The sequence below is a fragment of the Culex quinquefasciatus genome, chromosome 3, assembly GCF_015732765.1.
Source record: "Culex quinquefasciatus strain JHB chromosome 3, VPISU_Cqui_1.0_pri_paternal, whole genome shotgun sequence".
NCBI lineage: Eukaryota > Metazoa > Arthropoda > Insecta > Diptera > Culicidae > Culex > Culex quinquefasciatus.
The window spans coordinates 157,041,750-157,272,267 of NC_051863.1; the positions used below are offsets into that span (position 1 = coordinate 157,041,750).

Genomic DNA, 230,518 nt, shown 5'->3' on the forward strand with positions numbered 1-230,518 from the left:
CTACAATAAGCCTGACCAACCTTTTTGGCTCAATTTTCACATTTTTTAACGTCAAAATAACAATTGTTATTTTTTCCTGATTTATTTGATGGGATCGGTACTGGTACATAACTTTGACAAAAGTTTGGAAAAATATTTTTGCAGTTCGTTTTTATGTAAGTTTTAAGTGAAAAATTGGTCTGGCTCGCGGGCCGGATTGAATTTTGACGTATAATGTCAATAAAAACGACTAGTATAAATATTTTTTTCAAAATTTTGTTCAATGGTCATTTGAGAACCGATTCTATGAAATAAACTATGAAAAAATGAACAATTTTCAATTTGACGATCAAAATTATGAAAATTGAGCCAAACTTGAAAATTGACCCTCGCTGGTCAAAGGTTTCCACAGGCCACTAGCTAGGTTACACATTGTCATCATGATGACTAAACCAAGCCAACGTGGCGGTAAGTATATCAGGGTTGTTACGTAAAAGTCGAGAAAAAATCCGCGCCAGATCCGCGCCGACCCCAAGACCCAATCCGCGCGAAATTCACGCCATATAAAAAAAAATCGCGACAAACATAGAAGAAAGTAACATAATGAATGAAATTTTAAACAAAAAATAATAATACAGAAGGCATTTGGATCAGTACCATTGATCAGTTGTGGATTCATATCCCACCTGTACCAAATGGAACCATTTTTGCCATTTCTGAAACAATATTAGCATTTTTTGCAACACTTTTAATATCGTTGCTTTAAAAACAAATTCAGGAAAAAAATTTAAATTCGAAAATTTAAAAAAATTAAAACCATAAAATAAATCACCAAATTATAAAATCTAGGGATTTAGTACTTGATAATTCTCGCCAAAACTTTACTCTGGAAAATCGATACACGAAATTTCTATTATTTTCTTCTCTAAATTTCTCTAAACTAAAATATGACTCCGAAAATGATCCGAACTAAGAAAACGGAAAAAAAAATCAAAATTTAATAATTTAATAATTTAAAAATTTTATAACTCAATAATTTAATAATTTAATAATTTCATGATTTAATAATTTAAAAGATTAAAAATTTAATAATTTAATAATTTAATAATTTAATAATTTAATAATTTAATAATTTAATAATTTAATAATTTAATAATTTAATAATTTAATAATTTAATAATTTAATAATTTAATAATTTAATAATTTAATAATTTAATAATTTAATAATTGAATAATTTAATAATTTAATAATTTAATAGGAGCAGTGCGTGGCCGAATGGTTACGCTGTCCACTTTGTAAGCGGATGATTCTGGGTTCGATTCCCATCTGCTCCAACCTTCCATCGGATGAGGAAGTAAAATGTCGGTCCCGGCCTTGGTTGTTAGGCCGTCCAGGTGTAGGAGTCGTCTCCATGCCATAAGTACAAACAACACACCAAACCAAGCCTACTCCGGTGGAATCGCTGGCGGCGGCTGGACTCGCAATCCAAAGGTCGTCAGTTCAAACACTGGGGTGGAAGGTTCCTTGGAGTAGAAAGAGGTTTGGGTGCTCTCCCCATTCAAGCCTTCGGACTCCTAGGTTCGAGCCGAAACTTGCAATAGAGACCACAAAAGACCCGGGGGTCGTTAATGTGGATGGTTTGATTTTTTTTTAAATAATTTAATAATTTAATAATTTAATAATTTAAAAATTTAATAATTTAATAATTTAGTAATTTTATAATTTTATAATGTTATAATTTTATAATTTTATAATTTTATAATTTTATAATTTAATAATTTTATTATTTAATAATTTAATAATTTAATAATTTTAGAATTTAATAATTATTTAATTTAAGAATTTAATAATTTTCCAAGTGGATTTCGTCATGTTGTGATAATTGGGAATATAATCAATTCTACCTGGATCAGAGGGGCAACAGAATTTTTATTTTTTTCAATAAACCAAAAATTTAAAAATTTAAATTTTTATGTTGAAAAAACATAAAATATCTAAAAAGTTTCATAGCTTCAATTTTTTAAAATTCTGTAATTTTTCGAATTTTGTTATTTTGATTTTAATAAAATTGGTATTTATTGTATTAAGCAGATGTTTTAAAAATAATGAGTTGTAATGTTATGTTAAATTAATATAACAAATCTCACTACATTAAAAAAAATCGCTCCTTGAAGATTATTTCAAAGTTTCGTATGAAAAAAAAAAAATCAATAATTTTTAGAAGAAAATTTTCTTCATTAACAACTTCTTAGAAATTGATGTTTTCGCACTCAACGAAAGAGATTGAATTTATTTAATTCCTAATAATATTTTCCTTTGTAGTTTGAAAGAAATTCTATCGTTCTTAATTATTTTGTTTATCAAAATTGCTATCCGCGCGAAATGCGCGTCTGAGCAAAATTAGCCAGCGATCCGCGCCGTCCGTAACAACCCTGTATATAGGGCAATGGAAGGAACCAGAGCCAAACTAGTTTGACCAAGATGATCTAACAGCGTCAACCAAAGGGGCATCATCAGTATCATCCACCCTTGGCCTGCAAAATACTCACACTTAACATTGATAAGAAATAATAGTTTCATTTATCTGCGTAAAATTAAAGACAAATTCAAAAATGAAAACATTTGAATACAAAAATTACGAGTGAAAGGAGAATCAATAATTAAACACAACGTTTTGAGTTTAAAAATAGTATATTTATAAAATATATGTAAACCCACGTAAAATTCACACCCCAACTAATCCCACAGTTCCTCGTCGAGCCGATCCCCTTCGGAACCTGGCCCACCACCGCCGCCATCCGCCCCATCCCACGCATTACCCCGCTCTCCGTCCGCCGGCACTTCTTCCTCGTCCAAATCGTACTCAAAGTCCTCCTCACTGCCCAGCACCGACTCGTCATCCCCGTTCAGCGTTATCACGTTCTCTTCGGAAATGCGGTACGAAGCCCCCGCCAGAATCGGCCTCAACTCGTCCAAATCGGTGGTCAGTTCAACGTTCATGCAGGACACTACCAGCTGCAGCGGAATGCGGTATTCGTTCTCCTCGTAGTGGTAGTAGTCTTCCTGCTGGAGTCTTAACCTGCGGATTTGGTATTCCGCTTCTTCGAGCAGGCGTTCCGGTCGTTGCCGCAGGTCGGGTTCCTGCACAGGGTAATCAACGCTGTAGATCAGCTTGTACTCGTCGCTGGTGGAATCGAGCAGTTCATCGTCGTAGTTTCCGCTGTCGTTCCGTGATCGTTCGACCGGGACGTAGTAATCGATGTCACGGCCGAGCGGTTGATCTTCGTCGTCACTCAGATCGATGTCGTCCCCGTTGGAATCCACCTCGTCGAGGACATCACGGAACTCTTCAAGACCTTCTCCTGGTGCTACCGCCGCGTCAAAATCATCAGGGTCTTCGTCCCGTTCCATGACGATTTCGCCTACTTCTTCATCAAAGTAAATCTTCGGTTCGGCTGGTTGACCTTCACCGGAAGGTCCAGGTGGTTCCTCAGACTGTACCGTGGGCGCGACTTGCGTCGTTACCACTCCACCTTCAGCTTGAGCAGCGCGTTTCGCTTCCAACACCTCCAAGAAATCCTTCCTCACAAACACTCCCATCTGGCTGACGGGTCCCACGTCCGGCGAGTCCTTCGGCTGTGGCCCAATGCCAAAGTACTTGACCACGTACTCAGGAAGCGCTGGCAAATGTTTTCGCACCACTCCCGAAACTGAGCCCGCGTCCACTCGAACTTGTGATCCTCGTGGCGAAAGCCAGTCTCCAGCAGACCATCAAAGTGCACGTTGTACTCGGAGTTGGGCGTGCTGAAAAGCGCGACCTTGGGTCGAATCAATCCGAAGATGTTGTGTGGGATGGCCTCCAGCACCAGCGGGAACAGGTGCTCGATGCTAAAAAATCGAAAATTGTAATTATTCTTTAACCAAAACGATATCAACCCCGAACGCCCACTTACATCTCGATCCCAATGACCACGTCCGTGTCCTGGAGGCACTCGTTGTAGCTGGCGATGCTGCCGCGCCACACCTCGACGGCAAACTTGCTCGGCCGGCGCTGGATAAAATCCACCATTAGTGGGCGAACCGTGTAAGCCCACTTGGATATTAGCTCCTCGTCGATGTCGACCTACGGGTGATCGGTGGAGTAGAAAATTGGGATTTTTCTTGGAAATTTTGGTTGGCACTTGATTGCAATCGTGGTGACTATTGCACTCGATCGTAGTACAGTCCTGACTCGAATATTCGAAGGCCATGGCAAAATTTCACTTGAGCAATTCTCTACCAAAACCGGAAATGGATTTTATTTGTATTTTTTGATTTGGCTCAAACTTTGTGGGTGCCTTCCCAATGACCAAATAAGCTGTTTTGCGTCATTGGTTCACCCTTACAAGTCTCCATACAATTTTGGCTGCTGTCCATACAAAATTGGTATGTAAGTATTCAAACAGCTGTAACTTTTGAGTGAATTTTCTGATCAATTTAGTGTTTTCGGCAAAGTTGTAGGTATTGTTGAGGACTTTTGAGAAAAAAAATAAATACACGGAAATTTTTTTTTGCTGATTTTTTAATCAACTTTTTTTTCCCCTAAAACTCAATTTCCCAAAATTCGTATTTTTTGATTTTCGAAATTTTTTTGATATGTTTTAGGGGACAAAAATCCGCAACTTTTGAGCCATAGAGAAACATGGTCAAAAAATCTGCCGCCGAGTTATGAATTTTTGAAAAAAATAGTGATTTTGTATAGTGAAATTTCATGCAAAAACAAATTTGACATTATTTTTATCATGCAAAATTGAATTTGCAATCGAAAAGTACTCTACAGATTTTTTGATAAAGGGCTCCGTTTTCAAGATATAGCCACAGAAAGTTTCATTTTAGTGAAATATTTGCAGTTTAAAAAAAAAAAATTAAAATAGTGACCATGACACAGTGGTCGGAAACGCAAATTTAGTAGGAATAATTTATTTCCGCTTCAAGGATGCATTTTCGAGCTTCGGTGTCCAAGAAGCATTTGTTAAAAATGAAATTCTACATCTTTTGGTCAAAACGATATTAGGGTGGTCCAACAATTACTAATATTTTCAAAAACTATCTTCGCTTCTAGATAAGATAGAGGTATACTTTCTTGAACAGTATTGTAGTACTAGCCATTTCAAACAACTTTGTCGAAGACACCAAATCTCTATCTCTTAATCTGATCATTCTACAGCATTTTATATGAAAAGCAGTAGGGTGGCCCACCAAAAAAGTGTTTTTATTGCGTATCTTTTTTGTATTATTTTTGGCAATTTTGGTATCTTCGGGACATATTTAGACCATAAAAATACGCGTCTTTTGAAATGTCAACGAAGTCGCTAGGTCATTTTGGTAAAAAGTTACAGCGTTTTAAAAGTTTTTAATAGGCCTTTTTCAAATGTTTGTATCTTTTCGAGGGGACACAAAAATACGCTCCGCGGTGCCTGAAAGCTCAAAACTTCTTCTTTAATATGAATATAACATCTCAAAAGGGTTTTTCTTAAACCCAAGTTACAGCGATTTAAAAATGGTCATTTTATGAGATTTTGTACCATGCTCTATGAGGAAATTTACATGAATATCGCATTAATCAGTTGATTTGTGGACAAACGTGGTCGAACCTGGTTTTTATGGCAACTAGGGTGGTCTTAGATGAACTAGGGTGGTTCATATTCGTAAGAGTTATAAGATATGTTTGTTTTAAATTCGCATAGAAAGAAAAATAAAAAAAAAACATTTAAAACTTAAATTAGACCTGTTTTAAATAGTAAAGCAGCTGAGGATATGATATCTGATTAGGGTGGCTCAAATTAATTAGAAAAAAAAGATTAAAGATTTTATTCGTTAGAAAATGTATTTTAACATATTATTATTTCTCTACGTTTTTTTCGTAAATCGACTTTTATTTGTGTTTTTTTTTAATAGGTTAAAACTTTCCATGCATTTACTGTGTTTAAGGGTGCCATTTTGCATCATTAGTTGTTCCATACAAAGCTTCATACAATTTTTTTTTTATTCTTTGTCCTCTATCTTAACCTATACCCTAACTGGCTCAATCGGCCTTGCCATCACGGAGCCGTGCGTCTATTTATGCGATATTCATGTAAATTTCCTCATAGAGCATGGTACAAAATCTCATAAAATGACCATTTTTAAATCGCTGTAACTTGGGTTTAAGAAAAACCCTTTTGAGATGTTATATTCATATTAAAGAAGAAGTTTTGAGCTTTCAGGTGCACCGCGGAGCGTATTTTTTTGTGTCCCCCTCGAAAAGATACAAACATTTGAAAAAGGCCTATTAAAAACTTTTAAAACGCTGTAACTTTTTACCAAAATGACCTAGCGACTTCGTTGACATTTCAAAAGACGCGTATTTTTATGGTCTAAATATGTCCCGAAGATACCAAAATTGCCAAAAATAATACAAAAAAGATACGCAATAAAAACACTTTTTTGGTGGGCCACCCTACTGCTTTTCATATAAAATGCTGTAGAATGATCAGATTAAGAGATAGAGATTTGGTGTCTTCGACAAAGTTGTTTGAAATGGCTAGTACTACAATACTGTTGAAGAAAGTATACCTCTATCTTATCTAGAAGCGAAGATAGTTTTTGAAAATATTACTAATTGTTGGACCACCCTAATATCGTTTTGACCAAAAGATGTAGAATTTCATTTTTAACAAATGCTTCTTGGACACCGAAGCTCGAAAATGCATCCCTGAAGCGGAAATAAATTATTCCTGCTAAATTTGCGTTTCCGACCACTGTGCATGAGTGACCATTTCTATAAAAAAAAATTTTTAAGACTTCAGAAAATTTGCTATAAATTTGTCTAAGAGACATTGAAGATTGGACCTCGGGTTGCTGAGATAGAGCCACTTTAAGAAAAAGAAATACGAAAATTGAAGTTTTCTAAGTCTCATCAAAACAACCCACCATTTTTTAATGTCGGTATGTCAGCAACTAATGGTCCGATTTTCAATGTTTTAACATGAAACATTCGTGAAATTTTCCGATCTTTTCGAAAAAAAAATATTTTGAATTTTTTTAAATCAGGACTAGTATTTTAAATGTGCGTAATATTCAATGTTTGGCCCTTTTAAAATGTTAGTCGATTTTGGGAAATTGAGTTTTTGTAAAAAAAAGTTGATTAAAAAATCTGCAATTTTTTTTCCGTGTACCATTTTTTTTCTCAAAAGTCCTCAACAATACTTACAACTTTGCCGAAGACACCAAATTGATCAGAAAATTCACTCAAAAGTTACAACTGTTTAAATATTTACATACCATTTTTGTATGGACAGCAGCCAAAATTGTATGGAGACTTGTAAGGGTGAACCAATGACGCAAAATAGCTTATTTGGTCATAGGGAAGGCCCCCCACAAAGTTTGAGTCAAATAAAAAAATACAAAAAATAAAAATGGTCGAAATCGGCCGATTTCGTAGAGAGTTGCTCACTTCGGTTAATCGAATAAAAAAAATGTTTTTTTCGTTGTCTTAAAATTTAATATATTTAATATTTAAAATATAATATTTTTGATTGTCTAGCTTAAGTGGCTTAAGTATGACCCCTAAACTACTCTAAAGTGATTAGTAATTTATAAATTAAAGATGGTGGCCAAAATAGCTGTAATGAAATATTTAAAAAATGTATTTTTTATTTTAATCCTCTACTGCCCAACATTTTCTTTTCGAACATTTTTATTTCTCCCGTGTTTAGGAAGTTATTTTGAGCAACTTTTGTTTTACGAAAAATTTTGTGATTGTTTTCAAATTTTTTGCTCTAGAATAACACCGTTATCATTTAAATTGTTAAAAAATGCGTAGAGGCATAGTCTGAGACACTACAAATTTCTGCTTAGTTCTTTTTACTTAAAATATAGGAAATGTTAGTAAATAACACAGCCAAAATTGACCCCTAAAAAACTAACATTTTTAAAACCATTGGTTGGCAAAGTCACATAAAACAAATCAAACATCCAACCCTAAAATTTTCTTAAATTTTAAGAGTTCTTCTTTCCAATGCTTGTTAAACATCAAAAATTGGTTGAAAATTGATTTTTAGCGATTTTTTAGATCGAAGCCCGTCCAAAGGCGGGGTTGGGTTGTAGAGGGTTAATAGACAATCAACCATTGTTGGAATTCGAGCGAGAAGAAGGAAAGCATTTCTCGCTCGCGAACGAGGGAGAGAACTTGTAGTACTTTTCTCTTCTCGCTCGCGCTCGCATTTTCGTTCGCGTTCTCGCTCTCGCCACGAGCGCTCGCGAGCGCCTCGTTCTAGCCGTTCGCCCCAAGCTAGCAATTTGTTTATCAGGCTTATGAATACGAACCAGGCGATGGTATAGAGGTGTAACTTCAATCGCTTTGTTGTTTTTTGTTCGTTTCTAACACGTTCAACTTCTCGCGAACGGGCAAATCTGGCTCGCGAGAAAGCCCGTTCGCGAGCGGAGGAGAGCACGGGCAATCGGTGAGTTTCTCTCGGCAGCTCGATACTCGCGGCGAGAACTCGAGAGAGAGAAAATTTTCTCGCGAGAGCGCGATAATACCAACACTGCAATCAACCATTCAAATTTGACTAAAATGGGGTCGCAGAACTCGAATTTAAGGTTAAAGTTAGAAAATGAAAAAAAAAACGATTTTATTTTGTTCGTGATTTGAGTCCCATACAAACCTTCGGATAATTGAAAGTCCGGACAATCGAGGCTTCGGATAATCGAGTAAGGACTGTATTTCGATCGTAATTCCTCGAATCACGATTGAGATTACTCGATTGAAATATTACGATTGTAAGTTGTCAACGGTAATTCGAACGTATTTTTTTGACAAATTACGATCGACGATAGAGGTAATCTCGATTTATTCAAAAAAAATCAAAGGTTCAATAACTCTGGAACTATTTTTTTTAATTTTAACATTAAAATACAAAAGTAAAAAACTCAAAAAACTCCGAAATTCTAAACTTTTAAAAAGCAAAAATTCTAACTGGAAAATGGAAAAAATTAGAAACTTCTAAAACAAATTAATATTCCAAACTATGAAAATTTCAAATTTCTTAAAATTTAAAAGGTTGAAATTAAAAGTATATAAATTTCTAACTTTTCGAGATAAAAATTCCAAACTATTAAAATTCAAATGAAAAAAAAAATAAAAAGAAAAATGAGAAAATTTAAACATTCTTAAAATTCAAGAAAACTAGCTTTTAAAATATTGAAAAAAATACAAAATTTTTGAATAACCGATACTTAGTTTTTTTTATGTCTAAATCTAAAAGATTAAAAATAAATTGAACTTCTTGAAAATTTTAAAATGTTTGAGATCCTTAAATTTTATATTTTGTACATTGTTGAATTACAATTTAGACTCGATTATCCGAAGCCTAAATTTTACGAACTTTCGATTATCCAAAGTCTTCGGATAATCGAATCAAGAACAAAAAAAAAATCCAAGGCCTTCGATAATCAAGTCTGGATTGTATTCTAAAATTCTAAATATCAAAAATTATGGAACTAAAAACTGCAAAAAAATAAAACTTAGAATCTAAAAAAATAAAATTAAATTTTTTTAAAAAAATTAAAAAATTATGTCAAGAATAAAAATTGCAAACATTAAAAATTTAAAGATTCCTAACTATCAAAATTATTTTTTTTTATTAAAAATTTAAATATTAAAAAAAAACAAAAAAAAATCCTTAAATAAAGATTCATAAAAACAAAAGCTCAATAAGGCCGATGCAAATATTTAAAAAAGTTTTTGTCCCTCGGCCCTGGCCGAGGTCAAGAGGGGGGCAAAAAAATAAAAAAATATAAAAATTTGAATAACAAGCCATAGTCTTCACAATTAAATGAAAAAAAGTGTTTTAAAATGCATTTTACACTAGTTCAGTTGTTTTGCAATCATTAGTTTTCAAAAAATCTAAGATCTGACAAAAATAAAAATTGCATCGAAAAAAAAGATTTTGCATCGAAAATTTTCAAAAAATCTTAAGATTTTTTAATAAACCCAAACATGCTAAAAATGATTCTAAACGCAGAAGAATGTATTTTAATTTGATTTCAGCTGGTTGCACATGAATTTTCATTGAAATTTTGAAGTTTATTGTAAAAATATTTTTTTTGCCCCCTGATTTTTCGGGCCAATTTTGAAGGGGGGGTGACAAAAACTTCTAAAAATATTTGTACCAGCCTAACCTAAAAAAAATAAATTATGAAATATTAAAATCAAGAAATAAAAAGGAATATTTTTAATTTTATATTTCAGATACTTTTTCTAAATTAACTAAAAAATTTGTTGAAAATATTGAATTTCTTAATTTTTTTAAAATGTTTGAAATTTAGAAATTTTTGTTTTTTAAATACTATTGATTTGCAGTTCAGGCTCGATTATCCGAAGCCTCAATTGTACAGTACCTGTTCGGTAACAGTCACCGAATGCTGCTCGCTAACTGGGCTGTACGAAAAATAACGAGGGGACCACCGATGCATAATATTTTTCTCATGAAATATAAAAATAAAAGTTAATGAAATGTATTTACAATCCTTACGTTTCATATTTTTTTTTGAATGTGACTTAAAATTAAATAAAAGTTTGAAAACAGTTTTTTTTTATCTATTGAACATGATTTTTGCATCTATTAACCCCTCTGTCATTTCGGTTTGTTTTGGTTTTTTGACGTTGGTCTGCTGGGCGGACGCCTAGAAATGAGCAGAAACTTGCAACACAGACCACAAAAGACCCGGGGGTCGTTAAAGTGGTTTGCTTTGCTTTTTTCTGCATTCGAATGAGCGAATCCAAATTACAGATTGTCAAGGCAAACAGATTGGCCAATGTTTCTGGACACCAAACGTGCTGGACACCAACCGCCCTTTACGCCCAGCAAAACTGGCAGTGTTGCAAGCGCAAAACATACGTTGCCAGTGCCGATTTATTTTGCATCGGCCAATCTGTCTCGAGACAATCTGTAATCCAAATTCGCTAATTGGAACGACTGACAGCTGTCAAAAGCTTGAAATCACGTGTTCGGAAATTGCGTTGAAACGTCAACATCAATTTGACAACTGATTTTGACGGTTGACTGCTTTTTAATTCGAATACGTTCGAATTAGCGAGCATTCGAATTAGCGGACATTCGAAAGAGCTAAATTCGATTTAACGAGTCCGCTCTGTACCTACAAGTTTTTTCAATAACTTAAAAGCCTGCCAAAATTGTATGGACGAACTCGTGATGCAAAATATCTTCTTTAGTCATAGAAAGTTTATCCAAATCATCAAAAACAAAAAAAAATATGTTCATTAAATTTGCTCATTCTTCGGAAAATTGCTTCTTGGGAAAATTTCGGTCAATTTTTGCCAATCGAGCACAATACTCTTCACGAATATGTCGACTTAGGTATTTCGATCAGCAAACGAAAAAAATACTAACGTGGTGATTATTGCATTCGATCGTAATATTACTATCGTAATTTCTCGACTCACGATCGAGATTTCTCGATCGTAATATTACGATCGTAATTTGTCGATGGTAAGTCGTAATTTGTCGAAAGTAGATTGAGATCATTCGATCGTAATTTCTCGACCTACCATCGACAAATTACGACTGACGATCGAGAAAATCTCGATACGTGTTTTCAAAAATTCAAGTATTCAAAAATTTAAAAAAAACAATAATTTCAAAAATTTAAAAGATATCAGAAATTTTATTTTTTTTTAATTTTAAAAATTTTTTTTTTTTTTAGAATTTTTAAAAACTTAAATTTTTTTATAAATTTTATAAATTTCAAAAATTTCAAAAATTTCAAAAAATTCAAAAATTTAAAAAATTTAAAAAAATTTTAAAATTTTAAAATTTTAGGAATTTCAATTTTTTTTTAATTTCAAATTTTTAAAAATTTCAAAAATTTCAAAAATTTTAAAAATTTCAGAAATTTTAAAAATTTTAAAAATTTCAAAAATTAAAAAAAAATTCTAAAATTTCAAAAAAAAATTTCAAAAAATTCAAAAATTTTAAAAAATTTAAAAATCATAAAAATTTCAAAAAAATCCAATACAGTCGACTCTCTGGTTGTCAATATCCAAGGGACCGTCGAGGAAGAGAAGCATCAGTTTATAGAACGATGCAAAATGAAGACTCGATTGAAATTGGTTGTTTCTTGCCAACCAGCTATGGGAGAGAATCATGGCAACGTCCAGCAAACAAAAACAAAGAAATGTCAAACACCCTTCAAAGCTTCGTTTCTCAAAGAAAAATGTCTATGCAAGCCATGAGAAAATGAAATTATTGACAACCGGAATAGATTTTTAGAGCAAATAGAATCCAACGGACCGTCGAGGAAGAGATCCTTCAAGTAAGAGAAAATATCGAGGAATAAAGACAATCGAAGTATGCAGTTTGAAGGGACTGAAGAATTCATCGGTACATGGAGCAATATTGATATCGAGAAGATCGACAGCCAGAGAGTCGACTGTATTTCGAAAATTTCAAAAATTTTAATTTTTTTTTTTAAATCTCAAAAATTTAAAAAAAAAATCAAAAAATTTTATTGGCAAAATGGTGGCAAAAATTCAAATCATTTTAGCTCGACAATCAAAAATTGAACAACGAAAAAAATTGTATTTTCGTGATTCGATAATCCGAAGTGAATTTATTGCGAGGCCTTCGGATAATCGAGTGTGGACTGTACTGCCCCTGATCGCTTAACTGTCCCATATGCATTTTTATCAATTTCGAGTTATTGATGCAGTTTGGTTCAACATCGTGTGCTTTTTCAAAAGAGAAAAAAAAAACAAATCAGGAGGAAATCCAGTTTTTTTGCGAAAGAGTTATTGGATTGAATTGGATTTTATTTCATTTTTTTTATAAATTAAAAAAAATTTAAATTAAAAAAAAAATTAAAATTGTTGAAATTTTTAAAACATAAAAAACTTAAATTTTAAAAAATATTGAAATTTTCAAAGTTTTTAAAATTTGTTGAATTTTTTTAATTTTCGATGTTTTTAAATTTTTTCAATTTTTTAAATTTATTTTTATTAATCTTAAAATTTCTGAAATTTTAAATTTTTTAAATTTTTTTAATTTTTTTAAAATTTTTGATATTATTAAATTTTTTAAAAATTTTGAAATTTTCGAATTTTTTTAAAATTTTAAAAAAATTTCAATTTTTCAATTTTAGAAATTTATGAAATTAAAATGCCGTTTAAATAAAAAATATTCAAAAAATGGTATTACAAATTACGATCGTAATTTCTAGATCCACGAGCGAGATTTCTCAACAGTAAAATTACGATCGTAATTTCTCGATGGTAAGTCGTAATTTCGTCGCTTGTGTGCTATCTTGTGACACGTCCTATCTTTCTATTGCAGACGTGTCACAAGATAGCACACAAGCGACGATTTGTCGATGGTAGATCGAGATTTGTCGATGGTAAGTCGTAATCTTACCATCGAGAAATCTCGATCGTGAGTCGAGAAATAACGATCGTAATATTACGATCGAATGCAATAATCACCACGTAAGACTACATAAAAAAACACCCGGTTTTGTTTCATTTAATCAGTTTCAGAAACTTGACTGTTTTATTATTGAATTAATCTTAAGTTAGGTTGGCTGTTTGCAAATATTTACACTATTTCTTTCAAATATATAGTAAAAGAAACTTCTGGTTGATTGCTTTCAGAAACGCAACTCTCGTAATCCTCTTTCACGCAATTACACACAAAACAAAACGGACCAACGGATATCTTCGCCTCAATTGAAGATACCATTCAAGGGATTGAGTGTGGCGGGTACCGTACAACCAGATAGGTGTACGGTTAAATAAATAAGCTTGCTCACACACACACACACACACACACTAGACGATCTCGCCCTGGTTGAGCTGCTTCCAGAAGCGAGCATCCTTCCGGTGCACGAACGTGGCCAGCATCAGCTTCGTGCGGCCACTCACTTCGTAGCTCGGGCACCACCGGCAAAGCCACTCGTAGATGTCGGCAAACCCGAAGCGGGTGAACCGCACGAGTCCGGCGACGGCCGCCTCCTGCACGCGCTGGTTGCCGCCGGCGAGCTGGACAATGTTGCCGAACATTTGCATGAAGCGCGACACGTCCTGGAAGTTGGGTTGCGTTTTCAGGATCGCCGAGATGGTGAAGATGAGACAGCAGATCCGATCGTCCAGCGCGTCGGTGCGGTCTGCGTGCTCCAGCTGCTTGAGGTAGTCGTTGAGGAGCGGGTACAGGTGCTTCTGGACGATGGCGTCCTTGGCCCACTCGTAGCCCTTGCGTTTCGCGACCAGGATGAGGCAGTAGTCGACGTTCTTGAGCTTGTTGGCTTTGATCTTTTCGACGAGGTTCGTGATGAGTTCGTCGTACGTGGGTTGGCCGGGTTGGTAGCCGTAAAAGTACTTGAACAGCTTCATTAGTTCGGCTTTCTTGTAGAGGGCCGCATCCTGGGCGTGGCTCCGCTCCATGAAGTTGATGTTCATGAGCACGGTCCGGATGGTGCTGACCATGGCGTCCGAGTTGTCGTAGTAGACGCTGCCCTTTTTGGGCAAGGCATGCGGGAAGGCTTTTAGGACGAGGTAGATTAGCGGGAGACCCTTGAAGTTGAAGTAGTACAAGCACTTGTACATGAAGAGTCGAGCCGTGCACCCGTACAACCGGCTGCTGTCGGACATCCCGATGTAGAGGTACGTCAGCGTCGTAACGGTCTCCAGCATGACTTTGTCCGCGCCGGCCTTCAGCGTAAACACCCGCCGGTCAATCTCATGCAACAGAACCTTGTCCAGCGTAAACAGCGTCTCGTTCATCGTTTTGACTAGCAACACCAACTGCTGAACCGTTTTCGGCAAGACCGGCGCCGGTGGGGAACACTGCACGTCCAGCACCAAGTCCTGTTGAGCCACACCAAAGTCCATGACCGCCACCGAAATCAACCTCGTATTGTCCGTAAGGGCTAAAATTTCCGCACAACTCCGCTGCACGTTCTCCACCGTCCATTCTGCGGCCACGTGCCTCTGGATCATGGCCACAATTCGTCGCACCATTCCCGCCTCCTTGGGCGCCATCTCGGGTGCCATATTCCGCAGGACCTCCGCTCGGCGCCCGCTGCTGTACCGCGCAATCGTCTTGCCGATCGGCGTATTGTCATACTCCTGGGACAACCTACTGGCCAGCGGGTTATTCACCGGAATCACCCTCGAATCTACGGTGTACATCGAGCCGCGACTCTCCGGTGGCGGAGACATTGGCGAATCGTAGCTGAGGGGGGTGCCGTCGTCTTCCGGGAGTGGGGACATTGGGGAATCTTCGGCGGTAAATGCTTCCGCGTCCGGCGACATGGGCGAATCTTCCAGCGGTGGCGACTCGGGAGAATCGGTCGTCGCGATGTTCGACGGAGGAACGTCAATTTGCAGGGGGACCTTGAAGTCGTTCCAGGGCGCGGTGCTGGTCGAGGGTTTGGGTTCTGAAATGAAAGTTATGTTATGGTATTGCTTGAAATACTGTAAATTCTGGTGAACAAACCTTCCAGAACCGGTGCCACCTTCCGCTCCTCTTTAACAACCGTTTGCGACAGCGGTTCCAACGGCATCTTAAACTCCTCGTCCATGTCTTCATCGTCCTCGTCATCCCACATAACACCACTATCGATCGGGTTCAAGCTCGACGGCAGCGCAAAGTAGTCCTTAATCGTGGAAAACTTCCGATCCCAATCGTCCTCCAGCAGCGACTCCGTCTCAGGTGACAACCGCCCCCGCTTCTTCGGATTCCTCGCACCCGCACTACTCCTACTCGAACCGGCCGAGCTGCCCGAATCCGTCCGCTCGCGCAGCTTGCGCTTGCTAATGGCCGGACTCGTCGGCGTTTTGAACTGGTCCTTGACCAGGTCGTTCGTTTCCCGCACCTTGATGGGCGATATCAACGTGCCGTTGCTGCCGATCGAGGTGCAGCTCGAGCTAGCCATGGACCGCGCCGGTGACCCCTCCACGATGATCATCATCCGTTCGGTGGACTCTTCGTCGTCGGTCGCCGTGGCCGAGTCGCTGCCATCGTCGCCAAGCCGCACGTCCAGGTAGTGCTTCTTGCCCGCACCGTCGCTGTCGGAGAGGTCGGCCAGGGTGAACTCCGCCGGAAGGGACTGGTTGAGGGTGGGTTCTTGAGGTGTGGGGGAGCGGGCACTGGGAATTTCTTCGGTCTCTATCGCAAGCGGCGAATCTGGCCGAATTTGAGCCGGTTCGATTGAGGAGGTGGCTTGGATTTCGACGGGTTCTTGTTCCGGTTCAACGGAGGCACTTTCTAGGGCGATCTTTTCGGGCTCTTCGTTCGAAGTAACCGCCGACGTTGCCGCAGGACTTTGCTCCTTTGAGCATTTTTCGATTTCTTTGGTTTCATCCGTCGATGAGGAAGTATTCACAGATTGTTCAATTGTTGGCAAAGACGTTACAATTTCTGGAAAATTGAAATTTTGATGAGTTGGTAACTAAAAGAAACTTATAAAAACTTACCTTCTTCAAGCTCCGCCGGTAAGCTTTCCACTGCCGATTCTTCAATCTCGTGCAACGCCTCCGAAGCAGTTTCAGTAAGTTCATTCACAACCTGTTCTTGCTCCTGCTGTTGAATCACATTTTGACCATCCTCCATCACCGGCCTTTGCTCCGGAGTCTCCTCCTCTTCGTCAGGCATCTCCGGAGATCGCTCCGAAGGCACATCCTCCCACGATTCGTTGGAAGCTATCAAAAAAAGTGATTTTAAATTAAAAATGCCCTTTTTCAAAACGCAAATCCGCCAAACCTTCCTCGGCGACATCCGCCTCGTAATCATCGCCGCCTTTCCCACCGGCCGGGACGCTCGCCGCCCGTTTCACAACCGGCGTCACCTTCCTCGCCCCATCCCCGAGCATCGCAGCTTGCGCGGCCGCCGCCGCCAGCGCCTCGCTCATCATCAGCTGGGTCGCGCTCGGTCCCCGCCGGACCGCTTCCGGATCGATCAAGCTGTTGACCATGGCCAACCGCTCGTTGATGGTGTTGAAGCACTGCTGCTGGCTGTCAAACATGCGCCCATTGCCGAGCAGCCGGAACATGGTTTCGCCGAGCAGGGCCCAGATTTGCGTCAGCTGGGGGTTCACTTCGGTCGGGGTGGGTGCGGCGGCGGCGGCTGCCACGGCCGTCGGCAGATTCTGGATCGAGCTGGCCGGCGAGATGGTTTCCTCCTTTTTGATAGTGAAGCCGCCGGCGAGGTTTTCAGTCTTGCGTACGTAATCTAACCGCCGGCGGATGTTCCGCAGCGTGGTGTTGGTTCCGACGGTGGTCGTGGTCGTTGTGGTGGTGACGGCGACGACTTCAACGGGCTCATCGGTCTGCGTTTCGATGGACTCCTTCTGGACTGGAGGGAGGTCGTCCAGGATGGGTGAGAGGAGGGAAGGCATTTCGATGACGCACTCGCGCAGAATGTCGTCGATGGACTTGGGCACGACCTCGGGATAGTTGACGCCAACGTCCACGCGTCGGATGAAGGCGGATGTGCACGTGGACCGGGTCACGGTCGAGCTAGAGTACATGGTGGCCTTGTCGGCAAAGGTTTTGGCTGGCGCGGGAGCTGGAGAAGGTTCTGCGGTAGTGTTGACCGCCGTAGAAATGAGCGTGGGACCACAGGTCATCGTAGCTTGATCGCGGGACTCCGCATCCGATCGCCGCTTCTTACGAGAGAACTTCTTCTTAGCTAGGATTGCCACCAAGTCCTCCGGCAACGCCACCCCACTTTGCTGTTGACTTTGCCAGTAGTGCCTCAACTCTCGAAGCCGTGGCTGCTGGTCGGCCGGAAGAAGGCCACTCTCGGCCAGCAGAACCGCATTCCTCAACGCATCCCCGGCCAACCCGTCGTACCGCTCCTGGCTCGCGTCTAGCTTCCGCTCCAACTCCGCCACCGTTTCCTTCTCGCGCAGTTCCGCATTGACCCGGGCATTCTCCGCGTCCCGTGTCCGCTCCTCCAGCTCCCCCAGCTGCCTTATGTAATCCTGCTCGCGTTCCGCCGTCCCTCGGTTCTTCCCCAGTTCCGCCTCGTACAGCTGCTTGATCTGCAGCGCCGAACTCCGCAACGACGTAATCTTCTCCTTCAGCGCACCATTCTCCTCCTGCTGGGCCTTTATCTGCCGGATCAACGCATCGGCACTGGCCAACGTGTTGGCTATCACGTTCAGGTCCAGCTGCCCCACCGTATCACTGTTTATCACGCTATAAATAAACTCATCCGCACTCATCCTTGCGCCACCCTCCACAATCCTGGCCACCCCTCGTCGCCACAAAACGGTTCCACAACCTCGTTTCAACCAACCAAAATTTCTTCTCTCAAATGGAAGGGGAACACACAAACTTCAAGTAAACGTTTCCGGGTGATCCCACTCCATCGCTCCCCTAACGTGGCGGCGACGACGTTTCGGATGGCAGCCGGCGCGACCTCGGAACTTGCTTTGCGCGGACGGGGTCACGGTTTTATGGCGTGAAAGTGCTGCTGGCCTTCTTGTTCCGATTTCCTCCTTGCACCTCTTTTTTTTCCTTTCTTGACTTGACACAAAACTCGCGAACAGGCTCTGGCTGCACGTCGAAACGCGAAGCGAATGTGGGCAGGAAAAGGGAACGCGCGATGACAGATGTTGGTTTTTGACAGAAACAGAGAAGGGAAGAGGCCTTTTTGAAGGAACGAGCGCGGCATGCCCTGTGGTAGTTTTGGTTTTGTGTTGGGCCTCCCTCTCGACAGGGTTGCTCGAAATTAAAATTTAATCTTTGACAATACGTATTTTTGTAATTTTTGATTATATTAAAAATGGGTTTAGATCAATGAAAATACGTTAAACGTATAATACTATTCTTCTTATCTATTGGATGTCTTGAGTAGAGTTTTAGATTTTTATAAAGACTGTAAAGCTTTTAAGTAAAAAGGTCTATTCCCGTACCGCAGAATTCTGCAATTCTGCACAGAATCCGCAGCAGACCGTTTTCTCTCAGGCAAAACTTTTGCAATGAGAGAAGCAGAAGTTGCAGCAAAACCGTTCCAGTACTTTTCTGCAGGTAGTTTCTTCTCTCTTCCGCTGGTTAGCTTCTTATGTAAATTTTGCTTTCCCTTTTCTTGCTCTCCTGCAGAACTGCTGCAAAAGAGAGATTTGCAGAAAAGTACGGGCACGCGCTGCAAAAAAGTTACTTTTGCTGGCTGCAAAATTCTGCAGAAGCTGCAGAAATTTTGCAATTCTGCAGGTACGGGAATAGACCTAAATATAGGTGATGAAAAAACCCAGATTTTTGTTGTACTGTTTTTGTTGCTCTGTGTCTATTCTATCCGAACAAACCAAGGCTAAAACAGCTGTCCCAATTCACCATGTGTCCCTCAAAATATTATTTTTTTAATTTTAGATTTTTTTAAAATTTTAATATTTTTTTTGAGAAGCAAAATCATGATAGCCCATGAAAATGCATTTTTATTCAAGAGTTCACCATTGTCAAGTTCAAGTACTTGACATAATTCGCAATTTTCAGTGTAAGAACGGGCCTTGACCGATCTTATGCACTAGGTTCCCACCCTTGCTCTGAGTCAGTACGAGCAGCACGCTAGAACACGCTTTGAGTGTTCGTGCCAGGCATGCACACCTTCTTTTCCGGTTACGCATTTTAACTCGGCCGGGGGTGGTACATTACGTAGGGTTTGATGTAAGTATAAGCGCCTAACCATTTATAGTGTGCCTGTAAACTTTCATTAAAGCAAAAACTGTTATATTTTTAGTTTGAATTCAAAAATTAATTGTTATTTACTGTGAATTGTTTTCTCCTGAAATCTTCCCTATTGTTGAGTCTGTTTATCTGTTGCTATTTCTTTTGTCGCGGTGTTTTGTTACAATTTTTGGTCCTAAGCATGTTATAAAAGTTTACCAAAAATACAATACTAATATTTGTGTTAATCCTTTAACCCTTCCATAAATTGAGTAAGGGCTCAAACCTCACTTGTTTGAAAAAAGGGTGAAGATTGAAAACAATAGACAGTAAAAGAGAATTTATTTTATAAAAATCAAGTATCAATAGTAAGAGAATGATGAGCGTATTTTGAAGAATAAAAATGAGAAGCTAGATGTATTATATGTAAAATTAGACAATAGTTAATAAATAGAGATACAAAACAAGCTTAGATTATAGTAATGATAATTTATAGGACAGATAAAGAATTATTCAAATAAATAAATTCGCAATAAAATCAAAAAAGATTAGGCGAATGATAAATAGACTTGATATTACTATGTAGTACATTAAGGAAAAGTATATTTTTAAGGAAAAAAAAAACAAAACAAAGTTTGTTACAGCAGTATCAATTGATAGAAAAGAGTGGAAAAGCTGTGAGAGATAAGAGAATCAAAAGTTAGTAAAATTAAAATCAAATGTTGAATATTAAATAGAAGAATCAGTAAAGAGTTGGGAATCAGAAGCAAAATAAAAATAGGAGATAGGTGGTAGCTGAGAATGAAGAGAAGAGAAACCCCGTGCGATGTTTCAGGTACATCCACAGCAGTTGACTCAACATACTGCGAATCAAAACAATACCGTCTACAATCACAAATTACTTCCCTTTCCCACATTGTCGCGCCCCTTTCTTTTAGCCGTCTCGACTCTGACCCGCGGTGGTCAAAGGTTTACGATCCGTTTCCACAGGCCACCAGCTAGGTCATCATGAAAACCAAGCCAACGTGGAGGTAAGAAAATAGGACACTCGCAAGGAACCAGAGCTATACTGTTCTGATCAAGATAATTTGGATGATCTAACAGAACTACGGATGTAGTTAGTTACGCTTCTTCCAGGATGTTCCTTACGTGGACGTCAACCGAAGAGCACGCAACAAGGTCAGTGCCATTGCATGCTCTTAGGTATCAATCCTTGGCCTGCAAGAATGTCATTCTGAAATGTTGCTGATAAATTCCCTGGCTGATTTTGGAATCCTACAGACCTTCTGGTCCTGGGTCTCGTGGCGCAGGGGTAGCGGCTTCGGCTGCCGATCCCGATGATGCTATGAGACGCGGGTTCGATTCCCGCCTTATCCACTGAGCTTCTATCGGATGGTGAAGTTAAACGTCGGTCCCGGTTTCTCCTGTCTCGTCAGAGGCGCTGGAGCAGAAATCCCACGTTAGAGGAAGGCCATGCCCCGGGGGGCGTAGTGCCAATAGTTTCGTTTTTTAGACCTTCTGGTCCAGTGAAAAACATCGCTAATTCTAGCGAAGCTGATCCAACAAACAGAGAAGATTCTCACTAAGCCAGTAGGTTTTCAAACGGAATCAAATTAAGATTAAGACAGCTTCTGGATGGATACAACCGCATCGACTCCATAAACAACTTCCATTCATAATTATGAAAAAATCACAATCTCGTCTTCAACTTTTTAAATATTATTATTATTAATATCACTCAGGTTGACATTTGTAAAATTTTCTTATCTCTTCTTTGTTCGCTCTACAGCATTGCCTTCGCTTTCTCGATTGCGAGATTCCTGCCCAAAACTGGTTGTCAGAAGGCTTTAATTGTTGAGGCAATTGCAAACCTCTTTTTACACCTAAGCTTCCATCCACCCCGAAATTCGAAGTGGCGACCTTTGGATTGCAAGTCCCACTTCTTACAAGCGACTCAGCCGAGACAGGGAGACGACTCTTACACCTGGACTGAGCTAACGACCTAACCGCTAGGTTAGACCGGGACCAACATTTACTTCCTTGTCCGACGGAAGGCGTGATCCGACATATCTCGTCTCGAAAAATGTCACCGGGACCGTCTGGGATCGAACCCAGACCGACTGCGCAATCACGCTTACCCGCTTACCCCTTTATATCTTCAATAAAATATAAATAGTCTAAACTATGAAAGTAGGAAAATTATGTATTTAGGGGAAATATACCCATTTTAATCACACTAAGCCGTTCGACCAATTGTCATCACTTTTGCCGTTTTCCGCTATTAAATCAACATTTTCAGATGTATCAACAATGAAGAGTTGCTTGCTCACTTTAATTTGAGCTATTTATTACTTTGGAACAGTCAAAAATACTTTATTTAAACTGTAATTTATGATCAAAGTGCTGATAGGCCGATAATAGAAATAGGCTGAGAAAGGGTATAGTTCCCCTATATACCATTGATAGTAAAAGATTGATTTTGAAATTTTATAATTATTGGTATTGGAAAGATAAGACAATTTAACAAATTAAATCATTTTTTCAGCATTGAAAATCGACAATGGGTTCCGATAAATCGTCAGTTGAAAATTACAGGTTGATAACTATCATCTTTTTCATCAATTCGAACACTTTGAGAGGTTGTATCTCAAAAACTTATAGCCCGATTTGCAAAGTCCCAGAAAAAATGGTAGAAAATTTGAGGTAATTTTCTTTTAAAAAGTATTTTTAAAAAAATGAAAATTTATGCTAAAAAGTGCCTTTCACTTGAAAACTTTTACTTTTTGATTGCAAACCCGGGTTTACTAAATATGATTTTTAACATTTTTATTCACTATTTTTTACGTATTTTGAGAACTTAAGGGTTAAGTATAGCAATGGTTTTTTGTGTACCTATTTTTTTCTGAAAAGTTCTAATAATTACCTATAACCTTGCCTAAGACAACAAATCGGTCAGAAAATGCCATCTCAAGATACATAATTTCATACATTTACATACCCATTTTGTATGATCAGCCCCCAAAATTGTGTGGAGACTTGTATTATAGTAAACTAAAATTGCGAAATGACTTTTTTTTTGCATGGCCAAAGTTGAGACCGAGCCACGTAGCCCAGTGGTAACGCTTCCGCCTCGTAAGCGGTAGATCGGGGTTCAAATCCCGGCTCGGACCAACACAACTGGTGATCTTTTCCCTTCTGGAATTGATTACTTAGTAAAGGGAAGGTAGTGTATCGTCACAAACTGGACCTTATCACGACACCTTAGGGAGGCGACCTATGGAATGTTAACATTAACCCTAACATGTTAACATTAAGTTGAGAATGAAACTGCCACTGAATCCGCTTTGTAAATGCCGGCCTCGATACTCTTCAAGGGTGTTCCCCTCAGGAACTGGGAAAGATTTACTTTACTTTTTACAAAGTTTTATTAGAATAAAACAAATACAAACAAAAGTCGATTGGCGAAATAGTAGAGAACCACGCATATTTAAAAAAAAACTATTATACTGACTTTACTTTTGGCCAAAACAGTTTTGTAAACATTGTCCAGGGAATGTTTCAAACCGCGAAATGGGTTTCAGAGAAAGAATAAGCTTTAAAAAATTACTAACAAATCGACGTTGTCCACCTACCTCGAGAATCTGCTCCACGCTCTGCAAGGTTTTCAGCAGTGTAAAAAACTTCATTTCCGCGCAACCAAATTCGACGACCTGCAATGAATTTGAATAATCAAAACTATTCACGGATAACAACGATAACAACCGAATGTTGGAATCATACCTTTTTGAACGAATCCTTCCACAGGTCCAGCTCGAGCAGTCGCAACACGGTCAGATAGCGCTGTTCGTATATCGGTGGCTCGAAGCGGATTTTATTTTCCTCGTCAAAGTAGCAACTGTTGTCAAAGTTGTACGGCGGTTTTATCAGCTCCATTACCGTGTCCATCGTGGCAGTTCCGGTATGGTTTCAAGTTTCCTGAACGTGGAGCGGTGGCACTGAAGTTGAACTTGCAGATTCCTGCGCGCACTTCTCAGCCAGGTAAAAACAGAAATGTAAACAAAACACAAATTTTGAATAGGCCTTTTCGTTTGTGTTTTGAGTCTTTTGCTTTGGGATGACGCTACAACTCCAGTGGTGGAGATAGAATAGTATTCGGTGGGGGCTTGATGCAATTTATCCCAATTTGGTTCTAAAATAGGGTCTTAAAGCCGAGCTCGAGGCCGAGCTTAAAGCCCTATATATGTAAATGTTTATGTACACTTAACCCCCGGTGGTTGGTCACTTTTTCGTTTGACCCTTTTTAGTTCGTACAACGATTAAAACCCTTTTCTTTTAACATGTTTTTATTTTATTGCAAAACAAATTAATTAATAGGACAACATTTTATCGATGGATCAACTATGGTCCCCATGGAACGAGCTGTCAAGTAGAAACTTTTCTGCCAAAAAGGGCCGCGAAGTTATTTTTTTTAATTCGTTTTAAATCCTTTGTGATTGTAAAAAAGATCATTGTCCTCAGAAAAAAATACGCTTTATCGTTGTGAGCAATAATATCACAAATGTTATCTTAAATTTAGGACCCAGTTAAGCTTAAACAGGGTTCTAAAGCCCTATGTTAATGTTTATGTACAACCGAGTACAACCAGTACAACGGTTAAAAACACGATTAAAAGCAATTTCTTATCACTTTTTTCCTGTTTGAACCATAAAAATTAATTGACAATACAAAAAATTTTCGATGGAAAAACTATGGTTCCCTTGGAACGAGCTGTCAAGTACACCCCGGTGGTTGGTCACTTTTTTTCGTTTGACACATTTTTAGTTTGTACCCCGTTGGTTGGTCAAAGTCAAACTAAAAAGTGACGAACTGTCAATTTTTACACGGCGCTCACGCACACTATCAAAACAAACTGAAAAGTGACCCCGTTCGTTTGACAACAGTTGGTGTCAAACCATCGGGGTTTTTTTTTCAAAATTTATTTAATAATCCATTTTGAATCCTTTGCGATTGTCAAAAGGATCATTGATCTCAGAAAAATACGCTTTATCGATGTGAGCAATAATTTCACAAATCGACAGTAACATTTCAAAAGGCATCATGTACATTTTGACACTGTCTGGGTTATTGTATATTCTGAAAGTACTTCTAATAAGCTACCTCTCCACCAAAAATGAGCAAATGTTACTTCAGTAAAGACTGTTTAATCATGATTTTAAATAAAGTAACATAAACAAAATCTCTGCCATCAGCAGTCCCTGTTTATATAGCCCTGTCAACCTGTCAAACAAAAGGCTACATAAACCTCGTGACGAAAAAAAAGCAACATGAAAAAAGCGCCATGTACATTCGGCGAAGAAAAACGAATCATAACAAAGCGCCCCCCTCAGTGACAGCAGGGTGATATCGACGTTGGTGATTTCAAAAGAAGTTATGTTTTTTTTTTTCTCAAATAAAATTACGGAAATAATGTTTTATTGAATATGGATGATCAAGTATCAACAAAAGCAACGTTTTTCATCGTTTGTTATCATTAGAACATCTTAATTTGCTTTTATATAAAAATGGTAATTGAAAATGGATGCTCAACATTCAAATGCGTTTTTCTCAAGACGCATGGTTTGTACATGATGCTTTTTGAAATTTTGGCATCGAAATGTAATCTAAAATTTAGGACCCAGTTCAGTTTAAATAGGGTGTTGTATGGATCTCGCCAGAGCCTCGCCTCGAAACGTCATACAGGAAAAAAAAGCGGCGAACCGAAGATTCGCGTGACGTTTCGGAATTTTAACAGTCTGGAACGCATGAATTACCCCATTAGGCGGTTATCCGCACGGGTGAAATGAAAATTGTTGCATATGGCTGAGGTTGGAAATTTTGCAACTAATCTTAATTTATGATTAATTTACAATTTAAACAACAATCTAAAGCAAACCGGTTTAGAAACTAAAGATAAACTAAAGGCAGAATGATTTGTTGTGTAATTTTGCTTAGAATTGCGATGAAAGCGGTTCAAATTCAAAAAAATAATATATTTTTTTCTGCACTCTAGAATTTAACGAAATTTTGTTTATTATGTATGACTTTAAATCTAGTACACAACGGTTATAGAAAATTTTAACAAAAGGATTTTTTTGGTTCGATCGTCTACAAACAATCTCATGTTGGTAAACAAACGACGCCATATTGCCAATTTTGGTCGGTAGCTTATAATATCAGGCCATCGCCGGGGCCCTGGATCTCGCTGATAAACTCAATTTTTTCAGCACTTGTCGTATTTATCCAACTCGGATAAATGCACAATTCTAGAGTTTTCTTTAAAGGTCCTATAAACTAGAGTTTTTTTTAATAGGTCTTACAAACATATAATAGACAATAGTTTATAGGACCTCTTCAAAAAAAAAAAAACACTCTAGATACGTTTATAGGACCTTTTTTAAAAAAAACTTGTTGAATATACAAATACCGAGGGGTGAGACACATGCCCTAATTAATTAAAAATAATCGTTTAGTTAATTAGAATTTACAGTTAGTTGATTGGGATTATCGCTAATCAATTAGCGTATTCCTACCCTTCAAATTTTATCTTGGGCTGACGGATAAACGTCAACAAATCAAAACAAACCAAAAATATCACTCGTGGTTGCGGCCGTAAAGCAAACGTTTGGTAATTTAATTGGCCAAACTGGTTCTGGAACCGAGAACAGCACCCCTAGGACCCCCAGAGCTGATTGGAGATCGACGTTGGTATCGGCGGGTAACGAAACCAGACACGTTTCACGGCAACTGGAACGAGGAGGACGCGGCGGGACGATTTGCCCAGACGTCCGAGGACGAGCTGAAAAAACGCATCATAAAAACGATGTCGCCGCGTCATAAAAACGACAGGACACCGGGGGTGGATCCTACCGAGGTAGGAGCCAGTCCATTTTCGCTTCTCATTGGAATCGCAAAATCTACGAATGGGACGGCGGCCACGAAGTCCGCGATGGAAGCCAGCATCTTTGCCTCGACCGACCCGAGCAAGGTCTTTTTCGGGTTTGGAAGCTCGCCGAAGGAGAACACAGCAGGCTCCGCTGGCAAGGACACCGGGGATGAGAGTATGCGGAAAACGCGAAGGCGCTCATTGTGGCCGCAAATCTGGGATTCACGTTTGGAAGAATCGCGCCAGCGACGACTACAAACAAGGCCGCGGCACCGATTCCATTCAGCTTCGGGTTTGGCTCGACAAGTTCCACGCCCAGAACGGGCTTCATCTTCGCCAACGTGGCCAAATCCACCGAGGACAGCAAGCCGGACGAAAAGGCCTCCGCCGATGACGACGAGGTGGAGTTCACGCCGGTCAAGGAAAAGGACAGCATCTTCTCCAAGCGGTTCAAACTGTTCGTCAAAACTGACGGCAACTACTCGGACCGTGACATCGGAACTCTGCACATCAAAAAGGTGGACGGAAAGGTACAGGTCTTGGTTCGGGCCGACACCAGCATCGGCCAGATTCTGCTCAACATCATTCTGAACGAGGCGGTGCCGGTGCAGGGGATGGGCAAGAACAACGTCATAATGGTGTGCGTTCCGACGCCGGAGACGAAGCCGTCGGTGCTGCTGCCGGCCAAGAACGGCGAGGAGGCCGACGATCTGTATGAAACGCTGAACAAGTACAAGCAAAGTACAAGCCCAAATAAGTGGTCGGGTCATGGAAAATTTGTTAATGTTTCATTAAATAGGAAATAAATTACTCAATAAATATTAAAAAAAAAACAAGCGTTTTTCGGACGTGGTTATATCGCTGTGTCATGTGATCCCACGTTCACTTCCACGACGGTCATCACTACCGCAGAACCTAACCTTCACAGAAAAGACCCGGGCGCATGCTCCGGGACACCATTAGCGAGCGGTTAGTTATGATAAACAGTAGTCAATCAGCAAGTAGGTCGCCGAAGACCGAGCGCGACCCAGCTGATGATTAAAGATCTCGAGGCAGTGATGGAGACAACGCCGGATGTAGTACGGGCGAGGGCAAAAAGTCGATTGCCACCGGAACAGAATCGCAGCAGTAGAACTTGAAACTCGCCGTTGGGGATGAAGAGAACGAGGAGACGTGTAAGTGTTTAAGAAGCGGTTGAGTGAGAGTGGCATGACGCCAGACGAACCGACATCGGTGGCTTGGCCTAACAAAAGTTGCAGTAACCTGTTTTAAAACCGGTGAGTAATGGCTTTGACGATCCCCGATGTCGAAAAAGGCGTCCACTTCGGAGCCAAGGTCCTTGTTGCCTCGTCGAATAGGCCCATCTGGGACTGGATGGTAGAACAGAGACAGACGGGAGTTTGGCCGCGGTAGTAGCTGCTGCATCTTTCCGCGCTCCTCCTACTCTCGATTGGCCAAAATCTTCATAACTTTCGCCGACAGCTTCTTTTCCTTGGTCTCCTTCTTGTGCAGCACCAACTTGGCCGGGTTTAGTAGGCCTTCATGCCGAAATCCATGCTCTGGCTTTGCCCGGAACAGATTATTTTGAAAATTCAATGTTTTTCCTGTGTTTCAGTTCGAAGATAGAGACATTTTCAAGCTGTCAAAATGACTTTTCTCAACGACAAGATAACTTAATATAAGATGGGAATGGAATATCAAATCAGCGCTAATCAATTAGCCAGTTGACGAAAATCAGCGCTAATCAATTAGTGTAAAGATGATCGATTAACCGTGTCCTGCCCCTCGACAAATACTTAATATCTATGTTATATTTTTAAATATTTTTTTTTTTAAATGCCTTTTCATTCTCAGAAATAAAACTGGCCACCCTGGTGCGGCGCGGCGCGGAACCGCCCGGAAAGTGGCAGCTGGCATAAAACCGTGTGCCTTTTCAATTCGCTTTCGACAGTTCCGTGCCGTGTGTCAAGAAGTGAGGAAGTGTGTCTCGTAGCACAAGACGAAACAGAGAAAAAAAACTAGAGAGCCCCATTAGTGCCAGACTTAGTGCCAGTCATCAGCCCTAATCGTCGTCGTCGTCGTCGTCTGCCGGATCCAAAGTACAAAAAGAACCACACGAGTCCAGAATGTCGTCGGAAGTGAAAACCTACTCCCTGGCGGAGATCAAGGCCCACAACACGAACAAGAGCTCCTGGATCGTCATTCACAACAACATCTACGACGTGACGGAGTTCCTGAACGAGGTAGGTTCCAGCCAGAAGCTCCAGGGCGACGTGGACATTTTGCCACTTCTAATGGTAGCCGGGAGAGCGACTTAAGTCGCTCGCTGATAAGTGTGTGTATAATTGCTCAGATAACTCTCAGAGATGGGGGGTAAAACGGGGCTTCCAAGTGGGGTCTTTTGGAGATTTTACCACCCACCCACCGCTACCTCCCTTTGCCGTCGTAGCTGCGACCTCCCCGCGGATTATGTAATGGAAGAAAGCGGTTCAACGCGAGTCTTGTTTTGCAACTTGTTGGTCGGTGGCGCGGTGAAACCGTGGCAAACTTGTTTTAACCATAAACCGTAGAGGCGACTTGCAAGTTCATGGTTTTTGATGAACTTGCCCGTTTTAGTATCGGTGGTGAATTTCTTGAACAGCGGGGTTAACTTTCGTTTTCAGCACGCAACGCTTAAATACTTAAATACGCGTTCTAGGTTCTAGATATCTGGAACAGAACTCTGCTGCTGAGCTGTTGTGTCCAATGTGTATTGCAAGGTTCAAGGTCACCAATCATCTGGTTCAAGTGATTGAAAGCGATTTCTTCGCAGTATATCTACGACAGCTTCATTGTACGACGTATTGCGAGATGTTTTTCCCCACCCGTGATGAGTCGTCCAGCTCAGTATAGGGGAGAGTGGAGCCATGCGAATTCGTCAACTAAGAGTTATAAAGTTTTTTTTTCGATTTTTCGATCAAAATCTAAACATAACGATTTGTGTCAGATCATTGCAGATTTGTATTAAAATTGTTGATTTTTTTTCTTGTATACTTAGGACTTAAATACAGCGCAATAATATAAATATAAGCTAGTCAGGAGTTTGAGAAATCTTCTGTTTCCATAGTGAATATGTACATTTTTGGAGCAACATTTGAAAAGGTAGCCGGGGAGGCTAGCTATTATTGTACATTTCTAGCAAAACATAACAATAGGGCCGAAGCCGAAGCGTAAACAAAGCTAGCTTACTTTTTCAAAAGGTCCTATGTTCATAGGAAACCCATGGCGCACTGGTTGTTTTGAAAAAAGTAATCTAGAAAGAGTTTATCCTGCTCGTTCCTAATGTAAACATCAACTGACGGAAGCAAGATAGACTTTTTGTTTACACTTCGGCTTCGGCCCTATTGCAATGTTTTGCTTGAAATCGAGATTTGTGAAAAAAAATTACTTGTTGAAAATTTGAAAGGGACTGTACGACATATTGTACATACGGCCTTTCATTACACGCGTTTAAATGGGACGAAAGGCCGTAAGTGCAATGTCGTACCGCCCAGTTGCTCCAGTCATAATTGAAAATCCACTTAAAAAAGAAAGTGTTTAAATTTTGACGTGTTCGTGCTGTCTTGTCGTAAGTCGTAATGTTTCGAGAAAATGAGTTTGACCTTAAATAAACAAAAACACGATTACGGATGTAAACAATAACAAACATATTTTGTGTGGCTGACCGTTCTATGGATTGTCGCGAAATTTGGTTGCCTGAGTCCCGAGTTTTGATCAATGCTGAATATAGGGGAAATTCTCGTATCTTTGACAGGTTAAGCTCTCGCTCCTAACTCCATCCAATTTGCTGATTTTCACTATTTAAACAACTAATTTTGCAAAACTTTTGGTAGAAACTTGCTTGCTCACTTCTTATTGAGCTATTTATCACTCGATTTCAGTTGAAAACGCTTTTATTTAGCTTTAATTACATGTCAAAGTTCTGACCTGTCAACATTAGAGGCACGCTGGAATTAGATGCTGTTCCCCTAGTAGACGTGCAGGTAAGTGCATCTCCAGCGCTGGGTGCAAACATCGAAGCTAATTTGCACCCGACGTCAACCCCATCGCGGTAGCTGTCGCGGTAGCAAATTTGCTCTCAGTTCTTCAGGATTTCACTTTGCTACCCGGTATTCAGTCTGTTTGCTACCGCTTCAAATGGAATTATGCACGGAAAAATCAAATCAAGCACGGAAAAAAATTTATAAAATCTAAAAAAAATATTTTTTTTTAATTAAAAAAATTTAAAAAAAAAATTAATAAATTTAAAAAATTAAAAAAATTTAAAAAATTTAAAATAATTTAAAAATTTTAAAAACCTAAAAAATTAAAAAAAATTCAAAAATTTAAAAAAAAATCAAAAATTTCAAAAATGAATATTTGAATTTTTAAGTTTTTAAATTTTTGAATTATTCAATTATTGAATTTTGGAATTTTTGAATTTTTGAATTATTGAATTATTGAATTATTGAATTATTGAATTATTGAATTATTGAATTATTGAATTATTGAATTATTGAATTATTGAATTATTGAATTATTGAATTATTGAATTATTGAATTGTTGAATTATTGAATTATTGAATTATTGAATTGTTGAATTATTGAATTATTGAATTATTGAATTTTTGAATTTTGGAATTTTTGAATTTTTGAATTTTAAAATTTTTAAATTTTTGAATTTTTGAATTTTTGAATTTTTGAATCATACATCATATCATGCATAGAGCAGATACAAAAATCTCCGAAACACGCATTCAAAACTTTGCCCCCGGCTTGTCGGTACTTGTTGGGTATCAGAAAATGAGTACCCGACAGGTACCGACACATATTTTTCTTCTACAGATGAACTTGAGATCAAATTTGATACCTGCTTTGCTACGCGCGGTGGGAGACTCGGGGGCAAACTCGAGAGCAAATTTGGTGGGAATCAAATCGGGTAGCAAATGGTTTAACTTTCGACATTTTCGAAAAATGAAATTCTTTGAAATTTTCAATAGGATTAAAAAGTTTAATAAACTTTTAGCATTTCCAGGCATGAATCAACACATCATTATTGATTTTGAAGGTAAACGAGAGCAAAAAATGATAAAAACCCATTTTTGCCCCCCGCGGTGGGCTTGTTTCGGTGGCAAATTTGCTACCCTAGCGGTGGGGATGACGGAGTTTTTTCAAGGTGGCAAATTTGATCTCGGTATTCATGAGCCGGCCGCTGTGGGTCTCGTGGCGCAGGGGTAGCGGCTTCGGCTGCCGATCCCGATGATGCTATGAAACGCGGGTTCGATTCCCGCCTTATCCACTGAGCTTCTATCGGATGGTGAAGTAAAACGTCGGTCCCGGTTTCTCCTGTCTCGTCAGAGGCGCTGGAGCAGAAATCCCACGTTAGAGGAAGGCCATGCCCCGGGGGGCGTAGTGCCAATAGTTTCGTTTTTTCATGAGCCGGGTGCAAATTTGATTTGCACCCCAGCGCTGGAGATGCCCTAAGAGTGGCAAAACGCCCGCTGCCTATAAATTGGCAACTTGTAGCAATTGCAAGCTGTGTCAAAATAGCACGATCTAATCCGAACTATCGAGAAATTAAAAGTGCAACTTGGATTTAAACTTTCTGTCAAGCTTCTGTGAAGTTTTCCATGCCAGCTGGGAAAGTTTCACTCTATATATGTTATCGGCTCACAGAGAGCTTTTTAATTTATCGACACAATTTATATAAGAAGTGCCAATACTGCACGAAGGTTTTTTTTTTACAATTGGGTCCTAAAATTAAGCTTAAATTTGTGATATTATTGTTCACAACGATCAAGCTTATTTTTCTGAGTACAATGACCCTTTAAACGAACGCAAAAGATTTAAAATGGATTTTTAATTCAATTTTAAAAAATTAACTTCACGGCCCTTCTTGACCGAAAAGGTCCTACTTGACAGCTCATTCCAAGGGGATCATAGTTGATCCATCGAAAAAATGTTGTACTGCCAATAATTTTTTTTGCGTTAAAATAAAAAAAGAAAGTGATCAGAAATGGTTTTAAATTGTGTTTTTTTTACCGTTGTACATAAAAATTGACATAGGGCTTTAGCACCGACGAATCGTCCGTGGCTTTAGTACCCAATTTTTGAAGAATATCTCAGGGTTGAAATCGAGTTTTATAGAATCACTCGTCTCATAACTGAGTTTTTTGCAAACTCATTGTGAATGTCCTAGTCAGCGCTGATAGCACATCGCGACGGTGATGAGAAGACAAATCTTTTTACCAGTCCATATTTGGACCCAAGAAACTGATAAGCCTCCCAAAGCTATCGTAGAAAAAAACAGTATCGTCATTGCTCCCCTCGGCTAGTTGCTGATTAGGCTGAATTTTATCTTATCACAAATAGAATGAACAAAAAACGGCAACACCTTCCCGGCAAAGTTATAGCTGTATGGCAATGCATCTTCTGGAACCTTCGCCTCACACTCGAGAAAATGCACTCGAAGCACATGGTAATTTACCCCTGTCTCGTTAATGACCCGCGCGCCACACTCGTTCGCGATCGTCGTTTACAGGTAACATGTGTGACCTAACTAACACTGCAACACAACACATTCAAAGTTGATCAGTCGGGAATAAAAGCAAGCAACAAAGCGGATTCAAGACGACGGGGAGTGATGGTGGTGACCTTGGACAAAATTTGGACACATTACGATTGGGGTTGACTGACTCTTGTTTTATTTTACTTGATTTTACTGATAAAGAGACCAGTTCGCCGTTAAAGCGCAATTTGGGGATCCAGTTTGTTTCCGATCGTTAAATTCGATTAGACGTCAAGTCTCGGAATCCCCATTGGAAGAAGCTCGTTTAGAAAAATATTTCAATTATAGGCGTTTAAATCAATGTCCCAATGCTAACAAATGTGTTGTTCACTATTTTTTGTAGCTCAAATGCAAATAATAACTTTAATTCGCCAAAGTAGAGTTCGGATTTCCTAGAAGTTGATTCAAAATTCCGAAACATCCAAAGTTACTTCTTAAAAGTTTACAAACGAGAATTGTTTGAAGAGCTGTCTATACCAATATAATTTACTGATGCAATTTAGTTAATTGTCTACCAATCAGCATGCAATACTTATTAGACTAAAATCACTTTAGTTTTTCTACGGCATGGTAAATACCGGAACCCGATTCGAGACGTTTCATTGTGATGGTGATATCTATTATAGTCTCAGTGTGAATGGATGTTTGATTTATACTTCAATCAGTGATACTCATACAGTTAGCGGTCAGTGATACATACAGTTGCATAGTTGGTAATTGTGGTGAAACCCGTAAACAACAAAAATACCTGATCGCAAACTCGCGTGCGGCTGTCTAGGGAATAGGGGAAGATGGAGCCACTTCTAATACAGTTTTCGAATAATGATTTTTGGTAATACCAAATATATTTTTTTTATTTTTTATCTTTTTCATGACAATATAATTATTCTCCCGAATGTACTTGTTCCTCAGAAAGGCAGAAAATCCTCCAGAATTCTAAAGATATTTTGTTTTACCCAATTGTCTTACCACTTTCCACTATATTTTAGTAGTTTTCAATTCAATTCAATTTGTGTTTTTATTAGAATTTAGCAGTTCTGTTCCAGGTGCTACATTTGCCATTCAGAGATTTGGAGAACCTTTGAGCTGCGATCATTTCATAAGCCTTTGCAGGGAGGGTACATATTTTTACGTTTAGGATTTTAGAGAAAATTTTTTTTAGAAAAAGCCCTAGATTTATGATTTTAGTAGTTTTTTATAAATTTAAAATTAGCAGTTTTTGCAATTCCATTTTAAAACTATATTATACCCTTTTGAAATGTTAGTCAGCAGCAATCAGAAGTCCAATCTTCAATAATTCTTAAACAAATTTATATGAAACAAGCTAAACTCGAACAACTTCGTCTTGTCTTTGTTCGTTTCTTGACGTTTTTAACTTGTTTGCTTATTCTGCCTCTTGCGATCAAAATTTGATTTTACGTAACTTTTTCCACACAATCTGCTGATTTTCCGGAATCGGTTCCAGAGTGGCCAAAGTTGTCACTTTTTGGCGTAAGAACCTTCCTTGGACTTATACGAACCCAACGCATTTTTTATATATCTAGAGTAAATTTTCAAAACAACCTGTGAGTCACTTTGCGCAAAGCGATTCAATTTTCCATATAAATTTGTATGAGGAAAACCATTTTTACTACAACTACAACTTGCCGAAGAGAGTATGGTGCTAACTTGCTCCTGAAAGAAGATATTAGGTTTTACAGCGTGACGTCACATGCGCACACGCACACACATTTTTACAGAGACACACGTGCAAAAAATGTAAACAGTGCAGCCAAGCTGTCAAATTTCTAACCTCAGAACCGAGTCGGCGTAAAACCTTATAGCGTCCTCAAAACTCGTCTAAAACGTAGTTTTGTATTTTTTTTTAAGGGGCAAGCTGAGCAATTCTCTACGAAATCAGTTTTTTTTCTTAAATTTTAATTTTTGTATTCTTTAATCCGACTGAAACTTTTTTGGTGCCTTCGGTATGCCCAAAGAAGCCATTGGGCGGTCTCTATCACTCAAGTATCGGACTAACATTCCCATCCACTTCCCCGTGACCCTACCACTGGTCGTGGCCAGCGCCGGTATTGATCAGCATGATAGGGGCCTTTGAGAAGTTGCGAAGCGAGGAAAGATAGCTCCCACTTATCTTCCACGGCTCGTGGATGTAACTTCTGGAGGTCCTGGTCAATAACGGAGTAGCAACTGCGGGTGGGCACCTATGCTATGCTTATGCCTTCGGTATGCCCAAAGAAGCCATTTTGCATCATTAGTTTGTCCATATAATTTTCCATACAAATTTGGCAACTATCCATACAAAAATGATGCATGAAAATTCAAAAATCTGTATCTTTTGAAGGATTTTTTTTATCGATTTGGTGTCTTTGGCAAAGTTGTAGGTAAGGATAAGGACTACACTGAAAAAAATTATACACGGTAAAAAAATGTGATTTTTAATTTAACTTTTTGTCACTGAAACTTAATTTGCAAAAAAACACTATTTTTATTTTTTTTATTTTTTGATATGTTTTAGGGGCGTAAAACGCCAACTTTTCAGAAATTTCCAGGTTGTCCAAAAAATCTTTTACCGAGTTATGAATTTTCGAATCAACACTAATTTTTTTTCAAAAAATCGAAATATTTGTCGCAAAAATTTTTCAACATCATATTTCGACGTAAAATTGAATTTGCAATCAGAAAGTACTTCAATGAAACTTTGATAAAGTGTTTTCTAGTTATAGCCATTTTTATGTAACTTTTTTCAAAATAGTCGCAGTTATTGATTTTTTAAAAATAGTGCCCATGTTTTCCCACTTTTGAAAAAAATATTTTTGAAAAGCTGAGAAAATTCTCTATATTTTGTTTTTTTTTTTAACTTTGTTGATACGACCTTTAGTTGCTGAGATATTGCCATGCAAAGGTTTAAAAAGCAGGAAAATTTATGATTTCTAAGTCTCACCCAAACAACCCACCATTTTCTAACGTTGATATCTCAGCAAGTAATGGTCCGATTTTCAATGTTAAAATATGAAACATTCGTGAAATTTTCCGATCTTTCCGAAAAAAATATTTTAAATTTTTTTAAATCAAGACTAACATTTCAAAAAGGCGTAATATTGAATGTTTGGCCCTTTTGAAATGTTAGTCTTGATTTGAACATTTTAAAAGTATTGTTTTCGGAAAGATCGGAAAACGAATATTTCATATTTTAACATTGAAAATCAATGAAAATTTCACCAAGGTACTTTTTGATTGCAAATTTGATTTTACATCGAAAAATGAAGTTGAAAAATTTTTGCGACCAATATTTCGATTTTTTTGAAAACTTAGTGTTGATTCAAAAAATCATAACTCAGTCAAAGATTTTTTGCACAACCTAGAAATTTCTGAAAAGTTGGCATTTTACCCATATCAAAAAATAAAAAAAAATTAAATAGTGTTTTTTTGCAAATCAAGTTTTAGTGACAAAAAGTTCGCAATTCGCAATTTTCAGTGTAAGAACGGGTCTTGACCGATCTTATGCACTAGGTTCCCGACGAACACGCACTGCCCTTACACCTACATCTCACCCTTGCTCTGAGTCAGTACGAGCAGCACGCTAGAACACGCTTTGAGTGTTCGTGCCAGGCATGCACACCTTCTTTTCCGGTTACGCATTTTAACTCGGCCGGGGGTGGTACATTGCGTAGGGTTTGATGTAAGTATAAGCGCCTAACCATTTAAAGTGTGCCTATCAACTTTCATTAAAGCAAAAACTGTTTTATTTTCAGTTTGAATTCAAAAACTTATTGTTATTTATCGCGGTGTTTTGTTACAATTTTTGGTCCTAAGCATGTTATAAAAGTTTACCAAAAATACAATAGTAATATTTGTGTTAATCCTTTAACCATTCCATAAATTGAGTAAGGGCTCAAACCTCACTTGTTTGAAAAAAAGGGTGAAGATTGAAAACAATAGACAGTAAAAGAGAATTTATTTTATAAAAATCAAGTATCAATAGTAAGAGAATGATGAGCGTATTTTGAAGAATAAAAATGAGAAGCTAGATGTATTAGATGTATAATTAGACAATAGTTAATAAATAGAGATACAAAACAAGCTTAGATTATAGTAATGAGAATTTATATGACAGATAAAGAATTATTCAAATAAATAAATTCGCAATAAAATGAAAAAATATTAGGCGAATGATAAATAGACTTGATATTACTAGTACATTAAGGAAAAGTATATTTTTAAGGCAAAAAAAAAAACAAAACAAAGTTTGTTACAGCAGTATCAATTGATAGAAAAGAGTGGAAAAGCTTTGAGAGATAAGAGAATCAAAAGTTAGTAAAATTAAAATCAAATGTTGGATATTAAATAGAAGAATCAGTGAAGAATTGGGAATCAGAAGAGCAAAATAAAAATAGGAGATAGGTGGTAGCTGAGAATGAAGAGAAGAGAGACCCCGTTGTGCGATGTTTCAGGTACATCCACAGCAGTTGACTCAACATACTGCGAATCAAAACAATACCGTCTACAATCACAAATTACTTCCCCCACATTGTCGCGCCCCTTTCTTTTAGCCGTCTCGACTCTGACCCGCGGTGGTCAAAGGTTTACGATCCGTTTCCACAGGCCACCAGCTAGGTCATCATGAAAACCAAGCCAACGTGGAGGTAAGAAAATAGGACACTCGCAAGGAACCAGAGCTATACTGTTCTGATCAAGATAATTCGGATGATCTAACAGAACTACGGATGTAGTTAGTTACGCTCCTTCCAGGATGTTCCTTACGTGGACGTCAACCGAAGAGCACGCAACAAGGTCAGTGCCATTGCATGCTCTTAGGTATCAATCCTTGGCCTGCAAGTTTTAGTGACAAAAAGTTAAATTAAAAATCAACAATTTTTTTTTACTGCGTATCATTTTTTTTTAAGTGTAGTCCTTATCCATACCTACAACTTCGCCGAAGACAGCAAATCGATCCAAAAATTCCTTCAAAAAATACAAATTTTTGAATTTTCATGCATCATTTTTGTATGGACAGCTGCCAAATTTGTATGGGAAATTATATGGACAAACTAATGATGCAAAATGGCTTCTTTGGGCATACATACCGAAGGCACCAAAAAAGTTTCACCCGGATTAAAAAAAACAAAAATTAAAATTAAAAAAAAAAAGATCAATTTCGTAGAGAACTGCTCGTAACTTTTAAAATACAAGGGTTTTATGGGACGGTCAAAACGGTTCAAATCGGTTAGCCAGTTCAGAGATAATCGAGTGCATTTTTTTGCTGCACGGACTAACAGACATACATTCGCACAGACATTTGTTCAGAATTTGATTCTGAGTCGATAGGTATACGTTAAGGGGGTCTGCGAGGTCGAATTAAGAAGTTCTTTTTTTCGAGTCATTTTATAGCCTTTCCTTTATAAGGGATTCGTTTACCTTTCTTACTAAAGAAAGGTATTGGATTTGCTTTTGGCTCCGACTCAAAATTAAGCTTCGTAATCCGATCATTTCTCGAGAAATATTCATTGGAAAAATCTCCAAAAAATATCGAGGACGATCGATTTTCGATGCCCGATCGACAATGAATTTTTTATCACCAATATTCGAATTTTGAGGATCAATTTTTTATTCCATTTTCAATGTTAAAAAAAATAATCGTTAGGGATTTCTTTTTATTTTAAAATCTTTCTTATTATTCCTTGCAGCACCCCGGCGGCGAAGAGGTCCTGCTCGAGCAGGCCGGCAAGGAAGCGACGGAAGCGTTCGAGGATGTCGGCCACAGCACGGACGCGCGCGAGATGATGAAAAAGTTCAAGGTGGGCGAGCTGATCGAGTCCGAGCGGAAGCAGGTCCCGGTCAAGAAGGAACCCGACTGGAGCACCGAACAGAAGGACGAAAAGTGAGCATCATCTAACGAGTAGTTTAGTGGTCATGATTTTCTTATGATTCTTTTTGTTTTGTTGTAGCTCCCTCAAGTCATGGATCGTGCCGCTGATTCTGGGACTGCTGGCGACCATCATCTACCGGTTCTACTTTACCCAGTAAAACCGCGGAAAAGAACAAGAGAGAGAGAGAGAAAATGTGTGTTACTTCAGATCCGATGCTGCTGTTTCTGTTTCCGTTCATTCCAAACAAGAGCATCTCTGCTTCCTCCAATCACGAGAATATTTTGTAAGCTTGCACCGCGCGCGCACACACACACATTTTGACCACCACCACATTGCCAATGACAAACGAAGGAGAAGAACAATTTTAGCGATAGGAGGGTACAAAGGTAACTAAACGCGTAAGAACCAAAAAAGCAGTTGAGAGAGATAGAAGAAAATCGCATTCGCGGTTTGTGTGCGTGCTTTACGTTTCTTCGATTCAGGGATATCGTTCCGGCCAGCTCTAGGCGATTCGCACCACACGAGGGAACTAAAATGGCATTTCATTGCGTCGATTATGACGAGCAACAAAAAAAAAAAGAGGTTTCTGTTTTCTATTATAACATTGTCTAGTGTGATGGGGAATAGTGTTCGCAAATCAAAATTTTTAACACCTACGGCTAAACGAGTTTTTCTTATTTAAATAATTATTATGTTAAACTGATTCGGGAATAAAAACCTATATTTGTATGTATGTGCAATGTGATTCCTTTCCACGCCGAAATTCAACCTCAAATTGTGCTAGATTGGTAGTCTGTACACAACTCTCAAACAGAGACAACGCAATTCAGCATGTCCAGTTTCTTCGTCACAACTGATAAGCTTCGAATCTACTTCTTAATCACCCTGCTAATCCTAACCTCAAAGCTCACATCATCCGAACCGTGCGGAACACGGCACAATTCAACTTGGCCATGGCACGTCCAACTGGTGGACGCAAACCCAACCAATCGGACCGTCTTCTGCGCTGGCACCCTGCTCAGCGCTCAGCTGGTGATTACGGCGGCCCATTGTCTGCACGACCGTAACGGAGATCCCATCGAGCTCGACCGGCTGCTGGTGCTGTTGGCCAACGGTGACCTTAGACCTGCCACGAACACATTTTACCCCAAACCGTACGATCCGAAACGGTTAGACCACGACGTGGCAATGGTGGCGCTGGATCGGAAGGTTGCGTTCAGCAATCTGGTTGGACCCGTTTGTTATGCGGATTTCGGTAAATTTGAAGATGTTCGGAGCCCTGCCTTCGGGGATCGTTCGTTGGAAATGCAGAACGAGGAAGCTTGTCGGCAGACGACCACCAAGCTGTTTAAATTGACGTACGAAAAGGCGATTTGCTTGGGCGCGTTTAATGGTGAGTTTTGATGAAAAGATCAATTTTCAAATTTCTATATTTTTTTTGAGTTTTTATTTGAGTTTTTTTTTATTTTTTGATTTTACGAATTTGATTAATTTTTTGACTGTTTTGAATTTATTTTCTTTCGAACTTCAACTTCAAGTTTTTCAAAAAATTAAATCTAAAAAAAGAATTTTTGATTTTTTTTTGGATTTTTCTCAATTTTTTTAATTTTCAAAGCTTTTCAAAATCTTGGATTTAAAAAATATGAACTTTGGAATTTTAGAATTCAGGAATTTAGGAATTTAATAATTTAAGAATTTAGGAATTAAGGAATTTTAGAATTTAGGAAATTAGGAATTTTAGAATTTTAGAATTTTAGAATTTTAGAATTTTAGAATTTTAGAATTTTAGAATTTTAGAATTTTAGAATTTTAGAATTTTAGAATTTTAGAATTTTAGAATTTTAGAATTTTAAAATTTTAGAATTTTAGAATTTAGAATTTCAGAATTTTAGAATTTTTGGAATTTTAGAATTTTAGAATTTTAGAATTTTAGAATTTTAGAATTTTAGAATGTTAGAATTTTAGAATTTTAGAATTTTAGAATTTTAGAATTTTAGAATTTTAGAATTTTAGAATTTTAGAATTTTAGAATTTTAGAATTTTAGAATTTTAGAATTTTAGAATTTTAGAATTGTAGAATTTAAGAATTTTAGAATTTTAGAATTTTAGAATTATAGAATTATAGAATTATAGAATTTTAGAATTTTAGAATTTTAGAATTTTAGAATTTTAGAATTTTAGAATTTTAGAATTTCAGAATTTTAGAATTTTAGAATTTTAGAATTTTAGAATTTTAGTATTTTAGAATTTTAGAATTTTAGAATTTTAGAATTTTAGAATTTTAGAATTTTAGAATTTTAGAATTTTAGAATGTTAGAATTTTAGAATTTTAGAATTTTAGAATTTTAGAATTTTAGAATTTTAGTATTTTAGAATTTTAGAATTTTAGAATTTTAGAATTTTAGAATTTTAGAATTTTAGAATTTTATAATTTTAGAATTTTAGAATTTTAGAATTTTAGAATTTTAGAATTTTAGAATTTTAGAATTTTAGAATTTTAGAATTTTAGAATTTTAGAATTTTAGAATTTTAGAATTTTAGAATTTTAGAATTTTAGAATTTTAGAATTTTAGAATTTTAGAATTTTAGAATTTTAGAATTTCAGAATTTTAGAATTTCAGAATTTTAGAATTTTAAAATTTTAGAATTTTAGAATTTTAGAATTCTAGAATTTTTGAATTTTACAATTTTACAACTTTTGAATTTTTGAATTTTTGAATTTTTGAATTTTTGAATTTTTGAATTTTTGAATTTTTGAATTTTAGAATATTAGAATTTTAGAATTTTAGAGTTTTAGAGGAATTTTCGAATTTGTTTATTGATTTTTTTTTCGCTATATCATAGAATCCCACCAGTACAATCAAAAAGCTGGCAGTGGGCTGGTGATCGATTCCGGCTCCACCTGGATTCTAGTCGGCGTTCTGATGTACACAACGGGGCAATCCGCGGACCAAATTGACTATGCCGGAGGAGTCAGCATCGAGCGCTACTACAAGTGGATCGGACGGGTTATAAACCACTTCTCGGATCCGGATCTCGTTAATAAAAGTTTGTAAATATCGCGATGGGCTTGGCATTTCATTAAAGGTTGTTAATTTTAGAATGCAAGCAGTACACTGGTGGTCGTGAAGCAATTTCAAACATCCTGTATTCAGTGCATGTAATGGATACACAGGTGAACCAGCTATGCCATGGAGTGATCGTGAGTCCTCGTTTCGTGGTGACGATAGCAGAATGTGCTAAGAAAACTAGTAAGTTAAACTTTATTGTTTGAGAGAGAGAGAATTTAACAACTCGATTAAATTGCAGAACGTATAATGGTCTACAATGGGCAGAGTTTTAAAAGTCAGGAAGTCTTTGCCAAAGCAAAGGTGCACTATGAAGAATGGAATAACAAATTGGCACTCATTGACCTAGGTCGTAACATAAGGTTAGATATTTTTGAAAAATTATCCTGATACAATTAAATTCTTCAAACTTTAACATTGTGCAGTTCTCCCGGCTCGGTCATCAGTTGTCTGTGGAATGGACGCGTAGTGCAGAACTTCACCAAGGTCCTGTCCCTTCGTGGTGGGTCCCTGGCAGAGCAATACGTAAGCCACGTCCAGTACCGACCGGGATCGCCGCTGCAGGTCCGTTATCGCTGTCCGGCGCACCAGCAACACTCTTGGAATAAAACTTTCGGCGATCTGATTGGAGTTAAAGTGGCTCGAGAACAACGGCCCCGGATTGCGGGCCTGCTGGACGGAGTTCCCCCGTGTGATACGTTTGACCATTTCTACAACAGGCAGAGAACGGCCGAGGCCATCAGCTTGCAGCAGTACTTGCCCTGGATTGAGGATCTCGTTTGGAGGGGTGGATCGGGATAAGAAAACCGCTTTAGTCCAATCTTACCCCTGCTGACGGTTAAAAATTTCCTACTCATCTAACGAATGCAATCTTCTTACGCAACTGTAACTTTGGAAAGCAACGAGGTTTATTTTATTGATTTAGTTACGATAGAATCCGAATGTTTTCTTAAATATTTTAATTACAAAACAAAATTGTTTTAATTTTGCTGATAACAGTCCCAAACGTACTTTCCTGCATAAAACTATCAGTAAATCTCGCCAGTTGCAGTTCAATCGTGTAGCGAAGAGGATCAGCGATTTACAGGGACGTTCAGCTACAATTTTCAATCATGAAATTGGTAAGATGGACTTGGATTAGTTCTTTTACTATGTGATTATACAATTCACTTATTTTGTCAGACAATTATATTCCTGGTACTAATGGTTATTTTCGGAGTTGCTTTCGGATATCCTGAAGGGGAGCCAGATACTGCTGTTGAGCCTGCGGTGATAAAGTGTTCTACAGTTAATTGCGTTGCACAATAACTTACATAAGACATGTTGAATTATAATTTCAGAAAGAAGCTGGTTCCTCGGCTGGTTCTCACGAGCATCATCACGGACACCACTGCGGTGGTGGAAAGTCGCCAGCTCCGGCAGATGGCGCAGCTTCACGATCGTTAGTGGAACCGATAGTAGAGTAGTTTGGGCAAATAAATATAAATCATTGCAAGCCAGTTGCAAAACCTCAAATGATTACAATAAATCAATGAAGTGAGTTAAAGAAAAAAAGGTCTAAAATAAAAATAATATTTGATTTTTGTAATTATTGATTAAGATGACACATTGCCATGAAAAAGAAGCAATAATTCTATTAATTATTCCATACTCCTTACAATTGTAAGGCTGATCATATGACTTTTTGAAAAGAAATTGTATTTTTTAGATAATATCGAACATTTGATCACACTAAATTTTAGAATTATTTTGTTTAATAAAGTTCACCATTTTGATGCTACATTTTGCTGGGACCATTACAAATTTGGAGACGCCGGAATGAATCGGCTTCAAGGCAAGACCAAAGGCCTCGGATCGTTTTGTACCCTTCAAGGAATTGTTCGCAAAGGTATGCAAATTTCGTCAGATTTGAATTACTTTTACGGGTAAATTTCCATTTAAATTTATTTCTGCTCAAAGCAAGCAAATTTTCAACCAAATGTGCTGAAATTTGAGCTACAGTATGTAAAAAAAGTATTTACACCCCTTGGGCACTATGCACATTTTGTGATGAAACTTGTAAAAAATTCAAAGTTTGACAGGAATCTAGTACTACGTTTTGTTCAGAAACTCATGTCAAACATTTTGCTACAAAAAGCTCATGAAAAGATGATTTCTATAAAAAGTTATATAACAAATACTATTACGAAAATAAAAAAGGTGCAAAAAAAGTTTGTACACCTTTCGAAAAATTAACATAAATAATGTTATTTGTTGACAAATCACCATAAATCCAGTCTCCCAACTCCAAATAGGCATCATTGACTGATTAAAAAAATAATTTGGATTGAATATAAAGTTTACTAACTACTTAGTATAAAAGTTTATATAACTCTGGAAATTCTATATAAAAGTTATCTAAACTTAATTTTGCAAACTTTTAATTCAACTAAATGTCAATATATTACCATAGAATTGCTAAATAAACATTTTGGAGTGGGTATAACACCGTTTTGAAGGTATTTGTATCGATAGAATAGATTTTTCGTTGGAATTTCGTACCAACCCGGAATTACGGTATCAAAAGATCGGAAATTTCATGCCCTTTCTGATGCCACATAGGTTGACTTGTGAATCGTGAATAGAATATTTTTTCAGTGTGGTAGAAATCTGAATAGCAAATAAGCTTACGCAAATATTAGAACGAGTCAAATTAAAAAGCTGTCAAAGGCAAACAAGCTTTCCGGTAAAAATATTAACGAGACTGAAAAATCAAGTCTGTCATATAGAAATTACCAAAAACCACCAAAAAACTTATTTTTTCGACATTTATTTTTTTTTAAACCAGTGTATCTTTCCAAGGATTGGACATAGGACAATGGTCAATATGGAGACTTTTACGTAGAATTGTCTGGCGAATCGATTCCCACTATTGGTTTTTAAAAACTTTGACGTTTAGACCACTTTTCAAAAAAACAGTTTTGGTAAGTGATGTTTGTGTTTTTTTAAAGAGACATACCATCTTGCAATTTTCGTCAGTCTTTTTGTAACATCTTAGGCTATTTCCTAAAAAAAAATTAAAGAAAAAAATCGTGATATCACCTTAAAATTTTACTTTTTAACTTAAACATAAAAAAATCTCGTAGAAGTGGCGTGTATTTTTATTTCAATGTATTTTTTTTTTTTTTTTTTGAAAGCCCGTCCAATTTCCTACAAGTTTGTCTTTGACCACTTTTTGATACGATGCAACGGCTTACAGTAATTTTTAAATTGCAAAATACAAAAATATTTAAATAACTTACGCCCTTCTCAAATGTTATTTTCGAGTACAATTGGCTCCATATACACAAAAATGGCTTATATAGGCCTAGGATAACATGTCTACAAAGTTTCATTGAAATCGGAGAGGGTCGGGTACAAAAGTACCAGAAAAATTCCTGATTTGAGCTGGAATTGCTCTATAATATATAATTGCTTGCAAGACGGATTTCCTAGCAAAGTAAATTTATTTCTGTTCTGTAACAAACCTTCAAATGTCCATATGAATAAAAAAAAAGATCTAAGAACTTAACCCTCTACAACCTAAACCCGCCTTTAGACGGGCTTCGATCTAAAAAATCGCCAAAAATCAATTGTTCAACCAATTTTTGGTCTTTAAAAAGCATTGGAAAGAAGAACTCTTAAAATTTTAGAAAATTTCAGGGTTTGAAGTTTAACTTGTTTTATGTGACTTTGCCAATGTTTTTAAAAATGTCATTTTTTTAGGGGTCAACTTTGGTTGTGTTTTTTACTAACATTTCCTTTATTTTCAGTAAAAAAAAGTATGCAGTAATTTTTGTAGTGTCCCAGACTATGCCTCTACGCAATTTTAGCAATTTAAATGATGATGGTGCCATTCTATAGCAGAAAATGTGAAAAACATGCAAAAAACTGAAAAAAGTGACTGTAAAACCGTGAAAAAATTAGATAGGCAAAATACTAAAAATAAAACAAGAAAAAGATAAAACAAGAGAATTAAAGTTTTTCTTTAAACAAAAGTTGCTCAAAATGACCTCCTGAACAAGAGAAAAATAAAAACTTTCGAAAAAAAATTTAGGCAGTAGAGGGTTAATGCAGCAATTTCATTGAAAAAATCACATATCATAACTCCATGCATTTTCATTTTTTTTAGCTAACTTTAGGACGTAGAACAAGATAAGTAAAGTATTTCTTAACAAAACATTCTTAAAATGATCTTCAAAAAAGGCATATACGGCAGTAAAGGGTTAATATGGTAGTTTCAATACTTGCACTATCAACATCTCCAACTTATTCTATCAATATTTTAATTAAGCTGCATCGTTGCGCTATAATAAATTTCACCGTTCAGTTATTGCAACTGATGAGGACACCAGGTTTAAATACAACTGGGATGCTGCAAAACTTGTTAGTTACAGTTACATTTCTAGAGTTGAAGCAAAAGGTTCTGATAGGTTAAAAGTCTGGAGTTTTTTTTGAAAAGGACCAATAAACCAAATTTTCAGTTTTTGCTTTTTGGGTGTTTTTAGTATCCCTGACTCGAGGCGGTTTCAAAAACACCCAAAAAGCAAAAATTGAAAATTTGGTTTATTGGTCCTTTTAAAAAAAAACTCCAGAAGTGGAAAGCAAAGGAAAAGCTTATTATGAAATTGGTAGGTAACTTGGATTGAAACAAAAAAAACATAATTAGTTTTTTAAATGGATGTGTCAGCAGTGATTTGTTTTATGGATTTTTTCATGTTTTTCTTGAACTTGAATTACTTTTTTAACAACGTAAAGTTATGTTTAGTTATGGTTAATGCAACTGAAAGTATACGTAACAACGTTTAAAAAAAACAATTCTCTAATTTATCACCAGACAATGATATTCATGGTTCTAATGGTCATTCTCGGAGTGGCCTTCGGAAACCCTCAGGATGGAGTTAATTATTATGAGCCTGCGGTAATGTGGAATTTTACACAAGCTGAACAAATTTTGTTTTGCTAAATAATTTCATTGTTTTAGGCTGAAGTACGATCTTACATAGAAACCGCTAAGGAATCGTCGCATGAAAATGCTGCAGAAACTCAACAGGCAGATTTGAATCAAAGAAGCAGTTTGGAGAATGCTTAAACTAATCACATTAAAAAAATCACAAAAGCTAATTTTATAAAACTACAAAAAAGATTACCAATTACCAAGAAATATATTTAACAAAAAAATATAATACAGTCTCAGTCTAGACTCGATTATCCAAAGCCTTGATTATCCAAAGTTTCGACTATTCGAAGTTCGATTATCCGAAGGTATGTATGGGACTTCGGATAATCTAATCACGAAACCCATTTTAATCAAATTTGAGTTGTTGACTGCCTATTAGAAAATAAAATGCATTTTTTCTATATTGCATCGCCGCCATCTTGGATTTAAAAATTCTAAAACATTTTAGCGTAGTTTACGAGTCATATTTAAGCTCGACAATCAAAGATTAGGCAACGAAAAATTTGTTTTTCATGATTCGATTATCCGAAGTGAAATTTATATAATCGAGTCTGGACTGTAGCACATTTCCTTATTTTTTAGATTCTACGTAAATCAAACATCAGTCCTTGTCCAAATAAAGTTTCAAAAATCACAACAAACAACACGTTAAATTAATCAAAACACGTGACACTCCTTGCAAAACAGCATACTTGCAGCACTGATTTGCATAAATTCAACGCCACCTAGCCCTTATCAATGACCAAAGGTTGGTTGTTCTACACCACTCATACAGCGATTTCGCCAATCCTGTCGGACAACATTAACACTGAACACTGACCGTATCAGCTCCCGCGGTCGGCCACTAACGAGTTCGCGAAGCTTATCATGCCGTCGTCGTCGTTGTTCTCCCGAAGATCAAGGGAAAACGTTTACAATGAAGCGGTACTGGATCGAGCAAATCAGTTTGAAATTAAACGTTGTCCAGAGCGGTTGCGAATTTAAAAATATACAAGGTGTAGTCTGGTGGTAATAATGTTCCGACTAGGCAAACGCAGCTTCACCAAGTTCAAAGAGCAGATCGCCGGCCAAGGAGTACCATCAGTGACCAGGATCGGACAGGGATTATCCAGAAGAAGTTTGTCCTCGGAATCGACACTTCCGGAAAGTGCTGATGTCGTCATTATTGGTTAGTATTGGGCTTTTAAGGACCTTATGTAACTAGATTCATCAAAAAACATTCAAACTTACCACCAGCGATCCTCGCTAAAGAGTCATACTGGATCGGGCAAGCAGTTTCCCTTTCGATAACCTTAGCGAACTTTGCCGAACGCAGATTAGTTCAGCGATCGAGGCTAACTTATCAATAGCTGACGCCAATACCCCTCTGAAAAGGTCAAACTCCTTATCGGTTCCAGGTCCGGACTTTGTTTGCAAACAACCCTTGGACCGTTACGAAGATGTTGTTGACCGACCGGTTCGGCTCATCTTAATGACTTGTTTGTGATGTTTTTCTCCCATACAGGTGGAGGATCCGCTGGATGTAATACGTTGTATCAGCTGACGAAGCGCGGTATTCGGGCTGTTCTGCTTGAGAAGAACAAGCTAACCGCTGGAACCACATGGCATACGGCGGGGCTGGTGTGGCGTCTGCGGCCCAACGATGTCGAGATCAAGCTGCTGGCATCGACTCGTAATCTACTGATGAGGTTGGAAGAAGAAACCGATCACAATTCCGGATGGATCAACAACGGAGGACTGTTTATATCGCATTCCGACGAACGGCTCAACGAGTACAAGCGACTGGCAACACTGGGCAAGTGTTTCGGCATTGAAAGCCACATCCTGACTCCGGAAGAGGCGCAGGAAGTATTTCCACTGCTGGATCCAGCAGGATTCACTGGAGCTCTGTATTCTCCTGGAGACGGAGTGGTTGATCCGGCCATGATGTGTACCGCATTGACAAAGGCTTCCGTTGCAAACGGCGGAATGATCGTCGAGGACTGCTCGGTCAGTGAGATCGTAACGGGAGAGAATCTGCTCGGAGTTCGGGATGTGCGAGGAGTTGTTACCAACAAGGGAATGCTTCGTACGAATACGGTGGTTAATGCGATGGGTGTTTGGGGACGAGATCTCATTGAACCCTTGGGCATTCATCTGCCACTGATTCCGATGAAGCATGCTTACGTGGTATCGGAAACCATGGACGGCATAAACCAGATGATGCCAAACATCCGCGATCATGACTCCAGCATCTACTTCCGTATCCAAGGCAAATCAATCTGCATGGGAGGATACGAGAACAACCCGATTCTGCTCGATCGTGTTCCTGGAGATTTCCACTTTGGTCTGTACGACCTGGATTATTCCGTGTTCGACACGCACATTCAGGGTGCGGTGAAGATATGTCCGGAATTCGGCAAAGCCGGCATCAAGAGTACGATCTGCGGTCCGGAGTCGTTCACGCCGGATCACAAACCGTTGATGGGGCCCGATCCGATCATTAACGGACTGTTCCACAACTGTGGCTTCAATTCTGCCGGGATGATGCTTGGCGCGGGCTGTGCTGAGCAGCTTGCCAAGTGGATCATCCACGATCGTCCCGATCTGCACATGTTTGCATACGACATCCGACGATTCAGCCCTAAACAGAAGAAGGCGCTCAACTGGGCTACCGAGAGGAGTCACGAAGCGTACGCCAAGAACTACAGCATTGTGTTTCCGCATGATGAGGCGCTTGCCGGAAGAAACTTTACCGTGGATCCCTTCCACAAGGTGGATCAAGATCAATTATGTTTCTACACAGATGATAACTTCACTCTATTACGATTCACAGCAAATGATCCAGCACGGTGCCGTGATGGAGGAACGGCACGGCTGGGAACGTCCCGGATACTTCCTGCCGGAGGACACCGTTGTGGTACAACCGTACGATTGGTACGGCTACTACGACTACCCGAAGAACACCAACACAAACTACGAGGAAGCGCTGCAAAAGGACTACACGTTTGGCTTTCCCGAGCATCACGATCTGGTAAGAGCTTCTCACCGTTGACGACTAAATGATCTTCCAACGTCTTGACACCCCGTAGATCGGCGAAGAAGCGCACACCTGTCGCCAGGAAGCGGTCCTGTTTAATCTGAGCTACTTCTGCAAGCTGTTCCTGACCGGAAGCCAGGCAAAGGAAGCGGCCGACTGGATCTTTACCGCGGACACGAACAAACCAAAGGGCAAGTAAGTGTTGGGTTGGTTCTTTTGATGGGGATTCGAACGCAGATCTAACACCTCCTATTTTAAGAACCGTCTACACTTGCGCCCTGAACAAGCGAGGCGGTGTGGAAGCTGATGTTACAGTTAGTATTGTGGAGTCCGGACAGGGTGAACTGCACGATCCTATCTTCAAGGTTGGTGGCGGATCATTGGGAATGGGGGAATGTGTATGTAATGAATCTTTTTGTACAGGGTCGCGGGTACTACATCGTTGCGGGTGGAGCCTCGGCCTATCACACCAAGTCGCACCTGCTTGCTACGATCCAGGAGAAGGCGCTGCGAGCAGTTGTTACTGATCAAACGGAAGAGTTGGGGGTGCTTTCGATCCAGGGACCAAAGAGTAGAGAGATCCTGCAGAAGATCACCGATTTCGATCTGAGCGATGAGGAGCAACTCCCGCCGAACTCGAACGCCGTGTTGAGCTTGAAGATCAATCCGTTCTACTCGTGTAACGTCCGTGTGTTGCGAGTTAGTTTCGTAGGAGAGCTCGGGTACGAGTTGCACATTCCGGAAGAGAGCTGCAACGATGTGTACAACGCGTTGATGAAGGCTGGATACAAGGATGGACTTAGGAACGCTGGTTACCGCGCGTTGTACTCGCTGAGCAGCGAAAAGGGTTATCACCTTTGGGGTAATGACCTGCGGGCGGACGATACCCCGGTGGAGGCCAACCTTGGATTCACGTGCAGAAAGAAGGGCGACTACCAGGGAAAGGCGGTCGTCGACCGGCAGCTGGAGAATGGAATCAACAAGAAGCTGGTGTTCTTCACGTTAAGGGATCAGGTAATTGATCAATGAACTAAAAAACTACAGACTTGACCGACGATCACATCCAACAGGTGCCAATCTGGGGGCTGGAGGCGGTCTACCGCAACGGCGAAATCATCGGACACATGCGACGTGGCGAGTACGGATACACCCTGCAGAAGCCGATCGGTCAAGCTTACGTGACCCGGCCGGACGGTGATTACGTGACGAACGAGTTTATCCGAAGCGGTCGCTACCAGGTCGAGGTCATGGGCAGGATGTACGATGCCGAGTGTCACCTGCGCAGTCCGTTCGATCCCAAGGGCGAACGAATCCTGGGCATCTATAAATAAAGATTTACTACCAACCCTACTCTGAATACCAAGTCAAATCCGTGTTAACTGCTTCTTGTTAATCCAGAAAATTTGAGAAATTGACGTCCTTTAAAAATTTATTGCGCAGCTTCGGCGAAATTCCCGCAATCCAAATTTATGGCAATCGCTTACGAGCTACTCGAAAGTGAGAACAGATTAACCACAAATTTGTGAAATTTGATTCCGGGTTCCGAGCTCTCTAGAGCGAGGGCGACGAAGAAAAGAAAAACAAATGAAAGGAGAAAGGTCATGTCACTGCTTCGTGGACACTTTTCAAGTGCAGTCAATATGGTAATTGGAGACCCTCCTCGAATTCAAACGGTGAAGGATTCTTCTCAAAAGTGCTTTCACTGAGTCAGTCGAGGCGGAGTTTGTTGGAAAAAGACATTGTGAAAGAAAGAACAACATAATAAATTACACACCAATTTGTCTTAATTTGGTGGCAGCGACGGCTTAGGAAGACACGCGACTTCGTTGACTGAGGGTTAAGCCGCAGAGGATTACACGGATGGGCTGGATTGACATTTATCCCCTTGAATGTGCGGTCTTTGGTTCATCCTAGTCCTTGGGATTTTTTCAAATTCGCTTTTTTTTTGTCATTTTTGCCAAAAAGTTGAGCTCAAATATAACCTAACCCCAAAAATGCTCTAAAGTGATTTGGAGATTTTAAATTCAAAATGGCGGTGATGAAGTATTTTGAAAATGTATTCAGTAACTCAAATTTGTAATTAGAATTTCATATTAAAAGTGATAAAATGAAAAATGCGTGTTTTTTGCCCGTGTGTCAATCATTAAAGTTACAAAAAAAAACAAAATCTATCAAAACCACTTTTGTGATAATTTCTCAAAAGCATGCAGGCATCTTTTCTGTCAACCCTACTATTTTAGGACACTTGCTATTTCACAAACAAAAAACTGCATCTCAAGACTATTTCATTCAGAGCAAGAAAAAACTGCCTCCAAACGGCCCGTTTCATAATTGTGTGATGTTATTGTGCCTCCCACAATTGTGAACACCTGAATTTAACTGATATTTTCACAAGAATAGATATCAGACCACTACTAAAACATTACTAAGCTTGAGTTTCGTTGGTTCCAGTGTGTGAAGTCATTATTTTGTAGAAAATATGTACTCCTGGAGAGATCAAAAGTTTGTTAACATCCGTAAGAAAAAACTGTTCCAAATTTGTGGATTTCAAGGGTCAAAGTGTTTCTCAAAAAACTTGTTATAAAAGTTAAAAATTTAAGTTGTCTGATACAGCATTCGAAAGATCGCAAGAAAAGCTTGAAATGAAGGTAAAAGCGAGTCATTAAGTTCAATTTCTATGATTTTTGAAACATTGGCCGATCTGGAAACTGTTCCGAATATGAGGGATGACTGTTTAAATAATTAATTACAGAATCATACAGAAATATTTCCGGACATGAAAAGCTCTAAACTTTAAACTAAGGCACTGAGGTTCATGATTGGTCAAACAACGCAGCCAACAGGAGAAGCAAGAGACTACATTTGACTCCGCCCACAAATTAAAACCCAAAAACGCATTGCGCATATGCTGCGCATGAGATATTGAGGTGGTCCTGTGCAATTTAAAAAATAAATAAATGAAAAAAAAATATATATTTTTTAACACCGCGCAAGTAATTTTTAAAGTGTTTCAAATAACTTTTTTTGTTTTGATTAAATTGATTTATTTTTTCGCCAAGAACCACCTTGACTTAAGCTGGTTGTGATATTTCCCTCTTCAAATTCATGTGGGAAACAAAACGAAGATGAGCTAAAACAAACAACTCACTCTCAGTCTCACACAAAGTTGAGTGGAGATTTCCTAGACAGGCACAACCGCAGGGAAAATTGGTCTCAAGAAAATCGCATCCATTCAGTATTAACCGAGCCGTGTCCTTTGACAAACACACTTTACGGATAAGTGACTTGCGCGAATCAGTCGGACATTACGAAAACGGTGTTAGTTGCTGAAGTGTGTGATGGTGATACATTGCAACGAGTGTGAATTGTGACACAGTTATAAAACGAATATTTACACAATAATTTGCGATCGAAACGAGTTAAAAATGCCGAAAAGAAAACGCAGTAAATCACCCAATTTGGATTTAATTGAGGATGGATTTGACGATGAGCTGGATTCGAACGGTGAGTCAAGTAGATCTTTTTAACGATCGTTGAGTGTAATTGAAATGCATAAACATTGTTTTGATGATTTGATTATCAATAAATTTTCATTTACTGCGGCGAAAATTGTTTAGTAAGGATTTTATTTTTATTTCAATTGTTTCTTTTGTTTTTTGCTTTAAAAAAAAATTTGTGAGACAACAGATCGGAACACACGAATACCTTTGAAAAAAATGTAATTTTAGTTTTGAGATATTTTTAAAATTGTAATATTGACCATTTTGTTACATTTTTACTTCAGAATGATAAAATTAGGTTAGAAATATTTTTGTTATTTTCGAAGTCAGTAAAATCATTTAAAATTTTCATTGAACCTGTACAGTCGAATTCATTATTGTATTTTTAAATAATTATATCCCGTCGAGATATCGAGAATGTTTCGGTACCCTGGAGATGTCTCAATATATGCTAAATTGACCTTAATCATGTTATCCAACGCAATTCCGGTTATTTTTAACAGCATAACTACTTAGATATTTTCAAATTCAGTTTAATGATCGAAAAATCAAATTTGGTGATGTTGCTGATTACTGAAAACAGGATATTTTTTCAGTGTGATTAGTTGGATGGTAGTAACCTGGATAGTAAATTAGCTTACATAAATGATAAAACAAGGTAAATTGAAATGTGGTCGAAGGACGAGACGATAAAATATTTTTGAGATTGCTCCATCCTGCATTTTTTGTGGGAAATTTGTGTAACACCTTCGGATATTTTCAGAAAAAAAATTGAACGAAAAAAATCGTGGGCTCACCATTAAATTTGATTTTTAAATTGAAAGATCTAAACATGTCATTGAAGTGGCGTTTCTTTTTTCTTCCAGTGTTTTTTAGAAGGTCCGTCACTTTTCAATAAGATGCAACGGCTTTGTGATACAGCAATATTTAAATTACAAAAAACAAAATTATTTCAAAAACTTACGCCCTTCTTAAATATCATTCTCGAGTGCAATTGGTTCCATATACACAAAAATGGCTTATATAAGCCTAGGATAACATGTGTACCAGGTTTCATTGATATCGGAGAAGGTCGGGTACAACCGATTTGGTATGGAATCGTTCTGTTAGCAACTCGTTGCAAAACTTGATTTTTTTCAGCACTCGTCGTATTTATCCGGTAATCGGTAAACCTCGATGGATAAATGTACGACTCGTGCTGAAAAATCTTCTTTTTGCAACGTGTTTTATAAACTACTATTAAATGAACTTGAACATGTTAAAAATGATTAAAAACTCAGGGCAATGTATTTTCAGTAGTTTTTAGCTGATTGCACTCAAAATGTCGTTTAAAAGTAGTATCCCGCAAAAATTGCAACTATTTATCAAATTTAACATACAATATTTTTTCTAAAAAGCCTACAAATTTTGCTAACTAAATTATTGATATTTTGCCAACAGCAGCCTTAGTAATGGTAGATTTTACGTAAAAACAAATCCCGGAATTTAAAACAAGTAATTTCCAACGCAAAAACTGTGAGTGTTTATGAAATGCAACAGTTCATTCAACTTTAAAATTCTGCTTTGTGTTTATTTAAATTCGCATGTTTGAAAAGATTTTTTTTTTGTTTACTCTCCCACTGTGTTTTCCCACGTTTATAATCATATTAAGCATGTTTGAACTCCTTTGAAAACATTTTCAATTTTCATAAAATACCAATGTACAGTCCCACAAAAAAAAAAATTTTTTGGGGGAAAAATAATTCCGTCAATGCCTCGATATTTTCAAAATTAATGATTGGAAAGCAACTGTACGCCTGTAAAAAGCATTTTAAAACACTTTTTTCATCCAAATGTTGAAACCTAGGCTTGTAATTACCTTTTTTTGCCTGAAAAATATTTGCAACGGCCTTACAATTACACAGATCGGAAAAGGCTTAAAACAGCAGAATTTAAGGTTTATTGATTTTTTAACAGTGTAGCACAACTGTAATAATGTGGTAGCATTTTGTGATACTGTTTGCTTTAAATTTTTAAAAATTGAGCTCAAAATTTGAAATTTAGTTTTATTCTTGGAATTTTTGTCCTAGCTTGCAATGTAGCCCGAGAACGGAATCTTTGAAAAAAAAATGCAATTTCAAAAGCAAATTTCTTTTGTTAGCAGAGCAAAAATATTCTAATTCAAATAAGTTTAACTTGCAAATTAATTACTATTTTATAGTAGATATCTGGAGTTTTTTTTTTTTTTTTTTTTGAAAGGGTCCAAAAACCAAATTTTCAGTTTTTGCTTTTTGGGTGTTTTTTAATATCCCTGACCCAAGACGGTTTCAAAAACACCCAAAAAGCTAAAACTGGAAATTTGGTTTATTTAACCTTTTCAAAAAAAAAACTCCACATATTAAATACTGTAAATTTATTAACAGCACTTTTTTTACATTCCTACCACCAGACGACAAATCCGACACCCCCATCCAGCGGAACGCGGCCAACGCCCGGGAACGAGCCCGAATGCGCGTCCTGTCAAAGGCATTTTTCAACCTGAAGCGAAACATCCCGTGGGTCCCCGCAGACACAAAACTCTCAAAGTTGGACACTCTGCGACTAGCGAAAAATTACATCAGCTATCTGGCCGCTACCCTGGACGGCCAATCGGTGGAGAATATTTCCACCAACCTGGGCCAGCCGGCAAAAACGGTAAGTGACTTTTTTATATTTTAATATATTAAATTCTAATTTAAAACTCAAATCGTTACCACGACTGGCAAGCATGGCCACTTCACCGCCGGATGGTCACAACGGCTTACAAATGATTTGTTTACGTGTTCAAAGTGTTTGTTTACGCGTCTCTTTGTAGAATCTCTAAACAATCCCAACTCGGTTTGAGTTTTCCTCGGATTGTTGATGTGAACAATACTAATAATTGTTGTAACGATCAGAATGGTGGTCCTAAATCGTTTATTGCTCTCGGAAACGACCCATAAAGCAATAAACCTACCGCACAGATTTATGCCATTTTATCCCTTCAAAGCCCAGATTAGTACACCCATCATCACTATGGGCAGAGAAAAAAAAAGAATCATAAAAGACCAGAAAGACATCCGTCAACTTTGGAGGAGATGGAGCACAGCCGGAAGAGGCAATTAGAAGTGGCTTTCACTCAAAGTGTCACCCATCAAAATGGGACTCTCTTTCCGATTTGTTCACACTTTCTCTCGATTTTCCGAAGCCGTGAACCTCTAATGATTCGAGATAAACATCCACTTAGTTTGTGAAGAAAAGCCGCAGAGCATTTTATGACGCCTGGACGGTTTGATCCGATCCACCTGGAAGCTGTCCTCGCGGCTAGAGTGCTTCGCGGGATCGCGAGAATTCCGTGTTGGGGTTCCCGTTGTTGAGCTGATCAGACACAAATGTCGATCGTTGTGAGTATTTTTAGAAGCATATCTGGGCCATTTCAGCACAGGGTCGAGAACAAAAGCTTTTGAAAGAAGTTTTCAATATCAAGTGAGAGATATTGCATATTGCCGTTGGTATTTTATGACTAAAGAAACAAACTCATTTCGATTATTATGTAGGTATGTTTACCCTATAACAATTTTCAAATAGAAATGAAGTTTTTTTTTGCTTTGGAGCTGCGTTAAAATTACATGATATCTGACAAATTGTAGAAACATGTTTTTTTTTGTAATTCCGTCGTGAAACTACTTACTAAAACTTTAAAAACTAAACCCTGTCCAGAGAGAAAAAAAAACATTTTTTTACAGTTAAAAAAACCTCTATTTAAAAAAAATCATAGCGATTCCAAAAGCAATTCGTCCGTCAAACACTATTCATCATATGTTTGCACTCCATTAAAACATATCAAAAATTGAATATGGTAAAGTTTTAAAAATTAAATTTAAAAAAAAAAATAGAAATTAGATTGGAATGTTTAGTAGATTTAATTTTATATTAAATTAGATTTTGCAATTGTAAACCAATTTTTTTTAAATAATTATTTTACAATTGACATTGTTGATTAAATTTTCACTTTTATTCTAAATTTTTGATATAAGAAACGAAATGACCACACGCTTGAATATTATAGATTCATGTAAACTCAGTTGATGTAAACTTGAGATTCGACGACACTTAAAATCATGTTTTTATGTATATTTTGTAGCAAATTTACATCAAATTGTATTTAAATTTAAATGTTTAACGACGTGCAAAAGTGTTACATCATAAATGATGTAACATTCGGAAATATTTTTTTGTGTGTACATGATTTTAAGATTATCGAACTTTACCGAATTCGGTTAAAATCTAAGTTCGTAAATTGTCTGAACATTTAAATAACAATTTTGAACTCAACTTTTTTCGAAAAGCAAAATATTCAAAACAATTGATGAGCATAGTTTGACCTACCCCAGTACATGTTTTCAAAAAACTCTAGAAACAAGCCTTGCCGATTCAATGTTTGCAACAAAAACAATCAGTAAATTCGAGCCAAACATTTCATTAGGGCACAAAACCAAAAACCGCGATTTTTTTTGTTGTTACTCATAATTTAATAAAATCTCGTTATTGGGCCAATTTAACCCAAGTAACATTTTAGGATTTTTCAAAGCTCTCACAACCGCTATAAAACCTATCAGCCAAAACCAACATTAAAGCCCCTTAGTCGCAACAAACTCCCCAGAACCTTGATAAACCCCACTTAAAACCCAAAAGAACCTCCGCAAAAGGTTGTTACGGCCTATTTATAAAACCTACATAGGAGTTCAAGACTTTACAACTGAATCCTAACAACATCCTCAAAGCCTTGATAAAACCTTTGTTAAAACCTAGTCATGAGTTATGGAAAAATGACATTGCATACGTCTTCAAACGTCTTATGCCAAATAGTTTTTATTTTGGCAAAATTAAGTCTTCGTCTTGCCAAATGAAATTATGGAGATGGTTGTCAAAAATGGCGATGATAAATAATAGATATTAGAGGTAATCCAAATAATTGGAAAGCGTATGTCTCGCAATTGGTGGCTCAAATTCAGCTGCGGTTGAAATTTTATTGATAAATGTAGGGGAGATAGAGCCAAAAAATTAAACTCGTTTCATCAAAAATCAATATTTTGTAATCATAGTGTTTAATGTTAAAAAAGTATTTTTTGCAATTCCTTCGTGAAACTACTTACTTTTCCTGTCATTCTTGAACGACGAAATAGCCTACCTTTCTGTACCAAAAATAACAGAATCTAATAGCAACAGTTTTCAAAATAAATGCTGAAAAGTTCTACTTTTCAGCACTCAAATGGGTGCTGAAAAGTTGAACTTTTCAGCACTTGTTTTGAAAAATAACACTTTTCAACATTTTTTTGATTCAAACGATTTATTGACAAAATACATGTAAATTTGACATAAAATTTCACTCAGTGTGTGTTTTTTGGAATTGCAAAAAATGTTGTATGGAACTCGTTGCAAAACTTGATTTTTTCAGCACTCTTCGTATTTATCCAACTCGGTGAACCTCGTTGGATAAATGTACGACTCGTGCTGAAAAAATCCTATTTTTGCAACTTGTTGCATAAACTACTATTATTGCAATTCTTTGAAAAAAATGTTCATAATATTTTTAAACATCTATCGCTATATTAATCATACCAGAAATTAAGCATAAATGTGTGTTTTCATCAAATTTAAATCAAATTTTTGAGTTTTCAATTTTTTCAATCAGGATGGCGGTCAATCATATTCAATCAGAGCACGCGTTTAGCGCCATATTAATGCACTGCAATTTGGTCGCGATAAATGCTCTTTTAGGAGCTTATGGTTTTAAGTGAGCTTTTTACATGCCTAATGGCACTTGACAGCTACAACACCCTAGGTTTTAACAAAGCATGCGATAAAACCGTTTGGCATGACATTGCCATCTGGTTTTCAAGCCTCTATTTTAAAACTTTATTGAAAGCCAGTCGGCTATTATTTCCACCCGGTTTTATGTCCGAGGCTTAAAACCCTGTTAGAACCTATTAATTAGCTCTTGCTTGTTGGTTGCAGTGAATGCCCAAATAAAACTATTAAGCAATCAAGGTGCTACAATAAAACCTCAATAAAACTTGGTGGGGGCTAGTTGGTTTAAAAATGTTACTTGGGAACTTTCCAACTGTTGTTCATAATGGGCCCTTTCTAAATGCAATTTCGAAGAGAACTGAAAGGGCACTAAAGCGCAGTCACCCGATTGTTGTTTTGAATGATGTTTATGGGCCCTTTTGTTTAGTTCTAAATAATGAGGAGTTTAGTGGAAATTTTGATAATTGGTGAAGTTTAGTGATTGAATGGTGTAGATAAGGTATGTGAAACATAAAAATTCTTTAAAAGTGTACTGAACAGCAGCCGCGGGACCGTATTAAATATTGCATTTCGACGAAGTATTTTTCTGCACAAATCCTTGGTGAAAAGTAAACCAAACTTTGTTTTGAAGTGAATTAGTGTTAAGCATGTTTGAAAGTTCACTTCTCAAAACGAAAAAGCAAAGGGCACATTTAAACTTTTTTTTTTTGGTTTGGAGTGAACATTGTTATGTGCCCTTGTGTGTTTTTGATTTTTTTCAATAGAAATTGTTTGCTATCAATCTGATTATTGGAAGGCATGTAAGAACTGTACTAATGAATGGAATAGTGGAATGATCCCGAATTTTTACGTTTTGGTTTTGTGCCCTACTGAAATGTTTGGCTCGAATTGTCAAAACTTTGAAACTTGGTTTTAATAAAAAAAAATCAATATTTAAGTTACCTAAAAAAAAAAGTTTCAATGGTTTGGATTGTAAATAAACATAATTAAACGAAGACTAAGAGATAACAGCAGCTTAAGTAGCACGAATAGGGGTACCAAGCCAAGAAAAGGTTGAGAACAGCTGTTCCCCTTTTTAGGTTGAATTCGAATCAATCAATTGAAAAATAGTCAAATTAGCAAATTAATCAGGCATGATTCTTCAATTGAAATGAACATTTGCATATTTTCTCATATCTTAAAAAAAAGTTATGAGCGACAACTTCAATCGTAAATCATCTACATTGCAGCAGCCAACAACGACGATCCCCACACGATCCCTTCGTTTGTTTATTCTGCCCAAGTGTTTTCCTTAGCTCGCGATCAGAATAGATTTTCAAAATTTGAAAAGTATCGAATTTCATAAGGCCAGCACCCTGGCAATACAGGAAACACTTTGCATTGCCCGGGCGCTCATCTTTATTTCACTTTCCCATAAGCAACTGAACAAATTGCATGCAAACAACACAATAATAACGCTAAAATTATTCCTAAAAATTCGTTTCCGTTCCGCAGGCATGGCCCTTCATATTCCAACCGGTGCAGCCGCACGATGCGACGTCCAACGCCAAGGCGTCAAGGCTTGTTCCCGTGGTTAGCCGAACCGACAAGAACGGTATCAAATCTCAGCCGTCATCGGCAGCATCTGCTCCGACGGGAACGTCATTTGCCGCGACGGCCGATTCTGGCTTCGAAGAATCTCGATCGCTGAACCAGCAGTATCATCACGCAATCGTGCACCATCATCACCAGAACCAGAACCATCGAGGACATTCATCGGCAGCAGATGCTAGCAATCATCTTCACGGCTATTCTCATCTTCAGCATCACCATTTAGTTCATTCTATGAGCGATTGATGAGCGAAAGAATGTCGTACTTTGGCACCAAACTGATCGTACTGCAAATTTTCAGTTAAGATATTTAAGTAAAAGTATTATTTATCGATAAACAGCGTAACTTTTTTCAAATTTGATTAGATAGGATTAAAAATAAAATTCTAGTGGAGCTTTTTGCAACTACGTTTTTATGAATAAAGAAAATATCACTTTCCGTTTCATTAGAGCAATTCTCCCCGGTACTGACGTACCATTGTCAGTATTAGAAAGTCTGTACAGCAAAAAATCCCATTGTAAAATCGCATGCAAAAGCTATATATGTCAGGGTGCAATATGACATAAAATTTCATAATATAATTCCAAATTTAGTTTACAGCCAGGCCTTTTACACGCAGCTAAATTACTACTTTATTGCTGTAAAAAAACATCACACGTTACATCACATCACACAAATTTTAATCCAGGTTTTTAAGCGAAGATGGCGTTCGAATGGTGAACGTCCGAATTGTCAAAATCGCGCAGTAGTACCAACATTAGAAAAAAAATGTGGCTGTCATGTCATGGCCCACTTTTTTCGTAATGTTGGTATCACTGCGTGATTTTGACATTTCGGGCGTTCATCATCCGAACGCCATCTTCGCTTAAAAATCTGGATAAGATGCGCCGTTCTCGAGACTAATATAGCCACTTAAAGGGTTACATAACGTCATGATTCGAATTCCCGGACGCTTCGAAACCCGGGCACTTCAACTTGTTTTATCAATTATTTGGATACAAGTTCGAATTATGAATGTCAAAACTGTGTTATTTGATGAATTCTAACATCAACTTTCATTTAAAGTTCAACGGAAATATTTCATAGGCGTCCGAAGCACCGGGAAGGCAAAGCAGAAATTTATGTTTTTGATTTTCTTAAATTCTAGCCATTTTTTATAAAAACTATCGATTGTTTTGATGTTAACAGCGTATTTGAGACCTAAAGAATGCAATTCACTAACATTTAAGTCCAAATTTGTGCGATTCATAAGCAAAATCGAGTGTCCGGAATTCGAAGCAAAAGTGTCCGGATTTCGAATCAGTTTTAACAGTGTCCGGGATTCAAAGCACAACAAGTCATTTTAATTTTCAAACTCTGATGAAAAATTGTTGGAAAAGACATATTTTGCATGCATTCTCTTAAAACTGACTGTTTATACTAAATCCTGATGAATTTTTTTCATTTCCAACTTATTACATGATTTTTTGCCAGCTATAACAAAAATAATATGGTACTAAGTGTCCGGATTTCGAATCATGACGTTACATGAAGAAAATCAAAAAAAAATAACAATAATAACCAGTTTATTGAATATCAAAAATAGGGAATCTAAAATCATATGAAATCAACTCACAATAAGGTATTGTGTAAATTTGGAAGGTGTCATTTTAGAAGGTTGAGAATGAAAAAGTGACATTACACCAGCAAAGTGGCAAAATTACACATTTTCAGCTGTAAAATTACACATTAATGTATCCCTTCCCAGACGTAATATTACCATGATTTTTAACTGTGTTTATATTTTACAAACTGCATACGCAATCCTTTATATTCTCAAAGGTTTTATCTATAATTTTCCCTTTTTTCACCAACTTCTTTCAAAATTGTCTGTCAAGCTTCTGTGAAGTTTACCATGACAGTTGCGAAACTTTAACTCCATGTTACCGGCTCACATCTCTCTTTTTAATTTCTCGATAATTTTGGCTTGTTGGTTGTTTTTGAAACCACGTTGAATCAGGGGTATACAAAAATACTCAAAATTTTATTTTTTGGGCCTTCTAAAAAAAACACCAGATGTGCATGCAACCTAAAACACCATGCGCCTCCATTCGACTGTATTAACATTCCAACGCCCAAGGCTCCAAAAAAGTTGGAACGGTAACTTCAACTCAATGGTTCTCGGGCATAACTCAACCAATCAAGATGATTCTTCTTTCCAGTGATTTGTTAGGATGTCAAGATGATTCTAGATCTTTGCAGAACTTAATTTGATCAAATCTGTAATTTTTGCGATCAAAAACATCGTTCCAACTTTTTTTTTCGCGCGTAAAAAAAAATTCGCCGAAAATTCCGATGATTCTTCTTTCCAGTGATTTGTTAGGATGTCAAGATGATTCTAGACCTTTGCAGAACTGTAATTTTCTGTAATTTTTGCGATCTGTAATTTTTGCGATCAAAAACATCGTTCCAACTTTCGCGTGTAAAAAAAATTCGCCGAAAATTCCGCGGAGGCAGTCGTTTAAAAAAAAGTTGGAACGATGTTTTCGGTCGCAGAAAATTACAGATTTGTTCAAATCAAGTTCTGCAAAATTTTAGGACCATCTAGACATTCTTACAAATCACTGGGAACAAGAATCGTCCCGATTGGTTGAGTTATGCCCAGGGGGGCGTTTTGAGTGTTTTTGAATATCCCTAACTTTAAAGGAGGTATTAGATTATGACAAACAAGCCAACTCATAAATTTTCGTGTTTGACAGTGTGACACTCGCAAACTTGCTTGCAGCATTCTCGCAAACAAAGCGAAATATATGCAGACTGACATTTCTGCAAACAAATCCAGAGTTTTTTTTAATAGGTCCTGTAAACATATGAAAGACAAAAGCTTATTGGACCTTTTCAAAAAATGCAGAAAACTGTCAAAAGTGCGGGTTTTTTTTTATTGTCATAGTCTAATAGGGGAAATCTACCCTTTCCAATCAAACACCTATCTTCGTCATATGGAGAGTTTGATGCTCGATTAAAGCTCCAAAAATACTATTTGGGCTATAAACTTACCAGCAACAGCACCGCCTCGAGTAAGCACGCAAATGTATGCCACTTACTGGCCAAAAGATCACATTTAATGCACTTTTGATCATAATTTGTATTTTGCGAGACCACTTCTCATCATTTTGTTGGCACACACAGTGACACACACGAGAATCCCTCAAACGCTTAATGAATATCGCCAAAATTAACTTTTCACTTTCGCTTACTTTTTCACGGCGCTTAAGATATGAAATTGCTTCCAACTACCGGCAACATGTTCTTTTGATCATTAGTAAGGCACTCACTTGAAGAATAATCCCGAAAAATGTAATAAATTAGCAAGCGCCATCAAAAAACAAACGCGCCAAGTCGTTTGACGTTTCAATTTTCACTTTGCATTCCAATCGAAGGCTGAAGAAAACCGAGCGAGAGACGAAGGCAAAAAAGAACAAAGGCTGGCCGTCAACACCACCAGCAGCACAGCCAGCGATGCCAGGAAACTTTCCCTATAAATGCCACTTTTCGTGAGTGTTCGTTTGAATTGTCAGCGCAAATGGCAACACTCGACTGAGTGTTGGAAGAAAAAAGAACTAAGCCGATATTAGAAAAATGGGCGTGGCCCAATGCATTCGCCTCGATTAGAATACCCTTGGGAATTTTTTTTTTTGTTAAATGCTTGGTAAAGAAATAGAATAACTTTTAGTGAAAGTGAAAATAAACAGAAATGTTCACAAAAACTTGCTCTACTCGTTGGTGTACTTGGTTTTAGTAAAATTCAAGGGAGACTCTAGATTATCCAGCATCATTCAAACACGACCGCTTATTAGGATTAAAATGGGTAGATTTCCCCTAATGTATTTTTGAAATTCAATTTAAGTATTTTTTTAAAATTTCCAGAGTTTTTCTTGAAAAGGTCCTATAAACTATTGTCTTTCATATGTTTATAGGACCTAATCAAAAAAAAGTCGAGATTTGTTTTTTTTTTTTTTCAAATTTTGCAAATTTGTAAACTTTTTAATTTTGTGTGTACCGTTCACATTTCACACTCACACCAAAACAACCCCGCTGTCACTTGTACTGTTTACCTCCACCGAAACGTCAACGACGGGTCGACCATGTGCGTTTGATTTTGTGCGCCGCAAGTTTTGCTCGGTCCTGAAAATCCTCAAATTCCGTAAATTTTGCTTGTTAAAAAAGAATTTTAAACCCCCTTGTGTACACCATGTCCTCCCGCGACGAAGAACGGATGGAGTTCGCCGAGGACCAGAACATCGAGGATGCGATCCTGGCCGGGGAAAGTGACGACGGCGGCAGCGACGATGAAGAAGCCGGTGATGAGGCGATGGGGGACGAGGAAGGGGCGGGTGGTGGCCAGGTGTATTTGCCGGGACGGAAGCTGAACAACGACGAGGAACTGGTTTGTGATGAGTCGGCTTATGTGATGCTGCACCAGGCCCATACGGGGGCGCCCTGTTTGAGCTTTGACATTGTTGCCGATCCGCTTGGGGATGACCGGGAGGCGTTTCCGCTGACGGCGTTCATGGTGGCGGGGACACAGGCGGCGCGGACCCACGTGAACAGTGTGATTGTGATGAAGATGGGGAACTTGCACAGGACGTCGAAGGAGCGGGCGGAGGACGATGAGGATGATTCGGATTTGGAGAGTGACGAGGAGGATGGGGAAGAGGATAAGCGGCCGGTGATGAGTTGCGCGTTGATTAAGCACGCTGGGTGTGTGAACCGGATTCGGGCGACGACGTTTAACAACACTCACTACGTGGCCACTTGGAGCGAGATGGGTCGGGTTAATATCTACAATATAAATGATCAGCTGGCGGCCGTTGACGACGAGCACGCGTGCAAAAATTACGAGAATAACAAGGTTGGAGATGGGGTGAAGCCGGACTTTGTGTTCTCCGGTCACCAGAAGGAGGGCTTTGCCGTGGACTGGTGTACGACGACGCGAGGAATGCTGGCCACCGGGGACTGCCGTCGGGACATTCACATCTGGCGGCCGAACGATAAGGGATCGTGGACGGTGGACCAGCGGCCACTGATTGGACACACCGAATCGGTGGAGGACATCCAGTGGAGTCCGAACGAGCCAAACGTGCTGGCCAGCTGCTCGGTGGACAAGTCGATTCGGATTTGGGATTGTCGGGCGGCTCCTTCGAAGGCGTGCATGTTGACGGCGGAAAAGTGCCACGAAAGTGACGTCAACGTCATCAGCTGGAACCGGAACGAACCGCTGATAGCTAGTGGTGAGTTGGTTGAGGCTTGTGTAGTGTTTTTGTGGACATAATCGATTTGTTTCTTATTAGGTGGCGACGACGGTTACCTCCATATCTGGGACCTCCGTCAGTTCCAGTCAAAGTCGGCGGTCGCGACGTTCAAGCACCACACCAACCACGTCACCACCGTTGAGTGGCACCCGAAGGAGTCCACGATTTTGGCGAGTGGTGGCGACGACGATCAGATCGCGCTGTGGGATCTGTCCGTGGAACGGGATGACGACGACGAGCGGAACGATCCCCAGCTGAAGGATCTGCCGCCGCAGTTGCTGTTTGTGCACCAGGGTCAAACGGAAATTAAGGAGCTGCACTGGCACCCCCAGCTTAAGGGTGTCATTTTGTCCACGGCCCACAGCGGATTCAACGTGTTCCGAACAATCAGCGTTTAAAGAGCAAACAGGCAGGGAGTTGTTCTTTCCCGAATCATACAATTGCATCGATTGTAACTTGAACATACATATATATTGGGCCCAAAATAAAAGTTTAACAAGTACATACCGTGAATTTACTGCTCGTCATGCTCCTGCTCCGGCGTGGTTTGCTCAAGCATGGTCAAGTTCACCAGGTGCCGCATCGTAGGTCGTCCGTGGGGACAGTTCTGTAAGCAAAATTGTTAGAAGATCTAAAATGAGGCGTTTTTTGTTCCTTCTTACCCAAGGTTGCTCGATCTCGCCCATGTGCGTGACCAGCCGGCGCATTTCTGCGACCGTCAGCGCCTTGCCAATCATCACGGACTTCCGGCAGGCTCGCGAGGCAAACATTGAGCGCACTCGCGACGGTCGACACACCGTGTTCGGGACGGCATCCTGTAGCATAAAGATCAGCTCGTCGATGTCCTCCTTTCCAAACTCCCAATTTTTGCTGAACGGTTTCGCCACCAGTTTGATCTTCTTCGTCGGTTCCGCGCCGCCATCGACCTCAAACTGAAAGCCGTTCATTTCGAAAATTTCCAGGCTGTCCATCAGGATCATCTCGTTTACGGCGGTCAACTCGAGCGGCTGCGGCACGACCAGCTTCTGGTTCTGCAGCACCGTATTTCGCTGCAGATCTTCAAAGTTGTACTTTTCGTCTGTCGCGTGCTGATCGATGATGAACAAATCCGCGTCCAACCTCGCAATTATAAAGCCCAAATTGAACTGACCAATGATCTCCATCTTCCCAAACTTTTCCTTCGTGATCTCCATCTGCAGCTCGTCCTCGGCAGCGCGATTGCTGTTCGGATTAATCTTACACTTGAACTTTAGCTTGCTCAACGAAACCCGCTTCCGGGCGGCCTCCTGTAGCTCCAGTTTTCGCTCACGATCAACCAGCTCCTTCAGCGATGACATGTCGATTTCAAGGTTGCGCTGCCCGTTCACCGCGAGGGACGTTTCCGCTTCCAGCGGCGATTCCTCAATCTCGATTGAAGTTTCCGTCGGCTTCATGCAGAGTGGCTCCAGCACCGTTTCGTTTGGACTTTTACTGCGACAACGGATGACCCGGACCTCGTCGGGTACGTCGAGCGCTGAAAGAACATTCGTACTCGAACTACTCGCCACCGGTTCCGCAATTTCTACTGGTCGATCCACTTTCTCCGCAACTTGAAAGATCTCGACTTTGCTCGAAGGAGGAGATCTACTCTTCACAGTTGCATCGCGATCCTCACCGATCATGGTCGAATTGCGCGCCATTTTCGGTAGCCTTTCCAGTGTCGCATCATCCTCAAAGCTTGCTTTCTCTTGCTTCGGCGTAGAGATCATGAACACGTCAATCTTCGGCAGCTTGGCCGGACTGTCCCGCTTCCGCTTGCTGCTCACCGGCGGCACTTCCTTCCGTCCAAACGCGTCCGTCAGTCGCCGCAGGGACGCCCCACTCGTCGTGAAGCTATCCTCCCGCTCACTCTCATCCTCGGTGCCGCGATCCGACTTGAACGAAATGTTGAGCAGCCGCGTGGTTTCGCTCACGTTGAGATTCTGCATCTTGAAGGTGGACGGAATGTTGCCGAACGTTTTGAGCAGGGACTTTTTGAGCGCGAGTAGCAGGATTTTTTCGTTGTTCATCAGCAGTTGGCGCTTGTCCGGGGTCAGGTTGACGTCGACGTCGGCGCGGTCCATTTTCAGGTTCAGGAACACGAACGGAGTGTGGCTTGCGTTGTACTTGTGGTAGGTTTCGTTGACCAGCTTGATGATCTGTTTGGGTTCGCAGGGTCGCGAGTTTACGAAGAAAAATTGGCGATCTCGCGCGGAGCGTCCGGAACCGTGGGCGCAGCTGGAAATGTAACCTTCGATTGTATACCTGGACAAGTTTAGACTGTCCACTTCCTCCTGTGTCATCGAGATATTCTCGTCAAAGTCACTTTCATTCAAATCCAGAATCTTTCCATTCGTGCCAATAGCTTGCTTCAGTTGGACCAGTTCGGCAGCCTGTTTGGTGCCGAAAACTGTCGTTATGTTGTCCAACACGGAACCAGTCCCCTGCGTACTCATCACCACTTCCTTTTGACCTTTCTTCTTCTGATTCGTGCAGATGATCCTAACGCCCGTTGACACCAAACAGTAAGCTTGCAAAATCTGACTCATCTTGAAAAACTCCTTCTTTACATTCTTCTGGAACTCCTTCTTCCGCACCGGCAGCGTAGAAAACAGATTACTCAACGACACCGTCGTCCCAACTGCCCTCGCAATTGGACTCCGCTTCGTTATGACCCCGCGATGGTTCAGCTCCAGCTTCGTCCCATGCGGCGCCGTTTCGTGTCTCGTTACGATGACCATGTCCGCCAGGGCACACAGCGAGCTCAGCGCTTCCCCCCTAAACCCAAACGTCTCAATCCCGGCCAGATCGGAAAACTCCCTCAGCTTCGACGTGTGGTACTTCGCGGTCATGCCCTCAAAGTTCCGCTGCTCTACCCCACTGCCGTTGTCCACCACTTCGACCAGTTCCGCGCCGTAATCTTTGAGCTTCACCTCGACCACGGTGGCACCGGCGTCGATTGAGTTCTCCACCAGTTCTTTTACGGCGATCGCCAAGTTCAGCACCACTTGGCCGGAACAGATCCGATGCACCGTGTCGCGGTCAATAGCTGTGATTTTCTTCGAGTCCGCGGCCGTTGGCGTCGGCGCGATCATGTCCTCCTCGGTGTCGATCATGATGACTGGCTTGTTTTCACAAATTTTCACATCAACGAACTTTTACTTTAAAATAATTTTTGCGATTTTTGTTTACAGTCAAAATTTGAGCGCGCTCGTCCGAAACAAGCAAACCCTTCAGAAACGTTTGCGGAATTAGAATCACGTTTCTAGTGTACTTTTTCAAAAAGTTGTATGCAAAATATGTCGAAAACGTAGTGCAATGTGACAAATCTGCAGAAATTTTGCGATTGTGCACAGTCAACTCAATCGAAATTCAGAAACGGAATAGGTAAATGATTCAAATAGAATTCCATTTCAGAATGCTGATTGATTTAACTGGGAAACATAATTTAAAGAAAGCGTCCCACTTGATCTAGTGGCAGTTCGTGGGCAGTTCACGTTGAGTGGTTTACATCCATGGTTTCGCCCTATTGAAAATTTGCCCTATTGAAAAATGCTAATGAAAACTCATAGATAAATTATTAAATGATGCTCATGAAAAGTATGCATATGCATGTAACGTAACTGTTACTGGTTAAATCCAACATTTTAATGTGGGTTTGAGTTGAAAACATCACTATAATTTAGCCTCACGCAGAAAAAAGTTTTGTAGAATCAGCCTGTACGAGGTTTGAATCAACAAATTTTTTGTTGAATATAATCAACACCGATTTTGCGTTGAAACAAGCCTTGATTTTCTCGATTCCACAAAAGTCTTTTGTGGTTTTGAAAAAGCTGCTTTGACGTTTCGCGTTGATTCAACAAAAAATATGATTTTCAAATCAACAAAACGTTTTGTTGATTTAATGCCTTATTTTTCTGCGTGCTGATGTCGACCGTAATTTCTGAGGCTGAACTGTACGTCAAAAAGGTTAGCCAAGTGCTTCGCGATTTCAGCCAATCAGAAGGTGGGTCGAAAATAGGTACATTGAAGGTCGGATCTTCGGAGCAATAGACCCAATATAGGAGCAAAGTGTGATTTAGTTTTTCAGGCTGACACGATATAAGGCAATTTTATAAAAAAAAATATTATATACGAGCTTTAGCAAAAAACCTAAATTATAGTGGCGCCGAGCTCCTGTGGTCTATTGGTTACAGGTTTCGTTTGATAAACGGAAGGTCGTGGTTTGAAACCCACATGGCTTGGCACCACCTTTCCTCGTACTTTTCACATGTTTCGAGGACCGGCTGTGCTCTGTATATTTGCATCTGCGGAGTGCGCTGGGCCCAACCGCAAAATGTGCTTGGAGGGACAAAAAAAAACTGCTTAGCAAGAGTCCCGGGCTTTCGGGATTTCACTGGGAACACATCCTAAGTAGCGTAATAAAAAAGTGCACTTCAGTTCTAGCGACACATATGGAAAGTACAACAGCACAGAGGAAAGGAAAAATGTTACGGCGTGTGGACAGATCAACACACTTGCTCAACAATAGCGCGTGTGCTTTGTTCTCCAAATGCCCAAGAACAGCAAATTGGCAGCCTCTGCAGATCTAAAAATAGATCAGCAGGTCGACAATAGATCAAATAAATGGTCGCAGTGGACTCATGGCAATCAAACAAAAAAAAAATAAAAAATAGTGGCCTAAAAGAGAAACATTTGTATTTGTCGAAAATATACCGAAGGTGTATCGAGGTGATTATTGCATTCGATCGTAATTTCTCGACTCACGATCGAGATTTCTCGATAGTAAGATTACGACTTACCATCGACAAATTACGATCTAAATTTGTAATAACATTTTGTGGTTGTTTTTATTGAAACGATAAAAGTATATGGGACTTGGAAAAAAAATACGGGAAAAAGGATAAATCCAGTCCAGATTCGATTATCCGGAGCCTTGATAAGGGGACATCCATAAAACAAGTGGACACTTTAGAGGGGGATTGGGGATGTGGCGATTGCCCACGCTCCATACAAAAAAAGGTTTTTTTTTTAATGGGGTGGGGGTTGAGATTTTCAAAAAAAGTGTCCACGTGGTCTATAGATGATGCTTTCAGGCCAGTGGACCCCGGGCCATCCATAAACCATGCAAAAAAAAAATTTCAGTCAGCCCTTTCCTACCTCGTGAACGTTTGTTCATAATGCTCATATTTTTTTCCTATGAAACGTGTCCATTGTTAAGCACCACCACCTCCACACTTGGCTCATGGATGGCTCCTTATTCCTTCCCTTCCCTTATGGTCTGCAAATCCAGAAATTTCAACCACCGGGACCGTGGTGTAGGGGTAAGCGTGATTGCCTCTCACCCAGTCGGCCTGGGTTCGATCCCAGAAGGTCCCGGTGGCAAATTTTGAGACGAGGTTTGTCTGACCACGCCTTCCGTTGGACGGGAAGTAAATGTTGACCCCGGACTAGCCTAAAAAGGTTAGGTCGTTAGCTCAGTCCAGGTGTAGGAGCAAGGGGATGGAAACTCTTAGAGCTATAATTATTATGTTGACCAGTATATCAAAATATATGTTAGTATACTAATTATTTCCTTTACATATCGCCAGTATACTTACCAATATACTGAGAGTATCTTAGTATACTGACAGTTTATTGCTTTTCGGTTAGTATACTAACAAGTATACTGGAATATCGTTAGTATACTTAGTATTCCTAAGTAATATTAGAGTTTCCAGCCCCTTGTGTAGGAGTCGTCTCCCTGGGTCCTGTCTTGGTGGAGTCGCTGGTAGGCAGTTGGACTCACAATCCAAAGATCGTCAGTTCGAATCCCGGGATGGATGGAAGCTAAGGTGTAAAAAGAGGTTTGCAATTGCCTCAACAATCAAGCCTTCGGACACCTAGTTTCGAGTAGGAATCTAGCATTCGAGAACGCCGAATAATTTTATTTTCGATTGATTTGATTTTGCAAAATTTAAAAAAAATCAAGATTTAAAAAATAAGACATAAAAAATAGAAACTAACAAATTTTAAAAAAAATCTTAAAAAAATATAAAAATTAAAAATACAAAATTTTTAAATAAATCAAAAATTATAAAAAAAATCCAAATTTTAAAAAATTAACAATTTTAAACATCTTAAAAAAATTAAAAAAAATTAAAAGTTCAAAGATTTTTTATAAAATTAATAAATTTAGAAAATAAAAAAAACTGAAAAAATGTAATATTGAAAAAAAATATTTTAAGTGCTCTCAGATTTTAAAAAAATTCAAAAATGTCACAAAATTGAAAAATTAAAAAAAAATCAAATTGTTTGAAAATTTTATTTTTATAATGCTCTCAGTTTTATTTTTAATCTAATCTAATCTAATCTAATCTAACACAAACGTAGCCAGTCCGATGAAAGCATGCTGGAAAGTCTTGTGATTAGATTACGCCCCAAGCACTTTTCTTGTCAATATTAATAATTGCAGTACATCCGAGAACACCCGAAAATGTAAAACAAAAATTAAAGCGGCCAGCCCTACTACGTTGTGTTTACCGCAGAGAGGATTCTGTGAACGGATCACATTTCACAGAATCTACAGGGGAGGAGGGATGCGTGGACATACCGTACCAAACGCTCCGATTTATAGTTGCATTGGCGTTGTGTAGGGTGTGTTTAGTGTAATGTTATATAGTAAATATAATCAATGAATATAATCAATAGCATTATTTTATATAGTGAATTACCTTCATTATTAGCTGAAAAATAATACGTTATTAATTGAAATAAGGTAGAGCGTACAGCACAGCATTTTTTTTATCATAAGAAATGAAGAGATTGCAAGAAATAATAGTAAGAAAAACTGAGATAAGAGATTTAAAGTGAAGTTTGATAGTTTCAGAAGAAATAACTATAAAGAAGAGAAGAATAAATGGAAATAAGAAACGTGGTAAAAAAAACGAAAGATGAAACATATTTTTGAATTCTCTGAAAAGGATACAATCTGGAAGCACGTTTAGGGTTTGTTCACAAATTACGTACATGAATAAAGGGAGGGAAGGGGGTTTGCAGATTGTAAAGCCAATGTTGACGATAGGAAAAGTGCGTGACAGGAGGGAGGGTGGTTCAGAAATCCCGAAAATCTCTGAATGTAATATTTGAATAACCCCTAAGGCAAGTTTTCAGGATGATGAAAAGTCAGGCATCGTTGAGAGATTGAGCTTCTTGAGCTATTCCCTCGCACGACAAACAGTACTGGTCTTCGGTTTCCTGCGCTCCTCTGGCAGCAGTTCCCTTCTTGAAACTTCCCCTTAGCAGCAGGTGGAACAGCTTGGGCTCTGCTCTCGCCAGTTGCACTCTCCAGCCTGCGTCGTTGACTCTCGCTCCCCGAGCCGATCGCGTCCAAAGAAGTTCACTCCTTGCGTCCGCCAGGCAACTAACGAAAACACCCTCACTCTCTTCCTCCAACACAACAACTCTGGAGTACGGTGGTAAGGGGGAGTCATCGGCTGACCAACACCATCTCACTCAACCGGAGCTGTCAACGCACTAGAAACCTTGCAAAACACTTGCATGCAAGTGGAACACCTCGATGTTTAGCTCAGGTCACACTAACATAACGCTTTCGCTCTCACTAACGACGGCGCAAGCAAGAAAGAAAATAAAAAATGGCCAGAAACGCCACCACCGACCGCAAAATAAACCGCTCTAAACACAACAATAATCCAGAAAACGCGTAAACTCCATCACTCTCGCGACAAACTTTTCACGGCCGACCGAATGCCGCCAAGAAATTCGAACCAATCCTTTAAATTCGAACTTAAAACCACAATCGAAACTAAGCCGCCCGACACACGACATTTCTCAAACACGCCCGTACCTCTCTCTCTAATGCTCTCAGTTTTATTTTTAAATCAAGAAATTCAATAATTTCAATTTTTTTAAATGTTTAAAAAGTTTGAAATTTTTGATTTTTGTAAGTTTTTAAGTTTTAAATTTGCTAAAAATTTTAAAGTTTTTGAGATTTTTAAAATTATTGATTTTTTCATGTAGTCAACAGTTGAGTTACTCAATTCGAAACGTATACGACTTCCGTCTCAAACGCAACAACCAGTTCCGTGTTCGTGCTGGTTGTTGCGTTTGAAACGGAAGTTGTATACGATTCGGATTGAAGTCCGTTTCAGGATTTTATTTAAACTGACTAAATATGTTTCAAAATGCATATTATAAGAGTAATAGATTTTTTTATTAGTCTCGATTACACATAACCATTTGCTTGAACAGAGCAATGGCTTTCATAGAGAGGAAGTAAAATCTAAAAAATAAAAAAAGTTACAATCTTGCCAACGGTACCTCACATCACCGATCCTGTCCCGCAATCCTCCCCAAACTCTCCCCGATCACCCTCACGTCCCTTCGCTGTCCCGGCGAAATCAGTCGCTCCATCCTTTCCAAAATCTCCACTTGCCGTCGAATTTCCGCAATCGCATCCGCCACCACCTGCCGGTCACCTTCTTCGTCCAGCTTGATCCGCTTCGCCGCGGGATCGCCGCCATCTAGTCGATGCACCGACAGGACCAGTTCTTCCTCGTCGGGAAACATGTCGTCGATTACGTCGCTAATGTGCTGCGTTAGGTTGAGGGTTGGTTCGGGTGGCCCGGAGCAGAGATGTTCGTGGGTGGGTTGTGCTTGCTGGTGCGTCAAGCGTGAAACGTTGAATGGCACGTTGGTTTGGGAAGTTTTTCGGGGTTGTTGAGATTTAAGTGTCGCGATGGATTTGACTATTGGGTTTGAATCGTTGGATAGATTTGTAAGAAGTTGGTGGTCGTCGCTGGTTTTGGGTTGCTTGTCAATTACGTGAAGGGCGTTTAGCTTTGCGGCCAATTCAAGTGATTTGCAGTTGCTCAAAATTGTTGTTCTTACGAATTTGTCGAATTCTTGGGGACAGCACCCATGTCGCTTCAAATGTGTCGCCAAACGTAGAAAAACGCAGATTAGAGTCGTAAGGTTTGGATCTATCAGGTTCTTCACGGAAACTGACTTGAGCAGCCCACCAACATTTCTGGCTGTCGTTTCCAGGACCCTCCTATCGCTAGTCGTGCAAGCCAACGTCAACGTGTGCATCAGATCGTACGCTGCGGCGCTAGTCAATCCGTCCCGAACTTTCACCCCAAACTCCTCAATCTTCGCGGGTCGGAACATATCCTCGCCAGCGTTCTTCAACTCAACTGCGATCCAAAGTTTGCAGTTCACCGTTCCAGGAAATTCGTCGCGAGCTCTTCGCTGCATCCGCGGTGGCATAAAGACGAACATGTTGCGCAGCAACCGCCGCACGAAAACAACCCTCGGTTGGGTGGAAAACACCGGGAACTGGTCGTTGATGGTCTTCCAGAAGCGGAAGTACTGCCAGTGAAGGTCGGGCTCGGTGAGCCGGAGGAAGGCGTTCCAGATGTCCAGTCCGGCAACGCCAACCCAGAACGAATCCTGGAGGATCATCCGAACGAGCGTTTCTTCGAGCAGCTTTTGACGGCTTTTGGGTGGTTTTCGGGCGCACTGCAGGACGAAGCCGGCGAGGTGGGTGATAAGTTTCTGGTACAGAGATTCTTGCTTGTTGATGAGCACGTGAGCCTTTGGGAGGTGTTCGATGCAGGCTGAAAGCAGGTTGGTTTTGGACATGTACAGATTGATGGCTGGGCTGTTGGAGTCTTCTGCGAGTAGCTTCGAAATAACCTCGATTACGATTTCGAAATAACCGGCAAGTTCTTCCCACGATTCGTAACGGCAAGCAGCGAGGGCCTGAAATAATCAGTTTGCTTTAGTTCCCAAAACTAAGAAGAAAAATTGCACTTACCTTGGCGAAACTAGAAGTTCGGAAACTCATCCCGATGAGACTCATGTAACCGACCTTCAAGTTGCTTCGAATCGCTTCGACCGCTTCCTTTTCCAAAGATTGTGCAAGCAGAGCTTTCGAGATGCTTACGATAGTGTCCAAAAGCTGCCCGAAGCAGTCTAGTTCTTCCAGCTTTATCGAACGCAACAGTCGCAGCATAAGCTGAAGCATCAAGTTGAGAAATTTGAGTGTTTTCAGTTCAATTTGACCGGCGTTGGCGTTCGCCACGAGCGACTTCAAAAGTTTGTCAATCTCGTCGTTCATGCTGAGTATGAGCTCGTGTAGCCAGCAGGTATCGTTCTGCGCAATATATTTCAAATGTTTCGTCGAGAGAACCAGGATGGCCTGCCAGGCGTGCTTGGCGTCGATCAAATCTATTTGGATTGTCGTGCAGCCTATTTTGCCGAAACAGATGATAACTGAAAAAGTTGTAAAATAAAAGTTATGTTCTTTCCATTAAAACAATCTTCAACCCAACCGTTCTTCAAGCAGTCAAACTCCTGCTCAACGTCCAGATGTTGAAAGTAGTAGCCGGTTCCGTTGAACGCCGCCACCATGCTGACCATCTTAATCTGCAGCGAACGACACGCGGCCGCCAACTGTTCGATACTAGTTCGCTCTGGAGTGTCCGCCTCAATGCCCGGTTTCTTCTGGGCAACGACGGCAAAGGCACGCACGAGAAAGTCCATAAACACAAGCACCGTGCCGTACACCTGATACACCTGCGCCTGACTTGCGACGTGCTCCAGAAATTTCAACATTATGTTGGCCAACCCCAGCAGCGACTTGAGATTATCGTCCAGAAAGCATGATAGGGCTTGATCTTTCAATTCGGACTCGAGCTGCAAGAAATCAACGATTTAAACTAGACACTTAAAGTTAAATAACACAAAAGTTCCACCTTGCACAAATGCTTGACCAGCTCCGGCAGTACCACGTCGCACACCTCACTCTCAAACTCGAACAGCTCAAAATGCTGCACGGCCCGGTTGAACAGAAACTCGTAAACCTCCAGATCCGTTTCCTGTCGGCGCAAGCTGTTCAGCGATAGTCGCGTAATTTTCTGCAGCGGAATCCCCCCAACGTCCTGCGCCAGCCGCAGATCCGCGAAGGTTCGCACGCTTTCCACCACCTGCGAGGTCATGGCCCGGGAAGGAAATTCACATTCAAATCGCACGGATTTCACGGGACCTGTTCCGATTGCAGCGTCAACAAAAACCAACGTAAACACAAAAAGTGCGCGCCGCGCGCGCTTAATCTGACTGCCCTTCGGAAACGGAGATCCGCGTCAAAGTGTCAAACGAGGTGGGCCGAGTTGCGAGGCCGCCACTTTATCGCACGTGCTCGTTTGTTGTTGTTTTGAAATTTCGCCGACGAAATCGTGCGCGCACGGTGATTAGTGAGGAAATTTGCGGTATTTTCGAGGTTTTTCCACTGAATTTGTGTTAACAAATTGTAGCATTTGCGAGAATGTTTGACGGTAAGTAGAGGGAATTTCAAATTCAATGAGAATGTCTAAGGGTTTGAGGGAAAATTATTACAAAATTATTTTGTTGTGTGCTTTAGAATTCCCTATAAAAAAATGAAGGTGATAGCAAATGTTTGTTAGTCGACATCAGTGTCGAGACGGTCGAGACGGTCGAGACTCGACTCGAGAAAACCATGTCGACACAGTAGGACCGATAAAGTCCGATATTCTGATTTAAGTAAACGATTTTTTATAGGTCCAATTAATACAATTTTCATGTTTTTTTTTGTGTTTATGAATACTAATACCATTGTATCAAAGGGGTTTCAAAAACACCTAAAAGCAACAAAAACAAATCGGGATCTTTATTTAAAAAATAACTGTTCATTGTCTGTTCGTTGATTGTTTCTTCTCAGATTTAAAATTTTAAAATCACTTAAGAGCATTTTTGGGGCCATTTTTAACTCAAAAACTCAAAATAAAAGAGGAGCGAATGACCCATAGGGTTGAAGCTCCCCGAATAAAATCAACAACAACAACTCAAAATAAGAGAACGAAAACATTTTTATTTTTGTGATTAGTTTATCAAAAGTAAAATTTCAGTTGCAAAGTAACCGCCGACCTTACAAGTCGCATTCTCAACGCCAGTCCGCAGTTTATGTGCGCGTCGCCGCTTTTTTTTAAATGTGCACCGTATACAAAAACATTGTGGTTCTGGAATTTTGCCAACTCCAGTCCCAACCAAGCCCAAAGCTTGTAAAAAAAATTCTCGCAGACCTTCAAGTAAACCAAAAAAACTTGTTAGCGTTGAGAAGAGAAATAGCCGTGTTGCAGTTCGCCGACTCAGCACTGGCCTCGTCCATCATCGACAAACCTCTGGTATATCAGGGTTGCAAAATCCCGATTTACCTGGACAACAACGCTACGGAAGTTCGTGTGCATGACCTACCTCTAGGCATAAGCAATGACGACGTAGTATTGTACGATCAGTTCCTAACTGGACTCGGTCGCTGGAAACGACCGGCGACTCAACGACCGACGAAATAGGCGGCGGGCCAGATGCGGGCATAAAAATGTCAAAATCTCTCCCCCCTCACTTCGTCTCACCATCCAGCTGCAGCTTTGTTGACAAACAAACGGAGCACGCGGTCGCATTATGGCGTCATCGAGCCAGAATTAGGGTTGATCATGTGATAAAAATGAATATTTTATCATGAAAAATAATATTTTTTCGACCGAATAAAAAAATTGCGAGCATGTTTAAACAATTATTCCTGATGTCGCAGAAGTGAATAAAAACCAAAATTTTAATCCATAATTTTTTCTATAAATTGAACTTTTTCACTCCAACTGGAAACTCCTAGGTGTATCCACGATCGTTTCCAATGACTCGCAAAACCCGGAAGCGCTTACAGGCATATTTGGACGCGGATGACGAATTAACAACAAAACGAAGAGAGATCCCTAGTAACATTTTAGGTTTTAAGTAAGCCATAAAAGCCTATTTAGGCCGTATGAGGGTTTCCAGAACCATGATAAAACCTGTAAGTTTAAAAATGTTACTAGTGATGGCTGAAGACGAAACAACAGATGAAGAAGATGAAGATGTAAAAAAAGCAAAATAGCATAGGGAAAAATGTTATCCAGCTTTTTAAGCGTAAATGGCGTTCGAATGGTGAACGCCCGAAATGTCAAAATCACGCAGTGGTACCAACATTACGAAAAAATGGTGCCATGGCATGACAGCCGCATTTTTTTTCTAATGTTGGTGCTATTGCGCGATTTCGACATTTCGGACGTTCAACATTCGAACGCCATCTTCGCTTAAAAACCTGGATGAGATAACTCGACGCCAACATTTCAAAAAGCATCATGTACAAACCATGCGTTTTGAGAAAAACGCATTTGAATGTTGAGCATCCATTTTCAATTCCCATTTTAATATAAAAGCAAAATAAGATGTTCTAATGATAACAAACGATGAAAAACGTTGCTTTTATTGATACTTGATCATTCAAATTCAATAAAACATTATTTCCGTAATTTTATTTGAGAAAAACAAACATAACTTCTTTTGAAATCACCAACGTCGATATCACCCTGCTGTCACTGAGGGGGGCGCTTTGCTATGATTCGTTTTTCTTCGCCAAATGTACATGACGCTTTTTTCATGTTGCTTTTTTTTCGTCACGAGGTTTATGTAGCCTTTTGTTTGACAGGTTGACAGGGCTATATAAACAGGGACTGCTGATGGCAGAGATTTTGTTTATGTTACTTTATTTAAAATCATGATTAAACAGACTTTACTGAAGTAACTTTTGCTCATTTTTGGTGGAGAGGTAGCTTATTAGGAGTACTTTCAGAATATGCAATAACCCAGAAAGTGTCAAAGTGTACATGATGCCTTTTGAAATGTTACCGTCGAACTGTTTAATCACTGGAGGAAGAGAACGAAGATAAAATTGAAGAACTTGATAATTTAAGATCAAAATTTTCCGCTAATTATTTGAAACATAGACAGAAATCGTTCGAAAAAGGCATGGTAACAATTATTGAAATATAGCTAGACAAGTGATTAAAAACTCTGTAATCTTTCCTCTTCCACTATACACCTTTAAGAGATGAAAGTCTCTATAATAATAAAAGTAAAATTCTTGAGGACTTAGAATACCTAATAGAAAACTGACTGAAGTTAGAAAATTCTAAAATCTAAAAAAAAATCTGGAAACCGGACTGAGGTTTGAAAATTCTAAAATCTAAAAAAATCTCAATGCTAGATTAAAAAACTAAAGTAAATAAAAAAATCACAAAACTACGCGACCATCCATAAACCTCGTGGACATTTTTTTGGGATTCTGCTAACAACACCCCCACTCCCCTCCCCCCTCCCCCCTTCGTGAACAATTGTCCATACAAAAAACAAATTTTTATTGTATGGATCGTGGAAACAAAATAATTTTTTTATATGAATATTCAAAAAGGGCCAGAGTTCTTTTTGCCTTCCTCACTTTACTGAGGAAAGGCTATAAAATCACTCGAAAAACGAACTTTTTAGTTAGACCTCTTAGACCTACCTTCATTTATACATATCGACTCAGAATCACCAGCTGAGCAAATGTCTGTGTGTTTGGCTGTATGTAGACATGTGTACCAAATCAATGTCACTGGAATATCTTGTCACATGCTCAACCGATTTTGGCCGGAATGGTTTTAATCGATCCGTCTTAACGTCCCCTAAGTTGCTATTTAAATTCATGCAGTTTTATCATGTATTTAAAAAGTTATGTTAAAAAAACTGTTTCATATTAAATAAAAATTATGCTAAAAAGGGTGGTTTTTTCATGAAACCCTCACATGTAACATATTTTTAGAAAGCATATGAGAAGACCTTTCTTGTGGATTAAGAATTTTCAAAATCTGACTTACCTATCTAAAATTACAAGCAGTTTAAAAAATGGTCTGAATTTACATAACCTCAAATGGTCCCGTCTGATCGCCACGTAAAAAGCCTTGTAGAGGGATGCCATTTCCTGAAAGGCGGTGTCTGTATAATCTTGACAAAAAGTCTGTAGGAAGTCTATTTTTTTATTCGTCACTTTTTTTATTATTATATAGGACCTCTTAGGTGCTGCGATCACGTTAGGGGAGATCCATAAACCATGTGGACACTTTAGGGGATTGTAATCACTCTATAAATGAGAGGAAGGCACCAACCACCTAATGGTGGATAAGTAACGTTTTTAAGAAAAGCTTTAGAATTGCCTGTTTAAATAAAACTGTAGAATTTTTTTTATGTTTTTAATCTTTTGAGTTTTTTTCCCTAGATCTAAAGATATATTAATTTAAAAATTTATTTAGCTCATTTAAAAAAAAACTAAAAAATAAATAATAAAAAATAAGTTTCAAACAACTTCTGAACAAATTCTACAAAACCAAATTTAATTAAATCTTTGATCTGATCACAAATTCTTCGCAGATCCCCAAAGCTCGGACGAGGAATCTCCCGTCCCCGACGCGGACTCGTGCGACCCGCAGCAGCTGCAATCCCGCTTTAAATCCTCCGTCCGGTCCCACTCGGAGGTGGCCATCTCGCTGAAGCGAACCTGCGGCCTGTATCTGTCCCTTTCCTGCGACTCGCGCAAACTGGCCGTTGGTTCGTCCCGCAAGGAGCTTCAGCTGTACCAACTGGCCGAAAACGGTGACCTGCTGGTGGAGAGCGCCGACTTTGACAAGTTTAAGAGTCCCATTCGGGGGGTTCGGTTCTTCAACGGCGATCCGAACTTGTTGATGGCCTGCACCGAGGAAGGGGTGGTTAGTTTGTACGATTTAAGGTTGGGTAAGAGCGTGTTTGGGTTTGAGGATGGTTCCGAGGGGCCAAGGAAAACGATGACCACGTTCGACGTGAATCAGAACGATCGCGCGTTGTGCGCGTCTACGGAGGTGCAAAAGGGCGGAGATAGTTTTCTGCTGTTCTTCGACATCCGGGAGAGGAAGTTTCTTGGGTCGTACTGGGAGTGCCACAGCGAGGACATTACAAACGTGCGGTTTCATCCGAGCAATCCGGACCTGCTGGTCAGCGGAAGCGTGGACGGGTTGATCAACGTGTTTGACATTTCTCAGCCGACGGAAGATGACGCGATGCAGTACTGCTTCAACGTGGACACGGCCATTGAGTCGCTGAACTGGCATCGGAATCCGGGAACGGGGAAAGACTGGGTGTCCTGCGTGACGACGACCAACGGGTTTCAGCTGTACGACGTGGAGAGTCAGGACCCTGAGGTGGAGTTTGATCGCGAGAAGATTACGGAGTTTATCTGTAGAAAGTCGTCGATCGATTGCAACGTCGTTGGGGCGTACAACGAAGGTGATGGAGCGTTGACATTGCTAGCAGGGTCGAACTACAATAAAGGGTAAGCAAACGTGACCAACGAAAAACCGGTTCAGTAGGTAATTCACCGTCTTTCTACAGTGAATGTCTCCGTTCGCTTCGGTACTCCGACAAAAGCTTCCAGCCGTTCCAAAACTTCCTACACAACAAGCAAATCGTTCGGGCCAGCGTGTACAGCGAAAAGGTAATGTAACAACAACTTTGAAAAGTTCTTATCAGCCGTCCCGGCTCCAATCATTACCGCTTCAATTGGGCCATCCATATATCGTCATATTACTTCTTATCTACAGGAAAACGCACTGATAACAACCGGCGAAAGTGGACTGATCACGGTGTGGAGTTGCGGCCAAGACACGGAACAGGAAACGACGGAGGGTAGCATCGCGAATAAGCTCAAGCAAAAGGCCACCATCGGCAAGCGCGCCAAGCCGTATTAAAGTTCGTTCTGTTGTACGGTTGCGAATAAGTTTTGTAAAAATATAAGCAAAATGTGAACAAGTTTTTTTTAAATGAGATTGATTATTTGTATCACAGGCTACCCAAGGCAAAGAATTGCTCGCATTTGGAAGAAGTCGCCGTTTTACGATGACCAGGCGCGAAGAAACAAGTTGAAACGACGACGGCGGCATTCCATTAGGGGTAATTGATTTTTCATCGTCGTTAATCAATTGTGTTTATTATTTTTCGACAATTTGTCGCGGTCGCGTGATGCAGTGGCCAGAACATTAGAATCAAAGTTAAACGGGGAGTCGAGTGGTGATGGGCGCCAAAGAGAGCAGTCTGCTGTCGGCGGAACAGCTGGAGGATTACGCCGAGCTAACGTACCTCACCAAGTGGGAGATTCTGTTGATTATGGACAAGTTTTTGCCGCTCGAGCCGGATGAGATAAGGAAGGATCTGCACCGGAGGATACCAAACAGGAAGATTATGGAGGCGTTTCCGCAGTTGAAGGTGAGTTTCGAGTTAAGTTCTGGAGTTTTTTTTTTTAAAGTCCAATAAACCAAATTTTAAGTATTTTTTTTTTTTTGGGTGTTTTTAATACTCCTGACTCAAGGCAGCTTCAAAAACACCTAAAAAGCAAAAACTGGAAATTTGGTTTATTGAATCGTTTTAAAAAAAACTCCAATTAATCAAATTAATATCAAAAACTCAAACTTCTACGCTTTGTACCACCATAATATGTATATCCTGGTTTTTAAGCGAAAATGGCGTTCGAATGGTGAACGTTTGAAATGTCAAAATCGCGCAGTAGCACCAACATTAGAAAAATAGTGTGGCGGTCATGCCATGGTACACTTTGTTCGCAATGTTGGTACCACTGTACGAATTTGACATTTCAGGCGTTCACCATTCGAACGCCATCTTCGCTTAAAAACCTGGATACAAATCAAAAGTGCTCCGATTTGCCTCAAATTTGAAGTGGGGGTACTTTGGCCCAAATAATTAGACCCGTATTTTTTTGTTTGGTGATTAGGGTGGTCCTATCCGAAATAGGGTGGTCCATAAAATTGCGTTTTTCGTCGATTTTCGCTAAAACCACATTTTTCAAAAAATCATATCTCCGGAACGGCTAAACCAATTTTGGAGCGCCACAATTCAAATAAAAGAGGTTATTAGTTGGGCTTTTAAGGAAAAATATGTTTTTCCTGATTCCTTGTAATATTTTACGTAACTTATCAATAAATGGCGAATATCCATTGACATATCAATTTGACATGTTTTGGAGATATGATTTTTTTAACATAAAAACTGGGGTTTTCGACGCGCCGCGTGCAAAAATGGGAAAATGACAAAAACGGGTGAAAATCAACTTTTTTCACTAAACCGAGATAATTTTCGAATGTTTTAACAATGAAAATCGGAAAATAGTGAGTTGTTAGGGTGAGACTTTGAAAACTTCAATTTTCATGTTCAGGGTTGTTACGGGAGAGTCGAAAGAAAATCCGCTCAAAATCCGCGCCGACTAAAATCCGAAACCGAGCGAAATCCACGCCATATAAAAAAATATCGCGACCAACATTTAAGAAATTTTATCTTTTAATGAAGAAAAACTAATTCAGAAAGTATTTGATTAAAAAAACTTGTTTTATGTTTAAAGGCTCCAAAAGAATGAAAGCAATAAATTCATTTTAAAAAAAAATCCTCATGAGACGGTCAAGGCAAGAGTCATGAAAAAAAAAATCTTCAAAATAGAAAATACAATATTTAAAAACCTAAAAATTTAACTTCAAAAATATAACCTCAAAATTAAATCAAAATCTAAAATTATAATATGATAAAATTTTAAATTTCGAAAGCCTAAATATTCAAAATCTTAGAATTTTTATACAGTTTGTAATCTAAAATCCTCGCTATAATTTCACTCCGAAAGAAATTTAATTTCCAATATTTATAATAATGTCTTATCATAATTTCAAAATTTCTTACATAAAATAGGACTTCAAAAATTGTGGAATTCAAGAATTTAGGAATTTAAGAACTAAGAATTTAAAAATAAAAACATTAAAGAATTTAGGAATTTAAGAATTTAAGAATTTAGGAATTTAAGAATTTAAGAATTTAAGAATTTAAGAATTTAAGAATTTAAGAATTTAAGAATTTAAGAATTCAAGAATTCAAGAATTTAAGAATTTAAGAATTTAACTTCAAAAATATAACCTCAAAAGTAAATCAAAATCTAAAATTATAATATGATAAATTTTTAAATTTCGAAAGTCTAAATATTCAAAATCTTAGAATTTTTATACAGTTTGTAATCCAAAATCCTCGCTATAATTTCACTCCGAAAGAAATTTAATTTCCAATATTTATAATAATGTCTTATCATAATTTCAAAATTTTTTACATAAAATAGGACTTCAAAAATTGTGGAATTCAAGAATTTAGGAATTTAAGAACTAAGAATTGAAAAATAGAAGAATTTAGGAATTTAAGAATTTTAGAATTGAAGAATTTAAGAATTTAAGAATTTAAGAATTCAAGAATTCAAGAATTTAAGAATTTAAGAATTTAACTTCAAAAATATAACCTCAAAAGTAAATCAAAATCTAAAATTATAATATGATAAAATTTTAAATTTCGAAAGTCTAAATATTCAAAATCTTAGAATTTTTATACAGTTTGTAATCCAAAATCCTCGCTATAATTTCACTCCGAAAGAAATTTAATTTCCTATATTTATAATAATGTCTTATCATAATTTCAATTTTTTTTACATAAAATAGGACTTCAAAAATTGTGGAATTCAAGAATTTAGGAATTTAAGAACTAAGAATTGAAAAATAAAAACATTTAAGAATTTAAGAATTTAGGAATTTAAGAATTTAAGAATTTAAGAATTTAAGAATTTAAGAATTTAAGAATTTAAGAATTTAAGAATTTAAGAATTTAAGAATTTAAGAATTTAAGAATTTAAGAATTTAAGAATTTAAGAATTTAAGAATTTAAGAATTTAAGAATTTAAGAATTTAAGAATTTAAGAATTTAAGAATTTAAGAATTTAAGAATTTAAGAATTTAAGAATTTAAGAATTTAAGAATTTAAGAATTTAAGAATTTAAGAATTTAAGAATTTAAGAATTTAAGAATTTAAGAATTTAAGAATTTAAGAATTTAAGAATTTAAGAATTTAAGAATTTAAGAATTTAAGAATTTAAGAATTTAAGAATTTAAGAATTTAAGAATTTAAGAATTTAAGAATTTAAGAATTTAAGAATTTAAGAATTTAAGAATTTAAGAATTTAAGAATTTAAGAATTTAAGAATTTAAGAATTTAAGAATTTAAGAATTTAAGAATTTAAGAATTTAAGAGTTTAAGAATTTAAGAATTTAAGAATTTAAGAATTCAAGAATTTAAGAATTTAAGAATTTAGGAATTTAAGAATTTAAGAATTTTTTTCTATATTGTTTTGAATTTGATATTTTTTAGTTTTTAAATTTTGAGTTTTTAATTTTGATTTTTTTATATCTTCAAATTTTCGATCACCCCATTTTTATTATTCTGAATTTCAGATTGCTAAAATTTTTAATTTCGAAATTTCAGATTTTTTAAATTACGATTTAAGAAATTTCGAAAAAAAATAATATGCATTTTGATTTTTTTTGTTATAATAAAAACTTTAAAACATTTTTTTTCGAATTTTTGAATTTCTGAAGCTTTGAATTTGGAATGTTCTGATCGTATTATTTTCGCCAAGAATGTTTGAATTTCGAAAAAAAATATTTCTACCGATTAAATTCCATTCCAAAATTCAAAAGTGGAGGCCAGCTTCTGTTACGTCCAATCAAGCTCATATTTGTCGCCCACCAGAACAAGCCCCAATAATAGTTTTGTTACACATTGTAATGTCTACATCTTCGGGAAAAGTTTGTAATATTTGATTTACAAAATTAAAAATTTAATAAATCCAGTATCAAATTAAAAATAAATAAGGTTAAAAATCATTACTCAAAACTCAAAAGAAATTAAATATTCAGAGCCGGAGATTTTAAGAAATGACAAGAAGCATATAAAACATAATTTCTACATAATCTTCATCTTCATTTTTCGACGTTTCGTACTAAGAAAATACGAACAAAAATTTTCAGAAGAAAATTCAATTAATAAAAATTATGAAATTCTTGCACTCAAAGGAAAAAAACAAACTATCGTAATTCCTGATAACATTTTTCTTAATAACTTGAAAGTAATTCTATCTCTCTCAATTAATTTATTTAGCAAAATTGCCATCCGCGCGAGATCCGCGCCTGAGCAAAATTAGCCAGCAAATCCGCGTCAGATCCGCGCTATCCGCGCGATCCGCGCCGTCCGTAACAACCCTGCAAGTTTCTTTTTCTTTATGCCGCTGTATCTCAGCAACTAGAGGTCTAATCTGCAATGTCTCTTAAACAATTTTATCGCAAATTTTCTGAACTTTTCAAATAAAAAAATATTTTTAGAAATGGTCACTCATGGTCACTATTTTTAAAAATTGAAAAACTGCAAATATTTCGCTAAAATTAAACTGTCGGTGGCTATATTTTGAAACCGAAGTCCTTTATCAAAAAATCTGTAGAATACTTTTCGATTGCAAGTACAATTTTACATAAAAAAGATTAGGTAATTTTTTTTATATGAAATTTTGATTTTTTTTTCAACAATCAGGCCGTTGCAAATATTTTTCAAAGTTCATGTCGCCTTTTATTTTTTATTACCTTATTTTTTTATTTTTTCTAATTATTTGCCAAAATTAAATGAATATAATTAGTGCGGTGCCTGTGGGGACGCACAGTCCTATTTTTCCGTGTTAATTTTAATTCCTTTTGTGTCGCTGTTTGTGTGCACGGGTTGGTTTGGATACACTAATTGAATAATGTCATCATTAGTGCGCTGGCTACTGGGACGCCCAGACTCGTTTTTGCGTTTCCATTGTTTCTTCCATTTCTTTTGTATCGTTGTTTGGATTCCGTTGCGAGTAGCGGAACCTCGCGGTTGCTTTGTTCGCAATAATTTGTTCCAGCTAGCAGTTTTAGTATTAACTGATCAAGCTATCCGTTTTATGGAGAGGAAAGCGTCTTTTATTTAGTATTTTGGGCCTAAATATTCTTCGATTTTTTTTAGGCAAAATTAAATATTAATCTGAACAAATATTGTTTGGAGGGTTTGACTTAACAGGTGATTTTATTTTGGAATAAATCATTTCATAGCTTTAAGACTTTAAGAAGTTTGAAACTTGAATATAGTCGTCCAACTCACCTGTAATTACTTCATTTAGTTCAACCCGTTCCGGGACCGCATCTTCGAGGTGTTTTCCTCCGGTGGCGACACGCGCTGCTCCTTCGAGGACGTGCTCGATCTGTTCAGCGTCATGTCCGACCGGTGCCCGCACCGGGTGAAGGCTGCCTGGGCCTTCCGGGTATTTGACGTGGACAACGACCGCCAGATCAGCGCCGACGACATCGTGGCGCTGTGTGACCGTCTCGTCGGAACCGATCCCGGCCTGCACCGCGACGAAAAGGCCTGCATCGCCGAGGTGGTAAGTGGCTAGCTGGGTTTGAAGGTGTTTTGCTGGTTGTTAAAATTTGTGTTATTGTTGTAGATTCTAGAAGAAATGGACCTGCAGAAAAACGGCAGTTTGGGCGAATTTGACTTCATTCACGCGATCGCCAAGGTGCCGGAATTTTATCACTCCTTCTCTTTTCGACCGTAGCTTTTCACGTTGTTTCATTGATAATTTAATCTAATAAACTAGGGAATTCTTTCTAACCATTCTAGAAGTGTAATATGTTCGATGTGTTTATCCATTTCTTAAACTTTTATTGTCAATATACAATAGTTGTTTTTGTTTTTAAACACAGATCCACTGGTAAGTTTACTGTTCGGTAAGCCTGTACTGTTCAAATACGTTTAGTTTACGTGTCACGTGTTGTTGAGCTGATTATTTGTAGGTGTTTATCGTAAAATTACAACATTTTCGCTCTACTTATCGCCTTAATGGAAGTCTGGTGGATTAGTAATACGGTTTTCTTTTGCATTTGTGTTTCACGAAAAATATACACTTGATGATCACTTTTCACTTTTCTTCAAGTACAACCCAATCACAACGTGCCCAGCGCCCATCAATTCGGTAGTGGGTAGTGTTAGAAACTTCATCCTCTCGCAGTTTTGCAATGAGAATCGGATAAAACAATAATATCGGAGAGAAGGAGAAAACGAAACAGCTTTCGCTTGAGATAAAGTCGATACGTTGCATTCATTTAAGTACAAATAAATATTTAGTCATAATCACTGAGAGCTTCGTTCAAGGTTTCGATAAATCACTAACTACACTTCTTCTTCTTCTTTCTCTTCTGTTAATAGGATAAAACACATACAACACAATCAATACTCGTCATTCGAACTTTCACTTGTGCCTAGTTTGTTAAACGCTAACAGCTAATCGTGTGTGTGTGTCGTGTGAGCTACCTGCGCATCAGTCTCACTAAAAAACAAAAGCTAGCACTAGCCTAAAACCTCCTAACTAACTAAACACGTAAAGAGAGTAGAGTGTGTGCATATAATTTTCAATTGACCCCGCGCATGTTTTTGCAAATAGTTTCAATTACCGGCTCTGCTTCTGAAGCTCTCCCCGCTAGGCTTAAACTTTAATCGTAATTTAATTATTATTTTTGGTTGTAAGCTAGACACGACAGAACAGGAGGCGCGCGGGCGGGTGAGCGGCACCATCGTACCGGCCGAGTAAAACGATAGGAATAGAATGTGTTTACAGTTCTTCAACGAAAACCCGGAAACAGACAGGCCGCCTTCCGTCCGGTGTGCGAAAGGTACTGAGCGCTGGAAACGGGACGACGTGTCCCTTCCCCGGGGATGGTCCGGGGAAGTCTGGAAGAAGAAACAAAAAAATATTTGAGAAACGATCCTCGAAAGACCATTTAAAACTTTTTCCCAGGAATGTATATATTTTTTTATCATGTATTTAGATGTTTCAGTTAGGTAACTTTGCAGAAGTTTAGATTTATAGTCAATTATGTATTTGCTTAATTTATTCTCTACAATTTTACCAAAAATTTAGTGCACGTCATTGAATCAAGAGAGCATTAAAATTAAATCACGCAGTGGTACCAACATTATGCCATGGCATGATAGTCACATTTTTTTCTAATGTTGGTGCTACTGCGCGATTTTGACATTTCGGGCGTTCACCATTCGAACGCCATCTTCGCTTAAAAACCTGGATAGCAAGAGAATCACAAATAAGGGTGATAAACTGCTAACTGGGGCGATTAGGGACACTTAGGGTGAATAGGAACCCACGGGACAATTATGCGTAGAAACACAGAAATCGGTCGAAAAATTTCAATCGCGTTTTTCTCAGTTGCACTTTTTTGAACATGGGACAATTATGCGTAGAACGGCAGTAAATGTCAGTTTAGTGAATAGGGACGTGGCGTTACATCGTGCTGCCATCTGGTTTTTTTTAAGTGCAAGAGTGGAAAAGTGCTGAGTCATCGTCTAAAAATAGACGGCGTCCTATCTCGCCCAGCAAAATGAAGTCGATAAAGTAGTCGGTTTCGATGCAGAAAAAGTGCAAAATGTGGTCTAAAAATAGCGACGCCATCCCCCTATTCCAGTAGGCGTTTTGAAGCTTTCAATAACTTTTAAGAGCGAGTTTTTCACCAATGTGTAACAGGTCGTATCGAAGTGCTCCGATTTGCATGAAACTTTCGAATGCATCTAAGATAATTTACAACTCCAGTACTTCTAACTAACGTGAAATTTTCCGAGGATTCCGAATATGAAAAAATTGAGACCAAAAAGTGCCGCTATGGTAGCCTACAGGGCAAAAACTAACGTTGTGAAAAGTTTGTTATAGAAAAATCGAAAAACTATGAGAAAAACTGCGATTGGCCAAAAAGTTATTACCGTAGGCTTATAGTCCATGAAATTCTCTAACTTTTGACCTATGGGAGTATAGGTGTTGGAGGCTGTTGCAAAAAGATATTAAGGTTTTAAAAAAAACCATTTTTAACAGTAATTTGCAAAAGCTATGAGAAAAAGTTAAGCCAATCCTTGATGTCTATGGCTCATTTTGAAGTGCTTCAAAATACCATTCGAATGCATCTAAGAAAGTTGGAATTGATGAAGTTTTACGGAAATGCGAGCAATTTTAAGATTTTTCATGTTTTTTGGACCTTAAACTTCAATGCCCGTTTTACTCCACTTCCCTTTGTCGTAGAGGGCTCATATTTGGCATGAGTTCATCTCATATATAGACAAACAAATGCTGAAAGTTTCATCCAAATCGGAGCACCTCGATACGACCTCTAGAGCAAACCGAGCAATATTTACAAATACTGCCTCTTAAGCGGCTTTACCGTTACATCGTTTGCAAAGCTTTATCCATAAAGTACGTCACGCTAAAATCAGCCAAAATCCCCCCCCCCCCTCCTCCTCTTGTCACGCTTTTCCTATACTTATAACACGCAATATCACACTTGCTCAGACCCCCTCCCCCTAGAGCGTGACATACTTTATGGATGACGCCCAACTTATGTGCGAGTACAGCTTACACCCGGCTATGGCGAATTGGGCAAAATACAGCGCTTTTCAGATATATGTATGAAAAAATCAGGTTGATTTTTGAATTGATACATGAATGGACCAAATTAACTGCCGTTATCTTCCTTTTGTAAAAAAAACTCTTTCTCACCCCAGGTGGGATTAAATCGGGTTTTTTAATTGAGTCCTAAACTGCCCCTGTTCGCATAAATGTCCTATTAGCATTTTCATCACTTTTGAGTTATTGAAGCAGTTTCGTTCATATGCTCTTCCAGAAGTAAAATCAAAAACATCCACTACTGTTCTAGAAATCTGGAGAAAATTTAGTTTTTTTTTTCACGAAAACTTGAGAGTGATGAAATTGCGTTACGTTTTTCTCAAGGTGGTATTAGACTATGACAAACAAACTCGCACATTTTCGTGTTTGACAGGATGTATGCAAGCTGACGTTTCTGGAAACAAATGCGGGCAACCCGAAAAACTGTCAAAATGTGCGAGTTTGTTTGTTTGTTTGTCGTAGTCTAATATCTCCTTTTTCTTCATGCTATTTTTGCATATCGTCGTTGTCGTGCTATCTTGTCGTACGTGCATTTCTGGCAAAATAGGGTCCTAAAGCCCTATGTAAATTTTGATGTACAGCGATTAAAAACAAGCATTCCTGACTAGATTCCTGATCACTTTTTTTATTTTAATGCAAAAAAAGTTGACAAGACAACATTTTTTTGGTGGATCAACTATGGTCCCCTTGGAACGACAAGTAGGACTTTTTCTGTCAAGAAGGAGCGCGAGGTTAATTTTTCATAATTGATTTAAAAACCCATTTTAAACTCCTTGTGGTCGTACAAAGATAAGCTTTATCGCTGTAAACAATAATATCATCAATCTAAGCTTCATATTAGGACCCAATTGAGTTAAGAACGCTGCCGGCTGCCGATCCCGATGATGCTATGAGACGCGGGTTCGATTCCCGCCTTATCCACTGAGCTTCTATCGGATGGTGAAGTAAAACGTCGGTCCCGGTTTCTCCTGTCTCGTCAGAGGCGCTGGAGCAGAAATCCCACGTTAGAGGAAGGCCATGCCCCGGGGGGCGTAGTGCCAATAGTTTCGTTTCGTGAGTTAAGAACGCTTTTTTTTGCAGCTCTCAAGGATTGACTTTTTAACCATCACAGATCCCCAAAAATCGATTTCATTCCAGAGATATTCAATAAAAACAAAAAAACGACGTACCTTGTTGTGAAGGAAGAATTATTCTTGTCGTGCTATCTTGACACATCCTGAAAATTTCTGTGAGTGCGACAATTGGGTACTAAAGCCCTATGTCAATTTTTATGTACAACGGTAAAAAACACGATCAAAAACCATTTATGATCACTTTTTTTCATTTTAATGCAAAAAAATATGACAAGACAACATTTTTTCGATGGATCAACTATGGTCCCCTTGGAACGAGCTGTCAAGTAGGAGCTTTTCTGTCAAGAAGGACCGCGAGGTTAATTTTTCAAAATTGATTTAAAAATCCATTTTAAACTCATTCTGGTCGTACAAAGGGTCATTGTACTCAGAAAAATAAGCTTTATCGCTGTAAACAATAATATCAGCAATCCAAGCTTCATTTTAGGACCCAATTTGCCAAAAGAAATTTCAGGTCAGAACGCGACTACCGTAAACATTAAACGTTCACAGAACGGTGAACCAAACAAAACGTGTTGGTTATTGTTTACATGTCGTGCTCACTGTTTTGTTTATTCAAGTTCAAACATTAAAGCGCGTTTTCTTCGGAACGTCAAAAAGCGAAGTGTGAGGAAACAACGTCATGACAACGTTGATATGTGGTATCTATTCGAACATGGGCAATTTTACATAATTTTTACTTACAATGATGAAAGGTATGCCAGAAAACCATTTCTTATCACTTTTTCCTGATTTTCCTAATTTAAATTTCATTTTAAAAATGTTGATGCAATTTCTGGAATGGACGCTATACGGAACTGACACAATCAGGAATTAAATTTCCTGGAATATTTATTATGAGGATTTTGGAGAAATCTTTCATCGCGTTCATAATATTTTTTAACTTCAACCATTGCATACAGGAATAATTCTCTTGAACATAAAATTGACTTAAGTAATTTTATCCATTTTAGGAGATTCTCCCTTTTTTAATTTTGTAAAGGAGGCAAAATGTATTGACATTGAAAAAAGTGTTTTTTTTTATGTTTATATAACAGAAAAAAATGCAACTTTTTTTTTCACTATCGCAGTAAAGCTTGAAACACTGATTACCTTTTATTAGATTCTAAAAATTTTCAAAGAGGGCAATCTCATTTATTTTGCAAAGTATGAAATTTTTTCTAAAAAGCTTAGATTGTAGATTTATTTACATTTTCTATATTGTAAGATCAGTCCCTTACTGAACTCGGTCGTTGGAAACGACCGTCGGCTCAACGACCCCCCCTCCCCCTGATTGACCGAGCTAGTTAGGCTAATGGTAACGATTCCGGTTTGTAAGCGATAGATCAAATCCAGACCCGGAACAAAACATCTGGTGATCGTTTTCCTTCTGGATTCGATTGCTCAGTAAAAGGAAGGTAATGTAGGGTATTTTAACCATTAGTGGACCCCCTAGTGGAGCCGAAGCACATTTTTCACAAATTTTCAATATTTTAAGCACTTTTTCATAACCCTTTTTACAAAACATTAAAATCTGAAGTCTTTTGAACAATTTTGACTATTTGTTTCATCAGTTATTTGTTTTTGAGCATAAAAATAGCCATTTGAAAAAAAAAGTTTTTTTTTGCCTTGTTATGGACCCCCTTTTCCTATAGTGGACCCGGGTCCATAATCCGATTGTGGACCCGGGTCCACTATAGGCAAACTGTTATTTTTATACCAAATTTAACCGATATTTGATGTTATGATGCATGGTGTAGGTCTAATGATAGATATAATGAATAAAAGATGGATTTTGCTCACTTTTCGTTATAAACAAATATGTTTTGTTTGGCTTTAAACAACAAAAAACCTAACAGACATTTAAAAACATTTATTTCCGAAAAAGATCAGAGAAAACGTTTCAAAAACCACTATAAACATAAAAATAATTAAAAAAAAGTAATCTTGATGCAAACTTTTCCATATTAATTACATAAATGGTTGACCGAAACTAAATAATAGATTTGTTTACAGTTGCTGATAAAATCACGCATGTTTATTTAAAAAAAAATGTGTTGTTATTGATTTATTATTATAAAATATCATTTCAAACTGCATTTATGATGCTTCAGTTAGGTACAATCAACTATAGTTTTGGTTAATTATAAATTCTTACAGCTTCAGCATTTTTGATACTTTTAACATGAAAACAGCTATATTTATACTCATAATTGAAAAAAAAATGCAATCAGTTTGGTTATAACAAGCATTTATTGTATGATTAAGAGAAACTTTTGCTTGAATACACATTTTTCTTCATTTTTGAAGGTTAAATTAACAGGGGTCCACTTTTGGAAAAGTTTGGATTTCGTTGTCCTATATTGGACCCCCCTAGTTTTTGCTCGAAAATTGCATTTCTTCGCTTTATTTGAGTAAATATCCTTAAACTTATATTACTTCGACTTGCTGAAGTTAAATAATCAGTCAAAAATTGATTGGATGGTTAATTCAATCATAAAATATAAATGCAGTTTTGTTGTGAAAATGCTAGTGGCCATGGCTGATTTCAGATGTCGAACTCAAAACACTTATTTTGGCGAAAAGGACAATTCAATGTCAGTCAACATTGTTTTAAATGATGCTGAACATGCCAAATAAAAAATTTGTAGACAACAACACGCTTGAAATTGTGATTTTATTGAATTTTTCATCAAAAACCCTTCAGAGGGTCCACTATAGGAAAGGGGTCCACTAATGGATAACGTACCCTATCATCACAAGCTGTGGACCTTATCAGACACCTTAGGGAAGACGACTCATGGAATTTTATTGCGCGTATTCCCGAAAAGGACACGCGACATACCAGCCTCGAAACGACGCGCCGCACTTTCGGCAAATGCGCGCTGTCAAATCCCATACTGTGCGTTTTGTTTTTGTTGATCTTCTTATTAGAGTTGCATGGCATTGTTGCCGGGAATGTTTTTTATTACACCAAAAGTGCAGAAAATCGCTAGCAACAGTGTCTCCGACACATTCTGAAATGCCGCGCGGCGTGTACCTTCGAGAGAAACGGACAATAACATTCCCACTAAAACGTGTTAACATAAGTTGAGTAAAATTTGCCGCTGAATTCGCGTTGTAAATGCGGCCCCGAGTTTTGCCTGAAGCTGTTTATCAAAAATAATAATAATAATAATAATAATCTACAATTTGACACACACATTCGCTTACCTTTATCAGTGGTTCAGGATCCACACCATTTCGTCGTAGATCGCAAAGTAGAACGCCGACATGAAGCACGCCTTCAGTAACGCCGGATGCAGTCCCTTGTACAGGCCCACGAAACCCTCCTGCTTGACGATGTTGTACATACAATTGGCCATGCTGCCGCACACAAAGTGCCGCCCAAACGTTTGTCGGCTCTTGGCGAAGCCCTGGATCTGCATTCGCTTCTTGGCCAAATCCAGCGGATAGACCATCAGTTTGGTGCAGATTCCGGCTAGGCCGCCGCAGATGAGCAGCTCTATCGCGGGCAGTGGTTCTCCCTTGACGGTGGCTTCACTTTTGAAGTACTTCCGGAAGAGACTTCCGAAAATGTTGTAGAACATGAATTGACCACCCGTTAGCGGGGCTATTTGCAGCACACTGGGACTCAATCCTCGGTACATTCCGCGAATTCCTTCCTGCATGTAGATCATTCGGAGACCTTGAATGGAGTTTTTGTACCCGCGGTTTCTGTCTTGAGAGATGAGCCGTGTCCGAACGACATCGAGCGGCAGCGTAATCACAGTGGCCACGGTTCCGCTCAGGGCACCGCACATGAAGTTTCGCACGTTGTGGTGTTCCTCGAAGGTCGCAAATCTTCGCAGCAGAGCGTTACAGTGTTCATAAGAGCTAAACTGCGAGACGCCGTAGATAATTGAGAGCACCTGGGCCGGATTGTGGCCCTTCCAGAAAGCGCGTAGACCTTCCTCCTGATACACTAGCCGGGTCGATTGCACAATCGTGCGGTACTTGGACGTCATGTGATCCTCACTAAGCGGTTCCACTTGCAATTGAAAGCGAATTTTCAGCACATCCAACGGCTGGCAGATGAAACGGGTCACGCAGGCCGCGAATCCACCCGCGATTCCGGTGTTTGAAGACTTGTCATCCTTGTCGCGGTCCATTTCGAGTGCAGAACCGGTCCCAGCCGCTGCCGATTAACCGATTTCCGACGAGATTCCGTTTTCAACCACTTCGAACCGATGTGTGCAAAAGGTGTTATATCACAACCTCTGGCTGCTTTTTTTTCGGGGGCGCTCGCCTCTCTTTCGTTTGAGGTTAGCAGAAAGAACACTGCGCGCCGTGACCTAATGCTGCTACTGATTATTATTTCGTGCCAATGCCAACCAGCGTGACTGTTGCCGCGGCGGTTCTTTCTTCGCTCGCGTGCTGATATGTTTGCGTTGAATCTGTTATCTCTTCGCTTCTGTTACTCTTACTTTCCCAAAAATCGCATCATTCTCCTCTTCCCCTGTACACTTGCGCCAGGATTACAACAAGTCCACCGCCAGCACCCCTCCACCGACTGTCGTCATCCCCCGAGCTCTCGTAAGTTTGTTATTGTTTGTTGTTATCGATCGACACACCGATGTTGATGGCCCGAGGTGCATTACAGCAGCTGTTGTTGGCAGCGTCCCAAAAAAGCGGACAACCGCGCTGCAGCATGCCTCCTCCTCCTCCCGCTCACGGCTGCCTCTTCCAGATGTTGTGTTGTGATTAGGTCATCGATGACGAACCGCAAACAAAACACCTGCAAAATGAAAGGGAAAGCATGGTGGAAAATTAAAAATCGACGCCAATCATCGCACAAACACACTTTTTGCAGTCTTTAAAGTTCAAGCTACCAGTGATTGTAAGAAAAACAATTTTACCTTTCGCCCCCGCACGAGAATTACGTAAAAATCAACGTTTCCTTGTTTACTTCTGGCCACGGTCTGCGGATGTAAAAGATGGTTCCTCCAAACTGCGCATGGTTTGTTTTGATCTGTTTTGATCGCGATGCCGGCTTCTCGCGACTCGCGCGAAGCAAAACGTCAAAACGTTCCCGATAGAAAATTTGACGGGTTGGCGAAGTTTACGAAGGGGTCGACAAAGTCGATCAAATTTTCAACTGTTTTGTCGAAGGAAGTCGGGTTGAGAAGGAGGGGAATTACACTCAACCCCCGGTGGTTGGTCACTTTTTCGTTTGACACTTTTTTAGTTTGTACCCCGTTGGTTGGTCAAAGTCAAACTAAAAAGTGACGAACTGTCACTTTTTACACGGCGCTCACGCACACTACCAAAACAAACGTTTGGTAGTGTGTCTGAACTCCGCGTAAAAGGGGTGTCAAACTAAAAAGTAACCTTGTTCGTTTGACAACAGTTGGTGTCAAACCATCGGGGTTTGAGTGTATACACATTTTAATCCAGGAAGGTGCTGTGTCCTATCCCTCGCCTAGACCAGACCAAAATAGAGATCCTAAATAGGGAGACTGGTCGAAGTGAATTTGACGTACCCAAACAGGCACGAGTTTGACGTATCCAAACGAGCATTTGCCTTTACGCCCAGCAAAACTTATCAGTGTTGCTAAGCTCAAAACATACGTTGCCAGATCGATTTAGCAAGCTTAGACCAGTCTCCCTATTTAGGGTCTCTAGACCAAAATCCATGATAAAACTGACAGACCAAATCTGTCAGACCAAGACTGTCAGACCAAAGAGCAAAAAGTAAACAATCTTGGTCTTCGACATAGGTGCACACAAATCAAGAAAAGAAAATTTGAAAAAGAATTTTATTTTTCTAATTCAATGACTGGGTTTGGACTGCAAAATTGAATGTACGTCAGAAAATGATTAAACAGTGCAGCGTCCTGTACACCGACAATTAAATAAGCAGTTAAAAGCCTTATTCTTCCACTTTAATTTTTGGTGGCGTTTTCGGTTTACACCTGAAAAATCTTGAAATTATTTATACGGATTTGTGATTCCTCTCTTTCCATCATTCCCTTGTTTTAATCACTATAAGCCATTCCACCTCGGTTCGAGGTTTTTAAGCGAAGATGGCGTTTGAATGGTGAACGCCCGAAATGTCAAAATCACGCAGTGGTACCGACATTACGGAAAAAGTGTGCCATGGCATGATAGCCACATTTTTTTTTCTAATGTTGGTGCTGCTGCGCGATTTTGAAATTTCGGGCGTTCACCATTCGAACGCCATCTTCGCTTAAAAACCTGGATTCCATCACTTTTGCCGTTTCCCCCTATTAAATCAACATTTTCAGATGTCATCAATGGAGAGTTGCTTGCTCACTTTTATTTGAGCTATTTATTACTTTGGAACAGTCAAAAACACGCGCGCGCTCCGGGGCACCGGGCATTTCCGCTTGACCGCGTTCGGGGAAATGGCATTCAGGGAAATGACTATTCAGTAGAGATCCTAAATAGGGAGACTGGTCGAAGTGAATTTGACGTACCCAAACAGGCACGAGTTTGACGTATCCAAACGAGCATTTGCCTTTACGCCCAGCAAAACTTATCAGTGTTGCTAAGCTCAAAACATACGTTGCCAGATCGATTTAGCAAGCTTAGACCAGTCTCCCTATTTAGGGTCTCTACTATTCAGGAATATGACTAATCGGGTAAGTGGCATTCGGGATTGTGGCCCATTCGGGAAAATGACATTCGGAGATGTGGACGATTAGTGGAAATAGGAAGTGTCTTTTCGGGTAAGTGGCATTCGGGGAAATGTCCCTTCGGTAATATGGGTTTCGGAGAAATGTCATAGATTCAAGATGCATGTATTGAAAAGGTAAAAAAACGAGAATAAAACATCGACAACTTTGAGCAAAATTAACATTAAAAAAATTATAAAAATTTCAAAAGATTCAAAAAACATAAAATGTAACAAAAATTTCAAAAAAATCATAGCATTTCAAAATATTGAACAATGTTTCAAATTAAATATATAAATATTGAATTTTGAATAATAAGTCAAATTCAAAGATCTCGCCGAGACATGAAAAAGGTCTTCTGAACCAACTCTCTAAACCCCGGGGTTCAAAAGTTACATGCTGTTGAAGTTTGAGCATTTTGAGTAAAAATATACAAAAAATCGTATTTTTGCTATTTCTGAAATCATTTATAAAATCTCTGTTTCATTATGGTCCTAAAATGAAGCTTAGATTGCTGATATTATTGTTTACAGCGATAAAGCTTATTTTTCTGAGTACAATGGCCCTTTGTACGACCACAAAGAGTTTAAAATGGATTTTTAAATCTATTTTGAAAAATTAACCTCGCGGTCCTTCTTGACAGAAAAGCTCCTACTTGACAGCTCGTTCCAAGGGGACCATAGTTGATCCATCGAAAAAATGTTGTCTCGTCAATTTTTTTTCTGCATTAAAATGAAAAAAGTGATCAGAAATGGTTTTTAATCGTGTTTTTTTCCGTTGGACATAAAAATTAACATAGGGCTTTAGTACCCAATTCTTTGATTTTTTCATCAAAACATATTGCAAATAAGCACCGCGCGAAGAAACGTCAAACACAATCTTTCCGTTTCTGTTACTTTTCAGCTGCGTACCGCTTAAGAAAAATCTTTTCGTGACCCTTTCCTTGACCGTTTCTTGGGCGTTTTTTTATATGGAGTTTTGCGTTCCTTTCGATCAGCATACCAGCCTTAAGGCTAGTCTGCAGATCGGAAGGAAAGGGGTCAAGAAACAGCTTTACGAACAGCAGAACAAAGGAGAGGGAGCGATTTCTTGGGGCTTTTCTTCACCCTCTCTGACTTGCTTGCGCTGCCGCTGCTTCCCATTTGAAATTTTTCTTGACCGGTTTCTTCCGAAGTGCATACCTTACATTATAGACAAACAAACGCTGAAATTTTCATCCAAATCGAAGCACCTCGATACGACCAGTTACACATTGGTGAAAAACTCGCTCTTAAATCTTTTGGTCAGTCAACTGTGGCTGTGTTTTTTACTAACATTAAATTTTCCTATATTTTAAGTAAAAAGAAGATTGCTGTTATTTTCGTAGCGTCCCAGACTATGCCTCTACGCATTTTTTACAATTTAAATAATAATGGTTCCATTACTCGTTCCATTGTATAACAAAAAATGTGAAAAATAAGCAAAAAAAAAAAAAAAAGTGACTGTAAAAACATGAAAAAATTAGATAGGCAAAATGTAATAATAGAAGATGGTCGAAAGGCCAAATACTACCAAAAACAAAAATAAACTTAACAAGATAAATGCAAATATTTTAATAAAACGAGAAAAACATAAAACAAAAGAAGTCTGGAGTTTTTTTATAAAGGTCCAATAAACCAAATTTCCAGTTTTTGCGTTTTGGGTGTTTTTGAAACCGCTTTGAGCCAGGCGTATTAAAAAACACCCAAAAAGCAAAAACTGAAAATTTGGTTTATTGGACCTTTCAAAAAAAAAAAAAGCTCCAGAAGTAAAGTTTTGCTCAAAATGATCTAAAAAAATTCGAAAAAATGGGTAGTAGGTAGAGGGTTAATCTTTCAAGATATTGATTGAACTTTTCAAGGATTGACGAACTAAGGGATTTTAAATTTGATCCAATGCCAGAAATAGCTTCAAGGTATTCTTTTTAGTTCTATGAAGGCCACAACCCGCTTGTTAAATAAATTATTTCTTTTTATTATTTTTCGACAAATCGCAAACTTCATTTATATACAGCCTAGTAATGGTAATAATAATTCATGTAGTCTATAAATAATAAATGTTCTTTGCTACCCTTCCATTAGGATGCGAACCACAATTGGCAAATGAAGCGCAGACCTCCTGCTAGCCATTTTGCATTCGCACAATGTTCAAAAAAGTATTTTTAAATGCAACAAAAACCATGGTAATCTGAATCACACCAAGCCGTCCCCTCAAAATTCACTCGAACGAAATCTGCCGCTTCGCCTTCAGAATGCTCGGCGTGGCCCCTCCACCCACCAGAAGCTTCGCCTTGGCGTGCGAACCCGCACCCTTCTGATCCGCGTACGGACTAAGGTTCTTCTGGTCCTTACCGGAAAACGAAACCTGCTTCTGGGCGGACGACTTTTGCCGCAACTCGCTGTCAATGTTCTCCCGCAGAACCGAGGCCGCCGCCGCCGCCACCGTCGTCGTCTGCGACAGTTGGTTCAGAAACTCGGAACTCTGCGAGAAAACGGAACTCTGGCTGAGCAGAAGCTGCTGGCTGCCGTCGGCGGCGACCGAGCTGGACTCCGAGAGGAGCGTCGAGGTCGAGGTGCTGCGTCGCATCAGCTGCTTGCGCTGTTCGTACTCTTCCGGGGCGATGTAACCCTGGAGTTTGGTGTGGTTGCGGGCGTTCAGGAGGCGGGTCTTTTCGCGCTGGTAGATGTCGTCGACGGTGCGGCCCTGGATCACGTCGAACACGTTCTTGTTGGCCAACCTGGAGGGAATTAAATCAGTGGAGGTTTGCAATTGAAGATATGGAAACTGCCTACCGTAACAGCTTTTCACTGGTGCTGGCCACGGTCTGGTCGTTGAACTCGAGGAACAACCGCTTCACCACACGTGCCAGGTTCGACGCGTACGTCTTGAACTGTTCGTGCTTGACCGAGATCTGCTTGGATTGCAACGCTTGCGAAACCGCCCAGAGAAGTTTCTGCGAAATGAGAGCAACGTTTAGATCGAGATGTTGTTCAACCAGGGGATGAACTCACCTTTTTGTGGTTCTCCGTCAGCACCGTGACGGGCCGTGCCGGATTCGAGTCCGGAAAGCCAACCTCCGAGTTGGCGCGGAACAGTGACCGCCCGCAGAAGCTCGTCTCGGACGCACTCTTTGTGCTCAGATTGCGCGAGCCCACGCAGAAGCTCTGGCTGCGGGCCATCTTCAGCGAGCGCGGCGTCAAGTCCTCTTCGTTGATGGACGCGGACGAGTCTATCCGGGGCATCTTTCCGGACCGCGCCTCGCCGAATGGGTCATCTTCGCGTCTCCGCTTGCCGGCAGCCGACGATTCGCCGAGATCAATCGACTCTCCGGTAGAGAGGTTTCGCAGCCCGGAATCAGGCAGCGTGTCGATGTTGTTGGTGGAACCGTACCGCTGGGACGAGGACGAGAGCAGCGATTCTTTCACGGACAGGTCCGGCCGCGAGCCGGTTACGGAGGAGAATCGGAGGGCGCGCTTCGGCGGAGAGAAGAGTGCCCGTTTCGATTTCTGTACTCGACTTGCGGTGGCCGAACTTATGGTTGTGGAGGTAGACGCCTTCGCTTCGTTGGGAGGACTCTGGAAGAGAGCCCGCTTGGAGGTTTCCCGGCTGACGGTTGAGAGGGCAGGTTTGGCGACTGGGAGGCTCAACGTGGCACGCTTCTTGGCTGATGAACCGGGTGTTTTCCGGCGTGGAGTCTTTCGACGACCGGGCGTGCGCCGTTTTGGGGTGCGACCCTTATTTTTACGACGATTGTTGGATTTCCTGGAAGTTTTACAAACGTTACACTAAAGTTTAAGATAAAGACAACTTGAAATGTCTTACTTTGGATCGAGTAGAATCTGTCTATTGCACAAACGGAACGCGGACGGTTGACTGGATGACGAGGAGGCCGCTGACGCCGACCCGTGCGACGTGTTGAGCAGGTTGGCCGAGGAAAAGACGGCGCGACGACGAGCCAGATGGCTTAACCGACTTCCCGGAGATTGGTTCAACATTCTGAAAATCAATCGACAATCAAAAAAATTGTAACTTAGCTGAATACCAAAACTCACTTAAATCGCTGGTTGCGCTTCTTGGCGCTGGACGGTGACCGCGGCACATTGAACGTCGACCCCGTTTCCGACCCAATGTAGCGATCGATATACTTCAGCCCGAGCAACTCGATCTTCTCCGTATCGGTGGACCGGTTGTAGCAAACGCCGTGTGCACGCAACTGCAGCAGCTGTGGCCACTCCGTCTGCCGCAGTTCGGCCATCGAGTGGGTTGGCTTGTTCAGACTCCCGGTGGTGGACTCCGCAACTTCAACCTCCTTCGCTGCATCAGTCTCACGATAGCAAAAGTTCGCCTCGTTCTCCCTGTACAACGTAATCATCCGGTCCACATCGATGCGGGAGTAGGTCAACGACGGCGGAGGCAACACTCCCGACAGAGACGCCTGCAAGCGCTTCAAAATTGCGCGCTCGATCTGGTCCACTTGACTCATCGCGCTCGCATTGCCCGTGACGGACACGTTGAACGACTTGTCCTCCTCGACGTCTTCCGGGTCCGACTTGGAAGGTTCATACTCCTCCTCCTCGTCATCGTCGTCCGCAAAAAGATCCGGAGACTTTTCGTTGTTGTAGTGCATCAGAGAACTGTTCTCCTTCGTCAGCAGTTCGAACGACTCGTTCAGCTTTTCCCGGTTAACCTTCGAGTTGGTCGTTGACTCGCCCCGCGAGCCATTGTCCTCATTCAAACTCTTAATCTTCCCATTAAACGAAAGTTCCTCCGGAGCCAGCTCGTTGCTCCCCGCGTCATCCGATGAAATCTTATTATCCACGGCGTTACAGCTATCCTCCGCCATCAGGATACCACCGATCGGGGTCGGCTTCACCAATTCCTTTGCTTCTTGAGCACTTGTTGCCTCTTTCGACGAACTTTCGTGATCCTCCTGGCTGAGCAGACTCTTAATTTTGTTTTCAATGTAAACAGAATCTACCAGCACGGCAGCAGAAGTGTCCCGAACTTCTTCGTTGGACGGCTCCGATGAATTCGTGTCCACTTCGGAACGACCGCAGGTTGAGACCTGTTAAGAGAAATCTATCAAAATTGTGTTCCCAAAAATCAAATTCTACAAACTCACCGCCGACACGTCCGCAAACGATTCGTTGTTGCTCAAGTTCAGTCTAGCGCTTTTTGTAATCATTTTCCCTTAATTCAATCCAACCAAGTTCTGCAATAAATCAGAAAACATTCCACACAGCCGAAAATGTCAGTTGAATCAAGCGCCAAATCAAACCCAAAAAAGTCAGTTTGTTGTTGTGTTCTGATTACACGTCACAGTAATGACAGCTGCTCGAGCCGCGCACTTTACCTGTGCCGAGTTGCGCACTTTTTTCAAACTTTTTCTTCCTCTGTCTCTTCGTTTCGGCGCTTGCTCGTGAACTTTTTTTTTCAACACATTTTTCACCGCTGAATAAGGTTCGATTTTGGAAAAAGTCGAGCTGAGTGCACGCACCGATCGTGGAACTAATCAATTAAGGCGGAATATTTAAGTAAGCGCACGATTAAACGCGATTATTTTAAGTAAAATGCACGCTCCCATCAGCGAGTTGCTGGTGGCTTTGCGCCGATTTGATGATGACACTTTGCGGGGAGGTTTGACTGTTTGAGAGGGAGGGATACTTGCGAGTAGCACAGTTTGAAAGATTTCAATGTTTTTTATAACAGATGTGTACGCTTGATTAAACTAAGTCAAATCGGGTCTTAACACGCACACCCAAAATTTACTTTCGGGAGCGTTCTTTTATTACGTAACGCAGTAGGGGGGGAGGGGGGTCGGAGGCCGTGTTACGCTCCATACAAAATTTTTAAAATTTGTATGGAAATTTTGTTACGAGGGGGGGGGGGGGGGGGTCTAAAAGTCCGATTTTTCGCGTTACGTAATAAAAGAACGCTCCCTTTCTAATTTCGTTTGAAGTTCGAACCTTCGAAGTTTTCAACTTTTTTGATAAAATTTTTAAACTTTCAATGAATATTCACTAACGTGGACTTTTAATGCAAAGAATGATCTTTTCAACCGAACATCTCTTTTTCTTCTGCCTGTGTGGATCAATCGGACCGCGCACTGGACTCACAATCCAGAGGTCGCCGGTTCGAATCCCGGGCGGACGCAAAAAATTCTAAGTGTAAATATAGGTATTCGGTGCCCTCTCCCCGTGCCCATACCTTCACACTTAGGAGACCCGGGAGGCGGAGTCTTGTCGCAAAAAGAACGATACACGCCTGTGGATCCGTTGACCAAACCGCAAGGTTTAAGAGGGCCACATTATAAGGTGATACGTCGATTCCGTTTTTTTTTTCTCTTTTTCTTTGTGTGTAAATTCTTATATATTTGAATTCTTAAATTCTACTTCTTCAATTCTCAAATTGGGTACTAAAACCCTATGTCAATTTTTATGTACAACGGTAAAAAACACGATTAAAAACCATTTTTGATCACTTTTTTTTCATTTTAATGCAAATTTTTTTTTGACAAGACAACATTTTTTAGATGGATCAACTATGGTCCCCTTGGAACGAGCTGTCAAGTAGGAGCTTTTCTGTCAAGAAGAACCGCGAGGTTAATTTTTCAAAATTGATTTAAAAATCTATTTTAAACTCTTTGTGGTCGTACAAAGGATCATTGTACTCAGAAAAATAAGCTTTGTCGCTGTAAACAATAATATCAGCAATCTAAGCTTCATTTTAGGACCCAATTGTTAATATCATAACTATTATAGCTCTATACATATATTCTATAATTCTAGATATCTTAATTTTTTAAAATATTTATTCTAAAAAAAATCCTGAAACTCTAAAATTCATGAATTTTCTCGTTTAATATAAGTTATGCACTTCGGAAGAAACCGGTCAAGCAAAATTTCAAATAGAGCGCATGTATTGCGTGTACGTACACGATGGATTTTTAGGTTAAAATTTGTGGTCGCCAGCAAAAACAAATGGTAAGCTAGTGTGCGTGAGATCGGGCTTAGATAACTCTATGGGCAGCAGCGGTAGATAAAGCAAGCCAGAGAGGGTGAAGAAAAGCCCCAAGAAAACGTTCCCTCTCTAATGTTCTGCCGTTCGTTTAGCTGTTTCTTGATCCCCTTTCTTTTGAAGAGGATACCGGCCCAAAATTAGTATTCAGTCTGCCATTGAATTTAAAAAAAACTAAAATTCTTTAATTCTTCAAACTACTGGGTTGAAGAAGTGGAAAAAATAGTAAACAAAATCTGAATTTGGTGAAAATAGAACCAAGTTCTTGTCGAGGTCAGTGGTATACACTCAAACACCGGTGGTTAGTCATTTTCCGTTTGACTTTTTAAGTTAGTACCCCGTTGGATGGTCAAAGTCAAACTGTCATTTTTTACACGGCGCTTACGAACACTATCAAAACAAACGTTTGGTAGGGAGTGTGAACTCCGTGAAAAGGGGTGTCAAACTAAAATTGGTGTTGGTGTCAGTTGGTGTCAAACCATCGGGGTTTGAGTGTATGTGAAAGCGTGGTTGCCTCTCACAGTGCTCTCGCACCAATCGGTCTGGGTTCAGTTACAGTCCACCTCGTCCGCAATTCTTGAGACGAGAAATATCTCATCACGCCTTCCATCGGATCGACGGTTATGGCCTATCACTTTACTTAGAATAGTTAAGTTGCGTAGAACAGATAAATTGCTTAGAAATAGTACGTAACTTACTGTCGTCATCTACAATCAACTTAGCAAACTTGCTGGGCTGTTATACGTTGCTATGCAGTTGTTTGTTTACCTTTGATATAGAAACGTCAACTTGCCGTAGGTTTTGAAATTTTCCAAACCATACGTCAAGTCACCAATTTGCTTACTTTATCATTGTGGAAGATCAGATTCCTTTGCATGGATTCAAATTCCTACGCTAAGTACAATTTTCTAAGTAAAGTGATTGTAGATAGGCCATTAGACTCGCAATCCAAAGGTCGTCTTCGTCAGTTCGAATCCCGAGCAGTATTGTTAAACAGCTTCCGGTAGATCCATGGCAGATTTTCTTGAAACAATTTATTGGCATCAAACCGTCAAAAATCTACCAAATCGTTATCCACATTGATCACGATTTAAGATCATTTTTTGAGAGTTCAACACCAACAAAATATTTAAAGAAAATCTACAGTGGTAAACAAGGTGGTAAACCATAATCACTTCAACAAATTACAGGGGTGGATGCTTGGGTTGATGGTTCCTCAGCGTAATCATTGGTTTGGGTGCCATTCAAGCCGTGGCCTTCGGGTCGGACTTGAACTTGGAGATTTGAGCAGAAACTTGAAATAGAGACGATAAAAAACCTGAGTTGTATTGTTAATTTGATTTTTTTGATTTTGGTTAACCGCGGTGGATTTTCTTGAAATAATTCAAACTGTCAACAATCGACCAAAGCATCTACAACATTGATCACACAAAAAACTGTGGTAGAAAAGTATCCACCGCAATCTACCGCGATCAATTTTTGACAGTTCGACGCCAACGAATTACTCTGTGATTTAACCTATTGCTTGAAAAATGCTAAATCAAACTAGCACATGTTTACTGTGCGTCCCCAAAACTAGAGACCCTAAATAGGGAGACTGGTCTAAGCTTGCTAAATCGATCTGGCAACGTATGTTTTGAGCTTAGCAACACTGATAAGTTTTGCTGGGCGTAAAGGCAAATGCTCGTTTGGATACGTCAAACTCGTGCCTGTTTGGGTACGTCAAATTCACTTCGACCAGTCTCCCTATTTAGGATCTCTACCCAAAACCGTATGCATAAAATCCAGCTACCCATTTTTGAGCACCCTTCCCCAACAAGCGTGTATCTTTCCGTTACCGTGTACCAGAGTCGGTCCGTCGCCGCGTCAATCAGTCAGTTCGCGGTCGGGCGAAACCAAAAACGCATCATCCTGCGAAAAAAAAATGGCAGAAAACCAAAACATCATCTGCGCTCCGCCGGATTGTGCCATCAAGATCAACAAATGGAAGGTCCGGGAGGGCTTCTCGGTGACCGGCGGCAACATCATCCTGTTTTACGAGTGCCCGGGCGGCCCGGAAAAGGACATCCGGCGGCTGAAGGCGACCAAAGCGGGCGTCGTGAAAAAGCGCCTCGCCAAAGAGGGCGAAATCGTGGAAAGAGGGTAAGTGGGCCGGATTTGGGCTGCTTGTTTTCGGGAGGGTGATTTTGCGCGGGATTTGAATTTTGAAGGTGGAATGTTTTTTTTTTCGCAGGAAGCCGCTGTTGGAGTTGCAGCAATGCAGTCACACGACGGTCATCAAGGACATGTGCGCCGATTGTGGGGCCGATTTGCGCCAGGATGAGCAAGCCGGCGGGTCGGAGGCTTCGGTTCCGATGATACACTCGGTGCCCGAGCTGAAAGTAACGGAAAAGTTGGCCAAGAAGTTGGGCCAGGCGGACACGGAACGGTTGCTGCGGGATCGAAAGTTGGTGCTGCTGGTGGATTTGGACCAGACGTTGATTCACACAACGAATGATAACGTGCCGAACAACCTGAAGGACGTGTACCACTTCCAGCTGTACGGTCCGAACTCTCCCTGGTATCACACCAGGTTGCGACCCGGGGCGCTGCAGTTCCTGGCCAAGATGGACCCGTTCTACGAGTTGCACATCTGCACGTTTGGGGCACGCAACTACGCGCACATGATTGCGCAGTTTCTGGACGAAAAGGGTCGCTACTTTTCGCACCGGATTCTGTCCCGCGACGAGTGCTTCAACGCCACCAGTAAAACGGACAATTTGAAGTAGGTCTTATGGGGTAGCTCCTTTGAACGAGAAATAGTTGGAAATTTTCGTTTCAGGGCCCTTTTCCCCTGCGGAGACTCGATGGTGTGCATCATCGATGATCGCGAGGACGTGTGGAACATGGCGGCGAATCTGATCCAGGTCAAGCCGTACCACTTCTTTCAGCACACCGGGGACATTAATGCGCCACCCGGCATGTCTAAGAACGAGCTGGACGGAAAAGGGGTGGACTTTAAGGGTAACTTGAACTAAATTCTTGTATTAAAATAATTTAAAGAACTCATTTTTCGGTAGATTTAATTGGTCAAGCCCACAAGGAAAAGAAGGACAAAGAGGGCAGCCGTCCGCCGACGCCGAAGATCGAAACGGAGGAGGTGACGAAACCGGTAGAGGATTCTTCAAAGCTGGAAGAGAAAGAACCGCCAGCGGTGAAGGCTGAGGATGAGAAGGAAACGGGAGTTACTGAAGGAAAGGAGGAGGAGAAACCTCCCGAAACGAAACAAGCTGATGATGGTGGGACTAAAGAGGACAAGAAACCATCGGACTCTACTGATGGAAAGAAGGAAGATGCCTCTGAAGAAATGGTTGTCGTGAAGAAGCCAGATTCTGATAGTGGAGAGAACTTGATCGAGATTGAAGATCCGGACGATTATTTGCTCTATTTGGAGCACATTTTGCAGAAAATACACGAAATGTTCTACAAGGAGTATGACAGCACGAAGCAGGTGAGATATTTTGCATTACATATCCGTGGTGATTATTGCAGCATTCGATCGAAATATTGCGATCGTGATTTGTTGATAGTAGATTGAGATCACTCACGATCCCGAAAAATTAAAGAATTCAAAATGTTTGAAAGGTTTAATGTTTTAAGGTCTCAAAAAAATTAAAACTTTGATTTTTTTTAAATCAAGATTTTTTTGTCAAAAATAATTCAAAATTTATGAAATTTTCTTTTAAAGCTTTCAGAAAATTTAATAATTAAGAGTTAGAGATTTTTTTTAATTAAAAAAAAATCTAAAAACTCAAAAAAAAGTTTTAAATAAAAATCAAGTTCTGTAGGATAAAATAAATAGTAAAAATTAAATTTTAGAGTTTTTATATTTGAACAGATTAAAAATAAAAACAAACATTCAAAAAAAAAAATCCAAAGAAAATTAAAAACAAAATGAAAAAATTAAAAGCAAATCAAATGTCAAACAAAATTTCAAAAAATCAAAGAAAGGAAAGGCAAAAAGGCAGTTATCTGAGAAAAAAGTTTCAGCAGAAAAAAGAAGCTGCGTGGAGGAGAACGACAAACAAAATTTCGAAATCGAACAATGCAATGACCATGGACAACGAGATCAACCAATTCTACCACCAAACACGCCGAAGAGACGACTGTGCAAGCCAGCCGTTTGACGGAGGACTACGCCAGTCAACATAATTTTTTATTATTATTATTATTTTGAATTGTTCTAGAATTAGACAAAACTTGGCTGAATTATGTTTACAAAGGCCAGTTAGTTAAATAATAAAAAAAAAATCAAAGATATTTTTAAATTAAAACAAATTTGAAAAACCATAAAAAAATATTTTTTTAGATTTGACAATTCAAAATTTAAAACAATCTAAAAAATATAAGAAAGAATAAAAAAATAAAAATTTGAAATTAAAAAAAAAACCTGGTACCTACTATTGAACGAAATTCTAAGAATTAAAAATGGATGAGGATTGAAAAAAAAAATTAAATCCTGGAAATGTATTTGAATTGATTTCTGTTGAAATTTTAGACTAAAAGGAATATCAGAGAATTTTGAAACTTGAAAAACCAAAACTCAAAAATAAAAAAAACTAATTAGAAATATCAAAGAATTTTTAAAAATAATGAAAACAAAATACCTGAAAAAAAACAGATTTTATAAATTGAACAATTTAAAAAACTCAATCAAAAGAATATATGAAAGTATAGAAAATTTCAATTTAAATAATAAAAAAAACTCAAAATCCGAAATTACCGAATTAAAAAAAAACTCAAAAAATTAAAAATATATTCTAACTAAATTCTAAGATAAAAAAAGGATGAAAGTTTTGAATATTTCAAATCCAGAAAATTCAGAAATTTAAAATTTTTAATTATGTATTACAATTTCATGATTTTCATTAGTTTTTAAATTATTAAAATTTTATAGATTTTTTTTAAAATTCTGAGTCTTTAAATTAAGAAATGATGCAAAAAAAAATTAACATTCAACATTTTTTTCAAACCTTTAAAATTATTAAATTTGAAAAAATACTATTTTTTTCAGGAAAAAATGATTATAAAAATCCAAAATAAAAAAAACGATTTCAGTTTTTCAAAATATGTTAAAATTAAAAACAATCTAATTTTTTACATGCCAGATTTTAAAACTTTCTTATGTTCAGTTTATTAATTTCCAAATTAACTAAACCTTTTTTTTAATTTAAAGTTTAAAAAAATCAAACCGTTCAAAATAAATGAAAACAGATTTAAAAAAGTTAAGGGAATTCAAAAAGCATAGAAAATTTCAATTTAATAAATAATTAAAAGTTTAAAGAGTCGCTGGTAGGAAGTTGGGTTCACAACCCAAAGGTCGTCAGTTTGAATCCCGGGGTGGATGGAAGCTAAGGTGTAAAAAGAGGTTTGGGGTAAAACGAGCATTGAAATTTGATGTTCTAGATACGATTTGCTGACTATCGAAACATTTTGATCGAGTGTAACAAACACCACGATCAACTTGGCGAGTTTAACACTTATTTTCCCGTTCCAGATCTCCGACCTCAAGCGCCTCATCCCGCAGGTCAAATCGCAGGTGCTGGTCGGCCACAAGCTCGTCTTTTCCGGCCTCGTCCCAAACAGCATGAAGCTGCACCAGAGCAAGGCGTTCCAGGTGGCCCGCAGCCTGGGCGCGACGGTGACGCAAAGTTTCGAGCCGGACACGACGCACCTGGTCGCGGTCAACGGCACCTCGAAGGTGCACCATGCGCGCAAGAATCCGAAAATCAAAATCGTCACCCCCGAGTGGCTGTGGACGTGCGCCGAACGCTGGGAGCACGTCGAGGAGCTGCTGTTCCCCCTGCGGCAGTCGAAGCCGGTGAAAATGAACCGACAACCGCCGCCGCACTGTCACAGTCCGGGTAGGTTTAGGGGATTTTTGAAATTTCTTGCACGCATTCTTAACTTTCAAGTTTTATTCCAGAACACGTGGTCAACTACGGCGAGGGCAAGAGCGGATCCAGTAAAAAGTCGGACAACGTCCCGCCCAAGTTCATCGACACGATCAACCCGCTGCTGAGCTTCTCGAACGACGATCTGGACGCGATGAACGACGACTTTGACGAGTTTTTCGAGTCGGACGACAGCTCGAGCGACGACGAACCGGTCGACATTGAAAATCCGCCGATGGACAAGAAACTGCGCAAGCGGCAACGAAAGGAGAAGGAAAAACCGCAAAACATCTTCCAGAAGCGCGAGGGCGGTGGCGGCAGCGGCGGCGCCATTTGTGACGTGGATCCAGACGAAGAATCGACCAGTAAAACGCTCATCCGGTACACGGACCAGGAAGACAACAGCCAGACTAACCTGAGTTCGGACGAAGATGAAAGCCCAAGCGCAAAATTCCGGCGGGGCGGAGAGTTGCCGTCGGATTTGGACATGGGCTCCAACAGCGAGGGAAGTGACGATCCGATCGACGACGTGGACGACGGCGACTGGAACATGATGGGGGCGGCCCTGGAGCGGGAGTTTCTCGGGCTGGACGATTAAGGTATCTACGCCCGGTGTGTTGCGCAGGCAGTACAAAAGGCTTAGGAAAAGTGTGACCTCCGCGTTTTGTTTTTGTTTCCCTTTTCTTTTCTCTCAATTAAGTTGTAAATGTAGAAGAAAACGTTTGTTCGCGTTAGTGTGCCTAAGGACCACCTTAAGCACTCTCTCTATTGTACAGTAATTACTAATTATAAACAACAAAAAACCCAAGCATTTCTCTCCAACCATCGCATGATGACCTCCCCCAAACCTCACACCGCAAACGGTTGATCCTTGCCGTCCTCGTGGTACTTGATGTACGTTTCCTGGTGGCTGAAATCCTGGCTGCCCTCGAGCCGGCCCCGCGGCGGTGCCTTCTCGTAGTCGAATGCCCCGCTCGACTTGCCAAACAGCCGGTTCGTTTCCTCAATGTCCTCGCGGTACTTGCCCACGGTAACCTTCTTGCCCGTGATCGGATCCGTCACGTCGCCCAGCGGGTACACGATCTCCTCGATCGAGTGCGTTATCAGCCGGGTCAGCTTCTGGGGCAGCTCCCGGATCAGCACGATGTCGCCGGTTTTGCACTTTTTGCTCGGATCGTGCACGAAGTAAAACTCGTCCTTTTTGAAGTACTGCAAGCGCCGAAATCATGTAAATTAAAATTATGCAACTTGTCGGGGAGGAAGAAAGCTTACCATGTTGAGATTGGTGTCCAGCTCCATTCGGCGGACGCGGATTTTCGACGCGGTCTGTTTCACGCACGGGATCACCTGACCCAGCAGCATAAACGTTCGACTAGCCATTGTTTTATGTGGTAATTTGTACGATTTTTAGTTGTAAATGCCTGATTTTAAAAATTCTGTGTGCAAAGCCGACATGTAGAATCACAACATTGCACGCTGTCAAAATGGGATTAGGGTGACCGTTACTTTACGTTACTAAATTTGGAATTCAAATTTCTTGGCGGTGGACTTGTAACGCTTGTAGAACACACGGGGCTTAAATAAAACAAATCAAGCAAAACAATGTAAAGGGGCCAATGCGAGTTTGTTAACAAAGAGTCTATCCTGCTCACTTCTAATAAAAAAAAAACGCTACTTAATCTACCTTTAGGTGGTTATGCCTTCCTCTCATTTATAGAGTGATTCAAACCCCCCTAAAGTGTCCACATGGTTTATGGATCGTACGTAACGTGATCGCAGCACCTAAGAGGTCCTAATAAAAATAAGTGATGAGTAAAAAAACCAGACTAGCTACAGACTTTTTGTCAAGTTTATACAGACACGGCTTTTGAGGAAAATGGCATCCCTCTACACGGCTTTTTCGTGGCGATCAGACCCGACCATTTGAGGTAATGTAAATTCAGACCATTTTTTAAACTGCTTGTAATTTAAGATAGGTAAGTCAGATCTTGAAAATTCTTAATCCGCAAGAAAGGTCATTTCAGAACCTTTCTAATAATATATAATATGGCAGGTTTGCATGCAAAAACCACCCTTTTTGCAAATTTTTAAATTTATATGCAGCAGTTTTTTAAGCATAACTTTTGATGCGCTTTGCTAAAACTTATTATTTTCAATAGGGACTTATGGGACCCCAAGACCAATACGGTCAAAATTGGCTAAGCCTTTGCTCAGCTGGGGATTCTGAGTCGATATGTACAAATGAAGGTAGGTCTAGGACAGCGATTCTCAACGGGGGTACCGGGCCTACTTGATTTACATGGCAGGGGGTACCAGCGTAGAAGAAGGTTGAGAATGGCTGGTCTAGGAGGTCTAACTAAAAAGTTCATTTTTCCAGTGATTTTATAGCCTTTCCTCAGTAAGGTGAGGAAGGCAAAACATCCACTGACGTGAGCAGGATAGACTCTTTGTTAACAAACTCGCATTGACCCCTTTACATTGTTTTCCTTAAAATAAATGATGTTTTGCAAAGCTTTGAAACAATATTGTTAACTGGCAATTGTTAAAACATTTTGTTTTTGACTTCCTCACCTGAGGAAAGGCTATAAAATCACTTGGAAATTAAACTTCTTAATTTGACGTCCTAGACCCATCTATCGACTCAGAATCAAATTCTGAGCAAATGTCTGTGTGTGTGGTGGGATGTTGATTAAAAATTGTCACTCGATTATCTCGACATTGACTGAACGGATTTTGTCCGTTTTGGCGTCATTCGATCCGTCTTGGGGTCCCATAAGTCTCTATTAAAAATCATGCAGTTTAGTTAAGTACTTCAAAAGTTATGCTTAAAAAACGATTTTAACAAAAGTCCGGAAGATTGTAAAAAGGTTGGTTTTTGTAAGAAACCCCGTCATGCTATACATTTTCAGAAAGGTTTTAAAAGACATTTCCAACGCGTCCAAGACATTGAAGATCTGACAAATCTATCAAAAGTTATAAGCACTTAAGTGTTATTTACACGCTTTTTGGAGGCCGGATCTCAGATATGTTGATGAAAACGTTGTCCGGATCTCTCATGCAACCTATCGTTGGATAGGTATTCAAAAGACCTTTCTAACGCGTTGAACGCGTTGAACATTGAAGATCTGACAACCCTATCAAAAGTTATAAGCACTTAAGTGTTATTAAAGCACTTTTTGCATTTTGGATAGCACCCTTTACATGTGAGGAAGGCGCCAACCACCTAAGGGTGGATTAAGTAACGATTTTTTTTGCAATGGAGTTAAATATACCTTTTTTCGGTCCGTTTCTATTATTGGCTTATCAGAAATTTGAAAATGTATTTGTACAGCTTGACTATTCCAAAGTAATGAATAACTCAAATAAAAGTGAGCAATCAACTTTTTATTGTTGATGCAAAAGTGACGAGAATAGTTAGAAAAGCTTAGTATGACGAAAATAAGTATATTTTACCGAGTAACATATTTCTTTTCAATTTCTCCATAGAGATTTGATTATGCGGAGTTAGTTTTTTTTTCGATTAATAGGGTCCTAAAGTCCTACGTTAATTTTTATGCACAACGATAAAAAACACGATTAAAAACAATGTTTGATCATTTTTGATCAAATTGATTTACTAGACAACATTTTTTCGATGTATCAACTATGGTCCCCTTGGAACGAACTGTCAAGTAGAACCTATTCTGTCAAGAAGGGCCGCGAAGTTATTTTTCTAAATTGATTTAAAAATCCTCTTTAAATCCTTTGTGGTCGTACAAAAGGACATTGTATTCAGAAAAATAAGCTTTATTGTTGTGAACAATAATATAATATACGAACTTTGTTCTTTTTTTTAAATGAAAGATCCAATTTAAACTAAATTTGTTTTTGTTTTTTTTTTGCTTTCTGGGTGTTTTTAAAACCGCATTGAGTTATAGATATTCAAAAATAACCAAATGCAAAAAAAAAATTTATTGGGGGTTTCGGATTTTAAGCTTTATGATTTTTTTTATTTTAAGATTGTTATTTTTTTTCAACTTGTGGAAATTAGTTTTTTTTTTTTGCATTTTCAAGATGTGGTGAAAGGTGAACCAAAAAAGCAGTACACAACCGATTGAACCCGAACCAAGCAGCAGCAGCAGTAAAAGCAACAACAGTAAACCAGAACAAAATGCAATGGAAACAAGTGAAATTGACGACGAAGACAACGATGGATTCGAGACCGTGCTTTCTAAGCACTCCCGCCGCAGGAAGCGCTTACAGGCATATTTGGACGCGGAAGACGAACTAACAAAAAAAACGAAGAGAGATGGCTGCAGAAGAAACAGATGAAGAAGATGAAGATGTCATAAAAGCAAAATATTATAAGAAAAAGTGCTGTGAGATAACTTCTAAATCCCTGGAAGAAGAGGACGAAGATAAAATTGAAGAACTTGATAATTCACTCTTTAAATATTCCGCTAAATATTTGAAACATAGACAGAAATCATTAGAAAAAAAAGCACGGTAATAATTATTGAAGTGATTTTAAACTCTGTAATCTTTCCTCTTTCACTATCCACCTTGAAGAGATGAATGCACAATGGTGTAAAGTTTCTATAATAATAATAATAATAAAAAAGATGTTCTAAATTTTGAATATTTGTATTTTAGTTTTTTTTTATTTTTAAGTTTTCAATTCAATTTATATTTTTTTAACTTTTTGAATACTCTTTTAATTTGAATGAAAATATTGAAAACTTGTATTTTTAATTCATTTTCTTATCTTAAACATTCTATATATAACAAAAAAATCGACAGTTTTGTTCGAACGCGAAGGTTCTTACTATAAAAAGTGACAACTTGCGAAACTCTGGAACCGATACAGGAGGCTGATTAAGCTAAAAACGTAAAGAAATGAAAAATTTGTTATTGAACACCAAATTCAGATTAAGATTTCCATTTAATCTATTTTTCCTTAAAATTCTTTAGGGAAAATTGGGAACATATGGACCTCTAAAGGAAAGTGGTCAAGAACCAGGTTCACGAACAGCAGAACAAAGGGAGAGTGAGATAGAGATTTCTTGGGGCTTTTCTTCACTTTCTCTGGCTTGCTTTCACTACCGCTGCTGTCCATAAAGGAGGTATTAGACTACGGCATATAAACAAACAAACAAACTCTCCCTTTTTCGTGTTTGACAGAAATTTCTGCAAACTGAGCAGGAAAGGTGTCAAAATGTGCGAGTTTGTTTGTTTGCCATAGCTTTCATGTCGAAAATTTACTAACACATTTACACACACCTTTAAGTGCCACCGAAGTTGGTTTGTTTGCATCAGAATCTGCTTTCTCTCATATAGCTGGTTTTTAAGGCCTACTGCCCGATGACAGCCAACATATTTCGCAGGGACATTGACAGGTCAAGCACGGAGAGTTCGTCACCTTTGAGTTAAATTTTATTGTTTTACTGGGTCTAGAAAGCCTTATCCTAATGAGAAATGTAATGACCAGATCAGTCTGATGATTGAATAAAATCGGTCTTACAAGGGCCGATCGGGGCGTTAAATTTCTCAGCGGGATTTGGATTTCAAAGACAAGAATTTCAATTAAAATAAATTAAACGAAAAATATAAGTTTATTAAATTAATGTTCAGGCATTGAGTTTAGATAAAATAATCACTATCCGTGTTTTATGTCCTAATTTTGCTTCGGTAAAATTTGCTGCTTGGCTGGCATGACTTTTCAAACTTTTCAAAATCTTCCATTTCAAAATCTCACAGTCCTACCCCCCACCGAGTCTTCGCCACCACACCGGATACGTTACGTGGCGTTACGCTCTCTATCGCGCCGTCTCTTTCGCCGCGGCCTGGTAACCGCACATCAGCCATCGCCGCCAAAGCCAGCCAATTCAGCTAGTGTCAGAGTGAAGAAGCGGGTGGTGTTTGTTCAAGTGAAGCATTTTTTGCGGCCTTTTGCAGCAAATTACACGAAATTCGGCTCCAAACTATCACGAAACCGGTGCCGGGCACTCGTGTCACAAGAGAAAGCTAAAAGGTACGTGGGAATGGTGTTTTTCGGGGGTGAAATTCGGATTTGAAAAAGTGGCTTCCGAGCGAGGGTGCTTTTTTTTCGGTGGTTGGCGGCCATTGCCGTTTTCGTGCGGCGTCATCAATCATTGACGGGCTCTGCTGTCATCATCAGTGTGTGTTGATGCGCGATTGTGTGCGTGTGAGTAACGCTTGTTTTGTTGATGTTTTGGCAGGACAGAAGCGCGACGATGGCCGACGAAAGTCTTTTGAACGATTCCAACCTGGGTGCGCTCGGATCGAACGACGACGACTCGGAACTGATCATTGAGGTGAGAATTTGAGGTTTTTTTTTGGATTGTTTAATGTTTGATTGTTATGGCTTTATTATTCAGGATGATTACCTGAAAGGAGCCGAGATGCAAATCGATCCCGAGCTGGAGGCCATCAAGGCCCGCGTCAAAGAGATGGAAGAGGAAGCAGAAAAGTTGAAACAGTTGCAGTCCGAGGTTACCAAACAGATGACCCTGGGCTCGCCAACGGGGGCCACCCCGATCATGAGCGCCGAAGAAAAGGCCGAAATCGACAATCGGTCGATCTACGTTGGCAACGTAGATTACGGTGCGACGGCCGAAGAGCTGGAGGCACACTTCCACGGCTGTGGAACCATCAACCGAGTCACAATCCTGTGCAACAAAGCGGACGGCCATCCGAAGGGCTTCGCCTACATCGAGTTTGGCTCGAAGGAGTTTGTCGAGACGGCGCTCGCGATGAACGAAACGCTGTTCCGGGGCCGCCAGATCAAGGTCAACCCAAAGCGCACCAACCGGCCCGGTATGTGCACCACCAATCGATTCCCGCGGGGCATGCGAGGCCGAGCCTCGCGCGTCTCCCGTGCCTGCTGCTACGGAGCCCACCGAGGAACACGAAGGCCAGCGTACGTACCTTACCAAAGTCCCAGACAAAACTAGCCAAAACCAACACCACCACCTACCTCTTTCTACTTAGTAGTATTTTGAAAAATAAAAAAATATTTTCCGTTTTCGTTTTCCATCCGATTTGTTGCTATTTTGTTCGCGTGACCCGAATTCAACCATCATCCAGTCGCGGATACCGAGGACGAGCCACGTTCTACACACCTTATTAGGATTAAATCACACAGAGAGAATCAGAGAGCGAGAAAGCCGCGTCGACATAAACACTGACGATTTAGAGTTTAGAGAGAGTTTGCAACCCTTACATTTAAACACACGCATCTGCCTCCACGGTGGCAGTTAGTGGTAAGTAATCGGTCAGTCCGTTTTTTTTTTCGTTTCACACTCTCTATTGTTTCTGGCCCGATTTTGCGCGTTTGATTCTTCGCCCGACAAGCAGAGACAAATAGCAAATTTTAAAATTCTTCTGTGATTACGACCTCCTACATCTGTTATCATCTATCTTTAGTTCTGTTTTTGTAGCGTTGGTTCTAAACTATTGTACAAAAATGCCTTCGCTGTGTAGGTTAGAAATTGCAATGGTAGATTTTAGTTCGATTTTCGTAGTTAGTTGCTTACTTTTGGGTTTTTTTTGTTTTACTTTCGTACTAGTTAGCCTCTTAATCAGAAGTACGGGATTTCGCTGTAATAAATGCACGTTTTAATATTTATAGAATGGTTGGTATTATGATCTGTTTGGCTGTATTACTGAAATTTGACCCCAAACCAAAACCTTAAAAAATATAGAAATTTTTTGCAAATTATCTTTTGCCATCAAAAATATATAAAAAAATATTTACTTTTTTAAAATTATTTATTCAACGTCAAAATATATCGTCGCTTGTGTGCTGTTAAAAAAATAGGACGATTCACTAGCAGCACACAAGCGACAATATTGGGTGGCCACTGGAGTCGGAAAATCCCGGGAAAAGTCGAGAATTTGCAATGTTTTGTTTGTTCACAAAGTGTCGAGAATCTGAAAAGCAGGTTAAACTTTGTTAATAAAATTTTAAGTTATGAAAATAAAACCTTTCACGTGCTTCCTCTTGTTCGTGCGCAATTCACCACGAAAGCCGGAAATGGATTTCATTTGTATTTTTTGAAAAGGCTGAAAATTTGAAGGGGCTTCTGCATCCTACGTTAGCTGCACATTTTGCATCTTACGTTAGCTCATACAAGTCTGCTTACAATTGTGGCAGCTATCCACACAAAAATGGTATGTAAAAATTCAATATCTGTATCTCGGGAAGACATTTCAGATCGAGTTTGTGTCTTCGGCAAAGTTGTCTGTAGTAAAAGGTACAGTCCAGGCTCGATTATTTGAAATTTCGATTATTTGAAGGATTGTATGGGACTTCAAATAATCAAATCATAACCAAAAAAAAAAAAATTTTTCCGCATTTTTTAATTTTCTTGGTTTTAATTTTAGGTTCGAGTTTTGTGACCCCACTTTATTCATATTTCAATATTTGATTGCCTTTTAAAATAAAAAGTGCATTTTTCACCGCCGTTTTGGCCACCATCTTGGATTTAAGGCCTTCGGATAATCGAATCTGGACTGTAGTCAAGGACGTATTACACTATGACAAACAAATGAACAAACTCACAAACAAACAAACTTTTTGACACTTAGGCAGTTTGACTGCATTTGTTTGCAGAAACATCAACCTGCATACATTTTGCTTGGTTTGCGAGTTTGGCAAACTGACAAACACAAAACATAGTCTTTGTCATAGTCTAATACCTTTTTCAGATTCAGATAAAAAAAGGCACTCTAAAAAATACATAAAGTTTTTTTTTGAAAAGGTCCTATAAGCTATTGTGTTTCATATGTTTATAGGAATATAATGAAAAGAAAACACTAGATGTATTTTTTTTTGTTTTTTTTTTAAGTTGTATTTTCAGAATCCGTACCCAGAGTTTTTTTTTTTTTTTTTAAAAGGACCAATAAACTATTGTCTTTCATATGTTTATGGGACCTAATAAAAAACTCTAAGTATGTTTATATTTTCGATCTTTTTAAATATGTTTTAGGGAAAACACGGGCAGAAATTTTGTCGCTTATTCCTGCATTAAAAAAAAAGTGAATTAAAAATATATAAAAATGGAAGTAAAAAAAAATAAAAATATTACAATATTTTTAAGTGAGATTAGAAAATTCGCAATTGGGTCCTAAAATGAAGCTTAAATTTCCGATATTATTGTTCACAACCATAAAGCTTATTTTTCTGAGTACTAAGTGCATCTCCAGCGCGGGTAGCAAACATTGAAGCAAATCAAATTAGCACCCGACGTCAATCCCACCGCTGTACCTGTCGCGGTAGCAAATTTGCTCTCAGTTCTTCGGGATTTCTGCTGCTGGTTTGCTACTGTGGCAAATGGAATGATGCACGGAAAAAAAAATTGTTTTTTGTGTATAAATTTTTTTTTAAATTAAAAAAATATAAAAATTTCAAATTAAAACAAAAAAAATAAAGAAAATTTAAAAAAATAAAAAAAATATCAAAAATTAAAAAAAAATTAAAATTGAAAAAATCAAATACTTCATAAAAATTAATTAAAAGATTTAAAAAATAAAAAGATTTAACGTGAAGACTTCCATCATTGTCATGATTTTTCGTTCAAAGATATAAATTTTGCGTCGCTTTCAATATTTTGACAAAATTCCTTCAACAAGTTGTTTAGAATAGTGCCCTACACATGCTGATTCCTTTTGGTAACGATTATCCCATTCCTTGTAAAGTTATGGAAATCGTCATTAATCAATGACTGCCAAGTAGGACGTCAATGACTGTGCCACAAAATTTTATAAATTTTGAAGCACATTTGATTTAGATCAAAAATTCTTTTAGTGGCTTCAAAAGGTAACAACCGGCACATGCTGATTCCTTTTGGCGCTGAAATTCGTAAAATTGAATTTAATACAGAATATTTTATAGTGATGATCAATTTTCTTCGAAAATGATCAACGGCTTCACCTTAAAAAAATTTAAAATATTTAAAAAAAATTATGAAGACTCGAGGGCAAACTCGAGAGCAAATTTGGTGGGAATCAAATCGGGTAGCAAATAGTTTAACTTTCGACATTTTCGAAAAGTGAAATTCTTTGAAATTTTCAATAGGATTAAATAGTTTAATAAACTTTTAGTATTTCTAGGCATGAATCAACACATAATTATTGATTTTGAAGGTAAACGAGAGCATAAAATGATAAAAACTCATATTTGCCCCCCGCGGTGGGCTTGCTTCGGTGGCAAATGTGCTACCCTAGCGGTGTGGATGACGGAGTTTTTTCAAGGTGCCAAATTTGATCTCGGTATTCATGAGCCGGGTGCAAATTTGATTTGCACCCCAGCGCTGGAGATGCCATAAAAATCAATTTGTTAAAAATTAACCTCGCGGCCCTTCTTGACAGAAAATTGATTCATCTAAACAATGTTGTTATGTCATTTTTTTAACATTTAAAATAAAAAAAGGTGATGAGAAATAGTTTTAAATTGTGTTTTTTTTTTATCAATGTACATACAAATTTACATAGGGTGTAGGACCCAGTTACAGTTCAGACTCGATTATCCGAAGTGTGGATTATCCTTAGGTTTTTATAAAAATCAAATCATGAAATCAAATTCGAGTTCTGCGTTTCCATTCTAGTCGATTTTGAATAGTTGACTGTCTATCAAATTGCAAAATGCATTTTTTTATATTGAATTTACATTTTTTTTATCATTTTAGCGAAGTTTGTGGAGCGTTCTTTTAATCTTTTATGAGTGATAGAAAAAAACTATCAATTGATGAATCCTGCACTAAAATATCTGAAAGTATAGTGACCGAGCTTGCGAGTTCTCTTCTTTTGTCTCGTGATTGTCACCAAGGTTATTCTCTTTCTATCACTCCTTCTCTGTTCCTCGTACACGCACACTCGCCGAAGATTCTTTTGTTTTCTCATAAAACCGCAACGAATGAACGCGAGGCGGGGATTGGGAACTGACTCAACGTAAGTTCCGTTAAACTGCATTGGCAAATTTTGTTTTGTGGTGGCTTTTGCTGCTACGAGGGGGAAGATAATCTCACACGAGATTGTGAGTAGAGACCCTAAATAGGGAGACTGGTCTAAGCTTGCTAAATCGATCTAGCAACGTATGTTTTGAGCTTGGCAACACTGATAAGTTTTGCTGGGCGTAAAGGCAAATGCTCGTTTGGATACGTCAAACTCGCGTCTGTTTGGGTACGTCAAATTCACTTCGTCCAGTCTCCCTATTTAGGATCTCTAATTGTGAGTATAGAAACATGAGTGATCTCTTGATGCTGAGAATTTGAGAGTCCACTGGTCGTCAAAATAGTAATTTTTAATTCCTGCAAAATTTTAAGTTCAGCTAATAATGACTAGTAGCATGACCTTTCTTCTACGTTTGTGTATATTTATTTTCCTCTTTTTATTTTGTTCATTCATCACTTTCTTTTCGTCTTTATTTTTCAAACTTTTCTCTGTGCAATTGAATATATCGTTTCGTTGATGTTTTACAGATTATTATTGTATTATATAAATACACAAATCTTTTCAAAAAACATTATTTGTCTTCAAACTTTCTCATTCAAAATACCTTAACAAGATGCACGATTGCAAAAAAAACTCGCGCCTTTAGCCGCGAAATCCAGATAAAATTCCCAACCCAACCATTGAGCTAAACTTAACCGGAAGCCATTTGCCAGCGCATTGAAAATAATGTTTTTTGAACTTGTTCAAAAAAAGCAGATTGCCACAAGAAAAAAATAACGCAAAAAAGCCTGCTCATCAAAAGATACAAAAAAAGATGCGGATTCAAAAAAATAACGGCACAAAAGATGGCAAAAAAATTAAAAAAATATGGGAAAAAAGATGAGCAGAGATCCGCCACCACGAAAAAAAAAAAACTAAAAATGAGAAAAGAAGACAAATGATACAGGAGCAAAAGAACGAAAAGATTCATCCGGAGCGAAAAGAGGACGCGGAGCCCACAAAGAAAAAAAAAGAAGGAGCTACCTACAATTCACAGAGAGAAAAAAAAGAGTAACAAATCAGAAGAGAAGATAAAAATGGAAGAAAATATTTTTTGAAAATCGATGGATAAAAAAAGTGAAAGAAAAACGTTAGTTTTTTTGTCGGATGTGAAGAGTATCACGGCCTTGCACGGATTGGGTGGAAATTGAATTAGAAGAAAAGCATCACGCAGAAAAATAAGGCATATTTGAATCAACAAAACGTTTTGTAGATTTGAAAATCAAGATTTTTGTTGAATCAACGCTAAACGTCAAAGCAATTTTTTCAAAACAACAAATAATTTTTGTGGAATCAAGGTTTGTTTCAACGCAAAATCGGCGTTGATTATATTCAACAAAAATTTTGTTGAATCAAACCTCGTACAGGCTGATTCTTTTGTATAAAATAAACTGATTTTGTTTTTTTTTGGACTAGGGATTGTCCTGTTTTTAGGAATATTAGTGCGATGAAATTGTGAGTAAATTACGTTTATTTCAGACAAGAGTTTACAATAATTTAGTTATGCATACTGATAGCAATATTCGAAGTGTTTTAAAATTGGCCATCCATCATAAACGTGTCCATCAGGCTTTCTTCCTTTCCAACGGAGGACATTCCCGTTGGCCCACTGACGGTGGACATCGCACCCGCAGCTGCGTTCCCGCCCAAAGTAGAAGAAGAAGCATTTGCCGCCGAAGTCGTGGTTTGCGCGGACGACTGCTGTCAGGAGCTTCCGGATACCTTCTTGTTCTGCTTGATGGCAATCACGTACCGCTGGGCAACGAACAGCGGCGGAGAGTAGCCGTCCGCGTAGGTCGGATCCTCGAACAGCACCTCGTACTCTTCGTTGGCCGTTTGGGGCTGGGAGTTGATGACGGCCTTGTAGAAGCAGGTGGTCTGCGGGTAGAGCGCCATCACGGTGGTCCCCTTGGGAAACAGTGCCTGGCCGTCCGTTTCCGGGTTCGCACGCATCAGCGGCAACGGAACAATCCGCCGTTTGCTAAGGATGTGACGATCTTTTTGCTCTTCGTCAATGTCGTCCACCTCGTACTTGCTGGCGTTCGCCAGATACTGCACGACTTCGGCCAGGATCCAGTTTTCCTCGTTTTCAACGCCCTTGACAAGGGCCGCCACCATGTCTCCGGGTTTGGCCACGTAATTGTTGTCGGCCGGAATGCTGCCGCACAGCGGAGGTATCTTCTCGCCCACTTTGCTCACAAAAAGCGGCAACGTTTGGGCGGAAATCTGCAGCATCTTCATGAGAGCTCCGCGCCGGATGGTCTCCTTGTTGCCGGCATTTCGCGCCTGAATGCGGCGCTCGTTCCGGATGTTGCGGATGTCCTGAATCTTGGCAAGTGCCTGGCGAATTAGCGCCTCCTCCTGGATGGCGTCCTGAATTCCGACCTTGTAGTGCGCCTTTAGTTTATGGGTCAACGCGGGGGATTTGTCCTCGCCGGACGCCTTGGTCAGCTGGATTGCCTTCACGATGTTGGGTTCGTTCCGCTTGCGCTCGGTTTCGATCTCATAAACCAGCGATTTCAGCGAGCGGAGGCGATCCTGGAAGGGATTTGCTGATAACTGTTGATTAAAAAACAAATTTTATATGAATCTTACCTGCACCTGCAGCATTGCTTGCTCTGCAGTTAGAGGCATCCTGAAACGAGATCCTCCGAATGATTTTTGCGTTGAATTCTCGAAAATTGGTTTTTAAATTTTAGTTTTGGTAAACAAATTTCGCTCAACAATTTTTGTCAACAACTCATGAGTTGCAACTGCCAACCAAACTGTTCTACAACTTTGGTGACAGTTGAAACATTTCAAACCGAATGTTTTACACGTTATTGTGTTGAATTTCCCTCACACAAACTGCCAACCCCACATCAGCGTGTAGCTCAAGAGCTTGACGTTTCGCGCGAGCGCGCAGCAGTTTGTAAACATTGGTCGGCGATTTCTAACTCTGGTCGCGAAAATTTGCTGTAAAACAATTAAATCGATTTTAATGCCCCACCATGAATTTAACTTGCGCGATTTGTTCGGACCTGCTGATGCCGTCGGACGACATCCACATGACGCCCTGCGGTCACGCGTTTCACTACGCTTGCTTGCTGCAGTGGCTTCAGAGGTGAGTTGCGATTTAGCTCCTTTCAAGAAATCTCACGAAACGGATTGAATTTGGGTTGCAGGTCGAAAACGTGTCCCCAGTGCCGGAACAAGTGCCACGAGAAAAGTTTGATCAAGGCGTACTTTAATGTGGCTGTGAGCGACGACAGCACGGCCGAGGACAGCGCAACGCTGCTGCACAAGCTGGACAATCTGACGCTGGCCGTTAGGGAAAAGGACAAAAAGATAAAAGAGTACGAGGATAAGGCGGAGACGGACAAGGGGGACCGGAAGAAGATGAAAAAGATTATCAAGGGGTTGGAGGAGTTGGTTCAGAAGAAGGATTTTACGTTGATGGCTTACACGCAAGAGCTGGACATGCTCCGGCTGGACCGGACTCACATGCTGAAGCTGCAGAAAGAGCTGAAAGAGTTGAAGAGCAAGATGGATTTGATGTCCACGGTGGAGCACGTGATAACGGCCACGGCGCAGGAGGTTGAGGAGATGATAGCGAGCGATAACGATTTGCGCACGTTGGCCGTGCTGGTGGCCTCGCTGAAGCGTGAACTGAAGGTCAGCGAAGGTCGGTGCCACGAAATGCGTGACCGGATCAAGTACGTTCAGAAGGATCTCTCCAACGAGAAGAATAGGAGGAAAGACCTGGAGGAGAAGCTGTCGACGGCGGACAGCGAGCTGTACCGGTTGGAGCAGGAGGTGAAACGGCTGGAGAAGAATGCGGCGGCAACGGGGGACGCTTCAAGCGAGTCGGACTCGGTTGTGCTGAACACTCCGGATCAGCCGCCCAAGCGGAAGCGTGGCGTTGCCGATTTGGACCAGAGCACGCCGATGTCCGACAAAGTGCGCAACATCATGGCGTCCGACTCGCCCTACCTCAACATCAAAGCGAGCAGCATCGGGCTGGTACCGATTATGCGGGCCGGCCTCAGCTCAAGCGCCACGGCTGCCAAGTCATCAAGCGCAGCTAGCAGCACGCTGACCAAAACTCAAAGTGACCTTAGCGACAGGTTCTCGATCATGCGCAATCCGAGACTCGCGGCGAGGACGACCGCGTTGCCGCCAAACAAAAATCTCGTGTTCAACGGATTGGGAGGTTCGGAGAGGAAGGAAAATTTTCCCGGATTTCCGGCACGCAAGGAAACGCTGCCGGCAGCGGTGCCGGTTAAGCCGTCCACGTCTACGACGGTAAGTTTGAGCAAGCGGGTTAAAACGGGTAAACTTACGCGCCATCCGTCGACGACCAAGTTTTCAACGGCCCAGCAGATGATGGACGATTTCTTACTGCCCGATGATGATGACTGAGCTTGTTTTAGGCAAAATTGTACATTTTTAAGTTTGGAATGATGATGGAATAAATAGTTGACGCAACATTTACACTTCTACTGAACAATTTTATTGCCACCATCTTTCTGGAACATAAACTTTTTGTATTTCACCTCAACCGTCACCTGTTCGCCCTTCTGCTTCAACCTACTCATCGTCTCCTCCCGCAGCCGGTCCGTTAATCTTAACCGCACCTTCGACCCGGCACCAAACGTATCGCCAATTAAGCCACCCTCCCCGGTGTCAAGCGTCGCTGCGAGACCCACAAATGCTTGCCTATTATTGCCTTCTTTTTTGAACAACCCGCTAACAATAACCTCCTCGTCGCTGACGACCCTCTGAACCACTCCGACCTTCCGTTTCTCCTTGTAGATGTTTAGCTTTGGCAGAAATTCGGCGTGGAACTCCTTTTCGTTGGTGCAGCAATGCGCGAGATGGCCATAGAAAGCCAACCGGCAGGTGTTCGAGTGGATGTCGGTGTCCAGCCGGGAACCGATGACCAGCGCGTTAGGGGCCGCTTGAATCGGTCGCTCGAATTCGATCAAGATGATGATGAACGCGTTCGAGTCTTCCGGTTGATTATCATCAAGTTGCTCGACGAGCTCATGCTGTGACGTTTGTCCTTTGAGCAGCGTTATTTTGCCCATTACGGTCTCGTGGCCACAGGTGATGTGAAACTTGGCCTTGTCCTTCAGTGGTCCCTTAAAGTACTTGATGCGGTTCAAACGGAACGCTGCCGCGTACACATTCATCACGTAACCAGGTCGGCACAACAAGCCTCGTTCCAGCAGCTTTGGATCGAACTGGGTTATGCAGATCCCCACGCGATCACCCTGGCGAGCGATCTGCTGGCTTTGCTTGAACATCTGCATCGATTTGACCTTCTTGACAACCTTCAAACTAGGTATCTCCACATCCTCGTTCAACCGTATCTGCCCCTGCAGCACAGTCCCAGTGCAGACAGTTCCTTGCCCTCGAATCCCAAAGCAATGATCAACCGCAAACAGAAAGGGCAATTCAAAATTCCGCTCCGGAACAAACGCCAACCCTGTCAAGACATCCAAAAACCGATCCAAATTCAAACCACTCCCCGCCGAAATCTCCACGATCGGCGACCCAGCAAAAACGGTCTTCTCCAACGCCGCCCCAACGCCTCTCTTCATCTTCTCAACGATCTTCCCCCGTTTCCCCTCCTCAACCGTGTCCACCTTGTTCAGCGCCACAACCATCCTCCGGCAGGTCAGCTCTCCAATCACCAAACATTCAGCCGTTTGCGTTTGAATGCCCTTCCCAATATCCACCACCAGCACCATCATGTCGATGATCTGCGCTCCCCCAATAATCGTCCTAATCAAGCTGGAATGCCCGGGGCAGTCCACGAACGTAAACTGCAGCTTTTCGTCGCTTCCCGATTGAAGGCGCGAAGGAAGGTCCACCTGGAGCGCGCTGAAACCGAGATCCAGCGTTATGCCACGTTGCTGGGACTGGGGGTTCTTGTCGAAGGCGGCCGTGCTGGCTATTGCGCTCAGCGCTTTCGCCAGCGTCGTCTTGCCGGAATCGACGTGGCCCAGGATGCCCACGTTTAGGTTGAGCATGGCGTCTGTGGAATGGAATAATTTCAGAGATTATAAAATTTATTATGCATAAGTTGTCTAAGCTTAACGATTTTCGTTATTTGTTTAAAGATTGCAAGCTTAAAAAACATTTAATAAAAAAAGTTTGAACTTGAGAGACCACCCATGACTATCACAAGGGTCTACAAAACTTAAATAGGTAACAATCGTTGACCACCAGCGGTGCCTGCCGTGTCTGTTGGTAGATCTCGAGTGTATCCAGCTTTTTAAGCGAAAATGGCGTTCGAATGGTGAACGCCCGAAATGTCAAAATCACGCAGTGGTACCAACATTACGAAAAAAGTGTGCCATGGCATGACAGAAGCATTTTTTTCTAATGTTGGTGCTATTGCGCGATTTTGACATTTCGGACGTTCAACATTCGAACGCGATCTTCGCTTAAAAACCTGGATAGTAGTTAATGTAACAAGGTACAAAAAGTAGATTTTTTCAGCATGAATCGTACAGTTATCCAACGAGATTTGCCGAGTTGCATAAATACGACGAGTGCTAAAAAAATCAACTTTTGCAACAAGTTCCATACAACATTTTTGCAATTCCGAAAAACACCCTTTGAATAGAATTGTAAGTCAACTGTCTATGTGTTAAGTCAATTCACAACAAAACAATATTGAAAAGTATAACTTTTCGATACTAGTGCTGAAAAGTTCAACTTCTCAGCACCGATTTCAATTCTGAAAAGTAGAAAATTTAATTTTCAACACTTGTATAGGGGAACAGCATCTAATTCTGTAGGGATTATGGGTTGCAGGATTGAATATGTAATAAATTATTAAATGAGTATTTATTATAAGATTGATATAATTCATAAATAAGAGTTAAGAGCGCAACAAAAGTGCGCACCTTCATGAATATTGCCTTGTTAGCTAATTGTGGATTGAGTGCGAGAGCGCGCTAGCGAGCTGCGAGAGAGAACAACGAGCGAGAAAACAACGAGATGCGCGCGGCCGGCGAAAGAGATAATGAAGATTGTCAAATCAGTTTTGTGGTTAATTTCTGTGGAATAAGACGTGTTGTTTGTTAATTGCAAAATATCTGTGTTTTTATTATAAAAGAAAGTCCCCGATCACGACAAATTCCAGCGTGCCTCTAATGTTGGCAGGTCAAAACTTTGACATTCAATTAGAGCTAATTAAAAGCGTTTTCAACTGAACTCGAGTGATAAATAGCTCAATAAGAAGTGAGCAAGCAAGTTTCTATCAAAAGTTTTGCAAAATTAGTTGTTTAAATAGTGAAAATCAGCCAATTGGATGGAGTTAGGAGCGAGAGCTTAACCTGCCAAACATACGAGAATTTACCCTACTCGGTGATTGGTCACTTTTTCGTTTGACACTTTTTTAAAGTTTGTACCCAGTTGGTTGGTCAAAGTCAAACTAAAATGTGACGAACTGTCACTTTTTACTCGGGACTCACACTTACTATCATACCAAACGTTTGATAGCGTGTGTGAGTTCCGTGTAAAGAGGGTGTCAAACTAAAAAGTTCGTTTGACAACAGTTGGTGTCAAACCATCGGGGTTTCAGTGTAATTTTAAATATGTTTTTTTACTTTATGCGTCAACTTTTCAATTTAACTTAAATTGTCTTCCTTGATCTGAGCAAAACGTGAAATGAAAACAAAAAATTACCTTTGGCTTTCAGATCACCAGATAACCGGATCTCAATCTTCCTTGAAACGGATCCTGAACGAAAATAAACAAAACGCACTTGTTTTGATCCGGCTCGGGGAGATCAATCAATTCCGTTGCGCGTTAGCTGGCGTTACGAACCACCCACTGGGATCAACGTGGTTGTCAACATTCCTATCCCCCTCCCCAAAACGCACGCTGCCTATCGATAGGCGTTTTCGGGGTTAAATTTCCACCAACAAACTCGACGGTAACATTTCAAAAGGCATCATGTACATTTTGACACTTTCTGGGTTATTGTATATTCTGAAAGTGCTTCTAATAAGCTACCTCTCCACCAAAAATGAGCAAAAGTTACTTCAGTATAGTCTGTTTAATCATGATTTTAAATAAAGTAACATAAACAAAATCTCTGCCATCAGCAGTCCCTGTTTTTATAGCCCTGTCAACCTGTCAAACAAAAGGCTACATAAACCTCGTGACGAAAAAAAAGCAACATGAAAAAAGCGTCATGTACATTCGGCGAAGAAAAACGAATCATAACAAAGCGCCCCCCTCAGTGACAGCAGGGTGATATCGACGTTGGTGATTTCAAAAGAAGTTATGTTAGTTTTTCTCAAATAAAATTACGGAAATAATGTATTATTGAATATAGATGATCAAGTATCAACAAAAGCAACGTTTTTCATCGTTTGTTATTATTAGAACATCTTATTTTGCTTTTATATAAAAATGGTAATTGGGTCCTAAAATGAAGCTTAGATTGCTGATATTATTGTTTACAGCGATAAAGCTTATTTTTCTGAGTACAATGAACCTTTGTACGACCACAAAGAGTTTAAAATGGATTTTTAAATCAATTTTGAAAAATTAACCTCGCGGTCCTTCTTGACAGAAAAGTTCCTACTTGACAGCTCGTTCCAAGGGGACCATAGTTGATCCATCGAAAAAAATGTTGTCTTGTCAAAATAAAAATTTTGCATTAAAATGAAAAAAAGTGATCAGAAATGGTTTTTAATCGTGTTTTATACCGTTGTACATAAAAATTGACATAGGGCTTTAGTACCCAATTGAAAATGGATGCTCAACATTCAAATGCGTTTTTCTCAAAACGCATGGTTTGTACATGATGCTTTTTGAAATGTTGGCATCGAACTGTGCGTGTTGCATACTGGCAGGCGTTTTAAAGGTGTGCTTCCCGGTTTGTCCACCAGCGACCAAACTGTCATCGCCATACTCTTTCCGGTTTTTGACTTGCGGCTGATCAGTTCTGTTTTTCTGAAAGTGAGTGATTTTTTTGTGTTATTTCGCTGGTAATTTGAGGAATTTCTGTTAAACAGTTCAAGGAAACTAAACAGGCTACTCGTAGTTCAAGCTTGTGCAGCAAAAATCTAACTAACCTGCGAATCTTCTCTGCTCCATTCCACAGACCAACAACCACCAGCAATGGCCAAGTCCAAGAATCACACCAATCACAACCAGAACCAGAAGGCCCATAAGAACGGCATCAAGAAGCCCAAGCGCCAGCGCAACGAGTCGACCCGCGGAATGTGCCAAAAGTTCCTGCACAACCTGCGCTTCTCGAAGAAGGGCAACCTGAGCCGCGAGGAGTCCCTCCAGCGGGCCGAGGAACGCAAGGCAAAGTTCGCCGGACAGCCAGCTCCGGTCAGGCTGTAGGATGGGCATGGTGACAATTGAAGATGCGCTTTTGTGGGAGGTGTGTGTTTGGGCAAACGTTTTGTACACAAGTGCGATTGCGAGCTTCGTGGAGAAATAAAGGTTTTTGGAAGGAGTTCCAATGAAATCCCCTGAGGGATTGTTGGCTCCGGACAAAACTTATGAAACGCTATGTCGGACTGCTCTGATTGAATGAAAGAAATGGCATCGTTACGGTTGTTGTAAATGTATACCTTTGGTTGTGTGGATAAGGTAGAGTGACAATAGTAAAAGGTTAAAATTGTTTAGTTTTCCGTAGACCTTACCTGAATGGCTATGTTTATTAAGGAAATATCCAGACAATTACTAGAAAAAGAGTACTGGATTCGAGTGATGGAAAATGCGAAATGGTTTTTTGCTAAAAAATTATTTGCATTCTATGGACTGTCCTTGCTTGCAAAAATGTCCCATATGCACTTTCATCACTTTTGAGTTAATGATGCAGTTTTATTGAAAATCGTGTGCCCTTTCAGAAAAGCTAAAAAACGCATATGTATTCATGATCTTAATTAAAAATAGTTTTTCCTTAGAAGCAAATCAGGACAAATCGAGAATAAGTTTTCAAAACAACGCGTTGGAACGTATGAGTCATGGGATTCGTATGCAGATAAGACTTTTTTAAAATCTTATCTAGAAATGTAACGAATTGGAACAAATGTTTAAGCCATATTGTTATATATTTTTGATTGATTTTTTTTTCAATATAGGTGGAAATTCTCGAATGTTTAACGGGTTAAGCACTCGCTACTATCTGCATCCAAAATTGTAGATTTCACGGTTTAATGTGTAATTTGTTGATTTATTTGGTACGATAACTAAGTCTTGTTAGTTAACACTTTTGATCAGGTCAAAGAAGACACTTTAGGAAATTAGAAAATTACGAAGGATCAAAAATAAACTTGACAAACAAACTTATTTTGCAAAACTGTTCATAGAAAGTATGCTTTGGAGCTATTCAACTCTAGAATTGAAACGCTTTTTATGAGCTGCAATTGAGCAGCTGTTTTGTTTGGTTGACCATTCTGTGCATTGTCCCAAAGTTTGGTTGAAGTTGGTTGCCGGAGTCCCGAGTTATAATTACAAATGTTTACGGTAGTCGAACTTGTACGTGCGTCAAACGCGTTCTGACCAGAAATCCCTTGCGCCAGTTGTCGCACTTACATCAATTCTCAGGGAGTGACAAAATAGCACGACAAGGTTGAAACTACACTCAACCCCCGGTGGTTGGTCACTTTTTTGTTTGACACTTTTTTAGTTTGTACCCCGTTGACAATCGGGGTTTGAGTGTACTTTCATATGTAAAGTGACACAAATTTTCGGAGCTTTTTTGGTTTTCATAGAATATCTCAGGATCGTTAAACTTTTACGCATAATTGTCCCACCAAGTATTTTCTTACACGAAATCATTAGTTTTATAAAGCATTATTTCTTGTTTGCCTGTTGTATAGTAAGCGGCTCACAAAAAAGAGTGGGGCGACTAGGGACACTTTGAGTGAATAGGAACCCACGGGACAATTATGCGTAGAAACACAAAAATCGGTCGAAAAATTTCAATCGCGTTTTTCTCAGTTGCACTTTTTTGAACATGGGACAATTATGCTTAGAACGGCAGTGTTCTGAGTTCGAAAAATCAATTCCCAAAATAATCTGTCGGTGAAAACTGATTTTATCTCGATTTCAAGTTAAAAACCGTAATATATCACTCTAAACCCCAAAAATGCGTCCAAAATCTTGGTGTAACTCAGGGCAGAGATGTTGTTTTTCGTCAAGCTATCAATTTTTAGAGCCCAGAATATATTCCTGACATAGCACATCTTGAATCGATCCATAACTTGAGCCCCAGAGTCATCAGGTAGTGTAAAATAGTGGTACAGAGAAACCTCTTTTTACGCGAAGGCGTTACGCTTTTTATTTTGTTGATTTCTCTTAAACCACACAATATTTTTGCAAGCTTCTAAACGCATTTTGTTGATCTGAACAAAACCTACAAATTGCTTTTAAAAGATTTCAAAAATGTTGCGTCGTTCAGAGAATTTGCAAACTAGAAAAGCGTAACGCACCGCGTAAAAAGAGGTTTCACTGTATTTCTTTAAACAATATTTTCAATTTGCTTGCTCTAGTAAATAAACTGTCATGTCTTAATGCAAAAACTAATGTTGTAGCATTGTTGCAAACAATACAGAGAAACCTCTTTGTACGCAATCTTGTAAAAGCAATTTGTAGGTTTTGTTCAGATCTACAAAACTTCTTACGAAGCTTGCAAAAATAAATGTTTTAAATGGTTTTAGAGAAATCGACGGAACAAAAAGCGTAACGCCACCGCGTAAAAAGAGGTTTCTCTGTATTAAAAACAATTTTGCAGAAAAAAGAATGATATTTTATCCGTTTTCAGGTAAGTTATGTCAATTTTAGTGAGAAAAATGAGACCAATTTTCAAAATTCTATATTATTTAACTCATTCCTGTTATAAATAGCTACAGAGAAACCTTCATTTACGCGGTGGCGTTACGCTTTTTATTTCGTCGATTTCTCTAAAACCAAACAACATTTTTGCATGCTTCAAAAAGCGTTTTGTAGATCTGAACAAAACCTACAATTTTCCATAAAAAGATTGCAAAAATGTTGCGTCGTTCCAAAGAAATCTACAAGTTAAAAACGTAACGCACCGCGTAAAAAGAGGTTTCACTGTACTACGATCATACTCAGTTTCTCAAGTAAAGTGTTTTTGAACGGCTTCCGAGAAAAAAGAAAATAAGAATAAGAAAACAAAATGTGCGCATTTCTTGAATTATTGTACTAAATGACCAAACGGCAGTATTGCGCAAATTGAGAGAATAACGATCGTACGAGCGATTGTTCCTCTTGCCCATATCAATCAAAAATAAGCCAACGAAAAACATATTTTTACGTGGTTCGATTATCTGAGGTTAATTTTTTCCGAGGCCTTCAGATAATCGAGTCTGGACTGTACTATTTTCTAAACTTTTAAATAATTTTGTTTAAATTTCGTAATTTTACAAACTTGGTTTTGCATCTTATTTTTTTTTTTCAAAAATCTAGTTTCACCTACATAAAAAAAAATATGTATATAGAAAAAGTGCAAAAACCAACATCATTCTCAGGATGTCTTCAACGAACTATTAAAAGATTAACAATCGTTTTGTTATCATTTGATGACTTATTAAAGCTGAAGTCTGTGGAAATAAAACGCAATTTGAGATTTCATTGAAATGTTTCCTTTATTTGATACCATCGTTTACTAAACTTAAAAAAGTAAATATTCAAAATCCGTTCTATTGCTGTTCCTACGATTCTGTTTCATCTTGCCTCTACGTTGGATATTTTTTTCTGTTTCTTCTTTGCTCATATCTTCTTTTCATCTCGTGCCTCTACCAAGTTTGGTTATAATATTATACTGTTTTTCGTTATTAATCTGGGAAATCTAAGAATCTATTTCAAAATATGGGTAAATTTGGCTTTAAATATAGGCTCGTTTTTATATCGTACCAATTTTATTTTCTGCTCTGCTACGAAGGTGTAATTCTTGTACTGTTGAAAAAAAAACCAGGATTCGAAAATCAGATTTGTTTTTTTGAGGGGCCCCTCGCTTCTTGCTAAGAATGTGACTAGATTCAATATTAATTATACCCATAGATTACAAATGTTAATGAACAAAATCGAGTGCATCGTGCAATAGTCAGGAGAAACTCTGGTTGAGAGAGTGTGCTGAGGATTTTTTTAAATAATCTACACAACATTTTGATATCTGAGAGTCTAGAATGCTGTTCGTACTAAAAGTTAATCTCTTAATGGAAAAATGCGCTTTCTGTTTCTCTTTTGAGAAGAAGCGTTGTTTTTTTTTGTTCTAAACTCAATTCAAAATTTCTTTACTGCTAGAATTCTAAAATTAACACGCACTCACATCCACTGTATTTACATATGCATTAAGGGTAAGCTAATTAAGAGCTGCTGCTGATGCTGACGAAATTTCTACGAACTAAGTGTTTCCCGTTGCCTAGCACTACTTTCTACACTTTAATTTTCGATCCCTCTAGCTGCATGCGCTCCACAACCCGTACTAACGTAAAGATAAATTTGGGTTTCAAATACAGGGGTTTGACTGTGTTCGGAACGGAATCCCTTTCTTAATCGAAGACCAACCAAAGTTCAAATTGTAAACTTAGACAACTTTCTCTCCTAATTTATTTCTTCATTTAATTCGCAAACCTACCGCTCGCTTCAACTGTCACACAACACACACGGGTACATGCTTTATCGAATACTTGAATTTGTAGTTTTGGTTAGTTGGTAAGGTGCTGCTTTCTGACCATATATATGTATGAAATGCACGAAAGTTTAGCTACACAAACTCTGTGGAGGGGAAAACAGTGAGGAGAGTTGAGTGTGCCTTTAGGTAAGGGAGCTTAATTAAAGGATTATATAGATAACTATCACAACTAGCAGCGTGATCGACAGCGTCACGATCGCCATCCATTGCCGGCGGTCTGGAAGTGAAAAAAGGTGAAAAAGTCACATAAAAGTTGGCATCATTTGGCAAATAACGTACCGTTGGTCATGTGCAACACCTTGGCCACCTTCTTCATGGTGGAGTCCAGCTTCGAGTCTGTTTGCTCCAGCTCGTTGCCGAATTCGTCCAGCATGCTGAAAGATTAGTTAACTTGAAATTCAACATTTGGTGCATTTATATCAATGTGGTGAGATGTTTATCAAAAAATTGAAACTCGATTATCTCGGTACTGGCTGATTCCATACAAAACAAAACAATTTTTTTTTGAAAAGTTTAACTTTTCAGCACCAACAGCAAAACTTTTCAGTCTTTGGATCGTACCTGTTACTAAATTATTCTAAATCTATTCTATAATTTTTGGTTGAGAAAGGTAGGCCGTTTTACCGACCGTGAATGACGAAAAAGATTCACGCAGAATTAGCCAAAAATGCTTCAAACTTCACACTGTATAATCCATATGTACAATTTTAAGCAATTTTGTATTTTTCTTACCGAGCCACGTAGACTAGTGGTAACGCTTCCACCTGGTGAGCGGTAGATCGAGGTTCTAATCCCGGCTCGGACCAACACAACAGGCGAGCACACTAAAACATGTTAACATTAGTTAAGGGGTTACATACATGTAGAAAATCACAAAATTTCATATTACAGAAAATTTATTGAATCAACAAAAAAAGAAGAATTTCAATCTCTCCTGAAAGTTTCATGAAGATATTACATGATTTAACTGAGTTAGAGACGATTTGAGGCTCAATATTTTGCCGTGCGCAAAGTCGGACTGTGAAACTTTCTGAGCGTTTTTCTCGAAACACCGAGTTGATTTACGGGTACTACCCTAGTAACATTTTAGGTTTTAAGTAAGCCATAAAAGCCTATTTAGGCCATATGAGGGTTTCCAGAACCATGATAAAACCTGTAAGTTTAAAAATGTTACTAGGGTACGATATCTCGAGATGGGATTGGCTAAAATTTGGGATGAAGACACTCAAGACATATCCTGTGTGCATGACGCGGCTCGATTTTGAAATTTTGCTTTAAAAAAAAAATACAAAAATCAAAAACTGACGATTTTTATATTAAAAACACAAAAATATTTTCATCTTTTTTTTAAATAAGTTTTTTTAAAAAATAAGCCTTCGTCATGCACACAGGACCAGTTCAACGAGTCTTCACCAAAATTTTGAGCCGATTTGGTCAAGGCAGTGTTAAGATATCGTGGCACTCGTTATTTGAATCTGCTAACTTTAAATAGCTACATCTCGGCAATGATACATCCCAATGTCTTTAAATTAGTTTTGAATGTTTTGATGACAGATAATAATGTATTTTTTAATGCCCTGAAAACAGATTTGAAATAACATTAATTGTGTGCTCACACCCACCTCTCACTTTTTTGTCGATTTGCATGTATGTAACCCCTTAAGTAAAATTTTCCACTGAATTCGCTCTGTAAATGCAACCCCCGAAACTGTTCAGCGTCCCGGGAAAAATATTTTACTTAACTGCATTTAGCAAAACATTGTCAAAAAAAAGTTATAAATTTGCTATACATTTTGTTATGTCAGGTAAAAATCTTGGGAGTATTTGACAATACATTTTATTTTTAAGGCAATCAAGAACTCAAATTTTGACTGAAATGGTGTCGTAAAACTCATATTTTTTTTGTCAAAAACATACGAGAAAAAATTGTTCGTGATTCGGTTAGCCTAAGTCCCATACAAACCTTCCAATAATCGAACTTTGGACAATCCAAAATTTGGATAATCGAGTCTAGACTAAAATTTACTAAATTTTAATAAAAATATAATTTGCTGATAATACAGTAATTTTTTAGTTAAAAAATTCAAAAAACAATGAAGAATTCCGTATTATTTTTCAAAAATACTCGCAACATAGATATCGATCAAAGCAAAATTTTGTATGCATTTTCTCTTCTAGAGTTTTTTTTTGTAAAATACAAAAATTTTAACAAAATATCGTATTTGAGTACTTTAGTACTTTAACTAAAATGTTCATAATTTGATAAAATAATTTAAGATAAATACAAAATGTCACTTCGTTTGTTGCACATATTTAAAATAATAAAAAATTGAGTATTTTTGAAAAAAAATGCGTTTATTAAAAACAACAGTACACTCAACCCCCGGTGGTTGGTCACTTTTTCGTTTGACACTTTTTTAGTTTGTACCCCGTTGGTTGGTCAAAGTCAAACTAAAAAGTGACGAACTGTCACTTTTTACACGGCGCTTACGCACACTATCAAAACAAACGTTTGATAGTGTGCGTGAACTCCGTGTAAAAGGGGTGTCAAACTAAAAAGTGACCCCGTTCGTTTGACAACAGTTGGTGTCAAACCATCGGGGTTTGAGTGTACCTATTAAAAAAAACATTTGAACAAATTGGAATTGTTTTCAGAATTTTGCTTCGTTCGATACCCAAATTAGGGGTGGAAAACAAATAAAAAAATATAAAAATTTAAATTACGAGCCATTTTTTTCAACATTTCAACGAAAAAAAAGTATTTAGAATGCAATTTACACTTGTCTGCTTGTTTTGCAATCATTAGTTTCCAAATATTTAAAAATTGACCAATTTTTTTTTTTGCGAAAAAAAAAACCCAAAAAAGATTAGATTGTTTTTTGTTGATTCAACTTCTACTTTCATTTAAATTTAGACATTTTTAATCAATTTCGAAGAGAAGAGGGGGGCGGAGGTGGACATAAACTTTGAAAAATATTCCCAACGGCCTTATTTAATAAAGCCTCAAAGAACTTCTTGCAATGTTCCTGTGCTAGAATGGCCGGCAGCGACATTACGGGTGAGTTTAATTTATATCAGTAAGGGTTCAACATCTTCCAAGTTCGGTATTAAGGGAAGTCAAAAATTGGATCACTGATTCCCAGTGAGAACTTGCCTTTTGTACTCGGCAGCTAATTTAAATGTTTTCAGAGCAGGCACGCCAAAATAAACAAAAAAAAATACTACTCACACTGCCTGCTCGTCGAGCTCGATGCCAATCTGGCGCGACACCGTCTTGAGCGTCCCAATGGAGTCGCTAATCACGTCCAGCTGCTCGTCCTGGGAAGCCATTATCCGCTGCTGCGTGCCGAGCGTGTCCTCGACGAACCGCGACGAGCCCGAGTCCAGCATCATCGCGGACGAGTGCGTCGGACTGTCGTCCAGGTTGTTCTCCAGCTTGGAGTACTTGGCTCCACTGTGTCGGGACGCCATCGCTGCTCCGGCCGAACTAATCAGGTGCTTTCCGGTGCCCGATAGGTTCAGGTTGTTGTTGTTCAAGGTGTTGTTGCCGTGATGCTGCGTTCCGCCGCTGCTTCCGTTGCCGATGATGCAGTTGTTGTTGATAAAGTTCTTGCTCTGCTGGTGCGGCGATCCGCCTCCGTTCTCGCAGTTGTCCAACAGGGGCTGTCTCGCCGTAATGTCTCGATCGCGGTTCCGGTTGATGATCATGCAGGCATCCTTCATAGACTTGACCTCATCGCGGGTTGCATCGATAAACTGGCGCCGGCTGGAAAGTTCCTTGTTGTCGATTTTAAACTTGTTCGGGTTCTTCTCTACAATACTTATAGAACGGGTTGGTTAAGGAAAATTTTATAACTCTCTAACGCCCATGGTTACTCCAGAGCACGACTAATTTTTGGATTCAAAATTAAATTTTTCAGCAACTATTCATTTTTTCAACCTGCTTCAACCTGCATTAGTTAATATAGAATGTTAACTAATAGCCATTAAAATTTCGTCCAATTTGGTCGATCCAGTTACGAGTAATGTGGAAAAACGTAAAAAATCTCGATTTTGCTCTGGGCGGGAAGGGGTTAAAGTTAGATAAAGTTAGTTGAAAAAGTGTCTCTTTTTTTTGGCAAAAGGATATTGATCGTGTCCTCGAGATCCTCCAGGTCCCACTCGATGCTGCGCAGAGAGTTTTTCAGTTCCGTCGTGGTCCACTCGGCCTCCGCTGTGGTGCCGCCGGAAAGTGCATCGTTCAGTTCGCGCCACCGAAGGTACAGTCCACGTGTTTTGTTCAGTGCCTTGAAAACTTCGCTGGAATTCAAAGGAAAGAGGAAAAATCCTTTAATATCATGACATTGTTATAGAATAGATGAGAAAAAAAAAATTTTCAGTTATTTTCTTTCAAAATCGGTTACCGTAAACTGGGGTTAAGGCTCTTGGAGGCATCATTCCCGATCGCAGGGTGACCACCCAAATTCCATTTTCAAATTCCCGACTTTTTCCCGACTTTTTTCCAGACTTTTTCAGAATGCATTAATAATAGGCATTTCTTATCTAAAGAATGATTTCAAACAAAAAACTTTCTATAAGTCAATATAACCACCAAAAAAACCTCAATGAATTAAAAAAAAATCCAAATATAGGCATTTTTTGCAAATACAGAAACTAAACAACAAATAAAGAAAACTTCTAAAATGTAATTTCATTATTATGATTCAGAGTAGAAGCACAAACAATTCTGGAGTTTTTTTTTAAAAGGACCAATAAACCAAATTTTCAGTTTTTGCTTTTTGGGTGTTTTTGAATGCCCCTGACTCAAGGCGGTTCTAAAAACACCCAAAAAGCAAAAACTGGAAATTTGGTTTATTGGACCTTTAATAAAAAAACTCCAGAATTAGTCTTTGCAAAAATAATCAAAAGTTTAACAATACTTATAACTTCCATGGTATTTTTTAAATTGGCAAACGTATAGTTTTTAATATTTTTTTAACTTCATCATCATTTTAAATCAAAGAATGATTAAAACGTAATTGCTGTTATTATTCATTCAAAGGATTTAGAAAAATGTCAAGAAATTCATAAAAGAAAATGTTTTTGCCCTTTTTAATGATGTAATTTTTTTATATTGATTTTTTTAATCAATGTCATCAATTTTTCTAGTGGTCAGTATTTAACTGTTTTTTTTTTCAATGAAAATTCAGTTTGATATGAATTTCAGTTTTCCCACTTATTTTAAGCGACTGTTTGAAGAGACATTTTTTTTAAATAATTATGCAAGAACTCAAAATTTTTGGATTATTTTTTTTTGCAATTTCAATATTTTCTTTATGTTTTCAAAACGTAAAAATCTTTTTCAATTTTGGATTTTATTCGATAATTAAAGTTTTCCGCAAACTGAAAATCAAGCTTTATCTATGGTAGGTAATTTACCTATACTCACAAAAAAAAGTTCAAGGGCAACATTTGGAAAAAAACACATTTTAAATTATGTACTTGATGAACTTAGTTAAAACAATTACAAATATTTACCCAAAAAAAAACTATTGTCAAACTCAATGTCGAATCCTGTTTCAAATATTCAATTATGTGACAAAATGGAATAGAATCATAATTCTAAGCTGGCCATTACGCTCTATTTTTATATTAGTTTTTCATCAACTCAACAAGGTCTTAAACAGCTTTTCCATACTCAAATATATTGAACTAGTGAAAATAACCTTAAATTTAAAGTAAGTTACTGAAGCAAAAATGAGTGAATTCAATTTGAAAATTGTACAAAATATTACAAAATTTATTCAAGAGTTAATAAAGCTCAGAATTCCCAACTTTTCCGGACATTGACATAAAATCATAAATTCCCGAGTTTTTACCGATTTTTGGTGGATTTTGACGAATTTCCGACTTTCCCGATTTCCCGACTTGAGTGGCCACTCTGCGATCGGCCATTTGGCGGCCATGTTTGTTTTAGAAAAATATTTAAATCTTGATTCAGAAGTTTTCAATCAAAAAATGGGTTTCTTTGTTTTGTTTGTAGATGCATTTTACTTATAGTGATTATTTTTTCATTTAAATTTACTATTTCTGGACCCTGTATTCAGAACCATCATTGACAGTTATTGCCCTAAAAGTGAAAGACACCACCAACCACCTTAATGTTATTAATTTCCAAATTTGTTCGAGTCGACGGTAATAACTTGTTAATGCGATGATTTTATAAAAATTTAAATGGGGATTTCAATCGTAGAAAAAAAAAAAGATCCCCAAACAAGATATGCAATTCAATTTAAGACGATCTCTCAGCTAAATATAAATGATTTTAAATCTAATCGAGCAACTCCGAGCTTAGTCGTACAATGCGTCCCACATTAGTTTTTCTTCTGTTCAGCTTAGTCGTTTTGTACATTCAGTCTGTTTTAGCTGAAAGTGAGTGATTTGTATATATATTTCGTTCATTAAACAACAAACACTAATTTGAGGATTTTTTTTTGCCAGCATGCAGCGGAAACTTTGAAGAGTACAACGAGTCAATGTCCGTCGTGTGAAATGACCTGCGAAAGCCTGAATCGGACGACCCCAACGGCCTGTTTGGCGTACTGTGTTCAGGGATGTTTCTGCGTGCCAAGGTACATCCGGGATGGGGACGGAAACTGTGTGCTGCCTGAAGATTGTCAGGTTCTATAGTGTGTGAATAATTTATTTTTACTTTATGAAATTTTAAAAAATATACTTTAAAAAGCAGTGTTTCTTTGAAAATCAATTTACCAACAAGCATCACAAAAAATAAAAAATAAAAATAGAAATGTTTAAATATTGAATTAACGAGCCATGGTTTCAACATTTGAATGAAAAAAGTGTTTTAAAATGCATTATACATTTGCCCAGTCGTTTTGCAATCATTAGTTTCTAAAATATCTAAGTATCGATGAAAATTTTATTTTTTGCGAAAAAAAAAGTTTTCCGATGCTGTGCTTTGGAATTCCATAAAAATTGAAAATATTTTGAATCCAGCCCAAACATGCAAAATGTGATTATCAATGCAGAAAATGCATTTAAGATTGTTATCAGTTGATTTGACTTCTATTTTCATTAAAATTTTTTAGAAATATTTGCAACGGCCTAGCTACGAAGAATTTAGTATTAAAAAACTGTTATTTTTTCAATTCAGTTTCATAAGTGATAAAACTCTATATACTTTACCAAAGTCAAAATTCATCTCCCGGAAAAGATCCGGCAGCAATTTTGTATGGTTTGACCATACAATGACGTTTGCTGAGGGTGCCGAGAAAAAGGTAAACAAATCACTTCATGCATCAGCCAATCCAGATTTTTAAGCGAAAATGGCGTTCGAATGATGAACGCCCGAAATGCCAAAATCACGCAGTGGTACGAACATTACGAAAAAAGTGTGCCATGTATTTTCTAATGTCGGTGCCACTGTGCGATTTTGACATTTGGGACGTTCACCATTCGAACGCTATCTTCGCTTAAAAACCTGGATAGACAAATGCAGCGAAAGCTCAACGCTGCTTTTTGATGGTGAGAGATTTGACAGTTCCCATACTAAATGTCTCGATTTTCATACTTTTTGTTAATTTCCTTTCAAAATAAAATACTTAACCTATGAAACATATTAAAACATATATACAACATATGAAAACTATATATTTTTGGTGCACAAAATTTTAAGGCATTTTTCTATTTTTTTAGCAGATTTTAAAAAAATGTCTTTTCTTCTCTTCTTTTAACCCTCTAACGCCCATGGTTGTACCAGCGCACCGCTTATTTTTCACTTCAAATTGAAATTTCTCCACGCAGAAAAATATTTTGTGGAATCAGCCTGTACGAGGTTTGATTCAACAAAAATTATGTTGAATATAATCAACGCCGATTTTGCGTTGAAACAAACCTTGATTTTCTCAATTCCACAAAAATCTTTTGTTGTTTTGAAAAAGTTGCTTTGACGTTTAGCGTTGATTCAACAAAAATCTTGATTTTCAAATCAACAAAACGTTTTGTTGATTCAAATATGCCTTATTTTTCTGCGTGCCTAAAACAAATGAATGAAATAATCTCATTCTTCCTGCACAGTGTTATTTAATATCTTTGCTGCCTCCAATTCAAATTCCATCCAATTTGGTCAGTTCTGTAGAAAATGACAAGGAAAACCGTAAAAAATCTCGATTTTGCTCTGGGCGGGAATAGGTTATGGGAGCTATTAGACTATGGCAACAAACTCGCACTTTCTTGTGTTTGACAGTTTGCCAAACTCGCAAATTTCATTCCAAAGAATGAAAATATTGTTTTCTAATTGAAACCAGACTGACATATTTTTTGCCTTTCTTACTAAAGAAAGGTATAGGTTTTATTAAAATCGACGATGATATCGTGGTAACTATTAAATCCGACTTAGAAAAAACTACAAAAAAAGTTCAAGATGGTATGTCAGAGACATAACCGAAAGACATAGGACCAAACAATTTGAATGTGTTGTTGGATTGCTAGTGAAATCTGGAATAAGATTATTTTATTTTGTTTCATAGATTTGTCGGCAAAATTGTCATAAATGTTCTCCCAAGGCGAACCTTCCATGAGGGCACCGACAACTCCAGGTTGTGGCCACTACGGTCGAAATGTCAATTTTCATGTTCAGTATCAAAAACCATGAATTTTGATACCCATATTGCCACAACTCGTATGGTTCTGTAAAAGACCCTCTGGGCCCCGGGGGAACCTGCTTTGAGATCACCGGCCACTCCATGTTGTGGCCACTCCTGTCGAAATGGCCATTATTATGTTCAGTATCAAAAACCATGAATTTTGATACCCATATTGCCACAACTAGTATGGTTCTGTAAATGTCCCCCAGGCCCCGGGGGAACCTTCTTTGAGGGCACCGGCTACTTCATGTTATGGCCACTACTGTTGAAATGGCCATTATTATGTTCAGTATCAAAAACCATGAATTTTGATACCCATATTGCCACAACTAGTATGGTTCTGTAAATGTCCCCCCAGGCCCCGAGGGAACCTACTTCGAGGCCACTCCAGGTTTTTTCCACCACCAATTCGACATTTTTCATGAGAACCGCCGCATCATAGCGACTTCCACGCCGTCCGCTTCGCTCGAATTTCCTCCTTCTGCTGCCGGTGGTTCTTCCTTCTGGTTGCTGGTCCTCTTCTTCTATTGGCCGCTGCTGCTGCTGCTCCGTGCCGGCCCGACGTGCACAGTTCGAGTGCTCGTTCGAAAGTGACTTGCTTTTGCGAAATTTTCTGCTTAAATAGCGGCAGAGCCGGAGAATGGCACAAAAGGGGCGCGGTCTCGAATGCATACGCTCGCTCTGATTGGTCATCTGTCCGATTTGTACTGAAAAATTACTCATTTTGATTGCATGTTTTAAGTGCTTTAACTATGTTTAGTCAAACTATCTATGTAGTTAAACAATAGCTGAAGTCTTCCTCTTTCGATTGGTGGTCCAACCGTCTGTATTGATTCACAGGGAAAAAAGATATAAGCGTTCAAAATGTCCCCTTTTTAACGCTTAAAAGTGACGCTTTGGATCGAATTTCTGAACTGGCCCCCCAATATAGTAAATAGAGACATAGTCCTATGTCAAAAAGACAAAATTACAAAATCATGGAAGACATCAAATCGATACAAAAAATCTCTTATTAAGATATAGAATTTCGAATATTTTCACAGCATTTTTGTATGAATGTTTTCAAATTTGTATGGAGAAACCAATGATGCAAAATGGTTATTTGGGATAAAAGAAATCGATAGAATAGGTGCATTCAAATACTATAAATTAAAAAAAATAAAGCAGTCATAGTCCTTCGACCCCTATTTTTTTCTTAAAAATTTTATAACTTTTGATAGAGTCGACCAAATTGGATGCTTCCGATTGCAAAAGAACCATATTTGTCTATATTTTGAACTGTCAGAATGGAGACAAACATGGTTCATTTTTACCGGAGATATTCCGGATTCCGTTGGGGTACCTCGGCTCTTCTATTTGGGTTTTTGGTTGACATAACAAAAACTTTTCGTAAAAACAATGTCGAAATTAATACAAAACTTCATGGAATCATCCTAATATATAATCCTGCAAAAATAATTGACATAGTTAAGTCCTACGGGGCACCGGAGCCGATTTCCATTGGCCACCAATGGAGCACTTCCATTCGAGCAGTTTTTGCTTTTTTCTACAATGTATTTCTTATAGAGCGAACTGTCAAAAACTGCTCGACTGCGGGTGCTCCATTGCAATCAGCTCACTGAACCGTTTCCGGTTGGAACCTGTTCAGATGCGTTGAAGGTCTGGACCATGTCAATTATTTTGTAGGATTATTCCTTGAACTTTTGTATAACTTTTGACATTGTTCTGTCGAAAGTTTTTTTTTCAAAATATAGACAAATATGGATCTTTTGCAACCGGAAGCATCTAATTTGTTCAATTCTATCAAAAGTTATAAGATTTTTAAGAAAAAAAAAATAGGGGTCGAATCAAGCGTTTGAGTGTTAAATGTTGATCTACGTTTTAGACACACTCAGTTTGCGTAATTTATCATAAGTATAGAATCATCTATAATAACTTTAATAATGGGTTATTTAATCAGGGATCTACAAAAACCGACTTCATTTGTCGCATTACATTTCACACCAATTGAGCGGTGTACGAACGTGGGTTTTTCATTCAGGTAGTTTCAACCAAAAAATCCCCTATTCCACTGCTCTCAATTTATAATGCAACCACATCAAACCAAACTGCAACAGTTGAAAGCCAAACCCCACTGCAAAATGCATCGTCCTTCAACGACAGCAATTTCCCTTTTGCTTGCCCTGCTGGTTGTGGCGGTGGAGCTGATGGCCGACACCGAAAGTGAGTAAATTTGTAGATGCTTTGAATTGGAAGAGGGAACTAATTTCCCAACTGGATTTTCCAACCAGCAGCATGCGGCGGTGCAAACGAGCAGTTCAACCAGTGTGGAACGGCTTGCGAGAGAACGTGTGAAAATTTTAACCAAACGGCTCTAGCGTGCACCCATAACTGCGTTCGAGGATGTTTCTGCGTGCAGGGATTTGTGCGGGATGTGGATAGAAATTGTGTGACGCCGGATGATTGTTGAATTTACTAACAATTGTTAAATATATGTTTGAAAATATTTGTCATAACAGTGTGAATAATTCATTTGCACTTTGTCGCAGCATTCGTTTCGTGTCATTGAATAATTACGGTTAGAAACTGTTGTTTGCATGCTGGTTGTGCTACATTTCTGTTTTTACGGTTTGTAAGGACTTTGTATTCCCCGCAGTTTTAGTATTTTTCTTTAAAAATTTATTATAACCGATGGTGAATGTGTCATGAGTTTTTCATGTTTAATTTTTCTTGTGATTTTTTTAAAGTGCCCAATTTTTTCAATTGTCTGTAAAATATGTTTAATTTTGTTTGTTTTTTTTTCTTGAGATAATTTTTAAAGGACTTGGACTTTTCATCTTGAAATTACAATCTCTTCCCATTTCACTGTACCGAACTGTCCATCGCAGTGTGCCTTCATGCAATTTTAACTTGCGTCACATCGATTCGAGATGTTATCTCACATGGCCACAAGTCGTAGCAAGTCATATTCACTGCACTTTAACGCTAACAGAGCACAACTGTAAATCGATGAAAATTTCCTTCAACACAAACATTGCTGGTGTCGATTATGATGTTTTTCACTTCCGACTCTGACGCATTAAAACAATGACTTCCCTCTCTGGCGCGCGGGGTTATCAAGCACTCACCACCAATTATCACTAGTCGTGACACGATAAACGTGAAATTTAATTGCCCAGAAGTAGGCTATTACACTACATCGCCTTGGTTTTCCACTCCTCGCTATCTTTGATCCTTGCAAGAAGGAAAAACGCTTTTCACAGCGCTTGCTGTGTTCAAAGACTCAAACTCAAACGTATGTTATGTGGGCAACTTTTCATAGCCTCAGGAGCTACATGCTCAAATTACATGTTTTGCGACCATTTTGCCACTAGTCGGTTTTTGTTAGCAGCTGGAAAACTTACTCTTTCACCACGAAAAATGGATCTTCCATCATAATTTTTTGGCAGTCGTGACGCGAATTTTCCACCCAGTAGGCGAACGTGTGAACGTGTGAAAATTTTAACCAAACGGCTCTAGCGTGCACCCATAACTGCGTTCGAGGATGTTTCTGCGTGCAGGGATTTGTGCGGGATGTGGACCGAAATTGTGTGACGCCGGATGATTGTTGAATTTACTAACAATTGTTAAATATATGTTTGAAAATATTTGTCATAACAGTGTGAATAATTCATTTGCACTTTGTCGCAGCATTCGTTTCGTGTCATTGAATAATTACGGTTAGAAACTGTTGTTTGCATGCTGGTTGTGCTACATTTCTGTTTTTACGGTTTGTAAGGACTTTGTATTCCCCGCAGTTTTAGTATTTTTCTTTAAAAATTTATTATAACCGATGGTGAATGTGTCATGAGTTTTTTCATGTTTAATTTTTTCTTGTGATTTTTTTTAAAGTGCCCAATTTTTTTCAATTGTCTGTAAAATATGTTTAATTTTGTTTGTTTTTTTTTCTTGAGATAATTTTTAAAGGACTTGGACTTTTCATCCTGAAATCACAATCTCTCCCCATTTTACTGTACCGAACTTTCCATCGCAGTGTGCCTTCATGCAATTTTAACTTGCGTCACATCGATTCGAGATGTTATCTCACATGGCCACAAGTCGTAGCAAGTCATATTCACTGCACTTTAACGCTAACAGAGCACAACTGTAAATCGATGAAAATTTCCTTCAACACAAACATTGCTGGTGTCGATTATGATGTTTTTCACTTCCGACTCTGACGCATTAAAACAATGACTTCCCTCTCTGGCGCGCGGGGTTATCAAGCACTCACCACCAATTATCACTAGTCGTGACACGATAAACGTGAAATTTAATTGCCCAGAAGTAGGCTATTACACTACATCGCCTTGGTTTTCCACTCCTCGCTATCTTTGATCCTTGCAAGAAGGAAAAACGCTTTTCACAGCGCTTGCTGTGTTCAAAGACTCAAACTCAAACGTATGTTATGTGGGCAACTTTTCATAGCCTCAGGAGCTACATGCTCAAATTACATGTTTTGCGACCATTTTGCCACTAGTCGGTTTTTGTTAGCAGCTGGAAAACTTACTCTTTCACCACGAAAATGGATCTTCCATCATAATTTTTGGCAGTCGTGACGCGAATTTTCCACCCAGTAGGCATCTACTCCTTGACGCTTCCGCGACGACTACGAGTAATCCAAGTATGCCGATTTGTCGTCTATTTCCGCACCATATTAGTGCTTCCTGTAGTGCCCCTGTTGGCACTGCGGCGACACGAAGCCATTCTGGAGGACAAAAGTTTTCACCCCAAAAATTTCATGCACACACACGCTTCGCTCGATGACTCCTTTTGGAAAACTTGGATTCACGAAAAAAAAAAGGAAAACCCTTTCCCAGAAGCACTACAGAATCACAACCGACGACACGAACGCGGACCGGAAGTTGACGGATTACCGGACCGCAAAATTACTCTACAACTCTAGACACTGGTCCAAGGATCACGGCGACGGCACGCAGCAGGCTTTGGAATGTGTGAGATAATTTTTCGCATCCTTATTTTCCACGAACGATGATGATGACGACGACTACGACGTGTTCACGCTCTCACAAAGACCAGTGAAAATGCGGTGGTGAGTGAAAATCGAGTGAGAAAAAATGGGAAAAGCTACTCACCACTACCATCCCCCGCACGGGAACCCCCTCTTCTGGTGCTGGCCGATGCCACGACGGAGTGGGAAAACAAATATGTACGGAACGGTGTTTTCACATCGACGGAGGTTTCACTCTTGCGCACTCGCAATCAAAACAAACGCTCGACTTTTTGACAGTTTTCTTTTGAAAGAAAATTGGGGCCACAGTCTATCGGAAACGTCTGTGGAAAAGTACGCCCGGCAGGTATGCAATTTCAGAGCTCGATTGAAAGAAGGAACACTTCTCAATTACCGACGTAGGTTCCTGATTATATCACAGTTGTTTACTTTCTTTCGTTTGATTATTTTGCTTGGGGTTTGATCACATTTACAAATTATAAAAAAGTTTTCCTTCGTCCACCTATTTATTTTGCTTGGATTTTGATCATATCACAGTCCTCATTTTGGAGAGATATTCTTTCAAATAAGTGTACCTTCGTTCAACTTTTTATTTTGCTTGGGTATTGATGTTATATCCGTTATTTCACATTCGCAATTTTGGTGAGATGTTTCTTTCGAATATGTTCAACTCTATTTACTTTTTTTTTTTTTGCATGGGATTTGATCACATTTCAGTCGTTATTTTGGTGAGAGATTCTTTCCAATAAGTTTACCTTTGCTCAACTATTTATTTTGCTTGGGTTTTGATCATATCACAGTCATCGTTTCGGTGAGACGTTTCTTTCAAATATTTTCAACTCCGTTTACTTATTTATTTTGCTTGGGTTTTGATCATATCACGGTCGTCGTTTTGGTGTGATATTCTTTCAAATAAGTTTACTTCTAATCATCTATTTTTTTAAGGTTTGATCATATTTTATTGGGGTTTGATGATATCACAGTCATCATTTTGATTAAATTAATGGCTGGTTTGTTATATCGCGAAATCTTTGACGGCATTCTCGATAGGAGGAGACTTCTATGTTACGAAAATTTAATGCTAAATGAAAAAAGTGGATAAAGATCAAAGCGTTTTGATTAAAATTAGAAGTGTTATGAACATGGCATTTCGAATGGTATGCTACTAGAATAAAAATTCTATGTTTGGGAAACGCTAGTTTTCATGGTTAAATTCAGCTTAATAAGACTGGGATGGACTGTGATATGGTAAGCACAACTAATTTCCATATTAAGTAACATGAATTTATTCGGTAATATTACATCCACGAATGTGTCTATAATCCTCGGAAAATATAAGTTTTATGATGATTTTCACTAAACCTATAGCAAAAATATATGTACAAGAAATGTTATTGCCTCATCGAAACAGGCCGTTCGAAGATTTTTTCAGCTGTTCCATCGGCGTTTTAATCTGTTTACATGTTTGTCAAATTTATGCCAACCCATTTGGTAGAACTCTCTACGGCATGTGCGGGTACGCACACGCGTAAACTATGCACGGTTTGTTTGGTCGCAATGCGCACAATTACCGAAATGCAACCAGTAACTGGCGAAAAGGTGGCGCCACCTACATCGTATAGATAATTGAACTAAAGTGTGTTTGGTTGCTGATAGTTTAAAGGGTGTCGTGAATCAAAAATAAATTTCAGAGCAAATTTTATATTAAAAGTAAAGCACATCTACATCTCTAAAACTACCTGTTAGCAAAGTTAAATATCACTAGAATTTACTTACTCCTAACAAACCGCGTGTCAACGCGTAGATTAAACTTTTTACAATTCCTTACCAGCTGTAAATTGGTTTGCAATAAAATAATTTAATCAAATTAAAACAACTCAAAAGCAACGAGGGTGTTGTGTTTTAATTTCAGTTTTTTTTTCTGGAATTTTGTCGTGCCGATCCCACTTACAAGGATGCGATTTCCGTTCAATCAAAAAAATAGAACTCTTATACACTAAGAAAATTCACAATTTTTAGAAGGTAAAAATTGTTCCCCTACAAATCTACGGTTTATCTCTGGCTGCGTTTAGTAGTTTTGTGTTGCGATCTCTCTCTGTGTGTGTGTGACTATGTTTTACTTGGACGCACTCGTCAGCGCCCCGTCTTTGGCGGAAATGTGATCGGGCTGCTCGCCGCGGCCGAACCGCTCCCACATCTTGTAGAACAGCGTCTCCAGGCCCTGGGCGTACTGCTTGCAGTCGAAGAGGGGGCTTTCGCAGCGCGCCACCCACACCTTGGCCCGTATCGCCCGCAGGTACTCCTTGTCCGTGCCCAGCTTGATGGCAATGTCCTGGTACTCTTGGCGGCTGCGCGCAATCAGCTCCGGACAGCCGAGCGTGGCCAGCTGCGAGGCGGCCACTCTGTGAGGAAGGGATTACTCGTAAGTTGGGGTTTTTTAGACTAGTTGATTGATTTGACTTACCGTGAGGCCAGCGTTTCAGCGGGTAGCGTCACCACGGGCGTTCCCGTCCAGAGCACGTCCATGGAGGTGGTGTGGCCGTTGCAAAGCGGCGTGTCGAGACACACGTCGGCCAGTTGGCCACGGCGCACGTGCTCTTCTTTGGCGGCCACGTTGGAGAAGATTATCCGGCCGGGCGCGACGCCGAGCTGTTGGGCCGCAGCTTGGATGTTGGCTTCGCCGACTGCGGGGAAGCGGAGCAGCCAGAGAACGGCGTTGGGCACGTGCTTCAGGATGTTGCACCACGAGGTCAGCGTGTGCGGGTCGATTTTGTACAGTTGGTTGAAGTTGCAGTAGATGACGGCGTCGTCTGGCAGGCCGTACTGTTGCCGGGTCGTGACCACGATGTTCTGGGGGACTTCCTCGCCGGTGGCTGCCTTGTTGTTGGTTTGCGTAGTGGCGAGGCCATTCTGGACGACGACTCCGTTGAGCGAGGTTTGGATCTGACCGGATGCGATCATCGTTTCGACTGGGGTTGTCGTGGGGAGTTCAACGATCTTGTGCTGGATTTCGACGGTTTTGTTGGCGTGGACGACTTCGCGGACCGTTTTGACGTCGGTGTTCTCTACCAGTGGGGACAGGTCGGTCGCGTTGATGACGGCTACGTTGTCCACCAGCTGGTTGGATTGCGACTTTCCGCTCACGATGACCCGTTCCTTCAGATGGGGGAACATTTGCCGGTGGTCACCGATGAAGTATGTGTGTGGCATGTACGCGAGCTTCTCGCTGTACTGATCGACTAGTTCTATCGGCGAGGTGACCGAGTCTGTGACAATATAGTCCATGAAGCTGGCTCCACTCGTGCCCGGATATCCAAGCCACATAACCTGAATGGGTGCAGGTCGCAGGGCGAAGATCTCGTTCCGAGCTCCCTTGGTATAGCCGTTCATGTTGACCAAGATGTGAATTCCATCGGCGTGGATCCGATCGGCGGCCTTTCCATTGCAAGGAATCTGTGACAGCTCGATAAAGTGTTCCGTTTCGCGGGAAATCTTGCTCCGGAACGTGGTTCCATCGTCGGGACTGAGCGCATAGCAGAATACCTCAACCTTCGAGCGGTCGTGCATTCCGGGGATTGACTGCATCAAGTGGGACGTCGGATGGTTTCCAAAGTCGCTGCTGACGTAGCCGATTCGCAGCCGGCCGGTGAGTTCCCGCGTGAATTTGTACGGTGGCTTGTGGAGGATGTTGATCTTCTCCAAGCAGAGATTTGCGTGCCGGGCGGCGATGGCCTTACGGAAATCGTGTGACAACGGGTACAACATCGAGTGATGTGGATGGACCGACGGTAGCCGGTTCTTGTCCAACTGATCGGCCACGATCGCAACCAGCTTCTTCATACGAGCCTCGTAATCTGTCCAATCGCAGACGATCTGCAGACAGTGGGCCAGATTGCAGTAAGCATCCGGGAAGTCCGGCTTCAATTTCAAAGCCGTCCTGTACGACTGAATGGCATCCGGAATATTGCCGGAATCCTTGTGAATACTCGCCAAATTGCTGTGTGCATCGGCAAACGCCGGGTTAATCTGAATGGCCCGGGTGTAGCACTGAAGTGCCCCGGCCACGTCCTGCATCTCCTTCAACGTATTGCCCATGTTCGAGTACGCATCGGCAAAGGTCGGCTGGATGCGAATCGCCTCCTTGTAATGCAACAGCGCCTCGTTCAGCTTACCCTGCTGCTGCAGAACCGACGCCAGATTCGAGTGCGCCGCCGCAAATTCGGGGAACACCTCCAGCGCTTTCAAGTACAGCCGGGTGGCTTCCTCGATGTAGCCCTGCTCGCGCTTAATGTTGGCCAGATTGTTCAGCGAATCGGCGTGGTTCGGGCACAGGCGCAGCGCCGTGTTGTAGCAATCTTCCGCCTCCTGGACCTGACCCTTCTCCTTGAGGGCGTTCGCCAGGTTGCAGTACGCGTCGGGGAAGTTGGGCTGCAGCTCGATCGCCCGGCGGTACGTGTCGATGGCCAGATCGATGAGGCCCTGCTCGTAGTACACGCAGGCCAGGTTGCCGTGCACGACCGCATTGTACGGCGACAGGTTCAGGGCTCGCAGGTAGGCCGCTACGGCTCTGTGGGAGAAAAGATAAGGTTGTTTTAATTTTCTTGTGAAAATTTGGGGTTTCATCTAGATCCGATTTAGGATGATGCTTTTGAGAAACAAATTATTAGCTGATTTCAGTTGGCATAAGGTGAATTATTCGAAAAAATTGCTGGCCGGCAGCAAAGTTATGGGAAAGTCGAACCATTTTAAAAGTCTTGTGGACGGCAACACTGCGAGAGTGTACACCAGGAAGCCGAGTCTATTCGTGCACTCTGCGCCGCTGGGCTCTCGGGCTCTCCAGTTGCAGCATAGCTGTCACTGGTTGATGCCGTGACAGCGCATAGATGTGATCTGTCATTTTAAAGTGTTGTTATGTTTTGTTGATTCTTTCGTTGTTCGTAAATAAATGTAGTCGTTCGTTTGTTAGTTCTAGTAAAGAACATTGTTTTAATTTGTTTGTTTCTGTTCGTAATCGTCTGGTCCTTTTGGTGTGGACCGCGTTAATACGGGTCACGGCCGGATCCAACAAAAAGCACCCTTCAAAACGAGCCAATTTGGGAAGCGTAAATTAAATCGGCCGCCCAACAATCCAGATTCTTGATTTCAGTGTATGAGCTGCATTCACCTCGAACAAGGGAGGGAAAATTGCGTAATTTTGATACCCAAAATGGGAGAAAAAACGCTCTACACAGTTGTTCAAGGGTAAGTATCGCTTTGTTTGGTGTAATCAAAAAAGATTAAACCTGGAGTTTAAATTTCTAAATCGGCTAATTCAGAAAATTTCTTCATACAGTCAAAATTCAAAAAGTTGCATAAACCAAAACCAGCGGAAATGACCTAGCACTAAAAGGTTGGTGGGTGCAAAATTGAAATCAAAACCATTTCTCATCTACAGCTTCGTGCACGAGTAAAACGATTCTGCTCAAAAGTGGTTGCCAGAAAAGTGCGAACGAGCTTCAATCAGAGTGGAGAATTTAATTTATCTAGAAGAATAATCAAGTTTCTAAATTTGGCGAAAAATTATCATTTTGTCACGCCTTGCCAGCTCGGATGGTTATCGCAGAACTTTGCTGGCGTCAGGCTATAGCCAAAATTGCTGACTTAATTTGATTTGTAACTTGTTCCAGCTGATAAAACATTAAAATTCTTGGCTCTGGTCAAACGATCAATTCGCTTGCACAAAAACATCCTGGGGGTGGGCGAAAACACATGCAAAGTGCTTGCGAAAAGCCAACATCTGTTCAGGAAATTGCCGGCGGAAATGGGAAATCCTTTCCCCCCTCCCCCACAAGCACACTTTTTTGTGATCTCTCTATATTGGAGAGCTTGTAAACAGACATAGTCCTTCGAAAAATTCGATTTGGGGGGAAAGGAAAAGCTCTGAAAATCGAATTTGCATAGCGCTTTGCTTTGCTAGAGAACAATCGCCACAAGCGAATACAGGCAAAATCAATCGAATTTGGTTTTCCAATTTGAAACTGTTTTGTAATTGTAATGCTATGGAAGTGGCTCTGACGGTAAAGGCACGTGTTTAAAGCTGGCGTCCCGAGTTCAAATCCAGCTTGAGACAGCACTCCTGAAAGTGCTTCGACCAGCGAAAGCAGTGAATTCGTTTACACGACAAAACTTTTAATAGCGCACATCTTCTCTGTACATATTGAGAAGAACTCGGGGCCGAGGGTAAATAAAAGTGTCACGAAAAGTGGTCCCCGAACCCGGCTTGAACCAACGACGAAGAGCAGCAGCAAGCAATAAAAATCTCGTCAAACATCGGCAATCCAAGAAAATTGCGGTGGAAGAGGTAGGAACCAATATCGAACATCCGTCCGTCTAAAAATAGCCACTTTTATTGGTGAATTATTATTGTGGTTGTGGGCCAACCCAGCACAAGTGTCGAGAAGGTGTGCGGTGGTGCCTCATCGTTTTGCAATAAACCGCTGAAAGAGATGCTGTCAGCATCGGCGAGGCGAGAAGACGATAAAGTTGAAGGGAATTCTTGGAAAGAGTGTGGCGAAAGATGACGAGACGTTTTTGGGAACTCGTTACCGTAAACTAGGGTGAATCGGGCATAAAGTTTGAATGGGGAGAACAGTTTTTAGAGTACAATATTTTTTTCAGATTCCAAGCCCGTTGCAAAATTTATTACAGTTATATGCAATTATTACTTATTTACAAAATATCAATAAAAGAATTAAAACATATCAGTGGTTCGATCAGTGATCCAAAATTGAACAATTCGTCGCCATCGTGCTAACTTGTCGTACGTGCATTTTGGGTCAAATTGAATTAAGAACGCCATTTTGTGCAGCTCACAATGCCTCACCTTTTGACCTTCACAGATCCCCAAAATTCGATTTCAATCCTGAGATATTCAACAAAAACCGAAAAAACTCCGTGCATTTTTGTCACTTTACATATGAAAGTAGTTTCAATCTTATCGTGCTATCTTGTCACTCCATGAAAATTGATGTAAGTGCGACAAAAGACCAAAGGGATTTCAGGGCAGGAAAGTCAGGATGCGTTTGTCGCACGTACAAGCTAGACTACCGTAAACATTTGTAATTATAACTCGGGACTCCAGCAACCAACTTCAACCAAACTTTGGGACAATGCACAGAATGGTGAGCCAAACAAAACGTGTTTGTTATTGTTTACATTGCGTGCTCTCGTTTTTGAATATTCAAGGTCAAACATTAAAACGCGTTTTTCTCGGATCGTCAAAATGGTGGGTGCGACAAGATAGCACGACGACGTCGAATTGTAAAAAGATTAACAAGCCTTTGTATTAATCAAACATAAAAAACGTTATACAATACATTCGAAACATTTGATTAGTGTTAATTAAGTAAATTAGTTTTCAATCAGTTTGTGTCTTGTTTGATACTCTTGAATTTAATTTAATTTTTTATTTTTGAATTCGTTCATTCCTTTTGAAGTTTCAGATTTTTAAAACATAAGATTTTTTGTAAATTTTTCAGAATTTTAATTAAAAATTTTCGAATTTCAGAATTTAAGAATTGTAGAAGTTTAGAATTTTAGAACAGTTTAGAATTTTGGAATTTTTTGAATTTTAGAATTTAAGAAGTTACGAATTTTAGAATTTTAGAGTTTTAGAAATTTAGAATTTTAGAAATTGAGAATTTTAGAATTTTAGAATTTTAGAATTTTAGAATTTTAGAATTTTAGAATTTTAGAATTTTAGAATTTTAGAATTTTAGAATTTTAGAATTTTAGAATTTTAGAATTTTAGAAATTTAGAATTTTAGAATTTTAGAATTTTAAAATTTTAGAATTTTAGAATTTTAGAATTTTAGAATTTTAGAATTTTAGAATTTTAGAATTTTAGAATTTTAGAATTTTAGAATTTTAGAATTTTAGAATTTTAGAATTTTAGAATTTTAGAATTTTAGAATTTTAGAATTTTAGAATTTTAGAATTTTAGAATTTTAGAATTTTAGAATTTTAGAATTTTAGAATTTTAGAATTTTAGAATTTTAGAATTTTAGAATTTTAGAATTTTAGAATTGTAGAATTTTAGAATTTTAGAATTTTAGAATTTTAGAATTTTAGAATTTTAGAATTTTAGAATTTTAGAATTTTAGAATTTTAGAATTTTAGAATTTTAGAATTTTAGAATTTTAGAATATAAGAATTTTAGAATTTTAGAATTTTAGAATTATAGAATTTCATAATTTTAGAATTCTGGAATTTTAGAATTCTGGAATTTTAGAGTTTTAGAATTTCAGAATTTTAGAATTTTAAAATTTTAGAATTTTAGAATTATAGAATTTCATAATTTTAGAATTGTAGAATTTTGGAATTTCAGAATTTAAGAATTTAAGAATTTTAAAATCTTAGAATTTTAAGATTTTTGAATTTTGTAATTTAAGAATATTAGAATATTTATTTTATATTTTAGAACTATACAATTATAATATTTTAGGATTTTATGGATAGAGTTTAAGAATTATAGAATTTTGAAAGTTTTGAATTCAAATTTTAAAATTAAATAAAAATATTGAATTTAAGAAATTTTATAAATTTATTATTTTAGAATTTTTAAACCTTTGAATTTTAGAGGAGTTTTTAAATATTTCTAGTGTCTTTTTTTTAAAAGGTCCTATAAATTATAAACACACACATAAGAAAAAATCTTTCCATTTTTTGAGCGTTTTTTATTTGAAGTTATACGTTTCTTACAAGCTCCTTCACTGACGAAAGTGATAGTGGGCATATAGGATGACGAAAATTTCTCCTTAACCCTAAAACAATTATCAAACAGTGAACTAGGTTTTCTAATTTCCACCTTGTTTCCAAACATTTGCTCGTCTGCGAATAAACAAGTAAACTAGAAAGAAATTTTAGAGCCTATTTTTAGAAATAGATTTTAGAGCCGCCATGTTATTCAAATTTTGCTCACGAGATTAGTTTGGTTAGATTTTTTTTCCGAATTTCGCTCCCGGTGAGCATGACATTTTTTGCTGAAGATTTTTTATCGCTCGATATTGTTTTTTTTTCAAGTTTTGACATACTCAATATATTGCAACTTTTGAGGTACAGTGTATGAGGCTGTAATTTCATAATTGATGGTTAGTGTCGAGAACTTAACATAATTTTAAGTCGGAAAAAACTGCTAGATTAAGTCATTTTAAGAATATAATATTGGGCAAAAAACTACTTCTTTTTTTTAATTGATGAAAAAAAAACATCAAACTCATACAAAACGAAGACTGATTTTATGGGAACTACGATTTCCTTTAGACAACTTTTAAAAAATGAGTCATACAAGTAAAATTCTTAATTTTACTTGTATGACTCATTTTTTTTAAAGTTGTCTAAAGGAAATCGTAGTTCCCATAAAATGAGATTTATATTGAGGGAATTAATAAAGTTTTGAATTAGTTACAAATTTTGATACAATAACGCCACAATTTTCATTGTATTTCCAATATCCGTAGGCCGGCTACGAAATTATGGGGAAATCTCAATATGAGTTTAGAGGCATTAACATCGCAGTTGCATATCAGTATGTTCCCAAGAAAAGCAAACAAAGCATGTTTACAGATAATAGAGCAAGTGCTATTTAATCTCCGGACTGCAGATCCAGCCCCCCACCTGTGAAACCTCAACAAAACAAACCTTTTAATATAAAACTTAATCCAGTCGATGCACCCGTGCTGGTCAGCCTCCAGCTCGGACAGTGAGTTGTACGGATGGTACGGCGTAATCCGCACGATAGTGTAAATCACGATACACTGGTAATCCATGTCGGCTAATATCTAGGTGGAAGCCTGTCCTGGCCAGAACACAGAATCTGGTGGGGTGTGCGATAATTGAATTTCACAGAAACACTAGACACTAGCCATCAATGTTGTGTGTGTGTGTCACTCCTGGCTGTGTGGTCGCAATTAAAGTTGAGCCACATCGGCCACATGGTCTGACCTGACCTGACCCGGGCTGGCATATTCTCTATGTGCACTGGTTGATGTTTTGAATCTTGTCTGCTAATTGACGCTTTGGTTGGTTGGGGGAAATTTGAGCATTATGCATTGAAAATGTCAGATTTGGATTCGTGGAAAATGGATGTCCAATTACTTAAATTAACCTTGAAATGACTGAAGAAAGAAAACCGGGTTTTCTGTTCACCGAAACACCGGTAATCCGACCGCAACCCATAATGATGAATCAAGCGAGGCCTGCTGTGTCAAACGCCACATTAGTTCTTTTTCGGTATTTTGGTAATTGTTTGGTGTTCTCATATTTTCCGTCATACACCGTCCCACCCTTCAAAGCTTGCTGGTACCAAATTGCATCTAGACAATTAAGCTAATTTAACAGTTCGTTTGCGGAGCATTTTTGGCAACGTGTATAACCTTAAAGACAACGGCGACGACAGGTGACATTGATGGCGGCAAGATCCCACCCAAAACACACATTCCCTCCCGTTCTAATCTCCGGTCCAACCCCGTACAACCCAGATCCCAGAAATATAAAGGTCTTTCCTTTCAGCTGCAGCAGCCCTCGTAAATTCTGAACAGCCCATTACTCTCAAATGTCAGGAACACATTTGCAAACACATGGTCCTGTGCGGAGCTCTGAAATTCTGCAAGAAAGTATCATGGATGGATTATTGCACCAAAAACAACGCAAAACAGAGTTGGGCACAGTAACTAAAAACGATGATGACATTGTGTAATCAAAAGAGCCCGAGTTCAAATCCCACACCAAATTTCGACAAACTTTTTTTTTACTGTGATTTCTTCCCCCTCCCTCCCCCGGTTGTCTGTTTTTGTTCTTCAGTAACAAACAGATCATAACAGGTGCCGGTCGCGCAATGCGTCGTTGTTGTTATTTTTTGTCCCAGTGGGGGCGATGTAATGCCCAATTCATCCCCGTTACGTGATCCGAGCGAAAGGATCCAATCCCGGCTAATCCCACAGTTTAGAGTGTGGATTTGCCACGAAAAGGGGGTCCCAAAATTTAATCATTTTAATTGCTTCCCGACATTTGGCGAATGAAAGAAATCTGAAAGCCTCATCAGCTTTAAAGGGGTGCTAATTTTTGCTGCAATGAAGTGGTTTCCGATGGTGTGGATGGGTTGGGATGATGGGTCGAAGCAGGTGCTTGCAGTGGCAACGATGGGGTGCGGTGAAAAAAAAATGGTTATAGTGAGTGGGCAATTAACGTGTAGCTTAACGTGTAGTAAAAATCTTCGTTAAAGGATGATTGAACAAAATTCTTTTTTTTTAAACATGTGTTAAATCAAGGCCATTTTTAAATAATTAAATTATGTTAAGAGCCTAATGAATACAACAATTATATAAAAGAGAGATCTTTCAAAATAACTGATGCGGAAAAATTGCTCAAGACATTTTTGAGATTTGTTTAAGCTTTGTGAAGTCTTTTCATTTGGATGAAGCATCGTCCATCGATTGCTTACGTTCAAATAAGCTGTTTGCATAATTGGTTTCTTCAGTCCAGCCTTCATACCAAATTGTTCTTGATTTTTTCTTGAAAAGAAATTTTCCGATCGATTCGGTGTCTTCGGCAAAGTTGTAGGTCATATAACTAGACATTTTTGAAAAAAAAGTACGCGAAAAAATCCTGATATTTTATTTCGCTTTCTATAGCAAGCAGGGAAGGAATAATCGCAAAACAATCAATTTCGCTTGCGAACTGTTTTCACCAGCGAAAGAGAGAGGAGACAAATCACGCATAGCTCCCGAAATTCTCCCAGAAAATCAATCTGCTGATGATTTTTTTATGAATTTCCTTATCAGCACCACTTAAATTTTTTTTCACTTTGTTTACACACATTGCCCATCTACAAAATGTGACAGGTCAATTTCCGACGTGTAACGTTACACTTGCAAGACTTGCAATGCAAGTGTAGTAGTGAAAAAGATGTTCCGCCGAATAATCAAGATGATGATTTTTGTTAGATTCTTTTTACCGATCTTTCGTGCGCGAGAGAGGAGAGCATGCTCCCTTCGGATTTTTTCTCTTGATGAACATCCAATGATTTTCTTTTGATGATGATTTTTCCATCGCTGATGGCAAGAAATCAATTTCAAGAATATCATTTGTATATTTAAAATTAAACCTTTTTTTTTGGCAAAAAATCGATCAACCTTCCCATCAGATTAGCAATTCTCTACGAAATCGTTTTTTTTAATTTTATTTTTTTTGTACCGTAAACCGGGGTGACTTTGATAGGATTTCAATTTGTTTTTGGAATATTTTCCAACAGGTAAGGTTTTACTCAAGATTATTATTTTTAAAACATGTACTGGGGTAGGCCACATAAAGTCCAAGTTTTTTGGAAAAAAAATTCAATAGTGTTTAGAAAAATAGTTACGTAAAAAATTCTTAGTTTAAATTCCGGGGTGACTTTGGCAATCATAGTTTTGTTGTTAAAATCATATTTAAGATGTTCAAACTTTATTCGTACGTTAAATGTACCATCACTGAAGTTGCTGATATTATTTTTAATAAAAAAAATAAATTTTTATATTTAGTTGACTAAGTTTATAAGGTTTTTAACAAAATAAATATAAATTTTAGGTAAAATTGTTAAAAAGTTGGAATTTTGCCTGAAATTTGTTAAAACTAGTTTTGTTTATAAAATTATCGATTTATATTGCATTTTATACTGAATTCGAAGCACTATAATCACCAGTTTTTACGTTTTACATGCAATTTGTTCAACTGAAATTGTCTATAAATTTGAAGATTTTTTTATATTGTTTTTCAAAAACACATATTATTTATTATTTACAAACTTATTTAACCTTCTTCTAATGGAACATTGTCCAAAAAAATCCGAAAATGCGTTCCGTTTTCCGATTCAAAATCATGTTCATTGAGAAAATCATGACACTTTAAAAAGTTTAAAATAATGACTTTCATCAACATTTTCTTTAACTAACTTTTTAAACTTTTAAAAATTTTATGAAAAATTCTTTTTGAGATTCTTTGAACAGTTCTCTTCCATGGTCAGAATTATTTAAAACAATTCCGTACGTATTTTAATTGTGCTCATCATTTTGCGGAAAAATCGCAAACCTATCAAAGTCACCCCGTTTTACGGTATTATTTTTATCTGGCTGAAACTTTTTTGGTGCCTTCGGTATGCCCAAAGAAGCCATTTTGCATCATTAGTTTGTCCATATAATTTTCCATACAAATTTGGCAGCTGTCCATACAAAAATGATGTATAAAAATTCAAAATTATATCTCTTGAATGAATTTTTTGACCGATTTGGTATCTTTGGCAAAGTTGTAGATACGGATAAGGACTACACTGAAAAAAAATATACGGTAAAAAATGGTGATTTTTTATTTAACTTTTTGTCACTAAAACTTTGAACTTGATTTGCAAAAAAACTATTTTAATTTTTTTTATTTTTTGATATGTTTTAGGGGACATCAAATGCCAACCGAAAAAATAAATAAATCAAGACTAACATTTCAAAAGGGCGTAATATTAAATTTTTAACCCTCTCAGATTTTCAAAAATATTTTTTCCTAAAAGGGGCATACATGTGCACTAATTTAAAAAAATGAAAAACTGCTAATATTTTCAAAAAAGTAAAAGCTTTAACTTGATAATGGTGAACTATATCTAAATTTCATTAAAGTACATATACAAACATATAAAAAATATAAGAAAATATAATGTAGAAAATCACAAAATTTCGTCATGCAGAAAATTTATTAAATCCCCTAAAAAGATGATTTTCAATCACTCCTGAGAGTTTCATGAAGATCCTTCATGATTGAACTGAGTAAGAAACGATTTAAGCTCAAAATTTGGCCATGCGCAAAGAAAACTGTCAAACTTTCTGTTCATTTTTCTTTAAACACCGAGTTGACACGGGTGACACGATATCTCAAGATGGGGTGGACCAAATTGGCTGAAATTCAGGGTGAAGACTCTCAAGACATATATTATGTGCATGACGAAGCCCGATTTTTAAATTATGCTTTTAAAAAATACAAAAATCAAAAACTGAAGATTTTTTACATCAAAAACATAAAATATATTTTTATCATTTTTTAAAATAGAAAGTCGGCCTTCATCATGCACACAGGACCGGTTTAACGAGTCTTCACCTAAATTTTGAGCCGATTTGGTCAAGACAGTGTGTTGAGATATCGTGGCACCCGTTTTTTGAAACTGTTAACTTCAAAGAGCTATATCTCGGCAAAACTCTTCAAAACTCTGAAAACATATTTTCAATAAAATTAAGTGTGTGCTCATGTATGTAACCCCTCAACTAAACCCCCTAAACGACCCTCAAGTGATTTAGAATTTTTAAATTCAAGATGGCGGCCCAAACGGGCGGTGATGAAATATTGAAAAATGCACAAAGCAAAAAAGTATAGTTTCGGCGGTAATTCAAGTTTTTAAGATAAAGATTAGACTTTCACTATCAATTCAAACCAACTGCCTTATTAAATTATAAAATTGATGACAAAATAAGACACATTATTTTGAAGGCAAAATAAAGTTCCATACCAGGTTTTTCCTGATTTCGCCGAAATCAGCATCATTAAAAATTATCTACGCCTTGAAATGACTCCAATTAATATCACATCCTGATTACGTTGTCAAATTCAGCTTCCCCTAATTGATGGCACTAAATTTCCGCCAACACTCCATAATCTCAAAACCACACCAATTCCAGGAAGCTTGTTCCCTAAACCGACCTTTTTCCCAATTCGCCAGCCAGGCAGCCATCCTGTGTGTTAGTCGCGGCAATAATTTAACGAGCTCCGCCTCGTAACCCTCGTAACACGACTTGACCTTTACCATTTCACCGCGGAGCAAAATTCGAAATGGGCATAAAATCTAGTTATTTCTGAAGACACTCCGGGCACCACCTCGGTTCTCGCGCATCAGAGCATAAATTTCGTGTGGCCGGCGTGTCGGGTCTGGACAGGGACGACAGGATCAGAAACGGGTCCTCTTTTTTTTTGCAGTTCAGTTCCATTTGATACACATAGTAAAAAAAAATGGTTATTTTTTTTTATAATAAATTTGAATAAAACTTCACATAAGAATTAATCACACCATTAGATTTTACTTTGAAAAATTTTCTAATTATTTTTTTTAACTGTGTAGTTTGAGGGATGTAAAAGTCCTTCATTAGAGCGTGCCTATACCGTACTCCAAAAGGTGAAATGTGTGCAGCAAAAAAAGACGAAAAAATAGGCGAACCAGCATTATTTGCTCTAAAGGTACAAGTCCTGGACCTTGCGGCCCTCTTTTACAGAACGTACCAAGGAACATACACATCACCATCAGTCCAGCTGGATGGAATGAGAAAAGCGTTGTCGTATTTTTTCCACCTCAATTCCTGAGGACCTTCCTTTTTCTGCCTTTTTATAAAGGAATTTGTGGGTGTTATTTTCCCCTCACTTTCTTGCTGAAGAACACAAAGTAGACTGCAGCAAATATTGTAACTTATAACCAACAACAGCTGGTGTCGTCGAGGGTTGGTGGGTTGGGCAAAATATTGCAAGAATGTACTAAGTTTTTCCTGGACGGGCGACGACCGTCGACTGTACCACCGTATTGATGGGAAATGCCACCTACGCTATCGCGAAAAAAAACAGAACAAGACAAGCGACATCGGCATTGGTTGACCTGTCCCATGACAGGGTTACCACCATCTCCCCCCACTTATGACCATGTTTTATTAATGCATTCTTTGCTATACCACACTTTGTTTGCTTTTTTGAAAGCAAGAATTCCGGGAACTTTGTTTGTTCAGTACGTTCAGTGATTTTTATTCCGAAATGCCTGTGCCCCAAAATGCAGAAATGCCAATATGCATGTTGAGTTTACGGTTGAATTCTGTTGAAAAATGTCTTCAAATACCGTTATTTGGTCGTATTTTACAATCTAAAAATGTGTAAACAACAATGGTTTAAGAAATCGAGAAAAAGAACAGAATTTTCAGCTTTAGATTTATTTTAACACATTCTGTTAGTTGTTTAAAAGAGATAATCATTTAAATTCTAGTTGAAAATCATATTCAAAAATCAATTCCACTAATAGTAGAATTTCTCAGTAGACCTGCTCTTGAACGCAAACACAGTTACCTACCATAACAGTATTAAATATAAACAAATGGAATTTTATAATTGTATTTAGCTAAATATTTATTTTACGAGAGACTAAAAATTATGTAGCCATTTTTCCATGAAAAAATATTTTATTTGCAACAAAATTAGAGATTTGATTATCGATTGAATTTATAAGGCAAATATTTGAGAATTGATTAGGACTAATACTCAAAAATATCAACCTTTCAAGCTTTCGAGTTTAATTTTCTTATTTTACTCAAAAAGGATCATAAAATCAAAACTTGCAAAAAGAATTGACGAAAAATTTCCTAAAGTGATTCGATCAGTAGTCTCAAATATAATATTAATATTAATTTAAAAGAATTTCTCAACTCACTTTTAGAAGTTAATACAAATTTGCGATAAAAAAAGATAACTGATCTGTTTTGTAATCGAGTTTGAGGTAAAAATAACAATATTTTTTATGGCATTTTTGTCCATCCTTGAAAGTTAGAATTATCCGCGCGCTGGCAAATCCCATACTACGCGTTTTGTTTTTGTTGTTCTTCTTCTTCGAATCGCATGGCATTGTTGCCGGGTATGTTTTTTATTGCACCAAAAGTACAGAAAATCGCTGGCAACAATGTCTGCGGCACATTCTGAAATGCCGCGCGGCGTGTACCTTCGAGAGAAACGGACAATATGTTTAAATGTCCGCAATTTCAATTTCGATTCAAAGTTCAACCTTTTCTAAAGCTGCTTTCAAGATAAAAAAAAAATCAAAATAATAATTCAGGATTATTACAGTGAAATCGCGTTTTTGGCAACACGACTTTTTCAAACATTTTTGGTTGTCAAAAATCAACGTCATTTTTTAATTTGTTCATTATTGTGTGAAGTTTTAGATTGGCGTTCGATCAACAATTTAAAATAAAAAAAGGTAAATAATAAAGTGAAATAGAAAAACAAGTTAGTTTCATTTATCTGACAGTTTTGACGAGAAGAAATGTGTCGAAAAGTCGTGTTGCCAAAAACGGAATGGCACTGTAATTATTATGAAATGCCGATTTTCAAAAAAAGTGATTTTGCCAAACGATCCAAATCGACGACAAAGCTCTTTTTTCAAATATTTAATAACATCATTGCATGGACAACAACACAGAAGTGTAAATGTCGAGCAATGTTGACAGATTTTGAGTCAGAAAAAAATGTAAAATTGCCTCTAAAAATGTGGAGGTTTACATCGACTTATTTGTAATTTTACATGTTATGTACACCCAAACGGCGGTCGCATGATTTTGATGCATGGCGGCATGAAAGTATATCAGAATCTGCATGAAAACTGTCCTCATGCTTTTTTTTGCGATATAGGGGTATGACATTTTTGCCCGTTACCGACAATTATCGACATTACCGACAGCTTTTTGTATGTTTTTTCACAAAAAAAACCCCTTAACAGAACGAGGATTGAACAACCAACTCTTTGGATATTGATCCGATACGCTACCACCGCGCCATGGACGCTTGATGAAACGAGAGTGAAAGAACACCAACATATAACGTCATGATTCGAAATCCGGACACTTAGTAGCATATAATTTTCGTTTTAGCTGACAAAAAATCATGTAATAAGTTGGAAATGAAGAAATATCATCAGGATGTAGTATTAACAGTCAGTTTTAAGAGAATGCATGCATATTATGTCTTTTCTAACAATTTTTCATCAGAATTTGAAAACTCAAATGACTTGTTGTGCTTCGAATCCCGGACACTGATAAAAGCTGATTCGAAATCCGGACACTTTTGCTTCGAATTCCAGACACTCATTTTTGCTAATGAATCGCACAAATTTGGACTGAAATGTTAGTTAATGGCATTCTTAAGGTCTCAAATAAACTGTTAACATCAAAACAATCGATATTTTATATAAAAATTTGCTAGAATTTAAGGAAATCAAAACCATAAATTTCTGCTTTGCCTTCCCGGTGCTTCGGACGCCTATGAAATATTTCCGTTGAAATGTTTCGCATTTTTGGAAAACTTATAATTTTATTTAATTTAATTGTTTTGGCATTAACTACAGCGTTCGAACAAACTTTAAATGAAAGTTGATGTTAGAATTCATAAAATAACACAGTTTTGACATTCATAATGCGAACTTATATCCAAATAATACATAAAACAAGTTGAAGTGTCCGGGTTTCGAAGCGTCCGGGAATTCGAATCATGACGTTACTTCTCTTTGGAGTGTTGCTCGGGACGGGCCAGCATTATATGTGTTGGTGAGAACTGCAGATCGCTGAAATGTTTACACGCGGGCAAAAATGATCTACGGGCTTGCTGCAAAAAAATGTTATAAAATGTGACATTTTCTGCAGCAAATCCACTATTGCAGATTTTGAGATATATTTTTCTTTTGGGTGTAAGTTAAAATAAAATGTGATGGTTTCGGTGATGTATTTCGATGTAAAATTACATCGAAAACAGGTTATATTAAACCGTCACATTTTATCTGCGTACCAAATTGTTATTCCTAATTTCGCTAGTAAATCGCAAAATAGCTTCGGTGGCCATGAGGAGGCAACTATATGTTTTGCCAAAATAATAAATATATCATTTCAGTGAAACTGTCGATTGCGGGAAAAATTAACCGGCTCCGTGGCTTAATGGTTACGGCTTCTGCCTCACAAGCAGAAGGTTCAGGGATCAAATCCCGGTCGGACCTTTGAAATTTGGAATCAGGAATCGGAACAAAAACGAAACTGAATCAGGCGGGATTCAAACTCACACCTCTGGATTGATGGTCTGGGACTCTAACCAGTCGGCCATCTGAAGGTTATAATACATGATGTATTCTTCTCATATTAAATACGCTCTGATCCCTGATTTAATTAATCCTTGCAAATTTTCAAATCTCAAATCATTAGGAAATTGTAATTTTTAATCAATCATTTGACCATTGTTATTTGCTCAAATATTTTGAAAATAAAGCTTGAAATTGGGTTTTCCGAACAAAAAGGAGGACGGCATTTATTTCTATCATTGGCATATCACAGCCGGACCCTAAGATGACAGTTTTCGTGAGTTGCGCGTTATCACCGACAGATGGCCAGTGGGCCTCGTCGGAGTCCGCCCACTAAATACGCAACTCAAAATTTGCATGGGAAACTTTTTTTTCGTGACGGCTTTCGCGGCCCGCTCACTTCAACTGTTCTAGGTTAATATTTGAACGTGGCGTATCTCTAAATAAGGTTTTTTTTTTAAGAAAATGATTCCATACTGCTTATTTTGTCGTTTTAAACCGAAACAAGACAAATGTTTTGAAAACATGATATGAACTTTTGGGAGTTTTAATGATCCATTTGATTAATGTCTGCAACCCAAGCGGTTATCATAACTTTTTAACGATCATTGTGAAGTGCAAATTTATTGATCACACAACTTTTGTTTCACCTCAAGTAAAAAGCTCCCACATTTTATTAAAACGGATAGTATGGCATTAACTTTGCTGACTGCAACAACGTCCCGTAGTGGTTAATTTATTCCCGCGACCCATAAATTGGTGTACAATTTTCCGGACATTCTCGACTACCTACTACTACTGGTGCGTGTGGGCAACTCATTTATAAGCCGTGAAAGATTTATGAACATTTTTGACGTGCCTGCTTTGCATTGCCACGTTTCTACTACAAACACCGAAAAGTGAACGGTGTGTGCCGCACAATTTTCCGCGGAAAATGTTCCGATTGATGTCAGGCAACTTGCCACCGCGCCATGGTACAACAAAACCATCCACTTGGTATTTTATGATTTGTGTGTAAACAAGCCTCGGGAACCCAGGATTAGGAGTTGGTACGAAAATCCTGCCAGCTGTTTATTGTTGGTTTTTACCGTCTAATGGTCGGCATTTGGCAGCTGTTGGGGGCCAATAGATCGGTGGTGAATTCCAAATTGCAGTGGTGAGTTTTCAATTATTCAAAATGACCGTTGAATTCCTGATTGATTGATTTTTTAAGAAATTTACGACTGTTTGTCTGAGCAGAACCTGTACTGTACTGTATTCTAAAATAAGTTCTAAATTAATGTTAATCCCATCTTCGCTGCAATTCGCATGTCTCACTACTTAACCCACCACACAGAGTGACCTATATCGCTTAGGATTGAGCCGTTTTTTGTCAAGCGTTGTGCAACGCGCAACCAGCTCGTCGCAAATTTATTGCCGGCCGTAAGTGTGACGCGTGTGTGCTAGCAGAAAAAAAAAACATCAAAATTACCCGTATATTTATTTTTCGAACTAATTTTGCGACTCCAATAGTAAAAGCCGCCGGAGCTAATTTTAAAACCATCAACTCAAACCGAACACGGTACCGGGTTTTTCATATTTCCCACGTCAAACAGTCACTATGTGAGAATTTTAACGTTGGATTTAAAATTAAATTAAAAAATCTAGGTATGATATTTAAATTAAAGTTTATCCAAACTACATTTTTAATTATTTTTTTAATATAAAAGTCAAAATTTTGAAAAACAATTTTTTTCAATATAACTCCACCGTACAACTCGTCTCACAGTAAACGGAAAATTGATTGCCGTGCGCATGGGAGCACTCGCGGGAGGAAAACGTGAAAAACTCGGGAAAACTCTCGCGCATTTGTTGACGAATTACTTATTAAGTGTGGCACCGTGCTGGCTGTCGGCGAACCAGAGACAACGAACGGCGTTGTCTCTGTGGTTTTTTTTACGAATTAAGGACAGACAAACCGCACCTTTGTTGTGGGCCAGCTGTTCTGCCGGTGACAGTTCGCCTGTGCAACATGGCAGTTTTTTTTTGTGTTTTGTGAATAGGTAATCATATTTTAATTTCATTTTTTTTTTTAGATTTTAGAGCAGTTACAAATTTTAGATAAAATAATTGGCAAACTACTCTACAAAACTGATCCTGAAAAAATATCTCAAATTTATGTAACGCCACTGAATGTGAAACTGACAAATTGATAGATCTAAAGTGACAACCGTGTGCGGACTCTTCTGCTCAAGTGGTTATCAGCAGAGGTGCGAACAAAATTTTCGTCTTCAACTAATCCGACTTGTCATCTTGCGACAGTTGTCAAACGTTGAATTTGAAGAGTCATTGCTTGATTTATGACGAGAACTTACTTAATACTTTCCACTTACAGGCAATTTGAAAAGCTTGATGCGTTCAAGATCCAACTTAAATTAGTCAACTTGAGACAGGATGGGAAAATAGTTTGCTCAAGCTTCGGTTTTTTTTTTCGTTTCTCAGTTGTGAGATGAAGGAAGCGCCATAGAAGATGAGTGATCGTGCAAAACTTTGTATACTTTGCACAAGTTTGATATTAAGAAGTTGGTGAGGAGACGACTCGCCCAGAATGGTAAGGGGTTTGTAGGAGAAGGAGCTCTCTCTCTCTCTCTTGCCTTCGATTAAATACAATAGAAAGATTAACCCTCTACTGCCCTCTGATAGTTTGCGCGTGTATATTTTTGTTTGAACTCAGTCTTAAATGAATTCCGATCAAAATAAATCTGTCATGTTAAAAATATGAATCGTACAAAAAAACCTTAAAAATTAAGTGGCAAGCGTGCAAAAAATATTTTGAGCAAAAAACTTTATAAAATTCTCATGACAAGTTATTTGACAGGTAACAGATTTGGTTAAATTTCGTGCCTCGAGAAATCTGTAACTCGGGAAGGGATTTTCTGATCGATATGATATCTTCGTTGTCCCTCTAAAAAAGTGGAGCATCAACACTTTATTTGCCTCTGGTGTGCTGTGGAGATGGGAGCGGTTGTTCTGGAATATCATCATATTTACATGACGAAAACTAGACTGCAATCCGCTGAAATCACCGTCTCCTAGCGAAGCGATACGGTGTCTTCAGCACAGTTGTAGGTGATGATAAAAATCCAAAAAAATAACAATTTTCGCAATGCATAATTAACTTGTGTTTTATTCTTTGAATTTTTCAATTAGGCATCTATCAATCGAGAAGAATGGAAAAACTTGAATAAAGATTGTTTTATGCCTTTTTGCAACTTTTTTGTTAATTTTTTGCCCGATTTTCGATGTTAAAAAAATGAAATATTGTGAATTTTTCAAATCTGTGAGATTAGAATTTTTAAAATTTGGTTAGGCTAACTAACATTTTTGAAACGGCAAAATTAGTGTTTTTTTTTTCATGTCATGTTTTAAAACTTTGAAATGCTTTATCTCAGCAACTATTTGTCCAATTTCAAACTATTTCAACCATTTGGTAAATATATATTTGTAGATATGGACAGTGTTTTAAAAAATCCAAATATACAACTTGTTACCTGAAACTAATCTTAAAATAACAGAAAGTGTTATGAAATCTTCTTGAAACATAATTTTTTGCATAAGAATTTTATAACAGTTTATGTTATTATAACAAAATTGGTTATTGTTTTGATATTGGTTGAAAGCCAAAACAACTTGAGAATAAAATTTTTTGTTATGGAAAAATAAAAATTTGTTCGAAGCATAACTAAAAATGTTATTTTAGTCTGTTATTACAAACACAATCCAATATCAACAAAATCATAACGACCCGGGCAGATGGTAATAACAAAATTAATAATATTTTAATAACAAATCCTGTTAAAATGACATAAAGTGTTGTTATTGTATCCTGAACTTCAACTTCAAGAAGAAAACATAATAACAGTTTCTGATAAAATAACAAGATTTGGTATTGAAGTGAAATTATATTGAAAATGTTTAATAACACGCTAATAAGAGGAAATGTTATGCATTTTAAAAAACTCTCCTAATAACAAGATTGGTTATTCGTTTGGTATTCTGACTTAGAAATAAAATTACCATAAATCGCACAAATGGAAAAGATTCTAAGTGTCCATAACACAATCTGTTATTATTTTTTTCTGTTGTTAAATATGTTTAGATATTTGGGATAATTTTGTCCAATTTCATCGGGGTCATTATTTTGGTCATGATATGGGGTCCTTAAGCTAAAATTATTCTAAAAAGTTGAAATTTTGAAAGTTGATTTTTTTAATGATGTGATATACCCCCAAAGGGACTTTGCTAAAATTGTCTCAAACTATGGGATAATTTTGACCATTTTCGTCGGGGACATTACTTTGGCCATGAAATGGGGTCCTTAAGCTAAAATTATTCTAAAAAGTTGAAATCTTGATAGTTGATTTTTTTTAATGATGTGATATACCCCTAAGGGACTTTGATAAAATTGTCAAAATTGCAAATTACAAATAAACCAAAACAATAACTTTTTTTTTGTTTTGGAGACATATCAGTTCAATAACAATTTTTGTTATTATGCTGCTTCAACTCTCCGCACACATAACAAATCTTCTTATTCCTTCATGATTCCTTCTGTGTTATTGGTTTGTTATTGCAATAACAAAATAATAACAGTTGAAGTTATTTTTCGAAAAAATCTTTGTTATTGATTTTTGTTATTTTAACAACTAATCCGATCATCCCAATAACATATTTCGATCTTCACACAATATCAAAAACTGACCTTCAAAAGTTATTCCCGTCTGCTCGGGGAAAAACAAATTTTGTTGTATTTATATAACATAATATGTTATTAGCCTAGTATTTTCAAATATCAAAAAATGTTATTCTCAAGTTATTTCCGTCTGCTCGGGAATGGCAATAACTTGGAGACGGTGCATGTAAAATGTTAAGTACTTTTTGAAAACAGATTTCGTTTTTAGCTTTACACAATATTTTCAAAATTTTTGGAGGACATTTCCAATATTTTTGAAATTATGTGATGTTTTAAAAATGTAATGTAATAAAAAAATAGTTTTGATAATTCCACTATTTGTAAAAACAAAAGTGAATAAAAAATGAGTATTGCTGAGGACACCATATTCAATTCAGAAAATTGCTTCCCAAGGTTTGGATTTTTCGAATGATTTCAACCTTTAGGCAACCTTTAGGCAAATTAAATCAAGACTAACATTTTAAATGGGCGTAATATTCAATGTTTGGCCCTTTTAAAATGTTAGTCTTGATTTAATTTTTTTCAAAATATTTTTTTCGAGAAGATTTTCACGAATGTTTCATGTATTAACATTGAAAATCGGACCATTAGTTGCTGAGATATCGACATTAGAAAATGGTGGGTTGTTTTGGTGAGACTTAGAAAACTTCAATTTTCGTGTTTCTTTTTCTTAGCGGCTGTATCTCAGCAACCCGAGGTCCAATCTTCAATGTCTCTTAGACAATTTTATAGCAAATTTTCTGAACTTTCAAAAAAAAAAAATACTTTTAGAAATGGTCGCTCATGGTCACTATTTTTAAAAATCGAAAAACTGCAAATATTTTGCTAAAATCAAACTTTCGGTGCCTATATCTTGAAAACGAAGCCCTTTATCAAAAAAGTTGTAAGGTAGTTTCCGATTGCAAATTCAATTTTGCATCAAAAATTGATTTCAAATTTGTTTTTGCATGAAATTTGGATTTTTTCCAAAACTCACTATTTTTTCAAAAATTCATAACTTGGCGGCAGATTTTTTGACCATTTTTCTCTATAGCTCAAAAGTTGCGGATTTTAGTCCCCTAAAACATATCAAAAAATCTCGAAAATCAAAAAAATACGTATTTTGGGAAATTGAGTTTTAGTGAAAAAAAAGTTGATAAAAAAATCTGCAAAAAATTTTTTCCGTGTACCTATTTTTTTCTCAATTGTCCTCAACAATACCTACAACTTTGCCGAAGACACCAAATTGATCAGAAAATTCACTAAAAAGTTTCAGCTGTTTGAATATTTACATACCATTTTTGTATGGACAGCAACCAAAATTGTATGGAGACTTGTATGGGTGAACCAATGACACAAAATAGCTTATTTGTTCACTGGGAAGGCCCCCACAAAGTTTGAGCCAAATAAAAAAATACAAATAAAATCCATTTCCGGTTTTGGTAGAGAATTGCTCATTTGATTTGTCTATTAAAAACTTATTATAAAAAAATTTTTGAGCAGAGTAGAAGAGCAGTAGGTGATTAAAATGGTTTAAACTTGAACTGAAAAAATATGTTCGTTTTACTTTATTAATACAAGAGCGCACGGTAAGAGGGTTTACTTTGCGCAACTTCCACCGGGTTCTTATAATGAAGTTACAGCCCTTCAGTAGAACAAGAAACTCTGTACAAACAAGCCATATCATATTCTGCCCCCCAGTCATGCATCCTTCAAGGAGCTCAAGAAAAAAAGATAACAGCGAGTAGCTATAGCTGTAGATTGAAACATCCGTTTTGAAAACTCTCCCATCCAAGTCTCCATCAATTCCATTGAATATTGATAGCAAATTACAAAAGATGCGCAGCAGTTTCCACTTCCGGCATAATTTTTTTACATTTTACAGCGCAATAATTGCGTTACAGCGTAAAATTTCCCCCCGCACTTTACGTTCTCGTCGTGTAACACGGTAATTGAATTTTTACACCTTTTTGCGCTGTAAAGCCAACTTGTTCAGAAAACGAAAAACAAAAAAGCGATTAATCCACCCCGACCGGTTTGGCTCCCAGTGCCCCATGGGATCCCATCCATCAATGTCACACCGCCGGAAGTGCCCCTCCACTCCCTCAGGTCACCGTTTTTTTTGCACTAAATTATCACACTTTGATGAATTCCGATGAACGCATCCAGCCAACCAACCAACCATGGTCACATGTCCTCGCAGATCGCCGTCAGATCGGCGTAACGTCGAAACCCCTTTGGCAACCCATTTCACGGTGCCGTAACTTTGTGTCCACACTTGGCTAGCTCCGGACCCGGATGTGGGAGTGGGTGGGTTCGTGCTGCTAAATTCAAAGTAAATTGTATCCTTCCTTCTGTGTGTCTCTTGCCCTCCACGAGGATGTGGGCGAACCTCCTCTTTATAAAACGGTCTATTTCAAAGCAATCAACTTCCGGTCACTTTCAACAAATCATCCTCCGCGTGGGGACGTGTTACGAAACGCACACTCCGAGGACGACGACAAACGACCGGTCCGAACGCGCCGACCATCAACACGGCACTGAGCGGAGTCGGCAGTCCCACTGGATCTCGTCCTCGTGGGATAGATGCTAGGCAGACAGTGCGTTCGACAGTTGCGAGTGGGAAAAGCGAATTTTCCGAAAGAGTTTTCCACGCCAGTGCCAGTGAGGGAGAGCCAGAGAAAATTGCCGATGCTCGCTGCTCTGGCGTGTTTCGAGAGATGAGACGAGACCTTCCTCTTGAATGGATTCGGTTGAAGGGACACAACACGGCTTTTTTTTTGTAGAGGGACGAGGATGATGACGGGAGAGATAGGGACCAGCAGTGTTGCCATCCAATGGTGCGCTGCTGGTTGTAGGTTTATCAACTGCTATAAGTTTACCTATAGGACGCAGGTTGAGATGAGTTGAGTTGGAAAAAATGTCTCGCTGTTGACCCAGCACAGTTTTTTTTTTGCCTCCGCGTATTGAAGACGAATGGTGAGATAATCCAAGCAACATTGCAAGAAAAAAAGTGTTAAACAAATATTTTTCGGACAATAGTAATAAATTCAACAGTATGGAAAAACAACACCAATAGGGAGTTCATCTCCAAATCAGCAAAGAAACAATTCTGACATCTTTTTTGCTCAAACCTGCATTTGTACAACATTTAAAGCAGCAACATACTTTTGCTGGTTTATGTGTTACAAGTTACCGTAAAAATATTCGACAGCAGAAAATCTACCTAATGTTCTGCTGTTTTAGCAAATTTTCTTTTGCTCTGGCAAACATTTTTTCTGGAAGTGCCAGCTACTGAAATGACAGTAGTTGACCAAACTGAGCTGTTTCTTGAAGAAACCAGCAGACAAATCTGCTGGTTGATTTTGGAATCGAGCAATTGTTCCTGACCGTGTTACAAATTTGGCTGGTTCTCTGTGGGAACCAGCTTATTCACATTTACACGGTGTGCTTCTTAAAACAAACTTGAGATAAAAAAAAATCGACAGGTCTGATATTTGGCACGATGAAAGAAGGGCTTTTTCCCGACACATTGCGTAACTTATTTTGAAGTTTTAGCAATTCCTTCAAGAAGATTGCTTTGATTTTTCGTTCTATAATTTAATAGCTCCCTCTCTCGCCGGTCCCTTCAATATCGACAACGAGAGAGTCTACTGTTTTCATCACATTTCTTAATATGATCTAAACGTTTTTAAGAATATGGCTCTATTTTAACCAAAATTAGACCTCAAAAATAATGTTTCTGAACCAATTTTTCCAGATTTCTAGCTTTCTTCGAAATAATCCCAAAATCCAAGCTGGAAAGCCCAAAACAAACGAAAAAAATCTTGTCTTTGTACAGCTATTTATTACCCAAAACCAGGGTTACCACTCAAATTCCATTTTCAAATTCCCGACTTTTTCCCGACTTTTTTCCAGACTTTTCCAGAATGCTCAAATAATAGGCATTTCTTATCTAAAGAATGATTTCAAACAAAAAACTTTCTATAAGAAAAGTCAATATTAACCACCGAAAAAAAATCTCAATGAATTAAAAAAAATCCAAATATAGGCATTTTATAAAAATACAGAATCAAAACAAAATTTAAAAAAAATAAAAATAAAGAAAACTTCAAAAATGTAATTTCATTATTATGATTCAGAGTAGAAACACAAACAATTAGTCTTTGAAAAAATAACCGAAAGTTCAACAATACTTATAACTTCCATGGTATTTTTTATATTGGCAAACGTATAGTTTTTGATATTTTTTTAACTTCATCATCATTTTAAATCAAAGAATGATTAAAACGTAACTGCTATTATTTTTCATTCAAAGTATTTAGAAAAATGTCAAGGAATTCATAAAAGAAAATGTTTTTGCCAAGTTCCCTTTTTAATTATGTAATTTTTTATATTGAATTTTTTAATCAATGTTAATTTTTCTAGTCGTCAGTATTTAACTGTTTTTTTTTTCAATGAAAATTCAGTTTGATATGATTTTATGTTTTTCCACTTATTTTAAGTGACTGTTTGAAGGGATTTCTTGGATTATTTTTTTTTTGCAATTTCTATATTTTCTTTATGTTTTCAAAACGTAAAAATCTTTTTCAATTTTGGATTTTATTCGATATTTAAGTTTTCCGCAAACTGAAAATCAAGCTTTATCGATGGTAGGTAATTTACCCATACTCACAAAAAAAAGTTCAAGGGCAATATTTGGGGAAAAAACACATTTTAAATTACCTAATGAATTTAGTTAAACAATTACAAATATTTACCCAAAAAAAATTATTGCCAAACTCAAGTTCGAATCCTGTTTCAAATATTCAATTATGTGACAAAATGGAATAGAATCATAATTCTAAGCTGGCCATTACGCTCTATTTTTATATTAGTTTTTCATCAAATTTACCTCTTGTTTTGTGAACAAAAATTAAAAGCGATCATTTGATTAATAAAAAAATATTATGGAAATCTGTGTCAAAAACTCCAATATTCATAAAGATTTCAAAGGTTAAGACAGCTTTTCCATACTCAAATATATTGAAATAGTGAAAATAACCTTAAATTTAAAGTAAGTTACTAAAGCAGAAATGAGTGAATTCAATTTGAAAACTGTACAAAATATTACAAAATTTATTCAAGAGTTTACATCATAAAATCATAAATTCCCGACTTTTCCCGATTTTTGGCGGATTTTGACGAATTCCCGACTTTTTCCCGACTTTCCCGATCTCCCGACTTGAGTGGCCACCCTGCCCAAAACGTTCTTAAAAAATATATTTTCAATAAATTTTGATTCAGTATAAGTATGCCCAATTTTGTAAAATAAATAAAAATAAAAAAAAATAAAAACTGATTTTCTCAAAAAATTTATTCCGTTTCACATGATGAACACCTGGGTGGTGAATAGCGGTTCGCAAAACGGCCTCAATTTTGACCTGTCAAAGTGGAACCAGTTTACTGTTCGCCAAAAGTAGAGAGTATTGTTATCGATCATTAAAAATTGTTTTTTTTACAAGAATGAAAAATGTGTGGCTTTTGGAACCTGGAGGTGAAGTCAAGAAATCCTAAGAATGTTGAAGGCGAGATCCTAATTTTTTTTTTTATAATTACGAATGGAAGTTGTTTTTGTAGTCGATGTGGCTGTATCCATCCAAAAGCTGTCTTCATTATTTGATTCCGTTTGAAAACCTACTGGTTTAGTGAAAATCTGCTCTGTTTGTTGGATCAGCTTCGCTAGAATTTGAGATATTTTTTTTGCTGGACCAGGAAGAGCTACAAGTTTCCAAAATCAGCCAGATAAAATCATTTTTGTCACCCGTGACCACTTCAAACCGATCAAAACATAAAAACACACACCATTTTTCAGCAAAAAATGTCAAAAACAAGGTAAAATAAAACACATTATAAAACAGCTCATTTGCCAGTAACAAAAAAGTCATGCTTGAACAGCCTCCTACTTTGTAGATGTAAACAAAGTAGAATCATTCAAAAATCACGTTACGCATTCTCTCTATTCATCACGCAGATGAACACCAGCTACTGAGATTTTTTATGGGTGCAGAATAGTAGTTCGCAAAGCGGCCTCAATATAGAACTGTCAAAGCGGAACCAATTTACTGTTTGTAAAATGTTACCAAGAAGTGGCAAGTATTGTAATCCATCTATAATTAATTTTGTCAGGATTAAAAAATTGAGTCGAGCTTTTGAGGTACTCGAAGTCAACAAATTGATGCCGGTGTGCTCTTTTGTACTAAGCTTGCTGGGATTCATATCTAGATAGAACAAAAGAGCACACGGGCATCGAAATCTTAAGAAGAGGGTTGAAATCGAGATTTGGCATTTGTCAAATCATTATTGAATGATCATCTTACACCGATATTATCACTGCACTTTAAAGGTACATAATCTTGAAATTTTGATTCGGTTGTTCTTCTGATTCACAAAATTCCACCCACTTCTGACGCAATTTTTCGTCACGTGAAAAATAAAATAATCCTCTTTTGGCCTCCCATCGTTTAGTCTACGAACAAAAATTGCGCGAAGCACTTAATTTTTCAACAAAAACTTTAACATCAACAGAACCAAAATGTTTCAAAAAGTCACTTCAGCAGCAAAAACATGTCACGCTTGAGCTTGAACAAAGCCGTTTATACTTTGTTTATGTTTAGGGACCATCCATAAACCACGTGGACACTTTATAGGGGGTATGGCGGTTGTCCATGATCCATACAAAAAGTTTTTTTGTATGGACAATTGTCTACGAGGGGGTAACAGATTCCCAAAAAAGTGTCCACGTGGTTTATGGATGGTCCCTTACAGCTGCAGTGCAGTTATAGTAGTGAGGAGCAGTTGAGAGCATTCGAAAATCACGTTACGCATTCTGTCTTTTCAGCACCCAGATTGTAATGAAATAATTGTCGTAAATTATCAAAATTTGATATAATTCATCATTCATCATTACAACGATCCGAAAATCAAGTTTGTTAAAAAAAGAAAGAAAATTTTTGCAAAAAAGTAGATTTTTTTTAATTAGGTATGACAAAATTTGAACAGAGAACGATGTTAAAAAATCAGAATCCAACAGTTCTTCAATTAAAAATAAGCAAAATTAACATTCTCAAACATTTAACATTTTTAAAAATTTTGAACAATTTACCCTAGTTCCAACGGCACGTCCAACGTCCAACGACAAGCCAAACATAATGGTGTATTGGTGCGCATGATGCATATTCGGACGGAAAGTTTATCATTCTATGTAGCAAGTAAAATTTGTGGATGTAGTTAACACGATTAACGGTTAACGATTTTTAGGTTTTCTAACTATGGAATTCGCCCTCAAACATATCAGCACACGAAATCAACATTTTCTGATCATATGTGCATAGCTGCACGGGATTGAAACTCGTCTGAAAAACCTGTATCATTTTCTCAATCAAAACGGTGGCGCCGCGTGGTGGTAGCTGCCCTGTTTATTACACTGTGAAATTATCCATGGCTAATCCAAGGAACCAAAAGGTGACAACAAAAATGTCCGCCCAAAAGGGGTGCTGCAAAAAAACTTTTTTATTTTTTAAAAATTCCCTAACAAATCAGCAACGAATTATAAGTTTGATAGTCGAACTACACTTAAAAGTTGGTTTTGTTATTTGTTTTTGCAAAACCGCTTATTTTTTAACAAAAGTGCCAACAATATTCGTAACTACCTTTTGCCTCTTGGTGGTGCTTTGTGTTAGTATGTGTGTGGTCGATATTTGCGGACGTGCACGCAGAACATAGAACAGTGAGAACTAGCGAAAATGCCTCACTTTCTTCTGATACAAGTCGCCATACTGAAATTGCTTGAAGATTCTTACCCGTGATAGCTGTTTATGTCATCAAAACAAGTAAAAAACCCGACAAACTGCGATACTTCTGGAACCACAAATCGTAGAAGGTTAATCTAAGACTGAATCTAAAGAAAATTTGTCGTAAAATCTATTGGCATTTTCCAATTTAAAACAGCTTACCACGGTAAATGTTAAATTTTAACAGCGAACGCATATTTTAACCCTCTACTGCCCATTTTTTTCGAAGTTTTTCATTTTTGCCTTGTTTAGGAAGTTATTTTGAGGTTTTGTTTAGTTTATGCTATTTTCTGATAGTATTTGGCTTACTCTTCCACCTCCCATCATTACCTTTTACTTATTTAGTTTTCTTTTCATGTTTTTACAGTAACTTTTTCAATTTTTTGCTTGTTTTTCACATTTTCTACTATAGAACGATACCATCACCACTTAAATTATACAAAAATGTTCAGTGGCATAGTCTGGTACACTACAAAAATTACTGCATTTTTTTCACATAATATAGAGGAAATGTTTGTAAGAAACACAGCCAAAGTTGACCCCAGAAAAATGACATTTTTAAAAACATTGGCAAAGTCACATAAAACAAGTCACACTTCCAACCTTTGAATTTTATCTAAATTTTAAGAGTTCTTCTTTGCGATGCTTTTTAAAAATCAAAATGGCAAATGGATTTCTGGCGCTTTTTTAGGTCGAAGCCCTCCTAGAGGTAGGGTTGGTTTGTTTCCAATTTTTTTTATTATTAATGTTGGCAGTTTTTTTTACTAATTAGTGTTCCAGACTATGTCTCTTCGCATTTTTTTTACAATTTAAATGATAGTGGTGCCATTCTATAGCAGAAAATGTGTAAAACGAGCAAAAATTTAAAAAGTGGCTGAAAAACATGAAACAATTAGAAAGGCAAAATGTTATGATAGGCCAAATACTACCAAAAACAAACATAAACTGAACAAGTAAATGAAAATAAAAATACTAAAAACCAAACAAGAAAAACATAAAACAAGAGAAGTTTAGTTTTTCGTAGGACAAAAGTTGCTCAAAATTACCTCCTGTACACGAGAGAAATAAAAATCGAAAAAAAAAATTTTGGCCAAAATAGGGTTAATAGGTTTTCCAATTGTGATAAATAGGTTCCATTTAGTTCAGGAGATATTAAATTTCCCAAGTTTCAACAACCTTTGCAATTTGACGTGGATTTCCCCTCTGGTAATTCAACAAAAAAGGGACTACACTCCGATAGAGCAAATCTCTTCTCAGTACCGCACTTGAAAGTAAGTGAAGCACCAATATAAATTAAATTGCGACCCCTAACGTGGAAGAAAGAGGGGAGGATGTAACTTGGCCGTAGACCCCAACGGGCCCCAGTATCGACGATACTCCGATGATTACATGGCACAGGCACACACAATGTAGATTCGGTTCGGTGGAGAGTTGTTCCGCCAATCGATCCAATATTGGCCGGATGAGCGCGCGCACACAGTCCTAGGATGTAGATGGAGGAAACCTACACAAACGGATTTCCCCCGAAATTTGCCAATGATGAGCGGGACATGATTGAACTTTGTTTGAAAGAATTTCCGCTCGGGGTGAAGCAAAACTTTTCCACGTGGGCGTTTATCTGAGTGGCTGTGACCTTAACCGAAAATGGCAAATATTTCAATTTCATAATTCCAGGGGCGGTTTGAGTATATTGTTTGATGTTGTTACGAACACGTGCGGGAAATTTATCATAATGCATACAACTCGACTTAATTGTAGGTTTGATATTTTTACCTTGAATAAACTGCTAATTAAACATTATCAAATAACACCTGGTAACAATATTCCAAACAAATCAAATTCCATCTCCACAAAATCGATCCCCAGGCGATACGACTCAACTCATTTTTAATCGCCAAAAGCTTCACAGCCTTGTTTGGTGATGTTTTGTAGACTTTGCCAAATATTCCCGACCACGTACAGAACCGCCCCTGATGAAAACTAACGTCCCATTTTGGAACATGACCAATTTTGCTCGCTCCGATGATGGTTTGTTGGAAATAAACACAATGTTCGTGAGGGGGAGCGTAAATTAATTGATGATATGTTTGTGTATCCCCTCTGCCTTGTCCCATGCGGGATGTTTGTGGTTTGTGTCGAGGAATGTGACACATTTCTTACGGTTTAATTGCATCCATATTTATCTGGGTCATTCCGGTTTGCGGCGATTTTATGTTTGAACTGTCCATCGCACTGACGATTGCATACATTCTAATCTAATCTAATCGAACACAAGCGCAGCCAGTCCGAAGAAAGCATCCGGGAAGAACTTATGGTTAGATTACGCCTCAAGTTCTTTCTTGTCATTATTAATGATTGCAGTACTTTCGAGAACCCCCGAAGTGTATTACACTCATTAAAGCGGCCCGGCCTACTGCGTTGCATTAACCGCATGAGACAGATTCTATGAACGGATCCCACATTTCATAGAACCAACAGGGGAAGAAGAAGCCGGGGACATACCGTACCAACCGGTTCGAGTTATTTATAGATTATAATGGTGTGTGGTGTGTAGGGGTATCGTTGTGGAAGGGATTGTTGTATTATATAGTAAATGACCTTGTGACATTATTTCACCACTACGGATTAATTCACTCAAGGGGTGTCAACCCCTCGGTGGCCGAGTGGCTAGAGCATCTGACTACCAATCCAAAGGTGTGAGTTCGAATCCCACCTGATTCCATGCGTTTTTTTTCATATTCAAAGTTCAATTATAGTCGAATAATTTCAAGGAGACCGGTCGGGAATCGAACCCGGAACCTTCCGCTTATGAGGCGGGAGCCGTAGCCATTAAGCCACGGGCCGGTCCTAACTGACGATTGCATACATTTGGGGTAAATTTATCTCTGTTTTGAATGATTAAAGCATTCGAGAGCGAACCAGAGAAAACAATTGTGAGAGTCGCTCTTTTGCTTACTGTCTTGCGCTTGTCCTTGTCATCAAAAGCATCATTCTCAAGTTAAACAACAATATTAAAACAATAAATCACTCACCGATCGAAGATCCGGGCCTCCTTCAGCACGTTTCCGAGGTTGATGTACGCGTCCAGGAAGTTCGGATCGAGCGCGACGGCCTTCTCAAAATGGTGGATCGCCAGCCAGATCTCGCCCTGGGCGTTGAACACGCAGCCCAGGTTGCTCCAGGCCACGGCAAAGTCCGGCCGGGTTTCGATGGCCTTCAGGTAGCATGCCTAGTTTGTTTGTGTGTGATTGTTTCGTGAATTTTTGAATGCATTTGATGTGCGTTTTTGGCACAGTTTTTTTTTCGTTTGTATGAGGATCGACGGGGAAATGGAATTTCGTTACAATTTGTCAGCGGGGAATTCGAGGGAGGAAAAAGGAGCAAGAAAAAAAGAAATAAACGAATTAGTACTTTTTTGTCGACAGTGTTGCCAGGCGATACGAAATGAAATCAAATGAAAAAATGGAAACGATCAATTCGATTAAAATCTGCCCGAAACGCTACACATCGACAGTCTAATCCACCATATCTGCAGAGGGGGAGAGAAAAGATGACACAGGGCACATGGCGAACAGGAAATCAACGAAGGATGCTCCGGAGGAATATCTAAATATAGAATTTAAATTCAACGCGATGGAGTGTTTTGATTTTTCTTACGTTCCTCAGAACAAAAGGAGAATCTGACTGTTTGTTCACATCTTAATAAAACAAAAATACACATTTGTAATGCACACACCTCGGAAACAAACAAAAAAACAGTCAGCTTATCCAGTGTCCCCAACTCAAGAAAAATAAAAACAAAGAAATTTGCGAATTGCAAACTTAAAAATAGAATCACTCCACATTATTTTCTTCTTGAGAACGCTCTCATTGGAAAAATAACGACACAAAAAAAACTATAACACAAAAACCAAACGCGGCAACCCTCTCCAAAGACGCCTAGCATTATGGGAAAGTTCAACACTTGGTGAGATTAAAACGCAACTATTAACTTTTGAAGATACTTGGTTGATGGTTTTTTTTTCTGCAAACGACGACGAAATGGCAACGGTTTATCGGATGAGAACAATGACACAGCTGGAAAGTTCTGAAAATGTTTGCCAACATGAGGTAAAGATTTTAGTTGAAGAAATTGAGTTAATGTTTAAAATTTTAGCAATTTGAAGTAGCAAGAACGATGCGGTGCAGGAAGAGACTTTTCAACTATTTGCTGGAAGATATTTGATTGGCAGACGTTTTGGCAAAAAAGGAAATCAAAATTAGTTTAAATTATTTCTGCTGATTGTTAATTATTTCAAATTAAATTGTTATAATCTGACAGAATACAAAATATGTCCATTAGAGACATCATGAATGTTTTGCAATATAGTTTTGAATTCTTCAAAAAATCATTTAAATCAGAAATATTAAAAAAGTTATACAAAGTTAATTGGAAAAATCTTTTTTGAAAACATAACGTTTGGTGAAAATCAAATCTCTAGTATGCAATAAGTCGTAAGAGATTCCTAAAAAGTGTTTTCGAGTGACGAAGACGAACGACGAACTGACTTTCAAAACTTTTTTTTTTCGTAAAATCGCAATAACTCGTGATGTTTATTAGCAAACCCCTTATGTCTACATATTAAAATTTTTGTAATTGTCTACTCTACAACTTTGTAGAACACTGTTACACTCTAAAAAATAACCCTGCAAAGTTATAAAAACACGCAATTTTAAAATGAAAAATTTTGTTCTAAATGAAAAAATTACCCTTCTCGGTCAATGTAGATTCGAAAAGTACATTAAATTTCCCATAAAATGACATGTTCCAAAAAATATAAAATTTGAAATAACCATCAATGGTATCCACATTTGAATGAAAAAATGTGTTAAAATTTGATGTAATGAAAATTTTATTTTTCGCGACAAACCCCTTTTGCGGTACGGGACTAAACCATTTAGTCACCTTAGGAGAAGGGGGAGGGGGGTATGCGATTGTCCACGCTCCTTACATATTTTTGTGGAATTGAGAAAACCAAGGTTTGTTTCAACGCAAAATCGGCGTTGATTATATTCAACAATTTTTTTGAAACAAACCTCGTACAGGCTGATTCTACAAAACATTTTTCTGCGTGTATTATTAATGCACTTTTTGTAGACCGGATCTCAGATATTTTGATGAAAATTTTGTCCGGAATTCCCATGCGACTTATCGTTGGATAGTTAATCAAAAGACCGTTCCAATGCGTAGGGGCAGAGGGGCAGAATTGCCCGCCTAAGTAAAATGCGCCAAAAATCATAGAAAAACATACGAATTTATAAATTCAGTGTAGTAGGCTCATGCTTTGGGATGTTCCCTTCAATGTTATATACTTGGATGATGAAAATTTTTAGCTTAAAACTATTTTTGAACCACTTAAAAAAAATGTTTTGTCGACAACTTTTCCAGGGTGCGGGGCAGAATGGACCATGGGGCAGAATGGGCCACCCTTGGTTTTGGGCTTTAGAATGGATTTAGCCCAACTGTAAGGCAAGAGGGTCTTATAAAGGTCGTCAAATGACATCACCACACCGAAAACAACGTTTGAATTCATTGTATTTTTCGAATTATGAGCAAAAATGTAAATTTATTGACATAACCACGCAAATGTTGTTTATTTCGAGGTTCTTAAATAAGCTTTCTCGAAAGCTAGATTGTTTGAAAAAGTTTGTTCAATGTTTATAATGTTATCAGAAGCTATTACGATGGTAATCAAACAACAACGGAACCTTCAAATCATTTAGAGGCTTGGTGGTAGAAGTGTTAAATTAAAATCCACTTGGGGGCAGAATGGACCACCCTTTTCCTGCCTTATAAAAACAATCAAAAATGATGAAATTTGGATTAAATGGATTATTTCACTCCTGGTAGCAAAACATTGAAGATTCATATCCCTAACTACCCTTGGGTTGGGTCTCGTGGCGCAGGGGTAGCGGCTTCGGCTGCCGATCCCGATGATGCTATGAGACGCGGGTTCGATTCCCGCCTTATCCACTGAGCTTCTATCGGATGGTGAAGTAAAACGTCGGTCCCGGTTTCTCCTGTCTCGTCAGAGGCGCTGGAGCAGAAATCCCACGTTAGAGGAAGGCCATGCCCCGGGGGGCGTAGTGCCAATAGTTTCGTTTTTTTTCCCTAACTACCCTATCAATAGTTGTAAGCACATAAGTACACTGCAATGTGAAGATCTTACTACCAAAGTAAGTGGTATGAAAAATTAGTAAAATTGATAAAACACTGAAAAACACCGCCCGAAAAAGGTAACCACTTTTGGCTTCATTTGCCAAACAAGATTTGGATAATGTTATTTTGCCATCAAGTTAAACTCATTTGAGTTCTTGTGGTGTGTCCAAAAATCAGCAAAATCTGGTATCCGTTTGTTTGTCAACAAAGCTGCAGCTGGATGGTAACAGGTTTTGACATTTTTAAGCTCGCTCCGCCTGTTTCGATGGACATTGAGCCGAAGGTCAATAGGGAAAATAGCGTCCTAATGCCCAATACATTTTTTTTGAACGTACAGCGATAAAAAAAACACGACTAAAACCATCCTAATCCATCTAATTCGACTATTATATCTATTTAAAAAAGTTATTTGTCGAAATTTTTTAGAGGCTGATAACTTCCCATTGAGCAGTTAATTACTTTATTTTAGATGAAAACATGTTTAAAATCTGTAATTTACCGTGACGATATGCCAACCTAAGGTGAACGATGGAATTGGATCCTAAAATGAAGCTTAGATTGCTGATATTATTGTTTACAGCGATAAAGCTTATTTTTCTGAGTGCAATGACCCTTTGTACGACCACAAAGAGTTTAAAATGGTTTTTTAAATCAATTTGGAAAAATCAACCTCGCGGTCCTCTTTGACAGAAAAGTTTCTACTAGACAGCTCGTTCCAAGGGGACCATAGTTGATCCATCGAAAAATTGTTGTCTTTTAAATATTTTTTTTTTTTGCATTAAAATGATAAAAAGTGATCAGAAATGGTTTTTAATCGTGTTTTTTACCGTTGTACATAAAAATTGCCATAGGGCTTTAATACCCAATTACGTACAGTTCCCCTATATTGTGCTAGGATTTGAATGTTCCATTACAATACTTGCTGCTTCTGCCGAACAGTGAAATAATTCTGCTTAAACAGTTCAAATACTTTGGCCCACATACTTTAGAAATTTGGGCACAAATTCAGTGTGTTTGTGTGAATAAAACAAGAGCAATTTTCAATTTGAAACAAAAGATCTAAGCAGTGTTTAATCACAGAGTAACCCAGAGGGAGCACTGGCATTTAATTTATGGTTGCGTTACGCGGTACATCGTGGTACATCGCCCCTTCAGCAAAATTTTGCTTGTCGTAACCCTCGGGGCAAACTGACGTTCAATGCGTTACATTTTTTTTCACAGCGATCTAGTCGGCTAGATGACATTTGAAGTTTGTCAAAAACTTTCACATTCCCAAAATCAACAAAGTTATTTTCTATGATGACTCTTAAATGTGAATTAAATAAAATTATAATTTGGAACAAAATGAAACAGAATATCAAAAAGATTGACACGAAAACTGTCTTGGTAATAAAGTGTGAGAATATTTTGCTGGAAGTGCTCTTACCTCTTACGGTGCACCATCCGATTGAAGTCGAATTTTCTACTTATGACCGAACGCTGTGTTGCAATTTTGGGTGACTTGTTGCCAGAATCGGCAAATACTGGGGTTTACTTTATAGTTTCTTGCCGAGCCGAAACAGCGTTTATGGCTGAAAAGCTCCTTAATTAAGACAAATAACTAGCTGATAAGTTCTTCAGCATTTTTTGACGAATAATGTCAAGGGAACAACAAAGATATGGAAGTGGTGACACAATGAATTTTGGAGGTAGGGGAAATTCTCGTATTTTTGGCAGGTTAACCGGGCTGGTAACGCTCAAAACATAACGCCACAAGCTGCTACGATTCCAAAGGGTAAAGCCGTAACGGAGCCAAACATTTCAATGACTTTTGTTCGGACTGCTCCCTCTGGATTACTCTGTGGTTTAATGTTTGAAATGAGCAGTTTTTTAATGCTGGATAATTTTAAAACAAATTAATTAGTTTAAAATAAACCATAATACGTAATATTGAATACCCACTCAGATTCAGAGATTCAGAGTTTCCTTCTCCTTTATTACCTTGGCAGTTGATTTGTTTGACTTTTTGAAGTACGTGCGATGTCACCATTTTGTTGAACAAAACATCTGAAAAAATACTTATCTAAATGCTGAAAAAATATCTAAAAAATAGCTGAAATTTATGGCTGTATCGGTTTGATTAGTTTAATAAAATATAGCATGAAATTTGAAGTAAATATTTACAATCAGCAGAAATAATTCTAAACATATATTAAATAATGTTGACTTATCTTGATCGATAAACATTGAAATGCAAAAGAAATTTATGTATGGCCAATTCGATCAAAATAAATCAAACATTATATTTTAAATCTTATAACTTATTATATGCAAAGATTTTTCAGATACCAAAAGAAGATTAAATGGTAAAGTTTTTGTCAAAGTTAACAGACATGATTTATCTATAAGTTAGTACTTTTCAAATCCCATACTTTATATCTGAAAAATCTTTGAATCATTTAAAAAAAACAAGTGCATGCAAAAAGTCTGCCAAATCAAACATCTCTCGCTGATCTTCGCTCCTGCTGCGCAATCGTCCGGATGCTGCTGCCCTGTGGACAATGTTTTATTATGTTTCTATTCTAAATCCAAGATAGACTTTTTTCAAAAATCTCCAGCTGTTTAGGTTTAATCTCAATATACTTTGTGTTAATCGTGGTCAAAAAAGTTCCTTTTTTTAACATTCAGTCTCCCACCGGTAAAAATGGGGCTAGCGAAAATTGGATCAAATCTAGCGAACAAGAGACAACACGAGATTTCAACTGAACGCAACTCGACAAAGGACCAAATTTAGAGATTAAACGTAATACATTTTTTTTTGTGTGTGAAATGGATGAAGGTTTTAAGGTTCGTTTTAAAAGAAGAAATAATTTAAAACATCCATCCATTTATATTTGCGTGACATGATTATTAAAGTCGCGAATCACATTGGTAAAACCTTTTGTTACTGTTTTGAATGTAACAAAAAATATCACTTTTGTGAGCACAAACACCTAAATTTAAAGAAAAAAAAACACACACGCAGCGAAGGGGGAAACTGTTCTGGCCACATCTTTTGATTGGGGGGAGGGTAGAGTCGACAAATGAAATAAAATGTGTATAAATAAAATGGAAAGATAGAATAGAATTACATGCTAGCTTGTGTTTGACATTGGTTCGATTGGATGGGATGGGATGGAGGGGGGAGGGGGAGCGTTGCGTTGCCGGAATCGATCCTGTCGAAAGGTGAACACACAGCGACAGAAAGAGATAATCTGATTATTACGTACAAACAAAATTATCGAGAGTTCTCAATTCATGCAAGTGTTGCCAGTTTAAAGAATTTCCAATTATTTTGGTTGCCAGGTGAAATTATTTTTTCTAACTCCATTTGAATGATGTAATTTTTAAATAAATTTTGCATAGCTGTGTTGTTTCGACAGCATCGATTTGCTTTGTCCGTCGCAACAAAACAGTACGGGAATAAAGGAGTCAGCGCCAATCGTTGTGTTGTGCCAAACGCCCACGTTACATTACCTGTCGCTGCCGGACAACTCCAATTAGGGCTTAACTTAGGTCATATGAGGTATTACTATATGATGTGCATTCAAAGTGGCCGGCCTGGCCTGGAAGTCTGTCCCCGGAACAGCATGATGCTTTGTCCATTTCCACTCCCGGTTGAGGCGATTCACAAAATCAAGGCTTTTTTGCCTATGCTGTAACAAAAATAGCTCTGTGCTGCGAAGGAATACACTGAAATCATTTAGGCAAAAGTTTGATCAGTTGTTTTAAGGCGTTTTTTTTAAGAATGGTTTTTTATTTAACCAAAGAACGAGTTACTCTTGGAATGATTAGTGAATGAACTTAGGCGAAGTTTTATGTGGAAAATAAACCAAAGGTAAAATACATTCATCCAACGGTTTGCCATTCATCCAACGCAGCTGCACTTCATCTTTACTTGCGCCACTCGTCGATTGTGAACTCGTGTCTGGGTTTATGAGCAATCTAAACTCTTGAACTGATAAGGTAAACGAAACAGGTGCTGAAAACGGTAATCCGCCAACTCTCGTGAAACTTACCTCTTCCCACATGCAAAGCTTCCATGCGTCTTCAAGTCCTTCCCGTGGAATCGATTACCAGACTTATTTGATAAGAAGGAACATAAAACGCCCCATCAACGAGTCCACATTCGAACGCTGGGCAAGTTTGTGCCTCTTTCGCGAAATCTCCTCATCAACTCCCAAACACACGCACAAGTTTCCACAACACAATCGCAAACGCAAACAAAGAGTTCAACCAAAACTCGAAATCGCCAAACACCACGGTTCCGAATTGCTTCCGTCCGAATCCGACCTACCTTGGCCTCGTCCAGTCTGCCCAGCGCCTTCAGCAGGTTACCCAAGTCGCTCCGGACGCAGTAGAGATCCTTGAACAAAAAAGTGTCACAATTAGAAACAGCTCACTTCCGCGAAGCCCCGTAACAAAAAAAACCCTTACCGGATTGTACTGCAGCGCGGTCACGTACGCCTGGACCGCCTGCTCCATGTCGCGGGCGGCTACTAGTGCCGCGGCCAGGTTGATGTAGCCATCGATAAAGTCCGGCTTCAGGCGGACGGCGTGGCGGTAGTTTTCTAGGGCTTCCTGCAGCTGGCCGCGCTCCTTGTACACGTTGCCCAGATTGCTGGAAGAGGGAGTGGGGGTTAGAGGGCTTTAGAGTCGAACATGGAAGTGCAACGGGAACACGGAGCTAGTCACTGTGCAGGGTGACAAAACATCTTTTTGAACATATGGGTCGATCAACCTCTTGAAATCTACGCTTCGTAATCTCAAAAATGCAACATTTTATTTCAGAGTTGAGCAAGCTTGTCAATTTTAGTTACAAGTTCAAACCTTTTTCTCTACAAGAAAGGCAACAAAGTCTAACGACCTGGTCAAAATGATAAAAAAGAACAAAACAAACTAAATTAGCAGTACACAAAGCAAGCAGTAAGCATTTTTGCAATCGATCCCATCGTAGGTCACCTGTATGTGTACCACTTTGTGCACTTCTTCGCGCCCCAATAGCAATGTAACCCTTTCCGAAGCTATAGTTATCCCACTCACCTGTAGGCTTCCGCGAGCAGCGGGTTCTGCTTGATGGCCAGCGTCGAGAACTGGGCCGACTTGTCCAGCCGGCGACACTGGAAGTGAATCGAGGACAGCAGCAGCAGCACGCCGGTGTTGTTGCTCTCCTGGCGCCACAGCTGCATGCAGTGACGTTCGGCGTTTTCGTAGTCCACCGCCTGGTACTCGCGATGGGCCAGCTCGAGCAGGCCTGAAAGCAAAGAAGAAGAAAAAAACGGGAGTCAGTCAAACGTCGAACACCGTTCATTCTTTACGCATGCGAGTGGTCACTTGGAGACGTCACACGTCGTCGCAACTACAGTATCTTCTCTGGAAGCGACATTCGGCACGACGGGGACTGCATTATCCTTGACCCTGTTCCGTGCTGCCGATTTCTTTTGGCACCACTGTGATTCGGTTCATGCCGCACGAACTTCGTGTGTTTACTCAATATTTGGGGCGGAATATTATGCAACGATAGAATTCTTTTCTATGCAGAACTATATTGTTTTCCTGCGCAATGATGTAATATGCATACAGATACGAGGCAAGGCCATGAACTGATTATCAAATGAGCAAGTTTGCTGTTGACAAACTATGAAATAAAAAAAATGTGTAATCGATTGAAAACTGTTTAAGAAACATTTAATAACGTTGATTGTTCCATACTCAAAGAATTAAAACACTTCACAGAATCCGTAAAACAAAAAGCAAAATTCTCTTATTTAATTTGATTAGATTAGCTGTATCAGCATGAACCAGAGGCGTAACGTCCACCTGTTCAACCTGTTCATAGGACAGGTGATCATTTTGATTTCTAAAATGAAGGAAGAATTAAAATATGTTCATTAAAATAATTGAACATTTGTCTTGGAATCGTGAAAAAGCTGAGAGCAGTTGTGTCATAGAACGCTCAGTGAAAACCTAACGAGTTCCCATACAACGCATCTAAAAAATACACTGAAAGCCCTCCCATTTGTACACGCTGCAAGGTTCAAAGAGAGAGAGAGAGAAAAGTCCATATTTTCCATAACAACTGATAATTTGTTGAATTTTTTTATTAGGTTGTGTTTTTAATTTTATTTAATGGATTTATATTGAGATGAGATGCAGTAAAATAACTAAATAATATCTGATTTGTTATACTTAACTAACGATATTTTTTGTGGCTCTCAATTCAAAATTTGTTATATGCTTAAAAAGTTCATATTTATAATAAATGCAACAATAATCTTTAAACAACGTCCAATCGATTGAACGAGTTTTTGTTAAATGAAAATTTTAATTTTCATCAATTTTATTTTTTCCTCAATTTTTTTAGAGAAATTTACAAAAGAAACGTAAAATACAATTTCAATTGTTTTGGTCAGGAAGCTAGAGAACGCGGTTTCAGGATTAGAGTGGTCAATATCCGGAATGTATGCTTAGTGCGAATAATGAATAATTTTTGACCTAATCTAACCCTGGGTGCTTAAAAGTGGTTCGCAAAACGCCCCCAATTTTGAACTGTCAATTTACTGTTCGCCAAAAGTAGAGAGTATTATTATCGATCATTAAAAATTGTTGTTTAGCAAAAATGAAAAATGTGTGGCTTTTGATGACCTGAAGTAGAAGTTGAGAAATCTTAAGAAATTTGAAAGCAAGATCGTCATATTTTAAATTATGAATGGAAGTTGTTTATGGAGTCGATGCGGTTGTATCCATGCAGAAGCTGTCTTTATCGTTTGGTTCCATTTAAAAACCTAGTGTTTTAGTGAAAATCTTCTTCGCTTCGCTAGAACTAGCGATGTTCATTTGCTGGACCAGAAAGAGCAGCAGGATTCCAAAATCAGCCAGGGAATTTGCGACATCGCTGACACTCTCACCGCAGTTTTATGTCACCCGTAAAAATGAAAAACCTCTCCTAGCCGATCGAAACATGAAAACATACACAATTTTCCAGCAAAAAATATCAAAAACTATACAAAATAAAACACGTACTACTGATTATAAAACAGTTAATTTATAATTAAGAAAAAAGTCATGCTTGTGCTTGAACAGCCTCCTACTTTGTAGATGTAAACAAAGTGGGATCATTCGAAAATCACGTTACGCATTTTCTCTATTCATCACCCAGATCTAACCTAAGCGAACATAAGTGCATCTCCAGCGCTGGGTGCAAACATCGAAGCAAAGCTAATTTGCACCCGACGTCAACCCCATCGCGGTACCTGTCGCGGTAGCAAATTTGCTCTTAGTTCTTCGGGATTTCACTTTGCTACCCGGTATTCTGCCTGTTTGCTACCGCATCAAATGGAATTATGCACGGAAAATCGAATCAAGCACAGATTTTTTTTTAAATTAAAAAATTTAAAAAAAAGTTAAAAAATTTAAAAAAATTAAAAAACTCAAAAAATTTAAAAAAATAAAAAAATTAAAAAATATAAAAAAAAAATTAAAAAAATTAAAAAAATTAAGAAATTTAAAAAATTTAAAAAATTCAAAAAATTTAAAAAAATTAAAAAAAATAAAAAATTTCAAAAATTTTAAAAATTTAAAAAAATTAAAAAAAAATTAAAAAATTTAAAAATATAAAAAATTTAAAAATAATAGGAAAAATACAAAAAATAATTTAGGCCGTTGCAAATATTTTTTGAAGTTTATGTCCCTCGACTCTGGTCCAGGTTGAGGGGGCAAAACAAAATATAAATTGGAATAACAAGCTATGTTCTCAACAATTGAATGAAAAAAGTGTTTTAAAATTATTTTTCAAAATATCTAATTATTGAAGAGATTTTTTTTCGCCGAAAAAAAACTTTTTGCGGTGCTGTACATTGGAATTCCACAAAAATTGAAAATATTTTTGACCGAACCCAGACATGCTTAATATGATTTGAAACGCAGGAAAATGCATTTCTAATTGTTTTCAGTTGGAAGGACTTATATTTCCTTTAAAATTTGGAAATTTTTTGAAAACATATTTTTTTGCCGCCTGGTTTTTCGAACCGGGGGCGACATAAACTTTGAAAAATATGTGCAATAGCCTAAAATAATTGAAAAAAATATTATTTTTTTTAATTAAAATTTTGTTAAAGTAAAAAAAATAAATTTTAAATTTTTAAACTTTTGAATTTTTGAATTTTGGAATTTCTGAATTTCTGAATTTTTGAATTTTTGAATTTTAGAATTTTTGAATTTCTGAATTTTTGAATTTTTAAATTTTGGAATTTTGGAATTTTGGAATTTTGGAATTTTGGAATTTTGGAATTTTGGAATTTTTTGAATTTTTGAATCACCCACAAGAGCAGACATAGAAAATCTCCGAAACACGCATTCAAAACTTTGCCCCCGGCTTGCCGGTACTTGTCGGGTATCAGAAAATGAGTACCCGACAGGTACCGACACATATTTTTCTTCTACAGATCCACTTGAGATCAAATTTGATACTTGCTTTGCTACGCGCGGTGGGAGACTCGGGGGCAAACTCGAGAGCAAATTAGGTGGGACTCAAATCGGGTAGCAAATGGTTTAACTTTCGACATTTTCGAAAAATGAAATTCTTTGAAATTTTCAATAGGATTAAAAAGTTTAATGAACTTCTAGCATTTCTAGGCATGAATCAACACATAATTATTGATTTTGAAGGTAAACGAGAGCAAAAAATGATAAAAAACCCATATTTGCCCCCCGCGGTGGGCTTGTTTCGGTGGCAAATTTGCTACCCTAGCTGTGGGGATGACGGAATTTTTTCAAGGTGGCAAATTTGATCTCGGTATTCATGAGCTGGGTGCAAATTTGATTTGCACCCCAGCGCTGGAGATGCCCTAAGAGAATAGAGATCTCCACGGTTTCTCTCACGCACACCACGATTCTGTATTAGTATTTGTATTTAAAGTATAGAGATATCCACGCGCGAGAGTGTGTTAGTTTGTAACAAAATTTACACGCAGACATAGGCAAATCGAGTAGAATGATTCGTCTGTCAAAATCAGCTGTGTCCTTTGTTATACCACGAGCACGTGGTAAACAGCTGTTTTTTACAGACGATTGGTCTACTCGATTTGCCTATAGAGATCTCCACGGTTTCTCTCACGCACACCATGTTTCTGTGTTAGTATTTGTATTTAAAGTATTGTTTTGGTTTTGAACGATTGTGATTGGCTGAATTCCAAGCAGCTGATTTTGTTTACACTTTTTTTACGCAGACATAGGCAAATCGAGTAGATCAATCGTCTGTAAAAACCAGCTGTTTACCACGTGCTCGTGGTATAGCAAAGAACACAGCTGATTTTGACAGACGAATCATTCTACTCGATTTGTCTATGTCTGCGTGTAAATTTTTTACAAACTTACACACTCTCGCGCGTGGATATCTCTATGTCTGCGTAAAAATAGTGTAAACAAAATCAGCTGCTTGGAACTTAGCCAATCACAATCGATCAAAACCAAAACAATAGAGATATCCACGCGCGAGAGTGTGTTAGTTTGTAACCAAATTTACACGCAGACATAGGCAAATCGAGTAGAATGATTCGTCTGTCAAAATCAGCTGTGTCCTTTGTTATACCACGACCACGTGGAAAACAGCTGGTTTTTACAGGCGATATGTCTACTCGATTTGCCTATGTCTGCGTAAAATTAGTGTAAACAAAATCAGCTGCTTGGAATTCAGCCAATCACAATCGATCAAAACCAAAACAATACATTAATTACAAATACTAACACAGAATCATGGTGTGCGTGATAGAAACCGTGGAGATCTCTATAGAGATCTCCAGAGTTTCTCTCACGCACACCATCATTCTGTGTTAGTATTTGTATTTGAAGTATTGTTTTGGTTGGTGATCATTTCTGTAATTTGAAAAGTATCTGTATCTGTTAAATTGCTAAGCTAAATCAGTTAAAGTTTCGGGGGTCGCTACCTGCCGGAAAAATCCTGAAGCAATTTGTTTCCCCGTACATTTTCGCGCTCAACAGCAACGATCTCACGAGAACTTGTCAAAGTGTGAGATTCTTGTAGGAAATTCAATTCCCTACAACTTTGTCGAATAGTGCAAAACATTCCGAGTTGATTCTTGTTTTAGTTTATTTATTTAGGAAAATTTGTTGTTTTGTACTTCATGTTTCATCTTTTGTCTTTTTTAAACATATCAAATCAGTCAGTTGCGGCCCACTATCTCTCAATCCCGGCTTTGATCTTAAAAAAATCACCAAAAATCAATGTTTCAACCATTTTTTGATTTTTTAAAAGCATTGGAAAAATAAAATTGCAGAAAATTTAAGGTTTTTTAAGTTTGCCTTGTTTTATGTTACTTTAACAATTTCAAGTATGCTTGTTTATTTATATATTTTGAGTCAAAATAGGTATGCAGTATTTTTACAGACTATGTATGATTCTTTGCATTTTATTACAATTTAAATGATAATGGAATCATTCAATAGCAAAAAATTAAAAAAAAACGTTACTTAATTCACCTTTAGGTGGTTAGTGCCTTCCTTTCATTTATAGAGTGATTACAATCCCCTAAAGTGTCCAAATTGTTTATGGATCTCCCCTAACGTGATCACAGCACCTAAGAGGTCATAACAAAAATAAGTGACGAGTAAAAAAAAAAAGACTTCCTACAGACTTTTTGTCCAGATTATACAGACACCGCCTTTCAGGAAAATGGCATCCCTCTACAAGGCTTTTTACGTGGTGATCAGACGGGACCATTTGAGGTTATGTAAATTCAGACCATTTTTTAAACTGCTTGTAATTTTAGATAGGTAAGTCAGATCTTAAAATTCTTAATTTACAAGAAAGGTCTTCTCATATGCTTTCTAAAAATATATAACATGTGAGGGTTTCATGAAAAAACCACCCTTTTTACCATAATTTTAATTTAATATGAAACAGTTTTTTTAACATAACTTTTGAAATACATGACAAAACTGCATGAATTTAAATAGCAACTTAGGGGAAGTTAAGACGGATCGATTAAAACCATTCCGGCCAAACTCGGTTGAGTCTGTGACAACATATTCCAGTGATATTGATTTGGTACACATGTTTACATACAGCCAAACACGCAGACATTTGCTCAGCTGGTGATTCTGAGTCGATATGTACAAATGAAGGTAGGTCTAGGAGGTCTAACTAAAAAGTTCGTTTTTCGAGTGATTTTATAGCCTTTCCTCAGTAAAGTGAGGAAGGCAAAAACAGCAACAAATTTAAAATGTCACTTTGAAAATACATAAAACTAAAATACGAAAAGGCAATGCAGCGAGGTGGTAGAACAAAACAAATACTATCAGAAACAAACACAAACTCAACAAGATAAGCAAATAAACATAGTCCAGCAAATAAAAAACTAAAAATTAAATAAGAAATATATAAAACAAGAGAAGTTAAGTTAGCAGAAAGCTGCAGAAATGGCAGTTGTCATTCTCATCTCAGAATTGATTGACGGAACTCAACAAGATTTTGTGAAACTAAATGAAACTAAAAAGCAAAATTTGTGCAGTTCATCAAAAAAGTCAACAATTCCAACGCGTTAGTTAACAAAACCCGTATTGTAAAAGTTTGACAACTTCAAAACGATCAGAATTAGGTTTTAAACATTTTTTTAGCAAAGTTTCACTGATTGAGAATTAAAAATATAAACTTGTAAAAACAGCGAAAATTATTACTAAACCAGTGGATTTTTTAAAGCAGGTACTAGACTATGACAAACGGTGTTTAAAAATCGATGACTTAATTAAATTGATTAAATTAGCGATTAATCGCTGCCTTTAACACCTAACGAATAAGACTGCTGAAAAAAGTCTTGATTCTCAAATCAAGGATTGCCACGACTAGCTGCCATTCTTCAAGTGCCAGCTTACAAACCAGTGAAAAAAAAACAGCGAAAATAATTTTTCTGCTGGCTGAGAAAATTGCATTTTTTCGATGGATTTAGCGAACTACACCGAATTTGGCGAAGGAATCACTACCAGTGTATAAAATAATTATTACCTAAATTATAATCCATATCAATGATTTTTTCTGTTATTTTTTTTTAAGGTGCTTTAACAAGCTATTTAAATCAAAACTTAGACATATTCTCCTGAATTGCTCTCCGTTGAAAGCTTCTCCAAATCATTAAATCGACAATGTTATATCTTGCAAAAGAACTATTTAACTCTTATAACACATAAACTGTATTATATAATCTTCCTTTCAGTAGTTCTGACGAATACAAGATGTATTGTCACAACAATTTTGTTTCAGGTCAACCTTTACAAATCAGCCTTCAAAAATGTATAAGTAAATCTTTCAATGTTCCTAAGGGGAACACCCGTGAAGAGTATCGAGGCCGGCATTTACAATGTGGATTAAGTGACAGTTCTTGATCAACTTAATGTTAACCTGTTAAGGTTAATGTTAACATTCCATAAGTTGTCTTCCTAAGGTGTCCTTCCCTTTACTAAGCAGTCTAAATCAGAAGGGAAATGATCACCAGTTGTGTTGGTCCGAGCCGGGATTTGAGCCCCGATCTATCGCTTACGAGGCGGAAGCGTTACCACTGGGCCAAGTGGCTCGGTCGACCCATTTAAAAAATGCCGGAAAATAAATCAAACAAGTTTTAATTTCAAATGCAATAAATAATGGTATGTTTGACTCGTAAACATGTTTTGTTTTATCTTAAATTTATTTTTATAGTACAAAACAAACCATTTTTGCTAAGCTTGAGATCCGAGTAAAGTTATTAGCTAATGCAATTTATGTTTTATCGTTTTTAAATGCGTGAACACGAGCTTGAAAAATTACAACTTCTTCAGTATGTAACGCTGAAGCCCTCCACAAACACTGTGTATAAGAAGACAGCAGCAAAGGAAAAAGTTCTTTGAATGCTTCATCGCTCGCCAGCATAAACTTGATTCCTTTTCATCGTGTTAGGAAAACCCATTACGTGACATTCCATCTGCTGCAGATTCTATAATTATATTCGCTAAACTGTGTATAGTGATACTGTACCACGATGCCGTGGGACCACAAACGCAAACATTTCAATATCCAAGAGAGCGGAAATAAAAAAAAACTCACCGACTGACGACAACTGCTGGGCCTGATCGATTTTAGCATTGTTCTGGACAACTTGCTGCTGCTGCTGCTGGACGACCTGGACAACGGTCTGTGGCGGCTGCTGCTGCTGGATGACCACCGTCTGGGGCCCTCCCTGCTGGGATGCCTGAGGCTGTACGACGGCCTGGGTGCCGCCCGGAACCTGTCCCTGCATTTTCGGCAAGACTTCTACCCTTCTGCGCTTTCGTATTTCAGCACCACTGGCGTAATTTGTAGCTAGCGCAATCTGTTCAGAGAAGCATTGAAGAGAAAATGTCACACAATTAGCACTTTTGTAAGGTTTTGCACAGTAGAGAATGATATCACCACGGTCACGACACGTGAAGAAACACACCTAGGTCACAAGTACTCGCGCTGAACTCACACTTGACCGTCAAGTTCAAACGCTGGGAATCGATTACGTGGAAAATTTTCAACTTTTCTCTAAAAGAGCACACGAAAAAAGGTGATTTTGATGCTGATTTCAGCCAATCGCCATATTATCCAAGTGTATATTCTCCCTTCCGTCACGGACTCACTCTATACTGCTCGGAGATGATGTGCTCCTTTGCTTTGCTTTGCGCTGGTCTGGTCTGACCTGGCCTGGCCTCGCCGTGGCTACCGTGTTAGAGAATGTCGGGGTTTGTATTGTAGAGAGCCCGTGCTCTATCCCACTCTAACAATCACGCGTCGTGGAACCAGCCACCGAAACGCAGTGCAGCAAAAGAGGAACTGTAGGGTACGGGTTTCTATTGTCGGCCCTTATCAACCAATGTTGGAAATATAACATAAAATCGAAACGTTTTAGTTCCTTGAATTAACCTTTTAGAAATTTTGTTCAAAATAGCCCACCCCGCCCTACCCGTCGAGGTACCGAAACGTGAGTGTGAGTTGACGCGCACGGAGACTCCTCTCTTTGCTATTTTGTTGGAATCGCGCGCACTATACTAGTACTACCAGCCAGCCAGCCGTCGATGTGGTTTGTGTGGGTAAAAAAAAACACAACACAAAAAATCCCCTCTCACTGTACCCTCTGCGTACGCTACTGCGCGTGGATTTCATTTTCGCAAAATAAAATAGAAAATGTGTGTTCCTTTGAATGAACATAATCGTTTCTTTCCGAATAAACCAGGCTACGGAAGAAATGAAAAAAAGAATTAAGCATGCTTGTGATGATTAGTTATAAGATTTCAGGACACTTCTCGTGTTAGTTTGTAATAGGTCGTAACAGCCTTGGTAAAAGCCATCCCTACCTCTGACACTTTTTAGATAGTTTCTCCAAAGTAAATTGAATTTCCACTGTTTTTCGGTAATGAGCATTACAAGGATTTTAAATTCATAAATTGATAGAGAACCGATCGAAAAACGACTACAAACATCACACCAACTTGAGACTTGTATTTCTTATAGATAGAATCTATATTCTACAAAGTTAGTATAGCATAGCATAACGGGTCTATACCACATATATTCTACATTTTCTGCAGGAAAGACTATTAAACAATGGTTATATTTAAACAAAACATTATCATTGAAATCACATGAAAATTATTATATTTATTTTTAATATAGAACATATATACCTAAAATGTCCTGACTTTTTTTTTATTATTAAGCATATCGATGCCAGTGTGCTCTCTTGTTCTATCTAGATAGGAATCCCAGTAATTTTAGTACAAGAGAGCACACGGGCATCGATATGTAGAAATTATGTGTGTTTCTCGCTTACTGCCATGGACATTGACATAAGGTGTTAAGGAGATACATAGAATGTTTACTTTTGCTTAGCTGTTGGTTGTTTTTTTTATTCGCTAATTTATTTTTATTAGGTCCTCTTCGGTATCGAGACCTGGATAGGACCGGGGATCAATTACATAAAAAAAATACACTACGGACATGGTGCCGACCACACTTTGCTGGTCCGAGCGGGTCTTGCAACTCCTCAGCCGCGCGGTAAACTCGTAGAACATCTTCCACAGCTCCCCAAGGAACATCTTCCACAGCTCCCCAAGGAACATCTTCCAGAGCTCCTCCATACTGTAAAGCACCTCGTCTCCTTTCGCCTTGGGTTGGCCACCGGCACCAGGGCCAGTGTTTCCTTGACTGCTTCCTGCATCAGCTGCGGATTGTGGGTCTGTTTTCTTCAGCTTATCCGGGTTCGGGACCGGAACCGGCAGCGGAGGGAAATCCGCCGCGGAGAACGACGGTACCACCGGACTCTGTTTGTCCTTCTTCCATGCTGGCGGTTTCGGCTTGGACGCCTGCTGCCTAGACTGGATGAACTACGCACGTTTGGGGCAACTACGGTCCAGACCCTCGTGAGATCCAGAGCAGTTAGCACACTTTTTGGGTTGAGTTACTTCGTCTTTACACTGTTCCGTTTTGTAGAATCGCCCCAGGGTTTATCCCACGGTGGACTTTTCCTTCCGCTTGATGGCCTTCACATCCTAAACATCAAGGTTATGATCCTCCTTGAGTCGATCCTTGATAATCTCCACATCCACTTCTGGGAGTCCTCGTAGAACGACCCGGTGGAATCGGTCGCTTCGTCGATCGTGCGTGCAGAATTGCACTTTGTACTGAAGCAGCAGCTCTCGAACGGTGTTAAATTCCTCCACGGAAAAACACGTCACTTTTATTCCGCTCCGGGTCAGCTTGTACTCCGGTTTCAATTTGCAGAGGGCCATTACATCCAGAAATCTGTTAAAGCCCAAGTTCGTTACCACCAGAGGTGGTTGCTTTTGATTACCGGCAGATTTTCTGGGTTCTGGAACCGCCGGGGCGTCTCCTCCTCCTGCTGCACTGGCATTGTTGTTGTTTTTGTCACCCGCTAGCGCGCTGAATTTGTTGCTGTTGAGCAGGGTCTTCTCAACGTTTTCTCCTTCGATGACGATTCCAGTGACCTCGCTGGACTTCTTCCGCTTCTTATTCCCGCGGACGGGCCGAAAATCTCCACCTCCATCCGTCAAAAACTCTCAAGCACGCGAGATGACAACACGAGCAAAACACGACTTAACTTGTCGCTTGCTGGCGACTGACTCAAACTCAAGCAAAACATTAGGTCTATTCCCGTACTGCAGAATTCTGCAATTCTGCACAAAAACGGCAGCAAAGCGTTCCCGTACTTTTCTGCAACAAAAGTAACTTTTCTTTCAGGCAGAACTTCTGCAGTGAGAGAGGTAGAAGTTGCAGTGAAACCATTCCCGTACTTTTCTGCAAGCTCTTTCTTCTCTTTCTTGTTGAAAAGTTACTGCAATTTGGTGTGATGGATGTTGAGTACACGCTTACATAAAATTTGCAAGTTGGGTGAAATCAAGCATTTTATTATTAGTTGTAATAATAAATGATATTGGGACAGATTTTTTTTATGTCTGGTTTTATTGAAAACGATTTTTTTATGTTTACGATTTCAGGCTTAATTCATTCATGTAAATGATAAAGCGATTTTTTTACCTGATAAAAACGGCTAGTTCTTCAACAAAACAAAATGCATTATAAAAAAAATTGTTTTAAAAACTTTTAAAAGACACATTTCTTTTGAGTTTAATAATTTCTAATAAATATTTGTTTAGGAATAATTTTTGATATTAAATTGATTTTGAATTTAGTATATATTTAGTTTCGTTTTCGTTTTCGTTTTACGGAGCAAGGTGGGGGACGTGGCCTCAAGTCAATCCAAGTCCGGTTTCTTGTGGAAAAAAGGGTAGTGGCCGAACTAGTATTGCATACCAAATGAACACCACCGGAAGATATAGGGGATCGGGAGGGGGAAGGTGAAAGAAAATTAGTGTAGGTGTGAGTGGTAAGAACTTGGATTGATTGAACGGTTACGTTTATCTAAATTTAAAACCTAATAAAGGAACTCTAAAGTAGTTATTCAAAAAAAAAAAACAAAACAAAAAACGCCCGGAATTCAAAGATACCCTATTATGCATTCCAACTCTAAATGGAATCCAAAAATAGCACTGGAAAACGAAAGATAAAATAACTTGTTCATGGAATACAAATCTTGATGTTAAAACCTCTAAACGGGGTTCTCGTCCTGTCACGTTCGTCAGTAGTCTTGTCGTACATTACACCTAGAAGCATTTCTGCCAAAACCTTAACTAAACTTTCTGAAATAACTTTAATCTTAAATCCCCAAAATTTTTAGTTACAAAGCCAAACATTCCTTTATCTTGCCTTTAAACCTGTCTTGCCGCTTCCAAAACCAATAAACATAAATGAACAGTTCCTATTTTATAAGTTATACAGGCGTCGTGAATGAGAAAATAGACGCCCATTTCGTGCCTTCCATTTCATCAGGGCACATAACTCTTGTAAACAAGAGTGTAACCCTTTCACACCTTATGAAAACTATCATTTAAGTGAAAGGGATACACTTTCCTGCTCACAAAACCCATGAGCCCTTTTGAAATGTTAGGCTCTATTTGATCGTCAAAACTCCAGTAGATCCTCGATTCGCAACAATGGTCGATACAACCATAATCCGAGAACCGTTAGTTCAACAGATTAACGAATTTTGTCCGATATCATTTCATTATTGATTGATCGAGACGCTATGACCACTTTGACAAATCAGAACAGTACTCAACATGAATGAAAATAACGATTCTAGCTGTATTACTTGCCCCGCTAACTGCCTAATGTAATTTTGATAATTGTTATCTTTAATCTAATTCCTAAAATTACTAAATGTAAAATCTTCAAAGACCCAATTTTAATTTGAATTTGAAATTCGAATGAGAAACTATTTTTTTGAAAACTAAGTCCTATCCTAACTCCCACATTCGATAGGGGAAAAGTCACATATGTAGCGGTTTGTTGTACATTTGTGATATTTCCACTATCGGAGAACCTCTTGGTCTCGACGCCAGCTTAACTCACCCGCAGTCGCGTTAGTATTCATTGTACACACGTTGTAAGGACATTTTAAGAGTGTCCAAAATACGCGACTTCTAGATGGTTAAGCCAAAAGACATCGATAAGCCTTGGTGCTACGGCAAAGCGGGTTCTCATCAGCATGGAACGATATCCATTGTGTTAATAAAATGGAAGTTTTAACAGTATTTGGAACAATACAATTAAACCCTCAATTTCATTACCATGACGGATCTATCCATGCCCCTTGACAAAATGAGTACTATAACGATCTATATAATACTCCCCTGGCAAGGCCCAAGGATTTTGAATTTAGTATATATTTAGTAGTGTTAAAATAATAGGTAAATTTAATTGGCAAATAATAAATTGTACCTTTAACGATGCTACCAATTTGTATTCTTATATGAACAAAAAAAATTATGTAATTTTGTCATAACTAAAATTCTGAAACTCTGAAATTCTTGAATTCTTAAATTCCTAAATTATTAAATACTTATGTTCCTAAATTCTCAAATTCTTCGCAATCTTGATTCATAAAAAACACACATTTTTTGGAGTCATATTTTAGGTTAGAAACTTAAATTTAGAGGATTTAGAGATTGGAAATTTAGATCTTTTTTATTTATGTTTGAGTTTTAAAATTTTTGGTTAATAGATTTTTTTAGTTTTACTTGTTTTTGAAATTATTATTTCTTTAATTTTCATTCTGATTATTTTTAACTGCTGCTTTTGAATTTTTGGTGTTTTTTATTTCGATCTTTTTTTTCAATCTTGAATTTTCAAAATTAAGATTCTTTTGAAATTTTAAACATTTTGAAATATTTAGTTTACAAATGTTTGAATTTTTAAGCTTTGAATTTGTGATTCATTGCTCTTTTTATATTTTTCTGATATAATTATTTACATTTTTAAATTTCTCAAATATCTGATTTATGTTTTTTGAAAGTTTCTCAATTTGAAAACATTAGTTTTTTTATATTTTTAATTATGGATTTCTTAATTTCCAGATTTCTTAATTTAAGTTTTTCCAAAAAATTGAGTTATGGATTCATTTTTTTCAAATTTGTAAATTTTGCTGCGCCACCCTTGTCCTTTCATGTGACATTCAGTCATAATTTATTTATGTTATTATGAATAATCTTTCAAACATTCTGCAATTAAAACATGTGGTTTTGGTCCCTTCTATATAAAACCTATGTTTGTCTTTTTTTAATCATATTTAATAAACGTACCTGCCACTCTAATTTGTAAAATTGTTTACCTAATGTACACAATTTGAGTTGTTTCTAATATTAATTTCTACCTTAGCATAATTAATTTCTAGTTACTTAATAAATAATACATCCTTGATTTTTTAAATAAAACGTTGTACTGCAAAAAAATATATCCCCGTTATAGAGGTAAACTTCTTACAATTACTTTTTTTGTGAACCATTTTTTTAATATGTTGAAATAATTAAAAAGCTTTAATACCCAGTTTGAGTAAATCCACTAAACTGTGTACAATATTGCAGAAAAAGTACTGGAACGCGCTACCCAGGCACAAGTTTTGCGGTTTCTCTCCTTGCAGAACTTCTGCAAAAGAGAGAGATAAAGAGAGTGAACTGAAAAGTACGGGAACGTGCTGCAAAAAAGTGACTTATGCTGGCTGCAGAATTCTGCATAAGCTGCAGAAATTCTGCAATTCTGCAAGTACGGGAATAGACCTATTGTAAAACGGCCATTGTCATTTTTCAAAACATTGAGAAAAACGAGATTGAAATTTGCAACTAGTAAATCAATTCCGATTTTAAGAAAAATAAGCAATTTACTATGATTATTCACTCAAATAGCGTAAAACTAGTGTGCTTAAGCTTCGCTAAATTCAAATTCACGGGAAAAGTTTTTTTCCCCCAGTAAATCAATGAAAAAAATAATTAGGCCTCGTGCGAAAGTTTTACCAGTGCGGGATCGAGCTGGGCTCTTTGCGTGATAGCACCTTTGTAAACAGTGACAGTTTCGTTTTCCAGTTGAACCCTACACCCTTACCAAAAATCATGATTTTTTGAGTTCCAAATCCCACTTTTCATACGAATTTTTCAGTTCAACCCATATAACCATTTTTATGGTTGTAGTACCTGAACTCAAATAATCGTATGAAAAGTGGGATTTGGACAGGGGGATGCTAACGGCAGCCATCTTGGGTGATTGAGATTGATAACGCGCGAAAACTGCGCACAGTGAAAACAAAAATATTTCTTTTTTTAATAATTCAATTTTTGTTATAAGAATTACTTTAGTAAAAGTCAAATTACACAGTAGTTAAGTTAAACGTTTCATGTGATAAAAGTACAACTTTAAATGAGGTCATCGGCCCGATGTGTGCTTAATAATCCCAACTTTAGTAGTTTATTTTGCAAAAAAAAAAAAAAAAAAATGATAAAAATCACCTCACAAACATACACTAACTCTTGAACGTACATTGCGGTAAAATTTTACATTGAAACAATAATTACTTTATTTCCATTTTATGCCTGCAGTTTTTGTACTTTTTTTTTACAGTACGCAGTTGCTTTGTTTTGGTTCCGTAACGAACAGCTGTTCTTTTGTGCTAGAGCCGAAGTTGACATTTCCCTTTTGTTCTGGTGCCGAAGTTGACAACTTGTGTTGGCTGCGGGCGAGCTGCCTGTAGTGAGATATAGATGTCACCCCCCTGGATTTGGAACTCAAAAAATCATGATTTTTGGTAAGGGTGTAGGCCAAACACGATGACGGTTTGTTTATGTTGTTCTTTTGTTTTGGCCTGGCAGGCCAAACCAAAACAGAGTCTGCTTTCGTGTTGGGGCCTTTTCAATCAAACTTTTGTTTGAATTTTGAAAGGGGTTTTTTTTTTATTTTCACGGCCAGTTCGATAGAATTTTGTGTAATTGAGAGCAAATCGTGATATTGTGATGTGAAAAATAGCATTTTACAGTGGAAAAAGTTGTGTATTCTGCAATAAGGTTGGGAAGTTGCTGTGGCTGCCGTGTTATGTTCCTTCTGCATTTGTCAAGGTCAGTAACTTTTTAAGGTTTTTAAAATGATAATACTTAGATAAGTTTCTATTTTACAGACAAATTCACTTAGTGTTCATAATCCAGATGATCGCTTCGGCTGGTGCTTCTAGCATTCTCTGGATTTTCATATACTTATCGTGGACGAACTTGTGTGAATCAAGCTGCTGAAATTGTCGCTGGAACCAGGCCACAATATCGCTAGGCCGTTCGTAAAAAGCTACTGGGTCGGTGGACGGTCATGAGCAACTCCCAAGAAAAAACGGTGATGCGGAGCACTAGCAACGGAGAGTTTCATCAGAACGAGATGGCGACAGTAAGACACGGGAATGCAAACTAATGTGAGAAATGGCTTCAGGAAAGATCGAAAATTCGATGGCCAATGTTCCACGATGGAGTTTCTATCATTATCCAACCGAAGATTGGATCCGAAGACTGCGGATCGAAGGAAAAATGAAGTTACCGAATAAATAAAATCTATTTGCAAACATTGTTGGGTTACGTTTATTTCAATTGTGACGAATATTACTATTATCACGTCTTATGTTGTATGAAGTGTCTCTTCCGCAAATGGCCATTACTCCAAGCCGCTCCCTTTCCTGGAGCGGACACTCCCGACACAGGTACCAATGAGCTCGTTCCTACAGCAGACTTCTCACCGTCGCCGAACGCTCTCCGCCACTTTATCGCTGCAAGTCGCATCACGTCGGAGCTGATTAGTACCGTGTAAATTAACGAAATTTGTAAAAATGACCGGGATTTTCTTTTATTTAAAGCAGAAATCGATATAAAAAAACATAATTTGAAGCAAAGGGCCAAATTGATTTCAATTTTGTTTATAAACAACATCTTGTTTGTCCCTTGAGCTAACACGATTTCAAAACAAAACATCTCCAGTTTTCACATTGGTCCTTTATAGTAAAGGGGCTATGTGGATGTTGAAAACAAACCCAATCGAAATTACTTTGGCCCTTAGTAAAATTGGGATTTATTAATAAAAAAAATCAACTTTTTGAACTTTTCTCGATATATAGCGATAGTTGAAGACTTAGTGCATCATTTGCATGAAAAATCTCGTTTGTTTTGATTTTCGACTTAGGTCCTTTTACATTGTTTTGCTTGAACTGTTGGTTGGTTCTGATATTTAAAATTACAGTCCTGACTCGATTATCCGAAGTCCTCAGAATAGTTTCACTTCGGATAATCGAATCACCAAAAAAATGATCGTCTTATTTTTTATCGTTGAGCTTGAATACTACCAACAACAAGCTCTAACGTGATTTTGAATTTTTAAATCCAAAACGGCGGTGTTGAAATACTGAGAAAATGTATTTTATATGCTGCAAGCTCGGCTGCAAGACAATCAACAACTCAAATTTAACTAAAATAGGGTCACAGAACTCAGAAATGTTAAAATTAAGAAAATAAAAAAATAAGAATAAAATATGGAGTTTTTTTTTAAAGGTCCAATAAACAATTTTTTTGTTTCAATTATCCGAAGTCCCATACAAAGCTTCGGATAATCGAACTTCGGGTAATCTAAACTTAGGATAATCGAGGCTTCGGGTAACCGCTAAGATCACTATCTCCATGCGAATGCGAACAAAAACATTTAAGTTTTGATGCATTTTGAAGTTCGGTACATGCTTCTAAATTTTGACTTTTTTTTAAAACCCGTCTCTAGAAATACTTTTATTTTCTTTTATTATAAGCTAATCAAGCAACATTGTTTTACCTTGTCTTTTAGTTTCAACAATCTTATTAGACTACCGAACCTAAACAAAGCGTAATTCGTTCATAACATTCGGAGGGGTGGAAGAGCCCACAGTCGGATGGAAAGTTCCAGAACAAATCCAAATTTTATGTTGATATTAGTGCAAGCAAGCCCAAAGCGGCTACCTTCCCAAGCAATGCACTTTGCAAGGTACCCAGCTTTATATCCACGGACGCCCCATGTGACAGTACCACCCAAACACAAACAAAGGAATAATGAGTCCACTACAAACAGTGTTTAGTAGACTAATGGAAAATTTAATCAAAGTAGTCGGATGCATGTGAAAGTGCACAGCGCATTGAACTGCAAAATCTATTGTTATTGTATGATTTGGACTGTAGGCGGAATGGTAAAACTGTATAGGGTAGAGGACCCAGAAATCGCCCACTTTATAGTGGGAATCCTGGAAATTTGTCGAGAAATTAGTGACAATTTATGTTTTTCGGTTCTATTTGTCATGGAACGTTGATAAACTACTTGATTTTAAGCTTCCACAAGGTTTTTATCATAAACAAGTTTATTTTTGTTAAAATTTTGCGTTTTAGTAAAGTGCTCTGAAGTGCCTATTTTCGCCCCCCTAAATCCAATTTTCGCCCACCCTTGGAACCAGTTTTCGCCCACGACAAAAATCAACAAATCAAATGAAATCATGGCACAAAGCTAAGCAAATATGGTCTCCTATTGATACACAACATATTCCCGAAGCTCAATTTCATTGATGTGCACATATTTTGTCGTAAAATAAATTGAAGGTCATAAAACCCTAGGAGTTTATTTTAACAGATATCCTACTAATTTTGAGGTTCTCCGTACTCTCATTAAAAAATATGACTAAATCAAAATTCCTGGTAGAACTCATGTGTTCCCATTCACCCAAGATAAGGGCACATAGTTACAATTAGCTCCGAGATTTGCTCCATGTTGTTGTTGATTTTATTAGGGGAGCTTTAACCCGATGGGTCATTTGCTCACGAATTGACTCAATAGACAACTTTGAATACCTCTTAATAAAAATATTAAGGCACATGTGCTATTTTTAAGGATATTTTGTAACTGCTTTTCCATCCCCTGCTTGATTTGTTCTCCTATGTACCAGTAAACTCTTACCACATTTGAATCAGGTGTCCCAAATCTCAGCTTAGGTTAAATTTTGAACAGATGTTTATACCAAAACACCCTAAAAGACCATCCATAAACCACGTGGACACTTTTTTGGAAATCTGTTACCTCCACCCCTCTCCCCTCGTTGACAATTGTCCATACAAAAAAAACTTTTTTGTATCGATTGTGGATCGTCCCTATCGTTTATGGATGGTGCCTAATGAAAGAAATAAAATAAATTGATACATTAACTTTAAAAAATAATTTAGAATGTTCCAAATATATTTTCAAGCACATTTCGCTGTGATTAGATTAATTTTTATGGTAAACGAAAACTGGTTCTAGATAAAATCTGAAAACACAGTATTAGATTTCGCCCTGGGCGAAAATTGGATCGCATGTTTTTTCATGACCCCAGAAATCGCCCACTTTATTTTATTAAAATAACCTTTGGTAAACGGTTAAAACAGGTTAATCGATAGACTTTCATGAAGTTCAGACATACAGTGAAGCAGTGAAAACACCCTAAAAGACCATCCATAAACCACGTGGACACTTTTTTGGAAATCTGTTACCTCCACCCCTCTCCCCTCGTTGACAATTGTCCATACAAAAAAAACTTTTTTGTATCGATTGTGGATCGTCCCTATCGTTTATGGATGGTGCCTAATGAAAGAAATAAAATAAATTGATACATTAACTTTAAAAAATAATTTAGAATGTTCCAAATATATTTTCAAGCACATTTCGCTGTGATTAGATTAATTTTTATGGTAAACGAAAACTGGTTCTAGATAAAATCTGAAAACACAGTATTAGATTTCGCCCTGGGCGAAAATTGGATCGCATGTTTTTTCATGACCCCAGAAATCGCCCACTTTATTTTATTAAAATAACCTTTGGTAAACGGTTAAAACAGGTTAATCGATAGACTTTCATGAAGTTCAGACATACAGTGAAGCAGTGAATTACTCATTTACATTATTTTCGGACAAAATGAGTTGTTATCCCTCATTAGCATTATTACCCGCTGTAGTCGAAATTGACAAAAATATGGCGGCTGTAAGAAGGCTTTTTTTGACGTGCTTATAAAAACGTGATAAACAATAGCAATTCATTAGGAAAGTTTCAATTAGTGCTAGAAATAAATGAATATTGAAACCTGCATAAGTAATTCACCCAAAAAATGATATAAGTTTGCTAAATACTGATTGAATCCAGTAGGTGGGCGAAAACTGGAGCAGGGCGAAAACTGGGTCCTCTACCCTATTTGGATCTGGTTACACAATGTTAATCGAGTTGGTACACGGTCGTTTGTACCTGTGGGTTGTCCTCGGATTGATCCTCCGCGGCGGCGTTTGCCTGTTGCCCGATGATGTAGTAGACCGTTTGATAAGAGTGTAACTTTCCTACATCTGTACTATCATCGGCAACGAGTTGCACTGGGGACATCGCTACGTGTCTATCTCGACAGCTTTTGCACAAAATTTGCACTGGAACTTTCTATAGTCTTTTTTAGTGCTCAATATGTTCACGAAACAGTGTTTATAGAGATTAATTTACTGGCAATGTCAACTACGATCACTTGCTGGGTATCGATGCTTGTTTATCAAGGACCAATTGGACGACCTGTCCCAAACTAACGGAACTACAAGATTCTTATATCAGAAGAAAAAAAATCTGGCACGATTTTCATACCTCTCCAAATCAGACGACTTTCAACAATGAAGTAGTGTTGAAGCAAAATGGCACGACGACCGACGTCCAATCCGATGCCTTCTTCTTATTGCGCGAGTTTGATACTCTTGTCTTCTTCCCCACACAGTAGTTGCAGCTGCAGCTGATTATCGTCCTGCGCCGTTCTGACCACCAAACCTGTTCCGTCTCTGTCGCACTCTCTTTTACCACCCAATACACGCACACACCACCCCACCGCGCCCGAACACCTGAGAGACGTCGTAGTAGCCGCGAACCGCGAAACAAAATTGTCACACCTTTTGGCTATCACACGCATGAATCGCAGCAATCAACGCGAATCTAACCTCAAAATTGTTTCACACGCGATCACAATTCACGGACCGTGATCTAACGGAATCATTTTGCACCGGGATAATCACTAAAAGGCAGGAAGTGCGTGCTAACGCGTTGCGACGCTCGTGGGGACTATTTTTGTTCGTCAAACCCTGTAAAACATACCAATACACCGTTACATCGATCTCCGGTGGAAAACTACGCGACCGAAACCCTGTAAACACACCAACACTAGTGCACAGCGCGGAGTTATCATCGTACAATCATGAATGGAAACGGAATTTACGTCACCAACACAACGATGGCGACGCGATGCGCAAAGATCAGCTGAAGAGCTTTTTGAGAGTATCGAGCAAGAAAATTCTCTATCGAATAGGGGAACAGCATGTTATTCGATCGAGCACCTAATGTTGGCATATCAGCACATTGACGTGCAATAGGGTCCTAAAGCGCCATGTAAATATTTAAATAAAACGATAAAAGGCATGCCAGAGAAAGATTTCGGATCACTGTTTTTATTCCCATGCAAACCATTTTAAAGGTCGGATTTTTTTTTTCAATTTTTTTAAATCAATTTAATTATTTGTATGCACAAACTGTTGTGCTCAGAAAAATAAGCCTCATTGTTATGTACAGTCGACTCTCTGGCTGTCGATTTTCTCGATATCAATATTGCTCCATCTACCGATAAATTCTTCAGTCCCTTCAAACTGCATACTTCGATTCTCTTAATTCCTCGATATTTTCTCTTGCTTGAAGGATCTCTTCCTCGACGGTCCCTTGGATTCTGTTTGCCTTAGAAATCTCTTCCGGTTGTCAATAATTTTACTTTCTCATGGCTTGCATAGACATTTCTCTTTGCGAAACGAAGCTTTGAAGGGTGTTTGACATTTGTTTGTATTTATTGGCTGAACGTTGCCATGATTCCCTCCTATACTGCCGTTCTACGCATAATTGTCCCATGTTCAAAAAAGTGCAACTGAGAAAAACGTAATTGAAATTTTTCGATCGATTTCTGTGTTTCTACGCATAATTGTCCCGTGGGTTCCTATTCGCCCTATGTGTCCTTAATCGCCCTAGTTATCAGTTTATCACCCTTATTTGTGATTATCTTGCTATACAACTGGTAAACAAGACATAACGCTTAGTAAAACTGATGATTCCGTGTAAGAAAATACTTGGTGGGACAATTATGCGTAGAAGTTCAACGATGGGACAAACAGACTTGGTGTTGTATTTAATGAATTTGTGAACAAAGTACCAGATTTTATGTGTTTTCTTAAAGTACACATAAAACTAAACTTAAAAATGTCATAAAGTCAAAATCGTCCAAAACTGACATGGGACAATTATGCGTAGAACGGCAGTATAGCTCAAAAAAAATATTTTCAATCGAGTCTTCATTTTGCATCATTCTGTAAACTGACGCTTCTCTTCCTCGACGGCCCCTCGGATATTGACAACCAGTGAGTCGACTGTATAACAAAATAGGCTATCTCAAACTCAAATCCAACATCTGAAATCGAGTGAGAACCATAAAGTTTTAATTAAAACTAACAGATTTTCAAGTATTTTGCAACCTTACAATTCAAAACTATAAAAAAGACGTTTTGAAAATAGAATTATAAAGTTTTAATCTTTGAACTCTGTTCAATCTTGAGAAAGAACCATCTTTCATTTAACAAGGCTGGTTCAAATTTTATTTAATTTTTGTTTATTTTCTGGTTTCGATTATTTTTAGTATTTTCTTTTTGCTGGTTCAAATTTTATTTAATGTTTGTTTATTTTCTGGTTTCGATTATTTTTAGTATTTTCTTTTTTGCTGTGGACTTGGGATAGTAGAGTCTAGACTTTATTACATATTAAAATTTCAAAAATATTCTAATTTAATTAAAAATAAGACTAAGTTAGAGGTCCAACCCCTTTCCGTTCCTTCACACACACAAACATCCAAATTACGCCGGCATTTAGAAAAGCTCCACTTGTAAATTTGCGTAGCTTGAGAGAGAGAGAAAGAGAAAAAGTTCAAGAGAGTTCCGCGAAAAAAAACTTTTTACAGCAGACAAGAGAGAGCAAATTCAGTCAACGTCGACGACCGGCCTGCTGCTGCCTAGTTTCCCAACCAGACAGACATTCCAGTTTTGTGCATTTGTATGATCGGTTCAATTCTTGCATTCTTCTCATTATTTTCATCAGCGATGGCGGCCAACAAGGAACGTACCTTCATCATGGTCAAGCCCGATGGTGTCCAGCGGGGACTCGTCGGTAAGATCATCAAGCGCTTCGAAACCAAGGGTTTCAAGCTGGTCGCCATGAAGTTCATGTGGGTGAGTACGAATCGATTTTCCTCTCCTACCGGCTGTCGGAAATGCCCTAACCTCACATTTCGCAACCTCGTGGCAGACGAAGAGAAACACAAAATCAAGAAGACTGGGAGATTGGGGGTCATTCATAAACCACGTGGAAACCTTTTCTCTTTTCTAATTTTTCGTTCGATTGCTCTAATCAACAGGCCGAGAAGGAGCTGCTGGAGAAGCACTACGCTGATCTGTCCGCCCGCCCCTTCTTCCCCGGACTGGTCAACTACATGAACTCCGGCCCGGTCGTCCCGATGGTGTGGGAAGGTCTGAACGTTGTCAAGACCGGCCGTCAGATCCTTGGTGCCACCAACCCGGCCGATTCCGCCCCCGGAACCATCCGTGGTGACCTGTGCATCCAGGTTGGCCGCAACATCATCCACGGCTCGGATGCCGTCGAGTCGGCCAACAAGGAAATCGCCCTGTGGTTCACCGAGAAGGAACTGGTCGCGTGGACCCCGGCCAGCGAAGGATGGGTGTACGAATAAGCGTCGATTCCCGTTTCTATCCCTCGGATAATAAATCACAATTACTCTTACTAACACGCTAAGCTAGAAGCAGTAAGTACAAGTGGCATTTCTGTTGGTTTGACTAAAGACCCACACACTCACACACTGGAATGAATGGAAAATAAATGATAAAATGCAAGACCGATCAAAAATACGTGCTTTTCAAATCCTGGAACAAACATATTCGAAGATGTCATTGACAGAGGTTATCTTTAACAGCGAAGAATACTGATGAAGTGCCCTGGCGGTTGACCTTTGCTGATTATTGATTTTGTACCATTTTATTATTTTCAAACGTCTCACAAGGCTGCAATTAGATGGGTCATTTGCGGTTTATTTACTATCACTTTGCGTGTCACCTGATTCTTATCGATTATGACTTATAGCAACTTACAATTACATAACTACAGATACTGACAAAGCTTGTTGGCGCACGCCTGTTTGAAAAACAAAATGTTCTATCATGTCTGTTACTTAGTCATTGTTTGCTTGTTTACAATCACAGATTCGCCCTATTGAACTGTTACTACGGATTTTCAACAATAACTTAAAAAAAAAAAAATGTTTACTCTCAGGTTATTTTAAATTATTATGAAAATTGTCCAGAGTACACGATATTTGAAGCATTTGTTTTTTTTATCGATTTCCTTGGACAATTTTCTACAAATGCAACCTGAAGAAAGATTTTTGTGTGAATATTTTGAGCAGGGGTTGTAAAAATAACAAAAGCCCAATTCTCAGACTACACTGCTCTTCTTTTCATCCTCTCAGCCGACCACTTTTTCGAGTCAACACACTTTTCGTTCTCTTTACCCGCTTATTCGTGTTTAACAAAAAAAAAATCATCCACAAAACCAATTTCGCCAGCACAGTTCAACGGTACGTAATGCGTGGTTGGTTCCCAAAACTTTGGATGCGGTTTTCTGATAGAACGAAAAACTCATCGGTGAGAGCGCGTAGTCGAGGAAAAGAGAAGGAGTGAAACAAACAGAATTCTCTTGCTGTGAATTACGAGACCAAGGATGAGATCTCAAAAAAAATCAAATTATTCGCTCTACAGCATTGCCTTGGCGTTCTCGATTGCGAGATTCCTAGGATGAGGATCTCGCTAGCTTTAATTTGAAGATAGTTTTTTTCATTTTCATTTTTACAGTTTTTTTTATCACTTATTTGTAAAAATTTCAAATTTTTGTCCCACCTCCTACTTAATTTATTTTTTCGAAAATTCAAAGCACAAAAATAATTACTGCTAAAAATGTTTATTTGCTTTGAAAAAAAACTTGTGCAAAAGTTCAAAACACTGTATAAAGTATTTTATGATACTTTTTGCTTAAAAATTGAAAGTTAGATGCAATAATGTTTTTATTAATTCATTTGACCTTTAAAACGCTCTTCAATGTAAACAGTTCATTTGAATTTCTTGATATGCCCGTGCAGCAAAAAACATCATGACACCAGTTTCATCAAACCAAGGAAATAATCTTGGCAAGGTTCAGCCAAGCTACATTTCTAAATGTGTTAGGGTTAATTTCTAGAGTTTGTTTTTTAAAAGAACCCATAAGCTATTGTCTTTCATATGTTTATATGACCTTTTCGAAAAAAAAAACTCTAGATTTGAACAACACCAGCTGATAGAAATAGGAAAAAATGCATTCTCGATGGGTAATTCTCCGCCAATTCACACAGTAATTGCCCCGATCCCTCTTCGATTTGCGTGAAACTTTGTCCTAAGGGGTAACTTATTACGGAGGGGCAGTACGACCCCTTTCATTTTTGAACATGCGAAAAAAGACGTGTTTTTCAGTTATTTGCAGCCTGAAACGGTGATAAGAGAAATTTGTTGTCAAAGAAACTTTTACGTAAAAATGGACGCCCAATTTGATGGTGTACTAAAAATTCCGAAAAAAAAACAATTTTTCATCGAAAAAAAAAACTTCAAAAGTTATAGAAACTATGACATTTTCCGTTACTCAACTGTAATTTTTTTGGAGCCTGTCATTTTAAGGGAAATTAATGTACTTATCGAATCTACATTAATCCAGAGGAATCATTTTTCCATTTAGAACATCATTTTTCATTTTAAAATTTCGAGTTTTTTTTTCTAACTTTGCAGGGTTATTTTTTAAAGTGTGACAATGTTCTACAAAGTTGTAGCGCAGACAATTACAAAAATGTTGATATATAAACATAAGGAGGTTGCTTGTAATAATCACGAGTTAACGCGATTCCACAAAAAAAGTTTTGAAAAAGTTACTTTTCTCTTTGTTTTGTCGTTCGTGTCCTTCTTATGTTTACATATCAAAATTTTTCTAATTGTCTGCGCTTCAACTTTGTACACTCAAACCCCGATGGTTTGACACCAACTGTTGTCAAACGAACATGGTCACTTTTTAGTTTGACACCCTTTTTAAATGGAGTTCACATGCACTACCAAACGCTTGTTTTGATAATGTGCGTGAGCGCCGTGTAAAAAGTGACAGTTCGTCACTTTTTAGTTTGACTTTGACCAACCAACGGGGTACAAACTAAAAAAGTGTCAAACGAAAAAGTGACCAACCACCGGGGGTTGAGTGTAGAACATTGTTAAACTCTAAAAAATAACCTTGCAAAATTAGAAAAAAACGAAATTTTAAAAATAAATATTTGATTTCAAAATGAAAAAATACCCCTCTGGAATAAAGTAGATTCGAAAAGTACATTAAATTTCCCATAAAAAGACGACCTTGCAACTTTTTAAAGGAATGGTGCGACATTGCTCTTTGTCCATTTAAACGCGTGTATTGTACGACCAGTTCCTAGCTGGACTCGGTCACTGGAAACGACCGGCGACTCAGTGACCGACGAAATTGGCAGCGGGCCAGATGCGGGCATAAAAATGTCAAAATCTCTTCCCCCCTCACTTCGTCTCGCCATCCAGCTGCAGCTTTGTTGACAAACAAACGGAGCACGCGGTCGCATGATGGCGGCATCGAGCCAGAATTAGGGGTGATCATGTGATTAAAAATGAAAGTTTTTTTCAAGAAAAATAATATTCCGACCGAATAAAAAAATTGCGAGCATGTTCAAACAATTATTCCTGATGTCGGAGAAGTGATAAAAAAGCAAAATTTTAATTCATAATTTTTCTATAAATTGAATTTTTTCACTCCAACTGGGAACCCCTAGGTCTATCCACGACCATTTCCAATGACTGTGAGAAGATGCCAGAAAATCCAGCTACGAGCTAAATCCACAATAATAAAAGGCCGTAAGAGTAATGCTGTACCGCCCCTTTCAGATGTTGCTACACAACGTAACCACGATGGTTTTTCTATTGTAAATTCAGTGTTTCAGTGTTTATTCTAGATTACTTTTTCAAAACAAACAAACCGCTATGGGTTTGCTATGTACATGTACATAGAACCTTTTGAAAAAATAAGCGAGTAATAATCCTCAAACCATAGATTCTATAGAGATATCCACGCGCGAGAGTATGTTAGTTTGTAACAAAATTTACACGCAGACATAGGCAAATCGAGTAGAATGATTCGTCTGTCAAAATCAGCTGTGTCCTTTGTTCTACCGAGAGCACGTGGTAAACAGCTGGTTTTTCCAGACGATTGATTTACTCGATTTGCCTATGTCTGCGTAAAAATAGTGTAAACAAAATCAGCTGCTTGGAATTCAGCCAATCACAATCGTTCAAAACCAAAACAATACTTCAAATTCAAATACTAACACAGAATGATGGTGTGCGTGAGAGAAACCGTGGAGATCTCTATGCTCAAACATAGAGCTATCTAAGCCCGATCTCACGCACACTAGCACACCATTTGTTTTGCTGGCTGGTACAAAATTTAACCTCACTTTTTTTCGTGTACGTACACGCAATACATGCGCACGTAGATAACTCTATGGGATTTTCTATTTGTATAAGACCTCTCCAAATAAAACTCTAGAAATCATCTTTACGGTTTACTTTACGCAGTAGGCCTGACCGCATCAATGATTGTGGTGTTTCAATGCATTAGCGCACTGCAATTTTTAGCAATGACAGGAACAATGCATAGCATCCTCCAAGAAGCATATCCAAAAAATAAAAATTATGGTTATTGCGGGAAATTAGATGGAATTTTCCATTTTCTAACGAATGAATGGAAAACTTTTTACCGCACAATGTGACACAAATTAAACGCACGAAATAACGGTCTGTCGCTTACCTTTCTTTTGTGAAACCACATTGTCTCGAGCCATTTTTTGATGAATCACTTTTGTTTGTGTGAACAAAAGTATGCGCCTCGCACTCATACATCCAAACCTTTCAGCAGTAGTGTGCGTGCCATATTTTGTTTTCGTTCAGCAGATCATCGAAGCAGGTATTTTCCTTTCAGTAGAAAAAAAAAAAAACATACTGAATCGAAGCAAAATTTACACACCGCGCTCTCTGCGTCGACGTCGAATCATCATCACTGGCTGTGACAGTTCGTTAATAGTTGGAGCAAGGAGTTCTCCGAGTACACACAACAAACACAGGCTTAGAAGCCCCACATTTTGTACGTTTCACAATTGCGCACGGGTAAGTTTCGTTTGGGGTACTTTTGGTGTACTTATATAAGTTAAAATTGTGTGTTTTTGCGATTAGTGCTAAATTGAAGCCCAATTGCACGCTGGAAAGTGATGCAAATGTGATGAAAATATGTACCCTCGTGACGTCACGAAGACGTCGTCGTCTCTTTTGACATTTTTCACACTGCTCTGTGTTGCCTGCAGTAGGCTGTGTGTGTTGTACGTTTAAAAGGAGCAAATTGTAAATACGCAAAAGATAGTATGCAAGAAGGTGTTCAAACGACGTATTTCATGTGTTTTGGGTCAAATGTCGTAAGAGCAAAAAAAAAACTAAAATATTGCAAAATTTTCCCCGTTTGGGTTGGCCGGAACCACAGTCTGAAGGGCACTTCCTTCTTCTGCCCCACCCCCTCTCGATTAGTCTCAGTGGTTTCAATCAAACACAGTCCCCCAAGAGAGGGAGAGAAAAGTGTGTGTGTTTTCCTTTTTAGGAAACGCCATATTAAATCTTGTTTTGTTGCCGTCCCGCTCTGGAAAATTTCCTCTTCCTGTCCCGTTTCAATTTCTCGAAGTTTGCACCCAGTCGAGTCAAACACTGATCAACTCAATCTCTACGTTTGCAGAACTTGTCAGCGGTTCGCGAATTCGTCATTGAAAGTCGGTGGCATGTCAATGAACTTCCTGTTATAGAAGCATAGAGGTTGTCTAATCACCGTCGGAGTCGTCAAGAGTTCGGTTCGCAGCTTTTTGAACGAGAGACAAGAGGGCCCAGAGAAGGAAAATAAAACAGAACTAAATCAACATACAACACATCAAACCGCTGGCTGCTGGCACAGTGTATCGAAACCAGTTCTACACGCAACAAGAAGGTGAGTAATCAAGACTTTGGCTAGGTCATGTGTGTAGGATACACTGCCTAGCTCTGTGACTTTAACTCGGTAGAAAGCAACATCCAGCAGACGGTATAGAACAAGTTTGAGATGTATTAGACAAAGTCGACAGAAAGATTGGCAATCAGCTGAACCTTTGTTTGTAATTTAACTAATTCAACTGATTAATACCACTTTTTTTTATGCTTCTTTGTTCTAAAAAAGATATTGGAAAAATATATCATGATAACTTTTCAAACAAACAACATGCATGTAGCACTTCCAATTATTCAATTCAATTCGGTTTTATTGGTGAATAATCAAGATACATTAAGTTCTTTTGAGGTACATAACAGAGTTTTGGAGTTCCTTACAGCTATGTGTTACATCATAACCCATGTTGGAACAGTTATTGCTTGTAAATAAAGGTGTCACCAAGACTAAAAAAAATTAAGAAAAAAAAGTTTACTAAAATTACAAGGGAAAGGGGATAGAAATGAAGAAAGCTTAAAACCAGATCACAGTTTTTTATCCTTTATAGATGTGCTTGATCATCAGCTCCCCAAGGGCCAGGAATTGCTCCGCCTTGTTACGGCAGGTCCGAAACCGCGTCATCATCTCCCCTGCGAGAGCAAAGAACTCTGGCAGGGTAAAGAGATCTTCCCCGGTAACTTCTTGCTGGGCCGTATTGCCACTACCGGCAGCGACCACGCTGGCGAACGATCGCCTCCATCCAGGGGGGAACTCTGAGTTGTCCGCTGGAACCGTACGATGACCAGCTGCCGGCACGGTTACGCTCGTACTTCGCTGAGAAGGGTGGGACGCTGCTGCTTTCTTCTTCCTCTTTTCCTGCTCCTCGATGTAGTTTTTCCGTGCGCTGCATCCACGGTAGTTGCTGGTATGGTTACCTCCACAGTTGGCGCACTTAATGCGCGCCTTGGATTGCTCTGCCTTGTACCCTAAGTCTGCCTTGCATGGCAGTGCACACGCGGGAGGTTGCAGTTCCACGAGCCGGGGCCGAATTTCTGGCAACGGTGGCATTATGCTGTGTCCGACGGGTTCTTTGAGTAGAACCGCCAGTTTACCCAAAAACCGTCCACCGCCTTAGTTCGCCGCAGGTCTTGAATCTTGACGGTGCCGCGGTCGAAGTACAACAGGTACATGGTGTACCTGTGACTGTTGTCTTGCGCGAGAGGACTTTTATGTCACGCGGCGTTATTGCAGCTCCCGAGAGGTTCTTCTTGAGGTCGGAGATCGGGCAGTCTTGGTACCCCTGCAAGACGACCTTAACGGCAGTCTTCTGCACGGGGTCGAATGTGTAAAACTCGAAGTTTTGATGCTTCAATTTCTCCACAACCAGGTCGAAGTTCTTTTCGTCAAATGTGTAAACTTGCACTGACGACTTACCGATTTTCAGACAATATCCGAGGCCTTCCAGCAACTCGTTAACATCGTCCGCCAACGTGTCGAAAACAAAAATTGGAGGTGGTTCCGTTGGAGAATTATTCTTTTTTGGCGTCGACAATGATCTCGGAACACATCGGGGATGTAGATACTTTTTGTCGATTCCATCTGCGCTCACGCTCCCCTGCGCGATCACGGCCAACACGGCGCTGGTTTGTTTACCTTTTTGCACACGCCCGGTAGACGAACTTTGCGGGTTTTTCGAGGCCGCACTCGAACTGCCACGGCCACGGCCGGCCTTTGGCATGCTGGAGAAGTAAACTCGCGGGTAATCACAATCAACTACGGCGAAAAATTTCGAAAAAAAACGATAGAGCACTGAGCACTTGACTGCTGCATGTTCTCGAGCGTACACGGAGGTCGACTTCCAATTATTAAATAGGGTAACATCAATGGACCACGTGGACACTTTTTTGCAGCACTCAAGAAATATTGTAGCAGAGCTGCCAGAATCTAAGAACGTCGTGACTGGGCACTTTTAGAGCTTCTAGATTAATTTTGGACATATTGGTCGACAAAACTACTGAAATTTGGCAAATTTGAATAGTTAGAAAGTTGCTTTTTGATAAACTTCATTGCGTAATTTTTTCACTTGATTTAAGAATGTGGTTTTATTTATTTATTTTTTATATGATTTCCAATTTTCACAAAATTTACTTTTCTATCAATCTTTTCGTTGAAATTTCAAAGTTTTTGAATGTTTATGTCCCGTGATTTTTTTATCATAAAAATGATAATCAAAATGAAAAAGAGAAAGGCTCCCAATTTTTAGGGGGTTGTTTTGAGGCCCAAAAAGCATAAAAAACTTTGTTCTGGTTTGATTTGATCATTTTTTTCTATATATATATATTCCATCGTGCCCCTAACTATGCCATATCAGCACTTTGACGTTCAATTACAGCTCATAAAAAGCGTTTTCAACTGAAATCAAGTGATAAATAGCTCAATAGGAAGTGAGCAAGCAAGTTTCTATCAACAGTTTAGCAAATCGATCCCAAACTTTGGGAAGTTTTTAAGACCCCAAAAGGAACTGAAACAGTGCTGTGCTGGAAAATCGATTTTGATATTACACCCTACCATGATTTTTTTATGTGATGATAACAGTTTTTATAATCACATAAAGTTTAAATTGATTTTTAAATTAATTTAAATACAATTAAACTGCCCCTGATCGCATAAATGTCATTTATGCGATCAGGGGCAGTTTAATTGTATTTAAATTGATTTAAAAATCAATTTAAACTTTATGTGATCATAAAAACTGTTATCATCAAAGAAAAAAATCATGGTAATATTACATCTTTTATGTCAGAAAAAGGTGTAATTTTACCTCTTTTCTGGTGTAATGTTACTTTTTCAGTCTAAATTGAGGTAAAATTACATCATAAAAGAGGTAATATTCAACCTTCCCAAATTACAGCTTCCAAATTTACATTATTATTTACTGTGATACTCACGAAAATAAACATTATCGTTGTGTATGCTTAGATAAAAAATGATGCTAGGCAAGAAAAAAAAAAACATTTTCCTCTAAAATTTCGATACTTTGCAAATTCAAAGGATTTGACATAAAAAAACAGAAAGTAAAAAAGAAATCATGGTAAAATTACATCTAAAAATGGGTGAAAAGCTTTAATTTTACCTCTAATAATGTGTAAATTTACATCTGGCAAACGCTAGGAACAAATATCTGTCATCCCAAAAACATCAAACCGGCGATAGTTATATCTAGCTTACTAAGTCCGCGCCCTAACCCGCACGGCCATTCCGTACATTGTATACTGCATTTACTGCATATAGTTTTAATTCCAGATATAAAATATTGATTCCAGTTTTGTCTTTTGTCAGTTTTTTTTTCGTCGTCATTGTTATTTTCAATTTTATTTCCGTGTTACAGGAAAACGCAACCATGTCCACTGAAACAGAGGACGCCAATTTTGACGAAACGCTCAAGAACCTGGAGCTGCTGAGTGCCACCGTCGTCGCCGCCGCCTCCAGGTCGGACCACCCATCCGGGGTCACCACCGTCCCCAACCCGTTCCAGGTGCCGGATCTTTCCGCCGAGCATCTCCTCCAGAGGAACGAATCCATCGTCAAGCAGATATTCGGAGCTCGCTGCGAGTGTGGTGCCGAACGGGGTGGAGCGGCGACTTGCCACAAGGGATCCACGTCGGCGCATAAGCAGCAGGGCAGTCTGGAACACGGAATTATCAACCCAACTCCGTTTAAGCACAAGGTTAAGGGCGAAAAGAAGGTCATCGTGCGTGAAGCCATCTTGAAGAACATTGGCAAGTGCGTGCACCAGAATCTGGTAAAGCAAAACACTTTGTCCAAGGAGCTAACCAAACAGCAGCAGCGACTTTCGAACACGTTTCTGCCGGCACCGTCTCCGCTGAAGCCATCTCGATCGGAGAACAATCTTTCCAAGGGCTTCAACCAGGACGCCGGCGACGACATTCTAGATTTCAGGTTACTCGTCGCCCAGTGCAGCGAACTGACCCTGTCGAACGGTTCCAAGCCAGCGGACGGTCCGAACTTTTCCCGCAACAGCTTCAAAACCCTACGTCAACCGGATATCTTCGCCAGCAGCAGCCACAGTCCCATGACCTTCATCGGCCCAGCCCGTCGCAATCGGCGCGCTCGACAGCTTAAACGATACAACAGTACCTCATCGCTGGAGTCGGACAGCAGCAGCAGTGGCAACGGCAACAGCAGCACCGTCCCGGCCATCGGAGGAGGTTCAAGCAACAACAACACCAGCAGAACTCCACCCCATCACAGCTCTCATCCCCAGCATCAGCAACAAGGTCTGCAGCAATCTCCCAACTCCTCTTCGTCGTCCCCAACGGCGTCGTCGTCGGCATCCTGTTCGACGCAGGCCCGGCTCAACGGCAGCTCGATGCCCTGTGACATTACGATCGACGAAATGGCCAGCTACTTCGAAACGCTGGTCCATATTCCAAAGAAAATGTCGTCGATGGCGGAAATGATGTACATTTAAGCGGGTTGAAAATCAGCAGAGTGAGAGAGGGAGTGTGCGAGGTATAGTTTCAAGCGAAGGTGGTGATTACTTCTTTATATTTTTTCTTATTTAAACATATTACAAAACACAGGGTTAGAGCTTTCCGTAGTAGCGTCTCTTTGAGTGAGGTGAGTTCAGTGAAGAGTGAATTATACTGTAATTTGAACTCTATCAATGCCTGCACGCGCAGCTGTGCGTCGTTTCCTTAAAACTATGTTAAACATGTCCCTTTTCTCTTCTCTCTTGTGGATGTTAATGTGCTGCGAACGTAAGCAAATAAAATTTTAAACAGTGAATTTATGGAATTCGTCCCGGGCACTTCTCTTTCCACAACCATAAAACCCCGCAGTCCGAACTTTAAGTTTGCGCGCTTGTTTTACAGTTCCGAGCAATGACTAATTGTGCTTAGTTTTAATTTTTAAACATAAATCTAAATAAAACTCATAGCCGTGCGTAGATCAAATAATAATGCAGTATAAATATCTAATCTCAGTGTAAAAGTGAAACTTTTATAAGTGTAGGGCAAAATTGGTAGGCAAAATGTGTCAAGATTTTTTGGCGTTACAAAAAAACCCTTTACACACAAAAAAAACCTATCAACTGATAGAAAAATCCCCCACATATTTGTGTGAATTCGTGATGTTACAAAGTTTCAAAGCGGGTTTGAAGGTTTTTGTTTGTTTTTGGTGATTTCACGCGCGCCCGCGCTAGAAGGATCAGAATCGAACAAACAAGTGTAAAGTTCTGGAGTTTTTTTTAAAGGTCCAATAAACCAAATTTACAGTTTTTGCTTTTTGGGTGTTTTTGAAACCGCTTTGAGTCAGGGGTATTAAAAAACACCCAAAAAGCAAAAACTTAAAATTTGGTTTATTGGACCTTTTTTTTTAAAAAAAACTCCAGAGTTGCAGATATTGTCCCGCACTCTGTCCATTCGAAGCACTTTGTTTGGAAATAGAATAAAAATGTGCTGCGTTTGGATAGATTACGGGGTGAGTGAATGTATTGAGTTCACGTTATTTTTTTTCAATAAAGAAATAAAATACAATTTTCCAAAGTTTTTCAATTGCAGAGAGTTGAGAAATGTTTTTTTTTTTTTTTGAAGGTGACATCAACTTGTTCCGGTAGTTGTTCATAAAATTCAATTTCATAAGGTTTCATTCGGTAACCGGTTCCGGAGTGACCAGGTAAAGTCAGGAGACGTCCGAATGTACTTGTATTGCCATGATTTTAAATTTCATTAAATTTGGTATGCAACATGAAGCGTTTTTTGATAATAGGCTGATATGCAGATCGGAAGGAACGCAAAATTCCATATAAAAAAACGCCCAAGAAACGTTCAAGGAAAGGGTCACGAAAAGATTTTTCTTAAGCGGTACGCAGCTGAAAAGGAACAGAAACGGAAAGTGACTTTTAACGTTTCTTCGCGCGGTGCTTGTTTGTAAGATGTTTTGATGAAAAAATCAAAGAATTTGAATATTACTTTTTGAATGCGACTGAAAGTTACAAACGTTTTAAAAAATTTATATTCGTTAGAATAATAGAAAATCCCGGCAAATCTCAACATGCAGAATCTTAAAATTAAAAGGACAGATCTAGTTTTGGATCCGGGACCATGGTGTAGGTGTAAGTGTGGTTGCCACTCACCCAGTCGGCTTGGGTTCGATCCCAGACGGTCCCGGTGGCATTTTTCGAGACGTGATTTGTCTAACCACGCCTTCCGTCGGACGGGGAAGTAAATGTTGGCCCCGGTCTAACTAACCTAAAGGGTTAGGTCGTTAGCTCAGTCCAGGTGTAGGAGTCGTCTTCCTGGGTCCTGTCTCGGTGGAATCACTGGTAGGCAGTTGGACTCACAATCCAAAGGTCGTCAGTTCGAATCCCGGGGTGGATGGAAGCTAAGGTGCAAAAAGAGGTTTGCAATTGCCTCAACAATCAAGCCTTCGGACACTTAGTTTCGAGTAAGAAGCTCGCAATCGAGAACGCCAAGGCAATGCTGTAGAGCGAATAATTTTTTTCTGGTTTTTTGGTCGAAACGATTATTGAAATAAACGAGAGTGACAAGAAACTTGACAATAATTATACAAATATCTATTTTCTTACGTAAAAATTTAATAATAATCTGATATGCGACAATACAAATGATTCAAAAATAAAAACTCGAAAATATGGAAAAACAAATACGTCAAAAATTCAAATAACAAAAAAAATATGAAGGATACCAACCAAATCATTATTTTGGAAATTCAAAAATAACCGGGGGTTTGGTCAGGGTCGAGGGACATAAACTTCAAAAAATATTTGAATTAAAAAATTGAGGAATATAAGAATTAAGGAATTTAAGAAGTTAAGAATTTAAGAATTTAAGAATTTAAGGGGTTATATACATGTATATCGGCAAAAAAGTCAGAGGTTAGTATGAGCACACACAACTTATTTTTAATTCTTTTTTCATGGCATTAAAATATACATTTTCGCCTACTTTCAAAACAAATTTGAAGATAATTGGTTGCATCGTTGGCGAGATATAGCAATTTCAAGTGAGCAGTTTCAAAAAACGGGTGCCACGATATCTCAACATTGTCTTGACCAAATCGGCTCAAAATTTTGGTGAAGACTCGTTAAACCGACTCCGTGTGCATGACGAAGCCCGATTTTCAAAAAGTTTATTTTAAAAAAAGATAAAAATATTTTTGTGTTTTTCATATAAAAAACCGCTAGTTTTTGATTTTTGTATTTTTTTAAAAAGCTAATTTTTAGAATTGGGCTTCGTCATGTACACGGGATACATCTTGAGAGTCTTCACCTCAAATTTCAGCTAATTTGGTCCATCCCATCTCGAGATATCGTGGCACCCGTAAATCTGGAGTTTTTTTTGAAAAGGACCAATAAACCAAATCTCCAGTTTTTGCTTTTAGGGTGTTTTCGAAACCGCCTTGAGTCAGGGGTATTTAAAAACACCCAAAAAGCAAAAACTGGAAATTTGGTTTATTGGTCCTTTTAAAAAAAACTCCAGAAATAAACTCGGGGTTTAGAGAAAAACGCCAACAAAGTTTGACAGCCCGCTTTGCGCATGGCAAAATTTTGAACTTAAATCGTCTCTTACTCTGTTTAATCATGACATATCTTCATAAAACTTTCAGGAATGATTAATAATCATCTTCTGAGTGGATTTAACAAATATTCTGTAATATAAAATTTTGTGATTTTCTACATGTATGTAACCCCTTAAGAATTTATGAATTTAAGAATTTAAGAACTTAAGAATTTAAGAATTTAAGAATTTAAGAATTTAAGAATTTAAGAATTTAAGAACTTAAGAATTTAAGAATGTATGTGTGTATCCCTTTCACTCAAATGACAGTATACATAAGGTGTGAAAGGGACAAACTCTTGTCTAAAAAAGTTATGTGCCCTAAAGAA

The 230,518-nt window shown here is 38.5% G+C and overlaps 26 protein-coding genes and 2 long non-coding RNA genes across 41 annotated transcripts; 17 read left to right on the forward strand and 11 right to left on the reverse strand.

The window, feature by feature from the left end:
• Positions 1-2,653: 2,653 nt before the first annotated feature.
• Positions 2,654-23,747, reverse strand: LOC6036295. The gene is given in 5 exon segments (XM_038260588.1): positions 2,654-3,658; positions 3,661-3,869; positions 3,935-4,104; positions 23,316-23,393; positions 23,464-23,747. Coding segments are annotated over 5 exon segments (1,563 nt in total). The 5' UTR covers positions 23,629-23,747; the 3' UTR covers positions 2,654-2,717.
• LOC6036294 lies at positions 13,530-18,640 on the reverse strand. The gene is made up of 4 exons (XM_038260587.1): positions 16,778-18,640; positions 16,492-16,716; positions 15,512-16,435; positions 13,530-15,452 (listed from the first exon to the last, which is right to left on the reverse strand). Exons 1-4 carry the CDS (start codon positions 18,240-18,242, stop codon positions 13,846-13,848), a joined length of 4,221 nt encoding a protein of 1,406 aa, XP_038116515.1. The 5' UTR covers positions 18,243-18,640; the 3' UTR covers positions 13,530-13,845.
• A 2,609-nt stretch (positions 23,748-26,356) lies between the features above and the next one.
• Positions 26,357-28,524, forward strand: LOC6051492 (nuclear pore complex protein Nup50; the record flags this gene model as incomplete). The annotated part of the gene is made up of 3 exons (XM_038261299.1): positions 26,357-26,780; positions 26,852-27,346; positions 28,460-28,524. Coding segments are annotated over 3 exons (984 nt in total), but the record flags the coding sequence as incomplete, so codon positions are not given.
• Positions 28,525-28,536: 12 nt separating this feature from the next.
• LOC6050479 (cytochrome b5) lies at positions 28,537-39,791 on the forward strand. Its single transcript, XM_001867047.2, has 3 exons — positions 28,537-28,848; positions 38,876-39,069; positions 39,137-39,791. Exons 1-3 carry the CDS (start codon positions 28,732-28,734, stop codon positions 39,213-39,215), a joined length of 390 nt encoding a protein of 129 aa, XP_001867082.1. The 5' UTR covers positions 28,537-28,731; the 3' UTR covers positions 39,216-39,791.
• Positions 28,859-34,343, forward strand: LOC119769582. The gene is made up of 2 exons (XR_005278435.1): positions 28,859-29,124; positions 33,857-34,343. It is a non-coding gene; the product is annotated as an uncharacterized LOC119769582 (long non-coding RNA).
• Positions 39,792-39,849: 58 nt separating the features above from the next.
• LOC6050480 lies at positions 39,850-43,695 on the forward strand. Its single transcript, XM_038262548.1, has 6 exons — positions 39,850-40,451; positions 41,903-42,106; positions 42,160-42,309; positions 42,368-42,488; positions 42,552-43,247; positions 43,467-43,695. The coding sequence occupies exons 1-5, from the start codon at positions 39,890-39,892 to the stop codon at positions 42,925-42,927; spliced, it is 1,413 nt and encodes a 470-aa protein (XP_038118476.1). The 5' UTR covers positions 39,850-39,889; the 3' UTR covers positions 42,928-43,247; positions 43,467-43,695.
• A 4,342-nt stretch (positions 43,696-48,037) lies between these two features.
• Positions 48,038-51,492, forward strand: LOC6050482 (sarcosine dehydrogenase, mitochondrial). Its single transcript, XM_001867050.2, has 7 exons — positions 48,038-48,272; positions 48,609-49,858; positions 49,920-50,117; positions 50,176-50,318; positions 50,383-50,488; positions 50,547-51,137; positions 51,194-51,492. Exons 1-7 carry the CDS (start codon positions 48,119-48,121, stop codon positions 51,452-51,454), a joined length of 2,703 nt encoding a protein of 900 aa, XP_001867085.2. The 5' UTR covers positions 48,038-48,118; the 3' UTR covers positions 51,455-51,492.
• A 1,883-nt stretch (positions 51,493-53,375) lies between these two features.
• On the forward strand, positions 53,376-61,386 carry LOC6050483 (neurogenic differentiation factor 1). The gene is made up of 3 exons (XM_001867051.2): positions 53,376-53,627; positions 56,052-56,296; positions 60,926-61,386. Exons 1-3 carry the CDS (start codon positions 53,549-53,551, stop codon positions 61,265-61,267), a joined length of 666 nt encoding a protein of 221 aa, XP_001867086.1. The 5' UTR covers positions 53,376-53,548; the 3' UTR covers positions 61,268-61,386.
• Positions 61,387-65,101: 3,715 nt separating this feature from the next.
• Positions 65,102-66,815, forward strand: LOC6050484 (glutamate-rich WD repeat-containing protein 1). The gene is made up of 2 exons (XM_001867052.2): positions 65,102-66,292; positions 66,353-66,815. Exons 1-2 carry the CDS (start codon positions 65,254-65,256, stop codon positions 66,709-66,711), a joined length of 1,398 nt encoding a protein of 465 aa, XP_001867087.1. The 5' UTR covers positions 65,102-65,253; the 3' UTR covers positions 66,712-66,815.
• Positions 66,759-69,500, reverse strand: LOC6050485 (mismatch repair endonuclease PMS2). The gene is made up of 2 exons (XM_038262472.1): positions 66,976-69,500; positions 66,759-66,920 (listed from the first exon to the last, which is right to left on the reverse strand). The coding sequence occupies exons 1-2, from the start codon at positions 69,445-69,447 to the stop codon at positions 66,828-66,830; spliced, it is 2,565 nt and encodes an 854-aa protein (XP_038118400.1). The 5' UTR covers positions 69,448-69,500; the 3' UTR covers positions 66,759-66,827.
• A 5,114-nt stretch (positions 69,501-74,614) lies between these two features.
• Positions 74,615-77,408, reverse strand: LOC119770314. The gene is made up of 4 exons (XM_038264964.1): positions 77,089-77,408; positions 76,666-77,029; positions 76,149-76,606; positions 74,615-76,093 (listed from the first exon to the last, which is right to left on the reverse strand). Exons 1-4 carry the CDS (start codon positions 77,329-77,331, stop codon positions 74,657-74,659), a joined length of 2,502 nt encoding a protein of 833 aa, XP_038120892.1. The 5' UTR covers positions 77,332-77,408; the 3' UTR covers positions 74,615-74,656.
• A 106-nt stretch (positions 77,409-77,514) lies between these two features.
• Positions 77,515-83,047, forward strand: LOC6050486 (WD repeat-containing protein 89). The gene is made up of 4 exons (XM_038264965.1): positions 77,515-77,667; positions 81,632-82,565; positions 82,625-82,727; positions 82,834-83,047. The coding sequence occupies exons 1-4, from the start codon at positions 77,658-77,660 to the stop codon at positions 82,978-82,980; spliced, it is 1,194 nt and encodes a 397-aa protein (XP_038120893.1). The 5' UTR covers positions 77,515-77,657; the 3' UTR covers positions 82,981-83,047.
• Positions 83,048-83,085: 38 nt separating this feature from the next.
• Positions 83,086-88,789, forward strand: LOC6050487 (calcium and integrin-binding protein 1). Of its 2 annotated transcripts, XM_038264968.1 has the most exons (4): positions 83,163-83,182; positions 83,258-83,494; positions 88,296-88,556; positions 88,620-88,789. In XM_038264968.1, the coding sequence occupies exons 2-4, from the start codon at positions 83,303-83,305 to the stop codon at positions 88,728-88,730; spliced, it is 564 nt and encodes a 187-aa protein (XP_038120896.1). In that variant the 5' UTR covers positions 83,163-83,182; positions 83,258-83,302; the 3' UTR covers positions 88,731-88,789. The 2 variants fall into 2 exon arrangements, with proteins under 2 accessions (XP_001867090.1, XP_038120896.1); XM_001867055.2 differs by having other exon boundaries at positions 83,086-83,494.
• Positions 88,790-88,816: 27 nt separating this feature from the next.
• On the reverse strand, positions 88,817-97,780 carry LOC6050488 (mitochondrial thiamine pyrophosphate carrier). The gene is made up of 3 exons (XM_038264967.1): positions 97,648-97,780; positions 95,963-97,526; positions 88,817-89,902 (listed from the first exon to the last, which is right to left on the reverse strand). Exon 2 carries the CDS (start codon positions 96,898-96,900, stop codon positions 95,968-95,970), a length of 933 nt encoding a protein of 310 aa, XP_038120895.1. The 5' UTR covers positions 96,901-97,526; positions 97,648-97,780; the 3' UTR covers positions 88,817-89,902; positions 95,963-95,967.
• A 3,617-nt stretch (positions 97,781-101,397) lies between these two features.
• On the reverse strand, positions 101,398-105,166 carry LOC6036285 (serine-rich adhesin for platelets). The gene is made up of 7 exons (XM_038264963.1): positions 104,798-105,166; positions 104,567-104,656; positions 103,497-104,509; positions 103,267-103,440; positions 102,456-103,206; positions 102,237-102,397; positions 101,398-102,181 (listed from the first exon to the last, which is right to left on the reverse strand). Exons 2-7 carry the CDS (start codon positions 104,627-104,629, stop codon positions 101,662-101,664), a joined length of 2,682 nt encoding a protein of 893 aa, XP_038120891.1. The 5' UTR covers positions 104,630-104,656; positions 104,798-105,166; the 3' UTR covers positions 101,398-101,661.
• A 3,150-nt stretch (positions 105,167-108,316) lies between these two features.
• LOC6036281 (RNA polymerase II subunit A C-terminal domain phosphatase) lies at positions 108,317-113,197 on the forward strand. Its single transcript, XM_001846295.2, has 6 exons — positions 108,317-108,603; positions 108,695-109,225; positions 109,283-109,464; positions 109,521-109,951; positions 111,998-112,364; positions 112,427-113,197. Exons 1-6 carry the CDS (start codon positions 108,386-108,388, stop codon positions 112,990-112,992), a joined length of 2,295 nt encoding a protein of 764 aa, XP_001846347.2. The 5' UTR covers positions 108,317-108,385; the 3' UTR covers positions 112,993-113,197.
• On the reverse strand, positions 113,116-113,878 carry LOC6036280 (28S ribosomal protein S17, mitochondrial). Its single transcript, XM_001846294.2, has 2 exons — positions 113,667-113,878; positions 113,116-113,603 (listed from the first exon to the last, which is right to left on the reverse strand). The coding sequence occupies exons 1-2, from the start codon at positions 113,772-113,774 to the stop codon at positions 113,244-113,246; spliced, it is 468 nt and encodes a 155-aa protein (XP_001846346.1). The 5' UTR covers positions 113,775-113,878; the 3' UTR covers positions 113,116-113,243.
• Positions 113,879-118,238: 4,360 nt separating this feature from the next.
• On the forward strand, positions 118,239-124,113 carry LOC6036279 (polyadenylate-binding protein 2). 3 transcript variants are annotated; one of them, XR_005278568.1, is made up of 5 exons: positions 118,239-118,404; positions 118,613-118,708; positions 118,772-119,313; positions 119,481-119,656; positions 123,875-124,113. XR_005278568.1 is itself a non-coding variant. In XM_001846293.2 (4 exons), the coding sequence occupies exons 2-4, from the start codon at positions 118,628-118,630 to the stop codon at positions 119,521-119,523; spliced, it is 666 nt and encodes a 221-aa protein (XP_001846345.2). In that variant the 5' UTR covers positions 118,239-118,404; positions 118,613-118,627; the 3' UTR covers positions 119,524-119,664. The 3 variants fall into 3 exon arrangements, 1 of the variants encoding a protein (XP_001846345.2); XR_005278569.1 differs by having other exon boundaries at positions 118,618-118,708; XM_001846293.2 differs by lacking the exon at positions 123,875-124,113 and having other exon boundaries at positions 119,481-119,664.
• A 715-nt stretch (positions 124,114-124,828) lies between these two features.
• Positions 124,829-126,142, reverse strand: LOC6036278 (SAGA-associated factor 29). The gene is made up of 2 exons (XM_038265552.1): positions 125,982-126,142; positions 124,829-125,924 (listed from the first exon to the last, which is right to left on the reverse strand). The coding sequence occupies exons 1-2, from the start codon at positions 126,018-126,020 to the stop codon at positions 125,091-125,093; spliced, it is 873 nt and encodes a 290-aa protein (XP_038121480.1). The 5' UTR covers positions 126,021-126,142; the 3' UTR covers positions 124,829-125,090.
• A 122-nt stretch (positions 126,143-126,264) lies between these two features.
• Positions 126,265-127,867, forward strand: LOC6036277 (E3 ubiquitin-protein ligase TRAIP). The gene is made up of 2 exons (XM_001846291.2): positions 126,265-126,489; positions 126,551-127,867. The coding sequence occupies exons 1-2, from the start codon at positions 126,377-126,379 to the stop codon at positions 127,785-127,787; spliced, it is 1,350 nt and encodes a 449-aa protein (XP_001846343.1). The 5' UTR covers positions 126,265-126,376; the 3' UTR covers positions 127,788-127,867.
• On the reverse strand, positions 127,856-131,181 carry LOC6036276 (selenocysteine-specific elongation factor). Its single transcript, XM_038261619.1, has 2 exons — positions 131,070-131,181; positions 127,856-129,408 (listed from the first exon to the last, which is right to left on the reverse strand). Exon 2 carries the CDS (start codon positions 129,401-129,403, stop codon positions 127,865-127,867), a length of 1,539 nt encoding a protein of 512 aa, XP_038117547.1. The 5' UTR covers positions 129,404-129,408; positions 131,070-131,181; the 3' UTR covers positions 127,856-127,864.
• Positions 131,182-132,217: 1,036 nt separating this feature from the next.
• LOC6036275 (60S ribosomal protein L29) lies at positions 132,218-132,918 on the forward strand. Of its 2 annotated transcripts, none has more exons than XM_001846289.2 (2): positions 132,218-132,353; positions 132,499-132,918. In XM_001846289.2, exon 2 carries the CDS (start codon positions 132,516-132,518, stop codon positions 132,744-132,746), a length of 231 nt encoding a protein of 76 aa, XP_001846341.1. In that variant the 5' UTR covers positions 132,218-132,353; positions 132,499-132,515; the 3' UTR covers positions 132,747-132,918. The 2 variants fall into 2 exon arrangements, with proteins under 2 accessions (XP_001846341.1, XP_038117554.1); XM_038261626.1 differs by having other exon boundaries at positions 132,322-132,382.
• A 3,080-nt stretch (positions 132,919-135,998) lies between these two features.
• Positions 135,999-151,010, reverse strand: LOC6036274 (syntaxin-10). Of its 4 annotated transcripts, none has more exons than XM_038261622.1 (5): positions 150,854-151,010; positions 141,203-141,372; positions 140,303-140,894; positions 137,353-137,447; positions 135,999-137,290 (listed from the first exon to the last, which is right to left on the reverse strand). In XM_038261622.1, exons 3-5 carry the CDS (start codon positions 140,794-140,796, stop codon positions 137,214-137,216), a joined length of 666 nt encoding a protein of 221 aa, XP_038117550.1. In that variant the 5' UTR covers positions 140,797-140,894; positions 141,203-141,372; positions 150,854-151,010; the 3' UTR covers positions 135,999-137,213. The 4 variants fall into 4 exon arrangements, with proteins under 4 accessions (XP_038117550.1, XP_038117548.1, XP_038117549.1 ...); XM_038261620.1 differs by lacking the exon at positions 150,854-151,010 and adding an exon at positions 150,268-150,813; XM_038261621.1 differs by lacking the exon at positions 150,854-151,010 and adding an exon at positions 149,123-149,190.
• LOC6036273 (chymotrypsin inhibitor) lies at positions 147,841-149,372 on the forward strand. Its single transcript, XM_038261625.1, has 3 exons — positions 147,841-147,941; positions 148,010-148,075; positions 149,217-149,372. The coding sequence occupies exons 1-3, from the start codon at positions 147,860-147,862 to the stop codon at positions 149,327-149,329; spliced, it is 261 nt and encodes an 86-aa protein (XP_038117553.1). The 5' UTR covers positions 147,841-147,859; the 3' UTR covers positions 149,330-149,372.
• A 987-nt stretch (positions 151,011-151,997) lies between the features above and the next one.
• LOC6036270 (UDP-N-acetylglucosamine--peptide N-acetylglucosaminyltransferase 110 kDa subunit) lies at positions 151,998-214,487 on the reverse strand. Of its 6 annotated transcripts, none has more exons than XM_038261615.1 (8): positions 214,003-214,487; positions 201,496-201,760; positions 193,449-193,659; positions 192,843-193,026; positions 192,703-192,771; positions 185,221-185,417; positions 153,194-155,296; positions 151,998-153,131 (listed from the first exon to the last, which is right to left on the reverse strand). In XM_038261615.1, exons 2-8 carry the CDS (start codon positions 201,686-201,688, stop codon positions 152,846-152,848), a joined length of 3,243 nt encoding a protein of 1,080 aa, XP_038117543.1. In that variant the 5' UTR covers positions 201,689-201,760; positions 214,003-214,487; the 3' UTR covers positions 151,998-152,845. The 6 variants fall into 6 exon arrangements, with proteins under 6 accessions (XP_038117543.1, XP_038117541.1, XP_038117546.1 ...); XM_038261613.1 differs by having other exon boundaries at positions 213,625-214,487; XM_038261618.1 differs by lacking the exon at positions 214,003-214,487 and adding an exon at positions 202,053-202,135.
• On the forward strand, positions 209,153-209,917 carry LOC119769405. The gene is made up of 2 exons (XR_005278327.1): positions 209,153-209,429; positions 209,489-209,917. It is a non-coding gene; the product is annotated as an uncharacterized LOC119769405 (long non-coding RNA).
• Positions 214,488-216,413: 1,926 nt separating the features above from the next.
• Positions 216,414-217,353, forward strand: LOC6036269 (nucleoside diphosphate kinase). Its single transcript, XM_038265040.1, has 2 exons — positions 216,414-216,662; positions 216,848-217,353. Exons 1-2 carry the CDS (start codon positions 216,489-216,491, stop codon positions 217,178-217,180), a joined length of 507 nt encoding a protein of 168 aa, XP_038120968.1. The 5' UTR covers positions 216,414-216,488; the 3' UTR covers positions 217,181-217,353.
• Positions 217,354-221,516: 4,163 nt separating this feature from the next.
• Positions 221,517-227,862, forward strand: LOC6036268 (probable serine/threonine-protein kinase DDB_G0272282). 2 transcript variants are annotated; one of them, XM_038264000.1, is made up of 3 exons: positions 221,517-221,756; positions 222,370-222,615; positions 225,977-227,862. In XM_038264000.1, the coding sequence occupies exon 3, from the start codon at positions 225,989-225,991 to the stop codon at positions 227,078-227,080; it is 1,092 nt and encodes a 363-aa protein (XP_038119928.1). In that variant the 5' UTR covers positions 221,517-221,756; positions 222,370-222,615; positions 225,977-225,988; the 3' UTR covers positions 227,081-227,862. The 2 variants fall into 2 exon arrangements, with proteins under 2 accessions (XP_038119928.1, XP_038119929.1); XM_038264001.1 differs by lacking the exon at positions 221,517-221,756 and adding an exon at positions 221,907-222,058.
• Positions 227,863-230,518: the final 2,656 nt, after the last annotated feature.

Bases quoted from the DNA above. Each gene is read 5' to 3' on its own strand.
- LOC6036294 (XM_038260587.1), bottom strand. From the start codon at position 18,242: ATGAGTGCGGATGAGTTTATTTATAGCGTGATAAACAGTGATACGGTG. The intron at 16,436-16,491 runs GTAAGTTTTTAT...TCAATTTTCCAG, and splicing joins ACCGGCGGAGCTTGAAGAAG to AAATTGTAACGTCTTTGCCA. The intron at 15,453-15,511 runs GTTTGTTCACCA...CTTTCATTTCAG, and splicing joins GGTGGCACCGGTTCTGGAAG to AACCCAAACCCTCGACCAGC.
- LOC6050485 (XM_038262472.1), bottom strand. From the start codon at position 69,447: ATGATCGACACCGAGGAGGACATGATCGCGCCGACGCCAACGGCCGCG. The intron at 66,921-66,975 runs GTAAGAAGGAAC...TTTTGCTTACAG, and splicing joins GCGAGATCGAGCAACCTTGG to AACTGTCCCCACGGACGACC.
- LOC6050487 (XM_001867055.2), top strand. From the start codon at position 83,303: ATGGGCGCCAAAGAGAGCAGTCTGCTGTCGGCGGAACAGCTGGAGGAT. The intron at 83,495-88,295 runs GTGAGTTTCGAG...TACTTCATTTAG, and splicing joins AGGCGTTTCCGCAGTTGAAG to TTCAACCCGTTCCGGGACCG. The intron at 88,557-88,619 runs GTAAGTGGCTAG...TTATTGTTGTAG, and splicing joins AGGCCTGCATCGCCGAGGTG to ATTCTAGAAGAAATGGACCT.
- LOC6050488 (XM_038264967.1), bottom strand. From the start codon at position 96,900: ATGGACCGCGACAAGGATGACAAGTCTTCAAACACCGGAATCGCGGGT.
- LOC6050482 (XM_001867050.2), top strand. From the start codon at position 48,119: ATGTTCCGACTAGGCAAACGCAGCTTCACCAAGTTCAAAGAGCAGATC. The intron at 49,859-49,919 runs GTGGATCAAGAT...TACGATTCACAG, and splicing joins CCGTGGATCCCTTCCACAAG to CAAATGATCCAGCACGGTGC. The intron at 50,118-50,175 runs GTAAGAGCTTCT...GACACCCCGTAG, and splicing joins TTCCCGAGCATCACGATCTG to ATCGGCGAAGAAGCGCACAC.
- LOC6036270 (XM_038261613.1), bottom strand. From the start codon at position 213,756: ATGTCCCCAGTGCAACTCGTTGCCGATGATAGTACAGATGTAGGAAAG. The intron at 193,027-193,448 runs GTGAGTGGGATA...TCCCTCTTCCAG, and splicing joins CTGCTCGCGGAAGCCTACAG to CAATCTGGGCAACGTGTACA. The intron at 155,297-185,220 runs GTGAGTGATTTA...TTTCTCCCACAG, and splicing joins GAGGCCCGGATCTTCGATCG to AGCCGTAGCGGCCTACCTGC.
- LOC6050486 (XM_038264965.1), top strand. The intron at 82,566-82,624 runs GTAAGCAAACGT...GTCTTTCTACAG, and splicing joins GGGTCGAACTACAATAAAGG to TGAATGTCTCCGTTCGCTTC. The intron at 82,728-82,833 runs GTAATGTAACAA...TCTTATCTACAG, and splicing joins CCAGCGTGTACAGCGAAAAG to GAAAACGCACTGATAACAAC.
- LOC6036269 (XM_038265040.1), top strand. From the start codon at position 216,489: ATGATCGGTTCAATTCTTGCATTCTTCTCATTATTTTCATCAGCGATG. The intron at 216,663-216,847 runs GTGAGTACGAAT...TCTAATCAACAG, and splicing joins TCGCCATGAAGTTCATGTGG to GCCGAGAAGGAGCTGCTGGA.
- LOC6036268 (XM_038264000.1), top strand. From the start codon at position 225,989: ATGTCCACTGAAACAGAGGACGCCAATTTTGACGAAACGCTCAAGAAC.
- LOC6036285 (XM_038264963.1), bottom strand. From the start codon at position 104,629: ATGATTACAAAAAGCGCTAGACTGAACTTGAGCAACAACGAATCGTTT. The intron at 103,207-103,266 runs GTAAGACATTTC...TAAAACTTCCAG, and splicing joins CAGATTCTACTCGATCCAAA to GAAATCCAACAATCGTCGTA. The intron at 102,182-102,236 runs GTAGGCAGTTTC...AATTCCCTCCAG, and splicing joins ACCAGTGAAAAGCTGTTACG to GTTGGCCAACAAGAACGTGT.
- LOC6036275 (XM_001846289.2), top strand. From the start codon at position 132,516: ATGGCCAAGTCCAAGAATCACACCAATCACAACCAGAACCAGAAGGCC.
- LOC6036273 (XM_038261625.1), top strand. From the start codon at position 147,860: ATGCATCGTCCTTCAACGACAGCAATTTCCCTTTTGCTTGCCCTGCTG. The intron at 147,942-148,009 runs GTGAGTAAATTT...TTTTCCAACCAG, and splicing joins GCTGATGGCCGACACCGAAA to CAGCATGCGGCGGTGCAAAC. The intron at 148,076-149,216 runs ATTTTAACCAAA...GAACGTGTGAAA, and splicing joins TTGCGAGAGAACGTGTGAAA to ATTTTAACCAAACGGCTCTA.
- LOC6036280 (XM_001846294.2), bottom strand. From the start codon at position 113,774: ATGGCTAGTCGAACGTTTATGCTGCTGGGTCAGGTGATCCCGTGCGTG. The intron at 113,604-113,666 runs GTAAGCTTTCTT...CGGCGCTTGCAG, and splicing joins TGGACACCAATCTCAACATG to TACTTCAAAAAGGACGAGTT.
- LOC6036281 (XM_001846295.2), top strand. From the start codon at position 108,386: ATGGCAGAAAACCAAAACATCATCTGCGCTCCGCCGGATTGTGCCATC. The intron at 108,604-108,694 runs GTAAGTGGGCCG...TTTTTTTCGCAG, and splicing joins GGCGAAATCGTGGAAAGAGG to GAAGCCGCTGTTGGAGTTGC. The intron at 109,952-111,997 runs GTGAGATATTTT...TTCCCGTTCCAG, and splicing joins AGTATGACAGCACGAAGCAG to ATCTCCGACCTCAAGCGCCT.
- LOC6036276 (XM_038261619.1), bottom strand. From the start codon at position 129,403: ATGCTCAACCTAAACGTGGGCATCCTGGGCCACGTCGATTCCGGCAAG.
- LOC6036274 (XM_038261620.1), bottom strand. From the start codon at position 150,341: ATGCCTACTGGGTGGAAAATTCGCGTCACGACTGCCAAAAATTATGAT. The intron at 140,895-141,202 runs ATATCCTTTTGC...CCCGTTCTATAA, and splicing joins GGATCTCGAGGACACGATCA to GTATTGTAGAGAAGAACCCG. The intron at 137,448-140,302 runs GTGAGTAGTATT...CTAATCTTTCAG, and splicing joins GAGCTCGACGAGCAGGCAGT to CATGCTGGACGAATTCGGCA.
- LOC6050484 (XM_001867052.2), top strand. From the start codon at position 65,254: ATGTCCTCCCGCGACGAAGAACGGATGGAGTTCGCCGAGGACCAGAAC. The intron at 66,293-66,352 runs GTGAGTTGGTTG...GTTTCTTATTAG, and splicing joins CGAACCGCTGATAGCTAGTG to GTGGCGACGACGGTTACCTC.
- LOC119770314 (XM_038264964.1), bottom strand. From the start codon at position 77,331: ATGACCTCGCAGGTGGTGGAAAGCGTGCGAACCTTCGCGGATCTGCGG. The intron at 76,607-76,665 runs GTTGGGTTGAAG...CAACTTTTTCAG, and splicing joins GTTTGACTGCTTGAAGAACG to TTATCATCTGTTTCGGCAAA. The intron at 76,094-76,148 runs GTAAGTGCAATT...TGATTATTTCAG, and splicing joins GAACTTCTAGTTTCGCCAAG to GCCCTCGCTGCTTGCCGTTA.
- LOC6036279 (XM_001846293.2), top strand. From the start codon at position 118,628: ATGGCCGACGAAAGTCTTTTGAACGATTCCAACCTGGGTGCGCTCGGA. The intron at 118,709-118,771 runs GTGAGAATTTGA...TTTATTATTCAG, and splicing joins ACTCGGAACTGATCATTGAG to GATGATTACCTGAAAGGAGC. The intron at 119,314-119,480 runs GTACGTACCTTA...ACCATCATCCAG, and splicing joins CGAGGAACACGAAGGCCAGC to TCGCGGATACCGAGGACGAG.
- LOC6050480 (XM_038262548.1), top strand. From the start codon at position 39,890: ATGTCCAGTTTCTTCGTCACAACTGATAAGCTTCGAATCTACTTCTTA. The intron at 42,107-42,159 runs GTTTGTAAATAT...TGTTAATTTTAG, and splicing joins TCCGGATCTCGTTAATAAAA to AATGCAAGCAGTACACTGGT. The intron at 42,489-42,551 runs GTTAGATATTTT...AACATTGTGCAG, and splicing joins GACCTAGGTCGTAACATAAG to TTCTCCCGGCTCGGTCATCA.
- LOC6036277 (XM_001846291.2), top strand. From the start codon at position 126,377: ATGAATTTAACTTGCGCGATTTGTTCGGACCTGCTGATGCCGTCGGAC. The intron at 126,490-126,550 runs GTGAGTTGCGAT...TTTGGGTTGCAG, and splicing joins TTGCTGCAGTGGCTTCAGAG to GTCGAAAACGTGTCCCCAGT.
- LOC6036278 (XM_038265552.1), bottom strand. From the start codon at position 126,020: ATGCCTCTAACTGCAGAGCAAGCAATGCTGCAGGTGCAG. The intron at 125,925-125,981 runs GTAAGATTCATA...AATCCCTTCCAG, and splicing joins AAGCAATGCTGCAGGTGCAG to GATCGCCTCCGCTCGCTGAA.
- LOC6050479 (XM_001867047.2), top strand. From the start codon at position 28,732: ATGTCGTCGGAAGTGAAAACCTACTCCCTGGCGGAGATCAAGGCCCAC. The intron at 28,849-38,875 runs GTAGGTTCCAGC...TATTCCTTGCAG, and splicing joins TGACGGAGTTCCTGAACGAG to CACCCCGGCGGCGAAGAGGT. The intron at 39,070-39,136 runs GTGAGCATCATC...GTTTTGTTGTAG, and splicing joins ACCGAACAGAAGGACGAAAA to CTCCCTCAAGTCATGGATCG.
- LOC6050483 (XM_001867051.2), top strand. From the start codon at position 53,549: ATGCCGAAAAGAAAACGCAGTAAATCACCCAATTTGGATTTAATTGAG. The intron at 53,628-56,051 runs GTGAGTCAAGTA...TCCTACCACCAG, and splicing joins CGATGAGCTGGATTCGAACG to ACGACAAATCCGACACCCCC. The intron at 56,297-60,925 runs GTAAGTGACTTT...TCCGTTCCGCAG, and splicing joins TGGGCCAGCCGGCAAAAACG to GCATGGCCCTTCATATTCCA.